This window comes from Lepisosteus oculatus, chromosome 6 (assembly GCF_040954835.1).
Source record: "Lepisosteus oculatus isolate fLepOcu1 chromosome 6, fLepOcu1.hap2, whole genome shotgun sequence".
Taxonomy (NCBI): Eukaryota; Metazoa; Chordata; class Actinopteri; order Semionotiformes; family Lepisosteidae; genus Lepisosteus; species Lepisosteus oculatus.
The window spans coordinates 24,429,086-24,695,726 of NC_090701.1; the positions used below are offsets into that span (position 1 = coordinate 24,429,086).

General features: G+C 37.3%; 4 protein-coding genes across 9 annotated transcripts; 2 read left to right on the top strand and 2 right to left on the bottom strand.

Annotated features, from left to right (window-relative positions):
* Positions 1–306: 306 nt before the first annotated feature.
* On the bottom strand, positions 307–74,741 carry reck (reversion-inducing-cysteine-rich protein with kazal motifs). Its single transcript, XM_015354514.2, has 21 exons — positions 74,500–74,741; positions 57,372–57,430; positions 45,219–45,293; positions 44,032–44,068; positions 42,659–42,744; positions 42,425–42,472; positions 40,960–40,993; positions 38,436–38,633; positions 37,650–37,917; positions 36,931–37,107; positions 33,293–33,505; positions 28,402–28,538; positions 21,382–21,522; positions 20,409–20,597; positions 17,476–17,598; positions 16,808–16,979; positions 10,321–10,516; positions 5,491–5,701; positions 4,883–4,956; positions 4,171–4,326; positions 307–1,810 (listed from the first exon to the last, which is right to left on the bottom strand). The coding sequence occupies exons 1-21, from the start codon at positions 74,567–74,569 to the stop codon at positions 1,604–1,606; spliced, it is 2,871 nt and encodes a 956-aa protein (XP_015210000.1). The 5' UTR covers positions 74,570–74,741; the 3' UTR covers positions 307–1,603.
* A 10,501-nt stretch (positions 74,742–85,242) lies between these two features.
* Positions 85,243–200,020, bottom strand: LOC102696915 (collagen alpha-1(XV) chain-like). Of its 6 annotated transcripts, none has more exons than XM_069191098.1 (44): positions 199,962–200,020; positions 198,464–198,597; positions 198,295–198,371; positions 158,066–158,613; positions 152,208–152,282; positions 151,540–151,632; positions 146,227–146,365; positions 144,409–144,488; positions 143,523–143,693; positions 141,775–141,801; positions 140,337–140,399; positions 137,753–137,821; positions 137,574–137,636; positions 129,631–129,789; positions 124,092–124,145; positions 121,523–121,558; positions 120,615–120,743; positions 120,044–120,103; positions 119,419–119,454; positions 118,885–118,920; positions 117,411–117,473; positions 115,990–116,025; positions 115,811–115,894; positions 115,438–115,503; positions 108,179–108,214; positions 107,608–107,670; positions 105,976–106,065; positions 105,855–105,890; positions 105,347–105,400; positions 104,911–104,967; positions 102,880–102,939; positions 102,701–102,742; positions 99,499–99,532; positions 98,906–98,998; positions 95,811–95,836; positions 95,353–95,451; positions 94,513–94,657; positions 94,147–94,211; positions 93,353–93,481; positions 93,089–93,148; positions 92,785–92,847; positions 91,062–91,259; positions 90,198–90,313; positions 85,243–85,774 (listed from the first exon to the last, which is right to left on the bottom strand). In XM_069191098.1, the coding sequence occupies exons 2-44, from the start codon at positions 198,472–198,474 to the stop codon at positions 85,558–85,560; spliced, it is 3,858 nt and encodes a 1,285-aa protein (XP_069047199.1). In that variant the 5' UTR covers positions 198,475–198,597; positions 199,962–200,020; the 3' UTR covers positions 85,243–85,557. The 6 variants fall into 6 exon arrangements, with proteins under 6 accessions (XP_069047199.1, XP_069047200.1, XP_069047198.1 ...); XM_069191099.1 differs by lacking the exon at positions 199,962–200,020 and adding an exon at positions 198,902–198,919; XM_069191097.1 differs by lacking the exon at positions 199,962–200,020 and having other exon boundaries at positions 198,464–198,786.
* Positions 200,021–244,960: 44,940 nt separating this feature from the next.
* LOC107078245 (uncharacterized) lies at positions 244,961–255,231 on the top strand. Its single transcript, XM_069190831.1, has 12 exons — positions 244,961–245,018; positions 246,966–247,108; positions 247,525–247,660; positions 248,017–248,104; positions 249,636–249,716; positions 250,552–250,680; positions 250,952–251,018; positions 251,351–251,429; positions 251,756–251,861; positions 252,414–252,484; positions 252,786–252,898; positions 255,197–255,231. Exons 2-12 carry the CDS (start codon positions 246,997–246,999, stop codon positions 255,229–255,231), a joined length of 1,017 nt encoding a protein of 338 aa, XP_069046932.1. The 5' UTR covers positions 244,961–245,018; positions 246,966–246,996.
* A 282-nt stretch (positions 255,232–255,513) lies between these two features.
* Positions 255,514–260,737, top strand: LOC107078233 (uncharacterized). Its single transcript, XM_015354359.2, has 6 exons — positions 255,514–255,598; positions 256,362–256,386; positions 259,491–259,595; positions 259,841–259,969; positions 260,197–260,320; positions 260,439–260,737. Exons 1-6 carry the CDS (start codon positions 255,523–255,525, stop codon positions 260,601–260,603), a joined length of 624 nt encoding a protein of 207 aa, XP_015209845.2. The 5' UTR covers positions 255,514–255,522; the 3' UTR covers positions 260,604–260,737.
* The last annotated feature ends 5,904 nt before the right edge of the window (positions 260,738–266,641 follow it).

Sequence of the window (266,641 nt, forward strand, 5' to 3'; positions counted from 1 at the left end):
GAAGCCGAGGCTGGCAATGACCTGTTCCAGATCTGAATCTTTATCACCATCTAGTGGTCAATATGTGGACCATATGCAGTGCATTTTGTAACTCCATGAAGTTACAGTACCATGCCATGTTGCTGTGTATATTATTAACTGTACATGAGATATGGGTGTTCTTCTGTGATAAATGTAATCTCAAACCAGTTCAACAGATTGTGGGGAACAAATACAATGGTCTTGACTCATAATGCGAAAGATTCATTTTGGCATTCAACCTCAGCAGCCTCAATGCACACACTGAAGAAACACAACAAGATGGAACACTTTTGACAGAGTTTTATTTTATAGGTAATAAAATATGCATTGTCGGCATTTTAAGAACTCACAAATACTGGCGTTTTTGCTAAAACACGATGCAAAAAACTGAGGTTTAAAGTTATGCTTAAGTGCCTATATTTATATATGTTCTACATTTTGGCAGTACATATCACATTTACGTTGGCAAAAAAAAATTTGAAATATAAAAATAAAAACAAACAAAAACAGGAAAATAGAAACCCTTCTGTAAAAGTTTAATTCTACAAAGCTGCCTAGCACAATAATACTGAGACAAATTCACTTCATGTGGCAGGTAGCAGGGATGCTTAGACAAACAACGCAAAAACAAACACACAACAGAGTGAGTCACCACAGTACATTCTGGAATAAAACACTTCATAATTAGTCATCATGCAAGTACAATAACATTTAGAATGGCACATCTACTGTATATCCTGCTTCTTAATTGTTTTTAAGAAAACTTGATGGATCCTATTTCAAGCATCCACACATTGAACAAAGTTCAAATTCTTAAAAATTACAATATAAACATTATAAAATTATTGCATTACTTTATATATGATTTATTTATATTTCTTTAGTAAGGCATGTTGTCATATTATCCACATGTGGATAAAGCAATGATTGTCATTATCATAAACATGGCTATTGGTTTTCTTCATCTGAGCATGTTTTCTTTTAATATGTTTACACAGGAACAAAATAAATCCCTTTTCTCTTTCAGCTTATGAATGATGGTGTTTTTATAGGTAATAGCTCTTCCAGTTTGATTTTCTTCTCTTCACCGTTCTTATTTACAATAAGAAATGTCTAAACCTGCATACTAGTTTTGAATATAGTAACTTCATCCTCTGAGCCTTAGCAATTATTTCTGAGCAGAAGAGAGCTGGCATGTCCATAATACATCACCATCTTCCCAGACCAAAATGCCACCAGCTTCTCTGCTGTTTTCCTTTCATTTGACTATAGCTATTTCTAGAGGAAACAAACTATGTGTCAGGGTGCAGAACTGTTCTCAGTCTCTAAACACAAAGAGCAGAACTTCAGCAAGTGAAGCCCATCACTTTTCAAAAAAGCAAACGGATTGGTTAACATTCCCTAAGGAGGCAAATGTTTTAAGCCTTCATAGCAGCAGAAGTGATCATAACTGCCCTCATTAGGAATATACAATTTTCTTTTTTCCTTTTCAGTATCCTAACACATTTTTTCAGTAAAAGCATGGCCTTTACACACATACTTTAATTTAACTTTCAGCATTCAGTAAGAGGCAGCTACAATCTTAAAGGCTAACAAAAAGAGTGAAGGAAAAGCTCAGGAGAAGTGAGAAATATACAGGCATGGCGAGAGCAGGTGCAGCAGAGGTCAATGTGGAGACCTTCACCTCTGATACAGTGAAGGCCGACAGTGGCACATGGGAAACTAGGGTGGGACTTCCATAGTTTATCAGGGAGTCAATCTTCTCAGCTTCCTTGTTGCAAGCCTCTATCTGTTCAGTGAAATACACAAGCATTAGGGTTTATCTGGAGCACACAGCTGTGCAAAACTTTATCGCCAAAGAACTGCATGTCCTGAGTATTTTTTTCTGGTCTTGGAAGGCACATGTTGACTTCATTTATACTGTACAACAGTGAATTTACTTTATTCACAGATAACAGGTTTTTGGTGCTAATAGTCAAGATTCTGTCCATGTTTTTCAGTTCTGTGGTACGAAGTGTCAGGCACTGTGGAATAACTCTCTGGTATAACAATCTTTCTGTGCAACTAAAAGCCAAGACGATGTCCACTCTTGAGGATATGTTCTAAGTTTTAGTGGGGCAGCCACCTGAGCTGAGCTTTCAAACTGCTTATATTAAGAGTATGTTAGTATATCCTCTGATCCCTTGCATGTTCTGCAAGAAGAATATCAAATAATGCCTTCAAACAGACGTTCTAGTCCCTTAATGCAGACATAACATTAAATACAAAAAAATACAATTCCATACTCAGTCAAACTACACAATGAATAAAGGAGTACTGGCTTAAAGGTAAGACAATCAGTGGACTGTGTGCAAAAATGAAGGGGTAATTTGCAATATAACGGGCTTTGAATAATTGTGGGTGGAGGAAATTCACAGGTTCCGGTAAGCTATGTGGATTCCTGTAGGAGTGATGTATAATGACTATGTATGGGTCGATGTCTGGTATTTTTAATGTAATTTTTTTTGTAAGTTTCTCTGCGTATAAAACACACATAACTGATTAGATGCAAAAGATTGTGAGAATATCAACTTCATAGGTACTGAAGAACACCATGACATGCAAAACATACAATACATTAATCAGTATGCATCTTACATATAAAAAAGGATGAGTTGGTGAGATTTAAACTCACGAGAACTGGTTTAAACACATTAGTAAATAAACGTGTTTTATCTGTTACTCTTGCAATGCAGTTAACTAGCAAATGTGTTTAATCATGTATCACTCCAATAATTGTCACATATTACTATAATTAGTAATAACATTAATTAAAAAAAAACAAAATATATTTTCTCTTTCACATTAAAACAATAAAAATGTTTAATCAGAACAAGTTTCTCAGTCAGTCACATGGCTACCTTGATAGGGGTGTTTTTTAAAAGGACAACCCATGACATTTATACACGTGATGAATACGGCATCTTCGAATAATACAGCACCTCTTATTCGAAACCTAATATACAAGTTGAAAAAACAGACTACAGTCTGTCATAATAAAACTATTCTTACCAGGAGCAGTGTGATGTGCTTTCTGCTTTCATCAAAATAGTGCTGTTAATTTTACAACTTGATGACAAAATTACACAAAATTATGTCACTCCCTCTATTAACAACTTCATGAAAAAACAAGAGTTACTTACCTGGAAAATTACAAACATAGGCACAATCAGAACAGTGCCATCTCAGATCAGGTGTTACAGGCATCGTAATGTTCTTTAATTTCAATACTTCAATTAAAATTTCATTTAGAGTGGCTATCAAAAGTATTCACCCCCCTTGGACCTTTTACATTTGATAGTTTTTCAAATTGTAATCATAATGCATTTAACTGGAAGTTTGTGTTATTGACTGACAGAAAACACTCTCTGTTGGTGAACAACAATTTTCAACTTCTGCCACAGATTCTTGATTGGAATGAGGTCCGGGCATTGACTGGGTCGCTCTAGAACACTAACGTTTTTCTTTTTAAACCACTCCACTGTGGCTTTGGCTGCATGTTTTGGGTCATTGTCCTACTAGAAGATGAATTTTATCCCAAGTCCCATGTCTGCAGTCTGCAGCAGGTTCTCTTTATTTTGCTGTATCCATTTCTCAACAAATTATACAACTTCTAAAGCATTTGGTTGTACCAGATCTATTTAAGTCTGACACAGTGAAAATGGCTGAATACATATGTAATCACTTATTTTCTGTTTTATAGTTAATTTATATAATATAATTACTTAGTACTTTATATAATGACTTTTGAAGGATCTTTAGAATTTTGTTTTTAATTTGACATTTATAGAATGTTTTGTGTTGATCAATGGCAAAAATACATTGAAATGAATAAATACATTGTGATTCTATATTGTAACACAGTAAAATGTGAAAAAGTCCAAGGGGGATAAATAGTTTTGATAGTCACTATAATTCCACAGTTTGAACTTCCACTTTTCAACCAGTTAATAAATAAAAGATTTAAGAATAGGTTTTTTAAGGGTCTTCAAAGTGGAGGAGGGGTAGACACACACACACACTGTTTCCACCCCACCGTGAAAGGGGCAGGAGACCTGTTTCCACCTCAGCCTCTGCTGTCCAGCCTGTAACAGGTATAGAGCAACATACCTGCAGGGGAGTGGGCCGCTCATCAACAGGCACAATGAGGATCACAATCTCTGAATCGATGCTTAGATAGCCGAATATGTCACACTGCGGTACTGAAATATGGAGTCGCAGTATCTGGAGGATATCATGGATTGTCACAGGCTTGTTGTTATTGAGCTGCAAAAAGAAGAAATAAAGATGGTGTGGGCAGATTCACAGATCAACAGATTAATCAGCAGAGTGCACGAGACTGTGGATCTGAAGGGTATTTTAAATGCCACTAAAGGATTTCATCCATCCATTTCTAACTGCTTCATCGAATTCAGGGTCAGAGAGGAGCCGAAGTCTACAGTATATCAGCGGGTAACGGGCGCAAGGTAGGACACACCCTGAAGAGGATGCCAGTCCATAGCATCACGGCATGGCAAATGCTGACACACACACACACACACATCAAAAGAACCCAATTAAACTGCCAGTATGTCTTTCCTGTGAGAGGAAACCAGAGCACCTGGCAAAAACCCACACAAACAGGGAGAGATGTAAGAGATGCTTCCACTGACAACAAGGAAATCAAAATCATTCCCACTCAGTTTACACTGTTAATTTGAAGACAACTTGAAATACTTTAAAAGGCCATAAATCTACCGACAGTCAACTAAAGCATGAGGAAGAATGATGGCAGTGGGGATGTCTCATGATCTCCACAATACAAAGACAGAGTGTGCTTTACCTTCGCAAAGACATTCATTTGCTCTTTAGTCCACAGAATCTGAAGCATTCCTGCGCACAAGGGACAGCATGCTCCTATGAACAAAAACATTGGGTTCAGTTTAATTGGAAAATGACAGTGGGATCCAATAGCACACCCAAAGCTGTTTCTTCATGCATGAACAAAGCTGGTGATTTATGCAGTCCAACACTATTGCTATTTTTGTTGTGTATTAATATTCATAATACTATTTATAAATGATCCTTTCAACACTTTAATGATGAAAGACCACAATTTTGCTTAGAATCCCAAGAGTTAGTACTGTTCATGCTGATTTACTGAAGTGAATTAAAATGTAAAAAGATAGACAAAGTAAAGCTGTGATTTGTGAGGGGGCCTGGGCCCAGTCATCCATTAGTTTACTGCAATAATTATAACCAAGCTGAGTTTTTATACATCACTACAAGAATAACTTTGCAGCAATTTCTGGTGTCAGAAACCAACAGATTAATCCAATCAGCAACTTCCTGAATGGCACTGGACAAGTTTAAAGATCTTGGTATGCAAACAAAACCCAATCTAAAATGAATCAAATAGTAAAGACTTCAAGACTTGCCTCCTCATCTTACCTGGTGGTATAACTGGATTGCATCCTTTTGTGGGGAGTGCCGGACAGTTGATGGTGGCACACCCTGAATCTGTGCTGACCTCAGACACCACCCCCACAGCATGACAGCGGCCAGGGTAGTCCACAGCCACGCGGTCTGAATAGGCAGCGCACACTGTGCAGTAGGTCTCCCCGTTGTGACCACATACAGGATTTGGTTTCTTACAGGCATCCTTCAAAGAGCAGTGCAACAAATCAGTGATAGGAGAAGGATTCTGGGCTCTTGTTTCCTCACTGACTAAAAGTTTCCAGATGAGCAGGCTTTTCAAGGCTCACCCTTAATGCTAATTTATCAGTCCTACTGATAAGCTTTAACAAAGGGTTTCAATGGGAGCCACAGTTTTAATCTTTTAGTACTTCTACAGACATGACTGTACAAAGGTAGAATATTTAAATTAAAACATTCGTCTGCATCCAAAATGTAGTGTAGACTCAGGAAAATTGACTGCGATAAGCTCTTTTCAGGGATGGGGAAGTGGAAGTACAACAGGTTAGATAAAAAAAAAGAAATGTTAATGTTACATTCTGTTTCATGTTTACAAACTGTCAGTGTGGCGTTTCAGATAATGTTTTCCCACAATTGGGCTACTCTTTTTTGTTCCCACCAGTGCAGGTTTCAGATGCAACTAGCACCTGTCCAAATGTACCTAATATCTACACTGCTGCAAACTGCAACCAATACTCCGGTATTGATCAGTCTTAACAGCATACAGTTTAAAATAAATTACTTACGACCCACCTACAGTACACCTTTTAGAATATCCCACCAGCAAGACAAAAATCAATTTTATGAGGTGGCAGTATTTCTTATGACTCTTAAATGCATTCATTTGCAAAAATTGTTCTTCTGGAAAGAAGTACAGCTAGACTCCTTATTTCAAACACTATAACTGCATGGTCACATCTTTTCATTAAAAAGCTGTTCATTTAGCCTCCTTCTCATTTTTGTGTCACACAGATATTTATGTGCCTCTCATTAAACACCCTGATGTACCTCAACAGCCATGATCAGTCCAATGAGTAGACTGTCCCACAGGTGTGTCAAGGACATACCATTGTGCTCATTTTCCAAACAAGTGGAGTACACTTCATTTGACTAAATTACATGTCATTGTGTCCACTTAATGCTTATAACTATCCAAAATACATTCATCCAAACAATTTGAGAGACACACAGCTATTGACAGAGGCCAAATTATAGCTTTCAAAGCAGTGTTCAATTTGAAGTGCAATCTGAAAATACTTTCTATTTTGATGCATTTGCAAATTAGCTTTATTTTATAATTAATATTAATTTTAAGACAGTCCTGCATCCTCTTGTTGGCTTAATAAACAAGATGAACTGCCCATTAACGAGCGGATATCATTTATAGCTAGAACCCCTTCAAATCGTCTAGTGATTTCATGATAATCCGCTAAAAGCAGTGCTGTCTAGTCTTGGTCCTGGAGGGCCAGCTGTCAGTGGGTTTTCATTCAAATTCAGCTCTCAATGAATTCAACATGTAGCTTGAGCTAACTAAGTGGGTTACTGGCTTAACTGAACTAGTTTAATAGTTACTGTCGGCTCTTCAGGTAATACAGATTTAATGAGACCTAGAAAACCTGTAGACATGCTCTTCAGGAATCAGTACTGGACACCCATATTCTAAAAGAAAATAAGTTAAATTTACACAAAAGCAGTGAATATTTAGTCAAACATGAACACAATACTGACTATACAGTGAGGCTCTAAAAAAAGACGGTAAACATTTTCTAGCCAAAATTACATCAACTTCATGCAAATATATTAGAGAGCAAACCTTCTTCTTGTACATTATTGAAGGTGCTTGCTAAAAAAACCCAGATGGAGAAAAGAGGGATACCTATAAGATGTAAGCCTCTGTCCATCGCTATCATAGTTCAGACTGAGGTAATTCCTTGTCATTGCCAAGATAAGAAAGACAAAAAGACGAGAACTGACACAAAAAGACAAAGGTTTCAGCATCTACAGAAGATGAGGAAGAGAAAAAAATATACAAGAGAAAAGACAGACTGAATTATTATAACAGCAGTTGAAAACAAAAGTAAGCGCCAGTATGTCTGTAAGTGAAGGATGGTTTTAATAATTGGTCAGTTTAGCTGAACTTACAGCCCTATACAGCCTGCATTTTTATAAGGAATAAAACAGATGTCACTGGCTTTCTTATAACAAAGTACCGCTTGCTCTAAATGTCACAGGCCTATCATTCAAAACTCATAAAGAGCAGTAAAATGCAGGAGTTATGTCACTGACTGCAAAGCTTCTTCTTGTGATGCTTATTTATAGAGTGGGCAAATTGCACGTTGGTCTTAATTAGAGGTGTATAATGGTAGTATTCTCAGAGTTGTTAATTTACCTTCACAACAGTCTGCTTAAAAACAAACTACAAGAGAAAAAAATTGCCCAGGTGTAAAAAAATTAGTAGATTAATTTGCAATTTTCCACATCCATAAGTTAGTTGTTCTTTGGGTGCTCTGACAGGTCACAAAATGAAATAACTGTTTGCCATTTGGCACAGAGGATTCCAGATATGACCTGACTAAAAGCAAGTTCTTGTAACCTTGAGGTAAAACAACAGAATAATCATATTCTACAGAATTAGATAGTTAATTAACATCAGTGGTTCTCAGTCCTGGTCTTGGAGTATCCCCTTGTCTGCTGGTTTGTTTTCCAACAGTTCTCTTCATAATTAATGTTAATTGAGGCAATGCAAATCCTTCCTATGCAAAATATTGTTAAAACTCCTATCACATATTTGGCATTGGGATGACAATAAAGATAATATTCCAGTAAGGCAAAAGTGGTTATAATCACAAAACATTGCAAAAATATTAAAACTAATTAAACAAAGGAACACTGTATAGACCTCTTAGCAGATGGCCGTTGACATGAAGTCTCACCCTTATACTACTGAAACAGACATATTTATATGAGCTACTGTCTTTTTGATGTCTTATATCTCCTTGGCAACTCCATCTGATGTTTTTTTTTCCAATTTCAATAGTTATAATACCTATTAAGTAAGCAGGGCTTAAAATGTCCCCATTTGCAAATTGAGAGTCCAGAGAACAGTAATGGCCTGTGTTCATTTATATAAAGATATTTATTTGTATTCTGTCTCTGCTAACACAAATAGCACTTAAAACCAAAACCCTGAGTTGGACTGGTAAGGACACTCAACCCTGCACTGTGGAACAGAGGTCTATAACCAAGAGGCTCTCAAACCCCATCAGGAACATATTTTTTTTCAAAATTATAATTTTCAGATATTCTTCCTCTCATGCCTTCCCAGTATGGAACTGCTTACTGCTAACGAATTCAGCTCACCACTCCAAATCATAAATCAGAACAGGAGAGGTGAAGACCTACAAGTGTCCTTTGAAATGTTCTGTCTGGTCACCTGCTTTTCTAAATACATAACTATCATATTACTGTTAGCACACAGACATGCTGTGCAGTCACTGGAGTTGCTGTTGTACAGGGAGGTGAGGACAACCTGGACGACTGCTCCACCTAAATCAAGCAAATAAGTTTGAAACCAGTTAAGATGGTCAACCTGCACAGGGCGTGGAGCTTTAGGGGTTGAGCTTCTTGGGAGCCATATTGGAGGCTCTTGATTTTAAAAAATTAAATGAAGAAGCCAACCATATTCTGCCAAGAAGCTTCCGCCTACTTGTTTATGTGTGAATGTCAAACACTCAATGCTGTGTTTTTATCTTTATATTCAGATGGACACTGTAGATGGTGGTGATTCCAGATATTAAAGAAAGTCCTGGCAGCTAAGTGAGAAGTCATCAACTAATGTATCAAATGATATTGAAGAGTTGCAAAGAGAATCAGTCTGCATTCACACTTTCCTAACTCCTAATGAGAAGAGAAAACAAATGATAAAAAAGAGTTTTTACTGTCATTTTCACTAAGACACTGAACCAGAATTCCTTTGTGACACTTCAGCTGACTCCAAGTTTCAGCAGTCTGCTTATGAATGTGGGTCTCAGAGGAACGCTCAAGCCTGCATCTTGTTATCTCAGGGTGTACTGCTGTCTGACTGACACTGCCATTCGCTGCTGAGAGACACTGTTTGTTTGTTATATTTATCTAAAACTTTCACAGCTGTACATTTGACAATAACTGTTATAATCTCTCCCCCTTTTTTACCAAATGTTCATTTAAAAAACATAAAACCAGTTTCAGATGCTCTCCCACTAAGCATCACTGCACTGTGGGCACCAGACACGTAGCAAGAACCCAATCTAAAGGCAGACGCTCAACAAAAAGGTACAGTGTTTGATCATGGTTTAACAAACTAAGCCAGTGATCAAGAGACATGTCAGGTCAGGAGGACTTCCATTTAGTGACTGAAAGTTGTACTCTTCTTTTTCAAGGTCTGATTTTCTAATTGCTAAAAAAACAAAGGGGAATGAAACCCTCACTATTTTATGAAATATTTCATTTATATCCTAAAAAAGATACTTAAAAATAGCCACACTGTCAAACTGTTTTTTAAGATCTAGTTCATGTTTCCTAGTTTCACTATTTATTTTCTGTTCATGGTTAATTTATTTTTTTGTTTTTTAAGTTAAAATGTAGGTACAAAGTAGAAAGGTAAGATCCTAACAAAATATAATTTAACATGTTATATAATAACATTATATCATAAACAGTACTAAAACTCAAAAAAGGAACCACAGACAAGAAACCTTCAAATACATTGGCCCACTAGATTCTATGTGCCAGAATTCAAAAGCAAGTACATTAGAGATCTAGTCCTACCTGGCAATGACCGATGTAGGCAAGGGTCTTTCCACTTTTGTAAAGCTCACAGAGATTAGGATGCTCCATATTGTCTATGTCACACACTGGATCCACCAAAGAGTGGTCACACGGCCCAGAAAATGTCAGACATTCATACTGAGTGCAGGGGTAATCATCAATGCTTGTCAGGCACACTTTCCGTTTTGGTATACATCTGAAACAAGAGAAAAAATTATCATTAGTACTACGGTCATTCAAGATACGATATGGAAACATATATATAGTTTCAGTGCTATTTTTTTTTAATGACAAGTAAGTGTGTTACCTCCCTAGAAATGTTCATAGGAGAACATAAGAAAGGTTGAAAGAGCAAGGAGGATACATATCCTCTCCCTTTTAGCTCAATTGGTGGAGTGCCTAATTAATTGCTAATAGTCAAGGATCTTATCAAGCTTGTCGTTGAAAGTCAGGATATTAGCTTTGACACCATGGATGAGTAGCGGTTGGTAGCCTATTCCAGACTGTCACAGCCATCTGTGTAAAGTAGTGCTTCCTTCATGATCTTCTGGCGTTGGTTTTAAATGAACCTTTCAGTAGTTTCTATTTTTGTCTCTTTGCGTTGTGATTCAATGTTGATTTTCTTGACTGGAAACATTTCCCAGTCAATGGGTGTCACCTCTGTTTTGATTGACTGACAGATTAGTTTTGCTAGTCCATGAATAACAATGCTTGTTTCCCTAAGTACAATTGGAAAAATACTACCTGGCCCTGGAGATCTGTGCATCTTAAGTGTTTCTAATACCAGTAATATTTCTGCATCTTATATACTTCAATTTTATATTATGTAATATAGAGCTTTATCATAGCACAACGTCTGAGAACAGTATTGCAGTATGGGTAGCGCAGTGTAATACTTAACTTTGTGCAGATAAGTATTTATCTTACACTATCGAGTTTTTTGTTTAACCAGATTCAAGCACTTTAAAACAAGAAGCTTTCAAATCTGTCCGCACATGAAAAAAAAGTTTGAAACAATTCTTGCATAATTTATCTAATGCTTAAAAAGCTTTAAACACTAACTAGACACAATAACAAATAACATGTTTTAGCCCAACAGACATCATCAGTGTATTTTGACCTCATGCTGTAGCACTGTTTTTTTCCCCAAAACAAACTGCAGATGGTGCCCATGTAAATCACCTTAACTGAAATGTCAAACAAACTATGCACTTAGCCAGAAAGCACAAAACCTGTCGTCGTGACAGGGAAGCATTCACTAGGAGAAAATACTGGAAAATGTATTTTTGTATAATAGAAGGTTCTATGCTGGAGTGCTTGCAACCCACTAAAGCTAAGCAGGTGTGAGCCTGGTTAGTACCTGGATGGGAGACCTCCTGGGAAAAACTAAGGTTGCTGCTGGAAGAGACATTAGTGATGCCAGCAGGAGGCGCTCACCCTGCAGTCCATGTAGGTCCTAATGCCCCAGTATAGTGACGGGGACACTGTACTTTAAACAAGCGAAACTTTAAACTTGGAAATTCAGCAAGAAAAGAGCTATCAAACCCCTTTAACGCAAATACAATTATTTCATAAACTAAATCATAACAGGCTTCACTTTAGGCGGAGCTTCTTTCAATCCTTTCTTTGAAAAGCAACCAAATGCCATAGCTAAGCTTTATTTAGGTGTTTTGACAACACAAAACAAACGTCATTTCCATTGGAATACTGGGAAAAAATATTCAAAATCAGTTAAACAGACATAATTGCTGCATTCAATTAAGAATGTCAGTGCTAGTGTTTTTATTACTTGAACAGGAAAAATAGGCCGAGGTCAAAATTGTAATGCAAAAAATTCTTAAATATTTCTCAAGTGCCCTTCAATTCAAGGGTGTTTTCAAAGTGCTTTACAGATTTTTTTAAAAAGGACAACAAGTAGTATGATTCCATGCCTTTAAATAAGACTTTTTATTTGAACCCCCACTGAAGTACAGTTCCTTTATGGGTAATGTGCAGTATCACAGCCATTATGTGTTAGTTATACTGGTACTAATATACTGCTAGAAACTAGTATTGAAAAATTGCTTCAGCAGTTGAATTAAGGGAACTTTAGGTATGCAAGATTGCACAGTGGAATTTAGGAAACCAGAATTAACAGTCCTATTCTTTAACAAATGTATAATTACATTTTTAATAGCCATGTAGTCAGGAATTTACTGATTAAGCCTCCTCAATTTGATTTCATTTGCCCTAAGGCATAGTGGCCCTTGTTAATATAATGAGTAATTGGTTTGGAAATTATGGTCAGAATGAAGGGTGCTATCTAATGGTCACCAACACCACTTACAGCAATTTTCCTTGGAGATCTCACATGCCAGTACTGAGCAGCCTCAGCCTTACTTAGCTTCTAGGACCTGAGGAGATCAGGCCACGAGTTGGTAAAGCTACTGTACTGCCAGCAACAATAAAGGCTATAAAATTACACAACATTTATATTAAAAAACAATGAAAATGCATACAAAATAGCACACTGAAGCAGTAATTTAACAGGAAACTGGAGCACCTGTTAGGTTTCCCCATAGATATGGGGAAAACATGAAGACAACCATGATTTCTCCACAGAGAAAGCGCAATAGCCCAGAATCAAAACAACTGTCAAATGCCAAATCATCATGCTGTCCAGTAATAATGAGAATCTATAACTATGTGAATTTGGTTTTGGTTAACAAGGGGCTCTAGCAGCTGCATCTATAACATGGATTGAGTTGTAAGAGTTAAGAAAAAACATTACAATCATAGTCTGAATGAGTTAAAAATTAGCTCATTATTAGAGGCCAGGGGAAAATGGCCTCATTGAAGAAACGTGACCGCAAACACACACAAAACAAATTTCAGACTACATGTTTTATCACAGGTGTTGGCAATATCATTCCTCATAAACTCTCTCAGGTTTCATACGTACTTCAAATTCTTTCAAGTTTAAAGACAGATTTTTTCTCCTGAATGAAAGTTGAAGAAACCAGACAGTTAATTGGTAAATTAAACAACTCTTTATTTTAAGAACACAACAAATACTTTCCAAACAGCAGAAACATTAAACAAATCTGTCAGCTGCCTGGTCTGTACCACGCACCCGCCCTCAAAGAGTATTTTGTGCGCAAAGCATAAACATATATATCGAACTTTTGTTAAAATTCTATCGAGGAAAATTATATTGCGATAATTATCGTTATCGAATTATCATCCAGCTCTAGTCATTCATACTTAATTAAAACAATGCATTAATATCTGAAAGATTAGTTCTATTAATCCATGAAGTTCAAAGTTGAAATGAAGCTTTGTAGGGTTCCAGGAATTGAAGTCTACCCATTCCTCTACAACGTAGTGTAGGAAGAGCTACCTCTGGTACCTGAGGCAGGCACACAATTATGTAGTCCTGTACTCTTTTACTTCTACTCCCATCCACTGCATTAAAGCAAATGATAATAAAACAATCAGGCAAGTGCTGGTGTGGGTTCTCTTTGGGAGAGCAAGGGGCGTGTTGCTGAGGTTGCACATGGGATTGTGGCTTAGATCAGAGGAGAGAGCCAAGGAATGGGCATATTAAAAAAAAAGAATACTGTCGCAAAATTGCCTTATTCTGTCGTGTTTTAAGTCAAACCTGCTATTTTAAATAGCTAGATTCTCATCATCCAACTGATTTTGTAGTCAGAAAAAAACTACAATGCTAAAATGCATAAAAAAAACATTTTAATAGTTATTGGTGGCAATAATTCACCTTCATTTAAACATTTCTGCTGAGTCAATGATCTTTAAAATAAGCAAACTACTTCAATTTTTCAGTGTTTTAATCACTTATTAACATACACTAAGCAGACAACCACTCTATATGCTATACTTGATATTATACTGCTAGATAGGGTGGCACGGTGGCACTGTGGTTAGCATAGCTGCCTTGCAAATTGGCCTTTTAGTGTGTGCATGCATGTGTCTACATGTGCCTTGTGTCCCATCCAGATTGTATCTCGCTTTGCGCCTGCCGCTTGCCAAGATGTGTTGTGGCTCCCTTATGACCCTCAAGTCATGGATGACATGTTTAGAAAATGGATGGGTATTCTATTAAGAGTTGGGTAAGAGAAAGAGAGATTGGTGAATACTGAAAACCCTTGATTTTGTGCAACTTAAATCCACCTGTACATATACTGTTTAAAAAATTACACCTCTTTTTCATACCCATCGTTTATGTCTCAACAATTTTTATATCCATAAGCTGTCATTGGTTCAAAGTATAAACTTATTTCTCAGCATTAGCAAGAAATTATAAAATATTTTAAATGCTTCTATAATGATAAAATAATACATTTTTAATATGCTTAATGGGCGAGTCAAAATATAGACCCTGCCGACGATAATGGTACTGTAAATGTCTCTCTTCAGGTTTCATATTGGGAGTCAAGACTCAGAGGACTATTCCAGTTAAGTTAATCAGTTACCCAGACGTTACTTATAATATTTTTGTCCTAGTAGAATTTAATTTTAGAAAATGGATACAATAAGATTTTTCTACCAAGGATGAAGCCCTGTGGGACATCATAGGCAATATTTGCTAAACCTGACTCAGTCAAGTCACAGCAGTGTCACAGGAAGCAATGGCCCTCTTTTACAGATCTGTCATTGAGAGTGTTTTGACCTTTTCCACCACTGTGTGGTACAGGAACACTTCTGCCCAGGAGAGAGAGAGTAGTGTATATCGTCTCTAAAATTGCAGGATACAAAGCTCTAAAGATCCTTTCTGGACCCCCCCCACACTGCCAACCCCTGTTTTTCTTTCCTCCCCTTTTGTGCATGGCTTAGGTCTATGAAGACAAGGACTACTAGGTTTCATTACAACACCTCCCCAGAGGGTGTGAGATGCATGAAGTCTGCACTTTAATTTGGATTTTCTGCATGACTCATTGTTATTTTATCTGGTCTCACTGTTATTTATCTGATTACTGGTGTTAGGATGGTATGTGAAGATGTGTTGGGTGGATGCTGTTTATAATAATAATAATAATAATAATAATAATAATAATAATAATAATAATAATAATAATAAACTTTATTTTATATAAAATATAAAAGGTGCTTATTCTTTGGTCTATGCTGTATACTTGTATGTCTTTCATTGTATGAGTTCACCAAACAAAATTTCATGCATCTTTTGGTTAAGGCAAAAAAGGACCAAAGTGAATTTTGCCAAAGAAACAAAGTAGTGGTGACAAATCCGATCTAAAACACATCTGCAGACTTCCCGAAAGGCTGACTAATTTATTAAAATGTCATAGCCTACTGAAGCCCAATAAACCTAGAACAGACAGCATTTAAATTTGTATCAGTAAGTCATTTATCTAAAACTGTCAAGAACTGAACTAGGTCATTTTAAAGTACTCACGTTACCAGAGAGCTATTTAATGAAAAAAAATATTTTTCTTTTGGAAATATACATTTAAAACAAGAATTTTATTTTGAGTACAATGGAGTACAATTAACATAATATATATAATAGAGAAGCCACGAAAAAGAGGGGCTTATATTTCTTTGTAGTCACGTAAGCAGTATTAATTCTACTTGGAAAACCTCTCAAGTAGGAAATACAATTACCCCTCACCCCCATCCCTAAATAAAATGAAAGTTTATAACAGCCAATTAAACTTTACCTGCATGTCTCTAAGTGGTAAAAAAAAAGCAAAGCACTCAGTGAATACTTATATAAACATGGGGAGAACATGTAAACTCCACACAGACAGACACCCCAAGCTGAAATTGAAGAAAGTACCCCTGAGCTGCAAGGCCTCAGCTGTCAGAACTAACCACTACCATTGAGAGAAGGTCACTGTGACGCATCTTACTCAGTCGGTCCCTAACAATGAATTCTATCCATCCATCTTCTAACTGCTTTATCCAGTATAGGGTCGCAGGGCTGTGACCAGCTAGCAATGGACACACCCTGGATGGGATGCCAGTGTACTGCAGGGCACACACGGACACATAGACAGACATGCAGCACTCACACCAGGGGCAATTTTCCCTGAAGCTAATTAACCTACCACTGTCTTTGGACTGTGGGAGGAAACCTGGAAGAAACTCATATAAACATGGGAAAAATATAAGAACTCCACACACCGCAGGAACTGAACTCAGGACTTTAGCGCTGCATGGCAACAATGCTAACCACTGCACCACTGTGCTAATAGTTAACTAAAATGAGGATTTCATCCAGCCATGTTTTGAAAAAAGCCAGGATATGAACTCTGACGACATGGCTGTGTAGCTTGTTTCCACTTATGACTTCTGGTATCATGGATCACTGCTAATTCCTAAGAAGTCCAATAGGTTGAATTTTTTGTGGTCAGGGCTTTCAAGAATTCTGAATACTTGGATCTGGTCAACTTGTAGCCTTCTCTGTTCAAGACTAGAAAGCTTCAGTTCTCTTAACCTAGCCAATGTAGGCACGCAAATACATTACCTCTGGCCTTTACGGCAGGGATTGGGAAAGCACGGATCACTGTCACGACAGGTGCCGAACTCAAACTGATTGTCTTTCAGGCCCATACAGCGAGCCACGCAGGCACTGGGGTAGGTGCGTCCATTCTTGGCACATACAGGCACAAACTGGTCAGCACAGCCACATGGCAGACCTAAAACACAAAAACGTTTCCTTTCAATGGGAATTTATAGCAGCTCATTGGTTAGAGCCTTTTTAGAACACTTTCACAACTTCCCAGATGAACTGCACTCTCACTGTGTGGTTTACTTTACAATAGCTGAAAGCTAAGAGACGACTTGTGGAAACCTGATTACAAAGGTCAACTGAAATGTATGTGTAAAGACACAAAGTTCCTGAAGAGGAAATGGGCTACAGAAATATAAAGGCAAAAAGACCCCTACTACAGATGGCGTAACTGCTCATTAACACTGAGACATGTATATATATTTACAGTCCTCAGAAAAAAAAATCTATCACTAGTTATGGAAAATGTTTTGTGAATATTGAGCCGTACAAATTAATAGAATACTGCATTTATTAAAAGAACAGCTGTCACTCAAGCCTCTACAGCAAGAGTTTATTGTTTTGTTCCCAAAGGATAGCTCAGGCCCAGTTCTGAGGTATGCCAATGCTTTCCTGTTCTGTACCAGTAAAGCGGCGCCTGTCCTCTTCAGAGCTCTGTTTGCTCAGGCACTGGCGGGTGGAGCAGACGATCTCTCCAGCAAAGCAGGAGCAGGTGTGGCAGTCCACTTTGAAGGATGTCCCATGGCCTAGGAAGAACACAAGGATCAGCCCTCGTAAAACAGTTTCCTAAAGTCTTGTTCACTGTCCCTACAGGACAGTCTTGTTCACTGTCACTGTTACCTACAGGTCAGTCTTGTTCACAGTTACCTACAGGATAGGTTTGTTGCATTCCCTGTGTCAGTTCCTAACAGAATATCATTTACAACTCCTGTTAATGCATTTTCAGTGCTGTGGCCTGGGCGGAAACCAGATTGGAATTTCTCATATATTGTAGTATAATATATACTATACTTATAATAGTATATTACATTAATCCACATAAGACTGAAGTTTGGCCGCAACTATGCTCTCAAGAATTTTAGATAAAAATGGAACATTTGAAATAGGTCTGTAGTAGTTGAGAGCTTGTGGATCCAAATTTGGTTTCTTAAGCAGCAGTCTAATAACCGCTACCTTAAATTGGTCAGGTACAACGCCTGATGCAAGGAACGTGTTCATCATACTAATTATAGGTCCCGCCAATACTTTGAGGGAATCTTTGACTAACTGAGTGGGGATGGGATCTAGAGGACAGGTGGTTGATTTTGTCTTAATTAATTTCTTTAGTTCATGTTCATTAACTAATTAAACTAAAAAGCCTCATATGATTGGCGAGACTCTCATTCGCTCAGCAGCATTGACTATTTGTCAAACTATGAACGGGTGTGACGAGGGTGTTTGCATTGTTTTCTCTATGGGTTTTGGGTTGGGGGACACAAGTTCAAACTTAGACAAGCTGGGGGGAGCGCATTTCAAAAATGGTTGAGAACCCCTGACCTACAGGACAGTCTTGTTCACAGTCATCTACATGACAGGCATGTTCACTGTCATTGTCACCTACAGGACAGGCCTATTCACTGCCACTGTTGTCTACAAGACAGCCTTGTTCACTGTCACAGTCACCTACAGGACAGTCTAATTCACTGTCTCCTACGGGACAGGCTTATTCACTGTCACCTACAGGACAGCCTTGTTCACAGTCACCTACAGGAAAGCCTTGTTCACAGTCACCTACAGGACAGCCTTGTTCACAGTCACCTACAGGACAGCCTTGTTCACAGTCACCTACAGGACAGTCTTGTTCACTGTCATTGTCACTTATAGTACAGTATTGTTCACAGTCACTTACAGGACAGGCTTGTTCACTGTCACTGTCACTCTGGAACAGTTTAGCTCACTGTCACCTTTAGGACTGTCTTGTTCACCATCACCTATAGAACGGTGCACAAGGTTGTGCCAGGTCTTCTTAAATCAAAAACAGCTTAAACAGTATGTGCGATGTATGAGTTTACATCTTTTTCCTTCTTGTTTATGGAGCTATTCTCTCACTGTCAGGTAACATTTCATGCTACAAGTTTTGTTCCCAAATTAAGCAAATCTCCCTTTTTTTCCCTTTACTGCTGAATATCAACTGGGAAAATTGGACATGTGTCAGTCATACAGACTGCTGAAATATTTTGTCAAATTAAACTAAATATAGCCTACATAATTTTATTAAACATTTATAACAATGTACTGAATAACTAATATATTTTTAACACAGAATGAAGTGATATAATACAAACATTAAACATTGCTTAATTTCATTATATAATTGTACAACTACAAAAAATTAGATGAAAAACATTTAACACAAATTCTCCACTAAAATATTTTATATAAAAAGAATGGAGCAACATTAAAACAATGTTTTTTGCATTCTGGTACAAAATTCCAATTGTGCTTCCAAGGCTGGTTTAGAAATAGTCCTGCAATACAGTCTCTAACCAGGAGGTGACAGTGTTACAAAACATAAGTCTGTGTTTAGTCACTGCTGGACATGGTTAGTTCAGACTGAATTCCATGCGTACTCCTGTAAATATACATGGCAATGAAAAGCAAACAGAGTAGGGTATTTTGGCAAGATAATTCTTTTGTGTGAAGACAGTGACATTCCGGGTATACCACAGAGACACCACAGGAAGGAAATTGCTGGGTGCGGTTGTTTTAAATTTCAAGTTCGTAAAATACATTCTTATAAAGGAGGAATGCTGTTACTGGATACCCCAATAGCACCAACGAAATGTGTTCTACCTATCTTCACCTGAACACAGATCAGGAATTAATGCTTTTGCAAAGGCTGACTGCCAACTGATCCTGGTTTGGATGTTAGTATTCAAAGTGATGCAAAAGATTATAAAAAAACAACAAACGTTTAAACTCTAACAAGGCCAGGGGATATGTTTCTGTAATAAGTGATAACAACACTACTGTAGTACAAAAGCCTCAACGCTCTTGTGCTTATTTTCCAGTTGATATTTAGTAGAAATGTACTGAAGTGTCCCGTTACGAATGTGCTATACCAGTATTTAATAAATACAAGCCCATTTTATGGGTCTGTATTTATTTAATACAAGCAAACACAACTTGCTTATATTTTTTTAGGGGGATCGTGTTCCTGTGGTTGCCTTTGTAGGGAGATGAGTGATGTCACATCCTCAAAACAAGAAGGTTGTACAGTATATCTCAGGAATGAAAGCAGCACAAACACTACTTTCCAGCCCAAACAGAGCAGAACAGTGGGTTTCACTGTTTGTACTGTTTGTGGGGAGCTAATGTTCATAGCATGTTGCACAATTAGCCAAATGAAGCCCATTTTATGGGTCTGTATTTACTAAATACAAGCAAAGACAATTAATCTTGAAAAAATAATAAAATAAAAATATATATAGTTTCCACATTTGTTAAAAATATAATTGAAGATTCATATTAGCAGTAAGGAAGAAAATAATCAAGGGAAAAAGGTAAGAAACTATACTTTGTCTTTGGCCTCCAACAATGCAGGTTTTCTCAGTGTCAACACAGGGCATGTCCACACAATTCTCCAGATGGCCACTCTGACCACATGTGCATATCTCATAGCAGCCCACCTCTCCCTTAGGAGAGGGAACTTGGATCAGAGCCCTCCTGTGGACAAGGAACTCAGAAGCCTCTCCCAGCTTACAGCCTAGAATACATGTGTAAAGAGATTAATGAGAAATTGAATCATTTGCATGCTTTGGTTTTTAATTCCTAAAGTTAAATGAGACACAACGTAACTTTACACCTTTTTAGACCTTCATTTGCTAGTCTACATATTCCAGGTTCGAGCCTGACTATGTCATTATCTAACTGTGGCCAGGACTCCTTGACTAATTTGGCTGTGACTGAGTCTGGCCAGGATGTGTTTGCAGAACCACCCCTTGCCAGGCACCTGTAAGCTTGCAGTGTTATCAGTGAGAGTTGCATTTCTCCTACCAACGCTGACTGTCCTTGTAGACACCGTCATGTTGATTACCTACCCTTAATTTATACTGTGGAGTATAAAGGGGAGAAAATTGGAAGTCAACTAAAAAAAAAACTGTCTGCTAAGCCTAATATAATATTGAAAATGAAAGCATAACCACAGTAGTACTGGGATAACTGTATAAGAGTTCGGAGTGGTAGGTATTTAACAAAATACATTTTAATTGTCCTCTTTCCATTTCTCAATACATACTTGTACATCTCAGTCTTGATGAAGGAATAGCCTGAGTGAAAATGTACACAGTAAAATACAAAATTCTGTCAAGCTATACAAAAGGAGTTCCTCTGAGAATGTATTTAAAAAAAAATGTATTTCAAAAGTGTATTTCACTTTTGCCCAGAAGGGCATTGACATTAAAAAGGTGCCCAAATCAGGTTACTTATTAAGTTAAGCAATGAATGTCACCTTTCATGGAGTTTAAATCTCTGTAATCAGACTGCTATACCTTGTACACAGAAGTAAGGGAGACACTCCTGCCCTGGCTGGCACCCCTTCCTGTTCACCTCACACAGCTGGTTGCTGGGGCAGGGGTTGGGGTTACAGGGGTGAATCACCTCCTCTATGATATCTCCTAGGGAACTGGGGCCTGGGAAAACAAGAAATAAAAACCTTCAATCGAAATCAAGGAAGAAGTTAAGGGTAGGAGCAGGTGTGTCAGTTTTGCCATTCCTGAAAAGAGATCACCTTGAAACGAAACACTGTTTAGGTCACAAAAAGGATTCCTGTTATTTTCATTCATTGTATGGTATGGTTACTAGTTTCAGAAATGAATAGTTCCTGGGCTGCCAACTGGTTCAAATAGTGAAAGTGTGCTCCTGGAACATGGAATTAAGTTTGTCCAGGGATACCGTTGTCATCGGCCAATGGCTCTTTGAAGTTGCCCCCCTACAAACAGCACAAAACAATGTAACAATGTAACAATGCTCAGAATGTGATGGTCTATGCCGCCGATAATAATGTCTGAGGCACTTTCTTTTTTCAGGGGGATCATGTTGTTGCCTTTGTAGGGAGATGAGTGATGTCACATCCCAAAAACAAGAAGGTATATCTCAGGAATGAAAGCAGCACAAACACTACTTTCAATGGTACAAACCAGCCCAAACAGAGCAGAACAGTGGGTTTCACTGTTTGTGCTGTTTGTGGGGAGCCAATGTTCATAGCATGCTGCACAATTAGCCAAGTGCCATCGGGGTGGAGATTACCAGAGTGTTTTTGGAAGTGGAACAGTGACCTGGAAGTGCATGCATGTGAGTGTGCAGTGTTGTCATTCAGAGATCAATCACTTCCTCCAGGTGACGCTAACTGGTTTATAAGACACTGCGAAGGCTGAAGATTGTAAAATGATAAGTGACTCCGCAGTGTTAATTTTAGAGGCAAAATGAAGAGTCATCAATCCTTCCATGTTGGCACAAAGGTTGTAGTGGTCAATGCTAAGTTGATTAATGATTGATAAGTCCAAAATGGATACAAAATATACAATAATTGCTTATTCAAAACCTTTTAAAAGAGTTGTACTGTTATTATATGTCATAACAGGAGAGCATCTTGCTACGCATTATCACATGACAGATTTTTATCAGTTGATTCTTAAGGCTCCACTGTTTCCAGACTTTGCTGTGAAGTGGGGTGTTGCTAAGGGAGTACATGACTCAGAGGATGCAAAATACACGGGTTGAGATCACAATTTCAGATTTGGAATTGAAGAGAAGCTCCAAGAGGTAATAGTGACAATGCAGACAAAAAGCTTTTGCTCTGGCCAGGTCAAGTGTGAAGAGAAATTCCAGTCACAAGTGTATGGTGTATCCAGATGTTTCCTGCTCTTTAATTGCAATCTTTGCCAAAAAAAAGCTACCACGCTATGCTTCAGAAATCACTTTACCAGTACTAGAACATTGGCCAAAGAGCAGTCAACACATAGTAAAAGCAAATGAAGACCTGATTGTTGTTACTCACGTTCGAATACATGGCATTGGTATAAAAACACTCTTTTTGCAAACAACAAATTCCAAGACCTTAAAACACGTGAAACTGAAGAAAAGGACTAAATAGGTGCATTTTGTGTGCCTCTGCCCTGTGAAGGTGAACAACTTGAAATGGTAATCTTTAAAAACAACACATGACTGAGTACATGGTGTGCTGAAGAAGGCCTGAGCTTTCCGTGCCACTGGAATCCTTTCAAAGGCAAAAGCCTATTCTATTTGTACAGAAGTGATGGAGTATACAGCATAGATTATCTTGAAATCACCGAAACATGGGTAACAGAGAGCAGTGGTGTCAAATACAATGACTGGATAGACAGCATTACAAAGGAAATATAAGAGGCGAGGAAGAGCACTATACATCAAAACATGCATCCAGGCACCAGAACAGAGAGGAATCAAGGAACCTGAATCTTATTAAAAGCTGTTAAAAGCGTAGTCTTAGGAGTATCAGTGGTGAAGCTCTGATTTGACACAACTTGTTATAAAGTGGTACCAATACACAATACAATATTGAAGCAATATTAAAAGTAAACTGAGAAATAACTGAATATTTTTTATAGCAGGCAAGAGTCCATCATACTATTTAGTCATGGGAACTTGTTTATACAGTCAGTCTCTATGTAGAAAGTTGCATCAAATAATCATTACTGATCAATGTGAACTGAACTGATGTCAGCCAAAAAAGCTACACATGCAAACACTTAACTGAGTGAAGTCAATAAATGAGGTAATCAGTTGAAATATTTCCCTGTGACCTGTTTATCAACTAGCAAGTGTCAATTAATTATTACCATACCATAATAAAATTGAGTTATTACAGTACATAAACTTGAAAGAAATAATGAATTTCTTCAAATTGTTTGGCAATTTCAAACCGTGAAATTATATCTAATAATACAACAGTATAAAATACACATAATACGACTAAAATAAAATAATACAACAGTATAATATAAATATCTTAAATCAGAACATCCACACTAGTTATCTGGTTATTACAAAGATTTTAACACATCTTTTAAGTAATATAGACACTCCTTCAGTACTTACAATAAACTCATGATAATAATTCAGGAGCCATCTGAATTAAGTTTTGTGAAAAAATACAAAAGGCTAATCTAAGAATGCTGTCAGTCTATTACGGTCAATGCAAAAGCAAATGTCTTTCACAAGATAATAAAAAAATATTATTTGAGCTGTATTTTTATTAAAGGTTGCTTAAAATACAGTTTATAAACTCAACAAGTCTTGCTATAATTCATTTCCTTGATGCTGTTATTCAACATGGCATACAAATATCACTAAAGATTGCAGCTTTTCCCTGCAACTTTCAAAAATATGAAAAATCTAAACAACAAAACAAAATGCAGCCAGACATCGTTTCTATGGTCCTTCCTTTTTTTGCCTCACCAAACCCTACATTTTCTACAAGTTCTTGAGTAGCAGGGAACTACAAATTAGTCTACAGCTGATAAAAAAGATCTGTGATTTGTCAGACTCAAAATCTACCCACAGAAGTCCTATCTGAGATGGAGCTTTTGAACATCTGTTAACAAACAAGATGTAAATAGGTCTTTTTTCTTTGACTGTAAAAGATTAATACATAAATGCAAAAATCACATGCTGAAAAAAAATTACAAAATGTAGTAGCTGTAATGAGAGATGAAGCACTTTTGTTAACACAGGATGAGACCAGGAATCTGTTATTTCAATGTAATATTTTCAATACTGCTAATTTGGCTATGTCAAGTTCTTTCCTTTCTTGCTATGTAATGTCATACCCAAAGCCACAGCTGAAAGTATACACATTTGCTAAAACCTCTTAATGTTCACCTGCAAAAATTCAAACAAAATCAGACTTACTGTATCGTTACTTAGGATCAAATTTATTTGTAATGAAAAAGACAAGAGGACTTTGATATACAGTATATTACAGGAGGTCTCAGTGTCCTGTAAAACAAGCAGAAAACCTGTAATAAGAACAATAAACAAATAATAGATTTCCAGTCTGGATGTTTCTTGCTTAAAAAATGTTACAAAGTAATGTTAATAGCTTTGCACAGAGATGAGACTTATTTCTCATCTGATTGACTGACAGAAAACTAAAATATAAATGTGAGTTATAACCTGTGCTGTCAGATATCCTATAAGGAAGCCATGGTGATAGTAGTGTATAATCACAAAATATTTCATGTGGAACCTAAATAGGTATAAATCTATTTTTTTCTTCCTCATACAGGCATGAAAAAACATTTCTGTTTTCTCTGATCATACCTAGTTTCAAAATAAATATAAATCACAAGTGACTGTAAGTGGTAAACTTACCTCAATAGTGGTAAACCTCATATCTATAGGAAATAAAGGACTCATAACCACTACCCAGAGGCTTAAGGGCTGGAAGGAAAGAGGTGCTAAGTACTTAAGTAACATACTCCCACTGTTAGTATGTAGGTGCTCTGAATGTATACTGTATACTGAATCACTGTAGCATGATTTTGCCACTAACTACATCCATCCTGCTGGTTTTCAGAAGCTCAGAAAGATAACTCTTGAAATAACAAGATACAACAGACTAAAGAGAAGGAAGGTATGGTTGGAAATCAAACTTTTTGAGAAACAGCTAAATAAAAGTGTGTACTGTGCATGCAAAGCATTTACTATAATGACTCGAGTTGAGTCCTTTTTTGGAGTGGATGTAACTGACTTGTAAATAATGCATTTTTACTGGGTTATTGTCTTTATTCCCCTAACAGTTTTAGTTGTGAATCAACTAGTATAGGTGGGATTTTCTCCCCATGTCCTGAAAGTCTCAAGTCTGATACAAATGTGATCTCAATATAATTGGGAGTAAATATATCCTACAAAACTGGTCACCATTTAATTAAAATGATGTTCTGATGTAATGATGTAATTAAAGTGATGCTACAGTGCACCTCTGCCATCCCTTTAAGCCAGGTGAATGGGAGGAAGGTCATCACAGGATACAGGTGGAATGGAGCAACTCTTTTCTTCCTTAGAGAGTCAATGCTATGTACAGTAGCATAGCATTCGTAACACTGATGTCATATGCCCTATCTGGGGCTATGCTCAGACCATTTAGACAATGGAATCTTCAATATCCGAAATATCATCTCAACAGAGGTTTTTGTACAACAGCCCAGTTAAAGTGTTCCTGGGCTCTAAGATCTGGAACAATATAGGGAATCATTAAAAAGGTTGTTAATTGCTTCACAACACATAGAACTTAAAAGCAATTACTGTTTTTTGTGCAGTATCTCAAATTTACCATAAATTGTGGACTCTGAAAATCCAAGAGTCATAGATATATTGCTGATCTGACACCATGTGTTGCAGATCATCTGATTATACCCATTTTAGACAGGCACATTTAATAACTTGTTTTTGAAGTCAAAATGATGGACTGATTTTTACATTTATTGTGTAATCATATTTTCCTAGGTTAGAAATTATTTTTTACTTTTACATTGGTGCTGTGAATTGATTTTTTGTTAATATCAGCTCTGTTTGACCCAGTGAGGGCTTTAATGGGGATTTCTGAACCCGTTCAGAGGAATAATGTAATGTAATAATTAGAAAATCCTGCAAGACAATATGTTAATCACAGTATATAGCTACATGTACAGTGGACAGAACTGTATATGAGGACATTATCTGTAATTTCACTAAACCCCTATTTGATGGTATTCCATAATTCAAGACTCAGAAACATCATGAATGCATGCAAAAACTGTTTTAGAGGCAAAGAAGGAAAACTCTTGAACAGATAGAATAATATAGACTAAACTGGATGAAGGTGGGGTTGGAAATAAAAATTTCAATCCCAAGCATGAAAAAGGCATGTGTGAAAGCATCACTTTTTGCACGGCACACTGTTGCTTTGCTGAAGCTCTCTGAATCACCAAATTTGTAATAATAATTGCTTACACTTATATCACGCTTACACTTATATCACCACTCAAAGCGCTTTACTGGTAATGGGGACTCCTCTCCACCACCACCAATGTGCAGCATCCACCTGGATGATAGTGCGCACAGTACACTCACCACACACCAGCTATCAGTGGAGAGAAGAACAGAATGGTGAAGCCAATTCATAGATGGGGATTATTAGGAGGCCATGATTTGGAAAGGCCAGGGTTATACAGAACGCTGGGGTTATACCCCTACTCTTTTCGAGAAACACCCTGGGATTTTAATGACCACAGAGAGTCAGGACCTCGGTTGCACGTCTCATCCAAAGAACAGCGCCTTTTTACAGAATAGTGTCCCCGTCACTATACTGGGGCATTAGGACCCACGTAGACCCCAGGGTGAGCGCCCCCTGCTGGCCCCACTAACACCTCTTCCAGCAGCAACCTTAGTTTTTCCCAGAAGGTCTCCCATCCGGCTAATTGACCAGGCTCACACCTGCTTAGCTTCAGTGGATTGCCAGTTGTGAGCTGCAGGGGGATATGGCTGCTGGCCATAGTAAAAAAACTGCAGCAGCCACAACAAATCTCTACCAAATGCAGAGAGTTTGTGTTTCTGTTAACATTGAGCTACAACATGTTTTAGCCATTTACAGGCTATAGATAATATGAATGTAAATGATACCCTGTGTGCTAAAAGGTTTCTTACAAATAAAAATTATCAGCGAAACGTAAAGGGGTTTGACAATCTCTAATCTTTCTTTCTCTTCATAAAGCTCTCCTGTCAGCTGAATCCCTTTAAAAAGGTAATGCTGTTTTTTATAAGGGACTAACCAGGTGATGAAATGTGCTCTTAATCACAAAGTATGTCCAAGTTTGAACTAGACTGCACAGAGAAGGTGAGGAATAGAGGATGTGTGCTGCTTTAGATGATAAATCAGATACAGTTCAATCTTGCTTTGTGAAACCAAAAAGCCAGACATCAGTTAAGCAACTCTACCAATCTGCTCAGTCATGTTGTCAAAGCTGGTGTTGTGTTTCTTTCAAGAAACATCAAGACAGAATTTTGGATCAATTAGCAACTCGCAATGAAGTTCCCTAGATATAACTTTTTTTCTTGCTGCAGTCAGGTAAGGCAAGAGCCACAGGAGGAATGAGACTTAGGACCCACTTTTCTGATCCATCTGCCATCAGAGTTAGCATCAATTAGAACCGTTTTGACACAACTATATTCAGAGCTCTCAGTTCCAAGTGTGTTATGTTTAAAGAGCTTCATTGGGCTGTGATTCACTATAGTCTCTTCCAGCTCATTCTCACTCCTCTGACAGCATAGCAGAGGATATAGCTGGCAAGTTTCCACTGAATATTCCATTTAATATAAAAAGAGTTCAAAACATCTTTCCAATTCTTAATTAACCATGTTGCTAAGAGAACTGCATGAACTTTTCTAAACCAAATTCTACACATTAAACCATTTTACTGGAGATGTTAAGTTTACATATTCAGCAAAACCAAAAAACAAAATAAAAGCAAAGTCTCTGCATCAATTCTTACTGAGGTATCTCTGCAGGGGAATGCAGCGCTCTGGGTCATCTGTTGGTGAGAGAAGGTCACAGATGGTTTCAGGACTTTGTCCCTCGTTAAATTTACTGTGGTCTCCACAGTGTGTCAATATGTCCACACAATCTGACCTGAAGAAATAAAAAGAGATTTACATCAACATCCCGCTTAACATGAATCCAGAAGCTTCCTCCTTAAAAAAAAATGTAACTATACAAATTATTTTCAAGTCCCCCTGATTTTCTAATTAACTTGACTTCAGCTAATACATCTTATACCAAGAGCCACTCGAAGAATGAGAACTTGAACCCTCCTTAGTGATGTGCATTTTCTTACCCATAACTCATTTTCACACTGTATAGCCCACAGTACTCTCACTGACGTGTATCTGGTAAGTAACAGAAGTAGGTACTACATAGCAAGATAAGATCAGACCCTGGCTGATTCAAGTCCACTCAATCTTGGCCATTGTTCCAATTCTGGCATTCATGTGTTGGCACTTAGGAAGTTCCAGTTACATTCAGCTACAGTATGAACAGAGCCTAGTTTGAAATGTTAATGTCTGGACTGCAGCACTCCTGTGCTCTGAATGAGAACTTTTACTGTCAGAGAGACTGTAAGGTGTTATCAACAGGAAATATGTTCAAAGATTATACTTGAACAAAAATTGAAAGACAGAATGTGATCAAAGTAATTTAGTAAACTTATATTTTAAATAACAATTAACACAATTTTCTTATTCTGAAACTATGACACTTGTTTTGTGCTCTGAGCCAGCACCTTGTTGGGTGAACCCCATGAGGCAAAAGGCCAGGTTTCTTTCCTTTCTTTCAGACCACAGAAGAAGACCTGGCTGGAACCAGACGTCACCTGTTGAGATTCACTACTGGGACTATCTGTTGAATATGTAGAGGCTTCTCCAGCCCCCAACGCTAGTTACCAGTAGGTAACAAAGAAATGCTGGGAGCTGGGGTTTCAATTGCCTTAATCTGATTTCATGGCGGAGCCCATATGGAAGGATAATCAAAGGATCATCACAGTGTACATGTTCAATCTGTATATTCCAATGGAGCTAGTAACAGCTTTCATGGAGGGGCACAAGGAGTCTGGACTGGCAAGCGCCAGTTCTTAATCCCCCTCGAGGACCTGGATATTTTTGAAGGATTCAATCACCCACTGGTGCTATTCTCCACAGGTGCTGACAGGAGGTACCTTTCCTAGCCTAGACAGCAGGATTTCTGCAGGAAATGCAGATACTCTGGCCGTAATGATTAGGCATGCACAGCCATAAGGTGCCGTATCTATGGTACAGATGGACACACAGCCAAGGACTGCAAGCTCTCAAGAGGTGCAACAGATCTGTTTTGCTAGAAAATCAGATAGTTGGAACCAGCAGTAAGACAAGGGGAGAAATGAGAAAAAAAAAGTGCCCGCTCCTCCTAGACAAAGGACAAACCAGAGGCCACACCACCAGCCTCAACGGCACCAGACAAAGATCTGGATCCCCGGATCACCCCCACCAAGGGAGGAAAGGGGAAGAGGCTGGATTCTGGTCGCGAACACTGATCAGAGAGGGCAGAAGTTGAGGAAGGAAATGTTTGCTGACCTGGCCAGCTGCTGCATGACGAACAAATGGGTGGTACTCAGCGGAGACTTCAAGGTTGATCGGGAGAAGGGAGGCAACACCAGTTTGGCAGAGCTGGAGTCACTGCTCAAGCAATTCTTCCAGGTCACTTGGACAAATTCCAGGGGAGTGTGCAGTCTTCTGGATTACAACTTTGTGCACATGACCTGTTCTCTGGAGTGTCCCCACTGTGGTATTCCAACCAGGACCATGTGTCTGTAGTGGCTAATGCCAACCTGCCAGCATTTGGTCAGGGCTATTGGAAGCTGAACTGAACGATACTGAACACTATTCAGGAAACACTATGAGGGCTGGGTTGAAATGAAGTGTGGCTAAATATCAGTAGTGAAGTGGTGGAGGGCAGTGAAGGAGTGGACCAGAACCTTGGAGCAGATCTACTGTAGATGAAAGGCAGCCAGGGAAAGAAGCTGCACATCTCTGATGAGAATAATGAAACCCATTCTTTTTTTTAGTCAGGTCTGGGGAGCCAAGAAAAAGAGGATGACCCACAGACTAAGATGGAGAGATGGAGAGGTGGTGCTTGAAAGGTGTGATAAAGTGGAGGTGAAAGGCATAATGTCCCTGGTCTTCAAAGGGAGCAGGTTTAGCCAACCTCAATAAACAGAGGCTATAACAATGCTCTATACAGATGTCAGGATTTTGTCCAAGCTACTTGCCAGCAGGCTGAGGACTGCCCTGCCCCACACAATAAACAGAGACCAGATGTGTGCGTTGGAGGGGCGATCTGTAAATTGGAACCTCCAGCTCACTTGAGACGCTATCGCCTGGGCTAAGGACTGAAATGTGCCAAAGATGATAGTGAGCCTGGACTGGGAGAAAGCCTTTGATAGCGTAAACCATGGCTATCTGTTCAAAGTGCTGTAACACCAGATTAAGACAAAGTTTCAGCCACTGGATTAAGATATTGTACTCTGAAGTGGACAGCAGAGTTAACAACATCTGGGGGACATCTGGGGGTTTTCAATTAATGCTGTTCTATTCAAGATAACCTGTGCTGAAAGATCTTGTGTTCTGTATGAACCCCCTTAAGATACTGGTGGTTTCATTCAAGAGCCAAGACAACTAGTCAGAGAGGTATGCCTGGGTGAACATGAAGCTGGGTCTGTGGAAAACACTGTTGCCGATCCTCACAGGGAAAGTGATGGTGTTGAAAGTGGACATCGTGCCGCCTTTAGTATACCTGGCCATGGTGTACCCACTGCTGTCCAGATTCAGACGAGTGCTGCTAGGGATTGTCTTCAAAGTCATCTGAGGGGAGGGGGGGCTTGCACGAGTACATCACAAGAAATCAAATGAGCCAGGTGGTCGAGGAAGAGGGGAGACACGTACTGGACTTCCCCTTAAACTTGACAGCATGTTTTTCTGCAACCTCTGTCAGGTGCTACGGGACCCAATTGGTTACAAGTACCAGTACTTTGTCAGGCTGTGGTTCAACACTGATTCAGTGTTCCAACACTGGACCAAAAGCAGGAAAGTGATCAGGAACCTACACCCACGCCGTCAAGTGGAGCCAGAAATACGAACCCGTGAGACAACCAACTTTGAACTAATCACAGGACCCAAAATAAAGAGGTGAGAGGGGAACAGATCGCCGGGGAGAGGCTGATGACCCCAAAGGAGATCTGGGCACAGCCTCAACCCAAAGAACCTGTTGAGTGAAAAACAAGTTGAAAAACAAGTTGAGTGACCTCAACTGGATGGCTGTATACCAGAGGCTGGCGACCAGGAACCTGCACTTCCCCTGAGACATGTGTTTTGTCGAGGAGGCACCGAAACGTGTTCTGGGGCTGCCCCTTCACCAAATCGGTGTGGGGGGAGAAATGGAAAACACTCTGCGACACCTGGAAGTGAGAATAGTGCTAAGCTACTATCATCTACCACCTGCTGGGGCTGGCACTGGCTGGACTGGACAAACAGACACAGTACCAGCTGTTGCTGTAAGGACTGTGGAATGCAGAGAATGCTCTCATCCAGCCCAACACAGTGGAGGGCGAGAGAGTTGGAGGAGAGGATCTTCATAAACCTCAGAGTCAGAATGAAGTGCTGCGTAGCCAAAGGGGGATTATTTACAGCAATAGAGCACTGCAAAGGACTGTGGGCCCTGTACAAGGAATGAAGAAGTAACATTAAAACCTGTTCCGTTGCAGTCCTGTGGAAACCTGGACTACTGCAACTATCAGAGCCAGAGCACGTTTCAGGGACAGTGAATGGATTACAGTGAGTGGTAACACCCAGAAGCTTGGAGGGACTCTTTGTTATATGAATCCAACCTCAATGGCCACTGGCTAAAGAATTGATAATAGACAATTACTGGTTTGAGAAATTTTGAAAGCATGTTTGATTTGAATTGTTATTAAGAAATGTGTACAGTGTTTGTAATAAGATTTATTTAAATTAGATTAATTAAATTAAATTAAAAATTAAATTGAATAAGTTTACTCAGAGGCTTTGGGAAATATTCTGGCTCTAATCTGAGTTGTGACTAATGTCTCTGAGGTCAAAAGAAGCAATAATTCAGTCACTCCACTTTGTTCATAAGTACTGATGAACAGCAAGAGTTTGTAAAGACATTTAGTGACAATTATTGAAACTGGTAGGAAATAATTAACTTTCAGGTTTTAAGTCCATGCTTTCTATTTTTTTAAGACAAAAGAGATATGTACACATGTGGAAAATCCAGGAAAATATGAACATAAAGACACATTATTCAAATGTAAATACAGGTGAATTATAAAAGCACAGAGCATTACTGTATGCACGTTTGACACTGAATAGAAATGCTGAGCCCAGTGCTGGGTCTTTGTTGCTCAGAAAACAAGTGTGCCCCCTAAAAAATGGGGGTCACAGCTTATCCTGTCTCACCCTATAAATTTTGCTTGGCTTTTAGCCTCATTCATGTTGCAGCTCAGTCTGGATGCATTTATTCAAAAGCAACACATTACATAGACGCAAGAACTCCTCAATACTCACCTGTGGACCTGTATTTCATCCTCACCCTCAGTGAACTCAACACCATTTAATAGTGAATTCAATCATTAGAACTAAAACTGCAAAAGGCGATGCCAAATTACAACCTAAACGAGTAATAAGTAAAATCATTCTTTTAGGCAATGTACACAGATTATGACCTGCATAATGAAGAATTTACTTGGACTGAAGTATTAAATGGGACTGAATGTTTTTAATATATTTATATGACTTTTTTCAAGAAAATGTCCAGTAAGCTGAAGATGAACATACTTGCAGATGACACTTCCCCGCGATTTGCTGTAGCACGGCTTGATTTGCAGAGCACAGGCTACAGCCTTCCACATTTCTGGGCGACATTTCCGGATGTCCAAGACTGGGATATTCATGAAGGGCATTTTGATGCTCCCTTCTTCCCAAAGTTTTATATCACTCATGGCTCCCTGGTCTGACTGAGCATTGCAGCTCCTGAAGAGCTCGGTAGGCCTTTAAAAAGCAGACAAAATGAAATCAGTGAAATCAAACTTACCTCTTAAATGTACGACTGGAGCCTTATGGTTCCACAACACCTCTGTAATGTTCTAAGCTCTTTGACAAAAATTCAAATGGCAGGATAGACCTCTAGTTACAGAGGCTGAACGATTGTAAATGGAATATTAAAAAGCTGTTTTTTGTGGGTCAGTAAACATAAATTCATATTATGCTTAAATCAACCTCATTTCCAAAGGGTTTTTGCAGGATTTGACATTAGGTCATCAGCTTTTACCAGAGAGTTGTTTGGATCATTGCTTTTGCAACTATCCAGGGCACCTGAGGAACTTCTGTCTCTTTTCTGTCTCAACAGTTCTCAACAGCTTTAGATAACCGGAGCATCATTCCTATAGGTTATCAGCCATGATCGTGGAGAGTTTACAGACACTTTAACACTGAAAAACAGAGCTTGTGAATTATTATAGAAGGGTTACGTTGAGAAAATAACATTGTGATCTACTGTAGGATTCTGTTGGGCCTGGTCATACTGGAATGGGAGACCTCTAAGGAAAATGCAAATATAAGTTGCTGCTTTAAGTATTGTTGATGAACCGGTACATTCATCAACAATACTTCAGTCCAATTCAGAATTTCCCAAATAAAGTCCCAGTACTGTGACCAGGAAAACTGTGCTATAGGAGGTGTTTTGGATGAGATGTTAAACCAAGGTCTTGATCACTGAAGATCCCATGGCACTGTCTGTAAAAGTAGGGGTCTTAACACTGGTGTCCTGTAAACATGTTAACATGTTTTCCTTTAGTTGAGAAGCAATTTCTCACTTCTCAATCTGACCTGCTTTGGAGTGCTGGTATATAATTTCTGCTTTTCATCACCCAGAGAGATGGTGGATTTCAGAGGTGGATTTAGTTGGACCCTTCACAATGTGAAGAGCTTTGCGATTCTTTGAGACGAAAAGCATTACATAAACATATGTTGATTCACATTTTAATTAGTGCATTTCTAAAGTCAATCTTGAAAATTATTAAGTGCTTTTCATCTTTTCAGATAAATAAATTGTTGAAATGGATTTCTGAAGGAATTTTACTTATCCCCTTTTCTAGGTTATTCTTATTTGTAGGTGTTCCAAGCTGCCATTTTATGTAAAAAGTTAACATCTTGGAATGCCCGAGTTCCCTCATACTTAGACAATGTTTTCTTAACTTGCTGGAGACGGGGTCAGGACACTGGGCTGGAGGAAGACTTCCCTTTGAATCCTGCAGTGTTATTGTTAATGCAATCTTTCAGAGGAATTTTGTGCAGAGGAAATTGAACTGAAACTTTCTTTAACCAAAATAGAAAGCCTGCCCCAGGAATGGCACTGCCAATATAAACAACATCCATAGGTCATATATGCAATATATGGAAAACAATTTAAGTCTTTAGTATATTTTTCTTTCCAGATTGTGCTGAGTGGAAGACTGACTGGTGAACTCCATTCACTCATAAAATTTTCAGCATTTATGTTTTGATTATACAGATTTACTTTCAATAACTGGAAAGGTATGAAGGCCTTTACAAAACACTGTCTGAACGAATCCTCAATCCTCAAACCATGCAAGTGGTGAATTAAGAACAATATGAATCATGCGATAATTTCATCATTTTAACACATCGATCAATGTGATCTTGTGATGTGTTACTGCAGCTCTACTGACCAGACTCTGCTCTTTACATCTTCTTGCTACACATAACCAAAGAATCTCACTGCTGAGAAATTTCTCTTTGTATGACTTTGCCTCTCACTCCAACAATGTAGGCACAAGCAGGGATGCTAACATCATAAAGTAGCTGAGCACTCGCATAGTAAATAAATAAGGATCATGTTTTAAGTCCTTGAATATAACGCAAGGAAACGAAAAAGTATTATTTTTATGGATACAAGGCAGAAAACATGATGGCTGCCCTGGATATTAACTACAGTCCAATAACATGATGCTACTGGTGCCAGACCGTGAGAGTTTCTCAAAAACATAAATTCAGACACCTTTCACAACGGGAAGACAATTCTATTGGTAATACGGAAATAAAAAATATTCCTTGATATATGTTTGGCTTTTCACACAACTGATTCCAATGCAATTCATTTAACACCCATGGAGTATCACCAGTGTTTATTTTGCTAAACTGTGTGGTATTTGTCATTTTTCTTCGCTTAATTTAAACTGCTTCCGATTCAAAGCTATGTTTTAGATTCGAGTTCAAATGTATCAAGCTGCGGCATTTTTCACTCTGCTGTCAATAAACAATGTCTGAAGAGCAATATCAGAGGCTCTGAGTAGGGCTTTGTACAGTCCCTCTCCAAATCACCAGTCAAACAGGACCTCAATTTTCTCAGTGCTTTTAAAGATGACAGTACATTGTGTTCGACCATGACAGTTCAATTGTACTGTATACAGTCTGAGCACATTATAATTACTTACAGCCCCAACATAATTTACTTTTAAAAATATTAGTTTCAAGCGCATATGAAATGAAATGCAAGATAACAGTCTTAATTTATTTGTATGACCTAAATAGGCTGTTTCATTTCTCAGTTCTGGAATAAAAATTCACAATTTGAAAAGTCATATCTGTATAACTTTAAGAAGGAATTTCATACAGTATTTCAGTATTTTGTACAGTTATTCAATTTGTGATGAAAAGGGTACTGTTTCCTCCCTAGGCACAAACTCTGGATACACTGTAACTTGTCCATTAGAGTTTTGCTGGTTTGTGACTATGTTCCTCGCACATGGTCATTCTGAATATGGCAGCTTTGTCCCATTACCTCCTCCTGGCTGAGGAGTACATACAGAATTTCCCCTCAGGTCAATGTGGGGACTTAAACATTGTCTTATACTGGTGGCCTGAATTAATTATTAAGGTGAGAGATCAATTTCTTCGTAACTGCTAATGGTGTCACCAATACAAACATGGGTCTGGCCGGACAATTCTGAATTCCCTAAAAAACAAACCTAGCAAATAAACCTTTCCCAAATGTGAATATTTATCAAGTAGAAAGAATGTGAAGTGACTAACATTGTTCAGCAAAAAGATAAAAGAAACAGATAACAACCTGTTATTGTGAAAAACAAAGTTCCATGTCCTCATAATGCACCTCTAGACCCCATTATTTGCCAAATGTATGCACACTAAATACCATCTGCACAATAAGTGTTTCACTATCCTCCTGCAACTTCCCTAATTTTGAACAGAAACAAAATAAGCTATTTATGGTGGTATTCTGGGTGACACATCTTCATCGTTACCTCTAGAAGTGCAGAAGCAGCATCACAGCACTGTCAGTCTTGTTATTGTAATATCTTCAATGCTCTGTGTCCAAGTATTGTTTTGTATGTCAGGCTGTGATATTTTACTAGGGACACTTAAGAGAAATGTACCTGTTGTTGAAGTTTGTACAGTATGTCAGATCTTTACAGCCCAGCTGGCATGGCTCCCGAACATCAGCCAAGCAGTTCACCATCGCAGCCTCCATAGGGTTGTACTCACAGAACTGGTCAAACTCCTGCCAGCTCTGTGTGCTGCCCCAGTTGGTACTGACTGTGAAGCACAACTCTCTGGCAGAAATGCAATTTCAGCCCATCAGGTTTCAAAAAAGACATGCACAGAACACAACATTATTTGTAGCATTATAGAGATATCATACTTCTTCAACTTCAATACTTAACCAATTTTCCAAAAAAATACTTTCTGTTTTCTGTGTACTCTAATGATCATAAAACCTAGACTCCATAAAGCCATTCAAGACAGTTTTACAACGATCCTCCTATTTATAGAAACAGGTATTTGCTGCAAGTAGGAGGTTCACCACTCCTTCAAGCAGACAGCATAACATAAATAACTGGCTTCAAAATATTGCTATAATTTTGCCAAATGATCCTTTGGCCTAGAGTGAATTAAAACTTCAACCCACACACCTATCACTAATTACAAACTCATCGCTTGATGATGGCCTTGGGTTTGTCAGAGGTTTCTTTCGTCTGCCCAATGTAAAACCACCCACGAAGGGTCTGTAATTTGCAGTTGGCGGGTACTTTAACAGTTTAGATTTAACCCTGTTCCTTTTCCATTTCAAGTGTAAAAAAGATTTTCCACTAACCTACAGATTGTGGTATTGGCTTTGTAACAGCAGTGCAGCTTTGCACTATCCAGCCCAGTAGATGGGGAAGTATCCACAGAAACACCATTGTTGCCAGATCCAGCATTTCCCAGAAAACACTGCCAGAGTGGATCCTGGGGCAAAGGCTGTTTGTCACATTCCTTGATCAGCCCATCTATGATTTCGTTTTCCGTCTTCATTGTCCTCAGAATTCTTTTGCAAGCAGTCTGGCAGTGAGCATCATCAGCTCTTTCACAGCAATACAAACCTGATAACCACAAGTTAAACAGAACCACTTTCAATTTCATATACATTTAAATTCATTTCCTTTAAATTCTCTGTATAACACATAAATGTCAGAAAATTCTGTTGGTCCAGTGCCACTGCTTGATCATGCAAATGTTGAAAGAAACATGTTGTACACAGATTTAAATTTAATCTGATCAATTTTGTTATTTTCAAAATTAGAGCTAGTCAGAATTGTGATACAAACCAGCAGCAAATTCCGTGTCAAGCTTTTGCAAAGAACAGATGAGGAGCTGTTTGGATGCATACCCCAAAACTACAGCCAAAAAAAAAGGGAAATACCGCAAGAAAATGTTGATTTTGCTATGAAGGGTTTCTATTCTAAGGGTTTGGGTCAAATATGTAAAAATTAACATCAAAACAGTCAAATTATATCACATGTGCCATGATAATTAATACTTGCTTTATTTTGAATTCCCAACAAAAGAAAACAGAAGAGAGACACTTCCAGTCTGACTCACCATGTTAGTTTATACTCACTGTCAATAGGATTTTTAATTGGATAGGACTCTGTGTAGTTCTCAACACAGCTTATTAACTCTGGGCTGATGCTCTGGCAGTAATCTTCAACAGCCTTTATCTGGGAGAGAGTAGGTGGGGAGTCTGTCCGGAAAATTGCTTGACAATATTCTCTGCAGTTTGTGTGTCTTCCTGCATAGCTGCAACACACCGAACCCACTTGGGGAAGAAGAACACCTCAGTCAGAGACAAATATATCTGCACTTTTCATGGAGTTACAGACATTTGTATCGGCCAATGGTGGAATATTTGCAACAACCTACTGAAATAATTCATTCAATTGCATTGTTTCAAATAAAAGCTGTCTTCATACATTTGAGTATCACCATGCATATTACGAGATTAGCAGGGTTAATGCAGAGCTTTATTAGCAGGACGCAAATGTATGTTCACCTGGTTCACATAAAAAAAAAGAGACATAAGAAGAACAAACATGCATGTTACAGAGACTGTTACAAAATATTGTCATTTGTTTTCAATTATTGAGACAATTTTAAAAACATTTTTTGAGAATCTGTTTGCAGATTGGAGCGCTGGAACAAACTGAAGTATTTTGGTTTGAAGGCCTTATTTCACACTCTACAGTTTAGTTAAAAGGAAAATATTTCTGTTCTTCTCACAAAAACTTGTAGTAACTTACACTGCACATCTCAAGTACTAGTAAATCATATAACATCTATGTTAAGGTGCTAACCTTATGTGTAAAGTCATGGGAAATTTTTTTAAAGTTTTCATGGGCTAAGAATACAGAGTATACTTAGGATGAGGATGTACTATAGGATTTTGTATAAAGAGTCTGTGATTGTTATTATGGCTTAGAAAAAAGAAAATAAGCATTTCATTCATTCTTGAGATGTGGGACAAACTACAGCATTTTAGCTAAGCAGGGGTCTTGGCCTTTCTCCTGAGGCATGTAAACAAGGCTTATCAGCAAGGGTGGCACTCACTTCCTTCCTGTGTGAGACACTTGACCTCCTCCACTACGGAGGAAAAGAGGTATATCTTACGTGTTAGAACATCGAATATATGCTGACAACAGGCCATGAGTATGAAGGCTACTGCAGCCTTCTGCTGTAGATTCTTTGAGAATAATGTAACTGACAATGCTTTTTGTGAGTGAAAGCTCAGAATTTTTATTCTTTCTAAATGGGGGCTTAAATATAAGTACAACAACACAAAATCCCTCCCTACCTTTTTATCAATATTCCTAATTTCCCGAGTTTCCGTATTTCCTCATTTTTCTGTAGCTTCTTTAACAGTAATAAAAAGCTACAGAATAATACTTGTCTCACATTTTGCTGCAAAATACTTAAATTAAAAACTATGGATCAAAATATATTTCTTTAGTCACTTTCTTAGCCTATAAACAATGGGGCGCCAATCTTGCAAGCGTATAAGATGATTTATAGCTACTCTAAACTGTGATATTCCTTCTAATTACTGTAACAAACTTTGCCATCTCTTTATTTGACCACTGATAGTTCTGGCTGGTTCTGGCTGGTTCTTGGAGTACATGAATATGTACCGACAGTCTGTGACATCAAAATTAGAGCGCTAGACCCAAGATGGCAAACCCAGGATATCTCTGCTACTTAACTCTTGACTTTGACAGGGATTATACATGATTTATTATGATTAATGTAACACAAACTCATTGTCTGGAGGAAGTGCAGCTCCTGAAACTCTTCTACTGCTGAGAGCTTTTGTTTCCCTCTCCTCCACACCCAAACATCCAGTGTACAATATTAATAACTGTTGTATAATTATGTAAGGAATTCACTAGCTAACTGCTGAGAAGGACATTATACCAAATACAAGATTGATTGATTGATTGAAAACCTTACTGACGTTTTTCCAGAAATTTCCTGTGAGCAAATCACACATGGTGATGGGTTGGATGGGTAGGGATGCTGGGGTAATTCACATGTACCCTGTAATGCTTTGTAGGAAATCATATTCTCTTCACTGTATAGCCTTCGAGCCAGTGAGTGTGCTGACACAGCCATTAGTCACAAGAGCCCTACAAACCAGAAAACCGGGGACCTTGGAATGTCGTGAGCTTAGGTCTCCCCAGACAGCTCAGTTCCTTCTGGTGCCAGCAACTCTCATTAGGCCTGTTCCCTTTCTGGGGCACAGGCTCCAGGCTATGGGGCACTTCCAGCACTCTGACACATTCTGACAGCCCAGCTCTAATTACTGTTCACATGTTTTCCTTGTGTGTGAGCCAGTGTGAACATACATGTATGCATGATTTGATATTGTTATTTATTTTTGTCAGAAAAACCAGTACAAAAACCCCAACAAAACAAAGCACTTTGCTTTAGGAGAATGGATCACATACAGTACATACTGTACACTATACATAATACAGCAAAATATACACATTTCAACCGTATACAGAAAGAGATTATATATGTTTTTATACAGTTATACTCATTACAATATATACTTATATAGAGTCCAGACAAACATTAAAAATACTCACTTTCATTTCTGCTGATACAACTGTAGAGAGCATTCTAAAAACAAAAGTGAAGTACCTGAATCAGTAAGTTTGATACTAACACATTAATGGATGAAATATCCTTATAATAATGTGCTACAGGCAAATAATACTCTAGTTTATAACAGCAGGTATGTTAACACTCTAACTTTGCTCCGGTGTAGAGATTGTACACATGTACGTCACTACTAAGGATTAAATAACACAATTTATTTTGCACAAAGACCTGAGGTGAAGCAGCTTAATCCTGCACACACAGGAAGGCAGAGACAATGACCAATTAGCTTATTCTCACAGTGTAAGATTCCCACAACAGTATAATACAGTATGGCAAGAATCTTTTCTACTGAACAGAAGACCCAGCTTTTGTACAGAGGGTAAAGTAACTTGACAAAGAGCTTTCCACATGTTTCTGTGTTTGAGTTTTGATTTTGTAAACAGAAACACTTAAAGAAGTGCTTAAAAAGAATAACCATTCAAAAAATGTTCCATAAACTTGTCCAGATAATTTTGCTTTAATTTATGGCTGTAAGAAATGCTAGCAATGTTTGTGATCACATCTTTCTGATGTTCACTCTATGAATAAAGAAATTGTTGTTTAAATACCGATACAGCTTTTTTCTGGTTTTTCCATTTCTCATTTTAACAAAGTCAAAAAGAAAGCAATAAGATTAAATTTCCTAAATGCTTTCATTGCAACTGACTTTTCATTCCAACAAAATCACGATGCTGAGAATAATAAATGAGACTAATTAGAATCAAAACATTCTGTGTTTCTGTATATTACTGAATACAAGATGGGCAAAGGAATGAAAATAAATCACTGGTTATGATGAGTCTCAATATGCCAACTAAAAAGTAGCGTACAAAACCAAAATAACTGCAGAGGATGTGTTCAGAGATAAACCTGACCATCAAAAGAAAAAAAAGAATAATTGATTCCCTCTAGGCTTTTCTACAAAATTACAACATAAAAGTAGTGAAGTCAGAGCTCAGCAATTAACACAAATAAACAGCAAGCTTAGACAGTAAAACGTTTTTTTTATGGGACAGAGGGACACACCAAAGACTGACAGTAAAGGCAATCTGGGAAAAGACTCTCTCAGTCTGAACAAGCACAATAAATAAAAAGTTGACAGCAATGAAGCATATGCCTTATTTTTTGGCAGATCACATTATTCAGTGAGACAGACAGGGGACTTACCTTTTATCTCTTCATTACTCAGACAACAATTACAGAGCGTAAGAATGATGCCTTTTTATTTTAGCCAACGCAAAAAAGTATCTCCCTATACATCATAATAAAGTGCAGGAATTCTATATTTGGGATGTTTCTGTAAAACCTACAACTAAAATACAAAAACATACCTATATCACAGTTATGCTTTTGCTGAAAAAAACACTTGTGAGGAACCATAAAAAATTCAGAAGTCATAAAGATACATACCTCAAATCCTTTCTCGCATTTTTTTCTAATGTCATTCTTGGATGATGCCTAATGGGGAAGAAAAAACGGTCTTCATTTAAGTGTCCGAAGAGCCAACATAACATAGAAGATATGAGCATTACTTAAGAAAAGGTCTGTGCTAAGGATAAGGCTGACTAGTTCAGAAGACTAAGAGGAATGATTCTCATAACCTGGATTGAAGTTTTCTAAATATATGTCCCCCCAATTTCTTACCAACTTGCACTCTTGCCGACAATCTGGGTCAATTGCTAGTTCACAGCACCCAAGGCCAACCCACCCTTCAGACTTCTTGGATGCACCTTTGAAATAAAGAAAAGAATTTGGGAAATGACATGAGAGGCCGAGTGTTTACATTGAAAATATACCACCCCCTCTTAGCTGCCTTGTAACGAAATTCTTCTTACAAGTGAGCTTGTTTGACTGGGGTAGAAACTGCTCCAATTACATGTGCATTACTAATAATTAATTCCCCAACCGTGAGTTACTAATAATTCTGGGCAGAGACAAAACATGAAAATAAAAGTTGACTAATAGATTTAATGACTCCACCAAAGCGACTTCAACAATCTCTCATCCCAGCGTTAAACCCGCATCAGCAGGGCCCGCTTGTCGGCACGCCCGTCTCCAGTTGGTGGCTGAACCAAATCTTTGAGTTGACGTTGCCATTAACTGCGACTGAGAAATACTCCAACCGGCGCGTCGCTCCGCCTGCCATCGGAGTGGGAAGGGGGGGGGGGGGAGCGACCTCAACAATATGGATTGGTAATCTGCAGCATCTCTTTGTCAAAGGAAATTATTCCAGCTCAGGCTTGAGACTCTATTCTCCATTCACGAATCCCACAAGGAGCTAGAGTTACCTCAGCATGACGTTACCTGCTTCAGCACTCCGTCTAATTCCACTTCAGCTCTACATAGTAAATCTTTGCTCTAACCTTCAAACGATTCAATGTTTTTAGCAAATCTGAAAAAATGTTTAGTTCAAGAATTATTCTGGTTGCCCTGCTGTATCAAAAACAGAAATGCTTTGTGATGTGGTGATCAAAACGGATACAATATGTACTGTACTGTATGTTGTTCACCCAAGAGCAAGCTCTGTGAAGTTAACTCTGAAGCTTATGTTATTGCAAATAGTTTGACTTTATAAGGCTCTCTTTTAGAGCTTGTCAGTAAGATAAAAAAAACTCAGCACAGAACTGACCTTCCAGAGCATGCTTTTGAGAGAGCATGTTACATATATCAAGGAAGCTTGTATGACCTTTTGCAATGCTTTCTTAAGTTGTTGGAAAGAAGACTGACAAGTCAATATAAACACAAAAATGTTAATATATTTTTACTCTACAGGAAATACCAAAAAATACGTTTTCTTTAATTTGCAGATGTAATTCATTTGTTAATTTTTGTACTTTCTGTGGTGACCAGACGTTTGCATGAGGAACTGAAGGTTTAGTTCCATTTTGGATAAGTTCTAATATTGGTTGTACAAAGAGAGAAGGTACAGTATATGGAACTTAAGACAACAAGCCACTTTGCAAACCCACCTCTAAGATGAAATTAAAAATGGTAATATGATTTACAAAAGGTCTTACCAGGTAAAGTGGAATTGATGCAAACCCAAAGTTCATTCTGAAAGAAGAAAATTAGGAAGGCTGTATTTAAATTAGAGAAGAAATGCTTTATTTTTCTGGGGAAGGCTCATCGGGATCCTGATTTATCCTATGGGTGGACTGCTCACATTGTGGTAAAACAATTCTATAAAGGCAATTGGCTCATAGCTTTCCCATACGGAAATATCTATACTGAAATGTAGAGCAAAAATGCCAATTGATTCATTATATCATCTAGATTTTTCATTAATATCATTAATTAATATCATATTAATATTAATGGCTGAATTTAATCCTAATCCTCCCATACTCCTAGTTAGATCCACTGCTCACCCCAAGGTTACATTCCCCTCCCAAACTCAGTTGTGTTCTGTTGAAACACTGCTTAACTCTGAAGTCCAGTTACTTTTTGCAAGAATTCTTTCACTGTTTTGAAAGTCATTTGCTGTTTGTGGTTGCTTAAGTTCTACAAGATGACAGAACCCACATAATAAAACTGAACACTAACAAAAACCATAACAAATGCTAAACAGAACAAACATTTGAGCAAAAGATTTGTGGCTAATAAAAATTGTATGAAAAATTAAATAAAACAAACATTCTCAACTGGTTACTGAAGACATAAAATACATATATGGATGAACAAAAAACAAAGCATGACAGGAACTGCATTAACCTTCAGAGCTATATTTTGACAATTTTGTTTTTGTTGTATTGTTTCAGATTAATTTAATAGTTTAGAGTAAATGTTTTGTCAGGAATTCTCCACTATCTAAGACCATAATCATAATCAAGGAGTTCAAAGAAAAAATATATTTTACTAGAAGAATACAAACATCTAAGCTGGAAGAAACACTGGAAAAGCACAGCAAATAAAATGCTGCTCTCATTCAGTAGTAGTATAGACAAGTCTAGATCCTTATCAGTTTATCCTATTTGCTACAGCGTTAAGAGGATCAGAAATATGCAACTCTCGTCCATCACAGGGTTACCCCTATTAAAGCTGGAGATTCACCCTCTGCAGGTAAAATATTACAATTTTTGTGACGTGTGGACCCTGTGGACCTTTAGAAAAGTGGCTTGAGAAACAGTGAGAAAGTTTTCCCACTTAATTAGTATTAATATATGTTTTAGTAATTGATTAAATGTTCATGTAAAATAAAACTTACCATAGATTCTGGACAGTAGCTTGGTAACCGTTGTAGTAGATGTTTTAAACGGGATTCACTCTTTATGGTAGAAAGCTGTGAAGAGTGATAAATAGATCTGAAGACACTCCTGCCTACAGCAGCAATTCTATCTTACAGCGTGTATTTATCTTGCATATAATGAAGTGGAGAAATCAGAAAATGCCTTACCAACTGAATCAAAATAGAATTTTAAGCATGTTGGATTGTGCGAAAACAGAAGATTTAGGCCAGATACCAGTGTTAGCAGCTCTACTCTTCAAATAATTCTTTAACACCTACAAGAGTCACCAACACCACTTACTGTACAGCAGCAACCTGTATTTTCCTTGGAGGTCTCTGTGACTGGCTGGTCATGACTGCCACTAGAGGCCGTCAAAGGCCTTCACACATGTAAATAGTTGCACTGGTGTCAATTAGTATGTTAACATCTCACATGGATGTTAATGAGTAATGTTAAGAGTATAAAAAGGACTTGCACTGTGTTACTGGGGTTTGGGTTCGGGTTGGGAAGGCTGTCTCAAAGGATTTGCCATCTTTAAAAGCTCTGTCATACAGTTGCTTGGACTTTCCTTCTACAGTCCTTGTGGTTTTAATGTGTTCAGACTCTTTATCAGAAATTTGTTAATGCACGGGAACATCTACATTAACTTTTGATCACACCTTGTAGGAAGGTGGTAGTTATAATTTAAAGACCAAGAAGTGAAGCTTCAAGTGCTGCACTACTGCTATCAGGAGGCAGAGGGCAGATCTCCGGTACTGTGTGGCACCAATGGGATAAGTAGCCAAAATAAAAACAACTGAAGCATGACTTTTGGGGAAAAAAAGTCTGAAAGAAAATTGTAGAGAGGAACTTTGCAAAAAGTCTAGTTAGAGAGTTACCAAAAAGTAGCGTTTGTGTGTATGTTATTCCTGTGACCAACATATAAATCCTGTTAAGGCACCATGTCCCAGGTATGTCATAATTTTACTGTGGTTAACACTGAAAAGATAAGTAGAGCTATCATTACAATATATATGACACTTAAGAAATTAGTTAATACATTTGCCTCAAAAAATGGTGCTAATACTAATGTCTGAATAGATAAAGCAGGGGTGCCCAATTGGTCGATCAAGGAGTGCTTGCCAGTCGATTGATCGCAAGAATGTTTCGCAAAAAATAAATGGGCTATTTGACTATTTACTTTTTTCGATAGGCTAAAAATTCATTCAGATCTGTGCATGTAATGTCATACATTTGACTGTCCTTGTTTGTCATTAACCCTTGTCGAATGGGTTGTAAGAGCCTCTTCCCTGAGTGCTGGCTGACACTGAAAAAAAGGTTACAGGAGCTACAGTACGTAAATAGTGTTGTGTGAGCTACCCAAGAACGTTCTCTTGGTTATTGCTGCATGAGCCTTACATTCGCTACAGTGCATTGCGGAGCGAAACAGACTGGTCGTGACAAAATACATTTGATCGCCTATTTGATAGTTGTAGTGTTTGAGCGAAGATGATGAAGCGAAGAAACCGAAAACTTACCGTTACCACAAGGAATGGGTGTATGATTTTTTTTTGTACTTTCTCATTCAAATCTGCAATGCTAGCGTGTATGCGAAAAAGAAAAATATAGAACAACTTTTCAAAACTGCACACAAAACGTATGATGTGGACTTTCCCACTAAAAGTGAGTTACAGAAAAGAAAACTGGAAAAATTAAAATCTCAACTAGCAGCAGTTGGTCTCCACTGTTCCTAAAATCTTCATGGCAGTGGCCAGGCAAAATCACAAGTTTCCAAACAATTAACAATTTTTGGCTTCCAACAATATCACAGAGTTATAAGACAAACAGTTATGGTACTGCTATTTTTTAAAATATTCATGTAAAAAAATACTATTAACCTCAAAACTGTTAATCTCCAGGGCTGATTAATGTGTTGTGCAAATCCACTGGCAATGTTAGTGAAGAATTTCAATAAAAGCTGGCAAAGCAGCACAAATCTGAATGAAACACAAGCAGGGTTGGAACAGAACTTAAATACATATTAAATTTGAAAATACAAACCTTTGATGCCGTATTCTGTCACTAAGCCCTTTGAATCTTGTCATGTCCGACATTCATTTCAAGGGCTGCTTAGTGTGTACAGAATAAGCTATACTGTAAGTCTCCATCATTCTTTTTTTAATAAGAAAAACACATTTTGTGCATCGTTCTTAAAAGAAGCTTAAATATATAGACTCCTGGTTTTTCAAAAAAAAATCCTGATCAGTACATTAGAAACACTTGTTGCACCCAGAAAAAACGTTCTTACAAAGGGTAACAAATAAAAACACTAAGCTAAAATCAAATATAAAATTTCTGCAGACATCTACTAAGTAATAAATAGTATGCAAAACACAATGAAAAGTGTATTGTCACAAGGAGTGAATAAGAATATTATTTCAAAATTGTTTCCCCAATTTGCCTTTTTGAATGCTGAAACTGAAAATGTTTTTTTTTCTTAAATTTGTTTAATCTTCTCTATTTTGTTTTTTTAAATGTAATAATAAAAATAATCATTTGGAAAAGGAGATTCTTAGTGTCCTTGGAAGGCAGAGAAAGAGGTCTGCACTGCATTATAAGTTGAGAGAGGCTTTGGCCACGAAGGCTAATGATATAATCTGGAGAGCTGTTGTGCACTTCTACTGTCTCAAAGGCAGGGCTGCCAGACTTTCTATCGATCATTTCTTAATTGTTTTGGTTTTTTTCAGCGGAGCAGGCAAGCACACTCTCATCAAAGAGACAGCCTTCCATCTGGAGGACTTATAAAAACCCCTAAAGCACATCCAGCTCCTTTTTTTTCCATAGCCCTGGCAGCAGTTCTGCAGCCGATAACAAGACTTGTATTATCTTTCACATTCTGCCTATATCTTTACTTCTGGCAGGTGCAATAAGAACAGGAAGCTGTGCAGCCAGTGTTCAGGGAACAGCAGACAGTTCTGAATGCCTCACTTTCATAGTTAGGGCAGCTCAGACCTCCACTACCAGTGGGGTCAATAGAGTTCTGTGGGTTCAGCACTTTATGCAGAAAATGGCCTTTCAGATATTTCTTTTATGTCCCAAATGAACAAGAGCAGGGAGGCACACAGACATGTATGAATGTCCTTGCACTGGATTCCTTTGTATACAATAAACCTCAAGAACAGTACTCTGACAGTTTGCTTCTTATTGCAAGGAGAACCTTTTCATGAATGGTTCAACCTTTCTCATCTTAAAACTTCAAAAAGAAAATAGTTTTCTAATGCATTTGACTCAAAGATGATGGATTTTCCCTCCTGAAGCTAAAATTTAAATGTAAGTATTGTTGTTAGAATTTTAATGCTCAGATTAATGTGGACCTCAGGTCAAGCTTTTAATTTGTGAGAAATCAGGTCAGTGAAGATTTTAGGCCTGTTCTCAAAAACAAAATCTGCAAAAATGAAATGCTAATTTATCTGGTACTTTGCTTATACAATAAGACATTGAAATGTTTTTAAAATGCTGAACTCTGTAACAAGACACAAGACAAATCGCTTTAACCCCACAACAGACTAATATCAGCTTTTTAAATGTCAAACGAAATGTGCATTAGACACATCAAATATGTGTCTCTTCTGCTTCCAAACTTTCAACACAGATGATGGTTTTGGAAGGAACCATCAGGGCTGAGCTTATTCACGTGTCTGAGTACAGCTTGAACTGATATTGTGAAAACTGTTCTTTGTTAAAATGGTTGAAACTGAACAACTTCACATTGTTTGAAGTCTTGGTCTGGACAGGAACACTACATGGGGAGAGGTTTCTATGAAGTTGTTTTAGACAGACTTCTAAAAAATGTAAAATAGCAGTCGTGTGATCTTGAAAGACGTTTTAAAAGATTTTTTATTAAAAGCTGCTGCAGTTATGATTTGCTAGTTGTTCATGTTTCAAAGATTGTAAAGAAGAAATAACAACTTGGCTCCCAAACCCACACCTATATTGCCTGAGCTACGTGGTAACCCAACCAAGGTGTCACTAATTTTGCAATGCAATGCATGTTCATCATATAATCTAATAAGGCTGCATAACTTGTAGTATATCACATAATATAACCCCAGATATTCCAATGTTTTCTATATGTATACCTAAAATGATGATTAACTTAAGTACAGGTAATTCATAACCTGTTTTTATATCTAAAAGAAAACACAGTTAAGTTAATATTAAAAAATGATATTTTTTTTCTGCTTGGTACAAAGTCACTGAATCACATGCCTAAGCAAAGCATTCTTCATCTGAAACTATGAACAGCTGAAGGAGTAATTAGCCAGTGGCTAGTCTACATTTTGATGACACTGTACTGTTTTTTAATCTGATGGCTCTACACTGTGCTGGGTAAACAGCGAAGGTGATGAGCCTTCAGCCCTGACTGAAGGATTAAGTATATTAAGTACTCACCCAGACCATCTTTAGTAATACAAGTAAAGATATTTTTTTGTAAACCAATATTTTCAAAAGCAAAACAATGGAACATTCACCTGCCCCCACTGTCAGAACACCCCTCTGAGTTTCCCACCAAAGAATCCCTAAATGGAAGGCAGAAAATTAAGCTCGACAACCAAGATTTATTATTCTATTAACTTAAATATTGTCACAGGAAATTCCGCACCATTCATATCCCTCTCTCAAGCAGCAATCTCTTGGATTTGCCCTTGAATTCCTGAAGATAATTCACAGGGCGTGCAGACAATAACACCCCCCAAGGGACATGATAAGCACATATTGTAGAATGGAGACTACAAATAGTGCAGCACGCAAAGGCCATCAAAGACAGATTAAAAATATCTGCTAGAATGTGAATCTCTTTATATAAGGCGGAGAAGAGAAAGGGTATTTACCTGTAAGGAGTTAATGATGATAAATGTGAATGCCAGATTTTTGGGGATTTTGTGAATCTCTGTACCAGATGCTAAGTTGTAAATAGTGACTTAATTATGGGGTCACATTTCAATCTTAAAAATGTCCAAAGAGAAAGAATTAAATAAATCTTGAAGTCTATATCGAGTGACCAGATTTTCTTCAAGTGCATGCCAAAATAATTTAATAACCTACTGCTTCCTCTTCCATACAAAACTAGAAACTGTAACACAGTCTATTCCAGTAAACTAAGAGAGGAGAAATAGGAATTTAGGTAATAAAAATAAAGCATTTTGCATTAAGGAAATGCGAGCTGGGACAGAATTGGGGAACTGTGTCTACCTGTTCAAGTCAGCATCTGTCTGCCTAAAAAAGTTATTAATGTGCCGAAATGTAAAGGAGCATGAATCACAATACCCGTGTGTCTGAAGTCTTTGAACAGTGACAAAATCAGAAGCAGGCCAGTTTCTTGCACCGGAAAGTTTTAACAGCACTAACACAGACTTGGAACATTAATATTATACCCAGATAATGGCACCAAAACCACCTTAGTTAGCATGAAACTGGGATAAGGCGTTACTGTCTACATATATATAGTACGAATATATTATCAGCATAAAGTGCAATGATGAGTACTGTTAATGGAAATGGGAGCAGAACCGACAGAAAGACAGACAGCTTGAGCTAGCGGTTCCAATGATAAGGGGACCTAATTGGAGCCAAACAGTCAGATAAAATTCAAGAGAAATGTTATCGATACCATAAGATATACCCTTTGTCATGTCCTGAGCCTCCTCTTTTAGTTTACACCAGAAGAAAGTTCAGGAGAAAGACTAAGTAAATAAAAAAAAACAAGAAATCCCTTATATTTTTCCAGATTGTATTAGCTATCTGAAATGTATAACGTAGAACAAAAAAGTCAAAATATAAAGTTTATCTTAGTGGGATCCTACAGTAATATTCCTTGAGTCTATCTATGAAACATCAATTGCTGTGGGATCTCTGTATGAGAAAAAATACAGCACAATGTTTAATCAGCTTCATTTTATTTTCAAAATCTTTTGAGTATGCACTACAACAGTCATTCTCAAATGGTGGCTTTGTGACTCATTCACTAATGGGTTGCAGAACGGCTACATAAATAGCTTAAGTTCATGAATATAATGTGTGTAAGATAGACTGAATAAAGTATCATATGTTTTACTGCATGTAAGTGTCTGAAACTGGGCTGTAATAATAAAAGAAGCTATATTTTGGCCCCTCAGTGATCTGTGCTAATGAAAATTACAAGGCTTCCAGGTTTCGTAAAAACTGCTTACGAATCATCTGAACGTCATCAATTAGAGATAGACACGTTTACTGTTACTTTGGACAAGGGAGAGATGCTACACGTTTTCTGAAAATTATCAGAATCAGACAGTTATTTCAAAGGGGAAATCTCCTGGTATAGGAGAAACCTCTGGTGTTACTGAAAAGGTACGAAAGCTTGTTGTCAGGAAATACAGAATGACATGGAAAAAATTAAGTTGTAAATCTCAGGTGACAAGTGATGAAGAATCAAGGGCAGAGTGTCGAATGTGGTGACGTGGATGTGTTGGAAAAAACGTCGGAATATGAAAAATGTTGGATGAGTTCCTAATACAACAGAATTCAATAGCTACAACAGGTTTACATCACTGTCCAAAAGTGCCTTGAAAGCGAGCTATTTTGTGGCTTCCTGTGTATCCCGCAGAAAGAGTTTAGTACTGTGCTATGGACATTTGCCATGACACTGTGAGGAGACAAATAGCCGATAAGAGTGATGACGCTGAAAGACAGATATTGAAGAGAATAAAGAAAAGTCCATATTTTGCCGTATAGCTGTACAAATCCACTGATGTTTGTATTGTTGCTTTAGTGCTTATTTTTTGTGAGGTATAGCTGCGATGGCACCTTCTACAAACACTTTGTATTAATAGGTCCCTACGAGAACAGAAGCAGACTTCTCTCCATCACATATTCCTATCTATTACAGCTGGTAATTAAGTTTCTCTTGTCTTTCACTGCCATGTACCTGAAACTAAGAGTAGGAATAAGTTCGCTGTGGCTTGATCTGATTAATTTGTAAAACCAAGCCCAAGTATCTCAAAAGATAAGCATTTTTGCTGTGATTACTAGACAGATACAGTACATATTTCAATTCAAAACACCTTAAGTGTTTTTACATAGGCCCACACCATTGTGTTGCCTACGAATTTGTGGTGGGCCTGAAATTCAAAAAGTCCTAGAAGCCTTGCTCTAGAAAAAGACAACTTCAGTAATAAAATCTGTATGCAGCTGGGAGACAAATACAATAACATTATTTTTAATGAATACTCATCTAGAAGACCTATTTCATGAATGCTATGACAGTTGTGGTCATAATATTCATACAATGGGTGTACTTCAGGTATTGTTAACAAACTTGTCAAGGTCACAGATAATAAACTGGGAGCATTACAAAACTATAATAGGCCTGATCAGCGATGATGACGAGTCCACTTACAGGGATGAAGTCGTCCAGCTGCTGAGGTCGTGTCATAGCGATAACATGGACTTGAACGTGAGTAAAATAAAATAACTAATAGTTGACTTTTGGAGACACAGGTAGCACAATAACAGACCACTCAGTACTGATGGAACAGAAGTGGGAAAAGTCACCAGCTTTAGGTATTTGGGAATTCACATTTCAAATGACCTAACCTGGACTTTGGACACAGACATCATCTTGAAGAAGGCACCTCTATTTCCTGAGGTCCCTCAAGCGATGGGGGATGCCAGTACCTGTGTTGGTGAACTTCTACCTCTGCACCATCGAGAGTGTCCTCACCAACGGGATCACCGTGTAATGTGGTCGAACCTCTTCTCGAGAGAGAGGTACTGCAGAGAATGGTGAATGTGGCCCAGAAGATCATCGGCTGTGGTCTCACAGAGACTCAACAGCTCTATGAGGACCGCTGGTGTTGTAGACTTCTGGCCATCACAGAGGACAGTTACCAGCCCGGACATGAGCTCTTCACCCCACTGCCCTCAGGCAAGAGATACAAGAGCATGTGGACACTTACCACCAGCTTCTTCAATAGCTTCTATCCACAAGCAGTGCGATTGGTGAACATACTTGGCCATGCCCCTCTGACCACACCTACACCATCTACCTCACTATAATTTTATTTATTGGAGTAATTGTTTACATTTTAACTGTTTACTTGTACATTGTCTACTGTTTGTTTGTATCCTGTCTTGATCCACTGTCTGCACTTTGTGTTTTACACTTTTTTTTAACACTTGAGAGTCTTTCTGTAAGAATTCCATTGTACCAGTACATGTACCAGTTACATATGGCAATAAAGTTAAAGTTCAAGAATATTGGTCACCCATTCACTTAAAAGGGATCAGTTCAAATAAGAGCAACAATATACGTTCCTGAGTTCAAAGAAAAATCCTACAGGTTAAAAGAAACATCTTTCTAGTCTTGAACTTAATTAAAAAAATTGGTTACTGCTAGAGTTTTAGGAACCATTTTCTATCCCCTTTGTTCACCCGAAATTTCTCACCACCATCACCTTAGCAGTCCAAATACATATCAAATCAGATAGAGCACTGAGAAACTGCTTTATTGGTGAAGAAATCTCTGCTCTCTGAACACTCTTGTGGGTTTATTTTAAGCATTCTTTTATTTCTAATTAAAGGGGTAGTGATGGTTATTTGTTGAAAGCCAAAATTTGATAAACTATGCAGAAGATAAAGAAAATAATGCTACTACAATAAAACAATTGTAATTATGCAGCAGCAGTTACCCAGCAAAATGCTTAAAAAACTTGTATGATCAGTTTTGTTCACCAAACGAGGATAGTGAAAATCCAGGCACAAGGCATCCACAGGTGATGCTCTTATCTCCCTAAAATGCTTCCCTACAATGTGAGTCTTATTTTGTTAGCAACTAGCAACAGCTAATGAAATAACAGATATTTTATATCTGTGACGTACAGTAGGTAGTATATGTACTACAGAGGGTTTGCATTTTTCTGTTATTTTACATAATAAGCTTTTCAACAGAACAGCGTTCTGTTGATCAAATAAGATTGTTTTACAAATGGTCTGCATATGTTTCCTGTTTTTCTCAGCAATGCAAACCAGAAAGCCAGCACTTTAACACACAAAACACACTATAAAAAAGCAGAAAGCAAAAAAGCACACCTGTACATACATTGTACCTAAAGCATGAAGGATACATTAAATGACTTCTCACTTGGATTATGGTATTTTCAAAAGGATCAAAATAAGCAGCAGAGGAGCTGCTTATCTCTGCCTTTATCTCATAAGGAGCTTATAAAAGGGAAACATAAAGTAAATTGCAGGTGATATCCTCCAGTTCATCTGTTTGTGCCTGGCAGTATCTCTATATTCATTAACATCCTCTTTGAATCAGTCTTGAAAACAGCTGACCACGATTTGTGTTACATAGAATTCTGAATGTGCGACTGAAGATCTTTCCCTCACCGTGGCATTTTAAAATCAAAGCCATTATTCAAGTGACTTACAACCATAATTTCCTAGACGCTGTCCTGAATGTACAGAAATTGTGTAAATAAACTTATCCAGATGAATTAGCAAATTAGGTCAAGCTCCAAAAGGGGGGGGGAGGAATTCTGTATCTCCACAGACCAACCTCACACTGGCAGGCCACTAAGGAATGCAAACGACGGCAGCCAAGGCTCCAGCCCCTATTAACAGCGAGGAAGACAAACTGTCCAGAGGAACAGAAACACTGAACAGCCCTGATAAGAATGTCACATCAATGAGCCTTGCAAATCCACCAAAAGGCACCAACAGCTTAAACCAACCAATTGATATTGACAGGCATGCTCGGATGAAAAACCACCACTCATGTAGGGATCATTATGATCTCCAGCCTGGAGGCCCAGTCCTTCAAAAAAACAGAAACTTTGCTTTCTCCGACTCTCTGGACCTGGACCATCTTGCCTTGTGGACCACCTCGCTCTCTAGCCAATAATCTCAAAAGTTTAAACAGTTTCTAAAGGCCAGCTACATGTGCATGCTATTTAGAGCAACAGTACAGAGGTCCATATTCATAAAATTCAGAAGGTCCTGCAAATAACTTTCCTTATTATGTTTCTCCAGTGCTGCTCCACTCACCCGTTAAATAACAATGCATTTGCTGCCTGTCAGGAAGAATATCGCTACAATAACAATAATAACAATCCCTTACATTTACGTAGCACTTTTCTGGAAACTCCACTCAAAACACTTTACAGGTAATGGGGACTCCCCTCCACCACCACCAATGTGCAGCTCCACCTGGATGGTGTGACGGCAGCCATAGTGCACCAGAACGCTCACCACACATGAGCTATCAGTGGGGAGGAGAGCAGATCAATGAAGCCAATTCATAGAGGGGGATTATTAGGAAGCCATGACTGGGAAAAGTCAATGGGATATTCGGCCAGGACACTGGGGTTACACCCCTACTCTTTTCGAGAAATGCCCTGGGATTTTTAATGACCAAAGAGAGTCAGGACCTCGGTTTTACGTCTCATCTGAAAGACGGCACCTTTTAATAGTATAGTGTCCCCGTCACTATACTGGGGCATTAGGACCCACACTGACCTCAGGGTGAGCACCCCCTTCTGACCCCACTAACACCTCTTCCAGCAGCAACACCTCTTCCCCGAAGGTCTCCCATCCAGGTACTGTACATCCAGCCTCAAATCTGCTTAGCTTTAGTGGGCTGCCAGTTGTGAGCTGCATTTCAATATTCACTTAAGTACCTACTGTAACTGTAGTGAAAAATCCCAGAACAAACTCTGCATGTGCAAGCATGTAACACTGTTCAGTGAAAAATCTGAACAGACCGACCTGCAGTGGAAGTCTGAGTCAAGGACATCTGTTACCTTTGGAGAACTGCATATATCTGCTGTTAACCCATATATTGTCTATTGGTTTGTCTTGTTTTAGTGTTGTTGGCATTTGTTGTATTCCTTAACATGTACGAGTGTTTTTTTTTACAATAGATTCCGGTCTACTCAGATAATTATTTTCCTGATGATTGATTATTAATAATTAATTAATCAGTACACATGCAAGCAGTATTATTATGACTACTAAAAACCAAACTATATGTAGGCCAGGCCGAATAACCTGCTCTCATTTTCAAATGTCGATGTAGTTGAGGAATGAGCCCACACGAATAACAACTCATTTCATTGGAAAGTGCACCCGTGTCTCATCCTGTCATGCTATTATGAGTCATGTCATGCCAGGTTTGAAAAAAATCAGACTTTAAACAAAATGTCATCAGCTTTTTTATGAAGAACTATCTCAGAATATGTTTGCTCTAGTGTACTAGTTTTAAATGACGTTTCAGTCATTAAAATCATAAAGTTCAAACCTCTTTCCATGTCTAGACAGAAGGGACGTGCAGAGCGGGGAGGCTACAGTGGCTCAGGCCCCAACCCTTTGACCTCATTGGCCCAAGTGCCCTTTTTTGCTTGTAGAAAAAAAAATTCAAACAATTTATTTTTTTTCCGCCATTTATTTATTCTGCTTCTGAATTTAGTACGGGCCTCCCATGAGGAAAATAAATGCTGGACTTAATATCTCTCATCAGAGCACAAGTGCCCACCTCTTGTTCGTTGTAAAAAGTAGAGAAAAAAGCCGCAATAAGCCACATAGGTTATGGAGGTCGTGTTTTGAACGGTGACGATATAAAGGACTATACAAAAGTAACACACTAATGGTGTCATTCACCTAGATGCTCACAGATCAATGACAAATATTTGATTTTAAATGAAGCTGGTATTTTTCCTTCTAGTTTTGAGTTATAAACCAAAAGAGAAGAATGGTTCTTTATATCTTGGGAGCTAGAAAACAACAAACAAGAACCCTGTGCTACTGTTGAAGATGTTGTCATAAAATGAGATGGGACAAACGTTTCATCTGAGTTCCAGTTACCAGATTTTGTCCATTTTGTCTGACATTATCATATTGTGTGAGGTAATAAGCATTATTTTGAGTCATTAATAAGCTTTAATGAATTGGTTTTGATTAATTGGTTAATGAAAAGTTGCATTGGATGAAAAACTGTACCTAGTCTGCTATTTGTAAACAACTTAAAGGAAATCATTCTTTATTATCTTTGTTATGTGCACCATATTATTTCAGAGCCATTTAAGTGAAGTTACTATACCGTGAAGTTGTCTTACCTGCTCACAGGCCTCCCTACATCGTGAAATTTCCCTTCCATGGTGACAGCATAATGAATCTATTAATCAAAAAGAAAGAAAAGTTTTTCTTCAGAATTGCATTACAATTCAAGGACATATGATTGATACCATACAAGAGTCTCACTGCTGATTACTTAAAACAGATGTCAAATATCATGGATTCCCTTGTGTAGTTCAGTAATTAAACATTTTCAAAAAACTCAAAGCTGGGTACAATTCCACACAAATAATCTAAACTTCTTAAATAAAAAATTAACTTTGTGAAATTAATGTTTGGTGCCTATGAGGATAACCTCAGTCTTTTCCAGTTTAGTTTATGATATTTTCATCCATATCCTCATGACAGATACCTGTAATGTGCAGAAACCACAGAAGGAATATCTGGCTTCATCTTGTGAACCTGTCATCACCCATAGGAATGAAACCCACATTCAGGATGATGGATATTTTGATCAAGAGGCAAAATGGACACCTCAAGACAATCTGTCACCAATGTTTCACAGTACAGAACAGGTCATTTACATCCTTTCTTTATATCGTGAAGTTTCAACTTATACAGCTTATACAAAATAACCCGCCTGACTATGCCCAAGTAAATAAACAGTGTACTTCACTAATAAGTGCAACCATTTTTGCAAACATATCTGAAAGGATGTTCTCTTTAGATACAACCTTCCCTGTTTTGAAGTTCAGAGAGAGTTAAAATAAATGCTACTGAAAATAAATTAATACAGTACATACTACACACACAAGTGCAAAAACTTCTATTTGAAAAGCCAAGTCTTAGATGTTAAGTCTTAAGAATTACAGTAAACAAAGTCAGCTATTGAAGTAGAAAAGTACTTGTTTGTCAGAGAACCACTGGCATCTTCAAACAGTGAAGCTTAAGTAAAAGAAAAAGAGGACTTTCATAAACAGCAGATCCATTCAACAACTTGATCAGCCTAAAAGAGAATCGTACATTGAATGGAAATATCACAGTCAGCTGGATAAACAGCTTAACTGATAAATAACATACCTGTACACCTAATCTTAATAAAACAGGCAAGGTAGTTTGACCTCTAAGACTAATGTCGGGGTCACACTACATGACTCGACACGACTTTTAGTCGGAGAGCATGTCATTTTTAACTGCTGCAGTTGCTTAATCTCGCTGCCTTGTCTTTCCTAGAGGGTGTGAAATTATAAGACTAGGAATCACAGGGGGTAACTAATTACATGATTCTCTCACGACATTTCATCACAGTTCCAAATCTTGTATTGCGCCGCCAAAGTACCGTGAGGTCGCCTCATTTTGGCAGCCAATCAAAGTGGAGCACATCAGAATAAGAGGAGGAGTAACGCACGAAAGTCAACAAACTTGGAGAACAAGCAGGTAGTTGCCACCGTTGCTGCAGCCTGTGCCCTCTTTTGTGAGGTGAAAAAAAAGAAGGGGATACGCTGAAAAACGTGGAGTAGACCACATTTGTTTGGTCGTGGACAATATGGTTTCATCACCATTGTTCTTCATTGTTTGTGGGCATCGAAATTCCAGCTGAGTGCTCATTGGCTGTTGACTGGACAAGAGACCACCCCTATGACTTGCGACTCGCTACGAGAAAATCAAATTATTTTGTTGTAGCCAGTCACAGAGAGTCATAGGGGCTGTTAAAAGCGCTATGACTGAGTCGCTGGGGGTGTCACACTACACAACTGACGGTATCGGACTCTCTACAACTCGCTGTGATTTTATTACGATTATATAAATGAAAGCTATGACTGAAAATCCTAGGAAAAGTCGTGTGGTGTGATGCCAGCATAACTGGACTTGGGCTCACCAACACCACGGTAGGAGACCCCTGCTCTAAAGGAATATCCAAAAAGGTATGGTCATTCTAGTTTGGATGGTGTATCAAAATGTCAGGAAATGAGCTCTATCAAAAACCATTTCTACAATAATAAATTAAATCAACTGTTTCCTTGAGACACTGAAACCCAGAATTCCTGCTGAAAAGGACCTCAATTTACCAAATTTTAGAAAAAAGACACTAAAATAATATATATCTCATTAAAGATACAGTAACAAATGGAAAACACAAAAAGCTCACAAATTATTTTCATGTTGTCACGTAGCACTGTACTTAAAAAATTAAAAGACCAAAACAATGTTAACTCTCTCTCACTTCAATCAACCAGCTCCCATCTTCACTATGTGCCTTATCTAAGCTGAGCTCTATTATCAGCTTTATTCTTATCACAGCACTGTTAAAGGACTTCCATATCAGACAAGAGCAAATCACACCAAACCCATTGCCTCATGTTTGGATTAGCTATACAGTATGTCAATGCTTACAGTTTTCATTTTCTGTGGTATCTAAATATTTCTGGGGTGAGTCAGTTAAAACAGTCTAAACTGTGTCTCTCTTTCTAAAAAAAAAATCCATTAGTGGTGGTCACCACACATTCTTTATACTCTAGCGAGGAATGTTAGTGTTGAGATAAAATAGTGAAATCATTTTAATTAGACCAATTAACTTCAGTATTTTCCAAGCTTATTTGAATGCCAAAGAAACAGTCCAAAAATGAACCTAAACCAATATCTTTAAAGCATTTTGAATTGATTTTTAAACTTCTTTAACTGTTGCCATAAGCACCCATGTTTTTTGTGATCCAGTTTATTAGATATTACAAGATACCTTTTCACAAAGGGACTGTTAGACTGAAATTAAATTTGTATTAAAATGGCTTGGAACACTTTCAGTTTTAAAGACATTTACTCAAAATGAAATATTTCAGAAACTTCAGATGCAATAAAAACAATATATACTTAAATTAAACGTCGTATCTGATGTTTGTTTAGTTTATACATCAACAATTTTGACTGAACTGTTCTGCAATACCACCCTGTACCAGCAGAGAAGAGATGAAAACACGCCCACTGATGATGTCAGATCATCTATACCACTTTCCCTGACGGCACCAGATTAAGAGTGAAGGCATCAGCTCTGGGATTAGAGCAGTGGCTTCTAACAGGCTGAACAAGTTCATCAGGAGAGCAAGCTCTGTCATTGGGTCTGGCCTGGACCCCTTGGAGGTAGTGGCTGAGAGGAGAATGGTGTCCAAACTAGAGGCCATCATGGACAGCCCCTCCCATCCACTCTATGACCGGCTTGTAGAAATGAAGAGCACGTTCAGCAACAGACTGATTCATCCACGGTGGGACAGGGAGCGCTACAGGAGGTCATTCTTGCCTTCTGCCATAAGACTATACAACGCATGCACCTTGCGTCTGGGCAGAGGCAACATTGACAGTGACCTGTTTCTGGACTGAACAGTAAACTGTTACATCTGTTCTTTTTCTTTTTCCCCATTTACAACCGTTTTTGTGCAATATATGCCAGGAACCTGTGCAATACACTTATATTTATATTGTGCAATACGACTTTTTTGTGTACTATTCTGTTCTTTGTGTGTTCTGGACTGTGAATAACTCTTCGTACTGCACTTCTCACTGTACTGATATGTATTGTATTATTATTATTGTATCATTCGTTACACTGTGGCTGTGTTGTCTGTGTTAAGCTGCTGTTGCACTGCAATTTCCCTCACCGGATCAATAAAGAATCTATCTATCAGGAATCAGAACGAGACCTTGATAAAACTTCCACTGATAAAAACAACTGAATTTCCGAACTACAGAGCCCACCTTCTCGGTAAAGGCCTCATTCAAGACTGACACTATTGTGGTTTTTTTAACATCCTCCACGAGGAACGTGTTCATAAATGTTTTTATAATAATAAATACAATTTACTGCAGGATTATGTTAAGAAACCATGCATGAGCAACAGCAAGATGAAGCAGATTTTCCAGACTATAAAACAGTTGCTAATGAAGGCCTCATACTCCACAACAAAGAGCCAAAAGTGACATCTTTCCATGGGTGACTAGTAGCCCAGAGTGGAGCCCTATAGATCTCACATTGGGACATCTTGACTAGCAGTTGTGATAAAAGAGATTCCAGCATCCCACTAATTTGCCCACTCTGAAGAGAATTCAGAGGCACACAGCTGTTGCGATCACTGTATCAGGCTCTGACAAACCCACGGAGTCCATGCTTGATTGTATTAAGGCACCACATGCTGTTAGTGCAAAGCTTCTTTTTTTGATGATTAAAGTCAAGTTTGCAGTGTCTCACTCAATCTTGGAGGACATAATTAGAATCTTCAACAGATGTTTAAGATTTTAATTATATTTTACATTTCAAACCTCTTTTGTGCCAAGCCAAAAGAACCATCAAAAGCATATCCTACAGTATTCTGTATCTGATACTATTACTACTTTATGTCCCTTATGAAACTAACCTCAATACAAAATATCATGACCTTCATTAGCAACATCCCGAGTGCGAAAAAATGTGATCTGAAAGTTTATGACTATATATACAGCCTTTAGAGAGAATTATTCTTAAATGTTGATATACTTCTGTAATACTGAACCTTAAAAACAGAGTGAAATAAGTTAGCAAGACGTACTCCGGGGCAGGAGACTTTCTCCCAGGTGCGCGGGAGCAGTTCGCTTTACACATTGCACACACAAAGGGTTTCAATCAACTTAAGAGCATGAGGGACTGCTTTTTATACGGAATACACAGCTTTTTCCACTTTTAATTCATCAGGAACCAGAATGTTCTCCAATGCTCTAGTTACTGAGTGTATCGTGCTAGCAGTTTAAGGGCTGCTACTGTGTCCTTGTTTTCTAGGGAATAAAAATAATGCCACCCACAAGCCACATCAAAGGAATTCCCAGATATCCACAAACCCCCCCCCCTTAAAACCTGGCCCCAGGGACCACCCTCTCATCTGCCTTGAGCGCCAAGCTGTTTGCAGGAAGAGAACAGAACAGAGCAACTTCATGTGCGAAAGTCTATAAAGTACGCATTTGATGTTCAAAATTTGAATCTCTGGCAGGAATTAAAGCAACTTGAAAGGGCAGTACTTGACAGCGAGGCACAACTGATCAAACATGAATGGAAACCAGATACAGACAATTTACAATTTCAGACGTGTACTCAGTGCCATTCTCTGGCCTGTTCAGTTTCTGTACTATTTTTGTAACAAACGGCAGAGTGAGATATCACAGACACAATTTCATTTATTTGGCAATTGTTCACTTCTCTCAACTGCACTTTAAGCAAAAAATTCAGATGAACCACTAATTTTCCTCCCACAACCCCAACCCACTGCCACCCAAGTGAAATGACTAGCTTTAATCATACAGTACTTTGACGTGGGTTACGTAAACCATATGAAACATTTTCAGGTAACATAGAAAAAGGGCAGTAGAGGCCCCCATGGGCAGTAAACAAATGAAACCAACATATTCTGCAAAACCTACAGAAAAAAAACACATCACTCACAATGTATGTATTGAGGGGGTGCATTGTTTTCCTCAGTAATTTTGACTGAGCATAATACGATTAGTGACTGGTGTCAAGTGTTGGTGTTGTCTGTCCAGAGTCAGTTATTAGCTGAAGCTTCTCTCATACTACACTGCCATATTAACTATACAGTTATAGATGCAGTGGACCATTGGCTCCCCATTTTCCAATGGAACTCTAGCTGTGCTCCAGGCAACATATGAATGTTCAGGTGGGTAGCTGCGTCAGCATGCGCAGGCTACAAAGGAACAAGTAATAGGTGCTGAAACATGCACCTAACATGCTGTAACATGCTGAAAAGAGATGAAAGGAAACACAATGTTTCAGCTTTGGAGCCTTCTTCGGATGTGAACATATACATTTTGCAAATAATCCAGCCTGTCTCCCATCCTAGAGTTAATCCCACATCAGCAAGGTCCGCTTGTCAGCACGGCCGTCTCCATTTGGTGGTTTGAACCAAATCTTTGAGCCGATTTTGCCATTAAATGCTACCGAGAATACTCCAACCGGCGCGTCGCTCCGCCTGCCGTCGGAGGGGGTGGGGGGGGTTGGAGAAGAGAACAAAGTAATGTATCCAATTCATAGAGGGGGATTATTAGGAGGAGACTTTTTTCGAGAAACACCCTGGGATTTTTAATGACCACAGAGAGTCAGGACCTCAGTTTTACGTTTCAACCGAAAGACAGCGCTTGTCTACAGTATAGTGTCCCCGTCACTATACTGGGGCATTAGGACCCACATGGACCGCAGGGTGACCGCCCCCTGCTGGCCCCACTAACACCTCTTCCAGTAACAACACCTCTTCCCTGAAGGTCTCTCATCCAGGTAATGTACATCCAGGCTCACACCTGCTTATCTTTAGTGGAGTGCCAGTTGTGAGTACTTACTGTAACTAACACCTCTTCCAGCATCAACCTTAGTTTTTCCCAGGAGGTCTCCTATCCAGGTACTGACCAGGTTCACACCTGCTTAGCTTCAGTAGGTTGCCAATTGTAAATTGCAGGGTGACATGGCTGCTGGCACCAAATAATCCAGCCTGTACTCAGACAAATCCTACGTAACACCGTCTCTTGTCATACATTTTCTAAACAATGCTTGAAGTCCTCAAAGTTTTCCCACCACATACACTTTCACTGACACTTCACAGGTATTTTATTGTTTTTTTCTCATTCATTGTTCAGTGGTACCCCTGTTTTTAAGAGAAGCTGCTCTTCATTCTATCTTTACTGTTTTTGCTGATTGACACAGTATCATTTGGTATAGTGTAGTACAGCATCTGAAACACTCGAAACACGTACTGACAAAAGCACAGTGTTCTCATCAAGGTGCTCACATTATTACACTCTCAAGTTGAGTTGCAGGACTCTGTCATATGCGTTTCTGCCAGTTTGTGTTTGGCTATGATACTAACTTGAAAACACTGCTCTTTCATTGGCTACAGAGGAGGAAATTAAATTATTATAATAATAATTATAATAATAACTTGTTCTCTGTGACAAGGAAATTAGGAGAAAGCTGTGTGGCAGCTATCCATGTTAATGTCACTCCTGCTGGGTGCAGGAACTGAGTTGTGCCTGCTGGTCAGGAGCACATGGCTGAGCCTTCGGCCACTGTCTCCACCAGAGGTGAGCTGAAAAAAGAACTGGGTGTCTCGAAACAAGACCAAAAATAAACATTAAATACATAAAAAACACTTACTTCTACTGTATCTATGGTTTTGGGTTCTGCTTTGGAAAAATATAATACAATAAGCCTCAAATTTCATACATCTTTTCACATTAAAATGGCATTTGGAAAAAATAAGTCAGACCTGAAAAATGGCTTTTGCCCTGGACAGGAATTCTACTACAAGGTTACAAGCACACGCCAGACTATTTTAATTTTTTATTAAATAAAATATTGCTTCATCGTGTTGAAGAGTGCATTCTTTAATTTACTTTAGACCACCTTTGAAAACCACTGGAAAATTAAATACATAGTAACCTTTACTTCAGTGCTATCTACACTGATCAGCATGACTAAAGTACAATTTAGCACAGTCTCGTTAAGGAGCTGAGTTTGAAGCCTGACAGTGAGAGACCAGTTTCTTAAAGTTCATACTGTACTGTTGATGTTACCTCCTTCCACAGAAGGGAGGACACACAGTCCCACTGGGTGACTCATTAGTTTTTATACAATTTTCATTTGACTTTTCAACTCGTGGTATTGTGTTCATATCTACTTTTCCTTGAAAATGTTCCTCAATGCTTAGTTAAAATCATTAAATACAGGATAATGTGGTGTAAAAAACTATGGGACTTCAATATGGAACAAGCTTCCAATTTCTTTCTTTCTATAAAAATAAACAGGTTTTTAAATTCAAAAGCCTTTTATTCAACCCTATCCAGTATAATCTTGCATATCCTGGGTATGGAACATGGGTAGGCAAAATTAAGAATGTTATTTTCCCTTACCTTAACTTTATCTATGAGATCTTCCTGTATGTTCTATAAAATCTCAGTCAAGATGCTATCAACCACGAATTGAATTAAAGCACACTCTTCAGTTCACTATCAAGACACTGGAATATATGCAAAAACGCATATGCAAAATCCATGTATAATTCTTGTCAAGTGATTTAATGTACTGTTTTCAAGATTTAAGAAAATTAAAATAAACAAGTACTACTTTCTGTATTCATAAGGAGAGATAATGCTGAATTAGTAAGCTGCTTGTTTATGCTGAAGAAGAATGAACATTCTTTTATGTTGTGGAATACACAGTCTTTTCAGAGTTTTGGACAAGGTACAGTACAAAGTCAGAGATCACTCCCCATTACTGAGGTCATTCTGCATTAATGTATACAATGCTGGCTTGACCAAAGTAGGAAAAAGGGGTCATGAAAGAAAATATCAAAAAGGAATACTGAGCAGCCAGGTTGTCTTCAAGCATTTGCAAACAATTTTTGTAATTATTCATTGGCTTCTACACAATTGTAATGAATCTGATCATGTGTTTTACTTCCTTCCAATGAACTGCAAATAAAATCAAGCATCTCAGGTCCCATGTTTCTGTGTTAAAGGAGGTGTAACTATTAAGTTTAATATTGCATTAAGCATGATCTAAGCTCAAAGACCCATAACAGGGAAAGTGTCCTCTCCTCCGCTGCCTTCTGGCTCTTTCTCTTTCTGTATTGTAATGTCATGTACTGTCACACAACCTTGTTGTGAAAGGCGCTATATAAAAATAAATTGAATTGAAAAGTGCCCCGTGTTTTGCAAATCTGAGATATTTCTGATATAATTTGAATAAAGAGGATAAAAAGAATATAATACTTTTATTACACAAATAGTATACTGTAATTGTAATTCTACCTGGTGACAAAATGTTGACACATGCTCAACAAAAAAATCATGCCTAAGGCAACACTTTTTACATTAAGAAAGGGATTTCAATGGTCCACTATTCAGAATCCCCCCGTTGATGCTTGACCTGGGTAAGCCACTTCATGCTCAAGACATCTCTTAGCTCACCACACACTTTTTCCTCAAAATACTTATTAGCTGAAGCTAAGCAGCAGTACTACTTAACTGACTTCAATCATGTTATTGTAAGATTTTCAAAAATTCTCCCAAAGAAAAATCTAAATACTGTATATATTAATGTAAATATATCAGGGCTTCACAAGATCAAGAAAAAATATAAAAGACAATACTATTTTATGAACACACAGCAGTAGTAAAACTCATAGTTCAGTTGTATGACACTAAAGTCTATAATTCAATATGAAAACTGGGCCTTCAGAACCACTCCTGTTCTAAGTAGTTCTCCGTGGGTTGGAGCAATGCTAGTCACCGAGCAGTTTCTTTGATACAGAAGAAATCACCCTAGATACAATTTACTGTGCACTGAAAATCCAAATGTGTGGACATTCACTTTTCTAAATGGAAAATAATGCAACATTTCTCTCCAAACTGCTGTCTACTGTAAGTGCATAACTCAAAATCTAAGACACAAGAGATTTTTCCCCAGACAAAAGGAAAATCATTATCCTGTCTTACCTGTATACCTGTGTACCTGTTTATTAGTATTAAAAAAAAAACCAGGAACAAGATTAAATGGAAAACCTATGTAATTTAGCATAACAGCAACACGTAGAAATTAAATGCAACAATACTAAATGCAATAATAGTGCACATATCTGTTCTCCTATGTCTTTGTGCAACCTGTGGTCCCTTTTGCAAAATACTGTACTCACTAGTATACTAGATCACTTTATTAGCCATATACCATTTCTTGTATTATGAATTTGTCTTTTCGCATACCACAACTTGCTCTCCATGAAAGACACAGACAGGGAGAGAAGCCTGGGGTCAGAGTGCAGGGTCAACCATTTATACGGAGCCCCTGGAGCAGTTGGGGTTAAGTAAGGCCTTGCTCAGGGGCCCAGCGGAGTTGGATTCCTCTGACAGCTGTGGAATACGAACCGGCAACCATCCAGCCAGAGGCGCAGATCCTTAGCCATAGAGCCACCGGTCCACCCTAAGCTGAAATTCTGTTCTGTATTGACAACATGTATGGTCACTTGCTTTGTTAATCGCCTTGGGACAACCTTATCATGAAAGGCGCTACATAAAAATTAAATTGAATTGAGTTTAAATTTACTAGCATGCAAGTGCCTTTTCTCCAGGAATATAGTACCTTATATGTCAATAGAACATCTAGCTTTACTTCTGCTCTTGGCAGCACAGTCAGTTAGTGAATGCCAGGGCAGATCTTCCAGAATGCCACTTGTTAAGAGAACACAGGCCATGCAAAACTGCCATTAACAGTTTAATGGGCAATACCTTTTGTGGGATGAATGCTAAGTTTGATAAGCTCTGTACTGCATATATTTCCTCAAAAATCCATCATACTGATTTTTGAGAAGAGTAATGGATTCTACAGAACCAGCCCTAGCTATCAAAGGTGTTCTTATTCACTGTCAAAATGTATAAAAGTGCACAAGCAAACCCTTTACAAAAACAGAAAAACAGATAGACAACCTATTACTTTATTTTGTTGAATTCAAAAGAAATACCATAAATAAAATAAAAACTTACCATAATTTTTTATTTATTTAAATATACAGTTCTGTGACAAACTATTCACCCCTTTCAGAGTTTCTAAATTTTTGCCAATGAATGTTATCAGACCTTCATGTTGGTCATAGTGATATATAAAGGAGCCCTGAACAACTAACACCAAGTTTGTTGTGTGTTTCATTTATTTTGCATACAAAGTCATCCAAAATCCAGTGTTCACTTGTGAAAAGGTCAACAGCCCCCTAGTTCAAGCAAACACAGGGCAAACATAATTACAGCCAGCTGTGTGTATACTTTATTAAACAATCAGGGCTAATTTGGGCCAGGCCTCACAAACTTTGTCTCATCATCACAGCGAAGTTCTTCTCACCACATATAATAGAATCTAAAGAAACATTGTGCCCCCTCAAAATATTTTGCTATATTTAAGACATATGAAAAAAAAAATATTGATGCATATCAGTCAGGAAAAGATTACATAACCATTTCTAAAGTGCTAGAGCTCCATCGCTCCACAGTAGGAGACACTGACTTGAAATGGAGAAGATTTGGGACAATAGTAAATATTCCCAGGAGTGGCCATCCTGTCAAAATCAAGCCAAAAGACTAGTGTAGAATTGTCTAGGAAGTCATAAAGCAGCCTAGAGCAACATTCAGGAATCATCTAGCCTCTCTCACCTTGGCAAAAGCCAGTGATCACGATTCCACCAGAAAAGCATGGGGTAAAATTAGGATTCATGGGAGTTAGCAATGTGAAAACCACTACTCACTAAGAAGAACACTCATGCTTATGTCAAGTTACCTGGATGGCCCCCCAGACTTTTGGTGGAATATTCTATGGACAGATGTGTCAAAAATTGAACTTTTTGGACATTGGTGCCATTATGTCTAGCAAAACTCAAACACTGTCTCAGAACCTGGATAAGTGAATTCTGCTTTTTTTATCAGAGGAGAACATCAGACCAGGAGAATATCAGGCCATCTGTCCTTCAGCTGAAAAGCAATTAGGTCATGCAGCAAGACAATGATCCCAAACATATAAATGAGTTTACAAAAGAATGAATGAAGAAGAAATTCAATGTTTTGGAATGGCCAAATCAAAGCCCAGACCTAAACCCCAGAGAAATGTCAGACAGGACCTGAAACTTGCAGTTCATGCGAGAACTCTCAAATATTACTGAAGTGAAGCAGTTCGTCATGGAGGAAGGGGCCACATTTACTTGAGATGATGGTGCAAAATGTTACTGAATCTAAGGTGTTTATTTTCACACAGGGACTTTGGATGACTTTGTTTATTAAATAAATGAAAGAAGCAACAATCTTTGGCATTATCTGTTCACTCCCTTTATATATCACTAGGGCCCACATGATCTTATAACATTCAGTAGTGCAAATATGCAAAAATTCCAGAAATTGGAAAGGGAGCATGGAACTGTACTGATATACATACTATACCTTACATACAGCGCCTTACAAAAGTATTCCAACACTTCCCCTGGTGTCCCGTTTTATGAAATTACACAATGATGCATACACATTTTTTCTAAGCTTAATATTTTATTCAAAAACCGAATGCTCAATGTGATTACTTCTATAAGTAAGTTACAGTAAATGTCAGCTAAAAGTAGAAACTAAAAGAAAAAAAAATAATTCTTATGCAAAGGTGACCTACTCTTTTTCTTTCATATTAATTATATGACTTATTTACTTCTTTTGTTTCTTGCTCTAAGAAGAGTCCATAATTCTCCAGAAAGGGGATTAAATTTGACAATGTATACGGCCTCTTACAGATAGTGAAGCATAGAGTCCAGGGAAACTGAACATGTGACCCTGGTTACAAGACTACATCAAAGGTAAGATGAACCAAAAGACCGTAAATAAGCTTAGAAGTCAGGGTCTCCTACTCAGCCGCAGCCCGACCCTGTGTTCTACAGGCAAACATACAAAACTTGTCCAAGTTGGAAATTCTCCATTTATGGGTTAATTTTAGTACAAAAGTTTTCTGTGTGTAGATAGATGGGTTACTTGCCTCTCCGGTCAGCAGGGATCAGTCATTTCATAAAACAATTTATGCCTTGTCTATATCAGGGGTCTCCACCCATGCTTCTGGAGAGCCCCTATTCTGCAGGTTTCATAGGTAGACATTAAATCACTGATTTCTAAAAACCTTAAACAATTCTGCAATCTGCTGAACACATGATTTGTTTAAAGTAATTTAGTGAAGACTTCAAATAATAAAAAAACAGGATACAGTTTGGCCTGGAAGGACCAAAGTTTCCTTAACTAAACAAATTATTGCTCAACTGATCAATAGCTTCCCAATCTTTGAAACTGTTCCTAATCTTAAAAAACAGCTATTAGACAAACTGGAGTATGGTTCTCCAAATTGAATGTTGGAGACTATTGGTCCAAATGTTTCAAAAGAATTATGCCTTCAGAAAGTGTTCAGACTCCTCCACGTTTTCCACACTTTGTGTTGTAGACTTATTTCAAAATGGATTGAATTGATTCTTTTTTTCCCATAAATTGACACCCAATAATGGCAAACTGAAAACAAGTTTTTAGAATTTTTAGCAAATTTCTTAAAAATAAAGAACTGAAATCTCCCATTTACAAAAGTATTCAGACCCTTTATTATGACACTCCAAATTGAGCTCATATGCATCCTATTTCTTTTGATCATCCTAGAGATGTCTCTAGAACCTGACTGTAATCCACCTGTGGCAAATTCACTTGACTGGACATGATTTAGAAAGGCACACGCCTGTCTTTATAAGGTCACACAGTTCACAGTGTATGGCAGAGTAAAAAACAAGCCATGAAGTCCAAGGAACTCTCTGTAGACCTCTGAGATAGGATTGTGTCAATCTGGGAAAGGGTATTAAACAAATTGGTGACACACTGAAGTTTCCCAGGAGCACAGTGGCCTCCATCATTGTCAAATGGAAGAAGTTTGGAACCACCAAAACTCTTCCTAGAGCTGGCCATCAAGCCAAATTGGGCATTTGGGCAAGAAGGGCCTTGGTCAGGGAGGTGACCAAGAACCCAATTGCCACACTAGAGCATAGGAGTTCCAGTGTAAAGATGGGAGAACCTGCTGGAAGAACGACCATCTCTGCAGCACTCCATCAATCAGGTCTCTATGGTAGAGTGGCTAGACGGAAGCCACTCCTGAGTAAAAGGCATATGACAGCCCGCCTGGAGTTCGCCAAATGGCACCTAAAGGACTCAGAGGAAAAAGATTCTCTGGTCTGAAGACAAACAAATTGAACTCCATGTCTGGCAAAAACCAGGTACCGCTTATCACCTGGCTAATACCATTCCTACGTTGAAGCATGGTAGTGGCAGCATCATGATGTGGGGATACTTCTCAGTGGCAGGGACTGGGATACTGGTCAGGATTGAGGGAAAGATGAATGTAGCCAAATACAGAGAGGTCCTTGAAGAAAACCTGCTCCAGAGCGAACACAACCTTGGACTAGGGCGAAGATTCACCTTTCAGCATGACAACGATCTGAAGCACACAGCCAAGCCAACGCTGGAGTGGCTTCAGAACAAGTCTCTGAATGTCCTTGAGTGACCCAGCCAAAGCCCAGATTTGAACCCCATACAAAATCTATGGAGAAACCTGAAGATTGCAGTTCACCAACGCTCCCCATCCAATTTGACAGAGTTTGAGAGAATCTGCCCAAATCCAGGTGTACAAAGCTGGTGGAAGCATACCCTAGAAGTCTCGCAGCTGTAATCGCTGCTAAAGGTGCTCCTACAAAGTACTGAATAAAGGGTCTGAATACTTATGTAAGTGGTAGATTTCAGTTTTTATTTAACAAATTTACAAAAATTCCTAAAAATGTGTTTTCACATTGTCATTATGGGGTATTGTGCGTCGACTGATGGTAAAAAAGAATCAATTCATCCATTTTAAAATAAGTCTACAACCCAACAAGATTTGGAAAAGGCGGAGGGGTCTGAATACTGTCTGAAGGCACTGTAAACATTTACAGAGAAAAATACTCATACTGACTCTATTCAGGGTCTTTGGCTCTTAAATCCCAACTGCTTCCTATGTAAACACCAAAGTGCTTTGAGTACCCCAGGACTGTGGGACTGGGTGTGTTTCCTCTGGCATAGAAGCAGTGTGGCGTAGTGGTCAGGGCTCTGAGCCAAAGGACCGTAGATACAGATCCTGGGTGAGAACATGTTGAATTCCTGATAAAAAGTACTTCACCCAAAATGCACTAGAACATGCCCTGATGTATGAATGGATCTCCAAGATGTGACTGACAATTTGTTCTCACTTGACCTACCTGGTATAAAGGTATAAAGAAAATGAAGAAAAAAAAAGAAAAAAATAATTTACCACTTAATTAGTTTTGCACTTAATCACTGCAAACGTGAGCTAAGCAATGTGGCACAACATAAGTATACTAGCATTTCAACAACATTAAAACATTAAAACAAAAATGTACAAGTACTTTGAAATCAATGAAGTTTTAGTATTGCAATATAAAAACTCAGTCTAACCTATACCCAGATTCCATTACAACGTCATCATCTATTTAATGTATGATCACATTACAAAGTCATTAAAGGGCAATACACATTTTGTAAAGAAAAACACTTAAATTGCATTGTGCCTGTGCGTGTATAAGCTTTTTTTCAGCAACCCGTAGACCTGTTCTGTGGCTACAAACATTAAGTTTATTGGCAAAGATAACCTTACGTACCTACAGGGCAATCTTGTACTGCAAATAAATTAACCATATTTATTATACATCAACCTCCAAATGCAACAGTTAAATATATCACGTTCTTATCAAAAACATATGTTAAAATAACTTCAGCACATGCAAAGAGCCAGAAAACAAGTCCCTCAAATTCAACGTCAAAATTGAAGGAAAGGCTGACATTTGTTTTTGGGGTTTTTTTTTCCGTGTTACCGAGTCTTTAAAAGAGAAAATTGGTAGCAGATGTATTGTCTGCAAAGGAGAATGACCAACCTGAACAAAACAGGAAAAAGAGGGATTGCTGCAGCTGGGAGGCGGGGAAGGTGGGATGTGGTTACCATCTTTGAAAAAACTTAAAACATGAAAAAACAGAGCTTCTAGAAAAACAGCGTTGTGGAGTGTGCCATACTGACAGGAGTTTTATACCTGCATATAAACCGTTAAGTTCCTCGACCAATCAGAAATACAGACAACTGAAGTAAACGAAAACGCCTTAGGTTTTCAAGTCAAAGATATTCAAAGTCTGTCAGGCTAACTCGTGTTAAATATAAATGCGTTTTGCCTCACGCTTTACCCAATTTAACTCTGAATACTAAACAAACGAGCTGGACCCTGTCTGGGGAGAAGTCCTAAAAACTGAATTCGCCTTTATGTGCGCTCCACGCTGTGACAGATGTCTCCTGTCAGTAACTCTAGAGCGGAATTTGCCCCCCAAAGAAATCCACATCCTGAGCGCATTTGGACAAACAGCGACTTTCAATACTTCAAAGTCGACCCAGATGTGAATGTAAAGCCCCCCCCCACCCCATCTACAGAAGTATATTTCGATAAACAGTGATATGAAATTAATTACTATATTGAAAGGTTTTTGCTGAATATAGCTCTGGGAACATACTATACTGTACGTCACTACAAATTCAGACAAGGAGCTTTGGGTACGTATGAAATTTGGATACAAGTAGGATAACCATTTACACAAATATAAAATATACAAATGTTATATGTATAAATTATTTACACATTAGTTCTTCTGATTAAACGCATTTCCCCTTATTAAAATACATTTGAAAAGTGAGTTTTTTAGTAAAGTCACTTGAACTGCTAGTGTCTAGCGTCTTGCGCGCAACTAGCGGCTTCTCGTACATTAACTCTGCAGGACAACATGTTATGAACAAAAGCACATTTCATAAGTGAAGAGACAAGCGTTTTATGTTAAATAACAAACTGCTACTTATTTGGAAGCTAAGTGTTGTAAACAACAACAGTAACAGTACAAAAATAAGAATGAATGAAACTTTGTCATCGTACACCGGTGCGCAGCCTACAAACACTATCCTTTTTTCTTTCATAGAGGGACATTTTTTTGTGGAGAAAACCCCAAAGTCAATCAATACACAAAATAAATATTAATTCACACGTCTTACGTGGTCATGTCAGAACTCGCATTTAATGCAAACGTACAAAAAAATGCCAACTCGGTCAACTGTTTAAACACACTAGATGGAGTAAAGAGCTCCCGAAAGTTTCGGAAAACTCGAAGCGATCACGTTGTTAGGAGGTGTAGCTTTCAGATGTTCAGTGCTGTCTGTAATACAGAGATTATCCACCTATATCTGCCTACAGTTCTCTTATTTTGTTTTGCCAACAGTATCATTTCGGGTTTTACTGTACAGCTGTATTGTATGGGTCTCGCAGAAGTGCAACTGGTTTAAGTGCGTAAAAAATTGTAAGCAATTTTACCACAGTGCGATTCCTCGTATTTAACACGACAGACAAAAAAAACCCACTAGTTGTAATCAATCAAAGGGCAGAAAGGAGAAGTGTAAATATTTTCTTAAAATTGTAGCAAAAAAGGCCCACACTGAGTTTTTTAAGACATAAAATCATAAAAGTAACTTACCCTGAGCCTGCACGAAATCGTGGATGTTGAAGACGAGGAAAAAAATGATCATCTCAAAACACACAAACATCTTATTGAAATCCTAAAGCACATCGTGGACGAAAACATAAATCAAACTCGGGCGCAATGACAGGCTCCATGAGACCATCACTTGGGTATCGGCTTCTGCACAGCTTTTCAACAGCACACAGGCCAAAGAGTGCAGGGGGGAGAACTGGCCCTGTGGCCTCAGCCCTAACTGAGCATGTGCAGAAACAAAACTCCCTGGAAGCGCCGCTCTCTCCGGTCGCGAGAGGGCCGGATCAGCGGCGACATCAAAGGGAAACGCCGTTTATTAAGGAAAGAAAAGTTTCGTCTGAGCCATAACTGACATGTACAGTTAATCGTGATCTGTGCTGCAGTTTGAAAAAATACACTACTGTCATTATTACTTCTATTATTATTATTTACATTAAATAATTCATATTATTTACAATAACTGTAGTTAGTAAGATGGCTTTCGGGTGTGTTACTTCCAAGCACGTTTGTATTGTATTATTTTAATTCGACCCTTCAATCACATTTATTTAAATCTTTTCTTAAGTAATTTCTTCAGAAAAAAATATTTTGCATCGCCACCTTGGCATGAGTCCCATGCTGTTAATGGAGCGAAATAGCTCGAGTGGAGTTTGCTTTCATGATGGACACCTTAAATATAAGTCCACATGACAGCAGAATCTCCCGTGAAGTACTGTACAAAAGAAATCAGTAATCAGCTTTTTCTGCCTTTCAGCCTTGTTACAATAGTATCCATGCTCTGGCTTCATAGAATGGACCTTACTGATCATAAATGAATAATTCCAGTTGTTCTTCCCTCCTGGCACTGTTTAAAGTCCATTAACCTCTACATGATTCACATGACCCCTCTGACCTCCAGTGCAGGTCTGGTGCCCCTCCAGATCTGTAGCTGTTCTGTAGGTTCAAGACTAAAGAACAGTGTGGTCAGATATAGAGACAATGGGGACACATGAAAGCAGCAACATCTGTGTCTAGATTATCATTCTTGAGGGGAGCAAAATGGAGTAGCATCCAAACTATAGCAGCCCAAAGAATAGCAGAGAAAGAAAATGTGTAGCTCCATTTTTACTTGTGGTTGTTCCTTACGCTTATACAGTATATACATCCCTCCATTTTCTAAACTGCTTTATTCAATACAGGGTTGTGGGGGAAATGGAGCCTAATCCAGGAAACAACAGGCGGAAGGCAGGATACATCTCAGACAGAACACCAGTCCAGTGCCAGGCACACACAGACACAATACACACACTCGCAGCAGTGACAATTTTGCAAAAGCCAATTAATATATCCTTGGACCTTGGGAGGAAACCAGAGCACCTGGAAGAAACCCATATGAACATGGGGAGAACATACAAACTCCATGCAGATATCATCCCAGGAAATGGGCCCCACCACTGCAAGGTAGCTATACTATTCACTGTGACATCATGCTGCCTGACATGTATATATATGATTAATATTAATCGTTTTATTTTAGGTAGTAACTCAACTGAATCTGCTGTTGAAGCTGTTGTTGGTAGAATCTAATGAATAGAATCAGAAATCCCAAATCTAGTAATACAGTAAATGAATGTACAGCAAACAGATAAACCAATAGATATTAATGGCTATATTTCCTGGAAAAACAGTTAAAAAGAAAAGACTTGACCTTCCTTGAGGTGCCATTTACAAAGTCATTCACATGTTATTGCTTGAATGAAAAAAATCCCACAAACTACAGTTTATACATTAAACAAGACAAGGTTATCATTTTGATTAAAAATACTGAGGGTGTGAAGTAGTGATGGACTTTTCCATTTCACACATTTCTTTCCTTTTTAAAAGCTAGAGAAGCAGGTCAAAGTTTATTTTTAAATAAAGGCTTTGTAACACCTTTGTATTTGGTCATTCATATGATAAGAACAACAGGCCACTCAATGGAAAACATGTAGTTTGTTCAAAGTGTGACCCACATCAGCTGTGTTCTACTTGATAGTACTGTATGTGGGCTTGTCTACATTTATAAAAACACAAAGTTTTTTTTCTAAGAAGTATTTACTTCTATTGGTGACAGCTCTTTAAATGAGGCAAACATAACTTTTAATTGTGTCTGATTTAATTTTACATGCTACATGACATTGTGATGGGTTTGCTTTACACCCAGCTGTCACCACCTCCAGGATGTATATTTTTTCCCATTCATTCATTTATTCTTGGTCTGTAAATGGAAACTAATTTGTCTTTTATAATTGCCTCAGAGCTGTAACTGTGTACTGTATATGTGTATCGTATGTACCCTATGAATCAATACACAACAGAGGTTTATGGATGTTGAGTGAAACAGACAAACTGAACACCCAAGTAAATCTTTACATCAGAAAAAGCGATTTATACAGTAGTTGTATTTGAAAATGACTGACAGCAGTGAGGTAATCAAAGATATGCAGTTTATGTGATATTTCACAAATCTGGTTTGCATCAAAGCAAAACCTTCACATCAATTTTACTTCCATAGAGATCAATAGATAAATTTTACATCCATGAAATGTTACTCTCAAGATTCAATTTTCCTCACTTTTATAGCTCTTTTTCTTGTTTAAATTGTTTATGCAGTAGATTCTTGATCTTAGTGTACTAACATTTTCAATACACTACTGTAGTTTTTTAGTTCGCCACATGCTGTAGTTTTCTTTCTTAAAAGAAACTTTACACATTTTTTATATACTGTATAATTTGAGCATTATTCTTGATAATACTCTGTAAGCATTTGAGTTTTTATTTTTGTGGAATTTATTTTGGAGTTATATAATACAAATGTATTGCATATTACACATATTAATTGTTTTATTATTGGTGTTGTGCTAAGATAAGTGCTTTAGTTTTTGTCAAATTGCCCCAAAAGCCCTAGCATATTTCAATGCCATTAATGAGCAGAGGAAATTACCCCATGTTAGAAATGAGCAATGAAAATCATTGGGTGCTGTGAAAACTAATTTCAATTAAAAAGTATTTAACAGAAGAAACCTGGAAGATAATTTTAAACAGGAAATCTTTTGATTTGTTTAGGACCGGGTCTGCCACTGTGGTGATGGAGAGGTTTTTATTCCAACTGAGCTCTGAATGTTTTATTGTATCTGTCAACCACTTAATTAGGAGGATTTAAAATTTCACTGAGGTCCTGCCTCTCAAAGACATGCTAACTAGGTTGGTTAGTATCTAGGTCTCTTAAATATCTCTGTGAGCATGTATGTGTTCTCTGCAATAGATGGTTATGCTATTCAGGGTGGAGATCTTTGTGGATAGCCTTAAGTTTACTGTGACCCTTACAAAGATTAGGTGGCCTTCTGACAATGGATGAAACGACGTTGATACAGAAATTGTCTCATGAAGCCATCTAGTGACGACAGTATGAACTGCACAGGGGGTAGAGCTGACAACCAGCAGAACATTGGTCAAACCTGACAGCATTAATTAAAAGTGTCATTGCATTACTTTTCTTTTCCCAGTATTTATGAATGAATTAAATTAAAAATAAAGTGAAAGAGTGTTTTGGATTCATCCTCATTATCTGAGAACGAATGCAAATCTGAGTTATAAAGAGATTCTGATCATTTAAAAAGAAAAAACTTCTGAAAAAAAATAAGCATGTAAGTCTGAGAACTGCAAGTAAGGTTTCAAATATGTATTATACTTTTCAGAACACTTACAAATAACTGTTTTTTGTAGGAAAATGTTCTTTAATTTAATTGAAATGAATAAATTTCATTATGAGTTCAATCATGAAACCATTCTTGGTGTTCCTATGATGAGCTAGCATTTCCTTTCTTCGAGTTTACTTCCTGTTGCGGAGGAAACTTGATCCTAAGTCTAGGTCTCCATTGAACAATGAGTCATGCTTCTAGGGAGGTTAATTGCAGAGGCCAGAGCCCACACTAGCAGGAAATTGTAAACAGAGTGTAGGAAAAGACTTGCTAAACCAGGAAGGATGTACAGCTATTTTATAAAACTTGTTTCTATAGACAGTGGAACAGTATTTCTGTCACAATATATGAACCAAAATCCATGGCATGACATTTATATTTTAAATGGGAATCATATACATTTAGAAAGGCAAATAACACATGAAAAAATAAATAAAAGAAGAGGAAACCTTCAACACAACACAGGGAAGCAATTATGAAACAACAGCAGGTATTGTAAGGTGTTGAGTTAAAATCAAAGGAGGTAATATTAAAACTACACAACACACTAACCACATTTATAACCACAAACCACATTTATAATACAAGACAGAATAGATACATAGTAGCACTGGAAAGAATAAAATCAAGAAGAAAGCATAATTAATCTGTGAAAAGGTGTTATTAAAAGAACTTAATATCTTGGGCAAGTAACAGAAAAGACTTTGCAGGGCTTTAATTCACAGTTTATTTGGAAAATTCACAGAATTATCTGGTCACATCATTTAAAGTGCTATAGATTCAGACCATTAGAAGATTAAAATGTTTGTTTTGCTGCTAGGTTAATTAGAACAGGGAACACAAGAGGCAGTTTTATACATAGCTGAAAAATAGTTGTATGTTTGGGACCTTGTGACAGTATCCTTGAGTCAATGACTTACAAGTAAATTAATGGGTAAGATGGACAGAATGGCCGTCATTCTCTTATAGCCTGCTTCATACTCCAACATAGGGTCATCAGATGTGAAACACAGCAACAAGCTGATCAAAGACATAAAAATTACAAGTCAAATTTGAACAATTAAGAAAATTAAAGGGCATTTTTTTTTCTTTTTTCCACTTCCCTCCCTTAATTTCAGCATATTGAACATATTGAGCAGGAATTGACACAGGCTCTTTTCATTATTTCTCACTGGCAATTATGAGGCAAAGAGTGAATGTGGTGGCCTGTTAATTAAAATTGAAAGCATTCTAATAATGGACTCTTTTTTTCCTTATATAGATAGATAAATCATCAAAGCATAACAAAGGATGACATCACAGCGCTGTGGCACAAACAGCTCATGTGTGGCTTCTGTAATTAGGTTACAGTTCTGCCCTGAGGCCAACCCAGCTGGGATTGATACCAACACTAAAATATTCTTTCATGCTCATTCTAAAACAGTTTTTTATGAGTTACATGTTTTAAAATTGGTCATGTTTTTTAAGATACTTGTGTTACTCAGCAAAGGTGATACTAATAATGCAAACTTTTTAAAGCAACTTGACATCTGGCATTGAAAATTTCCTTAGGTTAGAAATTACAACTGTCTGCAAACAGAGTTGGACTAGTTCTGCTAACATACTCTTTCAATAATTGGGTCTACCACACTTTTTAGTCATTGAAACCTTCTACTACATGGAGTAGGAAAGATGCTTGTTTTTTGTGTTTCATTACTTACAGTAACAACTGAAATAAACCAGTTTCTATTAGATGAAAAAAATAATCCTGTAGTTTTTTAACATTATTGGAGAATCTTTTGATTTCATTAGATTTGCTAAAAGAATGGACATTTCCTTACCTCTAGATTCCATTGTAAAAAAATGCTTCCTGGCATTCAAAATCATTTTTGATTATGTGTTTCGTAAAGGAATCAGGGTTATTGATGATATACTTATCATTAAAAGAAACTTCTTCCTCAATTTATTTATTTATTTATGGTTTCAAGAAAATGTTTCATTCTGTGCTTTGCGAGTGTTAGTGATGATGGTGTCTGAGATGTCACTGCTCCAAATCCGTTCAGGCACTGTGATGAACTGTGTCCCGCACACAGGTACAGATTGACATACTCTGAAGTATTCAGAATTATTTTATTCTACAATGTAAACAAGTTAAAGGTAGTAAAAATCCTTTAAGGAAAATGTGCATTTTTAACAACTAGAAGTTCAAGTAGGTAGCTGCAGGAACAGGTAGGTGTTTATTCTATGCTGAAAGGAAAAGAAAAGACACTCAACTTAAAGGCTCCACAGCCAAAATGTTGTGTCCGTCTTCTTTTCTTTTTAGCATGGAATAAAGGATAAAATACCTAAATAAAATACCTGTTCCTTTGCAGTTCTGACTCTATTCTGGAATGTCTTATGCCAATGGACATATACCAATTGCATTTTTTGGTTGTGTTTTGTTTCTTATTACGTTAACAAAGGAAGTCAAATTAAGAGGAAAAAAACCTTCTCCCTATATGTCACGGATGTTGGAAAGGACAAACCGTAGAGAGGCAGGAGGGCGGAAAAAGACCCAAATGCGTAGCGGCGGAACGGGGAATAAGCCCGGGCTCAGCAGTTCAGGAGTTGTATAGAAACCAATGCCCTCAGGCAGCAGACGTGGGGCGACCTGGATGCTAGGCGGGTCTCAGGACATCCGAACGTCAATGCTGAGCTAAGGAGAATAAGTGACCCGGAAATATATAGCCCCAGAGAGAGAGACACCTGAAGGAGAGCAAAGCACAGGAAACAAGGGACAGGACAGTGTAGGAGCCCCGCGTGACACTATAGTCCTTCCTCCAACATGGTAATGCCATGGTACAGCTGATACAACATGGTGCAACTTTCCGCTAATAGGCTTCAGAAATGAAATCACCCGTAAGACATATGCTAACATTCTCAGCAGCACTCCACATCTTTACCACCTTCCCTGTGGCACCACTAATCTGGGCAATACAAAGGTCTGTATGAATAATGTCAAGATGGGTCCATGCATGAAGTGATGGCAGGAGAAGGAATGCAGAGGCTCTCAATTCAGCATCAATGTCTTTTTTGTTGTTGTGAGGCGAGCCTGACAAATCTGTTTCTGCTGCCATGAAAGACCAAGACCAGAATCAAGACCAGCAGGTGTGAACACAGATAATTTTTGTGTAGAATAAAACAGCTGTTCTGAAGACTAATACCATTTAATTGTATGTATCATCAAATATAATGAGGAAATGTGGCTAGATTTTGGAGACATTTAATAAATGTAGAGTGATAATGCAATACTTAATATCCATCCATCCATTTATGGTGTGGCATAAAGCAACCATAGAGAAACATGTAAGCTATCATACATGGATTATATAACTGCCTCTGCAGGAATAAGAACAGTTAAATAAAGATAATGGAGAAAACTCATACCATTTCCCCAGTCATGTTGAGTGCCTGAACTGTATAATTTAGAGTAAAAAGCGGATCTCTGTACAAGATCTTACAGTAATATGTTGATGTAATTACACTCTAAAGTGTCTATTGCTGCGGAGTATAAAAGGTAGGAAATGACCAATGGACCAATTGCCATTTGTTACGTGGGGGCAAGCCAGAGCTCGCAGCCCCGGTCTTCACTGACCACTTTCGCACGTGGAGTCAAACACCTCCCTGTGCTCTGTGCCACCTGCCGCCACTTACGAGTAATTACCTCATGAGCGCCAGATAGGCCTTGTCTAGTCCACAGCCAAACACTTTGTCATTGAGCTTCCTACCAGTATATGTAGGACAAACCAGTCTGCCAACCATAACTCAAGTACCACACCTGAATCGCTCTGACTTCTTGATGCCGATTCCGAGATGGCCCACTGGATCCCTGTCTGTCTCCTTGTTGCTATGGAGCCAGCATTCTTAGCAACCAACTTGACCTGTTTGGCTGTGCAGCTTCCCTGTTCTGTCCTGCCCAACTGAGATGATTTCCAGCAGCATCAGAAAAACACAGCTGTTGAGCACATTTTAGCAAAAACAGCTTGTTTTCAAATGCACTAATTCTACTGGGATGAGATTTATGCACTAGGGATCAAATTAAATACTCTAAAGACGTATTTGACTGTGTCCCATAAAAGCAAGGATGGGTGATTGAGCATCTCTTAAAATCAAGGGACTCAATTTAGCTTGAAACTGCATCTTATTTTGTTATTGGGTGGCCAGACAAAGATGTTACAATTAGTCCAGAAATTGGTATGCTGATATGCACTGATCACCACAGAAAATGTAGTTGTGTTGTTTATTAATGTTTATCATGTCAAGCCTGATTGTGTTACTCTTTCACCAGAGCTGTGCCAGAGAATATAAAAATCATGTGCCTAAGATTTTACCTAATGTTATGGTGATTTTACTTAACCACTTTCTCTATTTTGTAACAATAGCTTGGTAGGAAAGAATTAGTTAATTATAGTAGTAATAAAAAACCAAATTGTTTGGCTATGAGGCTAAACAAATGACACATATCTACCACACCCAGATGACAGTTTTTCAATGTTGTTTCATGCCAAAAAAATTACAGTATTCATATCTAAATGCAGACCCACTCTATATTTATTTTAAACTTCATGGATGCATAAATTGAAACAAACATTTTTTTACTTGAAATATCAGTTTCCTAGTTTCTAGTTTATTACACTCTGATCATAACACCGACTTTTGGAAATGATAATTGCCAAATAACACTTTGAGGTAAGACTACCCTTTGCAAAAAAACTATTTTCTTACCCACATGCACAGATGAGAAAAACTAGCAAATGCCACATGGACTATTTATCCATGAAAAAATAGTTTTTCCTTCCAGTCTGATGCAAAGACTCCTTTATGGTCTTCCTAAGGGGGGTATTGTATGTCAGTGTAGCACAAACGTTTGAAAATAAAAACCTGGGTCTTGTTTTGGTTTCTCAAGTCTCTATAGATTCTGCATGACTACTCCATATAACACTTCTACTGCGCCAAACCTAGAGAATACAACCAGATCATCTCACTGACATCCCTCTTGGAGACAAACTTTAAGGATGATGTTTTAATAAGCACAGTCTTCTAGACAATGCTGCATTCCAAACTCTTAAGTTTCACTAAATCAGTATTAAGAGCTCTTTTTTGTTCCCTTTGTATCATCTGTATCCAAGTCAAGTTTTGAGATCAGTTGGTGATTGATAGTCATCGGAGAGTTTGTGTCTATTCATATTGCAACAATCAATGATCTCACCACTGCCATGTCAGTGTTTAAATAGCATTAAGTTAATGCTTGGTGTGTGCACAATGTCTGGGAGTTTTGTTAGTGCTGACTTTGTAGTTAACTCTGTAAAGAAGTAACATAAAAGCACTTGGACTTTACTTCTCATGGCCATTGTGTGGTTTATGTGTGTGTTGACTGCATATGTAGAGGTTTAAAAGCAATGAGCATGAAATGACACTGTATGGATAAGCAATGTTTGCAGGAATTCAAAAATCTGGAGTTTAGAAATTTAAAAAAAGCAAGAATATTGACAATATTAATGATAAAACATATTAGATTTCTTATGAATTCCTAACGTCTGACAAACAGAACAAACAAACCATACACAGAGGACAGTTACAGTATTGACTGATTCCTCTACCCTTCCTACCTTTGAACCCTTGTCTATTAACACAAAACTGGCAGTGCAGCCCTATGCTGTTGTTTAAGCACAGACTGTAGTAGGAGAGCTTACCGACAACCCCGCCTGCCTTTAAAGAGCCAGAAGTCCACTGGTCTTGCTGTTTGGCAAAATGTTGAGATAAAAAATTTCACTGGCTGACTAATTGTACCCTTTTCTCAGCAGCACTAAGCAAATTTTGCATTGCAACTTGGGGTGTCCCAGTTACACGTGGCTAGTGACATGATCCAAGCCCCACCCCATGATCACAGAACTCAACCCATGACTTTACCAGCTGAGCCACTCAGAAGGTCCAATGAAAGTGCCCCTTTTAAAACTGTTAATAAAATAAGATAAAATAAAATAAGACATTTGTATAAGATAAAAATGAGTTTATGTTTCCAGAAAAGGCTATATGAAGTCCTGGAGCAGGAGCCATCCAATTTGTTGTAATCAGATATCACTTTTTAGGTAGTCCACATTACTATGCTAATAACATACGTTACAGTCAACTTTGTAAAAAACATTTATTCAATGAGCACCAGTAAAGCATACAAACATATTTTCACTTAATTACCATTATATTATTCATCCTTACAAATTGTCAAGATAGGAGAGTATTTTACTGTATGTATTATTAAAAAATCATGAGATTAAGAAGAGCTTCAACTGAAAAATATATATTTTTAGAAACATTTACAGTCTTAATCATTTTACAGTCCAATAATGTAGTTACATTTTGCTGAATTTAATTTTTAAATTAAAATTACTTTGGGATTCTAAATCAAGAAAAAAAATGTGCCTTTTGAATAGACTGAAAAATGATAATTAACAGTGTTAAATCACCTTCTACTGAAAAAAGGTGTTTCTTTAGAAAAAGGCACTTCACCACTGTTATGTACAAAGATAGTAACATTATGTCTTAAACCTTGGAAAATACTTTATTAAACTACAGTATGTGTCATCTCTTTTCATTAGATTATGTGCTGTTACAGTATAAATAAAACCTTGAATTTAACTTAAATAGAAAGTGAAAAAACATTGTTTGCAACAGATGTTACTAAAGTGGACATTTTCAAATACAGAAAAACTCCTTAATGGGAACTTAACAAGAAATACAGTGCACCCAGATTACCTTATCACATTAAAGGTGAAGAACTAAAACTTTCCTTTTTTGGTCAAAGGACATTTTATAATTTTCATTCTTTTTTAGTACACTTTGCTTTTGGTCTTCTGTACCACAATTGCTCTTTTTACAAAACATATTCAAGAATTTATAAAAGACATGTTAATATCACAGGAAGCTACTTATCGAATAACAATTGCATTTCAGAATTGGCAAAGGGAAATTATGGGCATGGTTCTAAAACTTTGCCTGTCTTGATAAGGTCAGTAGGGACAAACAAACAAAAAAATAAAATGCAGTTTTCTTAGAGCTATAGCTTGTTTCAGTACTTGCAATTAAGACCTGTTTCTCTTCCTTTTACACACAACTGAAGTATTGCTTACTGAGGTATCTGTTCTTTGGCATTGTTTCAGAACATGTGTTGGCTGAACAATGTCATCAGAAAGCAACTTATATATATTTACATCTTTCAAAAGTTACACGTATGAAAAAAATACAGTGTCAACTTTTCTTCCGATAAAACCTTGTGCCTTGTTTTCTCACAGGCTCATCGTGGCACTCATTTTCGCCTCTGATTCTGCACGTAACTGTTCTCGATGCATAGCACGATAAAGTTGTTAGAACAGCTGCGTGTGTGTTGGTCCAGGAGTCTGCCACTATGCAGCAGGGATGCCTGGCCTGTGACTGCCATGTCTCCTGCTCGCCATGCTTCACAGTAATTGGATGTCAAGCGGATCCCAATTGGACTGGAGCCATGCCATACCATTTTCTGAGGCCTGCATTTAGACATAGAACCATTCAGATTAGAAAAGTGACATACTGTGTAAAACCATCACTATATACAATATATCAGGTGTATTCTGATCATAAAACATTGCATCTTAGGGGAGTCCCGCCTCTTCTTTGCTAAGAAAGATTATTTTTTTCCATGGGTAAGGCAGGGAATTGACTGGGGGTTGATGCATTTCAGTGTGTCACAACCGAGCAAGGGTAGAGTCCATCACCACAGACCTGAAGTCCACTGATTGAAACCAGTGTTCCTCCATAAATCAGATTTATTAGTTCCTCTAAATTATTCAAACCTGGAAAAGTGCCTATCCAGTAAGTTCAGGGTCATGGTGGGATCACACAAAATACACACAGAGATCAATTAAAGATCCAAATTAACCTATTAGGTATGTCTTGGTTGGGAAGTGGAAGAACACTCTAACACCTGGTGAAAACCCTCATGATCATGGGTAGAACATGCAAATTCCATGTTGGGTATTGAAAGTATTGACCTTGATTGTATTTTGACACATTTTGACAGACATACATATTATTTTCCTCTTTGATACATACAACAGCATATAAAATATCAATATGTTTAAAGTTAGGAGCAAAAAATTAAATTAAAATAAAAACCATAAAAATCTTCATTGGTAAAATATCCACCTCCTTAGCATCAATACATCAAGGCTTAGCCTCTGCCAGCTACCATCCGAAATTGCACAAAATGTTGATTGGAATCCACCTGTGTGCAATTAAAGTGGTTAACCATTTGAGTTTGTAACGCTAAAGGGGAACTGCAGTCCCAAGTTCTCAGACTGCTTATTAAATCTCGGTAACAAACTGAATTCATTGAAGGAGTAGAAACATTTTACAAATTTTGAATGAAGCACAAAATTGTGAATTTGTGAAAGTACTGTAAGTTGTACAGAAGACGCAGTAGTCACTGTAATGACTAAAGTGATGCGATGACGAGAGAATGTAAGTACAGTTTGTGAAACAGACATTTTACAGCAGAAAGTTTCCAATGTGATTTGCATTCATAACTAACAAGTAAATTCCATTCATCAGCAAAACTGTCTTGAAGTCAAGAACAATATTTTTATTGGATTAAAAGAGATATATTCATAAGCCTGTTTGTTTACAATGTAATATGGCCGGTTCATGTCACCGGAAGTTTTGTTTCCTCATTCTAAATCACAGAACATGGTGCTGGGCATAACTGGAAATTTAATCTATTTTGTAGTGTAATTTGGAGGTTTTATAAATTCCTGTGTATATTTTACTTTTATTATGGTTTGAAATGCACTCATCAATGCTGATTCTTTCTAACCCAGATATATAAAATAGCATTGCAGTTTCCATTTAAATACACCTTTATTTGTAGAAATTACAACTGTCTGCAAACAGAGTTGGACTAGTTCAATGAGAGAATGATTTCCCACCATTGGACATTGCATACAAAGCAAAACTGAAGACAAAGGATTTTCTACAACAACTTAAGAACAGAGTTATGGATAGACATAAATCAGGCAAGGGATATAAAAAGATTTCAGAGTAACTGAGTATCCTACAGAGCACTGATAAATCAATTACTGTATCAGGAACTGGAGGAAACATGGAACTACTCAGACTCTTCGCAAAAAGGTACAGTATGTAGAAATGTCTGAAATAATGTGATAAAATATGGGTCTGATGAGACAAAAATTGAGTTATTTGGCTTTAATGCAAGCATTATTTCTGGCAGAAGAGGAGCACTGCAAAAAATCTGGGACCGAGATTCATATTTCAACAGAACAATGATGCCAAACACAAAGCAACCCTTGTTGGCTTCCAAACCAAGTGAAAGTCCTTGAGTGGCCATTCAAAGTCAAGACTTCAATCCCATAGAAAATCTGTGGCAGGAACTAAGGATTAGTGTAAACTACTGTACCTCTCTCCCAGTAACCTGCTACAGCTGGACCAATTTTACCTGGAAGAGTGGGCAAGAATTAAACCCGCAAGACATGAAAAGCTGCAGAAGACTTGAGTCTGTAATTGTTGCAAAAGGGGAGCTACTAAATATAAAATGCTAATTAAAAGGTGATACTCGTCCAAGCTGAATTTTTTTAGTTTTCTACTTTTCATAAAATGTTCTTTTAAAATAAGAAAATGGTTATGTCCCATCACAATCTTAAGTATTTTTTGTTAATCATACACAAACCCTGGTCAATTTGAGGTTGTAACACAGCAAAATGTGGTAGAGGTCCAAGGGGGGTCAATACTTTCTACGCTCATTGTACAGTATACGTATGCCATGCAGGCACACACACCCGTTGTAATCCACCCCATAGCCTGTGATATTTATATTATATATAATCAGCTGTCACAGAAACATATAGCAACCATATCACTCTGTAATTCACAACTGGCAACCCACTGAAGCAAAGCAGGTGTGAGCCTGGCCAGTACCCGGCTGGTGCTGGAAGAGGTGTTAGAGGGCCAGCAGGGGGCGCTCACCCTGAGGTCTATGTGGGTCCTAATGCACCAGTATAGTGATGGGGACACTATATTGTAAACAGGCGCCGTCCTTTGGATGAGACGTAAAAAAACCGAGGTCCTGACTCTCTGTGGTCATTAAAAATCCCAGGGCATTTCTTGAAAAGAGTAGAGGTGTAACCCTGGTATCCTGGCTAAATTTCCCATTGGCCCTTACCAATCATGGCCTCCTAATAATCCCCATCTATGAATTGGCTTAATTACTCCGCTCTCCTCCCCATTGATAGCTGATGTGTGGTGAGCGTTCTGGTGCACTATGGCTGCCGTCGCATCATCCAGGTGGATGCTGCACATTGGTGGTGGTGGAGGGGAGTCCCCATTACTTGTAAAGTGCTTTGAGTGGAGTGTCCAGAAAATCTCTATATAAGTGTAAGCAATTAAGCAATCATATAGTTCTTAAATGTTATATAATTCAAAGCCCACTTCCAACAAGCACAAAATAAATGACACCAGAGGTGCAAAGGGAAAAGTTTCAAATTCCTAAGTAATGTTCTGGTGCGTGGTGTTCAACAAACCCTAATGAAAAGATTTTGAAACTTTTCAATGAATTAAACAAAAAAAGATTACATATAATTAAAAAGAGATTACATATTAATTTCAAAGAAAAAAAAACAAGCAAATGCTATGTGATATCTACTGTATATAATAATCATCAGCATAATTGGAAAGCATAGACAGAACAGAAAATTATTGGAAATTAACGTGCTGCAACTAAGATTTGTGGTATTAGATAAGTTACATATCTCAAAACACAGACCAGATATTTTTATTGACATATGTGCTGCTTGAGACATGTTCACGTTGAAGCATCATTAAACAACTCCAAGTGTTTGTGAGTTACTGTCAGATTACCCAAGATCCAACAATATATAAACAGAAATGTGGATTTGAAACCCACAATTGCCAGTTTCATATCAATGAATCATTTTCTATAATAAACAAAATGCTATATTTAACATACTAACATATAAATAGACATAAACACTGTACTAGGGTGTGCACTGGCTGCCAATAGGAAAGTCCTGCCAAGTAGGCTTGGAGAGAGACCTCTGTGAGCCTCAATCACAGGTTCCTCATTTGTGGGCAGAAGATTCCATCCTTTGGGGCTTCATAATGTGGATGAAAACTATGATTTCACATAAACCGCTTTTATTTTTCATTGTTTTCTTTCCACATCTATAAGTATAATTATTTAATTGGTTTCTAAGTCTGGGTTTAGTGCTTCCTCTCTGAGGGCCTCTGTCTCATTAAGGGTGACAAGTGCAAGCAGTGGTAAAAAGGTCGACACGTCCACGGAGAAGAGCCCGGGCACAGAAGCAGGCAAAGTCGATATACGTTTTAAAGTTCTTTTTGTGTTTGGTTTATTATTTTAGAACACATTTAAGATTCCTTGAAGAAAAATTGTAAAAATAATAGTCGGATACTGAAATTCAGTTATTATCCCCCACACACACCTCTAGCGGGTGAAAACAAAAACTTGCAAGATAAAAGCAGCAATATAAGTAAAATAACTAAAATATTCTAAATAAGTTCGTTTTAAAAAAACAATATAAATTCATTTAAAAAATGTTTATTTTTCTCAAGGATAATCAAGACAATGTCTGATGGCTGCAATACATAGAAGGCACTGTAATTCAAGTTACAGATAAGATAATGTGGCTGTACCAATGGATATTTGTGATGCTTTTGGGCTTTGCAGTTATAAACTTGTGATGGCATTTTATGGTTTTTCACATTTTTATAAGTACAACTGGTGCAGATTCTGTCTAGGTCTAGGTTTTACTGACAGATTATGAAGAGTAACAGTAGCCAGAGTTGTTGTTCCTTAGCGGTCTATAGCACTGACCTATAAAACAAATAACAGAAAACAGGAAACAACTTGTGGAAACTTACCAAGATGGGTCTGTCATTACATTCCTCCCATCAAAAGAGTAGATTGGTATTTGTGGATCAAACTGGCCCCCATTACCAGAAAATATAGACATCCAGTTGTTGAAAAGTACGTCTCCCTGTTGAGAACCATGTTACAAAGATTACAAGAAAGCCACAAAAAAACTGGCCAGTGTTCTCTTTGCTCTCAGAGTTTTACAGAAATTACTGGACCAGCATATCATTATAAAAACTGTAAAAGAAAATCTGCTATAATTTGCCTTCAATATGCCACAGATGTCTAAATGCAAAGGAAGCAAGGCAATTAAATAAGATACCAGTAGGAAACCAACTGCATGATCCTTTAAATTACAGATTATCACTCAGATAAGTCTGAGATGGAAACTCCTTTTGGGTTCTTTATCATTTTGTCTTTGATCTATATGACTAAATTGAACCAATTATCTGAATTAAGAGTAAAATCACCTGTTTTTAGGTATTGAAATTACCAGTAAAATCTACACATCTTTGGCCATCTCTTCTATAATATGCTAACATGCTATCCTAGTGATATTATTAAGAAGTTTGCTTTATACTGTATATACATTTTTGCCACTGAAGTAAATTTATGTATTTAAATGTATTAATCTATTTAGTTGACAAATACTACTAAGAAACCAAGGGTCCTCATTTTTGCTGCAATCAACACAATCTTAAAATGGAAATTGTGCTAGAAGACTTTCTTGTAAGGTTTCATACAAACTAAAAAAGACTGTAAGAGACATTGCTCTCCCATTCAATTATGTATTTCTGATTACTTGCATTAGTCCTGAATAACTGTGTGCTACTGCCCATATGGCTACAGCACAGTGACTATCCTGCCCCTACCCTCAGGTTGACAATGGGCATTGTGAAGCGGTCCGCCTTCTTCACAACAGTGGCTAGATCCTGAAGGTGGGAGGAGAGGAAGGCTCTGTAAGTGGCCATCAGGCCCATGGCCCGAGCCTGCTGGAAACACTGGAAGTCAGCTCCTCGGATCCCATGCATGTCCCCCGAAAATGGAGCATTCAGAGCCACCAGGTGCAGCTGGAATACAGCACAGTGAAGTCAAATACAGACGCTCCAAAAAGAGTCATGGCTGAGAAAATTAAACTAGCAACCAGGAAAAATACAGAAAAATACAGTACCCTCCATATTTATTCATAGCTCTGATGAAATAAGAACACCATATAACCATATAATGGACAAACTCAAATGAGAAACCGCTTTGGTTAAAAGGAGCAAGTAAAGATTTATTCTACAATGAGAAGTAGAAAGAATATTGAACATTATCTGTTAAGTCTTCTTTAGGTGCGAGGGAGAGAGAGGAAGGTAGCAGCAATATATCCTCTCCCCTAGATCTCCCTGTACAGTGATCCCTGCTATTACGGCAATTTCCAAAACGTGAATTGGCTCATACGCGATTGGTAAATAGGGAAAAGATGTCTGTAAAATGCAAAACTCGCGTTGGCCTATATGCGATTTCACCCCCGACATGTTTATGTTTTGCATCGTGGAGTAACATAACTTAACGTCACGGTCCACAGAGGTATACACATGATGCTCAGTTGTCCCATGTGCTTTGTTTTGGTGATAGTTGGGAGGTGTCCCTCAATTTTCATGCTATTTTCACTAAATCGTCTGCATTGCTGTAAATATGAGTGGACAACGTGACAAGAATGTGTCTAAGAAGTGTGTTGGTGATAAACTTTCAGGTGGTGAACTTAACTTTTTTTCAAGGTAAACTCCTTAATTTACAGTATTATTTCTTTATTTATTATTAATTTCACATGTATTTAAACTAAGATTTTTATTGGGATAATTATTAAATTTGGTAAAGCTTTGGTTAGGCATTTTGGTTGGGTTTTGAGTGGTCTGCCCATAACTATATTTTCCCCACAAGCCCTGTTATTTTTATTGCGTGATTTTGCATAACACAAGGTTTTACAGGAACACATCTTTCGCATTATAGCAGAGAGACCTGTACTCTCATTTCTCAGTTCTGCTGCACTTTATATCATTGCTACTTTTTTCCCTGCTCTCTGCTGAATATACCTTATTCTATTGTATTGTCCATTTTAAGAATTTTAAAGCTATGGGTATAGTGGCACACTGTTGGACAAATAGGACAAATGTGTATCTTCTCCCTATAGACAAAACAGGTAAACTGTAAATCCAAAGGCCACAGTTGGAGATCTGAAGTGGGCATCTTCAGGATACACAGTGTCAAAAACTACCATTCAAAGTCGCCTGCATGAACGTGGCACTGAGATTTAAGTTGCAAGGAAAAAGCCCCTTCTGAGGGCAAACCACAGAAAGAGGCAACTCAAGCATGCCAAACCCCATCTGAATTACAACATGTAGTTCATTCTACAGTACATCCAGACTACCTATAAATAAACATATTCAGATGCTGTATATGAAATCTGACATGAGAGAAGTGCTGAAATAATGTTTTATTTCTACAATTCACAATGTAATTTTGTGGAAATTAAATACTAGCACCATATCATAACCATTTTAGATCAAGGATTAAAATACAAGACAAAGCTATCAAACAAATCTCACTTACCCCTGGGGTTGTGTGAATTGTGTGAGGAAGTAAACTGTAACCTGGTAGAAAACTCTGTAGCTCCTGAAGAAAGATCAATTTTATATTTAAAAAAGGATTGTACAGCAAGACAGTAATTCTAACAATGTCATGGGATTATTTAACAAATTTAAAAATTACTCTAAAGCAATTTTGCATTATTATTATCATTATTATTACAACATTGTTCTGTGCAACACATTTTGCCCAGTAGTGGAAATAAGATAGACAGTAGCCCTGGCCACTGCATCACTAGGTATTATTGAGCTACAGATGCTTGACTTACCAACCCTGAGGAAACATGAGAGGAAGGGCTGTCAGCTGGGATTGGAATCAGTTCTCCAAGCTGAGTGGAAAAAATATTTAGAAAATATCCTTATCTTAATCACCACTGCTGAACTAAGTCCTGGTAGAGCTATAATTTAGAAATACATTTTGAACTTAAAAAGGTTTTCATATTTATGGACTAAATGAAAATATTCTGAAGATCTGATTTACAACAAATGTAATAGTTAAAACAGAAACAAATACTTCATAGCACAGGTGTTACCTGGATTTTTCTCCATCCTTCTCTTACGCGGATGTACACCTCACTCTTGTCAGCAATGTATGCCATTGTGCCCTCTGCTGTACGGTATGTCTCCTTCAACAGTGTTTCAAGACTTCTATAGGTGGTCACCTGTAAAGTCAAAAGAGTTACAATTTATAAGAGTGCTTGAAGAACAAAACACTATAAAAAACGGCCTCCCACTCTCTATCTTTTAGACAATGCTCATTTCCATCTCAGGGACTCTGCAGGGACTGTTGAGAAATGATCTCGGCAATCTGGTGTCTGAGTCCATTCACAGACCTGACTAGCTAAAAAACTTTCACCTTTTTCAAAACATCTGAGTAATCTCTGAAACTCTAATCCCTGATCTGCTGTTGTCAATTGCAACTACACAGTCAGAACACATAATGCACATAACTGTAGAAGAATGATGGGAAGGTAGGGGATGTGGCCATTTGAAGTCACATGAACTGTACGTCTGTTTTTTTCACTAAAGTAGATCTCAGTCATGGGCACCTGTATTTCAGTTAAACTGGACCATCTTGTTGATGCCTGCTTTACAGAGCAGAGGAGGAGAGTGAAAATATTGCATTACAAGACACTGTTTTTTGGAAATACAATGAAATTCTGAAATGAACAGGGTAATCTATGGAGATGGAGTTCTTCTATGTACAATATGTGTCTTCGAAGATCAGAGGTATAGACATTATCAGCTCTTTTGCATGTAACCTTTAGCAGCAGAGGAGCAGCAGTAAGCAGTTTTTCACTTCCTGTCCCAGTCAGCTCCTACTTACTGGGTTTCCAATTCCAGGGGGGCCAGGCAGCCCAGGGGGTCCAGGTGGGCCAGGGATAGAAACAGCTGAAACAACACAACCAGCTATATGTTTCAGAAAAAGACTCTGGACAGCAGATGAAGTCATATTCATGCATCAGAAAAATATCCTAAATGAAGTTGTAATGCAGTTTGTAGCAATTTCATAGTATGCCTTCCTGCATGTGTTCTCTGCAACAGACTGCTGCTGTTTTGCTTCCAGTTTTATTTTATAATGAATCATAAAAGATCATAAAACAGAGACAGACAAATGTATTCCATCAAAGAACATATCATTTGCTGTCAGGGTGTGGAAATTAAATCCTTAGCATCAGACTCAGATCCTTACCAGAGCCATATAGAGCAGGAGGCCCAGGAGGCCCTGGAGGCCCCGCGGGACCCTGAGGTCCTGGTCTCCCAAACCCAGGGGGTCCCGGCTGGCCTGGCATTCCAGGAAGCCCCTGGGGCCCAATAATAGACTCTCCCTTGGGTCCCTGAAACACAACATGTTGTCTTTGTGAAAAAACAATTGTGCACATTGTAGGTCCTTTAAGTACATAAGTACAAGTACCAAAGTATCACCTAACATAGAAAAAATTACAAAAATTACTCATTACACGCATATTAAGTTTAAAAGAACTCCACTGAATTGAAATGCCTGCAAAACATTAAAAGTACCTAATCCATGTCAAAATAGATTATATTTGACAATAACGGAAAACAATTCTCTAGTTTACTAAAAACAGAAACAAAATAAATGCAGTGCAAAATAATTGGAAAAATATGTCAGATTTTCTTTAAATACATTGTCAGTTTGGGATGTCATGTAACCATCGGCGGGGATCTTTCAGTTGTGTCTTTAGTATAGCATGGGAAAACACTCAGGATGCCAGCTTAGTGTTCCCTTTGCCTACTTGGAAATGTAGTTTCCACATTGGCACAGGACTGAGGAAACTACAGACTTTAGCAGGCAGGGGGAAATGGGAAGAGGTTTCTCAAAACTCTTGGCCCAAATATATCCTCTCTATAATCCTGTCTCACTTTCTGTCACTATATACAGTATGTCTAATGCATACATTTTAGATCTAACTCCCTGCTTTGCTAATGCTTCAGTAACAGAAAAGGAAAATCCTTTTTTTGGAGAAGTTGTCATTCAGGTGCTTGTTCAGGAAAAGAAAATGCTACTCACCACCAGACCAGACCTCCCAGGAAGGCCAGGGGGTCCAGGAATACCAGCTTCTCCCTTTTCGCCTTTTTCTCCTTTGTACCCAATGTCCCCTTTGTCACCCTGAGGACAGACAGCATGTTCCATCGCATCACAATTGCAGCAGTCCAACAGAACAAAAAACTAAGTATTTAATTCTCACTGGATTTCTACTGTTAGTTTTAGTGGATAATAAGTACTTTTTGCATGTTCATATCAGCATATACCTATATTCAACTGGCAAGAATATAGAGTCAAAAATACAAATAAACTATATTAGGATAGACCTGAGTAATTTTATGGCTGTGAGAAGTAATGAATGAAGAAAATGCAGTGAACTTTACTGGTAATGCACAATGAAAAGGGCTCGTCTACTGGAAAGCCCATAGGCTCTTTCAAAATGAGGACAACACACCAAAGAGTAACAAAAGAGAAAGACCTACCACAAATCCTTTGGGAAACCATGGACCTGTGTAAAGATTGGATATTTTAAAAACTTAAAGATTGTATTGAGAGATAATCAAAGATAAAACAAACAAAAATGACAAGCTGGGATGTTTAACAAGTTAAGAAAACTCCTGATTTAGATATAAATCAACTACAAATTAGTCAAACAACAAATTTCCATTCAAGGAAAAATGAGAACAACAAGAACAAGACAGTTTTCTTATGCAGGAGCAGCAACACTCTGCTTTTATAAAAATACATCAAGATAAACAACTGAACAAAGTTTCCAAGTCATAAATCAACTAAATAATTCAGTCTAAACCATAAAGCCTAAGAAATATGGGAAATGTAAAAGTTCAGGTAAGCAACTTAAAAAAATAAAACCATACACAAACATGAAGGTGTAACAGGGAGGAAAATCAAAGGAAAGATTAAAATCAAATTACCATAAGAGAGTGAATTAAAAAGTAATAACACCTTCAATGGCTTATGGCTGTTTTTGGCAAACTTTCTCAATGGAACCCTTCAGTGTATCTCTCATTTTTTCAAGTTTGATAAAGCACATTTTGTCTCTGATCCAATGCTAATGCAAGGGGAGAGCAGTCGTTCTTCAGCTTCTTAAAATGAGACAGTAAACCAACAGAGAGAAGAAAGCCAGCATTTCAGACTGATGTTTTGTCAGTGAAGTTCCTGTCAGGAGGATGTCAAACAAGGCTGTAAGTGGTGTGGGTGAGACCACACATTCTGTATAGAAGCCCAAAACCAAATAGTATGAGACAGGACCAAAACTTATGCACCAGGGAAGCAGGTGTTTGGTTATAGGATGTCTTTCTCAGTAGGGTTCTTTATCAGGATACATTCTAGCCAGTTTAGTTTTAAACATATGGAGTGGGTCTAAAACTTTAAATTGTAATTAACCTATAGTAATGGATGTCTTGATCTGAGAATGTAATATTGAGATCCTCTTCTTAGACAGCTCCCACAAAAGATAAACATGAAGAATATAAGATGTGCATGTACAGTAGTTATATATTTTAGAGACAGCTCCTTTCTAAAATGGGACAGAGTCTCACATAAAATTCTAGAGCATCTTTGTTTTTTTCAGTAAAAATTAAATAGAAGCCTGATAAAGGGTAGGAGGGACTTTTTCAGACTAAAATGATTGTGAAAATACAGAATTTAAGGTGGGAGAGAACTGGGATAAAATTGTTTTGTAGAAGCTGTCTGGGCCAGGGGCCTTCCCACATTGCATTGGTTTAATCAGTTCTTGTAACATCAAACACAGAGGCTCGTCAAGGCTGCTTTTTAAGTCAGTAGTAATGGAGGGGGCTTTTAAAATATAAAAACTGCATCTAACAAATAGATATTGACAGTGGATCCTGAGGTGTATAAGTTATAAGTATAAGTGAAATTGCTCATTAATGTGACTGGGATTTCAGATTTGATGGCACAGCTGGCCTCTGAGAGGTGCTACTCATTCCATTAAGGGAGAATGAATTTAAATCACCCCTCATAATAAGGTGATGCATACAGTGCTGAGAAAACGTTTGTGAACCCCAAAGATAAATATGGAAATTTCATAGTTTTACCATGATTGCCTTCTTGAATCAAAACCACTCATCGAATAGGGTTTTTATCATAATTTATTTTATGTTTCTTGAAATAAAATGATATATGAATTGAAGAAACAATTACTAATGAAAGGGAACTGCAGCTCTATTTTTATATTTTGGGATTAGAAAGAAGCATTGATCAGTGAATTTTAAATTGGAATAAAAGTAAAATGTACACAGTAACTTGTAAAACCTCCAATTTAAATCACAAAATAGACAAAATTTCCAGGTATGCGCAGAGCCATGTTCTGCTATTCAGAATGAGGCAACAAAACTTCTGGTGGTGTGTTGTGGCCCTATGAAATTGCAATCAAGCAGGCTTATAAATACATCTCTTTTAATCCAATAGAAATATTCCTTTTGATTTCAACATGGTTTTGCCAACAAGTACTACTCACTTGTTAACTCTGCATGCATATCACGTTGGAACATTTCTGAGGTGAAATGTCTGCTGCACAACCTGTATTTATACACTCTTACATCATATTTCATTAGTCTTTACAGAGACTAGTGAGGAGGAAGGGCCGAATCACGTCACAATTGGTGGGAACTGGAATGCAAGTTTGCGACAACATGGTGACTTACAGTACTTTCACAAAGTTCGAAAATTGTAATTTTTTTCTATATTTATTTATTTTTAGTTTGTTTGCATGCTTTACAATGGCCTAGTCAAGATCTGTACCTAAACCTCGTTAAAAGTTGTGGCAACACTCAAATGTTGAGCTGAAGGAGCTCAAAACCTGATGTGAGAGGCTAGTCAATGGCTATAGGAAAAAGTTGCTCAAAGGGGTACCACCAATTACTGAATCTAAATCTAATCTTATCTTTCATTACTTCTAATAGTATATTTCAATTGAAAAACTGCTCATATTTCAATATCCATGCAATTTCTAATTGCTTTATCCAGTACCATCCAACTGCAGTACAATAAGACAGGACTCAAGTCCATTGCAGGGCACACACAGACAAACATACACGTACTAACACCAGGGCCAATTTTCCCAGAATCCAATTAACCTACCAGTATGTCTTTGGACAGTGGGATGAAACTGAAGCAGTAAGAGGAAACCCACAGAAACGGGGAGACCATACAAACAGATAGAATCCCTGGTCCAGAATTGAACCCAGGGGCCCAGCGCTGTGAGGATGCAATGCTACCTGCTTTACCACCACATATCAATATGTTGTAAAACACATATTTTTAAATAGGAATGTTAATGAATATTTTTAATAAAAAACTGACTGTTCAAGGACAGCATGATGGAGCAGTGGTTAGTCTCTGTAAGGTTCTGCTTTCCGGTAGTAAAGTTTCAACCAAAAAGTCCAAGGAGCTTGGTTTCAATAAGAAAAGCACACATACGCTCAGTTAAATCCATTGATCTCTAAAGGAGCAGCAAGGAGTCCACCTACATTACTGTGCTTGACACAAATATAGGGTTTTACTGGGCAACAGACACTAAATATACACAGCATGGTACCTGCAATTCCTGGTTTCCCAGGGAAGCCAACTTCTCCCTTATCCCCTTTAGGTCCCTGAAACCCCGAAGAACCTCTCCGTCTGCTGTTTCCTCCTACAAAAGAGAAAAAAACAGATAGAAATAGATTCCATAAGCATGTCAGACAGCACAGAAACACTGTGATGTTTATAAGAAAGGTATGCAGCAGTTTCCTCCACAAAATGTTTCTTATTAAGACCTCCTTTGTGCTTCTTATAGAGCTACTATACTCTGAGAACACATTTGATTTGGTGTTGCACCATAGATTTTGATTTTTACCTATTAGTCAACTAGTAACTGACCTAGACCAAAGATTAATGGTATGACATATACAAAAGCAAGTTTGTTTCCTTGGATTACACATTCATAAAGTGTTATTTGCTCCCGAACAAAAGTGTCACCACAGCTAAGATATTTACCAATAAAACTGTGTATTAGCATAATAGCCAGTACCAATAAGAGTCCTATTCTGTGCTTATTTGTTTTTTAATTTTTTTATGATTTCTCATTGCCTCAATATTGTATGTTTCATATAATGTAACCTAAGAGACATGTTCTGGTTCAGAATCACTTACCTTGAGCTGAAGTGTCCTCCTGATTTGCATTCATCTGTACACAATAAGTGGAAAAGAATAGATCAAGAATGACAGCAATGATATAACATCTACATATTTTTGGGGGAATGTCAGTCTTTTAAAGGCATTCATATAAAACATGTACTAATGTAGTGTGAATAATAATTTCTTGTGTTTGTAAAGCGCATTCCATTATTTTATGTAATAAAATGCTTCACAATCAGTATTTTCTTACTCACAGTACATTATGACTCGTGTGTTTCAACTGAATGCTCTCATGTATTATCCTCTATTGTTAAGTCAAAAATGATTATTTTTAGCATCTCCTTTACAAGATATGAAGGCTGTGTGAAAGATGTCAGAGAGTTCAAGACCCAAAGTACACATGCCCAACTTCTACAACAAGAGCAAGCGCTATAGAGCCTGACCTATCAATATATAAATATTTCAGAAATTGAATAGCTTACATAAAACATCAAATGTAATGTGCACAAGCCTTTTTAAAGATATTGCTGTACAGTCACCTATATTACCTAATACATGTAAATTGTATTTTTCAAATATTTGAAATAACAACAAAATTTAATTAAATGGAAAATGTGAAATGTATGTAAAACATCAATGCAAATATGCTATTCACAGAGTGGCGCCCCAAAAAAAGAGATAGGATAACAATCTATGAGACAACAGTGACTAAAATCGAATATGACAACAGTCATCCAAGTAGTGTTAGACAAAATGTGGACTGTTTTGGGCTGAACAGAGACGTAGAGCTCCTTTCCAGATCCACGCTGTTTTTTTTTAGGTTTAGTTAATGTCTTTTTACAGAATGTCTTCACCACCAATATTTAGGAGTCTTTGAATGTAGTCACTGGTTTATATTAACTAAAAAATGAATTGCATAGGATCTCTTTTTCTGGGGTCACCCTGTTTGTCTCTTGTTAGTCTTTAACACAATGATATGTAATAAAAAAAGACCAAGACCATATACAGTACAGTATCAGTCACGGCAGCATTCTAGCTTGCTGATTCCCCTTCAGTTTTAACTTTCACCCGTCATGCTTCATGCTTGCTGAGGTTTTTCCTCAGCCTTGTTTGAGTTAAGGACCATTCAAGCAACAAGCACATTTTGCCTTTCCATCAGAGCACCAGCATGTAGTAAGCTTAAATGTTCAGATTTGGGACAAAAAAAATCAGAAATAAAGTAATGTCTAAGTTTATAAACTTGAATACTACATTCAAATAATAAATCCAGTATAATGTTTATTACGCATGCATAATACTATATACAGTGCCTTGCGAAAGTATTCGGCCCCCTTGAACTTTTCAACCTTTTGCCACATTTCAGGCTTCAAACATAAAGATATAAATTTTTTATTTTATGTGAAGAATCACCAACAAGTGGGACACAATTGTGAAGTGGAACGAAATCTATTGGATTTTTGAAACTTTTTTAACTAATAAAAAAATGAAAAGTGGGGCGTGCAAAATTATTCGGCCCCTTTACTTTCAGTGCAGCAAACTCACTCCAGAAGTTCAGCGAGGATCTCTGAATGATCCAATGTTGTCCTAAATGACTGATGGTGATAAATAGAATCCACCTGTGTGTAATCAAGTCTCTGTATAAATGCACCTGCTCTGTGATAGTCTCAAGGTTCTGTTGAAAGCGCAGAGAGCATCATGAAGACCAAGGAACACACCAGGCAGGTCCGTAATACTGTTGTGGAGAAGTTTAAAGCCGGATTTGGATACAAAAAGATTTCCCAAGCTTCAAACATCCCAAGGACCACTGTGCAAGCGATCATCTTGAAATGGAAGGAGTATCAGACCACTGCAAATCTACCAAGACCTGGCCGTCCCTCTAAACTTTCAGCTCAGACAAGGAGAAGACTGATCAGAGATGCAGCCAAGAGGCCCATGATCACTCTGGATGAACTGCAGAGAACTACAGCTGAGGTGGGAGAGTCTGTCCATAGGACAACAATCAGTCTTACACTGCACAAATCTGGCCTTTATGGAAGAGTGGGAAGAAGAAAGCCATTTTTCAAAGATATCCATAAAAAGTCTCGTCTAAAGTTTGCCACAAGCCACCTGGGAGACACCCCAAACATGTGGAAGAAGGTGCTCTGGTCAGATGAAACCAAAATCGAACTTTTTGGCCACAATGCAAAACGATATGTTTGGCGTAAAAGCAACACAGCTCATCACCCTCAACACACCATCCCCACTGTCAAACATGGTGGTGGCAGAATCATGGTTTGGGCCTGCTTTTCTTCAGCAGGGACAGGGAAGATGGTTAAAATTGAGGGGAAGATGGATGCAGCCAAATACAGGACCATTCTGGATGAAAACCTGTTGGAGTCTGCAAAAGACCTGAAACTGGGACGGAGATTTATCTTCCAACAAGACAATGATCCCAAACATACAGCAAAATCTACAAAGGAATGGTTCACAAATAAACATATCCAGGTGTTTGAATGGCCAAGTCAAAGTCCAGACCTGAATCCAATCGAGAATCTGTGGAAAGAGCTGAAAACTGCTGTTCACAAACGCTCTCCATCCAACCTCACTGAGCTCGAGCTGTTTTGCAAGGAAGAATGGGCAAGAATTTCAGTCTCTCGATGTGCAAAACTGATAGAGACATACCCCAAGCGACTTGCAGCTGTAATCGCAGCAAAAGGTGGCTCTACAAAGTATTAACGCAAGGGGGCCGAATAATTTTGCACGCCCCACTTTTCATTTTTTTATTAGTTAAAAAAGTTTCAAAAATCCAATAGATTTCGTTCCACTTCACAATTGTGTCCCACTTGTTGGTGATTCTTCACATAAAATAAAAAATTTATATCTTTATGTTTGAAGCCTGAAATGTGGCAAAAGGTTGAAAAGTTCAAGGGGGCCGAATACTTTCGCAAGGCACTGTACTATATTATAATAACTATTACATTCATTTTAACAAGTTGGGAGCAAGAAGTATGAAAAGATTAACCATATCAGATGATATTATGTTTGCTGGCTACATGCAGTGGTGCTTTGGATTGAAACAAAAAAAAGTCAAAGTAGCAGGAACACAGAAAACCAGTGGGTGAGAGAAAGGGTATCAGGAAGAGCTGGCAGCCTTCCTTAACGGGTGATCTGGTATGCAAACTCAAATGGACCACACCAAGGCACTTTGTTAAGCTGTAAAGTGTTTTGGAACACTTACTGGTGTTTTGCAGTGAGGTCTGGGAGGCACCGGAAAAACTGTCTTTAAAATTTAGAGGGAAATTATTCTGAGAACAATCGTTTAAAAAAAACAACTAAAAACAACTTTACAAATACAGTAGCAATGAGGAAAACGAATGTGGGAAGTTGTTGCGATATGATAAAAAGCTTAGAACTTACTCCTTTAAGGCCCAAAACTGCTCCAGGAGGTCCTGGGGGGCCAGGAGGTCCAGGGGGGCCCTGTGAACACACAATATTAGAAATACAGTTCCAAGATCCTGGATCCTAGATCTTTTACATGGAATGGGGAGAAATCCTTCAGAACAAAGACCACAGACTTGGGGCGACTGCAACCCCTTCTACTGCAGGTGAACAGCAAACATCTATACTGTACATACCTCTGGTTTTACTGCAGCAAAGATACCGGAGTTGCCCACCTAAATTAGCATTAGGTAATCCTATTATGGACTGTGAAACTATTGCCTAATGCAGTATTCTAATGTTCAGAAAGCAATAAAAACATTTAGGTGCTTTATGTATACCTGTACTCAAGGTCACAAAATGATCTTCATCCGCTACATTTGGGGTGAATTAAAAGTGGAAAATTTTAGAACCCAGCACACTGTGTGTGTGACAGTGTACGAAATCCAGAACTTATATGAACAGAACGGGTTCTGGGTGTTTGCAATTTGTCAGAATACTACATTCAGAATGTTTGCACTTACTGGGATTGTGCTGATTGGTGGAATAATTGTTTTCTTTTAAATTAATGTTACTGTTTATAATCAGCTTTACTGCTTGTTTTTATACTTAATTATTTAAAATTTTCAGAACATAAAGAAAACTGGAAATGCATGGTAGTTTAGATTTTTGTGTGACCAAAATTTTAATTTTTGCAAATTAAGCCCATCTGTAAGTTAAAGATATTGCTTTTGATTTGGCACAAAATGTTGTATTTTACAGCTTAATTAAATGTAAGCCAGGCAGTATCTGGAGCTATTAGTAGTTAATGAAACTGCCAGTTGCAAAGGTTGGGCCACAAGACACACAAATGCACACAAACACATACAGTAAAAAGCAGGTTTATTTTCATAGTAGGTCTGGTCTGTTGTCTGTGTGGCAAAGCTACAGTAGTTGAACACTGCAGTATGAGCTGGAGGTTTTAATCAATGCAGAAATAACTGCTTTATAAAATTCATTTAAAAGGATTTTATTTAAAAGCATTCAACGCACAGAATCAGAATTTGAAAACCTGGCAAAACATCACTGTGAATTTTATACAGGCATGTACCCTTCATCTTAACATTCATGTAAAGATGTTTAATGGGAAATTCATCAGTTTTTGTATGCCATATTCCTGATGTGTGAATACCACATTGCATACTGTGCACAACACAAATATGCACTCAGTAGGGACTATGATATGGACCATGGCTCTGTCAGATTGTTTGTACAAGCAAGTGTGGTGAAAGTCTACACCTTTTGAAATCTTTTTATAACCATCTCCTGCTGTGTGCCTTTCCACAGCACCCAGAAGTCTTCAAATATCTCCTTGTTGTCCACAGATGTACTGTTAGAGTCACTATCTAGCTGAAGAAACCTACAGAGACATTTGGTTTTATTCTCAAATCATCAGAATCACTACAACTGAATACGGGTGGAGGAGGCTAATTAGTTTGTTGTGTGATTTGGAAGGCAACTGTTTACACCAGAGCTAATTTACGTTAATTTCCTACCAATCATTTGAAGTCTATGCTTTACAATGTGTAAAGGTAAAATACATTCTGATGTAATGCATCTTGATTACAGGCTGTTCAGGCCACAAAACGTTTTTCTTTAGAAAGGGTATGTAGACTTTCTATAGGCAGTGTATTACTGCGTACTGTATATGCATGATCTAATTAGTAGAATAAGGGAACTCTTGCAGTTTGACTGTGGAGTTGATACCACCATGTATTCGTGTTTTGATTCCTGGACCCGAAAAGAGGGAGCCAGAAACCAGGCCTTATTAACTGTCCCAGAAAAAAAATGGATCTGATACCATTTTCCCCATTCAGCTGAAACGGCTACAAGCAACTTTGATAAACATCATGAGTGTCAGTTAGTCATTTGCCAACAGTTTATTGGAGTTTTACAAATGAGAATATATTGAAGAACCGTTTTTGTGTAAAAAATATTTTATTTCAGTATGAAACTGACTGTCACACTTACCGGCAGCACCACCGCCTCTCCCTTCTCCCCCTTCTTCCCCACCATTCCTGGACGGCCCTGCAGGGGAGAAAACTTGGTGTATCATAGCAATAATGACAGGGTGCTGGCATGTATAACTGGAGACTGGAAACGTAAAGTGCAAGTTAATATCTGGAATATAGCCATGTGTGTGTTATGATGGAGGTCACATGTCACAAGTCACAAGCAAGTCTTGAGCTACTGTATGTGAATGTCTCAATGTTGTAAATTACTGACTTCATTTGCCATGCTGAATTTACTACAGACGTATCTGTGGTCCTCTACCTGTCTTTACAACACACCAACTTGACTTAAAAAGATAAAGATATAAGTTTCCATGATTTCTTCCAGCATCTTTCTAACTTTATTATTTTAGCCATTACAGTCACATTTCAGATGGAGAAAGATTAGCACTTACGGGCCGGCCAGGAAACCCAAATTCCCCTTTTAGACCAGGTCGTCCTTCTGGGCCCTTCAAAAAAAATGTTTTAATAAATCATTAGTATTATTTCCTCAAATTATTAAATCATTGTTCATTTCATTATTATTTCCAAATTATTATTAATGTACCTAAAGCGTCTTCATGCCTTCGTGTTTCAGTTCTCTATTTGCCATAGAGAGCAGTTAGGATATCAAAATGATTCATGTTGGTCAAAAAGCTACGACCACTTGGGTCTAGAAAATGTCTGACATTTCATCCCCAGACGAAAGCTGTTTTACTCTAAACAAAATCGGATTCTGTAGATTTGAAGTTTTTAACAGATAACAGATAAGTCTTGTCCAAGAAATCCTGAGACAGAAACAAAATAGAAAAAACACAAGATAGTCTTTACTGTTAATTTAAACTTTTTAAAAGCCACACAGAACAAGCACAGAAATTTGGCCTTAAAACACTGATACATGATAAGAGTTAGTGCATATCATACCATTACTCCGATGGGCCCAGGAAAACCACGATCCCCCTGTATAACATGGACAAGAAAAAAGTTAGTAAATTTAAACTAGTAAATGAAAAATGGCACAATCACCAGAAGCAACATATCTGACCTTCACTCCTTTAGGCCCCTGTGGTCCTCTCAGTCCTGACATCAGGGATCCATCGGCTGCAATGGTCACCCCTGGCTCACCTTTCTCACCCTGGATACAAACACAAAGGTCAGGGCACTGCACCAGAGCTTCATGAATATTATTTGTGTATAAACAGTTATTACAGTTTACACAATCCAAGGTAATGCATCCACATGGGTTGAACATCACTATATGAATATAAATAGAGTTACTCTAAGTGGAAAGAACTCAGACTAAACTGGAGTACCACAGGTCTAGTAAACGTGTTAAAAGCAACAAGTGGTTTTAAAAAGACTGTGACGGTATCCGGGACGAGAAAGGCCTTGAAACCAAGCCTTAAAAGAATATCTTACTAAGATTAAAGGAATAGCACCTCTTTAGTCTTCATATAGGAGAATACTAGGGGATGTCACACAAGCATTTAAAGACCATCAGCTGACTACTTCAGAATCAACAATGAAATAACAACCCAAGGGCGCAATTTGAAATTAGGAAGCAGAACATCTAGGACTGAAAGACACACTTTTACACAATAGGCTTTAGGGGGTTATGAAGAAAACTGCACATCTATGTTGTTAAAGCAGATTCCCTGGAATCATTTAAGAAATGATATATATCATATAGGATCAATAAGCTACTAACAACCAAAAGTCCAAGAAGTTGTGTCCAACAACCTCCTCTTATCTGTAACCCTTTTTATGTTATACTAAACATAAAAACAGGATACTGAAGTAAAATACTAAAATTTAAGTATATTCATATACTAAAAGGTTGCGTTTTGTGGTTATATTTGCTTAGAAGGTCTAGATTGCTGTCAATGGACTTTTGTTTACAGCTGATGTTGCTTTTTTCAATGGATTTTGTAGAACAGGAGAATGAGAATTAATAGATATAGACACCCCTTATTCAAATCAAAGCAAACTTATCATCATTTTAATCTAATTTCATTAGATATCAAGACTCTGAGGGTTAGAAAGGTCAAAACTGTGTTCCATATCTGTTGCCCTGTTCTGCAGGAGTACTGTAGGTGTGTGTGGCAGCAGTGAGTGAGTCTACATAGCTGAAGGAGCTGTTAGGGTTTAGCATCCTTTCCCCTAGGGGGCTCTCCAAATTCCCGAGTCCTAGTTTGATTGCTGTATTATTTCCAGGTGTTAAGAATCAGCGTTGATATATAATCTTACAGCTTCCGAAGCTCAGGGCTCAGCGCTAGGACACGGATGTCCTGAGACCTGCCAAGAACCAGCCAGCGGAGTCGTCTGAGGGCACAGGCCTTGCCAGAGGCATCACGCCCCCTGATCCAGGGGATCTGAGGACTGGGCCCTGTATGTTCTTGGACTGTTCCCAATTTCCTTGTGTCGGTCTGGTTGGACGGATCGCCCGGTTTAGGATTTTTGGATTGCGCCCTGACTTACCCCCATGGATTAGCTTGTACCTGGATGCCTTGTTTTCCCCTGTTCACCAGAGCACTTGTTGTCACTGTGCACTAACTTTGCGAATAAACCCTTGTGTGTTTTCTCTGATGTCTGCTTCCTATTTGTCCTGGGAAACACAGCACCGCATAGGGTATAATCACCAGTCCCACCAGTCACAGGAGCCCTGCTGTTTCATTACCTTTAATCCTGGAGGACCCTGAATGCCCGGAAAGCCTATGTCACCTTTGGGTCCCCTGGGTCCCTGTGAGAAGATCAATAAATTTGACAACAAATTGATACTATTTCCACTTTCACAATATTTAAAAACAAAGAAATAGAACAAAAAGCAGAAAGTTGTTCGGGGCATATTCTGATGACATATTTTATGTGACCCTGAATAAAGTAGATTCATTTCAAAGACTGAATTTCAATTTATATTTTTGGAACTTTGTCTTGTCACATAGGCGATGTCTTAGCACAAAAAATAAACAGGCATTTGCATCTGGAGAGATAAACAAATATCACTAGTAGTATGTTTTACTTTTCCTTCTTCAAATACCTTTCTATTGAAACATTACTTAAAAGGCATTTATCATTGTTGTGCATACATATTTGATGGAATACATACTCTGAGAAAACGTGACAGTGTGCAAAGGAGATTAAACTGAAAGAAGTTCTGGATAAAGTGATTTAAAACCCTTTAAGGTCTCAACCTTAAGGAAATATGATAGAAACTTAAACTGAAGACAAAACATTCAAAATAAGCTTACAGGAAATCCTGCTCGGCCAGGCATGCCTTCAGGACCCTGTAACATGCAAAACATTGAAACAAGCAAGCAGAACAGGCAAATGGGCATGATAACATGTGCTTTTGTTTATCTGAATGTGTTTCATGTAAGGTTTTTCTACAGCACTGAGAAAATAGAGAGGTGTGGCCAAGTCAATTCATCAGCTGCAGATAACAAGGGGTGCCTACTGATAGTATAATGTCACATCTTTATATCATAGAATTTATAAATCATCGTACAGAATAAACAAACATTATCTTTCAAAATATGCTTGGGAGGTATTTGGTATTGCTTTCTCCATTCCTTCAGCTTTGAAGTTTGTGGAGTAAACCTGGCTGCAAGAACAAGATGTATTATTTTGACCAATTCTTTTCACCTGCAATGGACAGTACCATTTCATCTTTTAAAGATGTCATGAAATCAGTTTACTGTCTAAGCCAGAGGTGTAGCAATTTGGCTTTCTCAGGCTTTTCTGGCTTTTGTTTATGCAATGCAGTGTTGGAATAAATCAAAATTGTAATTTACACCTCTTGCATCTGCTCAGTAGAAAGATATCATCTTAAAAATTATTTATTCCATCTAAATACTCTTTTACATGTAACAGTAATGATTTAAATCCAGCCTACAACACCTTTTGTGTGGTAAGTTTGAAGGTTCAGATTTGTGCACCTACAGATCCACCCATTCAGAATGCACGAGGGATGCTGCAATAGCTTGCAGTCCAGCCACTGTACGAGACTTCAGCAGATTGTGGTAGACCGCAGCATTTCAGACATGTTCAGTTATGTGAGTGCACTACTTTGTAAAACTGCCAGGTGGAGCTGTGAAAGCTCATCGTGGTGTGTGGAGCATTTGGGCTGTCACCAGAAAACGCCTGGTTACGAATCCCAGCTCAAACTTTTTTCAATTATAGAATTTAAATTGTACACTGTTTAGACTTTTATTAATTTTAAACTGTCATTATACTGGAGCTTGTGAACGTGATGTGCCTCTTTCATGTTTACATCCACTAGTGTGCTAAAGATCTGCGCGGACCAACTGGGTGTAGTGCTGCAGTACATCTTCAACCTGAACCTGAGACTAGAAAGGGTTGCAGTGCTCTAAAAGACATCTTGCCTGGTGCCAGTACCCAAAAGGGGGCACCTTAAAGTCTTGAATGACTACAGACCAGTGGCATGGACATCACACCTGATAAAAACTCTGGAAAGGCTTGTACTGGACCACCTCAGAACCCTGGTGAGTATAGCACTGGACTGAAAGTTTTCGGATGACTCTGCAATTGTTGGGTATATTAGTGAGGGGAGGGAGGAGGAATATAGGAGCTTGATGATCAGCTTGATGTCCAAGAAATGGACATGGACTTTCAGAGGAATAAGTCTCCGCTGAACCCTGTTTTCATCCAGGGTGAGGACATAGAGGTGGTGCAGTCCTACAAGTACTTAGAGGTACACCTGGATGGTAAGCTGGAGTTGACTGTTAACACTGACGCCCTGTGCAAGAAAGGTTAGAGCCAACTCTATTTTCTTAGGAGGCTCAGGTCTTTTGGTGTATGTGGAACACTGCTACATATTTTTTATGAATCAGTGGTGGCAGCTTCCATCTTCTACGCTGTTGTGTGCTGGGGGTGCAGCATCACGGCAAGAGATGTAAATTGACTCAATAAACTCATCAAGAAGGCTGGCTCTGTTTTGGGGCTGAGCCGTGACCCCTGGAAGTGGTAGTGGAGAGAATATTGTTGACCAAACTCACAGCCATCATTAACTTTGCATCTCATCTGCTACATGGGACTGTTATTGGGCAGCGAAGCACTATTAGTAACATACTGCTGCAGCTACGGTGTTCAAGGGAACGTTTCCACAGGTCCTCCCTCCCGGCGGCTGTCAAGGTGTATAACACTGCCCTAGGCTATGACTGTTAGCCCTTCATCTGCTCGTATATGGACAGCATGTTGCACTATTGTACTTTTTGGACACTGCATTAATATACTGTTTATACTGTGGTACTTTCAATCTGTATATACCTATGCGTATTTTGCACATATTTTATTTTACAGTGACTATGAGCATATTTTGCACACAACTAATTCTATTTATTTGTATTGCTGTGCTTATTTTAAGTTTTAGTCTATTCTGATGTCTGTTTTTGCTTGTCTTGGGCTGGGCTACTGTAACACCTCAATTTCCCTTCGAGATCAATAAAGTCTTATCTATCTATAGAGAAAACCCAAAGGTAAATAACAGTACTGTAATGTAATATATTGCACCTCTTCATTAATGTTTTATGCATCAAAGTCTGTAACATGGTGACTTACGGTGCATTATGGTTTTAATGTGCTTGTTCTGGTATTATATATAGTGTATATACTGCACTCCATAAAAAGTTACTGTATAATGTTTTATTCTTTTCTAAGAATACCTAGTAAGAACACCACTTGCTGTTATTGTAAAAAAAAAAGTTGTACTGATTTAATACCACATGATAGTAACATTAGTATGGAATCGTGTAACTAAGCAGCTAAAATATCACAAGTGGTTGTTTTGGAAACATTTTGACATTTGTTTTTTTTAACACAAACTTGTATTGTCCTTATAGTGGCATAGACAATGGAATGCTCATGGACTGTAAAGTAGTGAGCAGCACACTGGTGGTTCAAAGCCTGATTGGCACATTACTTTTGGTTTGTTTCTTACATAGCCAAATATATAAAAATAGCCCACTATTATACAGTAGCTTGTTGTGAACGCGATGTTCCTCTTTCACTGGTTTACATCCGCATTAAAAACATCTACTGTATATTTTCTCTTAATATAAAGTTAATCAACGAGTAATTTAACTTAAAATTTGGATTAAGAAAAATATTTCACACATACTGTATTGTTGTAGTGGCTTCGAAAGTCTCATACTGTATATACAGTATATTTATACAGTATACATCACACTGCTGTTCTTAGGCATGTGCACTACTGTTTCTGTATATTTGTGTATCTGACTTCCTGTGATTGGCATGTGTGGAACAGCGGGAGGCGAGACCTGCGGGGTGGGCATGTTGTCCAACTTTAGAATTATAAAAAATAAACCTTTGTTGAGTTTGTACCAGACACAACAGGTACTGTACGAGAAGTCATGTACTGTTGCAAAGCAGCTGATCTTGTCAAACGGCTTATTTTGTTTGAAAAATTAAACATCTGTCTGCTCCGTAGCTTTATTTTTTATTTAATTGAGCAGAAAAACCTTGCTCTTGTTTTTTTATTATAATGGGAGTATGAAAATTGAGTGAGCACCAGGGTGCACGGTGAGATTACTGAGATGGATAATTTTAGTAAATATGTTGATATGTCTGGATATTCGGTTTCATGAGGCAAGTTAAAATTGTATCCAGCTGTGATTTAGCTACTTGACGTTGCCCCCGTGAAGTCGCAGTGTAGTGCCCATAGAGTGTTAGTTTTAATAAAACAGTGTATTACTGTGCTCTTGCAAGTACGTTTTTTTAAAAGTTTGTAATCGCTATTCTTCTGTTATTCATTTTGTGTGTGCGTGTTAGTTGGTGGGCATACGTTCAAAGTAAAAATTCTTCAACGGGGAGGGTACCTTTAAAGCACAGAAAACGGCATCAAACTTTTTCGGATCTGTATTTTTCGGCTCTGTTCAGCTTAAGGAATGCTTAAGTCATTCCTTCTAGGCACTTTAGTCATAGGGGTTAAATTTACAATTATATTACATTTTTATGTTTTTTGAGAGACTGCAGAAGGCTTCAACTGATGCATAAAAAAGTAGCATAATACGTTGTCGCGTTATGAAGTCACTTACACCTGGGATCCGCTTTATTTAAAAACTAAGGTTTCTAAAAATGCAACTAGGTACTGGATATTGTTTAAATAAAAGCTGTTACAATTTTCACACAAATCGATATCTTTTAAATGCCTGTGGTTTGAAGGCTCTGTGTCATTTTTCGCAAAGTTATTGACATCGGAAAAATCGTGGTCCCATAAATAGGCATTTTAATAAGCAAAGGTTATGAAAACCGGAGAAAACAAATGTCTCTGAACTCTAATATCGTATCTGATAATTATTAACAATATTATTTTATTAATACCAGCTAATAATTTCAGCAGTCTTTTTTGTACCGCTTTGTTATTTTCGATTATAATTCTAAGAATACACACTATTATTGTTCGACTAGCTTGCAGAGAAATCATTGCCCTGCTTTTTGTCTATCATTTACAGTAATTAAAAGGTCAATGTAGAACACATGATTTATTACTGTCTGTTTATGTTGGGTCTTTATATTTACGTTTATAATGGAGAGTCCCCGTCATTCAGTGTAATATCTGGAACAAGTTTCTTTCTTTGAATTGAACACACCAAAACACTGAAAATTGACACAGTACCCCAGGAAATATGATAGACGCATTAGCAAGTCAATGCGATTCTATTAAAAAGCAGTGTATTATCTCCTATCCCAGCCCCAGGTGAGCAAGAACTCATAGCAAATCAACAGGTTCTGTTTTTCAGTGTGCTAATAATAATAAAATAAAACTTTCTCTGCAAACAGGTCAAAGACGTAGGCGACTCAAAGCACGAAGCCCAGCAGATGCAGCAGCAGGAACAATAATAATAATGTAATAATAATTTTATGAAACAACTCGGGATTATTGTTATAATTTGTCTATTATTATCGAATCCCTCAACTCGTTCACTTGTGATTATTTTGGAAACATTTTGACATGTTCCTTTTAACCACATTGCTGTCGATAGTGTTAGGCAATGAAATGCCCAGAGTTTGTAATGTTGGGAGCTGGGAACAAGTTAGACTTTGATACAGTACAAATAAATGTATTTCCCACATGCTGTACTGTAGTGGCTTTAAAACTACACAACATCGCACTGTACGCATGTGGCACGTCTTAAAACTACAGTAAGGAATAACGAGTGTTTAGAAACAACAGGACATTTGATTGCTGATTGCCTTATGTTGAAGAGCGACAAACACAACAGTGGGCATGCTACTGAAAATACATCCCCACCCCCAAGAACTGTCTATTCTACATAACAAACACAGCGGGGTGTAACACTCCTAGCCTTTGTGACAACTATTTGTTAATGACGTACAGAGCTTACATAAAGTGACTGCAATGGAATACGTAAAAGTTAATTCCAAGCTGAAAATAAAGGACCCAACGTGTCTCCTCTATAATTCTTCAGCTTACAGATTGTCCATTGTCCAGATCGTTCATTATTAATAATATTAATAATGTCTTTAGTATTGCATTAAAATTGGAACATTTTTACAAAGTGTAAATGCACCTGTCTATTTTCTAACCGCTTTATCCAGGACAGATAGCAGTCTCACCTACACTATTTGGTTATTTTTTACAATTCTGACAGACTTCCGAATGCTTCGACTGATGCAAAATATTGGAACATAATGCGTACTGTGGGGAAAGAGCTATTGAGCACAGAACATCTTTCCGCCTGTGGAAAGATAAGCATATGTAGTTTATTCTTATCTGTGTGAAAACAGAAAATACAGAGGGAGCTTCACAAATTAAAGAGGTCTGGAACACCCCGTCTCAAGAATAAGTGTTTTAACCAGCAAAGGTTGTGAAAACAGTGACAAATCACTCCAAACAAAACACAATTTCGAACTACAAGCAATTTGAAATGTTTAGTTATTAATAAATTCATATTTTTAATACATATCAGATACGTTATTATAGTTTATTCTCAGCTGTCTTTTAAATACTGTTTTGTTATTCTCAATTATAATTATAATATATACGATTTCATTTAAAGGCTTGATGTAAAAGCTTGTCTTTGTATGCCCCACTTGAATGAATAAGGTATTTTGAATTGACTTGAATTAAACCGGCTGAACTGCTTCTTACTCCCAATGTTGACAGTATACAGGTTTGTCCATTTATGTTGTTGATCTAATTTAACTTCGAACACATTGTGATATTTAGAAATACCAAAAAATTCAATATTTTCTCCATAATATTGACTATTTTACTATTTTTTAAAACAAATGCGTATTTTTTAAAGGAAAACTCACACCATGAGCAGGATTCGAACTCCAGCTTCTAGAATGCAAGTCAGGCACTCAAGCCATTATGACAACAAACCGCTCAGCAGCTTAGGCTATAGCTGAAAAGGGCAGGCAAAATGTTTCCAAGTAATCACGTGTGAATGAGTCAAACAGATGCAGATGTTTACAAAGTGGACTACGGTAATACTTTGAGCTATATAAAAACATACAGATCCTTAAATTAATATTATTAATTTCTTTAGATACGCCATTAAATATTATATTCTCTAAAAAGTATTCGGTTTTTTACTGCGATAACGAGCGCAAGTATTCATAGCTTTTTATAAAAATTAACATAAAATAGAACAGGCACGCCAAAACTTGCCCATAACAACCACAGTAAGTGACCGAGTGAAAGTCTTTGATGCTTAAAATGTTTGTTTATGAAGTAAGTGGAATACTGTTGTGTATTTTTTATTTAAACTACCACCTACACCTAATAGCCATCTACAGTTTGATAATATATTTATAATCCTAGATTAATATCGTTTATGACGGTCAGAAACGTTATGCTTCTCTTATTTTTATACTCAGGTACCAATATTTTCCCTTTAGTTGTAAAATTCCATATTAATATTCAATATTAAGCAGATTTAAACATGCACAGTAAAGAGATGAACTGAAGCAATCGTTTAATTAACAACCAATGCACCACAAGTGCCACCTGTCGTCATGCTGACCAGCCTTAATACCGTGGTATTCCGCAGATAATTTCGCGCGGTACGGGTTTTTACCACGCTTTTTGAATGGCTGGATATGTACAACTTAAGACACTTAACCTGGGGATGATTCCTGCACAGAAGAGTTCTAAGGCTCAAACTGGGAAAAATGGGAAAATCAAGTCATGTTGTTAAGTCTATGGTGGCTGTAGAAAATCCTATACTCAATTCCTGTTCTTATGACATTCATGTAATGTGATATTATGCAATGTCAATCTCTCGCACAGGCATAAGAGCAATAATAAAAATAATAATAAAATAATGTGAAATGACACATGCAAGTAGTCATTTTTTTAAATGCCATCTTATCATTATTCAAAGCAAATGCAGTTATGAACCTGTGAAAAAAGATTTTGCTCATCATCTCACATGGCCAAACTGAAAACCACAAATCATGCAAGAGATGTTTTCTTCATGGTGTCCATGTGAGTACTCACAGGAAGTCCTGGTGGACCCTGAATTCCAGTGAAGTTAAGGATTCCTTCGGTACCATTGAGCAAAAGCTGAGGAAGAAAAATCAGTGGTGACTACTGTAGCTTTCTTTTCATGTTATTACAACATATTAAAAATAAAATGTGTGATAATTTTCCCAATTTCATAATGTTCTGCATAACAAAATCATGAGAAACAAACAGTTTGTGTGACTCTTACAAAACAGTGCTGAGGATTTTGGTACAGCAGATTACTATTTGTTAAAGCGTCTGCACAATTAAAAACAGAGGACCAGAAGTCAGCCTGACGAGACAGCCCGGCCATATGCTCTCCTCTCCCAGGTCTGCCAGCCCCACCTGCGCTTTAAAAAATACTTACTTCCTGGAGGGATAGAATATCCCCTGGTGGACCTGGGGGTCCTGGAGGGCCTGTTATACTCTTTCCATCCTGCCCTGGCTCTCCCTGTAACACAGAAGGTATTTGTTACTAAAATTTGTTACTAAGACAAAATTCTACTTGCCTCTTCAGAGTGAACATTAAAATGAGCTGTACTGTACCTTTGGTCCTTGGCTACCTTTTTCTCCCTTTTCACCCTGCAAAAAACACACTGGTTTAATCAATGTCAATGTTTATCGGTGTTTTGGTTTTCTTTTGGGTGAACCATAGGAAAAACATCTGAAAGGACTTTATATTCTTTGCCTTTGATTCCAAGAAGATAGTTTTGACTGCAATTCTGTTGCCACCTACAGGAAAACTGATGCTATTTATTTATTTCCATTTTTGAAAAGTTCCTGCCAAAGACATGTATTTTTTTTCTCCCGTGGTTAAAATAAAACTAGTTTACAAGCTCAACCGGTAACACAAGTGAGTTTTAACAGTTATTGCCAGCACAAATACTGTATCACCCTGCAACTCACAACTAGTAACCCACTGAAGCTCACCAGGTGTGAGACTGGTCAGTACCTGGATGAGAGAAACCAAAGGAAAAACTAAGGTTGTTGCTGGAACAGGTGTTAGTGAGGCCAGCAGGGGGCGTTTACCCTGAAGTCTGTGTGGGTTCTAATGCCCCGGTTTAGTGACGGGTACACTATACTGTAAAAAGGTGCTGTCCTTCGGATGAGACATAAAACTGAGGTCCTGACTCTCTGTGGTCATTAAAAATTCCAGGGTTCTTCTTGAAAAGAGTACAGTAGTTACCCTGGTGTACTGGCCAAATTTCCCACTGGCCTTTACCAATCATGGTCCCCTAATAATAATCCCCGTCTAAGAATTTGCTTCATGACTCTGTTCTCCTCCCCGCTGATAGCCGATGTACAGTGAGTGTACAGTACTGGCGCACTATGGCTGCCGTTGCAGCCATCCAGGTGGAGGTGAAACATACAGTACTAGACACAGACAACACGCCAGCTCTGGAACTGCCACAGCGCCTCCCAATACTGAACTATCCCTAGAATACTTCTACAGTTTATCTACAGGAATTAAAAATGAGCTAATCAAAGGACATTTTAAACAATTGTTATTGTATGAAGGATGCTTTACAGAAAACTGTTAAGATATGGGATAAAAAAAACAGAAAAAATCAATAATCGTTGCTCATAGAGCACTTTGTACATTTACTGTATATTGTAGTCACCTACAATATACAGTACCTACATGGTCACTTGCAAAAGCCATGGGCACACAGAAGCCTTTAAACATTGTGCAACCAACAGCTTTTACAAAACGTTTTCATTTGACAGAAGAAAATTAACCTGGGTTTTATCAATGAACTTAACCTGAAAAAATTATGATTTTTGTAACATACTTTAGAACTGCTATACAAAAGTTACCTTAATTAAAATAAAATCTATTTTTGTGCATTATTTAAACTCTTGAGCTCTCGGATAAAAAACCCATGCCAAGGCCGAATCAGATATTCTTGAATTTGGGTGGTGATGTTTCAGTTGTATACTGTAGCAGATGGAAAAGTGACACTGACCCTTGGTCCTGGCAGGCCTGCTAATCCTGGTTTGCCATCTAATCCTGGGGTTCCTGGGTCACCCTGGAGGGAAAGATGGAAACAGCATGTTGAGAAAAGAGCACTAATGTAAAACATTACAAAACTCAGGAAGTACAAAGGGATAAAATTGCTGTTAATTTGAAAATCTATAAGATGCTCTTCATTTCACTTGTACAGTATTACAATATCAGCTTGTCTGTTATCATGGTAAACAATTTAAATAAAGTTAACACTGTTTTACTTGCTCGAGAAATATACTGATCCGCAAAGGAAACATTAATCTATTTATCAATTCAAGTTTTAAGAAAAATAATGGATAAGGATTTTTGATATTTGTTAAATATTTTAGCTTCGTGTTCAGTAATTGTTCACTCATGACTGTGACAGGTACACATCATTGACTTTGACTGCTGCATAAGCACTAAGCGAAAAAGATTTGGCAGAAGTCAAACATAGTGAACATAAAGAAACAACACATATGCCCCTCTTATAAAAAAAAACTATGCCTTTACATCATTGGTATATGGGAAGCTGGACTAAGTCACATCAGGTGGACTCGCCAGTTACATTCAAGTCCTGTTTAGCGATGAGTTGTTTTACTCAGACTGCCTTGATAGGTGAGCAGAGTGCAGCTGTGTAGAATTATACACTAATTGTTTTGTATAAAAGCGCAGTCAGTGGGATGTTCCAAGAGTGCTGGTTTTGGCGGACGTTTCTAGTTGCTACAGAACTATACTTGTAATGATAGAATGCACAGGAATGCACAGTGATAAATTGACCAAGTCCTAGGAGCTCACTTGCTACTGCCCTTCCTGCTGGCTCATCTGGACATGACATAATTTCAGAAGGATACTGGCCTTGATGCTAAATTTTGTAACAATAGCTTTCTATTGAGATGACAATGTGACAATTATGCCAAGAACACATTCCTGGATAGATTTGAGTGTTACTGAACTCTCATGAGACAAGCACTGTTGTACCAGGGTATATGTTTGTCAAGAGAAATGGGAAAGAGTCCCTTAAGTCCCCAACCTCGTGCAAAACATGAATCAAAGCTTCTATTGCTTCGCACAGTCGCCACATACACAAATAGTTTTTAACTTTTACAGATGATCCCCAGTTGATCAGCTTTTTGATGAAAATGTTAATCAGCATAATGAACGTTTAGGTCTGTTCAACAAAACGTCAGGACGCTTGCTACAGAAATTATTTTGTTATTTATCTGACAATAGCTTTGTGATTGTTGCAGTCATATGTATTGTCTTTCCATGTTCAGTACATAACTACCAGGAAGACTGAAATAAATTAGATTTGTGATAAAAGCAATGTTTTTTTTTACAACTGGCTATCAGGAATTCTAGGGAAATTAGAAATAATGGGAAGCATATTGCTGCAGATCTTATAACTCCCGTCTAAAGGAAATGACTTACAAGCATTTTTACTACATATTTACCTTTTCACCAGGTTGTCCATCCAGCCCAGCTGCACCCTGAATAGAACACAGTAGCTTATTTTTTTAAATAATTTCTGTTACGTGTAGGACAATGAAAATAATTTATTAATAATACTATTTTAACACTTTGACAGCTTAACTACTAAACTATTAAATGTGTTTTAATTTGAGGAGTTTCAGAGCAGTGGTGACAAGCATCCAAACCTGTGGGCCGAATCCCACACTCAGAACGTTTTACTAAACTGATATCTATTGATGATGCAATATCTACTAATTGCACTTCAAAAGTGGGTATATTATTGTAAAGAAAGCACCAAAGAAGTAAAACACTATGTAAAGGTTGTATCTAGTATTTTAGGAATTCACTGTATGTACAGCACACATAATGTTTGTTTAGATTAAATCTGACCTGTCATAGCAAATGAGTTTGACACCCCTGGTAAAGAGAGAAAGTGAGAAATACTGTATATGGAGAGGTGAGTTAAAATTAGGAGACCCATGCTGATTTATTAGGCTAGATAGCAGCTAAGTTACCTTCGGTCCAGGAGAGCCAGGAAGTCCAGGAGAGCCCTGTTAAATAAAGCCAAAAGTACAATACAGTCTAGTTCAAGTATGAGGAAATACTCAGAGCATTCATATCATAGACATGTTATGTTACCAGCTAACATACTGCACATTAAACATTCATGTAGATACAGTAGCAAGACAAAAGACGCAACATTTCGGCTGTGGAGCCTTCGGCTGTGACACACCTAACACATCTGAAAAAGGCTCCACAGGCGAAAGTTTGTCTCTCTTTTCATTTCCTTTCAGCATGGAATAAACCTGTACCAGTTCCTCTTCTAAACATGCAAGCCCATCAAGGCTTGCAAAAGTTCTCCCATGATTTGTTATATTCTAAACCTGTACCTTCCAGCTAGAAACACAACGTACATAAGTAGGGTTTTATGTTACACCTTTTTTAAAAAACAAATCTGTTTTCCTCCTTGGCTTTCAAAATGTTATACTGTATGTGTTTCTGAAATAAATGCAAAAATGTGGGATTCAAGACTTCTAATCGTGAAAGGCTGGTGAAAGAGAGGGGAACAGAGCAGCCCCAGTGGCTGTGATGGGATGTGAACTCTCTTCTCCTGCTCAGGCTGTCCGGCTGCTCACTCACTGGAGGTCCCCTCATCCCTGGCTTGCCGATGGGGCCTAGTCTCCCAGATCCTTCCATATCCTGCAAACATCAGAATATCAACACTGGAGGTGTTATCAACACGATATCAACACTTTACAGATGGTAAAAAAAATGAATCATAATAATAACAAAGACTAAATATTTTGGGACTGGATTTTATTAAACCTGTTTAAATAATTGGTTCACTTGGGTGGCACAACTGTCAGTGAATTCTAGGTTAAAAAATAGGCTGTAAATTACAGACAGAAATTGTACATGGAACTAAAATATTTCACTGTTCTTGTAAGTGAAATACTGCAAATACAGCACATGCCAAACTGGGTTAAAGGATTTTAATTTCTGCTTTGAAAATAACAATAACAAAACAACACGACAGCTACTAAGAAAATAGTAAACAATTAAAATATATTTTTCTTATATCTTTTTTTTTAAATATAACTCATACTGTATATATATTTTCTGTCAGTGAGATTAATTAAACCCATTCCTTTACACTGTCTCATGTTTTTTTTTCTGGATTGTGTTCAATCTATGAGGGATGACAACACACCTCAAAACTGTAGCCCCTCCCTGGGGGCCCAGGAGGCCCAGGGGGGCCCTGGGGACCTGGAAGGCCTCTCTCTCCGTTAGACCCTGGAAGGCCAGGTGGACCAGTCATCCCAGGTTCTGCTGCATCTCCCTGTGAGGAAGCGAATGGAGGTTGTGAAAAAGTAGAGGTGTGACTATACTTTTACAAAAGCTGGGGCACATTGGAAGAAACATTTCTCAACAAGTGAATCAGTATATTACCAATTACTTAATTGGTTAATCCCTTCAGGATTTTTCCTGGTTTGAATAAAGTCTGCAACTTTGAATCAGACTACGTTACTGTTCCAATCCCTCTCCAGCAAAGGAAGATGTGGACTGTGTAAACGGTCCCCTAAAATACTGGAGCCCCATGGAGCCTTTTGGAGTACCAGTCTTGACTAGATGAGCGATGAGGCTGCAATGGACAATACTGCAAGCGCACAGTTGCCTGGCAGACTCCAGGGATCCCTGCTGTGAAGCAAGCCAATGACCCTCAGCTGACTCAAGCCTACTCAGCTCTGATGATGCTCTGCCTGTCACAAGCAATACTGGAAAATCCCAGTTGCAAACACCAAAATCTAGCTAAAGACAAAATAACTTATTTTGATGTAACACAGATATAAGGCAATAATGTGTTATTGTAACTGTAAGAAGATAAATAATGTCTTCGCAGAAACACTCAGTACAGTATGTGGTTACAGATACAAACACAATCAACAGACTGCAATTTGGTATAATTTGTCACGGTTATTTTACCATTTGTTTAACCTTGAAATACATTTAAATTTTCACGTTAAAACATGAAATGTCATGAAAACTTATTTTCATTATGGCAGACCAGGTGTTGTCATATTTTATTCACGTTTCCTTTGTTTCATATGTATGAAATACCTTTGGTCCACGTGGCCCAGCCAGGCCTGGATTGCCCTGTAAGAGAAACCAACATATTGTAGTCAAATTACAAACAAGTGACAAGCAACTTTTTAGGGATATTTTAGAATACCAGCTTATAAAATAATTTGAGTGTTCTCATAAATATTTTTTTTTCAGATCATTGTTCACATGCTGTCATTTATCTTGTTCATATAAGCAACTGATATACAGTAGGTTTTACTGTATAGTACAGCAGGTGAAGAGGTGAACAGAATGTACTGTAGAAGTAGTGTCCTCTCACAGGTAGATAATTCGCTCCCCACTGCCGGCTGCAGTACTCAGGCCCCGTGCCATCCTGTAAAATCCTCTGGATAGCCTACCATGATTTTTTCTCATTATTTTTAGGTTAACCTGAATAATAAGGTTTTAGATCACATTTTTCATAAAAAAGTACAGAATGATCATTGAAATGGAGATTCTATCTTATCAGTGGCACAATATGTCACTCTGTATCTTTGTTTTCACAAAATGCTGGCAGCTGCAATGCTTATAAAGTAGCTACGGTATATAGAGCTTGAACAACACAACGTATTTAGCAAACAAAGGGAGCTGTGCAGAACTAGTATAAGTGTTTAGGGTATATCTCCATTATGTAACAACAGGTTTCCCTTACCGACCACAAGACTGCCAATCATAGAACTCACTCATGCACAGTTTCCATGCTGAGTACTAGCCTTCCCAGTTGCGGCTTCTGCCAAAGGAACATGTGGCTCCTCCACAACCTCATAACTCTGTTTTGTCACCTTGCCCCCCCTCACACATTTCCCTAACACCCCATGTGTCTCTCCACCCAGCAAGATGCTCCTTTTCACATTTTTCACACTAGTATACACACTTGATTTTAGTGCTCTCTTAAAGCTTTGGCTTTATCATTTCTGCTGTAATATTTAAAACATATGCTATTACTTTCATAAGCTGAATGATAATTCACATTATTTGTTATTTTTAAGGGACAATATTCGAGGTTATGGAAGAATCTGATGTGTCGAAACTAATCACGGGTGATTTCAGGAACATGACTCCTGTGGTTGGTGAGAAATCTGTATTCTAAAATGCAATCAGATCTGTTCTAGTACACGTTGGGGTTTCAGTTGTATTGAATTAACAAAATTTATTAGAAATCACTTCTGGGACAGATAACACCTATCTTATTGTCAGGTTGTAACAATGCCGGCTTTTCCACCACCTTAAGAACAATCCAGCTAGTGTGTCATCTTAGTTTTACAGACAGTGTACTGTCTGTCATTCAATCTTGTGGACAGAACCCTTCTCTGGTCCTAGCTCTTGTGTTTGTCCCCTTCTGGGGGAGGTCTGCATGGCTTCTGTTTTGTTGATCTCTACTCAGGAACTCACTCATTCTGATTTATTCTTAACATCATATCTTTACTAATTACCATTTATTAATCTAATCATGGACTCCATGAGAGAACGGAGGATTATACTCTCTGTCACTCAATCACAAACTTGTCTTCCTAAAATACACTTCTTCATTTCATCCACTCTTCACTAATCTACTCACTATAATTCAGTCAACTGTGCTCTCTCAACTCTTTGTCTTTCCCACTTGCATGATCTTCAATAGCATTTACATCTTTAACTATACTGGCTGATTGTCAGAAGGCAAATGTAGGAACAGGCGAGGCAGTAGGTGGAATGTCTCCGAGATTATTCTGTAAAATTCCAAAAGCACCAAAACCTAAACATATAGCAAAGCCGAAAAATAGGAGTCGAGTTAGGGATTCTACAGCCAAGTTTCAGATTATTTCTGTAAGGTAACCAAATCCAAACTTGATGCGAAGCCGTAGTCCAGGAGCAATGGGAATGGGAACGGGAGAGCTAGGGAAAACTAGAGCCGAGAGAGACGAAAAAATCCAAAAGGACGTTTACGGGTGAGAAAACCTCAATAGGAGGAGTGGAGTGAGAGGGTATAAATAGGGAAGGGTGTGTGGAATGAAAGTTGATTAATAAGTGCATGAGTTTAATTGCACGCGTGCAGTTTGTGACACTGATTCTGTATGTTAGCAGCAAACAAGTGTGCTACCATCCTGACATACTGTAGTAGAAGCCAGTTTGTGGTTCTTTCACTCACTCCACACCCATGTCTGCTGGTGGCAGAGCCAGGGGTACTCAGAACTCAATCTGTGTCATCTAGGCTCCTTATACTCAGCTACAGGTAAGGCTGCTACTTTGCCAGGTGATGCCTTTTTCCTCTATGTAGCAGCACCTCTAGCCAGCCCTGTTTCAGTTGGCCAACCCTGTCCCTCAGCTGCACTCCAAGCCCACAGATCCTGGCAAACAAACTGAGTTTTATCTTCAACCAGTAAATCAATGGGAAAGCCTGCATCACCAGCAAAGTACAACCTTGACTCAGTGTGAGAATCAGTTAAGTGTATTTTGCACTATTTTACATTTTTGTTCTTATTAAAAAACATTTTTTTTTGCAAATTAGGAATTTGTACACACGAGAGAGAGCAAAGACAACTGTTTTTCATACCATACATGTTCTCTGACTCAATTATAAACGTACCTTTTCACCTTTTTCTCCTTGTGGTCCCACACCTCCATCACGACCTGGTGGACCCTTGAAAACCATAACAACATATTTCAGATTTGTTGTGTAGGTGGCCTGTGGTTCTTACAATTGGCAATGAATTTCAGCTTCATATTACTGTAGGCTTTGTCTTGACCCTTGAATTATAAAAATCTGAAAACAAAACCTCTCTTTGGACATATAGCTCAGAAGCATAATCTGTAGAGCTAATCTAGCGCCATGAATAAGTCAGACAACAACATTATTTTATGGAAAAACCTTCTTCCTAGAGTATGAAACTAATACTGTCATCTACAGTAGATCTTCTTTAAATATGTTTAACATCCTTCTAATGTAAAATAATCTGGCATGTGTTGTGGTGAACCCTGAATTGTATGGTATCTAAGTGGTCAATAAATAATCAGTAAATGGGAAACCTGCATAATTAGTGCTACCAAGCCATAGAGTCTGCATAGTCTTTGGAAAAGACTCAGTTACTCAAAAGAGTGAAACCGGAACCCTAACCCTAAACCCTTTTATCAAACCCAAATCTTAAACCTAACCTAATCCTTAAACCTAAACAGCAACTAACTTTAACCATAACCTATACCCTCATTCTTTCCTTAACTCTAAACTTCTAAACTTAAAGCTTAACACTCACCTCACACTTACCCCTTACCTGACTTGAGTCTTATTTACACTTACTGAATTACCACCAGAGCTGCATAACCTTGACTCAGTGTGAGAATCAATAAAGTGCATTCTGGACATTTTGTGTTATTATTTTTTTAAAAACAATGGCTTTACAAATAATTCAAAGAGGGAAGTTATGTTTTAATGTAGTTAGTAAAAGCCTCCACCATTACTTAAATGAAAGGCAGATCATATCCAACAATGCAGACAAGCCATGTTTCAGAAGGACACAAAACCAAAAAGCAACACAATGTCATATTTATGTAACACCTAAAGAAGGCTCCACAGCATGGAATAAACCTTTACTTGTCCCTTTGTCATATTTATAAACAGTTACAAAAAACAAGTTGTGAACCCTTTAGAATTACCTGGATTTCTGCATTAATTACTAATAAAAATGTGGTCTGATCTTCAACTAAGTCACAATAATAGACAAACACAATCTGCTTAAACTAATAACACATAAACAATTGTACTTCTTCTTGTCCGTACTGTACACATTGTTTAAACATTAACAGTCTAGGCTGGAAAAAGCATGTGAACCTAATGACTTCTCCAAAAACGAATTGGAGTCAGGCGTTCCAATCAATGAGATGAGATTGGAGGTATTGGTTGGAGGTGCCCTGCCCTATAAAAAGGGCACACAATAGGTTACTGACAGAGTCTGCTCTTCTCAAGAAAGAGCTGTTCATGTGAACTATACCCTGATCAAAAGAAATATCAGAGAACCTTAAAAGAAGAATTGTAGAGATGCATAAAGCTGGAAAAGGCTAAAAAAGCATTTCTAAAGGCCTAGGTCTTCATCAATCCACAGTAAGACAAACTGTCTACAAATGGAGGAAATTCAGTACTGTTGCTACTCTCCCTAGGAGTGGGCGTCCTGCAAAGATCATGGCAAGAGTGCAGCGTGCAATGCTGAAGGAGGTGGAAAAGAACCCTAGGGTAACAGCAAAGGACCTGCAGGAATCTCTTGAACTTGCCAAAGTCTCTGTTCATGTGTCCACTACAAGAAAAACACTGAACAAGAATGGTGTTAATGGAAGGACACCACGGAGGAAACCACTGCTCTCCAAAAATAAACATTGCTGCACATCTCAAGTTTGCAAAAGACCACCTGGATGTTCCACAACGCTTCTGGGACAATGTTCTGTGGACAGATGAGACAAAAGTCGAACTCTTTGGCAGGACCGCACAACGCTATGTTTGGAGGGAAAAAAAGCACTGCACATCAACACCAAAACCTCATCCTAACCGAGAAACATGGTGGAGGGAGCATCATGGTTTGGGGCTGCTTTGCTGCCTCAGGGCCTGGACAGCTTGCTATCATAGAGGGAACAATGAATTCAAAATTGTATCAAGAAATTTTACAGGAGAATGTCAGGGTAGAAGTCCATCACCTGAAGCTTAAGAGAAGTTGGGTGATGCAACAAGACAATGACCCGAAACACAGGAGCAAATCAACAACAGAGTGGCTTAAAGAGAAGAAAATGTGTGTTCTGGGATGGCCAAGTCACTTTATTGTGGAATGACCTGAAGAGATTTGTTCACGCAAGGAATCTCAGAAATATCAGTGAACTGAATCAGTTTTGTAAGGAGTAATGGTCTAAAATTCCTCCTAAACGTGCAGGTCTCATCAGCAGCTACAAGAAACGTTTGGTGGAGGTTCTGCTGCTAAAGGAGGTTCTACCAGTTACTAAATAGAAGTGTTCTCATACTTTTTCCAGCCTGGACTGTGAAAGTTTAAATTATGTCTTCAGTATTGACGAGAAGAATAATTACAATTATTTGTGTGTTATTAGTTTATGCAGATTGTGTTTATCTATTAGTGTGACTTATTTGAAGATCTGACCACATTTTTATGTGTAATTAATTCAGAAATCCAGGTAATTCCAAAGGGTTTACAAAATTTCTTGCAACTGTACCTAATAATTGATCATAGCCTATATTTTGATAACATGTTCTTTGGCATCTTGAGAAACACCAACTGCAGACCTCTGACCATAAAATAATTCTAATATTTTATTAACAAAGAACTAATGAGGCGTTGGTGCAGTGGTTAGCATTGCTGCCTCACAGTGCTGGGGCCCTGGGTTCAATTTCAGACCTGGGATGCTATCTGTGTGGGTAGGGTACACCCTGGATGGGATGCCAGTCCATTGCAGGGCAGACACATACAGTACACTTACACTAGGTAAAATTATCTTTACAAGACAATTAACATACCAATATATTTTTGGACTGTTAGAGGAAGCTGGAGCATCACACAGGAAGCACCCCAAGTCCAAAATCAAAACCAGGGACCCTAAGCTGTGAGGTAGGAATGCTAACTACTGTGCCATAGTGCTGCCCTATTTAAAACTTCAAGATCAGAATTTAACTGAATATATCTGACTAAAATGAATGTTGCAATGCAGAATTTAAGGGTACAGATCAGGCTGCTACTTCTCAAACGCACAGGACATCTGCTTAAGGATGGTTTAACTACAAAGCTGCGAAAGCAGGAGAGCTGAACATGCATCTCTTCCTAACCATTGCAGTTCTGTAAAATATAACAATCACCAAGTTTTATACTGATACAAAAATGTTCAATATTAATGTTAATATTAATGTTATTGAAAATAATTACAGATCTGGTTCAAGGGGGATTCTGTGATGGAAAGGCTAGAGATACAGCAGTTGTGCTTGTAGGTGTGAAGGAAAGAAAGTGAGACAATTCAGGTGTCGGTTATAATCAGGTCCAGAATTAATACAAACACCGAGAAAATACTTAAATATCGTCCTCTGCTATCATAGACATGCAGCAAGATTCACAACGTGATTTTTACTGTGGGAGACCGGAGTACTTACAAACATGGCACTTGTTTATGAGCCCAGGAATACAAAATGTCAACAAGTGCAAATTTGTTTGGAATGAGTAAGGATGACATTAAAATGACATTTGGGGTGGAGCGGTGGCACTGTGGCTAAGGATCTGTGCCCGTGGCTGGAAGGTTGCCCGTTCAAATCCCACAGCCCGCAGCCACAGCTGGCTGAGGAATCCTACTCTATTGGGCTCCTGAGCAAGGCCCTTAACCCCAACTGCTCCAGGGGTGACCTAAGTATAAATGCCTGACCCTGCTCTCTGACCCCAAGCTTCTCTCCCTGTCTGTGTGCCTGTGTGTCTCATGCCAAGCCGGGGTAAGCGAAAAGACAAATTCCTAATGCAATAAATTGTATATGGCCAATAAAGTGATCTTATCTTAAAAAATAGCTAACAGCAAGGACAGATTCACTTTAGATTTGGCAACACAGTAGTGGCTTTAACTCAGAAACCAGTGGTAACTCATATTTGTAAAATTCAGCTCCTATGTGAAGTATCCAGTACACACAGTAAACTGTTTTATACTGAGTTAATGTCCTATTCAGCTTAGCTGAAGTTGTGTTTGTCTTTTCAATTCAATGAATTTCCAAGAATCGTGTATTGTTGCCTGAAATTTAATGAAGTACCCTGTGCTTTGGGAACCATGCACATTCATTCAATACCCAAGAAGCAAGAGCTAGATTTTTTTTTTAGATTTCCATCAAGGCATTTTGGAGTTAAAAACAGTTCCTTTTGAGCAGCCTTGATTAAACTTGTTAGAACAACTTAAAAAAACTGAGGGTGCTTTAAAATTATAACCAATTTGACAAATCTTTACCACAGGCTTGTCAGCTGAATAGTGTGCATACAGAAAACAGCTATTTAATGGAAAACAATGGTGGATTTTTGCACAAAGACCTTTGTGTACAAAGCATATACGCTGTTAGAAAACATGTAGGATTGTGTGTTGGAGGAAAAATATTGCCTTTATACGTTTCCTAGTTGGAGCACTGTACTATAAGCAACCTGAATGAACCAGTGCTGTACCTTGCCAGAACCACTAAACTCCCCATCAAACACCTGCAAAAAGTCCAAGTCACAGCAGGTCAACACATGAAAAATAATAATTTTATGAGACAACATAAGATACTGAACGGTGTAACTGTTATCCCAAGACAATAGATAAAAAGGCTTAAATCTGGAAATTCACTTCACTTTGCTCAGTTTTGAATTCATACAACCAAGTTGAGTTGAGCGGAATTTGTGTAAGTGGAAAATTCAGCAGTTGTTCTGAGGCTACAGTGCCTTACAATTCTCACTTTAACGCATTACAAGGTAAGTCTAGAGTATGCTTTAATTTGATTCCCCATTATTGAACTGCACTGTTTACAGAAAGTAAATGCCTTGATTATAGTTTATTAAATTCTTTTTTATTACTAAATGTAGACATATAGTTTATATGTTGTAGTATTACTACTATACACCACTATCACACTTGATATAATCAGGCATGTTTCATTCTTGAATGCTGTGAATGCTTTCAGCATCACCAGCACTTGTTTACCACAATTTACCTAGGTTTTACTATTTTACACATCATAATTATAAGACAATATTGTTAGAACAGGAATTCCTACCAAATGTTCTTTCAACAGTTCTTGTCCATGTCTTGGCTAATTGTTGATCTACTTAAAAGGCATATAAAGTTCAGCTACTCTTTCATATAATTCTTATCTGATTCTTGGGTAATTATTCGCCCATTAAAATCCATCTATAGTTTCCAAAAAGAATAATGCACTCAGTAATTTGGTTGAAAACAAAATTGACAAACATATCAAAAGTTAACCATGGGAAATCTGTAGTTGCAACTAAAGTACCTTGGTTAACTTTTAAACGGAGGAAATCCAGATTTCTCATGTGTGCCCTGGTAATGACAGTCTGCAACACTTGCTTAAATCATCATTGTTCTGGTCTTCAAACTAATCAGGCACTCATTGTACTTACGGGCAGTCCAGGTTTACCAATCTGGCCATCCTTTCCGTCTTGGCCTGGGGTACCAGGGAGACCCGGAGGACCTGGCAACAGTGCCGCTGAGGCATCCAAAGGTACACTTGGACCAGGGGGACCAGGCTTTCCAGGGGGACCAGGAGGTCCTGGGGGACCCTAAAATAAAAGAGCTCTTATCATTTGAGTCTATATATGAACAACGTTCTCATGATGTACTAATTAAGAACTTTAGCCATTTTCTATGCATTTCCTTTCATAATGGAAGCACAAGAGATGTTACAAACACAATTTAGAAAAAACATACAGATCCAGCCATTCAAAAAGAGGGAGGTACGCTGCAATAAAACGTGGTGGACGTAGCGCAACATACCGCATGTTTTTTGAAATAGGATAATAGTATCATGAAGTACCTTGTAAAACCCCCAGGTGGAGCTCATAAAGCATAATGTCCAGCATTTGAGGTGTCGCCAGAAAAAGCCCGATTTCGAATCCCGATCACTGCTGAGGGACAATCTTTTTCCAATTAAGTATTTAAGCTGTATACTGTTTAGACTTTAAAAAGACTTTAAAATAAACTCTGTATTACAGCATGCTAAACATTAAAAAGTCGGTATATTTTATAAAAGCAAGATTGCTCGGTTGACAAAAGAACACAACCTTCCACCTTCATCATAAATAATTGAATTATGCATAAATATGATGGAAAATTTGGTAAGATACAGTGGGTTCGGGTTTTATCGTGCTTGTTCTAACATTATTAAGCTTATATTCTGTACTTCATAAAAAGTTATAACGTTTTATCCTTTTCTAAGAACATGTAGTAAGAACACCACTTGCTGTTATTGTAAAAAGATAAATATTTGTTTCTTTTTTTAAAAAAAACTTCTGTTGCCCTTGTAGTGGTAACCGCCCAGATGGTTCAAAGCGCGATCAGAGCTGAATTCATAAAAAAGTCCACTATTATAGCTTATTGTGAACATGATGTGTCTCTTTCAGGTTTACATACGAATTGAGAACATCTATATTTTGTCTTAATCCAAATGTCAGCAGCCAGTAATCAGCCAACAATTTAACTTGGAATTTAAAAAAAAGTACAACGCCTGGGACTGAATCCGGTCCATCAGCGGCATTCAAGAGGATACCAGCTGGCTGGGCTAAAGGAGACCTCAGCCCAGATGCCAGATTTGCTCTGAGAGGTTGTGTCTGGCAAAACTGGTTCCGGCGTGTGTATCTGGATGAATTATTATATGTCATGGTTTTGTGTTTAAGCATTTCTTAATGGAAATATTTAAGTTAAACAAGGGAGGGGGGAAGGATTAGTTTTTTACAATTGCCAGTAATCGGAGAACAGCCTATCAACACGATGAGCAAAGGATTTTAATTTTTAAAAACTAAATACAAAATAAGATACAATAATGTGTCCCTGCCTAACATCACATGACTTTAAAGCTGTAAAAAAATGGTTTAGATAGTTAAAACCAACTTTTATGTGCAAAAAACAGGTGATTTTTCTTCCTAGTGATCAGCTTAGAATCTTTGTGTACGCTGTAAGATTTTTACTTTTTAATTAAATGTTTAAAATCCTTGAATTTCATAAACGCAACACACATTTCAAAAAACTTTTATTGTAGTGGTAATGGACAAAGCACTGCAATCAAAATATTACTTTTGGTTTGTTTCTTATATAGTGAATACATAAAACTAGTCCACTATTACAGCTTGTTGTTGGCTCTGGCATGAATTTCTGTATTTGGATAAATTAAGCAGTGGTTTTGTGATTAAGGATTTCTTCGAAAAATTCTTCAAGTTAAACAAAGGAGGGAAGAAGGGTTATTTTTACAATTGCCACTCTGAGATTCTGACTGATTTGATTCCCCTCATTTAGCTGAAACGGATAAAGAAATCATGCAGTAGTTATATGTATTGGAAAGCGCTCTGTTTTATTAACAGATACTTCGACTCAAACCTGTGTTGTATAGTGATATACTGTAGATGTGGGTAATGTCATCCCCATTAAACAATGTGCTTATTGCGCAAATCCTGCTAAACTAGAAGCATTGCAGAAGGTGATAAACTGTACATTATTTACTTGAGCACAGTTGAGTTCAAAGAAGGAAGTCTGTGAAGCCCCCCTGATTATTGGTACCAACAATGTTGTCTCAATAATGTACAGACGTACAGAGACGTCACAGTTCTGTACAGATTACAGAAAAGTGAATGCTGAAATTCCACCAGACATCGAATGTACTGTTTAACCATAGTCAAGGACCGATGTACTGTTCCCTTTTGTAACAGGGTTACTCCCTTGAAATTAGCTAGAAGAAGAGTATTATTGCACAATGTTGTGTGACGCTGGGGAAATTTCTCTGTAAACTGAAGAGTTACAGAGGAGACATGTTGTGTATCGCTTCTTTTTACACTTGTAAGAATATTCCAATGTTAATGCGACACAGAAGATATTATTAATAACCTTTTAAATCTGAAGCTGTTAACTCTTCTTCACACCTGCATGTCAAGGTCATGGTTTCAAAATAAAAAAACATCAAAGCTTTGATTGCATGAGAACGTCATGATTGTTACGCAAGGATGTGAAACGTGACAATTTGTTACAATTACCATCAGGATAAAAAAAACATTTTTTATTTATTTGTGACTGCTGCAGTTGAACCCTTTGCAATGGCTGGATAGTTAACACTTCCTAATTGCTTTGTCAGTCTGTCTGTGGGGGGAAGGGGGGGGCTGTCCTTGACAGCTGACACTCCTCCATACACTTAAGTGAAAAATTTATAAAAACGCCAATGTAAACGTCATATTTACAATTTGTTGAAAATAAAAATCATCTCATTTATATAAAAAGTTATATCAATGGGCAGAGTGATGGAGACTGAAATGAATGATACTACCAGCTTTTTTCCCTTCTCTCTGGTGCGAGATGATAATGCGCCGGCATTAAAACGTTCCCATTTTTAATCATTCTGTGTCCGAATCAAAGCAGGTGAGAGAGAGAGTAGGAAGAGACACAGAAAAAAGTGTATAAAATTATATTTTATCTTCATTTTTTTACTTTATAAGTTTGTATTTTGCTTATTTTCTGATAGTCAGATTCAACATATATTTGAATAAATTATTGTAAATTAATGTTTTTACAAGATGTGGAAGGAGTGCAACAAATGATTCCATTGTGAATTTTAATATTATCGATTACCAATAGTTCATGTTAACACCTGACTTCCTTATTTAGATGTACTGTAAATAAAATACTGAACTAAGTGTGACATTCAGGAAAAACAATCGAGAATAGTCTGTATAGATGAAACTTTTCTAAATGTTTTAAAAAAAATAGAAGCTGTAGAACGGTCTTTACAGTTAGTGGACAGTGCGCTAATTTGTCAGCAACCTGCTGATCTGCTTAAAACCTGTAGAAAACATTATTTTGATTTCTATATGGAATGCGTGTTGCATTTACAAAATTAAAGTATTTAAAATGTTTAATTAAGAAAGTAAAAAGAACTTACAGCTTACACAAAGACTCTAAGCTGATCATGCAGAAGAAAAACCACCCATTTTTGTGTATAAAAAGTGTTTTTAACTGATTTATAAATATAAAGTATTTTTGTGTTAATTTAAGTGTCCTTCCTTTCGATTGCATGATTAGCCTGAAACAACTTGGAGTTATTGTTATGATTTCTTTATTATTTTGGAAATATTTTGGCATGTTCCTTTTAACCACATTGCTGTCGATACTGTTGCAATAGACAATGAAACGCCCAGAGTTTGTAATGTCGGGCGCTCTGAACGAGTTAAACTTTGATGCAGTACAAATAAATGTATCTCCCACAAGCTATACTGTAGTGGCTTTAAAACTATACAACATTGCACTGTATACATGTGGCACATCTTTGTTCAAGTTTTAAAACTACAGTATGCAAAAACGAGTGTTAAGAAAAAACAGGACATTTGATTGCTGGTTGCCTTGTGTAAAAGATCAACAATGACAACAGAGCATGCTACTGAAAATTAATTCCCCTCCCACAGCAGAACTGTCTATTCTACATACCGTTACGCAGTGGGGTGTTAACACTCCTGGCCTTAGTGAGAAGTACGGAGACGTGTTACATAAAGTGGCTGCAATGGAATATACTATTTTCTAACCGCTTTATCCAGGACAGGTAACACTGTCACCAAATACTATTTGGTAACATTTTTAACGATTTTGACAGACTTCAGAATGGTTCGACTGATGTTTAAAAATGTAACAATGTAACAACGTACTGTGGTAAGAGCACAGAACATCTTTCCGCCTGTGAAAAGATTTGCGAATGTAGTTTATTCTTATCTATGTCTGTGTGAAAACAGGAAATACAGAGGGAGTTTCAGAAATTAAACAGAGGTCTGGAACACCCTGTCTCAAAAATACACATTTAATAAACTGAAGGTTGTGAAAACAGTGAAAAATCACCCCGAACAAATCACAATTTTAAAATACAAGCAGTTTGAAATTATTAGTTGTTATTAATAAATCAATTAACTTTGAACGTATTGTGATATTTAGATTTAAATACCAACAAATTGAATATAGTGTTGATAATATTTACTATTTTCATTTTTCAAAGAAATGTTTATTTGTAAAAAAAAACTCACGGCAAGAGCAGGGTTCAAGCCCCCCACCTCCAGTATGTGAATCCCATGCTAAAAACCATTACACCAATGTGTCGCTTGACAGCTTAAGCTATAGGACAGTAAAAGAGGGTGAATGAGCAAAACTGATGCAGATGTTTACAAAGAAAGTGTACTACTGTAATAATTTGAGCTATATGAATATAATTATAATTATTAATTTCTTTAGATACACGATTCCATCTTAAATTCCCTATTTATCAGATTCTAAAACGAATGCTTTTTTACTGCGATAATGATCAAAAGTATTCATAGAAAAGGTTAAAACATTATAACATTTTATAAAGTATATAAACTTTATATAGTCAGAAGGAGCATGTAAAAACTTTTCCAAAATAACCACAGTAAGTAACCAAATGAAAGACTTTGATGCTTAAAATGTTTATGAAGAAAGTGGAATACCGGTTTGTATTTTTTATTTAAACTACCAATATCAGCCATATACTGTCACGGAAGCTGGGGGCTAGCCTTGGAGAGAGACTGGCAAGACAAGAAGACCTTATGCGTAGCGGTAGGATCGGAACAAACACAGGGGTTCAGTCTGGGCTCAAGGTATCGGGCGGAGTTGGGGACAAGACATAAGCCCTCAGGTAACGGACGTTGGGTGACCTGTTGAGGCGAGCCTCTCGACAACCGATCCCAACAATCGGAAATATATAGCCCCAGACAACAAGACACACCAGAAGAACAAGTAAAGCACAGAGAAACTAGGAACAGGACAGAGCAGGAGCGCCCTCTAGATGAAGAGGGCATGACATACAGTGGTGTGAAAAAGTGTTTGCCCCCTTCCTGATTTCTTATTTTTTTACATGTTTGTCACACTGAAATGTTTCAGATCATCAAACAAATTGAAATATTAGACAAAGATAACACAAGTAAACACAAAATGCAGTTTTTAAATGAAGGTTTGTATTATTAAGGGAAAAAGAAAATCCAAACCTACATGGCCCTGTGTGAAAAAGTGATTGCCCCCTAAACCTAATAACTGGTTGGGCCACCCTTAGCAGCAACAACTGCAATCAAGCGTTGGCGATAACTGGCAATGAGTCTTTTACAGCCCCACTCATCTTTGCAGAATTGTTGTAATTCTGCCACATTGGAGGGTTTTCGAGCCTTAACCGTTTTTTTAAGGTTATGCCACAACATCTCAATCGGATTCAGGTCAGGACTTTGACTAGGCCACTCCAAAGTCTTAATTTTGTTTTTCTTAAGCTATTCAGAGTTGGACTTGCTGGTGTGTTTTGGATCATTGTCCTGCTGCAGAACCCAAGTACGCTTCAGCTTGAGGTCAAGAACAGATGGCCGGACATTCTCGTTCAGGATTTTTTGATAGACAGCAGAATTCATGGTTCCATTTACCACAGCAAGTCCTCCAGGTCCTGAAGCAGCAAAACAGCCCCAGACCATCACACTACCACCACCATATTTCACTGTTGGTATGATGTTCCTTTTCGGAAATGCTGTGTTACTTTAACGCCAGATGTAATGGAACACACACCTTCCAAAAAGTTCAACTTTTGTCTCGTCAGTCCACAGAGTATTTTCCCAAAAGTCTTGGGGATCATCAAGATGTTTTCTGTTCTTATGTTCTTTTTGCTCAGCAGTGGTTTTCGTCTTGGAACTCTGCCATGCAGGCCATTTTTGCCCAGTCTCTTTCTTATGGTGGAGTCATGAACACTGACCTTAACTGAGGCAAGTGAAGCCTGCAATTCTCTTGGATGAGTCGTAGCTGCGCTCTTGGGGTAATTTTGGTCAGCCGGCCACTCCTGGGAAGGTTCACCACTGTTCCATGTTTTCGCCATTTGTGGATAATGGCTCTCACTGTGGTTCGCTGGAGTCCCAAAGCTTTAGAAATGGCTTTATAACCTTTTCCAGACTGATAAATCTCAATTACTCTGTTTCTCATTTGTTCCTGAATTTCTTTGGATCACAGCATGATGTCTAGCTTTTGAGGATCTTTTGGTCTACTTCACTTTGTCAGGCAGGTCCTATTTAAGGGATTTCTGGATAGAGAACAGGTGTGGCAGTAATCAGGCCTGGGTGTGGCTAGAGAAATTGAACTCAGCTTTCCAAAGATGTGATAAACCACAGTAGATTTATGTTTTAACGATGGGGGCAATCACTTTTTCACACAAGGCCATGTAGGTTTGGATTTTTTTATCCCTTAATAATAAAAACCTTCATTTAAAAACTGCATTTTGTGTTTACTTGTGTTATCTTTGTCTAATATTTCAATTTGTTTGATGATCTGAAACATTTCAGTGTGACAAACATGTAAAAAAATAAGAAATCAGGAAGGGGGCAAACACTTTTTCACACCACTGTATAGAGCTTACATAATATGTTTATATTCCTAAATTAATATCATTTATGTTGTTCAGAGACATTATGCTCTTGTTATTTTTGTGCTCAGCTACCAACATTTCCCTTTAGTTGTAAAATTCCATATTATTATTCAACATTAAGCGGATTTAAACATGCACAGTAAAGAGATTAAATGAAGCAATCGTTTCACTAACAACCAATGCACCATGAGTGCCACCTGTCGGTCATTTTAGCTAGCCAATCCCGTACTACGGTTTAATGCGCTAATCTGCAGATTTATTTGCACAGTACAGGGTTTTACAATGCTTTTGAATGGCTGCATCTGTAATACCATGGCATTGCTTTATGACATGCACTTTAGCACAGGAATTTGCACAATTTCCAAATGTTCAACTGGCATAAACACAATTTTCCACAGGAAGACACAGAATCTCCTAGCCTTTATTTATAGAAGCTGGAACTAGATATTCCTGTTTTAGATAAACAGACATCACTCCTTAAAAAACAAAATTATAAAATTATGCCACTATTTGGATCAATTATTTTGGTCTATGGTTTTGTTATGCTTGATCCAGATGGTGGATCCATAAGAGTAAGAAAATAGTGTATGCTCACTGACACCACTTGACCTGAGCTTTACAGAAATAAAGCATCTTTCAGTGAACTCTTAAGTCCCCTTAATTACCAGCAAAAATCAGATCTGATTAAATATAAAGAAATTAACAGTAGTTAATGGAATAAAACATTTACATGGTTTTATTAGTGTTAGGGAATGAAAAAGGCCAGGAATAATCTGACATGCTTTGACCTCACAGACACAGTAACCTGGAGTATTCTTAAACAGCGCTATTAACTTTGAGAAAATGTACCCGTACTCTTGCAAACTATAACCACATGTCTGAGGCTGCAAGCAAAAGTGCTCTAAACAAGGTACTTACTCGGATAACTTCTGCATCACTGTCAAAGTCCCCAAAGCCTGAACCATAGCCATCAGCTCCACTCTGAAATAAGAAAGGCAACCTTAGCAAACCACCTTCTGTATATTTCCCAACTAAGTCCAAATTCAGCACCTAAATCTCTAAGAAGACAAGGGGTGTTGCTTCAGTGGGATACAGACCAGAAATCGTGCAGGACTGGGAGGGCCAGGCGGTCCAGGAGGGCCAGGCAGCCCTACTCCAGGATCACCCTATGGAAAAATTAGAACACAGCTGTAACAGCAACCAATGAAATTGGCACAACTGGCTTTTTGTTTCAGAATTAAAAAAGCCTGTAGCTAGTTGCACAAAACATCTCTAATATTGTATACTGTAAGTACTAGTTATGGATATATTTTCACCTTAACTGATGGTGTTTGTGTTCAGTTACTTTGTGCGATTCCTTAAAAACCTAGAAGCACTAAAGGAGCACACTAATGTCGAATCATGCCAGTTTGGAAGTTTTACTTTTTGACTCACCATTTTATTTTTACCTTATGTATGAGATAAAGTCACTTAAAGCCAGACTGTGGAAGCCTCCTCCATTATGGCCAATGTTGGGTGTCAAGGTGTCTCAACTAAGGAACTTTAATCTTCCTTTAGCTCTTGGCAAAGCCAAAACTTGAACTCCCTCTGTATTTCTGTTAAACTTCTTGTCTTATCTATCTTTCCTATTTAAATGGATTTAATTTGTATATTACTGTTAACTGTCTTAATAAGACAATCATGAAAATGGATAATTTTATATAATAAAATCTCAAAAACATTAACAGCACGATGGGGACTTCCTGTCATTTAATTTAAATAAGCAGTTGAAATGCCTGATGCATAATCTTACATAAAACAATAGTTACAATAATTAATGTATCTGTTCCTTCAAAAAAATCATCCACATACATATCTTTTCCAGAAAGTGAAATCTGAGAAATCCACTGCAAGTGTCTGCTGAGCAAACACTGTGAATTTCTGGTTGGCCAGCTCAGCTTACACACTTCATAGTTCAGGTGGGTAGCTGCGTCAGCATGCGTAGGCTGCAAAATCCACAAACCGGACACCCCTGGATGCCCCATCATATCAGCATGTAACTGTCCAACTACTTACATCTCAGCCTTTCTTGAGAGCCTCATGAGACCGCTGGTTGAAGATCTTCCCTCATACATCAAAGACACCAACCACGCGCTCCAACTTTTTAATGATTTCCAATTTCAGGGTACCGAATGCTACATTTTTACCATGGACATCACATCTCTGTACACCGTCATTCCCCATAATGACGGCCTTACAGCCCTCAAACACACGCTGGACAAGCGCACAGTGCTTGATCCACCCACCCACACCCTGGTACGCCTTGCAGAATTGGTCCTCACACTGAACGCATTCTCTTTCAATAATCATTTTTACCAATAGGTCAGTGGAGTTGCCATGGGCACCAGCCACCAGGGCGGAGCGGTGGCTCTGTGGCGAAGGATCTGCGCCTGTGACTAGAAGGTTGCCAGTTCAAATCCTGCAGCCGGCAGAGGAATCCTACTCCTTGGGCCCCTGAGGGCCCAACTGCTTAACCCCCTTAACCCCTAACTGCTCCAGGGGTGCCGTATAATGGCTGATCCTGTGCTCTGACGCCAAGCTTCTCTCCCTGTCTGTGTCTCATGGAGAAAAGCTGGTTTATGCAAAAAGACAAATTCCTAATGCAAGAAATTGTATGGGGCTAATAAAGAAATATTATCAGAATGGGACCCAGCTATGCCAATATTTTTGTTGGCTGGGTAGAAGAACGCTTCTTCGCTTCCTACACTGGCTATGTCCCTGACCTCTACAAACGATACATTGATGACTGCGTTGGTGCCGCCACATGCTCCAACGATCAGCTTGAGTTCTTCCTGCACCATTTCACCAACTTCCACCCGTCCCTCAAATATACGGTTAACATATCATCCACTACTCTTCCGTTTCTAGACATCAACTTCTCTATCAACTACCCCCGACTGTCCACTCAGTTTATTACAAACCCACGTATTCACACAGCTACCTCCAGTACAGCTCATTTCACCCCAACCACACTAAAAACTCTCTTCCTTTTTCACAGTTCCTTAGGCTACGACGATTATGCAGCGACGACAACGACTTCGAGAACCAAGCCCTCGAAATCTCCTTTTTCATCAACAGAGGATACCCCAGCAGTGTGATTGACAATGCCCTTGCCCGAGCCAAAAACACCCCCCGGACCATCAACCGCATTCCTTTGGTGCTTCCTTACCACCCTATCACACTTCCTATCCCCAGGACCATTAACCACAACTTTTCCATCCTACAGGATGATCCCTCCATTGGGGTTCTCTTTCTTCTTTTTTTCAATATGGAATAAACCTATTACTTGTTCCTTTACACACTTCATGATTGGAAGCCACTAACTCAGTAGACACATTTTTATGGTTATAAACATATATTACCTCAGACAATTAATTTTTACACAAAGTGTTAAAGAAGATTGAGTTCAACTGAAAACAAAGTTGGTTAAAAATTATGTCTATCTTTTATGAAATATTAGAATTGCATTAATCCAAAGTAAATTGACTTTGCATAAAAACATCCAATAATATTAATAACATTGCTGTTTAAGCAAACTATAATAAAAAGGAAGAGAAGATTTGTTGTTTGGGGATTGCACACTACTTTTCTGTTCCTAGGGACTCTTAGTTGTCCAGTGCCGTAGGACAGCAGTTTCCATACCTTCTCTCCCTTTGCACCAGACTCTCCAGGCAGCCCTGGAAATCCTTGTGGTCCCTTTTCACCCTGGATGGAGAAAAAATACCAGGATTTTATTTTTTAGACATACACCTAAGGCTTTAGTTAGACTTAAATGGAAAGATTAGGTATAAGTAGCTTGCTTAAACATCACAACAAAATTGAAAAGGTTTGAAATTGAAATTGAAAACAACTGTGATGATGACTGAAAGACTTGTTCAAGCACATCCAGGGACATAAACTTTGCTTGCATAACACAAACTCAAAGTAGTTATTGGCAGTCTCTCAGTCCATGGTCTTTGTTTAACTGGCTACAGAAATGTAGCAAACATTTTGGCAATTGAAGAACAAAACAAGGAATTTACGTCTGCCAGTTCTATATTTCAATTGTGTATACTGTACAGCATGTGACACATCAGGTTTTAGAGCTACAAAGCACAACTAGAGAATTCTACTACTCTACATGGGCAGAAGAAGTCTCCAGGAAATGTTATTTGATATAATAGTTAGTGCCAAATTATTTATTCCAAATAATTTGTGTTTCAACTAACTTTTATTTTCAAATTATATTATTGAAAGGCCTGTCTTTCAGATGCCCATTGAGGAGCAACAAGTAAACACAACAAAAGCATCTGGAAGAAAACAACCTGAATAACAATGAATAAATGGTATTAGATTTTTTTATTTTACCTTCAGTTCTCTATTTTCAAATTTGTTGTCCTTATCCTAATGGCATTTTCAATAAAAGCAAATTCACATTTTAATCATCAAACTCCATAGTTGACGGGGGAAGAATTGTGAATATCTTAATTCTTCTTCAAAGTGGGCTTTTAAGAGCAAGCACTATTAATTAACATTTGAAAAAACAGATAATTTAAATCTCACCTCTGGAATAACTAAATGCATTTAGTGAGATTCAGTGAATTTATATAGCCTGGAAGTGGCATGAATATTATTCAGATTGCAATTAATTCGAACTTCCCTTAGAAACTAATTAACCATTTCATCAAAAGAGACAGAAGATCTTGAAAAAATAAATAAGGAATTCTAAAAAATAGATCTGTGCAACTACCAGTAGTTAACTAATATTAGCAATGATTGCTTTTGAATGTACTTGATATTCGTGGGTGTTCAGAGAAAGAGTGGATTGTGAAAGTAGTTAAATACTCTGTGAAGACACACAACACCACTGTAAAATAACCACATTTTAGATTTATAATGAGTTTCAAGCATTCTTCTCAAAATACGAGACGTTAGAGGGATATCACAAAGTAGTCTTTGTGTCTTTCATAGACTTCCTCTAACAATTCCAATCTGAAATGTAGTATAACAAGTATAAATAATTTTCATTATCCATGATTATCCATTGTTTCAGCCATTCAAAAGACCCAGTTGGCATTATGAATGTTTGAATAATACTTACTGGTGTCCCATCTTTTCCAGGAATTCCCTAAAAGACAAGGAATGTTACAATTTAACTGTGACATTAAGATACAGTACACAAAAGCAAACACAAAGATCTTTACTCATTTAACTACATATAACCCCCTACAGAAGAACATGTGTTGTTGGAAGGAGATGTGTGTAAACACAATCTTCTCTGTGATTACAAGTGGATGTAATCACTGAATGTTAGCTACATCCCCTGTCTCATGTGTATGCAAGGGATGTACTGTATCACATGTTTGCTGCAGGGTCCACAAAATCATTTGTTACCAACATTGTGCACAGCAAGCTAAATGATACCTTTGGTGAACTACAGTAATATACAGTATATATGCATTACTGGGCATGACAATCACCATGTCTCACGCTGCTGGGTTCCTAGTTATTATCCTATTGAAAAACAAATGAATGCCTCAACTATCCACAGCTTCAACCATTGAGCCTCAGGTTCCTGCCAGCCACAACAATCAGCTGATCTAACTGCCTTTGGCAAGCATGCACCTCTGAAAAGCAATGGCAGTGGACATTGTGGAAATTTTCACAAGCATAAGCAACCCACCAAAATGTTACAGAGCATTCTGGTAACTATTTTTTTCTTTGTAAAAATGTCATCATACAGTAGTTTCAGCTGAATGTCACTCAGTAATGTAGCACTCCTTGTAGCATAATCTGTGAGCTCTTGGAAAGCACACAGCCTGACTTTGTAACATTGTAACAATACACCATGAAACACAACAGCTTTGTCATGTTAGTACTCTCATTAGGTTATTCTGAAGCCTAGAGCTAACATGGAGTTTGAATTCTCCCCAAAATTGGGACCAAAACAAATTGAATTGCTAAACCTCAACAAAAAAAGATTTTGCAAAACGAGTGAAGAGTGAAGTAGTGTTATAAGAAATGTTGCATTTATTTAAAAAGGAACTAATATTGTATCACTCATTTTCATGATGATTCAGTTTGAGAATTTACTGTTGAAAGAAAAATGCCCAAAAATATTTCTAAAATGTTATCTCATTAAATTACTGCAATATCATATCATTATTCATGTGTATTGTTATCTCCCTGTGGTTTATAAAAATAACCTGTTAGATAATAAAACGGAGAGTTTAGAGTAGTACATGCAAAGCTCAACAATGTTACTATTGCTAACAGGTCTGTTCATTTCCAAACAGAGTAAAAGCAAGTCTGAAGCATTATTTAGCTAACAAAACATTCCTAGTGACCAGGCCCCTATATTACAGGACTGAATGAACCTGCTAGGGAAAACTGACACCATCTTCCTAAGCTGCAATTTTTGTTGCGGATAGCCTGAGATGACAAATGAAAGTGTTGCTGTTTTACTGTGAAAGCCCCACAATAACAGCAGCAGACCTGGCCTGACATAACAGAGAGAAACATATTTTATTAGTTGTGTGATTAAATCAATTGCCAAATTGGATTTTTGATTAAACAATTAAGAAATCAATTTAGTTTTTTCAAGTGTGATTAAAAGAGTTGTTTCATGTGCCAAAGAAAAGTTTATTAGCAAATGAGAGTGCATCAGTAGACAAAAATATATCAAGGTTATGTTACTTACTGTACATTCACCTCCCTCACATTATATGTACAATATCTGTCACCAGTTTAGTAACTGCTGGAGGGTTCATTTACATCAGAGTTCAGAAATGGATCACTCTGGTAAAAATTCTGTTCTTGTTTAAAGGAGATCATGACAAAAGGACATACTGGCTGGCCATCCTTTCCAGGGGGACCCGCTGTCCCTCGTAGTCCTGGTGGCCCCCGGGGTCCTGGCTGGCCTTCAGCAGTTCTAGTCTCCCCTGGGGGCCCAGGAGGACCAGGGGGCCCACGTGGGCCAGGGTCACCCCGCTCCCCTTTTTGACTATAGCTTGAAGAACCCTAGGTGAAAAACACAGCAAAATAAGGAAAAATGAAATACATTTGTAAAGGTGCCTGCTGCCTTGTATTGGCCTTGTTCATTGTACGTCCCATGATGACTGTATGGGTTATAAGAGTCATGGTGTTATCTCTGTGAAGTATCCCAGTTCTTTTAATTTTGTTTTTTACACTGAAGAACTCTGAATCACAGCACGATAATATGCTGCAATGAGACTTTGAACTGAAGAATTGCAGCAATGTAGTTGAATGTTAATCTGTTCTAATACCAAGACTACACTAATTATACTTAGCACTGCCATTCTACAAAATAATTATTTAATCATTCTCTCTCATTGAATTATTTTATAAAAACTGTTTGGGAGAATGTTAGCATTCATATTATCACAACTCAAACTTATTCTGTATTTGTTTTAAATATTAAAATCCACATATCAAACATCAAACATTAAAATTATGTCCAACGATATAATAACTGTCTATGGTTGAACTGCATAACAAGCAGATAAGCAGTAAGGGATCAAGATGTTAAGAGACTAGAACCATTCACTTCTGGTGCCTACATGTGTATGTTAATGTATGGGCAAAATAATCTGAAAGAAACATTGGCTAATAATCCAGAGCTATCTATCTGGACACCTGCTCTGGAGATCTACTGACATGGCTCCAGCAGGTTTCAAATTTACTGTACAGTGTCACCTGTACACGAGAAACTCACACTCTCCACTCTTTCAGCGGGGTATGATTCCACTCCAAGCTCGCTGTCTCCCCTGGATTGATCAGTAATCGAGCTAGATTCTGCAAATACAAAAAAATAAACAATTAAAAAAACTTTTTGGATTTGTGGCCCACAATGCTATCAAATCAAATCAAATCAAATCAAATCTAATCAAATCAAATCAAAGTTTATTTATCAAATGCACAACAATACGGCGTGCAGCAGTAATTGCTGGCAATGAAATGTCTTTTTCTGCGAGCTCACAAAATTTACAAGAATCACAAAAATCACAAAAATTCACAAAAACCACAAAATTGAGGTTACATTTTTTAAATTGAATAAAACTCAATGTGAGTAGAGCTGTTATTTGCCCATGGTGTATGCAACATATACATGTAGTGCAGTTATGTTGAATATAGTGAGAATTGTGTGTCCATGTAGCCATTACAGGTGATTTGCTAAGGAGCTACAGGTTGGCTATTTAGCAGTCTTATTGCCTGGAGGTAGAAGCTGTTCTGTAGTCTGTTGGACCTGGACCGAATGCTTTGGTACCGTTTACCAGACGGTAGAGGGAAAACAGTTTGTGACTGGGATGACTGGGGTCCTTGAGAATGGACCTGGCTTTCACTGCCTTTGTATGCACCGCTAACAGAACACAGGAACAGTGTTACTCCCTAAAGATGGGAAAGACTGGACTGGAATAACAAATTATTTCACACAGCCTCTTTGGTAGTGGTTGAGTGCTGCTGAGTCGGTATCAACTCATGGCAAGCCTATGGACAGTTCTACCGTCACTATCCATAGAGTTTTCATGGCAAGATATGGAAGTAGATTGCAAGGCCTTTCTTCCATGCAGATACCACCAACACCACCTCCCCATACTGCTGCTGCCCAGTATGGCTTATTAGAGTACCTTGCACCTGACATGGGACACTAACCCCCTCCCATGAGATTATGAGTCTCATGCTCTGCCAACAGAGGTAGTCAGGGGATAGAGTCTCTTTAGGACAATGTTTATGCTGCACTTTCTTTAACAACTAATAAATGAGTATAAAGAAACTAAAAGTTAAAAAAAAACAGATTTTTTTGGAATGTATAAAGCCTGGAAAGCATCTCTCCCAACTTGCACTAGGTTTAAGTTATAGAAAATGTCTGTACAGCATTCTGAGATTTTGTCAAATCAATATTTTTTTATTGGTTAAATGGCAATTGAAAGAAAACCTGCCAGATGTAAATTTACATGTTTACACTGGTTTATCTCATGGAAATTGCAACTACTTTCCATAGTGTATACACTTTTGCATTAAATGTGTTGCATATGGTAACCTAATGATGACAACAATCATTAGAAAATAACTGGAATTAATATTTGCCTCAAGCTTCATGTTTACTTATAATTTAAGAATTATGAATTTTAAGATGCATGCACAGCATGCCACTTCCCTTAACAAGCACTAATTCTCCAGTAAGGCGCTCTGACTAATGACAATATGTGAGATATGGAGTAGAAAATGATTGGTGATTCCAAATGACCTAAACAAAATTATAAAACCCATATGAAGTGCTTCCACTAATGTACTCTCCTTTTCTTTAATTAAAGCCATTTTGATTCCAAGTGTGGTTCTAAGCAGTTGTGCATTTGAGAGAAAGAGCCTGCGCAAAGCATTTTGTTTCAGGTTCACAAACTTCATGCTTGCAGAATTTTCTTGGTAGAGAACATTTGAAAAGGGTAGAAAAAAAAATTGATCTCTTTATTCTAGATTTCAAGTTTTTAATTTAATTGAGATCCTGAGTGAAAATGATGCAAGGAGATCCTACCCCTCTCTTCTGCTAGCACAACATTTGGTGTGTGGGCCTCCTCCACAGCCTCTTCCACCAGGTTCCCGGAGTAATTATCAGTGTCTTCACTGGATTCTGTAGGAGGGGCTGGCACAGGCCTACCCAGAGAGCCTTCAGGCTGTGGGCAAGAACAGAAGCAGGATTCTATTTACACAGGCAATTTATTTTTACATCATAATATCTAATATGTGCTCTTCCAAAAGGGCACAACCAGAATAGACACTTGCCTGAGCGCAGGTTCAGTTCTATGATCTAGTGGTCCATACCTGGGTCATGTCAATAGCTAAATGACAGTGATTCCCTGAGGGTAGGGTGGAAATAGTAGGCCAGGTAGAGATCTTTGCAAAATCCAGTGACACTACCTCACAGTCTCCTTCGGTGGTGGAGTTTGTACCATTCGCCAAGAGATGAGAAACACTAAACTGGCAATTCCAAAATCATATAGTAAAAAAAGGCAAATCCAGATCTTTCATAACTGGAAACAGCTGCATGTCAGTTGCTATTGTTATGTATGTTATGTTATTGTCTGTAGTTTTATGCTTAGCATTGTCACTGTTTTGTTAAGTGTCCAAATTTGTTTTAAAGGTGTAAAAATGTAATGTATATAAGAGGTTGCAGGAGGTCAGACACTGTGTGAGTTCATTCTCATTGCGCCCATGATGACAGACCATCACCAGTGAAGCCACCAGCACAGAATGTCACCATGGCCAGGTAGCTTAGGGACACATGACATAAAGCTGTTAGGAAGTCCCCCCAGTGGGTTTATTGGAATTGTAGTTCCTATAACTAACACATTGTCTGTGAGCTATCATAGCCATTTTCTTTGCCTGGCCCCCCACAACTGATGGTAATAAATCTGTGCGTCCTGGCAGCAGTTTAAACTAGTAGCTTCTGCCTGCTATGGGGAAGCATTAAGATGGGGTTGCACATATCCCTAATAAATATCTAGATTCTCCAAATGTGAGTTAAAAAATAGTACTGCCACATGCCTTTTTTTCCCAGATTAATGAACATTTTCAAATGTTTTTGTGTGAAATAAATCCATGAACAATGCATCTTTTTTATACTCTCTTTAAACACTTGGTGAAGATTTAACTGGCAAGTTAAATTGTAACAGCCTGAAAATAGATCTAGTTTTAGTTTCTTGACTATTTTGTTTTGCAACTCCAAATATAGCTGACACCCTAAATCTTTAGAATGTACAAATATAACCTATATTCCTGAGGTCACTATCTATCTTATCAATACCTGTGACATCAGTCTTCCTTAAGTAATGTGTTGATTTTCATAGATGTCTTTCACGTGAAAGTTTTAACTAATTGAATTTCGATTTTTACCTACATCTGAGAAGAATGTTTTAATTTTGGAAAATAAGAAATTTAACATTAATCTAGAAAAGAAAGAAGCATGACGCCTGGAGTGCTGTACAGTAATGTAATTGGACATTATTTTAGGAGTACCTTATTTTGGACATCTGAAATAAAGAAACTCTGGTGGAAATGCTTTGTACTAAGAAACAGCTTTTTCCTGGAAGGGTCTGCGACAACCTGGAACACTCAAGACTAGAGGCAATGGGCACAAGGGATCCTCTTGGAGGGGGTGCCATTCAAGTGCAGTGTGCATCCAGAGAAAAAAGCACACAAGCAAAGGTTGGATATAAAAACTCCACACTGCCCTATCTCTTCAAAGTCATGTCCTTGAACATTTGAAAACATTTTGCACCACAGAAGTATACACAGCAGGGGGCAGTGTGGACTTTTTCAAAAGTGATCTGAGAAGCTGTGCAGAACAGTGGTTCTTACGTTCCCAGATTGCCACTGCCTTGAGGGTGGTCTTTTTGAGCAAGCTGGAGGCTCTTCCTTAATAATTACTGTGTTAATTTTGTGGAGGCCAAGCAGGTTTAGCACAGACCGAAGACTGTAGGTGTGGTTATGAGTGTGGTCAGACAAACAAAAGGATAAGACCTAAGCTCCTGTTCTGTGCACGTACTATGAATCTGTAAGTACCGCTGTTATGGGAGATGCATCTCATTCCATTCAACTGATGAGATCAGTTTAGTTATAAACATTTCAAGTGAGGAAGTGAGAGATAAGTGGAAACAATGCTTCAAACTCATCTGCATAATAAACTGTTGTAAATAATACATGAAAACGGATACACGAAAAAGATTTGTTTGGACTGCTGATGGGATGTAGTAATGTAGCCTGAGAAATGTAAAAACATATTAAAAACATACACAAAATTCAAGATTTGGCAAACACCTGGTAGTCAGATAAGTTCAGAGTTCTTCATGCAAGTAGCAAAACAACTATAAACTTAAGATGGGAAACTCCAAGCTAGATTAAGCTATCTGGGAAAAAACACAGATGTTTCTTTTTGACAATCTTCTCTAGAAAATGTGGAGATGTGGAAAACCACTTCTTAAACTTCTAACAAATTATTGGTTATTAGAACATAAACCCAATGACTTCTTTAGAATTAAAACTGAAACATGAAACAGAGGACACAGGAGGAAACTATGCCTTTAAAACTAATCTGAGAACAACAGACACTTTTTTGCAAGAAAGTTGCGGGAGTCTGGAAAAGCTACCCAACAATGTTATTGTTTAAAATGTGATACCCTGGCAACTTCAAAGAAATTGTCTCAGAACAAATTTCTGCTAGCAATCAAAGAAGTACAGTATGATAGGTTACATATCTTTCTTCTGCATATATGTATATATAACATCAGCTAAACCTATCAAAATGTAATTTTACTTGTCACTGGCTTTCTAAAGTTAGATGAACCAAACTTGTTATGTTTTTATAGTAAAAGCAAGACCCATAAACTGAAATTTGTGGATTTCACAAATCAGAATACTGTATGTTTTACAGACATTAATTATTTATTGTTATTTAAGATAAATGTACAAAGCCTTTTTCTCCAAGCATCTGCTCTTCTGCTTTCCTTATCAAAAGAGATACAATGTAATCTGTGAATCAGATACATGGAAAAAACCTCAGCATCTCATCAAAAAGACCCAAACTCATTTCAAGTATGTTGTCAAAAACTCCAGCCCTTTTTAGTAAAGCTCATCCGTAAAAAACACCAGATCAAGTCACAGGGTATAGACACTTTCAGTTTTTTGCATACATTTTCACTTGGTAAAATGAAAGCAAATGTTCACTCTCAATGATTAATTTTAAATTGCATTTCAAGTTGCCAAGTTAATTAATGGCCTTTATCATGTAAATGTTCCACTTATAAAGCCTGAATGCTAGACAACTATAATGAGAAATTGAAGGCTCATTAGTGTGTTCCATAATTAATTCTTATCAGTGTTTGCCAGCATCTTTTGATTGTATGAAAAAGTTTTAAATGGTTTGGTTCTTTTAAGGGGAAACAAATACATTTAAGGTTTTGTGTGCTTGCATTAGACATTTCTTTGAGTATTTAAAATAATTTTGCAATAAGCTTTTGAGGCTTTCCAAAAACTGACAACAATGTGCTTTTGTGTCCAATACAAACAGAATTTGTAAAGCAAAGATGAGAAAAAGTCCTGTATCTGCAGAATAACTCAGTGAATAAACTGGGAATTCTCCTTCAAAACCAACTGTAAATGTCAGTTGCTTAGGAATGTGAATTTTACAGGATTCATTATTTATACTTCTGAATATTGCCTACTGTATTTATATATATAAAGCAGACGTGACATGAGATCTTTGGTAAGTTTTACTATTGAATGCTGTATGTATCCGTAGTCTCTCTGTAGTATCTGCAAAGAAATTCCTAAACATTTCATTATAATATTGCTCTGATTCAATGTGTAATTGTATCAAGAAATACATTTAAATTGTCATAAGAATCTTTTTAAGAAAATCAACAGTTTTAGCTGAACATACAAATGATCTTTTAAATAACTTGCTATATGAAACGAACTACTAATTAAAGATAAGAAGCCACACAGTGACTTAATTTAAAATGCAGTGCCCTCCAAAAGTATTGGGACAGAAGTCTAAACTTTGATTTTCAAATATCACTAAAATAATTATTTCTAAAGAAAAAACAACTTTCATATATCTACTAGTGACTCCCAAGTATAATATTTTTAATAACATCAATTGAATTCTACCCTCAATTAAACAAATGAATAATGTTGATTTTTTTTATTTTGGAGGAGCAAAAGTATGGGAGCAGACATTGCCAGACAGACTATTGGTCAGGTGTTTGCTGTTGAATACTTCAAAAATAGATGTGAACATCCTATCAGCCTGCCTTACATTGACTTAACTATGGTTTAGAGACCATAGTTGAAGGTCAAAATGAAATAAAAGAACTACCTGTTAAAGAAAAACAGACAATAAAGCTGAAGAAGAAATTAATATTACAATGAAACAACAGAACATAAATAGATCATACTAAAATCAATACTTTGGGAACATACTATCAGAGAAAGAAATGACAAGTAAGTAAATGTGTTAGTAGGCTAAAAAACATCTACAGATGAAAACAGATAAATTGTAACAAAATCCACAACTGACTGAGACAGCAAAAGACTGAGACAGCAAGGCTACAAAAAGGCTACATTGCAAAATGTAAGTCTCTCATCTGCAACAAGAACAAAAAAGGCCAGATCTGAATATGATTAATGGAACTGAGCCAGGAGAGTTTTGAAATAAAATTTTATGAACAGACAACAGCAAAATGAACATTTATCAAAATGATGGGAAGGTTAAAGTGCAGATAAAGAAAGGAAGTGTACTGTGAAGCATGGACATGCCAGGCTACCTCTGCAACTGGCTCGCTGGTCTTTATTGATGAAGTAACTGATAATGACAGGGGCAGATTGAATTGATAGGTTTACAGAAAAACACTTAGTCTGCTTTTTGCTCATGTATAAGCAAATGCTTTTATACTTTTTGGGCAGAGCTTGCACATGCACAATGATGTGACAATGGCCCAAAACACATGACCAGCTCTATCAAGATATTCTTCAAGAGAAAGAAGAAAGCATTTAAGACGGGCCAAATCAACCCCAAATTTAATCAATTTAATTACGCATTTTCATTGATGAAGAGAAACAACATCCAGTCAGAACATCCCAAGAATAAGCAAGCACACAAAGTGGCTGCAGCAATGGATTGGCAAAAATTATTCCACAATCTCTTGCAAGTTCACGCACACAAAAACAGGTTTTGGCTTTGCTGTCCCTATAATTTTGGAGGGCACTATAATTCTTTCACTTGTGCACTTCTGGGGTGTCTTACTGTTTCATCTGGAGTGTCTTACTGTTTCCTTTGGCCTATACTCACCGGAAGCGGACTGTATTCTCTCTCGTTAACCTGCTTTTTCACTTCATCCACAGTGTCTCCATCCAAAGGAGCATCATCGCCGCTTCCAGAGGCCTGAATTAAAACAATTAATCAGTCCAGGTACAGCCTTCATTCAGGCCCAACACACACACACAGTTGTTCTAATTATATACATGCTGCAATCATCATGCAAAATGATGATTATATACATGCTCAATAATTGTGTTTTTAATGGCAAATTCTGAAATGAAGCACAATTCAAAAATGACTTCTAGCAACGTAATACAATACATAATGTGCCCCTTCCATACAAAAACCACACTGCTGAAACACTGTACTGGATTTTACCACTAGAGGGAGAACAGGTTCCAGACGTGAGCAGGAAACAGTTTGGCAGTCTTGTCCATTAAAAAAAAAACTAAACTGGTCCATACAGTATATACAGCATTCCCAGCTACGTTTTAAGGTTAGTGTTTGGGTCCTTAGAGTGTTAAGATCAACACTGAGATGAGCAAAAAAGATAGGGCTTAGTTAAAGTTAGAGCACAGAGATGCACCCCAGGACAAAACAGAATCATTTTAAACACACAAAGGAAGACCTGAGAGGGTGGACTCATTTGTTTAACAGTTCAGTACATTTAAAGTAATATTAGTTTGCACAATACTCACATAAGGGTCATCCTCTTCACACTGCTCTTCTGCAGCTCTGGGGTCAGGTTTAATAAGCAGCTGCTGGATTGAGCCCTGGACACAAGAGGACAGTTTTGTTAAAGGCCAGAAACACCACAGACTGAAGTGCAATGCATAATCTGGGGTTAAATCTTCTGAACGTTTTGAAAACTTTTAAATCTGTTTTTATCCTTCAGCATTCGTTACTTTGCAAATCTCCAAATAATATCTTATCAAAATGCCAAAAGCTGTTTCTGCAGAAATGCATACTCTAACTGTTACATGCACACTCTAACTGTTACTCTTACAATAACTTTAAAAGCATTATACATTTGAAAATCATAATTTAATAATTTATTATATTTATCATTTTTCAGAACATTTATCATTTTTATTATATTTTTCATTTTTCATGAAAAAGTCTCACACTTTCTATCCCAAGTGTAAAGAGTTCTGGGTTTTTAAAATGAGACTCTGATACCATTGTAGCAGTTTGCTTAACAACTCAAAAGGCTATAATGTCCTATCACAGAGTAGCAGACTCCAGGTATGAACTCAGAAATGTTCTTAAAATGTTTTTCTATTATATATGAAATGAAAAGAGGAAAAGAGGGTTTCCTGTAGGGCATTACATGATGCATTTTCATCGCTAGGCTTCTACAAACATTTGTGAGAAATGCGATAAGGCATGTGCATTCATTCATTAAGGCATCTTTGACCAAATAAAAAAATATTATAGTGACATAGTCAGGGAAATTTATAAGCATCAATGACAAATCTAAGGCATATCCTTCAGAATACATTTATTTTGGTTCCTAAAAAATAAAAAGAAGGAGTAGATATCTGCATGGATACATGCATGTTTATGTGGCCAAATGCATGGTTATATTAATGTACTTTAATTAATCCACTTCCCAGAAAAAGGCTTAATGGGGCATGTAATTTTATCTCAACAGAGACACTGTTCTCAGGATGCCTGATAATAAAGTTTTGGATCACATTAAAAACCAGGGATCCTGGTAGAACTGCTTGCTTTTTTCCTAGTGGGGGAATAGAACTCCTCATTTCTACATTTGGAAATGATGTCTATGGACCGCATCTTTTGTTTAGGTTGAATTTACTCTTAATAACTCCTGACTTAAGCTGACTATCTGCAGAGTAACATGAGGCGGGTCTATATTTCCATTCACTTCTCTTGGTTTTCTCTTTGTCTGAGGTTGGATGTGTAGAACTAAACCGAGCTAAAGTGCACCAGGGAAAAATAAAATCATTGTTAAGACCTAAGCAACTGTATTGTATCCGGTTGTTTTATCCAGACTTTTTACAAATACAATTGGAAATGACAATATCCAAAAAAGGAGTTTGACATTTTATACCCATCAGAATTGTTATGTTAAATAATTATTAAAAATAAATGCTACAATTGCATGAGTATGGTAATTAGGTCAAGTAAAGCAGAACAGCCAGCAGCCATATCACTCTGCAACTCACAACTGGCAACCCACTGAAACTAAGCAGGTGTGAGCCTGGTCAGTACCTGGATGGGAAAACTCCTGAGAAAAACTAAGGTTGCTGCTGGAAGAGGTGTTAGTGGGGCCAGCAGGGGGTGTTCCCCCCACGGTCCATGTGGGTCCTAATGCCCCAGTATAGTTATGTGAACATTATATTGTAAATAGGCGCCGTCCTTTGGATGAGACATAAAACAGAGGTCCTGACTCTCTGTGGTCATTAAAAATTAAAAAAACTCAAAAAGAGTAGGGGTGTAACCCTGGCGTCCTGGCCTAATTTCCCATTGGCCCTTACCAATCATGGCCTCCTAATAATCCCAATCTATGAATTGGCTTCATTACTCTGCTCTCCTCCCCACTGATAGCTGATGTGTGGTGAGTGTTCTGGCGCACCAGGTGGAGCTGCACATTGGTGGTGGTGGAGGGGAGTCCCCATTACCTGTAAAGCGCTTTGAGTGAAGTATCCAGAAAAGCACTATATAAGTGTGAGCAATTATTAAATTAATTATAAAGTCAGGCAAAAGGTGCCTTGTCCAGTCAAGCCAACCAATAACTGTTGTCAAGAGCAGAACAAAACTGTAAATTATCAGCTAACACAGTCAAGGAAGTTGTGAAGCAGTACTTCATTCAGGAAAGCAGAAGATGTCATCCATTTGTCTATTATCTGTTTCATCTAATTTAGGGTGACGGGGGGGCCACAGCCCATCCCAGCATTACGGAAACACACTCACATCAGGGCCAATTTTTCCAGAAGCCAAGTAACCTACCAGTATGTTTTTGGACTGTGGGATGAAAACAGAGTAAAAGTATTAAGTTTTGTAACTTTTTTAACTAGTAAAATAAGTAATTTTACTAAATCAGAAAGGAAAAGGTAGAATGTAAGACAATGTAAAAAGGTTCAAACAAAGGGGATGATTACAGGCCCAGGTATATGGGGCTGATTAAAGTTTCTATTCTATGCCCAGCGACTAACCAAACCCCTCTGCTCCTTTGTGAAAAAAGGCTCCATGGAGCTCCCCAGCTCTCACATACTGTACATTCACAAGTTTAAAGGAACGTCATAATCTGGAGGATTAAAAAAATGAATCTGAAGCGAGAATGTCACCTTTGCCAGCAAGTCATTTCCCCATCAGCTGCACAGCACAGATAGGAAGTGCTTTAAAACTGAGAAGAGGAGGCACTGTTGTTGAAGCTGAGGCCCTGGCTCCTTTTTAACACCAGCAATACAGATTTATCATCTAATCTCAGAAGCTCAGCAAAACTGGGACTGGCCAGTTCTGGGATAGGTCAAACTCCAAGGAAAACCAGTTTTGTGTTAGAAGTGGTGCTAGTGGACCAATAGTGGACACTCTTCCCTCAGGACCATCTCCAAACAAATGTTATCAGTCATGACAAGGGACTATGAGTTGAAAGAGGCGTCATGCTTCAGATGAGATGTTAATCTCAGGTCCTGGCTATCTGGTTAAGATCCCGTGCTTTCATCCAGGATAAAAAGAATTATACACATGGAAGCAATTATTATAATTTACTTGTTCAGCTTCCTGTGACCTGTTTTTCAGAAGCAAGTTTAATTTGAATAGTTAACTACCAAACATTGTACAGCTCTGGACTAAAGGACTTCTCAACTAATTTCTGAAAAATTAATTTGTATTCTCTGCTTAATCTCACAAATCTCATCCTTGAAACCATACAACCAGGCATACTGAACTTGCTTGTATTAAAATTTAATTACCAACCTGGATCACTTATCAAGCTAAAAAGTTGTCAGAAACACAGCACTCACAACAATGTTTTGTTATGTTCTGTTCACAAAGAATACAGAATAGATGTAAGATGGAACAATTACAGAATCAAGAATATCAAATAACATCTGAATTATTTAGAATTAGAACTGGTTAGACTACGCATTTGTATTTCTGATTCTATAAAATTTGAATGACTCTTAAATAGGAACACCAACAGGAAATGACACAGAATGCAAACTATGCAATACATAACAAGAAAGGAATATATAGACATAGATTATATACACTACAATACATGCTTTTTTAAAAAACTTTGAAAGTTAAAATTCCTACCCCCTTAACTGGATGTTGAAAATCAGCTAAAATCAACTACAAATAAACAATTGTTTACTTAACAGTTGTCTTAGTACTGCAGCAAGCTTGTCTGTGTTTTGTGCAACTATCTGTCCTTGAGGGTTGCATGAATCCCTAGAGGTCTATAAACTCAAACTTGGCCTGGACTGGTAAACAAAGTAAACAATACAACAACACCCACACAACTCACTGTCCCATGACATTAACGTTACAGCTGCATTCTTTCAAAGTCATGTAATTCACTCACAGGACTGTGCTAAGAGAGTTGTGATGCTGTGCCCATTTCTGATTAATTAGATACAGAACTCAGTTGCTTAGATATTAACTAAAACTAAAATAAATGAGCATATATCTCTTATTCTAGTTTTCTCTCAGTGGCTTCCTTCAGAATAAAATTTAAATTTCTACTGCTTACCTTTAAACTACAAATGAGACTCTGAACACTAGGAGACCATGTTTTTGGTTCTGTATTTCCAAAACTGTGGAATGATTCTCAGCCCTCTTCCAGATCTCGGATCCCAGTCAGTTTAAATCATGTCCTTTAAAATCTCTAATTTATTAATTAATCTACTGCATTAATTTGTGTATATTTTTTTATTTTAAAGCAACTTCTGATGATGAAATCATGAAACGTTCTGTATAGAATAAACATTATTACTGTTGTTATTATTATTTATTTATGAGTTCTTAAAAAGAAAGTTGTGATATTTTATTTTTTATGAATAAATACTCTCTGGAACCAGAGACAGTTTTACAAAAAAATTGTTCTTCAAAACCACATAAAGTAGTTATCTTTATGGAGCTAATTAAAGGTGAAACAATATTTCCAATACAAACATTTTACCTCTTGGCAAAACTCTGCCTCTGCTCGTTAAAGCTTTTTCCATTCCTCAGATTGCAGACACTAATGAGCTCAGCATATTTTTTGCTAAGAAGTGAACATGTTGCAATTTCCCTCAGTACTTTTACAATCATGAGTGTGTGAGGTCTGCTACTGTCCTTTCAAGATACTGGATGTATTTTTTCTTGACAACAGCATCCAGACCCTTGCTACACTAGAACATTTCTTAGTCCCCCTGTCCAACAACAGCTGCTGAGTTTCCAATTTGAAGTGACAGTCATGATTGAGTGTCACCACAGGAGTGAGGAGGGCAGATAAATAGAGGAAAAATGACTAAGAAGAACAGACAGAATGATGTATTTGAAATTCTAGAAAATATTAAATCTAGAGTTAAATAAACAGTGATTACATGTTAGAAATGTTGAAATTTCATCATGGAAAATAAATTGAGAACAAGGGTCTTTAAATGAGTAACATTTGTAAAAATGCATTCTCTTGTTTCTCTACATGTTACTGTTAATGACTGAAATTATTTTCTCTCCAATTAGCCAAAAACACTGAGCCAAATAATTTCCATTCAGTCTGCCAAATGGTAGTGGTCACTCTGCTGTCTTTTCCATCTAGTTGTTCAACAGTGCACAAATTGTTGTTAGTATAGTTTACTGTGAGAAGACCGAAGACATTAAGTAAGAATCCTTCTTTTCATAACTGTTCACTTATCACACCACCCTTGCATGCTGCCACCACATCCACTTGAATGGCTTTACAACAATGTACTCCAGTCAAGCTGGAATGCAATAAGCTCATTAACATTATTAATATAATGCTAGCACACTGGGACAGCTATTAAGTTTTATTTTACATAACTCTGTTTTATCTAGGGAGCAGATACTCCATTTTACATTTAAAAAATGGTGTGTTAATAGTTAATAGTTAAAACAACGGCCAAACAGACAATTCTACTTTAGACTACAAAGTCTATTTGTAAAACAACACAGCTGAAAAACTGTCAATTATGTTTTAGAAAGGCATTCCAGTATACTTGTGATAGAAATGGGCTGGAAAGTTTCACAGTGGAAAATATCCATAAAAAACAACACGTTTGACAAGAACAATTTCACCACTCACATACCTGAATGCCATATAAGTCTATATCTTACCACTTTTCTGAAAGATTTAAAAAAATTGTTATGTTTGATAAAGTCATCATAACAACTATGTTTAATATTGCTACTTTTTAGTAACTAGAAATACACGAATTCTGAAGGTAACCTTAAATATTACTCGAGTTAATTAATTAAAATTAAAGGACATTGAATATAAAAACTATATACTTGGAAGAAAAATCCTAATCTAAAGGTGAAAATTCTACAAATGTCTCTGGCCTCTACCATGTATTGGTATACTTACAACAAACTTCTCTAATCCGGTTCCACCTGCGTTGCCCACGAAGATGCCTGAACTTGACTCAAACTGCAGCTGGTCAGTGGTTCTCTGGAAGGTGACACGGTGATAATCCTCGCAGTCCATGTACAGAGTGACCTCATTATCCTGCATGGTCAGTGTAAAGCGGCTCCACTTGTTGGTCATTCCAGGGACCTTGAAAGAGGCCACCTGACGGGACCGGGACGCACCGGGCTCAGTGTAGTACATTATAATCCTCTGCGTTTTGTCCTCCACTGGCGTCAGAGACAGGCCTAAGTGCACAATCTTTTGGAAGGCATCCGTGATAGCAAAGAGAACTCCTCCACGGTTAGTGGTTGGCTTTATGGTGACGATGATGGCAAAGTCCTTATAAAAGGGGTCTGGAATAAATGTTTTGGTAAGCCGGCCTATGTTAGCATTTGGGCCAAAACTGTAAGCTGGAAACCCTTCATATCCAGTAATGAAAGAGACAGAAGGAGGAAGAGGGACTCCAATTAAGGCGGTCAGATCAATGTGACCTTTTGATCCCCTTTCTGTAAAAAAAAAAATACAGAACAAAAATTAAATGAATGCATTTACAGCAAGTCAACATCCATATCACCTTGCAGCTCTCAAGTGGCAGCCCACTGAAGCTAAGCAGAGTTGAGCCTGGCCAGTACCTGGATGTGAGACATCCTGGGAAGCTATGGGTGCTGCTGGAAGTGTTAGTGGGATCAGTGGGGGGCACCCACCCTGCAGTCTGTGTGGGTCCTAATGCCTCGGTATAGTGGTGGGGGCACTATAGTGTGGTGGGGGCACTATAGTGTAGTGGCACCGTCTTTTGGATGAGACATTAGGAACAGAAGTCCTGACTCTCTGTGGTTATTGAAGAGTAGGGAGTTATCCCGGTGTCCAGGCCAAATTTCCCCCCTCTGCCTTTACAAATTGTCCCCATGTTGGATTGGCTTGCACTGGCCCTGCGATGGACTGGCGTCCCGTCCAGGGTGCACCCTGCTTTGCGCTCGTCTCTTGCCAGGTAGGCTCTGGCATCCCGCAACACTGTATGGTATAAAGCGGCTTCGCAAATGACATGACATTTACAGCAAAAGGTGGTTTAGACAGTTTAGTTCATCTAATTCAATTGCTAGAAACAGAATAGGGCACAAGCCTATTGCAACAAACCAGATAAGAGTTTTAACTTGTAATCAGTGATGGATTCAGAGCTGGAGAGACCAGCAGGACTGAGCTTGTCAACAGTCACAGACACATTGGCATCCTATGAAGAACAAAGGCAGGCAGAAAGGGCAACTATGAAGATACACAGGGCAACTTAGCATGTTACATTATGTTCCAGTTTGTCACAATATGATACATAGGATTCCTTTCCCAGTTTCCTTCCATGTAGCTTAATAACATAAAAAATGGTTACAATAGAAAGAAGGTCTTTTGGCTCATCTAGCCTATTTGATTGTTCATAGCTTATTGATCAAGGATCTCATCTAGCTGTTTCTTGATTGAAGCCAGGGTCTCTGCTTCAACAACATGACTGGACAGCTTGTTGCACCCTTTCACATTTTGCCTAAAGAAGTGCCTCCAGTTTTGTTTTAAATGCACCAATAGCTAGTAGTTAATATAACCTATAGTTTCCATCTGTGTTGAAGCTGTTTTCTACGTTTTCTACTTAAATTGGTTTCTATTTTTAAATTGTTCACATCAGAGACATCAGGGTTCCTATTAGCTCTGAATACAGCATGAAGAATGGCTGTACAACCTGTAAATTTAGTTATTGCAGTTTTCTGAATTGTTCTATTTCCACACCACAGCACAACAGTCATGTTTGGTTATTTGCATGTTTTAATAAAATGGCTGCCGTCGCATCATGCAGGTACAGTAGATGCTGCACATTGGTGGTGGTGGAGGAGAGTCCCCATTACCTGTAAAGCGCTTTAAGTGGAGTGTCCAGAAAAGCACTATACTGTATAAGTGTAAACAATTATTATTATTATTAATTATTATTCAAATTGTGCATTTATTACTTCTATAGTTTGAATCTGAGGAACTGAAGTGAGTGAATGGACAATTTTGAAAATTAACAAATTAAAAATGTTTTACTAGTTTAAAACAGTAACTTCTTACAAACGTAACTTTCCCTAACATGGGTTTCTTCTACTACAATGTGTAAAAATAGAACAGGTGGGTAGCTGCGTCAGCATGCGTAGGCTTCAAAGGACCAAGTAATACAGTAGGTTTATTTCATGCTGAAAAGAGAAGAAAGGAAACACAACGTTTCGGCTGTGGAGCCAAACGTTGTTTTCTTTCTTCTCTTTTCAGCATAGAACAGCTAAAAATGTCAAGGTTACTTTTGTCTGTAGTACTGCATATAGCATGGGATCCATTTATTTTTAATTTGTAGCAGGCATAATCTCTGGACTGACCGAAGCTCATTCTCTCTGTCACAAACTAGGGCTGTCAATGAAAAATTGAAAAATTCATTAAGTGAATAAACCTGAAAGTCCATCTTCATGCACACAACATAGGGTGTTATTAATCTGGATCATTAACTAGTAGTTTGATCTATTGTCTCACTGTATGTCCCAGGTTAGCCCTGCTTCTATACAGCATTTGAACAGTTTCAGTATTATTTAAAATATTAAATACCAGACAAAATCTTTTTTAAGACAGATACACCATAGATTGTATCTTTCAAGCTTTGCAGCTTGAAATGCAGAATGAAACTGTTAGTTCATTAAAAGGGAATAGCATAACATCTCATAATAGTCCAGAACAGGACTCTCCCAGGCTGGGATGACAATTTTATCAATGTGGAATGACGCTGCAAATAAAATATGTATTACTTTTTTGAATTATTTGCAATGATTATGTGGTTTTGTACTTTACCTAATTATTTATTTTTTCCATCCATCTATTTTCTATCTGCTTTAAGCAATACAGGGTTGCAGGGGAGCCGGAGCCTAACCCAGCAAGCAACGGGCACAGGGCACATCCAGCATGTGATGCCATTCCATTGCAGGATTGCTTTTTCGTTTTGTCAGAATTATGAGAGCATCTTGATGTTAACTTGAGAAACTGAAAGAAGTACTATTTTATGTTTTGTAATGATCATGCGGTACAACAAAGTTTATGATGCATGAAAACCTGCCATCCAAAGAAGTTAATGCATTACTACTCAATAATAAGAGTCATAAATGTTCACTGAAGCAATTATATGCTTGGCTGAATCTTCCCAGTCAGAAACAATCAGGTAATCATAGACTACTGCATTTTTCAAAGATGGCTGTTGGGTTTTTAAATGTTGCTCCTGCTGGGATCATCTCATAATCCTATTACTTTCATAACATGTGACACAGATTTTCTTTGAATAGTTCATTTAATAACAGAGCGCAGTAATTTCTCAAGGAATGTCTCCCTCAGTATTATTTCTCCTTTGTGAGCTAACTTTCTAGTCCTGTGATCATGTCAAAGTATAAAAATAAAGTATTACAGCAAAATGAATAATTTAGCAGGCAGTTTGGAAGGAATTTTCATTTACAATTAACACATACTTAAGTCCCTAGATTTTTAGGAGCTTCTTATGCTTTGATAATAATTTTTAATAAATAATAATAATGTAATAATAGAGAACTTAAAAGGTCAGAGATCATGAAACATTATAACCTGAATGCCTCTAGATCCAAACTTCAGTTTAGCATTTATAGAAGAGTTAATAATAAACATTTACTCTACACAAATCAATTAATCAATCTTCTCCAATCAATAACAGCATTGTTTGATACTGGAAATTGATACTGGAAAATAACATAATCAATTATCAAAATATCAATTCTAGCACCATTTAACACTCAGTCAACTTACCTATCTTCCAAAATTTTAGAGGTCTTTTCTTTTTCCTGGAATTACCAGGTACATCTACAGTCTCTGAAGAAGCTGGGTTTTGGAAGCTGAGTGAGGGGGCAGTAGAAAAGCCTATAGGTATTGTCTGTGCAATCTCACTGTCAGCCTCATTGCTTCCTGCCCCTGTCACATAATTGGAAACTTTGCTTTCATCATTATCAGTCGCTATTCCATAAACATTCAAAGGGGCTGATGTTGCCTCCTGACTGCTCCAGAAGTGGGGCCACCACCACTGCCCATAAACCGGACTACAGAGGATCAGAAAGTTACAAAACAAAAGTATTTTGGGCTCCATTGTTATGAGGAACCCAAAGCCTATGTACCCAGGGCAGTATTCGCCACAACGCCTGGTTTCTTCTCATGCTCTGAGGTCTGTGCTTGCCATCAGCAGTGATTTTCCTTCTGCTGGGAAAACTGGAATGGTAATAAGAAGATCAACTCCAGATTTTCAGCATGAAACAGATTTCGGTATTTAAAAGAGCAGCTGAATAGCTGGCTCACAACACAAGAGTTTCCAGCAAAATGGTTTTGTTAGCTAAATGCACTGTTGGCAGTCTGCTCCCCCTACCAATCCCCCTCTCCCACTGCACCCCCCTTTATTATGCAAATTAAAGGCATTTTAGGCACTAGAAGGAATTGCTTAATTTAGACCAACCACGAGATTTGCTTACCAAAAAGGCAGTCTATAGCAAACAAAGAAACACACTTTAAAGAGCACTTTTTGACTTCAGCTTTGGTGTTTCCTCCTCCTGATATAGAATGTTTTTGCTTATAAATGGCTACGGGATGAATAAAACTAAAAATAGATTATTTTGTCAGTTTAGAAAAAATGTTTCACAAACTTTCTTACAGTACAGAAACTACATAATCACTTTGCTGCTTAAACACAACACAGGCACCCAGCCACTGACCTACAAAAGTCCTATTGTCCATTGATGTCTTTTGCAATCCATACAGTGCAGAGAAAAGCTTGTTAACCCATTAAGAATTTCACAAATTTCACATATTTGAACCGTAATGTACTGTTAAATCCTCATAATAGATGATGAAACAAATTACATAAAATATGATACTCTTTCGACATGTATTTACCCTCAAATGATACAACATTCAAAATGATTTTACCTTTCCCTCAACAATATTCTTAAAACTATTTATTTGTTCGTACTGCATTTATTAGCCTCCCACGTTTGAAAGAAAACCTGTTTATTTTGGATCTGTACATGTGTGACAAACCATATGAACCTTTATATTCATTAACTCATGGCATTCCCTTGAGCAGCAATGACTGCAACTAATCAATGCTAAGCAATGACTGCCAGAAAATGCCCGGTTTCGAATCCTGGTCGCTGCTAAGGGACAATCTTTTTCCAATTAAGAATTTAAGTTGTATACTCTTTGGACTTTTAGTAATTTTAGTAATTTTAAACTGTGTGTTTAAAAAACGTCTATTGTCCTTGTAGTGGTAATGGACAAATCACTGTACCCAATGGTCCAAAGCGCAATCAGAGTATTACTTTCGGTTTGTTTCTTATATAGTGAATACATAAAAATAGTCCACTATTATAGCTTGTTGTTGGCTCTGGCATGAATTTCTGTATCTGGATAAATTAAGGGATTGTATTGTGATTAAGGATTTCTTCGCATTAAGTTAACAAAGGAGGGAAGAAGGGTTATTTTTACAAGTGGCACTCCGAGATTCTGACTGATTTAATTCCCCTCATTTAGTTGAAACGGATAAAGAAATCATGCAGTAGTTATTGTATTGGAAGTATTGGAAGGCGCTCTGTTTTATTAACAGACACTCCGACTCAAACCTGTGTTGTACAGTGATATAGACGTGGGTAATGTCATCTTCATTAAACCATGTGCGCAAATCTAAAATAAAAATGTAAAGTTCTCTAAAGCTTTCTCAGTCAAGTACGATAATTCACCTAAGGAGCTGTGTAAGCATGCACAGGCAGCAAAAGATCAGCTAACGAGGGAAGAAAACAATGTTTCAGGTGTGAGGAATACAGATCACCAATTCAATTGCAGCCTAAACCTTTCCCCACACACCCTGCCACCACCGCGATTAGAATATACACAAACAAAGCACGGAAAGCTTTACAGTAGATGATCAGGTGTTTTGCACACAAAGGGATAGTATGTAATTCATGCTTTATGAACTCACACCTGGGATTTGATTAATTCAAAATAAGTTTAAAAAAAAAACTGCACCAGGTACTAGATCTTGTTTATATTAAAGTATTAAAGTTATATCACTGGACAGTGGTGGACAGTGTGCTATTTTGTCAGCAACCTGCTAATCTGCTTAATACCTGTAGAAAAAATGATTTTATTTCTGTACGGAATGCATGCTGAGTTTACAAAATTAAAGTGTTTCAAATGTTTAGTTAAGATGTAAAAAGAACTTACAGCTTACACAATGACTCAAAGACACTACGTGCATAAAAAGTGTTTTTAACTGATTTATATAGTCTTTTCATGTTGATTTAAGTGTCCTTCTTTCAGCTGGATTGCATGATTATTGTTATGATTTCTCAATAAATTTGAACCCATCAACTCGTTCAGTTGTGCTTATTTTGGAAATCTTTTGATAATATGTTCCTTTTAACTCGGAGTTTGTAACGTCGGGCACTCTGAACGAGTTAAGCTTTGATGCAGGACAAATAGATGTATTTCCCACAGGTTATACTGTAGTGCATCTGAGGGCAAACTACGGCCTGTTTTGACCAAGCCTTGAGGTCAAAAATAAATGAATCAATATTGGCCATATTCCACTTTGTTTGATGGCGTTTTTTTCTTACATTTCATTATTCATGCTGTTAGATGGCGCATGAACGTTTTACCACAGTGACTCCAAACTGTGCATCGCGTCACCTAGGGGAGGCACTATTGTCGGTCAGGGGTGTTGCAGGTATCGCCAGTCAAAAACCCACTGTTGGTGCACACAGAATGTATGAGTCACGCGCTACCTAGCTAGATTGTGTCACATGACACTGGCCACAAGAGTCAGCAGTCTGTAAGCAGTGTACCAGTTTACTGTGGCTTCAGTGTTTCATGTTTCTATGCGTGGTCATTTTGTGAGTTTTTTGGTACGTGATTGAAGTTGAGAGGTTTTTAAATGTGAGTAAAAAACGTGAAGGACATGGAGACTAGTTGTAGAGAAACGGAAACGCAAATACAGAAAGTTTGACGACAGTTTCTTGAATTTCAGTTTCACATGCACAATTGTAGACACTGAAGAATGTCCTCAGTGTGTTGTCTGCTGAGAGCATGCTCCCCAATAAATTGAAACGTCATTTGGAAACTGTTCATAGTAGTTTGATAAGTAACCCTCCTGATATTTTTCACTCAAGTTTAATGAATGAACAAAAAGCTGCCTTTTCTAACCAAACTACAGTCCCCAGCAAAGTTCTTTTTTTCATCATACAAAGTTGTATACTGAGTAGCACAATGCAGAAAACCTCATACTATTGGTATAATGGTATATTGGTACAGGGCAGAGCGGTGGCTAAGGATCTGTGCCTGTGACTGAAAGGTTGCTGGTTCAAATCCTGCAGCTGGCAGAGGAATCCTACTCTGTTGGGCCCCTGAGCAAGGCCTTTAACCCCAACTACTCCAGGGGTGCTGTACAATGGCTGACCCTGTGCTCTGACCCCAAGCTTCTCTCCCTGTCTGTGTCTCAGGGAGAGCAAGCTAGGGTATGTGAAAAGATAAATTCCTAATGTAAGAAGTTGTATAGGGCTAACAAAAGAACATTATTATTATTATTATTATTATTGGAGTACCAAGGAATAAGCAACAGGACTCTGTGAATTCTGCTTCGCTTTGCAATATCCTGCCTTTGTGTAGCTGGGTTTTCAGCACTTGTGGTTATCAAAACCAAGTTCAGATCAAGAGTCAATGTTAAGAAGATGCACGTTGCCATTTCAAAAATACTACCCAGTAATTTTGAATTATGTTACTCAGGTGAATTATGTTACCATAATTTATTAAACAAGCCCACCTACCCATTAAGAGGCACAAAGAAATACATTGTATTTCTCCCCCTTTTTAAAAAAACATTGGGTAGATTTTTACATTCTTTGCAAATAACTTCAATAAAATATGTTGTCAAGTATTTTTACTACTTTGATCAACCCTATTGGTTTTGAAAATGATTAAAAAAATATATAAATTGGATCAACTTTTTTTTGACCTATCATTTCCTTTTCAATGTATAATCTTTTGTAAAATATCCCACTGCCATAGAACTTATTTTTGACACAGGGGAGGCATGTGGAAAATTTGACAGGTCAAGGGAGGCACAGACTCAAAAAGTTTGGGAACCCCTACTTTATTAATTTGATTCACCAGTCAGAGTGGGTCCATCGTACTGTGAGGGAATCAGCGTCAAAATGAGCGGATTGAAGAAGCAGAAAGTTGACAGCAAATGCAGAGTGTCCAACAAAGAATGGACTGCAAAATACTTTTTCACAGAGGTTGGAACAAAGGCAATGTTTAATTTGTAAGGAAAGTGTTGCAGTGTTCAAAGAATACAATCTCAGTTGGCATTTTTCTACCAAACATGCCAACTATGCTACTAGTAATCTGTCATGCAAGGAGTGGGCTAATAGAGCTTCCCAACTAGCTGCTAGTTTACAGGCTCTGCAAAATGTACAGGTATTTTTCCACTGTTCTACTACCCAAGAGGCCAGCACAAAGGCAAGCTACCTGCCTGCATATAAAATTGCTAAATAAAGCAAGCCGCTCTCTGAAGGGGAGCTTTTAAAGGAGTGTATGATAGTATTGTGTCCAACAAAGGAGACACAATCCGGGTGTGCATGGAGCAGGCACTTCCTTCATTACGTATGCATACAGGAGCCAAAGCCGATGAAGCACTGACTCAACTTACTGATACAAAAGGACGTTTTTTATACAACAGTTTCAGTAGAATTCCATGCCATATATGGTGTAAAGCCAAGGCTGCTAGCCTTGGTACATAATTAGCTGTAAGAATTGTAAGAATATTCTTGGGCTTCTTTAATTATTATTTAAGCAGACATTATGTACTTCTAGATTTTGTTAATCATGGCTTAAGCAGATATCAGGCACTCTCAGTTCTGGTCAGGCTGCCCAAAGGTGGCTCTGCCCTCACGTTCAAGGTGCGTAGCCAGCTCACACTTAAGTTGCACTTGGTAATTTTACATTTTTCTAGCAGGATAGTTAGTAAATTATTTATACAGTAAAAGCAAACTAGTGAAATAAGGGAAATAAATGTTTGATCCGTCAATAGAAACCGTGGATATTCATTGTCCAGAGAGCAAGAACAAATTTGAGAAATAAAGTTTATCAAGCAGAACAGTTGAGGTAATCGGTGAAGACTTGGCTTGTGAGTTGAACGTCAAGTTTTATTCAATTTTTATTTTTTTTTAAATATTTTTTTTCTCTCAGGTTATTGCTAACCTTGATCTAATAAGCCTATGTTGGATTCTAAACTTATATAAGGCATAGGCTATCTGTAACAGCAGCCTGAAGTGGTCCGCTATACAGTTTCAAAATTTTATGTGGCCCTTGGGACTTTAAAACTATACAACATCACGCTGATTGCATGTGTCTTTGTTCAAGTTTTAAAACTTGTGCTAAGTGTTAAGAAAAAACAGGACATTTGATTGCTGGTTGCCTTATATTTATTTTTAAAAATGAAATAAAAAATAAGATACAATGACGTGTTCCTGCCTAACTCAAACACTGCGTGACTTTAAGAGCTGTAAAAAATGGTTTAGATAGCAGAAAGCCACCTTGCTCTTACAAGTGGCTCTGTTAAGCAGAGTTTGTGTTAACACAAGACCCCCTTTGAATGAGTTTTAATCAACTTTGTCTGTCAGTGAAAAAAAATGATTGCGGCCACTTTTCCTTCCCCCCCAGTGCGAGGTGACAATGTGGGAAACAGGTTTTTTATTTTACTGGGAGTGAGAACATTGAGTGAGCACTGAGGTGTACAGTTAGACTAACACTGAGATGGATAGTTTCTGTAAATATGTTGACAAATACCTAAAAAATTTTGCAAGATAAAATTGCATCCAGCTGTGAATCAGCTACGTGACCTTGCCCCAGTGAAATTGTGGGAAAGAGCTGATACCACCATCCGTAATCTAAACACAACACTTGCTGGCACACCTGGCCTCACAAGTGTGTGTGCATTTGAAAGCATTAATTACTTCTGTTTTAGAATTTGTATCTGTTTTAACTGTGAATACAATGGTAAATATTATTGTAATTCTGTTGTTTTATCACATAATAAGATATTGAGTGTAAAGAACTGGGAATGACTTTATTTAATAATCATTTATTTTAAAATAATGAAAATAACATCATTCAATTTTTTCTCTGAAAAAAGAAAACTGCTTCTTGGGTCCTTCCCAATTCAGCCTTGGCTATTTATAGTGATATAACTTACAGTATGTTTGTTCAAATATATATTTTTGTTTTTATTTTGAACATTGTAAGCATTCACGAAAATGTGAAAGCGAGCATATTAAATCTTTCCAAAATAACCACAGCAAGTGACCAAGTTAAAGAACTGAATAAAACAAAAATGTTTATGAAGAAGGTTGAATACTGTTGTGTACCTATTTTTTTATTTTCAGCTACCACTACCAGCTATACAAATGTATTATATTTAGATTATTAAATTAATATTTTAATGGCATATTTTACTTCAGTTATTTTATTTCCAGTTACCAACATTTACCAACTTCCCTTTAGTTAAATGATTCCACATTCAAATTCTATATTAAGTGGATTTAAAGAAGCATTACAAATAGTTAAATTCAACTACCGTTTCACTAACATCTGAAGTGCCATCTAACGTTCTTCCTTGGGAAAAGCTAATTGTGGCAAGCTGAATTGTCCTGCGGGACAGTGTACCTTGTTCTGACGCACATTCTGGTATACACATGGTATTGGGATGTAAAAGCCAAGCCAGAAGTGAGAAGAAAAATGTATGTTCATCAATCTAACAGGATTTGAAAATCCTACATTCAGATACAGAACAGTGATACCATGTCATTGTGTTACGTATAATTGCATTTGATCACATCACCAAGGTACTTCACGTTGATCTGCTGTGCGTAGCAAGAGTAGTACATGGATATTCCTGTTTGCAGACACTTGGAAGGTCAATGGTGGGAGAAGCTGGATACATAACCTTGATCTAATTATGTGGAAAGAAGACCTGTCTTTAGAAAAACAATATGGGACTCTTGTCAAATTGCCTGGCCTGCCAGCTCCATCATGTGGCACGAGAAGGAACTTAAGGCTGCATCCCAGCAGGGTTGACTGTCATGCACTTGTCCCGGAATCTGGTTAGTAATAATAATAACTTATACTTATATAGCACTTTTTGGCACATTCCACTCAAAGCACGTTACAGGTTATGGAGAGTCCCTTCAAGCACCACCAATATGCAGCCCACACCTGGATGATGCGATGGGAGCCACAGCATGCCAGTATGTTCACTACACATCAGCTATCAGTGCAGAGGAGAAAAGAGTGATGAAACCAATTCATAGATTCATTCTATCATAAAAATACAGCAGACAAATTGCTTGCTTGACTACTAAGAGCACCAACCAGGCCTCAGCCATGTGATCTTAAATCACATGCTATCTCCCCCACCTCAAGTTCACCTCCTGTACCAACCAAGGTTCTCTACCAAAAAGCATCCCATCAATCACATTACTATTCAGAACCAGATATGAGTGTGAATCAACTCATTGCAACTATCACTAGACTCAGATTAGAATTCAGATGTTCCCTTAGGGGCTCTTGTGTTGACAATTTAATCTCCATTCCACTGGTAATCAGTTAAAACATGAAACTACCATAAAATGCTCACTGTTAAATGTTCGCTCACTAGACAACAAATCAGTTCTGGTTAATGGTATGGTGCTTAACACCAACTCTGACCTGTGCCTACTAACAGAAACCCGGCTTAGACTCACTGACACTATTTCTTTAGTTGAAGCCTCACATAATGGTTATACATTTTTACAGAAAGCTTGTTGCTCAGGACGTGGAGGTGACCTAGCAGCCATGGGGCAGAGTGGTGGTGCTATGGCTAAAGAGCAAGGCCCTCAACACCAACTACTCTAGGGGCACTGTACAATGGCTCTGTGCTTTGACCCCAAGCTTGTCTCTCTGTGCCTGTGTGTCTCATGGAGAGCAAGTTGGGGTATGCAAAAAGACAAATTCTGAATGTGAGAAATTGTGTATGGCTAATAAAGTGATCTTATCTTCAGTGACTCTCTGAGAATACAATTAAAAACTAAGAATTAATTACTTTCACACATTTGTAGCAATGCTTCTTAAAAGAGCACCCAAATCATCTACATACATTCTTTTAGTGTACAGACCCTCAGGATCATATGCATTGTTTCTTGCCGAATTTGGTGAACTGCTCTCTGATGTAGTTATTAATTTAGACAAAGTTGTAATATTAGGTGACTTTAACATACATATGGACATACTGTACAGACAGACACCTTCAGTAAAAAATCTCGTCTCTCCATGACTCTGTAGGTTGTAGTCAGCATATAACATGACCAACACAGATATACAATCATACACTAGACTTCATTATCACTCATAGAGCTGATATTCATCATGTACTAGTCCATCCCAACAATAACTCTTTTTCTGACCATCCTTTAATTACTTTTGAAATTCAAATGCCCTTGATAGCTGCCAAGGAGAAGACTTTTACAACATGACACATCAAGGGGGTACTTCATTAAACACAATGAACAATGCTAACTTCATCTCCAGTAATAATTTTGATGAAATCACACATAAATATGATACAGTGGTCAGACAGTCCCTTAATGAAACTGCCCTGTTAAAGACTAAGGTAGTCAAAACCACTAGACACTCTCCATGGTATAATGATCACACACAATCCCTTAAAAAGGAGACAAACAAGGCCACAAACTAGAGCACAAATGGAGGTTCACTGGTTTGCAAGTATTCAAAACAGCAAATCTTAGATAGCAAATCGTAGATAGCCTATGACAATATAAGAAAGCCCTATATAAAGGCTGCTTGCGTGGTTCAGAGTGGTAGCACTGCAGCTAAGGATCTGTGCCAATGGCTGGAAGGTTGCAGGTTCAAATCCCACAGCTGGCAGAGAAATCCTGCTAGATTGGGTCCCTGGGCAAGGCCCTTAACCCCTGTTGCTCCAGGGGTGCTGTATAAATGGCTGAGCCTTTGCTCTGACCCCAAGCTTGTCTCTCCCCACCTGTGTCTTATGGAGAACAAGCTGGGGTGTGTGAAAAGACAAACTCCTACTGCAAGAAATGTTATATGGCTAATAAAGTGATCTTATCTTATATAGTGGCAAAGACTGCTGACAGAGCAGGGTAGAAAAATTAATTCAAAACCTAAAATCTTTTTTGTTTTGGCTCAGCTCCTTTACAGGCAACAAAAAACAGCAGTGCTGACAAGCAGAGTGATACAACTACTATTGACCTTGACAGCAACACTCGAGAGGGATGCCCACTATCAAATTTACATATAGGAGGGTTAATACAAAAATGTATGCTCTTCGTAAACAATACCTTCAGACCCAGGAATCGGAATTCCATCCCTTCTCAATACCTTAGACTTGCTAAACTCTCTGGTTAAAACTCTAAAATCTGAGGCTCAGAATTATTATTTCAAATAGGATTACTAGACTAGCTTACATTAGCTTTTTAGATACTTTTGGTTATCTGGTTATGGAGTTTAGTGAATCAAGATAATATTGAATTCCGACTCAGACAGATTTCAGTGGATACTTAAGGATGATTTCCTCTGTATCTCTAATCAAGACTTCAGCTAAACCCCATATACTGTATTGGTAACAACTCTCGCACCTGATTGTCCAAATGACCTGCCACAGTACACAAGATGTTGTTGCTCAAGCATTCCATGTTGAATTTGCGATGGGTTTGCCACTCTGCTACACAGGCCGGTTTTATGGAGTGACGGGGATAGTGTTGTCTCTTGCTGTCCTGTCACAGCTATTGAAGATTGTAACTAATTCAAGGTCACAGTTGGGCTCACTAGTGGCACTCATTACCAGTATCCTCCATACCCACCTGCTTAGTTTGAAGAGACAAACTATCTATCAGAGCCTGATCTTTTGAAAGCTCCTTGATCTTCATGGATAAAGTTTTGCATAAAATTCACTACCTGACTGATGGTACACAGAGGCCAAATGTGTGGTTTGTTAAGGTATTTTTTTCTTTTATATCTTGCATTTAATTCTTTTAGTCTCTCGCTGTGCAGTAGTTTGATTATATAACTAATATTAATTGCTTCTTCAAAGTGTTGTGACTGCAAGATTTAAAGCAACAATGTGAAAACTGTGCAAGAGTCTGAATACTTTTGCAAGGTATTGTATGTGCATTTGATATTGTAGCTAACATCAGATAACACTGCTCTATATCAGATGTGGTTAACAGCTCAGCAGCTTCTTGCTGCCTGAACTGTACTTCCTGTTGGTGATTTTTTATCCACCCTTGAGAGTGAAGTGCAAGATTGACATATTCTGCTGGTTTGTTGTTACTCTAAGGGATGATAAGATTCATAATCATCTTCTGATCAATAGTTACACTGAATCCCAGACACACACTCACCAAAACAAATCCTGTATCTGAAGGAAAGTACATCAGTTTCCTTTTCAATAACATAAAACACCCTGAGGAAAAGGCCATGTCTGTTACTGCTTTTTTGGGTACATGACCTTTATGTTTTTCACTTTGAAGGAAAATAACTTCAGTTTGAAAGTTTTTTTCAATGTTCATTCCCACTGTTTTTTTAAAAGTTGGATTTGAGTTCTTGTCACCCATAGGAGTTTTCTTTGTTTACAAGGAATTTCAGGGTCACATTCTGTTAGCAGTTGCCTGCCTGGTGATGATGCATGGAACCTTTGACGGATGGATGTTTGCCCGTTCATGCTTCCAGCATGTAGGGGGAGAAACATCCTGTTGCTGTTTCCGTAACATTAGTTTTTTACAGGACAGGGCTGTTAGCCTTGTGCTCAACCTTCAACATGGAGGACTTGGCACCCGACATGGGCCAAGAACCCACTACCCTGAGATTATGACTCTCATGCTCTACCAGCAGAGCTAGGCGGGGCCCTGGAACCTGGAAAGTACAGTATATAATCATACATCAAGCAAACAAGAGCCAATAATACTATATTTTTAATCAAAGAAGTCTTAATTTGTCTGGCCATGGCTTCAAACAGTACATATCTATGGCATTGCAAATACTAAGATAAATGCTAATCTCATTGGTACCCAATGACCAGTGTCATCAAGGTTCATTAAACAAATATATCGCTATTGAGTATAGTTTATTAAACAATATTTATAGAAGAAAATGTAACCAGTTGAAGGGTGTGTTTTATAATAACAGCAATAACAGGCATTTCTTCTGAAGTCACTACATTTAATACTGACAACACGTCACAGGGCCTGTCACTGAACAAATACACTATTTAAATTATTTAACTTCTATTCAATCACAAATTTATTGTAATGTCTTGTAGTGTACTAATGGATTTCCTGAGCAGGCACAAGAAGCTGAGCAATAGCAAGTCCAGACTGCAGCAGTTAATGCTGTTATTCCCGTAACAGATGCAACCTAGACATCCATTTGGGGCTTGAAAGACATCAATGTGAAAGAACTAAACTTTGAACTGATATAACACCTCTCATCAGATTCACTTCTCCATAGAGTGCCTGCCTGCCAGCGATTGTCCCTGTAAATGAACAAAGCGGGAACTACAGCTGCAAAGCCCACATCACACCACAGGGGTATCAAAACTAAACAACTAATCAGGGATACTCTCAAAGACCAGACAGGATTAATTTTAAATACTGTAATTTGACACTCAGTAGTTAGGCTTTAGAGCAAAATCAGTGAGATAAGACTAGATGAGAGTCACAGTGGGACCTTTGAACCGCTGTACTGTTAGACAAACATTTTCTTTGATTTAACTGAATTGATGCACCTGGAATCATTTGCAAAAAAAACACCAAAGAAATTAGATGGATGCATACTGTATACTTTACTTTTAGGACTACTGTATGTGTACCTTTTAATCTTTCTACAACCTATATATATATTCAATTTGTCATACAAAATTGAGATGCATTGAAATGAAACAAATGAATAACAAAACCAAGAACATCAGCTGAATTTACAATTTCTCAGTATATGTTTTTATGTATATTATGCATCTAATATAAATGAATAAGCCCATGACTGCACTGTTAATTCAGATCTCAGGAGCCCATAGTCTAGCCTTTCAGTATGCTTTAATGGGATGTTAGGTCAGAACACATTAACCAACTCACCTGAGGAGCTCCTCACTGGGAGTGTGTGACAGGAGAGGGGGTATAAGCTCAGTGTCTTTACTTCCATGTTTACAAACAAATGCAAGAGCTCTGTCTTAACTGTTTTGTTGTTTTAATCTACCTTGTTTCATATAAACATTGCAAAATTATACATAGCTATTTCAATTTCTGCATATTTTGTATATTGGTAATTGTACCACCTACACTGTACCTGAAAGCAGCCCAAAACACATTCAATTAGAGTTTCCTTCTGATTCATCATTCATAATCATCCAGTGATTTATTGAAAAGATCTATGAAACCTGCAAAAGCTTCCAAAGTCAGATTTTCAGGCCCTGGCTTATACCATGCGTACAGAAAATATAGCAGCTTTAATGACTTGTTATTGCACTTTCATTATATCCTGATTGCACTTTCACAAGACATTAGCAAAAAATGTCCTATCCTTTACTAGAAGAAAAAGCAAAAACGTATTGTATAATAATGAATTATCTTCAAATTGTACATTTTAGTGCCTTGTGGTATTGTTTTATAAGGTTACATGAAACTTTATATAAAGGATTCATTTGAAGGAAATTGTATATGCTTTCTTGGTTTATTCAAAAATGGGATGCTTACATTCAGGAAAAAATCATTTGGGTCCAATATTTTTGTATTGTTAGTTTTTACGTAGAAGGTAAGAAGCTAATAAATTTTGACATACTTGTTCTAGCAATATTTTATTATAGCATTAAGGAGGCAGGCATAATGAACAGAGGCACAGCTCCTGGTTGTTGAAGGTAATCTCAATTTACAGAGGATTTTTTTATGAGAGATCCACAAACTAAAACTGTGCCAACACTTAAGAGCTGTAGTATGTGTGTATGTGTGGTCTTGTCTGCTGCTCTCGTGACTTTTTTCACTCAGAAACAACACTAGCCTTGACCGGACACAGACCTTGATCTAAGAGATGAGAAAAGAGGGGGTTATCTGCACTGAGAAATAATGAAAAGAGAAACATTGTGTGCAGTCTGTCAGTATAGAAATCTGCATAGATCTGTAAGACGGTTGGTATTTCTGGTTTTGTTTCTACAACTTTCAAAATGTTAAGTTTTAATTGAAAAAGCAAGAAAAATATATGGGAAACACAGATATTTTTGGTCACACAGAAACAAAGACAACCAAATGAAATCCCTAACTAGCTGTTGTTAAGCATATATACACATATTTAGTACACTGAATTTAATTTCACAAGGCAAACCTTTATTATTTACACTATCATAAAGTATGAAAACAACAGCATAAGGACTTCCGGTTAGGATGCGGACGGGAATGGCAGCATAATACGGATCACCGCCTGACAATTTTGTAATAAAGCCTGAAAAAGTTTTTTTTCTACATTAGGTTTGAAAAAATAATAACTATGGCTGAAGGGGCTGTCAGGAGAAGCAGGAGAAAACTACTGACCGTGAAAAATGTCGAAACTGTGACTTCTGACCGCAGTTGGAGCAGCTCAGCGAGTTCTGAACAAGATGGCGCAGACGCCAGTCTTCAGAAAATATACGAACTTAGAGACTTCAGACGGGACAATAAAGAGCAGCTTACAGATATTAAACAGGAGCTGAGCAAGGTTAATAAGAGACTGGATAAGGCACAGTGACGGATTGAAGAAGTGGAAATAAGGGTCTTAACAACAGAAACTGTGATAAAGAAACTCTTGCAATGACAAATTACTTTGGAAACGAAATTAACAGACCAGGAAGGAAGATCACGTAGAGAAAATCTGGATTTACAGAATCCCCGAAGAATCGGAGGGTCGCTGCATGGTCACCTTCCTTGAAAATTTGCTGAGGGGGGAACTTGATTTACCGAAGGATGTGGAACTGTTAATTGAAAGGGCGCAAACAGCGTTAGCACCGAGACCTAAAGGCCCTGATGCCAAACCGTGCTCCATTGTCACCAAGTTCTTAAGCTACAAGATGAAAGAGAAAGTGTTATGTAAAGCTTGGCAAAAGAAAGAACTTTTCCATAATAACAAATGATTTTATGTGGATCATGGTTACCCCCCCACAGTACTCAAAAATGTATGGAATATTCTGAAGTAAAAAAGGTGCTAAAATTGCAGAAAATAAAAATTCAGACTCCATTTCTAGCGAGGCTACGGGTGTTCTATGAAGATGGCACCTGCCTAAAGCATTCAGCAGCAGAACCCACAAAGGACATGGCAGAGCGGGGTCTTAAAGTACAAGTTATACAGCCAGCGCCTACACGAGAAGAAGAAATCGAGTGACTGTTTACTTGGCAGAAGGCTGGCAGGTGGGGTGGCCCTGGGGAAGACCAGGCCTCGAAAAAGCAATATAAGGAGAAATTACAGTTTCAGATGGAGATCCCCATCGGAAGATTGAAGAAAATGGATATAGTGAATTGTTAAAAGTTGGTCGGGATTTAATTGTTTAGTTTTTTTTAATAAATTTCCTGCGATCTTTAAGAGAATTTGTAAATGTCGGGATAGATATCTGGTGATTACGACTAGAGTGACTTTTTTCTTTTTATAATAATAGTTTGGATTTGCTATCGCGCCACCTGCTTAAGGGCCCTCCTCCAGAGGAGAAGGAGGATTTCCCTTATGGACTTTCCTTTTTTTTAAAGAAAAAAAGAGAAGCCCATACAGGGTTTGTTTGAAAAGAACCCCACAGTTGGAAGACAGTATGAATGAGACAGAGATGGATACAGTTTTGTTCCAAGATTATTTGGTTAATGTTTTTGTTTGTTTTTTGTTTGTGATGCATTATTAGAAAAAAATGATGGGAAGAGGATATTTAACAATATGAAACATATGTCTTATGGGAGAGAGTTTGAAAGTTCTACCACTTACATAAAATATGTCCAAGCAAGACCTTAAAATAGTTACATTTAATGTTAATGGAGTACTTAACCCTATTAAGAGAAGTAAGATTTTGTCTAAAATGAAGAAAGAAGGGGCTCATATTGCTTTTTTACTAAAAAAACACATTTGAGTGTGTTGGAACATGAGACATTAAGGAGAATGGGTGTCTCAAAAATCTATTTCTCCTCATATAAATCTGGCCATAGGAGAGAAGTGGCTATATTGATATCTCAAAAGGTGCACTTTGAGTTGCTTACAGAAGTTAAAGATAAGGAGGGGAGATATGTATTAGAATTGGGAAAATGGAAGAGTACTAACATTACTTAATGTATATGCCCCACCTGGTAGTGATTTTAATTTTTATAAAAAAAATGTTCGATTTGATGGTAAATGAACAAAGGATGCTGTTTTGTGGAGGTGATTGGAATGTGCATCTTAACCCCAGGCTCAATTCTACAAATATATCTTCTCAGAGAGATAAGTCATTGCATAAAAAGATTAATGTGCTGATGGGGGAAATGGGAATAATGAATCTTTGGAGAGATTTCTATCCAAGTGGGCGAGATTATACTCACTATTCCTTCCCTCATTCAGTATATTCAAGGATTGATTATTTTTTATACAAAAGAGAGAGAGACATAGGATTCAACATTGTAATATTGGCAGAATTTATTTTTCAGACCACGCTCCTATGCCATGGTCCATATGATTAAGTAATAATCATGGAAATACAACATGGAGGATGAACTCCAGTCTGTTGAACGGTCCACAATGTAAAGAACAGATAAAACAAGAAATAAAAATATTTTTGGAGGAGAATGATAATGGGGAAGTGGGACCAGAGATGATATGGGACACATTAAAGGCAGTTATAAGGGGGAAAATTATTGCTCTGAGTAGTCATAAGAAGAAGGTAAAGCAATTACAATGATCTAATCTGAATATTAAGTTAAAAGAGTTGGAGAAAAAACATCAAGAAAAACAGGATTCAAAAATAATGCAAGAAATAAAGAAGATTAGAAACAAAATAGATGTCTCATATACACAGGAAATTGAAAATATATACATACTTGCTAGACAAAAATATTACGAGTCAGGGTCAAAATCACTAAAGCTGTTGGCAAGAAAATTAAAAAAAAAACAGACCGATATTACAATATATAAAGAGACCAGAACTGTAATGGTGTATTATATAAATGGGAAGAAATCCAAAACACTTTTACAAATAATTACAGAAAACTATATACACAAACCCATTCAGAAAGTGGAGAAAAGATGGATACTTTTTTGGAATCTCTCAGATTACCAACTCTTACGGAAGATCAAAATAATATATTAAAAGCGATGATAACACCAGAAGAATTGAATTCAGTGATTACAAGCCTCAGAGCTAATAAATCACCTGGAACTGATGGTTTTAATTCGTAATGGTATACAACCTTCTGATCAGAATTAATATTAAATCTTCTTTCTGCTTGCAGCTCAGCATTAATTGATGGAAAAATACGCCCATCATACCCCATTCCATACCTCCATGGAAATACCTCTACAGGGTCTTAGGTAGGTTTGGTTTTTGTGAAAATATTATCAAAGGTTTTCAAACCCTATATGATAGACCAACAGCACAAATTAAAATAAATGGTTATTTATCTGATAGACTAACTTTGGCGAGGGACTAGACTAGAACGAGGGACTTGCTCTATATATATAGCCACTAGCCCAGTTGATACGACAAAACAGCAAAATAAAAGGCATTTCTATACAAGGGAATGAGCACAAGATAGCACTGTACGGAGAGACGTTTTGTTATATCTGGAGGATTCCACTAGTTCATTTCTAGAACTAATGAAACTCTTAGATAGCTTTAGCTTGCAGGCAGGCTATAAGCTAAATGTTAAAAAAACACAAATTCTAACTTTTAATTACAACCCTCCTGATTTTTAAAAAAACAAATACCACCTTAATTGGGACCAAAGTTCAATTATCTAGGAGTCTATTTACCAAAAGATATTTCTGTATTAGCAACAATTAATTATGGACCCCATATAACTAAAATTAAAGCAGATGTATTGAAATGGAACCTAATCCCCTTTTTGAGTTTCAGTTCTAGAATTGAATCTGTAAAAATTAATCTACTGCCTTGATTATTCCTATTTCAAGCTCTCCCTGTAGAAGTCTCTGCAAAACAATTTTCAGAATGGGATAAGATGACTTCTAGGTTTATACGGCAGGGGAGAAAACTCAGAATTAGATTATAAAACATTGCAACTTTCAAAAGATAAAGGGGGTATGGCTTTACCAAATTTGAAGGATTATTATTATACATCTCATTACTTCTTGTAATTCAGAATATCAAGCCAGATGGAAAGATATTGAATTATCCCTTGTAAATACCCCCCTCCCATTCAGGCATTATTAGGTAATAGGAATTTAGACAAAATTACTGAAAAAATATTCAATCCATGAATAAAGTTTAAACTAAGGACATGGAATATGATCATAAAAGAGCATAATTTAGGTGAGGCAGTAAAGATACTCAGATGGTGGGCCTATGATACAGAGTTCAGACAAAATAAATTGTATAATAGATTTAAAATTTGGATCACAAAAGGAATAACTGCATTCTGTAATTCTTTAATAGTGTAATAGATTAATAGGTAAGAATCAGTTACAAAGCTTTCAGTATTTAAAGGAGAAATACAATTTGGAGAATTAAGATGTTTATAGATATCTTCAAATGCGCCACTATTTTAATAAGGAGATTATAAGGGGAAATTTAGATATTGTTAATGATGGAGTAGTGAAAATAGTAACAGAACCCTACAAATCAGAATTAGGTAAAGGTATTACATCTAGACTATATAAAAGTTTTAGGGAAAAGAAATCATTTTCTACAAAGTATATGTTACGATCGCTACTCCTCCTCTTAAGGGCGCTCCAGCCCTTCCTTGTTCTGCCCCATTACCTGCACCTGTTTCCTATTTCCGTTCCCCCTTAAAAACCAGACTCAGACGTCACTCGAGGTTCCTCATTGAATTCCGGTTCGTGAGAGCCCGGGGTCCTGCTGCGTCTGGCTCCGTTATGTCCTTCTTTTCCTGATTCCCCGCCCCGCCGGTCCTGACCCGGTTCATGGTTTTATTCCCTGGATGGATCCCCTGGCCTTGGACTCTTCTGTCTTGGATTTTCTCATGGATTGTTCGCCCCGGATTCACTCTCCCTGGGCACCTGCACCCCTTGTCTCCATACTCTCTCCTGCATGACTTTTTCCTAGCGTTTCCTCACTCCCTTCCGAACCGTGTCGTCTGCATAGGGCCCAGAAAGAACTGTTCATGACAGTTTATAAAAGATAAATGGGTGAAGGAAAGTGAAGTTAGAACTTCAAATGAAGAGTGGCTTAAAATTTTTGAATTTCAATGGAGATGTACTAACTCGCATTTATGGAGAGAGTTTTGCTGGAAAAACATTGTTCGATTTTTCATTACTCCGAGTCAGAAGGCGCACCATACTGAGAAAAAGTCTAAATGTTGGAGACAGTGTGGAAACCAAGGTAATCATTGGCATATATTCTGGAACTGCCCAAAAATAAGGCTTTTCTGGAAGGAGTTACATGAGCCCCTGGAAACTATATTTGAAAGGAATTTACCCTTTACATTTGAGGCTTTATATTTTGGTAAACTGGATTTTGATTGGAGGGGAACTGACGAATATTTGTTTGGAATCCTTATATCAGCAGGGAAGAAAGCTATAACAAGAAAATGGCTTCTCCCAGATTTACCAACAACGAATGATTGGATTGAATTAATAAAGGAAATATATATAATGGAAAAAATAACATTTTCACTAAAATTACAAACGAAAACATTTGTCAAATATTGGTCTAGATGGATTCAGTACATTAAACCTTTAAGGTCGGATTTTGTTGAGATACAAAATAACTGATCTCCTCCCTTTTCATATTTATAAATGTATACATCTTCCTTCTTTTGAACGTATATAGTTTTGTTAAAAAGTTATATCATTGTAAAATACTAGGGGAACAATCAGGAATAGACAATTTTTGCCTGTGATGTAAGGCTGAATCATGGTGGGTTATATGTAAAATGGTTTTGTTTTGTTCTTTAAAATTAAAAAATTTAAAAAGAAAACAACAGCATAAACGAAACTTTACTGCAGTAACTAAACTGCCCCTCTATGGGCAGTTCAAAGACAGTTTCCTCAGTGTGACACCCATTGCTAAAATCGTCTAAATGTCCCACCTGTGTAACAAATACTGCCTGTTTTCAGCTTTAACATATGTAATTATCCACTTTTTATATTTCTGGCTTCAATATATTCTAAGGGAGTTTTACGTTTCCGATGCAGTACTCAATGAAGCCTCTGTTTAAGGATAAGCAGACATTCTTGTCAATTCGTGGATGTTATTCTATGCCCCTTTCCATTTTTTCAGCTGAGTATAAATTTTGTGACATATTTGTAATACACATTTTTAGGTGGGAAAAATAGTAATAGTAATTATTCTTTTAAATTTAGATGGTGAAAAAATGATAAAAGGTACTTGTGACAACATGCTTGAAATACAAGTAAAACTAAAGAAAATAATTTCAGGAGCTAATATGATGTAAAGTTAAACCCCCTCATCCAAAATGCAATAAAAATTAAATATTCTTCAGGGGTACAGTATGAGCACCATTAGAACACCACTGACAGTTTTGATAAGGGTCTGTGTTTGTTTCTGCTCATATATTCCACAACTTGGAAGTGTAAGCAAAACACAAAAAGGTTTCTATTCAGTTTTTTAAATTAAAAACCAAGGTTGTCTTCTATTAAAGTGACATGTTCTCTTTTTGCATATCATGTGCAAGACAGACTGTAAGAGACAATTAATGATTTTTTAAAAATTATAAGCAGAATCCTGCTTTGGTCAAGATAACAGTCATGTGGTCACGACAAGCAGAATCCAGAAATAGCTACAGGTCAGATTTCACTAAGGACATAAACTTCCATGTTTTGAACGTTTTGTAAATGCCTGTAACACTTGGTGAGAAGAGTTTGGCTTAGTCCGTTTAGTTCATGGGTAACCTCCAGCCCACAGGACGAGGAGACTCTACGGAGTAAACCAAGGAAATCAAAGGAAAAACTGGGACAAAAGACATTTTTATTCTATAATTGGACAATATGTATAAGATAAATATCATGGAACTGATGATAACTGGTATAACAATTTGATTAATGTCTTCTATGGCAAATGTTTATCTTTTGTATATCTATTAAATTAACTTAAAGAGGCTGTTTCTATTACATCTGCTGCTTAGGGCATAGACCCACAAACAGAATCAGCACTGTATTCCCCACAAGACAAGGCGGACCTTTAGAAGCACACATCAAAAGTCATGGCTCTGCTTATGTGCAATGCTTATGTGCATTTTCCAGTGAGAAATGCCTTCCACAGATAATTCATGTGAAAGGAAATGTTGAATAGCCCAGTTAGTAGGTCATTTGTTCAGATGACTGATCTTTCTTTACCAGAGAAATGTATTACTTAATGGGGTTTTCCTTTGTTGATTGTGCACTTATTTGGCCTAGCCAGCTGAGATCTTGACAGTTTTATGGTTGGCAATAAGAGAATTACATTCTTTTTGTGAGTGGACAGGAAAGGATTAGCAAATTTTTCCTATTAAAACCAAATTGTATGGGATTTTCAGTTTTCTAGGGACTGTTCCCATATTCATAAATGGTTTATTTTCTTTTATATGGGACTTTTCCTTTGCTTTGTTTGGTTTCTCATTGCGTGTATATTCTTTTGCCACACCTCTCTAAGCTTTACAGGGCAGTTACCCTGATTTAACTGTGCTTTATGAAAATTTACCTTGATGTTTTTTAACGGACTAGCACTTTAAATGTGTATAACGTTTCCTGTGGTTTTCAGAACTGTTCCCCGAGTTAAAAGCTGGGAATATCACAAAAAACATGAAGAACACAGATTTCAAACACAAATACTGATTGTTTGCATGTTGCCTGCTAAAAAGAGGAAAGACATTTTTAAAGCCCCTGAAGTAAAATTGAGAGATTCTAAATTCTAGTGTTTCTAAACAAAAGTATTGTTCAGTTCCATTTGTCAACAGCCAAAAATAATTCTGAAATCATTTTAGATGTGTAGCAAAACACATGCACACTAGCCCAACAGTAATGGTGCCATGATTTTTTCGGCATCCAAATTTATCTGCTGACATACAAAACAACTCACTTCTGAGGACATGTCCGTTTTTTTTAATAGAACCAGTTTTTCTTTCCCTGAATGAATAAAATGTCTCCTAACATTGTGTCTGCCTTATGTTTTAAATTGAAAATATAGGTGATAAAATGGCATTTTGTCTTTAAATATTATGAATCAAAAATATTGCAGAGGCCAAATAATTTCAAGACAAAGCAAATATCTAAGTGACATTGTCACAAATCGCACGGAAGGATCACCATGGGTATGTACCCACGTGCACTCCACACTGCACATAACCCGTGCACAAATGGATTACCACGCTTCTTCCTATTTAAACCCTCTCTTCTCAATCCGTCCTCGCTCACCACTGGGACTTTTACTCAGCAAGAGCTACTCAACCCTTCGATCCTGATTTTCTCTCAACGTTTCAATAACAACTTTTTGACTCCCCTCTTGTCTAACGATTCGGATACAGTCGCTTCGTTTTTGGATTTTCGTCCAACCACCTCTCCGGCCACGCACAGGGTCCAGCGTAAGATATATCTCTTCAAGGCAGCAACCCTGTGTTTAAACAGCTGTAGACCACAATGTAAACATAGTGTAGGGGAAATGATAGTGTGGTTCGAACTGTTGGGTTTCCTAGCAGTTTGCTCCCAAATGTAACTCAAAACTTTAAAATCTTTTTAAATGAAGTGTGAAAAATCTCTCTGTTCTTTGGCATACGACTCAGCATGGCCCAGAAAAATCATTGTGTCACTCTAAAGATCTAACTGGTTACAAATGAACAAAACAGCAGATGATTTTATTTTATTTTTTCTGTAACAAATGACTTTGAATCCTTTCAGCTTTTCAACTAAAAATTAAAACCAAACATTTTCTGAAGGAATTTTCTGGCCAAAATATGTAAATAAGGGTGAGACACAGCCCTTTTAATTACATAAGATAAGACTACAAACCCCCGCTTGGAAATTAGACTTTCCTCCAGAGAACTGACTCATACACAATAGAGTTAGAGCAATACCATCTGTCTTGGCTGTGGAGTGAGTAAAATTTCAAGAGAAAATTTCAGCTGGCTAATTTGCAACTATGCTGTAGCTGGGATGCTAAAAATGTCACTATTTGGTGACACCTCACCATCTAGCTGACCCATTAGGTTATCTGGAAAGGAAGATCTGTTGAACTATTCAGTTCTGTGAAATCACAGTAAGAAAATATAAAAGAAATAATGCAATTAATCAGAACTTTCTTAGAGTTAGTTGTGCTTCGACTCTTAAGCGCCAGATGTTTAATAACTGAATCTCTAGCTTGAGACAGGTCTTCCACAGAAGTGAACACATGACAAAAAATGTCATTCTCAATTTACCACTTCTAAACTGTCCTTGATCACTTCAAGAAATTCTGTGTGCAGTGAATATTACTGATACGTTATTCCCAAGAGATGCTATTGTTCTTACTGCAGTCACATTGAAGGATGAATAACTTATATCAGTTTCCTGTGTTTGAATCAAAATAGTACATTATTGAGGAGAGCGGTATAGTTAGCGTTTGTTTTTAATGTTTAGGAAACCTGAATGATGGAAACCAAGAGTAGCTCACTTGCTTAATTTACTTCCAATTAGAAAGATATGACAAACATGACCAACATAAACAGTCATACCACCAGTGTAGCACTTTCAGGATTATATTATATTACTGAATTATATATTGAATAACATTAACAAATTCCACAGCGGTTCTTTAGAAGGACTTACAAAATATAAATATAGATCTTTATTGAAGCCAATATTTTGTTTCATTTCAAACAAATGAATAAATGCAATACTGCTTTGATCATATTTACAATGGCTTTCACATTTACTCATAATCTTAATAAAATAGTAATAAAACATATCAGATAACAAAAATATGTATGTGTTTTGCTTAAAAAATTCTAAAAAAAAATAATCTAAAAATTATAGATCAAAATTATATTATATTAACTGACTTCCATAAAAGATTATTCACACTTCAAACAATTCAACTAAAATAAATCAAGCAAAAACAAGATTAAAGATTACATTTTTCTCTTTGGAATTGCAGTGAAAGCCTCCAGAAGAAGAAGCTTCCTGTTCCCTGTATAAAAGAGGTGATATACATGAGAAAGTAATGCATCATTATGGTTTGAGGGATGACTATAAAAGAATACAGAAAGGTTGAATCTACAACTTTCCATGCAGTCCTTTCATTAAGTCCCTTCAGTCCTTAAGAATTTAAAATCGAATTGTACTGTGATAACCCTGTCAGGAAAAGGATAAAAGTGTATCTTGCCACCACAGGCTATGAGGCATGGGGTTAGGGAGGTATGTCCAAAGACAGCAGCTGGAGATGTTCAGCACTAACTGGCATGTTCAGAATAGCATCTGTCCAAACTATTTGACATAGCCAATAGGAATGTGACAAGCCTCTTATGAGACTTAACCACAACTAGAGGTAACCACAAGTAGCCAAACTACTTACAAATGACAATTAGAACCATGTCTCTGTCAGATTAAATGAAAATGGAGCTTTTCAGATATGCTCATCAGCATTATATTTGGTATACAAATGTGAAGCTCATGATGAGAAAACACCTGCTGTATACCTATTGCAAAATATAGTGTGAGTCTCTTATATTTTGTGGGTTTTTTTCATGCATCTATAGGACCAGAAGCCATTGTTAATATAGGGGAAATTAGAAACTCTAACATGTACTGAGACATTTTCAAGAAGCTGATGCTTGGTCAAGAATGTATGACACTGCATGTCAATGCTACAGTGTATCACAGAGATGCAAAAAGCATATTGTACATCCACAAAGAAAAGATGACCTGCACAATAAATAAATGCTCTTGACTGGCCATCGCAGTACTCATACCTCAATACAATTGAACATTTGTGATTAAAATTTAAAAAGGCATTGCACGAAACAAAACAAAAGAGTCTGAAAGACCTATAGCTGCCTGGAGGAATGTTAAGAAATCCCTTCTCAGACTTGACAGGACCTCAAAGCACTCTATAGGAGGAATATTGTCTGCATAATGCAAACCAGAGGATGAATAACAGAATATGTCATAAAAACACTGTTCTAATCATTAATCTATAACAAATGTGACTCTCATGCTTTCTAGACAATTATTCATTACAAATATGACATATCTGACTTTCTGTACAATGTTATTAATATTATAATATTAATAATATATTTGTATTTAAACAGGACACAACATCCAATCCATCTATCTTTCTTTTATACAAAGTTTTTGGCTCCTATTTCATCTGCAACATTAATAAATGAAATGTTTTTTTAAGGAAAGTTTAGGAGGCATGACAACAACCACATTTATTTTCACCCCAGCTGTCTTAGCTCATAATCATTTCTGACTTTATATCCCCAGAGCTATAAAGAGTATAAGGAAGCCTCTCTGTTCAGTCATCTCTCATCCTCCCTATCCCTTCCTTGAAAGCTAGCCCTTGGTTAACTCTTGCATGGGGGTCCTAGCCTCCTTATCTTATGGCTGGTGGGCTGGCCTTCAGCAAAGTGGGTTAAACCACCATTATTTAAGATTTATATTTAAGTTGTTAATCCTTGTGAAATAAAATTCTGTTTTAGTCATCATGTTTAATGTTATATCCCATCTTACCAGACTATTCTTGCACAGGTGGATGCTGCACATTGGTGGTGGTGGAGGGGAGTCCCCATTACCCGTAAAGCACTTTGAGTGAAGTGTCCAGAAAAACACTATATAAGTGTAAGCAATTATTAATTTACATTATGCTTGGGTCAAAGTAAAAAGCATATTAAAAACAAGAACTTTGAGTAGTCATAGCACATTGTGTTGAATTTATTACATTATTATATAGGGCTTTTCATCCTAAAGTATCTTATATGTGCAAGGGGGTTAGCTTCAACCACCACTGGAGTGCAGATCATACATTTTGTTTATTTTGTACCGGCAGCCCCACTACACAGTGGTTTAGGAAGAGAAGTTACTTTAACCAATTGAATTGAGCTGTAGCTTCTTCTGAAATTATGCAGTTCATAGCCAGTGAATCAGATCACAAAGAGCTTAGCCAGGGGTGTGTAAGACCAGGAATTATGTTGATTTATCTCTTCCAGAATTTAAAGTGTTTGATGAAAGAGCTTTGTAACTTCTCCCTCCAGTTAATGGGCTGGTACCTTAATGTCCCCAGTGGTTCAATAAATCTGGGAAACCTCCTCCTCAACGTGTTCTCTCGCTCTATCTGCATGTTTTTAAAGGCACAACAACAGAATGCTCACAATGAATGGCCCTCCCCTGAAATTAGGCCAGAGCACTGTTACCATGGTGCCCAAAAGGCAGCTAGCTGCATGCAGCATCACAACCATTGTAAATATGTATTACAATGACTCCCAGAAAATAAAATTCCCAAAGTTGCATACATGACTTTATTATACAAAGTGTGATAAAAATGTCCTAAAGCACAGCAGAATACTCTGTTGCACCTGATATGCAGTGCCTCCCAGAAGTATTGGGATAACAAAGTTAGAACTTTTATTTTGCCTTAACATTCAAGCAATGAATATTTGTAATATATTATAATTACAGAAATGTATTTGATCACATTACAACAAAAACTTACTTTATGTTCAGTATTTTATGTTAGTCATTTCAAGTGACCATAAATACTGGTACACATTCACTTTCAGTAAATTTAGTCTAAAAGTCTAAAAGGTTTAAGAGTATGAAAGCTAGTACATAGCTGTATAACTTTTTGAAGTAATAACTCAGTGGAGTTTGCATCTCACTGCACTCATCAGACTCTGTATGATCATTTGAGATGCTTTCCCCAGCCTTTATTGCAGCCACGTATTGCCCAAGACGTGATCTAACTTAATCTTTTCTTCATCGTGTAAAATACATGAGGATTTGGATTTAAATCTAGAGTTTGCCAGTCTTTTTCACTTTGTTCTCCTGATGAACTCCTTTGGTTGCATGAGTCATATACTTTTGGTCATCGTCATGCTGCATGGTGAAACTCGATCCAATAATTACAGAAGTATTGTCTTCTATTTAAGTGGATAAAATGTTTCTGTAAGCTTTTATCATCAATAAAAATAAGAGACAGTTCCAGGGGAGGAATTGGGAAGACCCATTTTTGTGAAGAGACCTAAATCATGGCAGCCCACACCGACAATAGTTTTTAGTAGCTGGAGTACACAGACAACCCAGAATGGACTCTGTAGTAGGGGCAGTCTTTCTGGTGTAGTGTGCTAGTATGTCTCCAGGCTAAAATGCCTACAGTTGCAGAAATGAAAGGTTCCATTGGTTTCCAATCATATTAATAAAACAACATTTTGCCACTCCACAGTGTGAAGTTAACTCAAATTAGCTCACCTTCACCCCAGATTTCTCACAGACTTTTTCCTACACAGAAAATGAGACTATGGTTATTGTAGGCCACATACAGTTTGTATTAAAAGCAAACAAGATGGTCAGTTTTACAATGTTTCCATTATGTAAAAAAACAGCTTATAGGATGCTGAGTGCACACAATATAATACACAAAATAAACAAAAACGTGTGGTATACCGCAGGGTGATACATAGTGTGTAAAGTCAAACATAAAACCATGGCCACAAAAGGAGGCAGGTGTGTTACTCTACAAAGCCACGTCTTGTATATTGATTTTTGATACATAAAAACAGAAAGGACATTACAATCTAATGTGTTACCAATGAAACGTTAATACACGTAGTTTAACCAGTAAATGCTAATACGATTTCACATGTCACCTACTTAAAATAAACCTCTGCTCTCTCACAGCTTTTTCACCTTCCCCACTCCTTTGCATGACTAGTACTGCTCACTAACCCAGCTAATCACTGAATAAATACCCCCCTTCAGAAACAGATAGAAACATCAATATGGACTGCACAAGGGGTCCCCAGTTAGCACTGAAAGTAAAGTTTTCAACCTAAATCCAGTAACCAAAATCAACACTCCTACACAGTGCATCTGCTCCAACTTTTTTGTAATATCTAGAGTTCTGCAGTTTTGCTTCTATGACTTTAAAATAAAAATCCATTCATCCATTTTCTAGCCACTTTATCCAGTACGGGGTCACAGGGGAGCTGGAGCTATACCAGCAAGCAACAAGCGAACAGCAGAAAACAGCCTGTATGTCAGTCTATCGCAGGGCACACACACACCAGAGCCAATTTTCCCAGACTCCAATTAACCTATTAGTATGTCTTTGGACTGTGGGAGAAAATCAGAGCATGCAGAAGAAAGCAATAAAAACATACAAACTTCATGCAGGGCCCGAGACTGCGCCACCATTTTTTAATCAATTTGTCTTTATGTTGAATGTTGTATTGGGAGGGATTAAATAGGGATTGTAGCCAGAAATATCTGAAAACCGCTGCTCTTGTGAAACAGGGCTCAGCTTCACTGTGTATATTGTGCTCATTACAGTGACATCACTCCCTTGGGTTCTCAAATCTTTTTGTGGGGTCTTTAGTGGGTCTGATGGTAGTTATGATTGAGTGCATCTGAAGAGCTGCTTCAAATCTTCAAACCGTAGCTTGCACCCCCCTTAAAGAATCTTTGAGAAAGAAAATGTTATATCTAAGGTTATGGGTCAAGTTGCAGGCAGAACAAGCTGAAGTTGCAGAACAAGGTAAAGCTCTTGGTAACATGGCTTTTGGCCACAGTAGTTAATATAACCAGGTGTTACTTCCTTGTGAAGTGCTAAACTGAACACTGCTGAGAAGAAGACTGAGCTCTCTATTAAAAGTTTTTAAATTGTTACTATTGGTCACTATGAAATTATAGAATATAGTAAATATAGTATATTAGTGCAAATTCATTTATTGTTCAATTAATGTCACAGACATGTTATAAAACAGACACCTTTAAAGATCATACTAAAACCAAAAAGGTGATAGCTGAGATGGCAAGTTGAAAATTGTCTTTTAGATGTACTGTTGGTTAGGTTTTACACCATGGGAGTCTTATAAGCAAAAAGGTAACTACATTTCTATATACATGATAACAAAACATAATTATGGAAGTTAAGCAGATTTGGCTTTTTTGGCTAAAAAAGCTGTATTCTATTGGAGAGAATTTCACATATGAGGCCACGTGTACTTTCAATTAAAATAGAACCACCTTTTAAAGCCACCTCTATAGCTGTAGTTAAAACCTGTTTGAAGAAAACTGGAAGTATGTATTAAAAAGAAACACCTTAACAGCTTTAAGAAAAGCAATGTTTGGAAATTTGCTATAGAAACTGTGCTAACCAAGTTAGGTTGGACTCCTCCGACCTTATGTCAAACCATCATATGACATGTATAAATATTTTTTATTGTTTATTAGTTCCAAGGAAAAAAATTATATGGTATAAAAAACTGGAACCTCTTCCAAAAGTCTTTTAAAGGATATTTTCTTAGCCCTTTTGCCAGTGGCTGAGAGCAAGGGTACAGTACCTGTTTATTATATTACAGGCTCATCAGGCTTTCTCCAGAAATAGCCTTATAAAGTCACTGCTAAACCAGTGACTTTGCATTACAGGTCCAATTGCCAAAAAAGCATCACCCTCAAACTAACTTCATATGCTAGAACAGGACAGTAAATTCCACAACTGGGAGACTTTACAAACAAATAATTCAGACAACAGCAAATGGAGCAAAAACATTGTTCAGTTGGGTTAAACTCAATACTCTGAAATATCCATAATATATAAGCAGAGGGAACAGAGACCAATAAACAGCTGAAAGGCCTTTGAGCTGAAATATATTAAATTTAATGTATATTGCACTGTGCATGGCTTCTGGGTGTTCCCCGTTTGGTTCGAAGAACTGACAGTTATCAAAAACAGACTGTTGACCAAATTCAAGAAAACTTTCTGGTGACACATAAACAACATCACATCATTAAAACCCTCGGCTGCCTAGCCACAGATACACAATCTTTTCCAATATAACCAACATTAAAAGACATTTTGAAATAATATTCAATCAACAATATTTCTGACAAGAATCCAACGAATATGATAGTCAAATAAGCAATTTCTAGACTTGGAATGAACATGATAGTTCATGATTAATTTGCCAAGTCAAGAAGCAGCCAACTCTGGTTCTGTAAAACTGCTCATTATTTCATTTCATATGATCTTTAACTACTTAACCAAACCAGCTAAAAATGAAAATACATTTTAGAAATTAACTTAACTGACTTGAATTAAGTATTACTTATAATATTTTCGGGCAGTGTCGGGCAACCCATGGAAATTATTCCAAATTGAAGGAATGTATCTGTTTTAAAAATGACAATGAAATTTTTAAAATTGTTTACTCATAAGAAATACTTTATATTAATGATTATCCTACTTCTGTTTTTGGAGAAAACAGCTGGTGAGCTGTTTAGGTTACTTTAGGGTCACAGATATGGCTCTCTACGCCCTATAAGGTGCCAATCTCTATTCTAGATCACCAGGGCTAGGACTGTGGTTATATTTACTTAATATAAGGATTCTAACACATCAGGAAAGAGACATCTGCAAGATCACATTTCACTTTTCACATTCCAGCTGCAGATGCATTTCTGCTACATTGCTTTACACTCACTCCAGTATTAGTACATAGCTGTACACTTACTGTGAAGAAGGCCAATAGTACAAGATGAAATGCAAATAATTAAAAATACAAAAAAAGCTCATCTAATGTAAGCCCCACACAGCCACACAGTATAAAACAAAAGTAAATTCCTAATAACAATTAGTGTAAAAAATGATGGCCAATGACAAGCAAAAGTGGCTCCAGACTGCAGTGTCTGTTCCCTCAGTGGTTCTCAGTGCTGGCTCAGCAGAACAGCAACCCTCACTCATCTGTGTTCCACTGATGACTTCAGGAATGCAGCCTGACTGACTGCTGGCTTGGAACACTCCAGCGCACTCTGAACTCTCAGAAGACAGTCTGTAGTGCTCTAAGCCAGGGCTCTCAATCTAGCATTTTTAAAGGTGGCAGTTTCTAGACAAACACAAACTACTGAAATGTATTTTTTTTAAATGACTGGAATCTCTTTTTTACAAACCAAAAAGGTTTTAACAGCTAGAGACAGACAGATTGATAACACACTCATAACTAAGACTTAACCTCATATCAAAATTAGCTTGCCTCTGTTGGGCTCAAAACATGAAAATAAATCTTTATGATTAAGTCAACACTTAAGGGCTGGACTCCATGATTAGGACCCTTGTATTTCCTACATACAGTTGTGATTAGAGGAAGGCAACAATGTGGAATAATAGCAGCATTACACATTAATCAGGTAAGACTTATGTGCAAGAATCACATAAAACATATGCATATTTTACTAAATTGAATCATTGTGATGCAGTAGACAATAAGAAGTCAAAAATCCTGAAGAAGGGCAAGAAAAAAGATATTTTATCCCAGGGGTGCCCAACATTTTTTAATGTAAGACCTACCTTTTCATTTGCCAGCCCAGCGCGAACTACCAGTGTGAATTTGAAGCTCTGATATAGGAAAAACAGACTGTGGGCACATCAGTACAATAACGATACCCATCACTAAAATGACAGCAAATAAAAGCAAGTGACTCGTTCTACAGTAAACAAGTGATGTTCCCCATTTAAGAAAAAAAGAATATCCTACCTTAATGTGAGCACTGGCACTGAGAAGCTTACTTGAGAACACTTGTAATTTTTTTTACGTATTGACACTGCTGATCATGTCGATAACATTTATATTTTGTCCCTGCATCTTGACATTCAGCTTATTCAGCAGTTTAGTCAAGTCTGTGAGGAATGCTAGATCCAGAAGCCACTGGTCATGCTCTAATTGGTCATATTCACCATGTTTAGACGACTTGAGAAACTCTTTGGATTTCAAACAACAGCTGTCTGAACCTCGCCAAAAATGTTTTTATTTTTGAAATCTCAAAAAACAGCAAGTCAGCAGCCTCAGCAAACGCTTTTTTACTTCTCGATCCCTGAAGAAATTCTTGTGTTATGCCAGGACATGGCTCACATGGATCGATGTGTTTGCTGCTTTCCCTCTTGTATTAGGCCTCGTGAATACCGACTGCTGCTAGTTGAGATTTTAATTTTTCGAGCTTTCTTTTCCGTAACTCACTTTAAGCGGGAAAGTCCACATCATACGTTTTGTGTGCAGTTTTGATATGTTGTTTGATGTTTCCCTTTTTCGCATACATGCTAGCATTGCAGATTTGAATGTGAAAGTACAAAAAAATAATCCTTCTCCCATTCCTTGTGATAACAGTAAATTCTGGTCTCTTTGCTTCATCATTTTCGCTGAAACACTACAACTACCAAATAGGCAATCAAACTGTTGGTTAATTTGTCATGGCCAGTCTGTTTCGTTCCACTATGCACTGTAGTGAATGTGGGGTTCGTGGTGGCAATAACCAAGAGAATGTTCTTGGGTAGCTCACACAACACTATTTACGGAGCTCCTGAAGCCATTTTTTCCATGTCAGCCAGTTCTCAGGGAAAAGACTCTTACAACCCATTCGACTAGGGTTAACCACACACAAGGGCAGTCAAATGCATGACATAACATGCACAGGACTGAATGAAGTTTTAGGCTAGCGAAAAAAGTAAATAGTCAAATAGCTCATTTATTTTTTGCCAACCATTCTTGCGATTTGTGTTAAAATGTCATAAACAAGGTTTAAAATGAAAGAAGCCATTAGCGCCAAACACAAGGATGACATTTGCTTCTGCATATTATAGATCTTTAGTGAAAAAGTCATACACTACTGGATCTGCAAAAATATTTTTTTTTGGAAGATATACATTACTCACCTAATAATTAGGGGTAAAGTTAACAAATTTACTGAAAGGGTGTAATGTACTAGGGCTTGGCTGTCACCATGCTAGAAGGATTTGCAAATATACAGAAACATTTGCATTCTGTTGGCCTTCTGCTTGGACCCACAATTAAACTGTTGAAGTTTAATGAAGCAAGCGCGAACTAGAGAATAGGGACAATCTAGAAACCCCACTAGAGGTACAAACATTTGTTTGTTCATTAATTTAGAAAAAAATACATTTCATATTGCAATGATGTGCACTCTTTGTAAGGGTTTTATTTCATTTTGGAAAGGCTGGATCTTATATATAGGGTGTATGCTGCAAGGAACATATATTAAAATGGTACGAGGTGTGTCAAAAACTGTTTGGGACACATGTCTAAATATGTAAACACACTAAAGCACATTTTCTCCAGTCTCTGCAAAATGTCATTTTTTCAGGATCCTGCTGAGTTTCTCAACTATTAAAGGTGAGCTTTGGAGTAGATGTCAATTTCCATGATCACAGGTTGGAGCTTGGGTCATGTCATTAGTGAAATACAGTCAGGATTCCCAAACAGCAGTGGATAATTGGCTGAGCACCACTGAGGGTAGGATGAGATCAGTTGGTCAGGGTGCTCTCAAATCTCAGTGACAGTGTGACTCCCTTGGCCACCCAGGCAGTGATGGTGAGGGACACACCTTTCCTCCAATTGGTTATGTTCTAAGAAACAAATTGGCTATTCCAGATCAGATATAACAAATATAAGTGGCAATTCAATTTTTTTAATGGAAAAAAACTATATTTAGTTTGATAGGTCAGAGTCAAGTGTGAAAAACAGGAAAGGAAAAGCAAGGACTTCTTAACGGGACATTTTCAACAGAAATTATAAAAAAGAAAGATTACAAATTCTTCAGGATGCAATAGGTTGTTGAACTCCACCATTGTGAATAATTCTTTACAAATAGCTTGAAATATACCACTGGGATGGGTTCATAATTTAATTCAGTTTAAAACATTGCCTCCCTTAGCCTGTACAAGAAACAGAGAGATATGAAACACTGCTCAGTTCAGAGCCAACACCAACCAAAAAACCTCTTTATACTAGTACTTTGGGTTTCTTGTGATGTTTTCATCTTGGCCTCAATCTGGCCACACACCATGCCTGTCACTTGTGGCATAATGTGAAACTAACTTGAAACACATGTTTGAGAAAGCAAAACTGTCAATTCTAACTGTTATTCTCTAGACACCTCAGCTTTTTTTACATCTGCATCAATGTACAGCTAACAAAGGGCCACATGAGAGGGATGCACTAGTCCTTCAAACACAAAGAGCGGAGGTGGTTCAGAGAGGCAGAACGTCATCTTCTGACCGCCTTCTGCATACCATACTCACATACAGTACTACCTGCAACTAGGTAACCAGACCTCTACACCTCGTACGTTGTCTCCTTTTGAAATAACTGCACTTCACATGGTAAACTGATACAGTGTACCATTCAATGGCTACAAAAAAGAATGACGTAATAATTCACATCTTATGTCTAGCAGATATTGTCTGTAGCCAGTGTTCCAAAGTTAGGGGAGATCAAACCGATTTGCTTCTGCACACTGGAAGAGAACTAAAGATCCAGTGGACATTTAGATGACACACTGTGATGAACAAACCGACTTGTGAGAAATTATTATATGTATACAGTAGGCTTTTTGTTTAGCTGAATTGGTAAAAATCATTACAAAAAGCAGTTAAAATTAGGTTTAAAGCAAGAGCTAAACATGCAAATTTAACATTAAATAGCACTTGCATACTCCTTTTTTTCTAAAAAAAAAATCAATTTATGTTCATATTACTTCTATTTTAATCTTTACACATATAGATTGCAATTCCACATGTTCAGCTCTATTCCCATGGACGAATGGTAATTTTTAACAGAAAGATTCTGAACTGGCAGCCTTCAAGCACACAGACTCTGGGGAGAGGGATGTGAGAGGCTATTGCATCCAGCACTGCAACAGCCATTATAAAATATAGCTAAGGTATTGTGTCTAATTTAGATTTAATTTCCCTTGGAGATTTGGATGGTGGCCTACACAGAAAAGAAAATGCTTTTACCATCACTAACTGGCAGCTCCTTTGGAAAGTAGATTTAAGAACTGAAACTTCAACAGAAGGAATAGGCTTTCATTAGGCAGGAATTATACTCAGGTCATTGGTTTCGGATGTATAATTTGAAGGTTGCTTAAATGTCTAAACATATGTAAAATGTATAAGGTAAATGGTAAAGTTCTATTGTTGAAAAAGTATATATTCAATCGTTAATAAATAAATGCAACAGGTCTGGGTCAGTTGTTCAGCAAGCAGCAAGACAAAATTGACCACTTAGCTCAAAGGAAGCAAGGCAACAATAATATTAGAACTGTTATAGAGATTTTATTTTTATTCCAAGTGGAGATTTCATAAGAAATGCTATTTTTTCTACTTCAAAATACTAATACTTTCCAAGAGAAAAAAAGAGAGCGACAATAATAACCCCCCCCCAAAAAAAAAAAAACAACAAACCTTACAAAACTAATTTTTCAAATGAGTGCATTTTATTATTATAGGCAAAAAAATGTGTTACGCATTTCAACATTAATATACAATGCTCCTTTCAATGAACTGAGAAGGGCTTGAGTTGCAGTCCGTTTTGGAGTTTCCATGGTAACCGATACCGTAAAACAGTTTTTTTGTTACACGTATGTTCCATGTTCCAGTCTGGTGGGGAAATAAGTCTGTATCTGTTTGCCAGTTTATACACTACGACGGTTGTTTTAATGAATTAAACCACACTGCTGTGTAGCGTGCATTACGTCACATAAGTTTGGAAATAATTAACTTATTAGGTCATGATGCTTAAAAAGTTAAGAGGGATGGTCATGTTGATCATCTTAGTCTTACATCTGTCAGTAAAATGTTATAGTTGAAAACGCCGAATGAAACTTTTGTTTTTCTAAACTAAAAAGACATTAGACATGGAAACTTCAGTCCACCTCAGTTATCCCTATGTATATGTCTTATTTGCATTGTTGTCGACGCTTTCCGTTTCACTGGAGCTATACAATCCTTTAGGCCACAGAGGGACAACAGTCCTTTTATTACTCAGACAACAGCACTGACAGAGATTACTTTATTATCGATAACGATTACATGATTAATTCTTGTTTATTTGCTTACTTTTCTATGAAGCACTTTTGGGTTGTTGATTAACCCCAACGACAGCAGTTAGACGGCGCATTTGTCCTAAAATGGTCGGAACGTTTTACAGGATGGTGTACCACAGCGGTTTCGCACATTGCTATCAACTTGCAACTTAAAGTTCTTTTCAAAAATAAATAACAACAAGATGGACAGTAGAGGCCAGCCGTCTTAAACTCAATTCTTTTCATCACTTCTTACTCCTACACGGGACCTCCGAGTCATAATGATGCTATTGTCTTGCGCTATGCGACTTTCACTATCTGGAATTATCCTTTCAAAGCTGACATAAAAATGCCCACTTCCTCTACAAAACTGTAAATATAGCACCACAACATCTAAAGTAATCGCTAAATAATCATTTAATCATTTAATATTATGGGCAACCAAAATTTGAAGAATTTATTGAAAACTGCAGGTTTTCTTCTTTCTTTGCTCGATACGATTACCGTTTAACGCTATTTATCTACTGATACGCCTGACTCACAAAATTTTGTGATCCCCCTCCCCCCGGTGAACTCGCAGAAGAGACATTTCATTGCCATCAAATACTGCTGCACGCTGTATTTTGATAAACTTTGATTGACTGACTCTGTCTTTAAAATTTACCTTTTAAATACTTCCATCACTTGACACTCTGTATCAGAGCAGTTGTCTGATTTACAACTGGTCGTTGCACGATTAGCAGTCATACACACAAAATAACATTCCAAAATCCTGCTGTTTAGAATGGAGTGGGAAGGTCTCGTAATCCCACAAAATAAGTGTCATACTGTACCTTCCATAACCTGAGCTGTGCTGGAAAGATGGCAGTACCAAAGGAGAAGCTGTACCCCAAGAGGCCACCGGGAGAGCCTATATGGATGAAAGGAGAGAATGTATGTATTTAATGGAAAAGGCACAAGAAAGTTATTTATGGTGTGTAAAAACAATTGTAAACTACTTACCGAGTAGTCATCTTGGATTAGTGATAGGGCTTTTTGCGTAAAGTTTGTTCGTGCATAAGTCCTTCTGTAGGAGTTGGAGCCCGCTCTCTCACTCACTCTTTCAGTCCCTCTTCTCTTTCTCTGTCTCCTCCTAACTGCCAGCAGTTCCAGATGAAACAAAGGCAGCTTTAGTCCTTCAGTGACTCAACCGGCCCTCAAACACTGAAACCTGACTCTCCTTATTCCTCCGGCAGACCACCGCCTTAAACTCCCCAACCTACTCTCCCACCTAACTTTGGCCACGACCCCACGAAAACCAAAGTGGCCTGCCTGCTCATCCCTCCTGATATTCGAGTTTCAGTTTCAAAGAGAATAACCTTGGGGAAAAAAAAGAAAAACCCAACGAGTCACTTAACTTCAGTTTTCTGTGTAAATAATGCAAAACGTTCTTATACTCACCGGGTTAATATATGAATTGATATTTGTTAGACAATTTCCAGGTCAAAAGATGTTAGAACTTATTCGTGAATTTAATTTAAAAATGTTTTCATCTCGCAGTATGTGGCTACAGAATAACGTCATAACGACATCATGATAAAAAAGTTGCTGTTGCAGAAACGCCGCAGCGATTGTAGGCTGTCCATGCCATGCTGTAGAAACATTTACAGTACAATGCTGCCATTATCTAAATATTTCATTAAAAATACGGTGTGAAGCAGTGTTAGCTTGACAACTTTGGGATTTATTAACATTTTGGAGTCTTAATAATATGTGTATATAACATCCTCAATAAACATCTTCAAAATACAGTAACTGCGATAGCGTTGAAAAAATCTTGCTAAAACATTTTGTGTAGTTAAAAAAATACAACCTTATTTTAACTTTAAGAAATGTTAATGTTCTGTTAGGTGTTCTCTCCTTGAAAGATGGATTTATTAATAAGCATTGCATTTAAATCAGAAAAGAACTCTGCCAAAAACGTTTACGAGTCCCTTCATGTTGTACTGTACTTATTCTAAGCTATCGAGCGAATGCCCTAGTCTCTTCTCTTATGCTACTGTAAACATGCCATTTAGGTTTCTCAGTTTTACCGCGTGGTACAGGGCTACACTTTATGCTGCTTTTAATATGTACAAGGTACAATTTTATCGGGGTCAGTTTATGTTAGAGTTATGCCGATCTACAGTATGTAGGAAACTGCTCAGATCGCTGTTGTAGTCCCTATAGTGTCACAAGAACACTTGTAATGATTATGTTATGTATCCATCTTTGTTATTATATCATACTAATCTATATACATATTACATCATATACTTACTGTACTATTTTATTCATGTGGATTTAAGGCAACACATAAAATTTAACTCAGATGGAATATGGTACGAGGGGAACAGCCACAAAGAAGGATGCCACTCAGTCCAATTTCCTCAGTCTCTGCAGTGGTTGGGCATTCAGTGTTCAGTGTTTTCTCCTGGCCTGTTCATTTGCTCCCTACCCCCAGGAGATCCCAGCACAGTACCTCCGTTTAGCTGCCCATGTGCTCTTTTGGTGGATCCTGGATTCTTTTTCTTCTCTCTTGCGGTCCCTCAGAATGAGTCGAGGCACTCATGGGAGGACGAGAGAGCACCCGTCTGCTCTTTTTTATCCCCATCATTAGCCAGTCCCCTTCAGAGGGGATTTTCAAAAGGTTGTGTCAGGGCCAAGTGTGTCTACTTGATTACGAGGAGGAAGCTTGAGTCGTTTGACAACTGCAGATCTGCGGGTGTCATGAGAACCTGTCACTTCTTTGTTTCCTTTCCTGCTTTCCCCCTCTGCTCAAGGTCTGCTCCAAGCTGGCACAGCAACCCCATACAGTACACCTCCATGTGCCAATGCCTAAGGTGTGGTAATTATGTTATGTCTGGATGACCGGTGTGTTCTCAATTCTTGCTAATTGTTTCCTGCCCCACTGTCTGCAAGACTTTGAAGTTGAAGACTTTGGGTGATGCACACATTGACATTTTCCTGACCACTAAATACAAACTTAATTACTCACAGCCTATTCCTTCTTCATCTGTTGGTATCTGTGACAGTTTTTCTTGAATTCCCAGCCACAGATACAGAACCGAGAATGCAAGTGATATTGGGAATTACGAATCCAGGAAGGATCAAGGCTGGTGTAGGGAACACCATATTTATATCATGGCAAAAATTCTAAGAGGCAAGGAAGCGGGTTATGTTTGCTTTATTGACCTTATAATAAACACTGTATTTTACTTTCAAATTCCATCTGAATTAAAATGATGTATTACCTTAAATCCACATGAATACAGTAGTACAGTTAGTATATGATGTATTATATAATGTATGATATAATCACAAAGATGGATTCATAACAATCATAATTTGCTGTCTTATTTTCCGAATGGAATGACATTCCAAAAAACTCTATTATTCATCAGACATGGGTTAAATAAGAATTTAAGTATTTATATTTGAAAATGCATTTTCAAATAAAGAGCCCCAAAATACTTTTATTTCATTTATTTGAATGCCATTTTGTAAAAATCAAATATTTTATCCAAGTCCCTCCATCCACCCATCCATTTTCTAACCAGTATATCCCATACAAGGCTGTGTGGGAGCTGAAGAGAGCTTACAAGCATGTCAGGTAGTGTGTTAAGTTATTTTCAAATACTCCCCTAAAATACTGTAACGCAACGGGGGCTCAGGCGGGCGCCCTTGCCGCATCTGGTCGGCCCAAAGTATAGGTGGCTCGAACCCGGGACTTCCACGTCTCTCTGCAGTGACCTAGCCCTGTGAGCTAAAGAGAGATCTCTCTACAGCCCAGTAGCTGTAGTCCTGCTATCACAGGGAAGGGTGGTGACGTCACCCGCTCTGGTACGCCGGCTCTTACACACACTGCTTGTCGGCCGTAAGCGTTACACTCTCCCCCGCTTAACTCGCCGTCCCCGGCGAAGGGCTATCCCGCCCCGCTTCTGACACCAATGTAACGCAACGGGGGCTCGGGCGGGCGCCCTTGCTGCATCTGGTCGGCCCAAAGTATAGGTGGCTCGAACCCGGGACTTCCGCGTCTCTCTGCAGCAACCTAGCCCCGTGAGCTAAAGAGAGATCTCTCCACAGCCCAGTAGCTGTGGTCCTGCTATCACAGGGAAGGGCGGTGACGTCACCCGCTCTGGTACGCCGGCTCTTATACACACTGCTTGTCGGCCGTAAGCGTTACAATACTATTTCAAACTATTTTCAACATTTATTTTTCAAATACCCTTAAATAAGGTTTGTGCAAAATGGGTTCTGCAAAAAGAACTATCAATTTATAACAAGGACACCTTAATTTCCAAAGTCTTGAATCTTGATTTGTAATCTGATAGACATTTAAGGGATATGAATGTTTGTTCCCACAAGGTGTCATCAATCACGCAACCCAAGCCAAGTTCAGGCTAATTTGTGAAGTGCATTTGAAGATGTTATTGGAAGAACAGTGAAGAAAGAAATAAGATGTGAAAAAGGGGTTAACTAATTTCTTTCTGCACAAAGACATGCCATGCTTAGGCGCCTTTGAGTTATGGCAGGGATGGGAGTTAATTTATATGAAATTCCATGTGCAAGATGAAGACCCCCTAACTAAGGAAAGATAAAACCAACCATTAAAAGTGTTCAAGGTCTTGTGAATGGCCAGACACAGGTGGCCGCCCCATTACCATGGTAACAACTTGTGTCGGAAGCGGCTGAAATTTGCTATATTAACTGGAAGTTTTGTACATATACAGTATTTCGAACAATACTTTGGTCTTATTGTTCCTTTTATGCAATAAACTCAGTTACTTAAACATCATCTCGGGTTCCAGAACTTATTTGTCTGTTACTACAACAGATAATAGTAGACTGTGTGGACTGAGCTGCTTTGTGTTGTGGCCCCTTCTTGACTGAGAATCTGTCCTGGCTACTAACCCCTGACATAGAGGGAGAATACCCATTTTGTTTATCTTTTTCTTGTTTATTTATAACCTTCTAGTAAAATCTTACCTTGAGACTAGTGAATTGTGACCCCAGCAATGGACAATCGTGGCTCCTGCGAGATCCAAGATTGTGTATCACCAGAAGATACTGAGGGAAACATCAAAGCTCTTTGTAAACACTGCAACAGGAGACTTTCCTGTTAGATGGAGGCTCTCTCCAGCCTGCTTTCACATAGGGAGGTATGTCATGTATGTGAATTGTTTTATTGAAAGTATATATATAAGGAACAAGTAATAGGTTTATTCCATGCTGAAAAAAAAGAAGAAATAAAACACAATGTTTCGGCTGTGGAGCCTTTTTCAGGTGTGGCTTCTTCTCACACCTGAAGAAGGCTCCACGGCCGAAACGTTGTGTTTTCTTTCTTCTTTTTTTCAGCATGGAATAAACCTATTACTTGTTCCATTGCAGCCTACGCATGCTGACGCAGCTACCCACCTGAACTATATATACATTATATAATATTGAACCTAATATATTGAAGTATTCTGGGATAAAGTATATATATATACTGTATCTGATAAGCACAGAAGACGTGTCTTTTTTGTAACTGTATTGTTTGTATTATTTTGTATTGTATCATTGTCTTATTTTTTTGTTAAAAAAGATTTGTTCGTCCAGGTTGACCCTGATTCTATTACTCTTCTGCCAGAACTGAGAGTAAAACTCACATGCCACTTCCCAGGTGCCTCAATTAGTTACCTACAGCGTAGGTACACTTTAGACATTTAATTATACTGTATTTATTTAATCCCTCATCTTTAATTTAACAATACTAAATGTAAAGTGTAAATAGTAAATTGTAATTAAAAAGATAAATGAGACATATAAATGCTGTATTGATTTTTATTACAAATGAGTCAACTGAGCACATGAAAAGGTACTGTATTTTCAAATACATCCAGAAAATCCAAAATCCAAGTCATTTGTTAAAAATACTTTGTTTTAAAAACGTATTAAAAGATGATAAAGATGTAAATACATCTCAACACTCTCTAAATGTATTTCGAAATACAAATATTCAACAAGTATTTTCAAATAACAATTTCCTAAATATTTTTTCAGAAATGTATTTGAAAGGACCTAAAATAATATAAATATGTATTTGACTCTTTGATTACTTCAAAAGGCAAAATGTGAAACCTAAATAACTGTCTGGAATTACACACATTATCAGCTCAGCCCAGCAATATAGTGCTGCTGTACACAAGAGGCTTGGTCTTAGATGTCAAGTGAGATAGGAAAAAAATGCTTCTGATATCTGTGTGACAGGAAAGAGCATAAGGACAGAAGAAAAGTTCGAGAGCTGCAGTGGCTCAACAGGGAATAACACACAGACATTAACCCTGAAGGACATCTTTGAAGTTGATTCACTGTTTTGGGAAGGCCTGACCAAAAGAAGGCAATGTGCGATGATTCAGGGGGCAGGACTGGAGCAAGAACTGCAAAAAGTCCTGAGAGTTCCAAACATGTAAACATTCCATTTTCTAATTCACATATCTTCAGCTCTGGTCCCAGAGAACTACGGGTCCTGACCTTCTGGTTATAATTCCAGTGCAGCTCTCTAATTGTTATTTGAACCATTTGTTGTCCTAACAAATTTAGATTAAATATATTTTGCTACTGACTGACAACAATTATGAAACCTAAATAACTGGGGTTCTTCAGAATCAGGTTTGGAGACCAGTGCTCTAAAGCCGCCTTGCTTTTATGTAATTTAATCTCATGAATTTTAAACGTGTTATCAGGAAATACCCTGATAACTTCTAATGTAAGAACTGAAGGTTAACAGATTATAACAGCTAGATTATAGTTAGACTAAAGTGTCACTAATACACCCTCTTTTGCATTTTGCATTTTGTATAACGCTACTATAGAAAATCAAAACTGTGATATGCTGTAAGCATTAAATAGAAAATGGAAAATGAGCATCTCAACTGAGTTTACATAAACACAATGAGCACTTTGACTTTGTTCTTGAAGGTGATAAAGCTGCTGACAAGAACCTACAATTGACATCAACAAATAATAAAGTTGTAAATGTATAATTTCCTTCCATAAAAGTATCACATATTTAAACATTTTCTATACAGTATATACAATTAACAGCCAAACCAGATAAATTAATAGTTTTATAAAAAGCTCAGAATTGGCTAGAAAACTCACAGATTTTGTTAAACTAGTCCTCAGTTACTTTCAGTCAACTTATCTCATCGGAGATCAAATAAAGTGGTTGGTTACCGAGTTTGTTCTGCCACTGAAATAGTTTTGATGACAAGAAAACAGACTATCATCGCATTACTGAGACTTCATCATTTAACTCTACAATATTAGCTCTTCATATTTGTTTAAAAACATACACACACACTAAAAATATGATTGTACTTCTTTCAAAAACAAAGAAATTCCTAGCTCTTTTCTAGGGAACAGCTCTTTTCCATTGTTGAACAAAAGAAAGATGCAAGCTGATATGGTATTGGGAACACTGTCAGAGGCATGCACTTAAGGGTTTATCATAGCATTCCCATCAGCTTTTCTCTTTACTCACCCTTAGGCAAATATACCATTCTTAGAAACCTTTTCAACTTTTGGAGTATCAAGACCCAGAAGCCAGAGAGATCATAAGTGGAGACGTGGGAGCTGCAGGGACACCAATATTAAACTCAAGACAGATTTCCAAGTAGACTAGGCAATAATGTAAAAAAGCAAAGTTAGAGTGTTACCTACCAGTATTTTCTGCACTAACCAGACACACCATTAAACATCAATGACTGGCCAAAAAATTGAACTGTGCTGTTAGAACTGGTGAATAAAATCGGTGATAAATGATAAATGGTCTTCCAGTTAAAAACTGGAAAAAAAGTGTTTAGAATTTTATTTGAACTTTGTTTTGTTTTTTGTATCTTGGGTATTTTTTTCTGCTCTTTATTAATTTTTGTGTGTGGATTTTTCTTGTCTCACACTCTTTGGTAATTTCACAATTCATGCTTTCCCAAATTTTTTGTGCTGCTTGTTTTCAGTTGCCAAGTGACATCAGTTCCTGCAGCAGTCTCTTGATTTCTCTCCTTAATTTGTCCATCACTACAAATTTCTGCTATGCTGTGTGGCACATTTGCCAGATTGAATTTGGAAGCCTTGCTAATCTGCACTGGCTGTGTACTGGAATGTTTTGGTGATCTGTGAATGCTTTGTCCATTGTGCTGCTTTGGATCCTTGGTTTTGATTGAGGACAGGTCTTGTTTTTTACTTATCCTGCCTCAGTAGTGCCTGCTTATCTGTGTTCTTTACAGGATTGCCTCTTTACCTGCTACTGTGTATTGTGCTGTTCATACCCAGCTTGAAGATTTACCTGATGCCAAGGAGTTCTGTGACTGTATTCTGTGGTGGTTTATGTGTGTGCCGATGCTTGGTGACTTGTAACTATCTGATCTGTGGTACTTGCCAACATGTTGACATCTCGACATCTCAACACCCCGGACACCCTCACCAACCCTAACCTTGTTGTCACCACACCTGAAGAAGGCTCCACGGCCGAAACGTTGTGTTCTCTTTCTTCTTTTTTTCAGCATGGAATAAACCTATTACTTGTTCCTTTGCAGCCTACGCATGCTGACGCAGCTACCCACCTGAACTATCTCGACATGTACTCTTTCTACATTCTAAGATCTCTTTGGTAAAAAACATGGTAAAATTTGCTATTTTTAATACCAAATCATTAAAGAATTTGATTTTTTTTCTAGCTGAAATGTGGTACTTTTCTTTTGCTGTTGAATAAGATTCTGTTGCAGAATTTTATATTTTTTGAATGGATAGCAGTACCACCTCTTCTGGTAGTTCTAATTTATTGTCCCCTACTACTACAGTACATAGCCTTTTCAACTGTTGACACTTTTAATTCTTGTGGTGTGAATCCTAAAGACTCAAATATCAAATATATATATGGAGTATAATTCAATTCAATTTATATTTATATAGCGCCTTTCACAACAATATTGCCCCAAGGTACTTAACAAAGCTAAGTGATATAATGCAATGTGATATTTCAACCTTGGGAAAGACCCATAGGAATATCTGAAACAGAAACAGGAATGATAGATATGGTTAATAGTTGCTTTATTACTAGTTTGACAGAGTACCAAGAAAGGGAAATGCTTCTATAAATCTTATCTTTTCAAACAATGAAGACAGAGTGAAAAAAACATTACAGAACTATAAACAATGTGGTATGAAGTATATTTTGAAGTTATTCTGGTTGAATCCAAAGGAAAAGTTTACAATTTCCATTCCAGAAAACTGAGTTTGAAGGAACGAGACACAGATTAAAAGACATTCCATGGAACAGGATAATTATGTAATACTGTAAGTAGAATATGAATGGCAACATAGTTTAATCAGTTTCTAACTGAAAAATGATTCAGTTAAAGAAAAAAAGTACACTGAACTGCCTGCAAGGTCCATTACTGCTCTCACAGGTTCATGTTTTTCTCATTGCTATGGGTGGCTACTTGTGTGACTGGATAGGTACTGTAGATAAAATGAATTTTACCACCTGTGCATTGGACCTATTCTTATAAAAATCCTTAATCTCAAATTTAACATCTCTGCTCTTTATCCTTCCATCCATTTTCTATCCACTTCATTAGGGTCACAGGGGATCTGAAAATCTCAGCAGGCAATAGGCGCAAGGCAGGGTATACTCTAGATGAGATTTATATTCTTTATAATAGCTATTTTTAAGGAAATCATTGAAGTACTGATAGTTTTGGAATCTGGTTCACTTAAGTTGCAGCTTTTACTCAGCATTTGACTGATCATGTAGGAAACTATAAATAAATCAAATGTATTACTGTTATTGTTGTTACCGTTACAAAACCTGTAAAACATTACAGGCGACATTGCAGACAATGGATACATCCTAATAAATAGCATGTTTACTCAGTGGTTGGCTTTGTCTCATTACTAATTGGGATTTTTTCTGCTAGGAATAAATGTTTTTGAAGTCTTAGGTAAAGGGGAAAACCTTAAGGCATTTTGTTTTCATGAACCCATAGGCTTCTAGTCCTCAGTTGGAGAGTAGCCTGGATTCAGTGAATTCATCTATTATAGTTATATATTATTAGGAGGAAATGCAAGTTGAAATCCAGGACATCTTTATTCCAGTGTTAACAATGCGGCTATTCTCGCAATGTGCAACAGCCCATTCTGTGTAAGCCTTATCCAGACTAATGAGCCCACCATCCAGTTGAAAGCTTTTAATTATCATCAGCATAGCCAAATGACACTCTCCTAAGCGGTTTATTAATTTGTTTTTGAGTGAATTCATTAAGCTGAAACCCTGTTCACAGTCAACACTGGATGCTAGAAAAGTTCCCCCAATATCCATCAGCTTTGCAAGGTCACAAAACTATTACTTTTGAAGTGCAAATGTCACCATATCAGCAACGTTTGCATTTAATTTTCCATGCACAGCAAATTTAAAGTCATTGTACTGTTTAACTATGACAGAATTTTCACCTAAAAAGACTGGGTATTTTGAGCATAAAGCATTAACTTGCTCAGTTCCATGGATGAACAATCAAAGGCTGACCATTGTTGAACTTCATCTGCAGAAAACCTTTCTTCCAAATGAACACAAAGCAGGTTCATAAAAGTTAACAGAAAACTCATATCCACTGCAATGTTTTCTTCGCCGGTTTTGCAAAGCAAAGCCTTGACATTGTCACTCCATGAAACATTATCACCAAGATACTGCTTTCTTAACTTGCTCAGTTTCCCACATGCAAACTGAAGTGCATCAAGTGGTATCAGGCCACACCGTTGCAAAAGCTTACACAATGCAGCTAGTTCTTCTAAAACATCATTCAAAACTTCTAGCGCTATTTGGTATTCAATGTTTGTGAACTTCTTGTGGCAGTATTTCGAAATGGGATCATTCGATTTAACTTCCTCAAAGTACTCAGTCAGTGCCTCATAATTTCTGATTATTGCTTGCAGTGCAAAGTGCCTGGATAACCACCTGACTTCATTGAGAGGTCTGAAAGCAACAGATTCATTTTCAGAAGCATTGATAATTTATTGAAATGAGCATCAATTTGTTGTGGACCGAGAAAACACTTCATATATCATTCACATTAGAGTTTCAGTATCTTGTATTAACTTGACCTCTTTCCACGCTGTTTCACAAACGCCCAAATCCTCATGGTGTGCAACACAGTGTTGTTGAACTAAGTGTGGTATATCCTGCTTTAGTTTTGCTGCTACACCATTAACTCTGATCAACATCACTAAGGCACCGTCCAATATAAACATCACCATTTTCTGCAGGTCAAGATTGTGGTTGGCGTAAAACTGCTTGATTGCCAATATAGTAGAAGAAGCATCACATGCCTTCAGCTACACTATTCCACCAAAATAAGTATTATACACAGTAGAATTCTTAGGCCTAAATTTGAAGTACAGTATGAGGCATTTGTTGACAGATCTATCTGTGCTTTCATCAACTCTAAATGTATGAAAATCTGCTGAAGCTATTTCCTAAATCATTTCATTTTGAACAATGCTGTTGATAAATGATTATTTTTTTAAATTCCAACTTTCAGGAATTTTAACATACTTTGCCATATGTTCATCAATGTCTTGAACTGAGAGCAAAGAGGTATTCATTTTAATGGCTAACAGAACACTGTCGATAAGCACTTATCTGGGTTTGAATGTTTTCGTTCTTGTTCATCTGGACATTCATGCTGCATACGCAGCAGCCCTGCAGCGGTAGTGCAGGATTTTGGTGTCTGAGTTTTTACACACCATTGACATATGATTTGCTTGTGACATGACGCTTTAAAAAGTCAAGTTTCCAAATGTTGTCCCACCTCTTTCCACTAGCAAATTATCCTGGAACTTTCGCATCATGACAATACAAACAGAAATATTTCTCGCAATGGGACATATATCAAATTATAACTTTTCAGGTAGCAGTTTCTACCATTTCGTCTAGCCATTCCACTCTAAATGAACTTGCAGTTCTTTTGCGCTTAACACCCTTCACCTCTTTCGACATAGTGAATCAATATTTTTATTTTTTTAATAAAATAAACTTTTAAGTGAGTAATAAAAATGTGAAAATAGTTAATCTATGTTTCTACGATATTAATGTTTAACAATGATATAGAAAAAAACAGTTGGCAGTAAGCCTTTAGTTACAGGGCCCCTAGCTTATGGAACAGTCTCCCACCCCATCTTCGGGATGCCGAGTCAATCTCAGTATTCAAATCCAGACTGGAGACCTATTACTTCAGCCTAGCCTACTCACACCACATCATAGCCTGCTGCAACCATGGCTGCTGGTGCTGCTGTACATGCCATTTTGTGTCTCTGTGTTGGCCTACTAGGTAGATATATCTGTTCTGACCAAACTGTCCTATTCTCCTCCCCACATGTCCTGATGGCACCCGGGCTGGGCACCATCTGAGTTGGATGCTGCATCACTGCCATGGATCCAAGAGGGACATCGTGGATATAGCTATCGTTTAGGAGGATTTTGCTGGTCTACAGAGATCTGCATGGAGTACTGACATACAGAAGACATGATGGATGGATTAATACCCTTTAATTAATTTATTCCTTTTTTTAATTGTATAATGTTAGGATTCCCAAAGGGGTTGGGCAGCCAGTTGACCTTGGACCCCTCTTTTCTCCTTACTAAGGAGGATTTGTTCTGTATTCACAGCATGCACTTGTTTTGTTAAGCGCCTTTGGGCAACCCTGTTGTGAAAGGCGCTATATAAAAAGAAATTGAATTGAATTGAACGATGCACACTGTGTAAACCAGAAGAGGCTGTTTGTTGTGAAAGATAGAGATCCAAAAGACTGGGACAGTGATTCAACAAGCCCAGGCATAGAGACTGAGTGTCAAGCGAGCATAAGCAGTGAGGTATGAGACAACGAGAGCATAGATATTGATTGAGTAGCAATAATAATGCAAACAGCCAAGTTGGGCATCTCACAGCTAGTCTCATGTGGTCAATTTTGAATTTTTCAATTGTCGACCATGTTTTTTTATTATAATCATATCTTTTGGGAATTAATTTTTTTGCGTGCAGTTCAATCTCCTATGTGCGCTGATTTCACAACTTGTGTGTGCGCTCACAAGTGCACAGCTTAGAGAGAACATTGATTGTGAGTCTCCTTCACTTCACAGAGGAGCCACCTTCCAGTGTCACAGTTCTTGTTCCTGGGTTCCAGTGCTCTTGGACTCTTGGACTGTCCAGGGACTGATCAAGCTGTCCCGGGCTTGATCAGGCTGTTAAGAGTGGACCTGAGGTTGGGACCCTGCTTCATACCCAGACCTCAGCAGATGACTGTCTTGACCTGGTCACCGCGTTTCCTTATTCCTACCTGAGGATGCCCAACAGCCTCGTCTCTGGAGAAGCCTGATTGAGTGAGACCCCCATTCGGCCTGGAGTCAGATGCACCTAGAAGTTGACCACCATGTCTGGGAGTATCCTGCCTGGCTTCAGTGCCAGACCCCCAGTGGCTTGAACTGCACCTTGGGACTTAGCACAGCTTCAGACTTTGGTGGCTCTTCCCTGTGCACCAGCCTTCCCTGCACTTCTGTCCTCCAGTCCACCTGCCTACATCCTGGGCAACCACAGTGGGCTGTCCACCACCCTGCACAGCCCTTTCTCTGGGAACCTGGCTGCAGGAGTCCAGACCAATCCCAGCATGTCTGACTCCCTGTGCTGCCCGTGCTCACGGACCCTGGCCATGGACTTGAACAGACATTTTCGCCCACTCCTCCCTGCACTGTCCCACCCTATATCTTGAGTCTGTGACATCTACACCATCCCCTTCCCCTGGGGGTGGCATATGGTTGTACCAGAAAGAAGTCAATATGTTTTAAGAGGAAAAAATCTCCAGGTCCTGATGATATCTTATTTAATGGAATCAAAGAAATGAGATGTTATTCAGCCATCATTGAAAGAACTCTTACAACTTCAGAGATTGTAGTTAGAGCTCCTTTAACCATTTGTGTGGATCTGTAAGCTAGCAGAAGGAAAGATTATTAATATCTATACTGATACTGATAATATCTTTACAGATATGCGTGAGGAGCAATTCATAAATTTGCTAGCATATCGGAAGAAAGTAGGCTCCTTACTGCCATTAAGACCCCTATTGCAAAACCTGTCCTGAGGTGCAAGAGCTTACATTGGCATGTTTGTTACTGACAGTTGGCAGTAATTAAATCTGCCGCATATACTGCATCATATACTACATATTCCTCAGCTATAGGAAAAGGGAATAGTTTTGTTGACAGCTGATAAAGCAGCTGCTGTATCACATTGAAGTTTCATATCATCACAAGCGAGGGTTGACTATTTTGATGCAGATGGTTAAAGAATTGCAGGGCTTAGCATTTATAGAAGAGATTTGGTCTTGTATAGAGTAAGATTTACACACAGGGCATTTGAATTTATCCTCCTACTCGGGGTGTAGTAGCACCTACAGCTATTCATGTTACTCTAGCAGAATTATATCACGGGCTGGCCCATGTGAATTCATAAAGTATGTATCAAGTGGTACTTGGTACCCCACTAGTGGGGAAAAGTTTTACCAACAGCATTTAAAATTTTGCATTGCAATATGTGGTGTCTCAGAGTTATGAGTAAGGGTGACCCCATCACATAAGCACATCAGCTTAGGCCTGAAGAACCATTTCAAAATGCAAGTGGATTATATCAGGCTCTTACCTACTGTAAGTGCCATGGTAAACAATATTTATTGGAGATTACAAGGAGGTACAGTAGTAGCCTCCCCAGTGGCTCAGGCCACTGCCACCAGTACTAAGTACTGATTCGTGTGGTTTATTGAGAAATGTGTTTAACAAAAGTAATGTTCAAACACACAGAATATAAAAAATGGTGTACTCCGTTTTTCAGGAGACCTCTGATAAAGTTGCATATAAAAGATTAATTCTCAAATTACAGACATTTGGAATTCAGGTAAATGAATTTGGATTTAAAATTGCTTTAACAAATAGAAAACAGAATACAGAGTAGTAGTGAAAACTCAAACTAGGGTGTTGTAATTAGTGAAGTACTACTATCTGTAAAATGACCATTGCTTTTCTTAATTTAGAAGAATGATGTAGATATGTTATAGTATGATTAGTCAGGACTAGTCAGGTTTGCAGATTATACCAAATTTGGAGGATTTTTGAACATTGTAGAATTCAGAAGGATTTTAATAAAATTCAAGACTAGACAAATCACCGGCAGATGACTTCTAATTCAGACATGCCAGTAGCAAAAAACATTGACTATAAAAACAACATGGGAAACAATCAGGTAGAAGAGGCTACTTACCATAAAAAAGTTTTCTTTTTATGTGAACACACCATTTACATCTTCTAGACAATGTGGGGAAGTTTTTGAAGAGAAATGTTAGATTTTAGTCAAAAGTGTGGAATTCCTTCCACCCACATGACCAAGTATGTGTTTGAAACCAATATCATAGCTTCCTTCAGGAAATGGCTGGCTGCTTCTCTCAGTGTAAGCAAACAGTTACCTGTATATTCCAGTTACACTATTTCAGAGATGCTTGAGATGTTGAACCAACTAAGCCGCATGTTTTCATCTTTATTCACATAATCTTATTTGATTAGCTTAATCTTTTAAAAGTGTTATTTTATCCAGGATATCTGAGTGAAAAAACGGAAATAGTACATAATATAACACCACATTCTTGATAGCATTATCAAATGTTGGACGTGAAGCAAGGTCTAATATTAACAAAACAAGAATGCCTTTGAAGCTCACATAAAATACAAACAAGAACAAGATTTTACCAAGTTTTACCAAGCACAGTTCCAAATTAGAGGCTATGATTCATTGCATGATGACAAGTACTGAGATGCACACGGCACTGGTCTGCAGTTGCTGATGTGTTTCAGCAGTTTCGGAAGTTCAATGTTATGTTTGTTTAATTTTGTTTTCATCCCCAACTTGAAAGACTAATTTGTAATTTTAATAATTGCTTTGAAGTCCCCTTACCAAAGTATGTCAATGAGTTCTCTAGTAGTACACATTACAAAGAATCCTGAGATTACATTAAAAGATAAGAAGTATGAATATTCTTTTCAAATATGTATAAGAAAAAAGTCCCGTCTGAAATTTGAAAATGTAATTCTACATATGTGGCATGGATTCATTTAAGAAAGAGCAACAGTGTTTTGTTTATGTTTAAAATTGCCCTCCATAATATAAATATCTGGAAAAAACATGTGAAATAATTTGGAAATCCTGACTGTCGAAAAAAGATATTTATATTATATTGGTCTATATGACTGGCATCCTGTCCAGAGTGTATCCTGCCTGGCAGCCATTGCTTATTGGACAGACTCCAGCTTCCTGTATGGACAGAGCAATTACAAAATATGGATGGTGTACATTAACTTTTTATTTTAAGTTATTTGAATAATTTATCACCCCTTTGAGGTAACAAATCTTGCCCATGTCAGGAAAAAACATGTGACCATTTTCAATTTTTTTGTTCCAAGTTATTTTTTTCAATGGAAGTCTTTCCCAAACTAAACAAGCACAATCCAGAAGGATTATGAGCATTTGCCGATTGGAGAAGTAATGTAATGTCTTAGCCATTATTTCCCACTATGCTATGTAGTATTCATAGTAAGAATACAGAAGGTTTAATTTAACCAATTATGTAAAAGTATCTTTAATATAATGAGTCCAATCAAAATAACTATCTACTGCTTCTCCAATGGGCACATCTGGGCTCAAATCTGTACTTTCTAGACATGTCTAATATTCTCTTACTAGCAGGTCCTAAACCCTTCATCTAACCTTTTTTATGTTCCGATGTTCCTTGATTTTTATGTATGACTTCTGATTTCAATGAAGTCTCTCATGTAAAATTAGTCTACTACAAGACTGAGAACTGGAAATAATCTATTTAATTAAATAAAGACTATTCTCAGCTCTCTATGTCACTGAGGCATTTAATGTGTACTCTGTGTTTATGAATTACCTCCCTTTTTTACTGTATGGTTTTTATATCTGTTAAATTATGTTGTTTTCAAAGTAAAAAAGTCCCTCTCTTGGTCTTACACCTCATACTTATTCTTATAGCAGGTGCAATAAAAGGAAAATTTAGCCCAGTTCATTCTGATAACAGATTTATGTGTTTTTTTGTCAAGGACATTAAGCATTTTTCACATTTATACTGTATACATTTAAATTAAATTTAAAAATATAAAATCTCAACCAAGAAAAGAGCCTTAGGACTTTAGTATTATTTCACTGTATGTCTATATTTCAAAAAGTATGTGGGTTATCATAGTGTGACATATTATATAATAATAATAATAATAATAATAATAATAATAATAATAATAATAATAATTTGCAAAAGCTGTTAGGCTGTCAACGACTTCTACTCTATTGTAAGGTTTGCTCTTTATTTGGTGAACAAGTTTACATCTAAAATTTCACAAAATGGAGGCATTTAAGTGAAAATAAAGAATATTCTTATAGTGTTTATTTTCTCTTCAACATTTTTTTTACAGTTAAATGACATTTTCTTACAGCCAGAAAAATAATTATCCCGTTATAAGGCACATGTCCAAACTGGACTAATTTTTAAACTGTTGGCTGGGTTACTGAAATGAGGTACAGTTCACAGAATAAACAGAACAAATAACAGTCACATTTTTAGGGAGTGTGACTACCTAGCGTGAGGAGTCTGCCAAATTAAAACAACAGCATTGTACTCAGGGTGTACTCAACTCTGTTCTAGTTTGCTGTTGTATGCAGTATTTGTCATCACTAACCTGGAAAACTGAACTGAGGCCAAACGGTTGGCCTTGTGAGGATTTCTGATGCAATAGAAAGTAAGTCACAGCAAGAATCCTAACCAGTAGCCAAACATTGTTCACTTATTTCATACGGTTCTTTTGCAGATGAATTAATTATTGATTCATTTTTAACTTTCCAAAAACACAACAAAATAACACATTTAGCTGGTTTTAGAAATTATTTTACAAATACTAACTAAAGTTTGCATGAAGTCTTTAACAGAAAACATAAACAGAGGAAGTCAACTGCTTTTGCCCCTAAAATTTATTTTTTGCATGGGACACATCCCAAAATAGAAAGCAGAATGCAAAACACAGATATCCTGACCATGTTGAAATTGAACTGAGAAAAAATAATCACACAGCTAAAAACCAAAGCACTCATATGTAGCACATAAATGTGACATCCCATGGATAGTTGCACGGTGTAACATTAAATATCCGTTTAATGTTAGGCTGTGCCACCCACCAGTATGGATGGTTCCAGGAGCTGTTACGGACCCCAAACAAGGACGTCACAGTCCAGGAGAGTGGCTCTGTGGAATGGATTCTGCTTCACCAGATTGAATGAAGGAAGAAAAAACAAACACATGGCTAGGTTGGTTGGTCTGCATATAGTGACGGGCAGGAAAGGGCGCATATCGTTGGGGCTATCAACCGGGATCGTGCCAGTAGCAGGGCTGAATAGGGCACATGCTCTCAGGGGGGTCTACTCCAGAGACCAGGCCAAGCACATGCTCTGATGGCTACAGAACACATGCCTTGGACTGGGCCGAGCAGTGTGTCCACTGAGAACCAGTGCAGAGTCCCAGGGGCAAATCAGGAAACAGAACAGGTGAAGGGACTACAGGTGGCAGAGGCCTTTGGGCTGTGACAGGCTGGCAGAATACAGGACTGGAGTGCAGGTCAGAACATATTGTTGAAAGGTCTTCACCTGGAGTCGGGCCAACGCGACGCACATGGTCCAGGCTGTCAACTGCGAGCGTGATAGGAAGCCAGACTAGACAGGGTGTGTCCTCTCAGGGGGGTCTACACCAGAGACCAGGCCAGCTGCGCCCTGTCTGGGCATATGACAGAAGGCATGCCCTGGATTGGACTGAGGAGTGCGCCCACTGAGGATCAGACCAATCTGCACTGGTCTCATCCTCAGTGGGCGCACTGTTCAGTAGGACCAGTGCCACACTCAGCAAGCTAGATCAGTACTGGAAAGCACAGCAACAGATGGGGCCCCCAAGGGTGTGTCTGGAAACAAAAGGGAGCGACAGGGAAAGTCTAGATAGACAGGGAAGCAGGAATGAGGCAGGTAGGACACCGCTGGGAAAGCAGACTGGTGATTCACGCATCAAAGCCAGGGCAGGCATGCTGGTGATGTAATGTCAGATTGCCAAGGAGAAGATAAGCAGAGTTTAAGTAACCTGGAGCACCTGTTCAATTTCAATTGAATTTCAGTTTATTTTTATATTGCGCCTTTCACAACATGGTTTCCCCAAGGCGCTTAAATACAGTACCTGTTGCTGTATGATCTCTCATTACTCATTACGAGCCAGGTGCTCTGAGTATCCTGTCTCCTTGGCAATCAGTGTAAAGCAGGCAGGAGGGTGGAGGTCTGGCCCACAGGTACAGTACTACGGCTGTGACACACCCCACTGCTTTATGATGGGGCGGATGTAACATTAAAGACCTTAAATTTCACAGCACCATATATTGTATGTAGACACATACTGTATTGTTTACACAGATTTGATTTGTTTTTCTTTAAAACAAATGCCCTTTTAAGTCCTTCTGGATCGACGTTAATTAAACATGAACTTTGTCAAGGAGCTCAACTGAAAGCAACTATGTTTATTAAGTGTTATACAGCTGTTGACCTACTGTAATATTTTTTCTCTTTCTGCAGAAGTGAAATAAAACAGCACTTACAAACAAACTAACCATGTTTCCATTACCTAGATTTATCTGGAAAGATTAATAGATAGATGATAGATAGATACTTTATTGATCCCGTGAGGGAAATTGCAGTGCAACAGCAGCTTAACACAGACAACACAGCCACAGTGTAACGAATGATACAATAATAATAATACAATACATACAATACAATCAGTACAGTGAGGGGTACACTAAAAGAGTTACTCACAGTCCAGGACACACAAAGAACAAACTAGACCAGAACAGTACGCAGAAAAATCATATTGCACATATGAATATATAGATGTAAATATAGATATAAATGTATATATGGCATATATTGCACAAAAAACGGTTGTAAACGTAAACGAAAAGAAAAAGAACAGATGTAGCAGTAGATGTGTAGATGTGTTCAGTCCAGAAACAGGTCACTGTCAATGTTGCCTCTGCCCAGATGCAAGGTGGATGCATTGTACAGTCTTATGGCAGAAGGCAAGAATGACCTCCTGTAGCGCTCCCTGTCGCACCGTGGATGAATCATTCTATTGCTGAACGTGCTCTTCATTTCTACAAGCCGGTCATAGAGGGGATGGGAGATGTTGTCCATGATGGCCTCTAGTTTGGACACCATTCTCCTCTCAGCCACTACCTCCAAGGGGTCCAGGTCAGACCCAATGACAGAGCTTGCTCTCCTGATGAACTTGTTCAGCCTGTTAGAAGCCACTGCTCTAATCCCAGAGCCCCAGCATACCACTGCGTAGAAAATGGTGCAGTGTGGGTTTTGCATTATAATGATATAATGAATAATGATAAGATCGCTTTAGTGGCCATAAACAATGTCTTGTATTAGTAATTTGTCTTTTTGAATACCCCAACTTGCTTTCCATGAGACACACAGATGGGGAAAGAGAAGCTTGGGGTCAGACCATAGGGTCAGCCATTTATACTGTATTGCACCCCTGGAGCAGTTGGGATTAAGGGCCTTGCTCAGGGGCTCAACAGAGTAGGATTTCTCTGCCGGCCAGAGGATACAAACCAGCAACCTTCATGCCACAGGCACAGATCCTTAGCCACACAGCTACTGCACCACCCAAATCAGATTGCCATGGGGCTCAAACCCATGACTCTGTGATTAAGAGTCTCATGCTCTACGGACTGAGCTAGCCGGGCTGTGAACCTGATGTGTCAGAAAAAATATAGTTGTGGATTAAATTTAATATAGTATTATTATATTATATTATATATTTTATTCTGCAGGCTGTGATGGTCTGGCAAGCTCTCCCAATGATAATAATGGTTATAATGGTTTGCCCCCTGTGCTTCAGGGATACTCTCTACAATGCTTACAAGGACAAAAGATTAACTGATCAGCCCATCACTGTTTCTCCATTGTTATGCATAAATAAAAAGAAAGACATGAAAGGTACAATACTTTGCTTAGTTAGCTTTAAAAAGAAATGAAATTTTTCATCTTCTGTCAAAGGAACACAAAACCCACATGTATGTACAGTATAAATATCTGAAACAAAGCTATTCATCAGTTTATTAATTGTAACGAACGTTATTCTTTAAACTAAACTAGTTTAAAGTCATACATAGTCATACGTAGAGACTAGTATTCCTTCTGCGATTATCAAATATTTATTCAAAAGAGAAAGCTGCAGCTGGCTAAGTTGTACTAGGTGCCAATATTCATATCTGTAATTCTGCACATTGTTCTCAGCTATGTAATCACATTACAAAGAATGAAGCAATGCAATTAAAACCGGAATCAAGGACAAACCAAAACACACATGCATTGCAAAGCATCAGAATTTAGCCAAATCACAGCATGCTGTGAGGACTGATAAATGTGCTACATGAAACAGACACATGTGACAGATGGTTTGAGTTATTAATCAGACTATCAGATCTCAAAAAGCTATAAACTTCTAATATTTCTCTAGGCCAGTCTCTGTCAGTTTAAACACTGACAAATATCGGGAGGGAATATTTAGCTTTCCTTTCTTCAAAGTAACACCTTGTTCCGTACAATGAATTTAGAGACTTTTGATAAATTATTTAGTATTTTTCTTACAAGACTGTGTTTGGGAGTTTCTACAGGAAATAACAAGCTGAGCCGTCTTTTGTCACCCCAAGGAGAACTGGCAATATGTTTCTTCTGACCCTCAGCCAAGATCAGGAACTGAAAGCCCCAAGAACTCAAAAAGGTGATCTATCATGGAAAAAACTGTTCTTCTTAAGGTGAGCAAAATGGCTCACTGGAAAATTGCAATACTTAGATTTTGTAGGTCTGGAAAAGCAAGCACAGGATCTCCACTTTAGCTAATCATATGTCAAAGTTTTGCAGACTTCAATGGATCATTAGAAAATCCTGGATCTGAACATTAAAGCTTTTCCATGACTTCATATATAAAGACTAATTAACACATTAATAGACCATTAAAAATGCAAACATAAACTAAGTCAAAGTCAATACAGATACAGTATGTGATTAGCTCTTTATGTGAAACCTATGCATCAATAGCTCTGTATCTTAAACATAGTGCATCTCTCTTGCAGAATTTCATGCAGATTCCCCGACCTGAACTTGCTAAAGATAGATTAATTACTAAAGATGGATTACTAAAATTAAATGCATCATGTTCATGTGATCATATTCCTACAGTTTAGCAGTGTTTCATTTTTACAATCCTAAATACACATTATCAGTGAATCATGAATATCTGGAATTTTTCCCTTAACTCTTAAATGTATGGTTATTATCCATCAGTTACAAAAAGCAGAACTTTCAATTATAGTCTGATCAGTAATTATCAACCAATATCTAACAAGTTCAGCAAAAGCCTAGAACAGGCTTGTCTGTAAGTCAAATGTATGATCCATTTTAATCAGGTCTCGGACCAATGCATAGTACAAAAAGAGCTTTTTAGGGCTGATGTCTGCTATTTTGTTATGTTCTCTTATACCTTAGAACCTCAGTGTTACCTTTAATACTGCTGATCCTACCATCTTTCTGAATATATTAGAGAGGTTTATTGGTATTTCCAAAACTTTGTTGTGTAATTTTATATACTGTAGGTATATATAAAGTTGTTTATATAAGCATATATAAATACCTAGGTATGGGTAAATATAGGTATATATATATAAAATCATTGTCTATTATTTAATTGTAAAGTGCCTTGTAATGATGTATTACAAAAGGTGCATTATAAATTAATCATGATTAATATTATAATGTTGTTGAAGAGAGACTCAAGGCCATGAAAGAAAGAGCACAATCTGTGGTTCTTTTCATCCTTGACCCTTCAGACATTATTTCAAGTAGAAGGATGTGGTTTGTGCATGTGGGCAGTGTTGGCAGCTCTATCAGGATGAGGTCACTGCACTTCATTTTCCCATCCCACCATGGGAAAGTCATCTCTGCAGCCTGGATAATAATTGCTAAGAGAAAGCCGCAGTGACTAAGTTTTAATTAGCCTGGACTCCATTTCTACCTGCTCACTGTGAAATCTATAACAACATGACATCTACTTTTTTTGAGAGAAGGAAAGTAGCATCTGTAAACACACATCTGCTCATTACTTAAAAGATGAGCTTAGAAACTCATCTCTTTATGAGGAAATTGTGATCTTGGCAAGGTACAGACTGCAAGGGTCTGTGAGCAAAAAGCTGGAAGGGCTACAGAGCAGCTGATGTGGCCTCAGTAAGACACTAATTTTCCTACCTCTTCCTGCAGCTCTTTAACCCTTTTACAGTTTACAATTAGCTCACCATATTAATTTCAAACTCAAATTGTTGTCAATGTGAGAGGCAACTACTGGATTGGTTGGAATATAATAATGTTAGAAAATAAGGTACAGTACAGCAATGCTTCTGTTCTTGTAATGTCTTTAAAAGATGGTTTTCTGTGAAGTGTTCCACAATGGTTTGAATATGTCTGATCCCCTCCTACAGGAGTCTCCTCATAAAGCAACATATTTAGATTTTATCTTACACATGTCTTTGACAATATTAAGAAATCTATTTTTTATACTTGAGATTTTGCACCAGAAAAATAACCCTGCCAATGTTTTTAATGAAAAATATAATTGGGTTAAAGTCATGGTAGAAGGCATTCTTAAAAACTGAGATACTGTACAGTAGGGCTCCACAGCATGGGGCCATTCCAATCCACTCATGTGTAATATTTTAACACAAACAGGCCTTCATATTCAGACTTCCTGACCTGCAGTTAAAAAATTAAGGAACTTGATATAGCAATATTTTTCAATGGACTGGACTGGAAGGTTCCGGTAATACAATAACCACACTAGAGAGTTAACCAAGAACTGCAACTGCAGGTATGTTAACAGCCCAGTACTTAGAAGAAACATCAGTACAATGTTTTTTATTTGGTCCAGAGCTGAATCATTTTCCAGCTGAAGACAGACATGTAAAACCAGAGACAGAATTTAGGGCTCTTTAGAGAATTATGTTCAGGAAATAGACAACTGTTTCCCTCAGCCTATATGCTTCCACATACTGAAAACCTGTGACTAGTTAACTTTTCTAGTAGGTTCCTTTACACTGTACAGTTCAATACAACTGTGCACCTTTAATGCAAATTTATAGTTAGGGCTCTCAGTGGGACCTTTGTTAACTTTTGCCATGTCTTTGGAAAAAAAAAACTTCTAATGTCCTCCTCTGATGCAATTACAATGGTTAAACTGGGGTAACAAGAAAATATTGTTAATGAATCATTGGTTTTTCCTCATTGTCTAGGAGGATGTCTCCTATGAACCCAAAGTGACAGATTAGACCTATATGAGATCTGCATAGTCAAGAAGTGCCTGCCTGACAATACTTATTATCTTAGGAGATATCTGGTTGTGTACTGTGCAATCCAGTCTAGATTAGATCTTTGTCATGCTCTTTGATTACTTGTTTTGACACCTTTGGCCCATATAAGTTCTTAACTCCTTCTCATGTATTCTTTCACATGCTTAATGTTCAAAGGCTGTAATCTCTCTGGAGTTGATCAATGGTGCATTCCTTCACAGTGCTTTTGCCATGCTTTTGAAAAAGACGGATGTCCTCCTCTGCTGCAATTGCAATTGCTTAAATGATAGAAGAAGATTTTCTTTGGAGGCCTGGAGAATTCCATCCAATTGGCATTACCATCCCAGTGGAGCTGCTGGCGGATGATCATATATTCAATGCTATGATCATAGCTTCATCTTTAGAAGAGAATACGGATGATGGTGCATCTATGCTGACACTTGATATGTACAAATTATGCAGATTAAATGCATTCACAAACAAGTTTAACAGAGAGATCTAACACAGCAGATTGCAGCTAGGATTGACTTTAGATCTGTAATAACACATGACAAGAGGTCTCCCAATTAGACCATCTTATGAGCCCAAATAAAACCAAGTGCTGTTGTTCAGGGCTCACCTTGTTGACTAAAATAATGATTATCAATTTGGGCCCAGTACTTGGCAGTGTCTCCTGTGCGTTATTTATATTTAATTCCTGTACTGTAATCCGACTAGAACGGTGACTGCAAAGTAAATCTCTCATTAAATTTCATTTAAATGTTAATGTTCACATCTTCAGACACATGCAGAGTGAGTGTGTGTATGTTTGTATCTGTGTCTACCCTATGATGGACTGGTGTTCTTGTCCAGGTGTACCCTGTTGCTTGCTGAGATAGGCTCCAGCATCCCCACTACCCTGAATTGGCAGTAGCCTTTAGAAAATGGATGGATGTTTTTTTAAATAGGATCACCAGTTATTTTCTTTATATGACTCATACTTTTTATTGGCCACTTTTTAAGCTAAACGTTCTTACTGTTAAATATCCTGTGTTAGAATTCATAGGAGTGGCTGTTTCTCTGAACTGTCAATTCACTGTCAAAAGTCAATTTATGACACCAGAGGTTGGTTTAGGAACAGTTCAGAGAGATTTAATTCAATCAATCACAAACAAGTTTAACAGAGAGCTCTAAATCAACAGATTCCAGCTACTGTAGGATTGAAAATTATTAAAATGATATGATTATATCATGAAACCTATATATATATATCACCTATATATATATCACCTGAGGGTTAATTCAACCTCAGCTCAGTCCTAATAGGAACTTCATGTGTTCAGGTCTTTCTCCATTTTAGTTACTGGCTAAAAGGACCAATGCATACTCCATTCCAATGCATACTCCAGCCCACACAGTCTGTATGTCACCTTTTGGGAAATATGAGCTAATAAACTTGACAAGAATTACCCAGACTTTCCCAGAATTGCCCAGACAGCAATATTTCCATTATAGTGCTCAACTAGACCTTCCTAATGAAATCAAAGTGTTACAAAAGAACACTTCAACACACTTGTTCAGAGATAGGTGACCAAAGAACTTGAAGGAATGATTGTTAGGAATGGTGAATGGTGAACAAATGCTAAAATTTTACATCTTTACATGATGCAAAAGTGACATTTACATAGTGTGTTTTTTTCTCACAAACAAGGATTGATAGATTTCTCTCTTTACCTATATTGCTGTTTTTACTACGTTATTTTTCAAGGCTTCCTATTGTTTAATTTTACAATATACAGCATGCACTCATGAAGACAGCTTATACTTTTGCAAGATTCTGTATATAGTACAATATAATTCTACTTTATTTAACCCCCTTGTCTTCACTGTGTTTTCATTTACAACATTACTCTGTTCAGAAATGTTTTCTATATATGCTGCAAATACACTGCCTTGAAAGATAATTTATACTCCTGAACAAACAAGAACAAAAACATCACCTAAAATATTTTGAATAATGTTCCTTGCTTAAAAAAATCAAAAAATGTTTTACAAAGTCATACCTGATATAAAAAATATTCAAGAAAACACAAAGATCACATTTATTCACACCCACTGTTAGTAGTTTTTGCTTTCACCCACAAAAGTTCAGTTTGAGCATTGAATTTTTTATCAGAAATCTTTACTGACATTTCACAAATTTTTGTATATTTGTAATTAAACAACACTGAACATTATTGGAAGACAGTGAATACCTTTGCAAGATGCTGTATGTAATACAATATAAATGGTATTTAACAACTAAAGGCTTAAAAGATGCATGTTTCTGCCGACTAATTCCAGCCTTCTGGCATTGAAAATAATAGACATTTCTTAGATTCCACTGAAGCTCATCATACTGCATGAAGCTGCAGTTTAGGTTCTACTGAATTTGGTGTTTGATGTTGTTTTATAGCAACAGATGTAAAAACAATCTAACAATCCTTGATGAGTGGTTCATCTAACTATACCCTGGCAAGTTTCCCATGTATAAACCAAAGCTGCAAAATTAAACCTTGGCAAAATCAGATGAGTTATGACCCAAGAATGAACTGAAGGAAGGTTGTGCAAATACAGGAATATAGGACAGAGTTTTTCATTTACAGTTTGCTTTGTATCAGAAATGCTGGCATATCCTTGGCTATTTATATCCAATTACCGTCATCCAACACAGAGTCACTTGAGGCATTAAGAAAAAATAACAACCCTCATTTTAAATGAACACCAGGGTATTTCAGTTTTGAAAGGTTATCATATAAAAGCTATAAAAGGGATACAAAGCTCCATAAATTCTATATAAGTGGTCAAAAGGAGAGCTTCATTATAAAAAAACAGTGGGGAACTGTTACCATAAAACTATTCAATATTAACACTGCAGGTTCATGTGATGTTTGAAATTCTGTTTCTCGCGTATGTACAGTATGGGTTTGGGCTTATACAGAAACAGAAATAAAAAAAACATACATTTTAAAATGAACATCTGAACTAACAAATCCCTAATGTAGTTAATCTAAATGCTCATTATTGAAGAAAAGCAGATAGACATCACCAAATTATGTATAGTTTTGTACTATACTAATAAAATAGGAATTCATTTAATTCATTCATTTTTATTATCAATTATCTCATACTGTTCCCATTAGCTAAAACTTTACAGTAACCATACAGTTTTGTCTTAGTTCCATTATGAAGTTCACAGCATCCTCTAATGATTGTATTATTTGTTTTTAACTATGAGTAAGGAGTTACCTTAACAATGCTATTTTCTACATTTTTGCTACTATGTATGTAAATCAGCTGTACTGCAGCATGTTTCCATTATGTCTTACATGAGAAATCAGTCCTGGAACAATCACAGCACCATGCCAGTATGTGTCTTCCTTCATCTGTGCACTTCAAGGGTACTGTCTGGAGTAAACCAGGATGCTGTTTTATCTTATGCCTCCCCATGCACACACATAGCACTATTCGTAAGGATGTGAAAACTCTGCTCCTCTCCTCACACACTGGTCATATCTTTGTTCACATCAAAGTCAAGAGGCAAACAGTGCTGGAGCCCTGGAGGACAAGACAAAAGGGCGAGCAAACAAGCAAACAAGCCTTTGGCAGCTGATTGAGTAAGTGGAAAGCCAGTGCCTGTTGTGCATGTGTTCCGTGGTCTTCCACAGACTTTTATGTTGTGAAGAATGTCAAACTGTGGTCACAGGCAGGAAAAGCTGACATCTTGCTTCATGATATTTTTTATATTTATTCAGCCCTCCATGTCTTTTTCATGTGTATGATGCTTTATGTGCTGAAGTTACTGAGTCTCCCTATATTATATTACTTTGTTTTCTTCAGTGTTTTGATTAAATGCCTGAAAAGTCAATGTATACAGTATATGATCTGAGTAATTTTTTAAAAATGTAATAGATTCTTTAACATATTTAATCTTCTGACTTGGAAAATATGAAAATATAAACCAGGCATTGGATTTACATTTACCATCTGCTGCATTACTTAGCCACAATGGAGATGTATTATGTCAAAACATCAAGGACAGGTAATTTGGGAAATCTGTGACACTGTTTACTAGTAATATATTAGACCTTGATATGTGCTAAGCATTTGATCTGAGGTCTGTTGGTATACATCTCAAAACAGATACCTCAGGGGTTGCCAAGATTGAGGAGAGAAAAACACTTCATCTTCACTAAGGTTAAATTTAATATTCATAGGACTGAACAGCTGATCTTTTCTGCATTTTCTGAACTAAAATACCTTTTTTAATGATTTATCAATGTATAATTCCTTCTCCAACAGAAATATTTGTCACTGGTGCTTGAAACATGGATTGGATCGTTCCACAACTGAATATATGCAGAGAAAGGGTATTCAAATCTAAGTAAATTTTGAAGAGGAATTACAGCTGTTTTGAAAAAGGAATAAAGGGAGTGACTCTGCCTTTCTAAGTATTGACTGAACTCTTCAGTGTTCATATCTATCTCAGACTACACCCTTGGGCAGAAAAGCTTAATCTACTGTAACGAGTAGTTCACATCTAAAAGCAGGAAGACTATTAATATTGTTTCCAAATTAAAGTCAGAAAAAAATCAGGAATTTTGCAAAAAAACAGTAATATACACTATATACTGTACAGGATGTAAGTTTTTTCATATGTAAGATGTACTATATTCATTAAAACATACTGTAACTATGTCTCTTCATTTTCAGTTCAAATGAGTTTGAACGTTTTTTTGATCAAACATTTATTTTCCTTTCATAGATAAATATATGCCACCATTTTCTACTTTTGGTAATAGCAGCTACTTCAGGTCCAGTTGTATAATAAGGAGCCAGAGATACTACTGAAATGTCTTCCAATGAGCATTTACAACAGGGAGCACATTTTGTTTTGGCTTTAAAATGTAGATCATTAAGCTAGTAAGACCCAGACAAACAAAATGAGCCAATGGCCTTCTGTTAATTGTAACTCAGTATATTGGTATATTCCAAAACAAATGTTTTTTAATTTGTTTCAGCAGGTTCTGTTGTTTTATGTCTGGTTAGATTCTAAAACATTTTTTCAGATTTCTCTGATTATTCTCTGGAATGCAGTCTCTTTTGTATATTAAACCATTTCCTCTGGATCCAATTAGTGTGTTCCAGCAAGTCACATTCTGGCTGACTGCATCTTAGCAAGCTAGTTATCAGATTTTAACTCAAACACATTTTCCCAAATGGTTTATGCACAGCTAGAATTTCATACTGTATGTAGAACCTGTGAGAAACTTGTAAGTTGTGTGGTAAATGGAGATTATTACAATGTGAAACAAGTCAACCCTTATAAATGTTTAAACACAAGTCAAAAACAGAGTATGGAAGGACACAGTGAAATCCTGGGAGATGGTATAGCATAGAGAGGACTGGTTGGTGTGATACAAAAAGTGAAAACTGCAATAAAGAACAGTAAATGCATGGTTTAAATGCCAGTCCATCACATGACACACACACACCCACAACACGGCCAATTTTTCCAGGAGCCGATAAGTCTTTGGACTTTGGAAGGAAACCGGAGCTCTCGGTGAAAGTCCACATTCACAAGTGGAGAACATATAAATTGTACACTGATAGCACCCCAGGTCCAGAACCGAACCCAAGGGAACTGTGAGGCAGCAATGTTAATTACTGTGCTGCAATGCCACTGTGCCACTCATCTTAAACAGTTCTCTCTGAGAGTTGGAAATGAATCAGCCGCTGCCAAACTTAATAGAAAGGCCAGTAGAAAAAACTTTTCTATTAAGAAAATTAAATGTATGCACTATGCAGTTACGTTTTAAGAGGACTATGAAGGCTTATTTTTTCCCCAGCATCTTGCATTATTTCTATTATTGCCAGCCTTAAAAAATACAGGTATGGTCTTCATCATTTCTAGGAACAAAAAAGCTTTTCATTTGAGTAAATCGTACAACACCAAATGTTATAGGAGGATCAAAGTAATTAGATGGCCTCAATCTCCAATAGAGCTCAGAAATGAAAGCACCACAGAAGAACAGTATATTAAAGTATGCCCACAGCTGTGGACAAAAATCTTCAAACTTGCCTCAGTAAATTATTATGGAGCACGGATTTTATTTTTTCATATGATACATTGCTGTTTAACACTTATAGAAAAATATTTCAATTGAAGATTGCAATGGGAGAACAAATTAAATGCATAAACTATTTAAGCATAGGTACTGGTTAGTGAAATCTTTGTACTCTGACAGCATGAACTTGGTGTGCTTGGATCTTTTTTTTGTTTCACGGTGATGTCATGTTGAAGAAAACGAATGTGTTTCCTGTTCATGATTAACTGGCACAGATCCTCATTATTATTGATAGGTATCTCATTACACATAAAACTCCTCACACAGGTCCCAGTGTTCAGTCCTTTACATGTTTTAACAGATAAATGTATTTTTTTTTAATTATTGGTACATCTGAAATAAAGAGTTTAGAGGATGCTTTAACTCACAAGCAATGTTATTCTTCTGTTGGGAGGCATAAGTACATATAAACAAACCCTGAGCAACTTGAAAGAGCTTGAGAAATCTGGCCAGAAGAAGGTGCAACGATTGTACCAAGCCAGTTCACAGGTCTGAATATGTATGCACACTTATTTTAGTATTTTTACTTTACCTTTTGCTGACATTCAGTGTAACTTATCTTCTGATTGAAAAGTCAAGCTTTGAATAAAATATTATTTATAGAAACTGTAATTTGCAATTACCATAGGAAGGGTCAGAATACTTTCACATAGCCCTGTATGTCAGTCATTTGCTATTGCAGAAAGTGCACATTGAGGCTGTCAAATCTTTGCCTGTAATTTCTTAGCTTTTCTACTTTTTTTAAAATAAATCCTAACTTTGAACAGAGGGTTGGGAAACATTCTTAGCCGTGTTTTTTGTAAAACCACCATTTCGATGGCAGTGGATGCATGTTGTATTGAAATGTCATAGAAAAAAATATTTACAGTACCTATAGCCTGATTTACCTTTAGCCACAAAAGTGCTCATAGAAAATATAACAAAATTTGGAATTCCCTGTGGGGGTGTTTTATCACTTAACCTTTAGAAATTGCATGTATTCAAGTTGGTGTTCAGAAAAACTGGCATTTGACTATTGTAACGCTCCAATATTTTAATAGTCACGATTTACACCAAGTATTACTCCTGGGTATTACAGTATCTTAAAAAAAAAAAATAATAACCAAAAGTGATGGTCTTCAAATCTTTTTATTTATTGTACTATTGCTTTTTCATCTTTTTAATATCTCACACATAAAAATGTATGCCTGAGCTTGCATATGAAACTAATTTCAGTTGTTTGTGCCAACAATGCTTGACTGCACAACTGTTTTAGTATTATAAATACAGATAGATTATCAGAAGTGGTAATTAAAATATTTTAATAATCTAGAGACAATAACTAAAACATGGCTAGTGTCAGCATTTATAGTTCTCCAGGAGCTTAAGGCTAGAAAGGAACTGAGGTGTTTACTGAGTTGTATTAAGTCTGAGACACTCTGATCCAAGTAATCATCCGGTTTACCTAAGTTTTAGAGATAAATGATTGAGAGTCAGCAACAGTCCAGGAACACAGCATAAAAAAGGAAGGGAGACAGACAGAGAGGTGGAGGAGAGTAAAAGACAGGGAAGACAGAGAGGAGAGAGGAGAAAGGAGGACACAGAGAAAGAAGAAAGTCCCAGTCAAGAGCTCCTTGTCCATATTCGAGTTAAGTATTTGAACCTTGTTAAGAGAGCTTTCCATTCTGTTGTTTTTGGGAAACTGTGATTTCCTGTATAAAGAATTCCTAGGTAAAAAACAGCCTTACTATATTTGGCATTTTTTGGAATTTACAAATACTGTAGGTTCTCATTCATTTTGTAGTGTTTGGATTTATAGAGAGAAATATTTAACTCTAGGTTGTATTTTGTTAGGTGCAGAGGGCAGGGCACCTCTCTGCTGGCCTGTGTAGGTGCTATATAGGAGTTGAATACTTGTTAGGACCCTATGTTTTTTCTGGTTCATCAGTGTCCCTGACTTTTTGCTCTTCACCAAAGCTTTGCCAGAGAACAAATAACTCAATTACACCATCCACTCTGTATATTCCTTCCAGTATCCTTTATAGTTTGAGGATTATCATTATTAATTTTAAATAGTGACTTACCCAATCAGTCTGATTTCTGATATTCTCTATTTTCGTAACCTCTATGTGTATTACTTGAATCCAGGCTAATGAAACATTACTTTAATATTAAAATAAATTTAACATTGATATGAATTTCTTTTATTTGAGGGAATGGTACTCAAAATGCTATTTGCTTCTGAAATTATGACAAGAGCAGAACAAAATTATGATTTATGCTATTTACAGGTATGACAGTTTAAATGGTCTGGTGCACTAAATTAAATACTGTCAGAAAATTCCAATTTAAAAACATATACTGTAGGTATGGTGATGCATACAGTATATGATACATATGTAATATACTGAATAAAATATGTTATGTTATGTACAAACACTACATACATCATTTCTGGAAATAAACCTTTGAGCATTGAGCACTGAGCAAAGCAAGTTTGAGCATTCAATTTGGAACATTTTTTAATCTTGATATTAAAAAATACAAAGTTTAATTGACTTGAGGATAACTTAGCTCATTGTCTACATCAGCTGTACAGATTCCAATTACAATCTGGTAGTAGAACACACAGATGTGCAATCTGACACAGCCTCCTCTCCCTGTAGTCTGTGCATACAGTATTTTGTTACAGACAGATGTGAGCTTGGGAAGAAATGTCTTTGCAAGGAAATACTTTTAATATGGTGATGGCATTTTAAATTGTATTTTATTGTAGACTGCACAGGATGTATAGCTACAGGCAGGATTAAAAGGTTTTACTACAGGAAGGAGGTTAAACAGGAACCAAACAAATGATGAAGTTAGGGCCTGAATTTTATTAATAAACACTCACACTGTGCCTATGTCACATTTCCCCAGAACTCCTTAGATTACTAGAACATGTATAGTCCACTGAAGTTGAAACAACTCATTCAGTGAAGGTGTTCATTACATACTTGTATTGAATATATTTCTTATTTTTTCTAATAATTATTATGCTTATAATTTATTTCAGAACATTTATAATATAGTATTTAAGCAATTGCCTACACAAACTCTTGCCCTTCTTAAAAAAAATGTATTTAAATTAGAAATGATCTCCAAGGAGAGTGTCAGGTATCTCAAAGTAGATCCTTAATTTTTTGTTCTCAATAACTTGTGCTGAGTATTATTTTCAATTCTTCTGTCCTGAATATTCTAGGGAAGAATTACAGAGGTTACTGCACTTTAGGTTAAGAACAACCATCTCAGAACGCTACAGTACATGACAATAAATGAACAATTAAAATAACCAGTATGGACTGAGCTCTTTCCATCTCACTCCTGGATCATGTAAGATAAGAAGTTATCAGAGCTCTGGAGATGCAAAGTCACAATTGAGATGCACTCCAGGCCCTGGTATAGGTCAAGGATACTCTGTGTCAAAGATATAATGTGCAACACACTGTGCAATGCAACTGCAGACAGCCCAAGAAGATGAAACTATGAAACGGCATTGAGAGCTTCAGGAAGATTGAATGATGGATAGGTACTGTAGGTCCTATGTATTAGATTAAATTGCAACAAACTATGTCTACTATTAAAAGAAAAGACTGATATTTGGCACACATTGTCTTCCACTCAAGCTCATCAAAAAAACATTTCAGATCTTGCTCGAACTTGGTCTTCACACACAGTACATCCTTATTAATAAGTCCAACCAGTGTTTTATAAATAGATTAAACATAACCCTTTACACGTTGCAAGCAAGTCATCTTCATATCTAATTCTACTGGATTTAGGGGCAGTAAAAGGTCACTTTGTTGCTCTCTAAAGTCATTCCTGACTTTAAATGCTTAAAGAAATATGAAGTGTATAACATATTTCAACTTCAGCTGATTATGATCATTAAAACATTTTTGAAATAGATACCTAAATATTTTTATTCCTGTTTTGTTCCATATTTGTGTGAAAGGGTTAATTAATATGATGTAACTGTATAATTATGTTTCTGGGCTTTAAGCTTTTTATAAATCTATGACCACATCTTATGTGTATGTCTAATATGTGGGCTACTAGTTATGCTCTTAATGGAGTGAATTGAAGGGATAAAACCCACGAAGGGTACCTGTCTGTACTCAGGAGGGAGTATTTAGAGGATTTGCTTGCCATATCCATTTAATCAAAAATTGTGCAGTCCAGTAGTACATTTGTAAATCAGGTAAACCCAGCCCTCCAGGACTTGGGGACTGACCTTAAGTTTAATTCTGGTTAATTTTCCTCCCCAAAGGAAAATCGAAATGATACTGTTCAAACCTTTAAAAATATTGCCAGAACCTGTATCACAACTGTTAGTAGGGCCAGTAGGGGGCGCTCACCCTGTAGTCTGTGTGGGTCCTAATGCCCTAATGTCCCTATATACAGTATAGGGACACTATATTGTAGAAAGGCACTGTCCTTCGGATGAGACCTAAAACTGAAGTCCTGACTTTCTGTGATCATTAAAAAAATTACTTTTGCATTGTTGTGCTTAAAACATTTTCTATAAATATTTAGATAATTTACTATCTTTAAAATGTATTTAATATTAAATTATTTACAATAAGGTTTTTGCTGGTCCTATAAAATCATCATGTCAACATCATATTTAAACACCATAGAAAGAAATCAATTCCTGATTCAATTCAACATTTCCCTTGACGTTACTGCTGAGGTATTTGGACCCTCTGGAACTGTGGGCTTGGTACTGTCTCTGTCTTTTGCAGTTGTTCTGACAATTATGAAAGGCTCTTCTGATAAAATAGACAGAGTGGCCTTTCATCCTGTGCTACTGCAACATGTTGCATTTCAGTTTAATAAGAAGAGCTGGGGAGTTATTTGTAATAATAAAGACTTCTGTGAAACGCAGCTCTGATAAACTCTTCTGGGATACTGTGTTTTTATTTCTTAACAACAGGCAGCCTTACGTTTTTTTTTATCATGTTTACTCTGAAAATTTCTTATTTAACTTTGAAACTAGCTACAGTTACAAAACTGTCATTAAAAACTACAACATGAAGCCAGTTTCATGGTTCATGAAATGATACGTCACTGTTTACACAACAAATAGAAAACAAATCCACATATGCATAACATTTATGTATAAAAGTAAACATTTCTAATGACACCATTTTGTTACCGTCTATAATAAGCTGTAAGCCCTTTCATAGGAACTGTACTCATTTTTCAACTTCTAACAATATATAGGACTCTATATACTGTATGCCTGGGTCAAATAATAAAAATGTTTGATATTATACAGTATGCAGTATCTTATATTCTCGAATACAGTTGTGGATGTCTTTGAAAGCTTCAGATATAGTAAAAAGAAGAAAGAAAACACGTTTTGGCCGTGGAGCCTTCTTCAGGTGTGTCAATCTTAAGGTTTATATACAGTAGGGTCTCAGTCTTAGTCTGAATTTAATTAAAAAAAATTAAAAGGCTGTAATGTGCCAATAAAATCAATAAACCTTAAGATTATGTAAAACAGGAGGGAATTATTGACACAAATCCTAAATATTTCATTATCATATGAGAAAAGTGATCAAGAAATTTATCAAGAAATATTATTGCACAGTAAATACTGTACCTACTGCTACTATTACTACTGTGAGAACTGTAAAGAAATTTAAATTTCCTAACATCTATTGCACTTAAAAAAATTCTGTACTCTTTTGTAGATTACTGTTGTAGCTTTCCTGGAAAAATCCATACTTCTTACAAATATGACTTTCTCACTGGACTCTAAAAATGTATTTAAACAAACCTCCTATTGAGAGAGTAGTAAGGTTCTGATTACTCTAATAAAAGGCCTTTTGATTTTGATCCTATACATCCATCATAATATCCTACAGTACAGTACAATGTTTCAAGAGGCTGGAGGAAGCTGTGGTAGTGCTACTGGGTGGCCTGTGCTTTTTTCCCATATGGACTTCGACGGAAAAACATGCCTGTGTAAAGCAAATATCTTTAATATAAGGGAATATCTTACTGTGAGAGGGCAGTAGGTTCAAATAAGGTGAAAGCTCATGTCTGAACTACATTCTCCAAAAAGGTGGAGGAACAATCTACCATCCTCAGTCAGCTCAGCACAGTTTAAAAAGTGTGATGTCTGAAGAAAGAGGGCAGATCCTGCTATTCAAACTGCACCAGAGGGAGAGTGAGATAGAATGAAAGATTGAGCAAGAAAGTGAGTGACTTGTGGAACAGAATGAGTTTTGAACACATGCATTTTCGAAGAGTCTCAGAGGATGACTAAGCTTCCTGAGTGAGCTTACAGAGAGCGCTCATGAAGAAGATAAGTTGTCTGTTTCTTCTCTTGAAAACAAAAAAAATGTTCTTCTACTGAAATTATTTGGAAGTTGTTTTTTTTATTAAAAGAAATACAAATGATTTTTATTCAGTAATTGCAAAGAACCAATTGTTGTAAAATAACCGCCACTCCTTGAGACTAACAGAACTGGAAGCTCAAAAGAAAATGAGAAAGCTGAGGAAAAAGACCCAAAAAAGACAAAAGGCTACAGTCTTAAAAGAAACACAGAGGTGACAGAAATGTCAAACACATACAATCAGGAGTCTTGTGCTGATAATTGTTGCATGGGTATCAGAACAGTAAGCACAAGTTATTTAAACTGACAAAACTCAAACACTCCTAAATATATTGAGTATTTAGGTACACCATGTAAAGGCAGAGTAAAACATGACTTTTACAGAGACATTCTCAATAAAAAGAGGCAATAAAGAAGAAAAAAGAGAAAAACAATTAAAGTTCAGAACTTTAAGGAACCTTCTCAAATCAAGCTGGTGGAAAACAGGCCCCAACTGCTCTTTTGAAACAATATTTCAGGTGTTTACTGTTGTACACATCTTATTATATAAATATCATACAAATACAGTTACTTTTAGGAAGAAGTCAACAGACTGCAAAAGAAAGGTCAGAGTATTTGATTTATTTTAAAAAAAGAGACTCAAGGGAATAAAGAGAAACAAAAGGTTACAAAATGCAAAAGAGCATGTAGAGGATTGTGCTGTGACACAAATGGACAACTTTTTGAGAGTTTTACCATACACTTATTTTAATTTTAATGCAACTGCCAATGCAATATTAAGTGCACAAAGTAAAAAAAATAATAAATTATGTCATTTTGTCTAGTCTTCCAAAAAAATGGAAAAAAATAAAAATCCCACCAGTAAAGTCATAGCAACGGATCAACAAATAGGACAACTTGTGAAAATTAAATCAAGATTCTTAAGAAATACTTGTGGTTAAAGAATACTTACTGTAATTTCCACAGAATGTAACAGTCTAAAATACCCGCCCCCATTTGCCAATTCTAAATTATAGTTGAATCATAGTTCTAATCTGACTAATTCTGTGTTTTTGATTAAAAAATCTATGCTGAGCCTTATTGATTATTTTCATGTCACATTTTTAATGTGAACAAACTAAGCATGTTTTCCTAGCCCCAGCCCAGCTACTGTACATCAACAATGTTGAACAGTATTGTGCCTCCCCAAGTCTAAATTACTGGAAAAATACCTAACTTATAGTGAAAACTACAGTATAATAAGGGCAGTTAGCACTGTTAGCATTGCTGCCTGACAGTTCTTATGTTTGACTCTTGCCTAGAGCACTAGTTCCACTTCCATGGTCCAAAGACATTGTGTGTGTCTGTCAGGTTAGGCCCCAGCTCATTTGCAACCCTCTACGAATAAAGTATTTAAATGAAGGTAGGTGAATGGTCAACTCAAATGCAGGAAGATCCTGCAGTCACAAAAATAACAAAAATAGATAACGTTCAGAACCTTTTGATGAAAACTACTAAGAGCAGATGAAAAGCAGTTAAATAATTAAAGTTATAAAAAGACAAAGTGACTCACTGAAATGGAATACATCTTCACTTTAGCATATGGCAAATGAAAAACAGTGCTCTAGACTGTGACCCTTTTGAGTCATGATGGGATTTCCTATCATAGCTTCCCAGAGTGGCCCTTCCTCTAAGAGGCCATGACTCTTACAGCTTGCCACTGTGAAGTGTATTGCAGTACATTCCTCATGGCAAAATGGGGAAATGCTGTGCAAAACAGCATTTGTACAGCAACAAATGTACATACAGTATGTAATCATATAAACACATATAGCTTACCAATTTGTCCTCTTTACCATTTGGGATGCTTCAGTCTCAGCAAGCACTTTATTCTAATCATATTTGGTGACATGTTATTATTAATGTCAGAGATCATCCAATTGGGGGTAATATCACACTTATTTAGGAAATATTGTTAATACTACTGATGCAGACATACTATCCCATTAAAAGGAATATCATCTTTCCATTTTACAGTTTTAAAAGCAGTTTCTTACATATGTATTTTGCTAATTATATTAAATGCTAAGTTGATAAATTTGTATCATGAAAGTGAACAAGAATTCCATTCCTATAGTAGTTCTGTATTAACCTCTGTTTCCACTGCTTTCTTGTGTGGTAAAATAAGAGAGAATTACAGTATATTGGAGCACACTAAAAAATGGAAAACATTTGGTAAAGCACAGAGGTGAAAAAAGTTGAAGAATTATATTAATTACAGGAATCCATGTCAATGTGAAGTGCTACAATGTATATAGTATATACTGTACTGTATACATGGTATAAGCTTGGCAAAATCATTATGGCAAATGAAATGAATGTACCTGTACAAGTTTACAGGGATAACTTTTTAAAAAGAATCTGGCCAGCAGAAATCTAAAGAGACACTAACATTTTCCTGTTTAAGAAAAAATGTAATTTAAAACAAGGTCTGCTCTTTGGCTGGACATGTCTTGGCACTCACTGTGCTTATCCACCCCTTACAACTAGCTCTGCCAACTCATCTCTGTCTTGACCTGCTGGAAACACTCTCAGCCATTGGGTTCCTGACGGTGGGCACAAATAGAAAACCCTGAATACTCCACTTTAATGTGAGAAATCTGTAAGATTCACCCATTAAAGGCCAAAGGTTTGGTCCTCAGAATTTAAGTCATGTTCACTTAAAAAAGATTAAAAACAAATTACTGTAGAAAGTAAGTGCTTGAAAGCTGTCTAAACATTGCTATGGACATCCTACAGACTGGAAAAGAACAATGTTATGGGGTTTATGCACTCTGTGTGGGAATCACAGCCTTTGCAATTTGGTCTGCTGACCTTTTAAGGGGATGAAGTAACTCAGACCTGGATGAGAGCCCAGATGAAACTGCAGACAGATGTTCTGAGCAGTAACATATACTCTCATTCTAAAAACGTAAAACACTGCAAACAAATGGAATTTAAACCCAACTTTCTACAGTAAAATTTTACACAAGTGTAAAATTAACAACTAAAACATTAATTACAGAATGGCTATAAAATGCCCTGTGCTGGCAACAGAATAACAAGAAGTAATTGGTTAGTTCCCTGTCCTCTTAAAGAAATTCCAGAAAATATATAAAAAACTGTCCTAAGGTGCCACAGTGATTTGGCGCTTTGTGCCAGGATACCGTCTGTTTGGAGTTTATAACTTCCCCATATGTTCACATGGGTTTTCATCCACCCCCCAAAACCACTTTGTTAGGTTGATTAGTTTTCCTATATGCGTTAGGAGCAAGAGTCCAAATTACTCGAGCCTGTTAAGGGAAGCTCTTCTGTCATGCTGACACTACCATAGAAGTCTGAAGAATTGACCTAAATTAAAAAAAAACCATGCCAAGTGCATCATTTTAAATAAGTAACCTGCTAAAGATGTTTGTTATGAGGCTTAAACTATTAACACAGAAACCATGAAAATGACCTAAATCTCCCTCAAGACTTTCCTGTTGGAGAATAATACAATACATTTTGGTTTCAAATGAAAACACAGCATATAATTTTACTGACATAGAATATACCCTTTTCCTACAGTGGTATGCTCAGCTTTGGATGGTTGCTATTTATTGTCTTCAGCTCATCTTTACAGCAACACAGCCTAGTAATTTTCAGAGACAATGGGTCTATCTTTGACACACATGCTGCTGGGCAGGAGTTAGGAAAATCCAGTGAATCACAGACCCATTGGCCACATGTTAAGTATCAAGAAAATGTAAGAATCCCGAGAATGAGAATGCATGGATGGAATGCATGGAGCAAGAGTTTGCTCTCAATTCTTAGTTAAGTGTATTAATTCTGATTGTATTAATTTAAATTTTGAATTGTTAGTTGCCTATATAACATGACTAAAGCAGAGGGCCATAACTGAACTGAAAAAAGAACAAAGAATACAGAACAGATTACCAGTTCATGAAGGGGAGGGAGGGATTATAGGATGTTAAAACTAAACAGTCATTAGTTGTGTACTTTAAAACTCTGTCAAAAACAACTGAGAGACTGTCACAATTTACACATAATAAAACAACTGTAGAATTCTAGATAACAGAATACAGTTGTTTTATTCTGTCTATAATTTTCATATTGCATACTGAGATTATATAGAGAAATGTTTACAGTTTGTTTAGGATGTCAGTGGTTTCGAATTGTCTGACTTAAAAGACTATAGAAACAGTGAGCTGTGTGGATCAGCAATTTCAAGTCACATGAGAAGATGATTTTGCCAGTGGAAAAAACTGGAAATAAAACCTCATGTGAGGCATTACAAATGCTCAATGCTTAAATCTGGGGAAGAAAAAAAATAAAATTAATTTAAACATCTTGGCACACAGTAAAATACCCAAATTAAATCAAGCATTCAATAGTGTCCAAGAACACTATTCTTTTTGGAGTATATTTATAATTCTTATGGACTGGACCAACTACAGCATATCTCTTACATGTAGCTTATGTTAGTACCCGAGGAATGTTTTCAATGCTATTGCATTGTATATTGATGGTACTGGTTTAATCACTTGATAAGAATGATCTTTAATTGGCTTAAGTAGGTTAATTTAGTCACCGGTTTTTGATTTAGTCATAATCTTAGTCAACTAAAATGTCTATTAGTCATAGTCACTTGCTAGTCACCCACGTTAAGTCTTTAAATTATTTACTTTAAATTATTTTTATTGTTTGTGGTTTCATGTTTTTCTTTTTTATATTTATTTAACATGACATATAAATATTTAGTATCTACTTACTAAAAGGACACCTCCAGGATTAAAGTGTCAAAAACCGCTTTGTGTACAACTAGTCTTAGATGAAAAACCCAAAATGCCAAAGTGTTAAGGGCAAGGTGCAACTGCTCAGGCGTCCTGGAGGGTCTCAGATGTGCACTTACTTCAGTTCAGTAGTGCTGGGATCCTTTATGTTGACTGGCTTGGGCTTTATTGAACAAAGCCTGCATTAAGGTTAAATATAATTAATAATTATTATTAAGCCTGTTTCCCACTCTACACTGTGCTCCTAACATAATGTATGTTTGTCATATTTGAGCTGTTCTGATCTAGTTTGTGTATGTATTAGCTCATCAGTGTGTTTATTATCACAATGGGTTTTGATGTAAATCATTAATTGTTATATGGTCAAGCATAGTTTTATTACTCAAGAGATACTAGTTGTACACTTACACTTTGACTGCAGAAAATAAACCTTTTGAGTCTGAAAGCCAAACCTGAATGCCATGTCCTTTCTCTGACACCACAGTTGCTCATCCAATTTAAGAACCTTGTACTTTGGGAATTTCCCAAATACTGAACTGGTCTACTGAACTGAACTCAAGTACATTTAGCAATATGAGGTTAAGGGGTGCACACTCACAGCCATTTCTTTGGCTAGGTTATCTCGGCAATTTGCTGGTAGCAGAAGTGGCTAAAACAGTTACTAACTAGTAATGGTAATACTACAGTATAGCTTTAAATAATAAAAGGGGGAATATTTCCTTAGCACTGATTGTCAGAGCAGGTGTGTTAATCGTGGTGTCCTGATGAAATTACTCTCTGTGTTTACACAATGTAGCCTACCTACAGTTTCTCCTTACTAAAATTAGTAAGGTACTGTAATTTCCCACCTCTTTTTTTAATGTGTAGTGAAACTACTGACACATAATGGCACATCACATAGATACTGTAGGTGTCACGCTTCAGTAATGGTAAGGTGGATGTAATACTCAAAGTTATATGTATAACCCTTTGAAATTCTTTGAGATAAAAATATAAATTATAAATATAAAATGTAATGATTATCTGTTCCATGTTTATATCAGCCATGGAACAGATAAAGGGCAAAAAACCTGGCTTGAACTGTAAAATAAAACAAGAAATGGCTGCCTGCTTTCTGAAACACCACACATGGCACTGATATTAAGCACACCTTTGTCTCAAAAGCTCTTGATCAATTTGTACAGCACATGAGCCGAACCTACTCTATGCTTTCACTCATCCTGGCACTTTAAACAGTCAGAGATACACAGGGTTACAAAATATATACATACTGTATAATGCAATAAATAATGCAATAGAAATGCAATAAATAAAGAGGAAGTTTTCAGAAATAAATTGATTACATTACCATTATTTTAAGAAATAATGATAATCTCTCATAGGCAACTGGTCTGATCTGTTTATTCTCCTGTACTTCTTTGAATCAATATGGTAGGAAGTTAATATTTTTAGACAGTTTCTCACTTAGCTGTACTTAGGCAACATACTGTAGATACTGTATATTTGGAAGGAATTCAGCAAAGGGTCACTAGGAAGTGTACTATTTTTTGCAGCAGGAAAACCCACAGCTGGAGAATATTTTACATCTGGAATGCTTCCTTAATGCAAGGAGGATTTCTGACATAATTCAATGACAGAAATTCTGAGGTAATCCAATTCATCAGGTTTCCCTAGTACTCCGAAATGAGCAAGTACATAAAGTGTATTTCCAAGTATAGCATATATAGTATAAAGTACTGTTTATACTGTTTTCCCCCATTAGAAATTGTCATAACCATATACAAGCACATGAAACCATGACACAAATGTGGGATTTCTGAAATACTGGATTGGCCATTACAGCACTTTCACCCACCTTTCCATTAGAGGCAGACTGCAATGCTGTGAATATATATTAGGTCGTTTATTGTTTTCTTAAGGTGCCCTTTCTTAGATATTGTTTTAAAGAAATAAAATATAAGTAAAATAACCTTCAAATCTGTTCATTTTAATAACATTGGAAGTCTGGATATTCAACTATATTTTCAATTAATAATAAAAATTAATCAGATACTCTTCCATATCAGAAATATGTAAAGACCCATCTTACATCACACAAAAAATATTCAACATATTGCCCGTCCATATCTTTATTGTATCCACTTCTTCCAGTACAGGGTTGCAGGGGAGCAATGGACTCAAGGTGGGAAACACCCTGGATGGGACGCCAGTATAACACTCACACACCAGGACCAATTTTTCCAGAAGCCAATTGTCAAACCAGTATGTTTTTGGACTGTGGGATGGGGTCTCTCCCACATACGGAGAGCATATCAACTCCATGCAGTTAGCACCCCAGGTTCAGAATTAACTCAGACCTCCAGGGCTGTGAGGCAGTAATGCTAAGAGAACTGCACCGCCATGCGACTTCTAATAGATACTGTACATCAACCCAACTATAATTTAAAAAACTTTAGGCTGCGCAGAACTTTTACAGTATATACTCATCCTGGGGGAGCGCTCTTTGTAAAGCAGGTTTTATCGTAGTCTGTGATATTTTCCTCAGGGTACACAGTCCAAGATGTGCTCCCCAGATTTGCTAACGTCTCAATACTCTCTCATAGGCAACTGGTCTGATCTGTTTATTCTCCTGTACTTCTTTGAATCAATATGGTAGGAAGTTAATATTTTTAGACAGTTTCTCACTTAGCTGTACTTAGGCAACATACTGTAGATACTGTATATTTGGAAGGAATTCAGCAAAGGGTCACTAGGAAGTGTACTATTTTTTGCAGCAGGAAAACCCACAGCTGGAGAATATTTTACATCTGGAATGCTTCCTTAATGCAAGGAGGATTTCTGACATAATTCAATGACAGAAATTCTGAGGTAATCCAATTCATCAGGTTTCCCTAGTACTCCGAAATGAGCAAGTACATAAAGTGTATTTCCAAGTATAGCATATATAGTATAAAGTACTGTTTATACTGTTTTCCCCCATTAGAAATTGTCATAACCATATACAAGCACATGAAACCATGACACAAATGTGGGATTTCTGAAATACTGGATTGGCCATTACAGCACTTTCACCCACCTTTCCATTAGAGGCAGACTGCAATGCTGTGAATATATATTAGGTCGTTTATTGTTTTCTTAAGGTGCCCTTTCTTAGATATTGTTTTAAAGAAATAAAATATAAGTAAAATAACCTTCAAATCTGTTCATTTTAATAACATTGGAAGTCTGGATATTCAACTATATTTTCAATTAATAATAAAAATTAATCAGATACTCTTCCATATCAGAAATATGTAAAGACCCATCTTACATCACACAAAAAATATTCAACATATTGCCCGTCCATATCTTTATTGTATCCACTTCTTCCAGTACAGGGTTGCAGGGGAGCAATGGACTCAAGGTGGGAAACACCCTGGATGGGACGCCAGTATAACACTCACACACCAGGACCAATTTTTCCAGAAGCCAATTGTCAAACCAGTATGTTTTTGGACTGTGGGATGGGGTCTCTCCCACATACGGAGAGCATATCAACTCCATGCAGTTAGCACCCCAGGTTCAGAATTAACTCAGACCTCCAGGGCTGTGAGGCAGTAATGCTAAGAGAACTGCACCGCCATGCGACTTCTAATAGATACTGTACATCAACCCAACTATAATTTAAAAAACTTTAGGCTGCGCAGAACTTTTACAGTATATACTCATCCTGGGGGAGCGCTCTTTGTAAAGCAGGTTTTATCGTAGTCTGTGATATTTTCCTCAGGGTACACAGTCCAAGATGTGCTCCCCAGATTTGCTAACGTCTCAATACTGCTCTATGTGTGTGTAAGGACTGTCATCCAGTCCAAGTTGAAGTTCAGCGCTGCACCATGATATTCCAGTTAAGTCTCAATTCACTAAGAAACAATTGGTCTCAAATAGAAATTCTCCATTTTTAAAAGTAATAAAGTAAATGATTAAGACTTAGTAACATATTCTAATTCTAACCTTCTTTATATGAGGTAAAGCTAAACAATAGTATACTGTATATTTTATTGGCTCTTTTGCATTGCAGGTTTTATTAGGTTTTGTCAAAATAAGTTCATAATTAAAAAAAATATTAATCAGCTAAGTCCCTATATCTATGTTTTTGCCAAAACTCTTCATAAAGTTTAAAGTTGTTATCAAAAATCAATGTTTAAGTTTATATTATTTTTCTCAATGTGTAAAAAAAAAGACTGTTTAGATGTGTTTCCTCCTCTACTACATCTACATTAAGGACGGGGCGGAAGTTGGCTTCTTATTCGCGATTTTCGTTCCACCTTAAATGTATGGAATATATTTCAGAAAATCGCAAACCAATTTTAAAAACTCACAATAACACTAACTTACACTGGGAAAAGGTGATTGCACTTTCTTCTTTTTACTATGGCCCTCCCCTCCGATGATAAAATCGTCTCACAATTCTGACACCGAGGTGTGAGAGACATTATAGCAGACTGTCAAAATCCCGAATTTAAGGAACTTTTACTGTACTGTTTTTTAAATATGACCCTCTGAACATGGCATGTGAGAATACATTGGCAAATGGTGATTGCACTTTCTGCTGTATCGCTATGTCCCTCCCTCCTGATTACAAAATCGTCTCACAATTCTGACACTGAGGTGTGAAGGACAATGTAACAGACTGTCAAAATCCTGAAGTACAAGAAATTTAACTGTACCGTTTTTTAAATATGACCCTCTGAACATTATCTGAACTGTTACATTGTCTCTCATGTCTCCGTGTCAGAATTGTGAGGTTCACAGCAATGAGCAGAAAGTCCCATCGCCCTTTGCTCATCCTCGGTTACCCACATATTCTCATACGCCATGTTCTAAATTTCCCATTAAATACTGCTATATTAAAATGTCTTGTAAAATACAATACTTTGAGACTTTTAATGATCAGAAGACAAGGTCGTGGTAAATTTGCAGAAAGTGCCAGTGAATTCACGTTTTGCCTTTTACTCGTTTGTCTTATTTACTCGTTGTCTAACATGCCAGCATGTGTTATTGTGAGTTTTGAAAATTGGTTTTCGATTTTCTGGAATGCAATTTGGACAGTCGCTATTTACTTACATATTACCCTTTACTGAGGACATGCACAGTTATCCATCCGGATAAGTGCATTTTAAAAAGACTGTAGAGAGTCATCTACAGGCGAAAGGCGACATAACGTCACAGCAGCAGCATTTAAGGTGGAACGAAAAAACACGAATTAGAAGCTGGCGAATTAAGAAACCGACTTCAGCCTCGTACTGTACAGTACAGTACGTTACGGTCATTTGAAACAAATATATTTACAGGCGACAATAGTAAATTAAGTAAATATAATAAATAAATGAAATAATTAAATAAATAGTAATAAATGAAAACAATAATGATTGAGTAAACAAATTACTTAACTTTGTTTAAGATTAAATTAAAAAAATATATCAATTCTCAGATCTCCCATTGCTGGCTCTAACGGCCGTTAGCACTGTACTGTATGTCCCGACTCAATGGCCACGGGGATTTCCGCTCGCGCGTTTGCTCGCTACATCTTTGGTACTTGCTTATTTTCAAAAAAAAAAATCATTTGAAGAGTTGTTAATCCCCGCCATGACTAAGGTACAGAATTAAATATAAAGCTATTTTCTAAAACAGTCCTTAAAAAGCATAGAACCCAGGATTTATTATTATTTTGGGCGACCATCGCATTGTAGATAAACGAATCGTACTAAATCAAAGAAGTGGCGAAATTAAGTTTTTGAACAACGCAGGAACAATTAGCGACTTACTGTATGTAGAAACAATGCCTTAAAATAATATTAATATATACTGTATCTACATGCATCTAGAGAATGTAGTTTTTAATAAGGTGGTATTTGATAACGTTTTGAAAAGCGTCGATTCTCTTAAAAGTTTTGTAATTTTTAAAATAAATTTAAGAAATTATAGAAATTATTCTATGGGTTTATGGTGGACAAAAAACAGTGAATAAGCCAATAGTCTTAGATTGATCTAAATCTAAGGTGAAGCTTAAGACTGGACTCATCTCCATAGCACAAATATATCAATGACTAAAACTTAAACATCAAGATTCTATAGAATCGTAATTAATTAATTAAGATGACCTTTTCTCAATACTGTAGTACTGATGGGTTCTGAAGGTGCCAAAGGATTCCTGTTCACAAATGACAAAGAATGTGCTCATTATGCTTTGGCTCCCAGCTCCATCTTCAGGCCTCTAAAGCAGGAAAGAAAGGCCCATCCCTTGACTCACATAGACTACTGAGTCCCACGCCACTCCTAAACCCTACCCCCTAAGACCATGACTCTGTTACTCCCAACCTCTGGTAATTAGAAGGTCCAGATTCAAGTGGGGTTTGCAGAAACAAACCCCAAAATTCTTTACAAGTGGAACATCCCAGATCAGCACTCTAATGGATTTGCTATAACAGGCTGTTGATGTAGAGAGATTTTTTGACCTGAAGTTTTGTTTTTAAGACTATTTGCTGCATTATTTATAATATTTACAGACTTGAATTTAAATTGTGGGTCCTTTTCTGGAAGAGATTTAGTTTGATCATCCCTGATATGCATCTGTCAGTATGTTATAAACCTGTGTTTACATTCAGGAGCCCCAAATATTTCAGTATATGGTTTCCATAACTGGTAGACAGTTTTAAAGGTTTTTATAAATACCAAGGTGCCATTAAAGAGTCCAAGGGAACACATCCTTCTGAGGAAGAACAAACTAAGTTATAGAACATGACCATGATGTGGTTAGATTTAGAAAAATAAAGCGTTTTTCTAAAGTATGTACAGTAGTTAGTGCTTGCATTTTACTCTTGATGTTGCAGAACATTACTGACAGAAAAAAGACTTGAATTGACAGAAAAAGATAAAATTAAAAGAACACCACTATACATGGGTTGTGAATGACACTCCAATTAAGATTTAAACAAAAACGCAAATACATTCGTGTCCCCATTTATAAATCTGGTGGAACAAGCAGAACACACTGCATCATTAAAGGGTAAAACACTAGTGTCTGTAATAGGGATTTAGGGACTGTTGTATTAGAACCCAAACTCATATAGAGATTGCTAATCTGACATAATCTGTACAAAGGCTCACCCACTAAGGTACACCTCCCCCTAAGAAAGTGTGGAAATAACTACAAGTTTCTGAAGTCAACTTAATGCAAGTTTAGCTGAGAAACAATATAAGAAAATCAAAATATTATTAAATACATTCGGTGCAGCTTTTTGGTACTTTTAGGAATAATCCTTCTGGATGCACATATTTGGAAAGCCCATAAAATATACATAAAAACAGTAGAGTACTCTATTTCTTTGATTAAAGCTTTCATAGGGATCCTGATAAGTAGGCAAAGGTATTAGTTGTTATGTTTCTGTTGTATAATAGCCCTTGAGGTGAAGTATGTAGAAATCCACTAGAATCCATCTTTCAAAATTCTCAAAATAAAAAAAAAATCTCTCAAATAGGCTTCAAAGACGAGAACTATGAAAGAATCACACGTATGTAGACACAAAGTATGTTATTTTACAGAAGGTACCTGTAACATTACAGGAGGGGTGACATGGCTGAAGTAATACGAAGAATAGCAGCTCACCTGGACCAGCCTTTGAGCGGCAGAGACCAGGAACTCATTAATTTTATAAGGCAAAGGTTTTCCACAAATTTGAAAACAGGTGGGCATATTGTTCTTATTTTGTCTTTACATAAAATATGTAGGATAAAACAGTACAGTACTCTTTTTTTAATACTGCTTCATGATAGTCCATCATTTTTACACATACTTAAGTGATCATTTTTTAAATCAAGGTGGTTAGAAATTCGTGTTCATGCCATAATCAAATATAAATATCATCAGAAAAACTAAAAGACAGAGTACCTTTTGTTATTTGGCCAAGAAATCCAAAATCTGAAAAGCAAACAAGGCTCAGAAGAAACACTATCCAATATTCAAAAGAAGATGGATTATAAAAGGGGAATTTTTAAAAGCATAGTAGGTGTGTAAAACTGTAGAAAGGTTAGTTTCTAATACATATTAATTTACGATGATTATTATAAGCATATATTTTAAAGAAATATTGTGTATTCAAAGATCAGGGTTATGTCCCGGTGAAGGTGACAACTAGAAACGACACTACATATCTCCTTCCACATGAGCAACAGAAGAAGCAGAATTATGATAGGAGAAAAGATCTACTGAGCAATGGATTCTTCACTCCTGCTGATAAGTAATTTGTTAATATTGTTAATAAATAGTGTTAATATGTAATATTACTGTATATAAGAAACATTTCTTCTTAACTTTCATTTCTTCAATTTTAGAATTTTTTACTTTAATTAGAAAATTTAGTTTTTTTATTATTTTATGTTTTCCTCCTAGCTACTAAATCCTTTGTGGAAAAAACAAACAAAAATATTGCTCATCACTTCTTATAAAATGTACAAATCATTTATTTCATTATGTAAAAAACAGTTTCTTAGTATGTTCTCAGTATAAAAAGATATGCTCACATTTTTCTAATATGTTGATATTAAACTAATATTTCCTCATTTACTGCACTGTGTTTCTCTTCTTCACTCTAAGAGCATATCAGAATGTTGGGACTGTAAGCCTGGACAATGTTGATTTATTTTCCTACTGTCTGACCTCTGAGGATCAGGAGCAACTCAGAGTGAGTGAAAACTAAAAGGATTGATGCACCAAATTTCACTTGACAAATGACAGAGCATGTGTAAAAACAGGTACTTTAGTTTTAGAATTAGTAAAGAAGAGCAAACCATTCCTCTAAAGTGTTTTTTCTCGAAACACTATATCAGAGATTTTCTTGATGATTGATGTTTAATTAACATTTTGTTCAAGATCAGAATGGAGCTGTCAAAAAGTATACAGGATAAAACCATGATTTCTAATATTCAGTTTAAACTATCTGCCTTTTAAGAAACAGGAAGCATTAAATGCTAAAATTGTAGATGTATGGATGAAGACACTTGAAAGTTTTGTGTTAATGGTCTTACATTATTAGTAACATTAAACAATCCAAATCATCTTGAAATTTGCATTCTTGTATCAAAATATCAAATCACATTGCACAAGTATGCAGTGGAAATGCTTAGTTGTTCAAGTATCCGCTAAGGTAAAATCCATATAGATTTAGATCAGGTGAAAGGTCGCTAAAATAGCTCTAGACTATGGATCTCAGGGAACATGTTTGAAACTGCTTTATTGTGCGTTTTTCAGTAAAAAGTTCCTGTTCATTGCAAATGTCCGTCTTTCTACAAAAATGCTAGGTGGGCCAAATGACCTTCTATTGTGTATAACATATCTCATTATACCAAACCAAAGTGTCATTGTGCAATCATGACTGAATTCCTAAGCTGACTTTTTCACAATGAAAAAGGGTTCTGATATTCACACTATATGGCATCATCTTGGGTTTTTGTATACCAACCTTAGAAGGTTTCTTATCATTATCATTTCTTATTTGGGTACATGAAAACTTTATCTGACAAAAAATCTATTTGTCAGATTTGACAGAATCTGTTGTATCCTTCCGAATTTCTGCTGTACATAGTTGATGAAAAAAAAAAAATTTTGTATATATATATATGGGTTTATATAATATCCGTTTTTAAGGTATAATTATGTTAAATGTTATAATGTTTTCCGATATATAATTCTGAAAGATGTAATTATCAAGAGTATCTGTCTGAGAAATTCTGAGAAATACAACTGAACAGCATTGCAACTGCAACATTATACAGTGCATTGCAACATTCTACAACTTAATTGTATAATGTTAGCGTGCCCAGAGGGGTTGGGCAGCCAGTTGACCTTGGACCCCTAGAGGTATTTGTTCTTACAGAGGAGTTTTTGGTTCCTCTCCTCCGTTGTCTTCTGGCTTTTTCTCTTTCTGTATTGTAATGTCATGTACTGTCACACAGCTTTGTTACATGCTTTGGGGTAACCTTGACGTGAAAGGTGCTATACAAAAATAAATTGTATTGAACTGAGGGACAACAGGAGCTGCCTTTACCTTCTTTTCTGCCACAGACTGAGTAAATCCTGCCAGACTCTCAGATTGCACAGTCAGGCAGTGTGACTATTATGTATTTTAGTGTAACAATGTGGGATTAAGATTTCTCCAGGACCAATGCTCTTCTTGTTGTTAATGTCTATATATTTGTTTTAAAAAAACAAAACAGAAACAGCTTGAAAAGAAATATGTCAAGACAGCAGGCAGTTCTGTGACCTTGAGCAAATTTAGCCAAGAGAAAGCCAAAAAGGTAAGGGAAAAGGGGTAATATTTTTATTCTACAAAGAAAATTAAAAAATGAAAACCTACACGTCATGTATGTATCTTTGCAAGTGAGTAATTGTTTTGCTGGGAACTGAGAAATCTTTGGCAGATTAATCCCCTTGGAGCACTATACACATTACCACCAGCTATATAACCCTGCAACTCACAACTGGCAACACACTGAAGTGAAGCCAGTACCTAGATGGAAGACCTCCTGGAAATGCTAAGGTTACTGCTGGAAAAGGTGTCAGTGGGACCAGTACGGAGAACACATCCTGCGGTCTTTGTGTGTCTTAATGTCCCAGGACTCCCCTCCACCACCAATGTGCAGCATCCAACTGAATGATGCAACGGCAGCCATAGTGTGCCAGAATGCTCACCACCCATCAACTATCAATGGGGAGAACAGAGCGATGATGCCAATTCATAGATGGGGATTATTAGTGTTATTATGGGATTATTGGGCCAATGGAAAATTTGGCCAGAATACCGGGGTAACACACCTACTGTACTTTTTTCAAAATTACACCCTGGGATTTTTAATGAGGACAGAGTCAGAACCTTGGTTTTATTCCTCATCTGAAGGACGGTGCCATTTTGCAGTATAGTGTCCCCGTCACTATACCCAGGCATTAGGACCCATACAGACCGCATGGTGAGCGCCCCCCACTGGCCCCATTGACACCACTTCCAACAGCAACCTTAGGTTTCCCATCCAGCCCATCCATGTACTGACCAGGCTCACAGCTGCTTTGCTTCAGTGGGTTGCCAGTTGTGTGATGCAGGGTGATATGGATTATTATTATTATTATTATTAACAGGATGAAAAAGTCAAACCTCCTACCAAGATGATTCACTTGCAGGCCAGCAACGGTTTCTTCCTTCTGAAAACTTATTTGGAGGAGATGGTTTGGATGAAGCATGCCTTACACACAGGACGACCTCTGGCAGTATGCTTAAAAACCCTGGTGTGGATGTTTTAGATGGTAGCAACATTTCTAAAAAACTGTGATGTAGTCCTTATTTCTGAAGATGGTGAGATTTTGAGATGGTTTGGATGAAGCAAGAGTGGTCTGGAATTTGTAGTTTCAAAATGTTATAAAATCCATAATAACTTGTGCAATGAAGTTTGAAATGTCTTACTTTATTGTTATGTAAGTTATATATAGAAAGTATGAAGATAAGGATTAGCAAGTGTTATATTTTTTTTTACTTAAAAAGGCAAATCCATCATTTTCAGCAAAGAAGATTTTGTCCTCCAAAACACCCAGTGAACAGAATTTGTCAGGTTTGTAAATCGACAGGAAATCCTTAATACCATAGCTGTATTACCATTTCAAAATATTATCTCAATTTCGATGTATAGTGTACACTCAGAAGTAAAAGTATAAGGATAATAATTGAACTGAAGAGTCACTTCTATTCCCACTACAATAGGATTACAGTTGTGGTAAAAGGTATAGGAAGACAAATCACTCTTTACTTTTGTTAGCTTTGTGATATGGATAGTACACAGTAAATCTATTGTCTTAAAATCCCCAGGTTTAATAGGTTATGTTTATAATCTGGTTCATTTCCAAGCCTCGGAAGACCAATTACATGTGGTTTACCTCTCTACAGGTAGTAAAGACTCTGGGAAGACATGCACTATGTCAATTAATACACAAGCAATTGACCCTGAGGAGGAGTACAGACTTAGGTAATGACTTAAAATTATTACACTGGATAAAATGTAATAAATATAAACAAAGAAATGTGATAGTGTAGTCTTTGCTCATGATAACACTGCCACATTATTGAAATCTTTGTTGTAGTATTTGCAGTACATGGATCTATATTCCCTGCATTCTATGAAGAGGACAAACACCATAAAATATGGACATGGATAGAAATGCTCTATCTTTTATGCTCTATCATAATATAGAGAAGTCCACACTCCTATATTATCATCAGATGTATAATCTGATTGAACTCATTGAACTGCCTCATTAAACTGACATATTTAACTGCTGTATGTGTATATAGGAATGTGTCGATTAGAAAACAGGAGCATGTTGCAGAGAAGCTCCAGTGGATTTACATGATGCTATGTGGGATAACAAACATGAAGAACAGAGACCTGAAGACTATGGTGAGTTGTGTATTCAGATTGAATTTAGATCCTTATCCATTAGGAGCAGATCAAGGGTTCTAAATGATCTGCATTCATCTATAAAGTAACCTATAGCATTCAAGTCTTGATCAGAGGTAACTTGTACACATTACAATCTTATTATCCCTGCATGTAACAATGAAACACTGCTGAATGTCCTGTATCTTGTACACATGTTTTACTCAGGTCTCTTGAGATATAAAGAACAATACTGTACAGTATATATTTGTGTATTTTAAAATATATATGTATATTCATAAACATCATTCTTACACCAGCTGTTTTTTTAATTTTTAAAAAAGTTGCATATAATTTGTGTATAGTGTACTGCAAGATTAATATAATTTATCACAGAATCCTGGCAGGTAAATCTTGTATTCAAAATAAAAAACATACAATTGCTTCTAAACACACTATTATTCTTACTGTCTAAAACTTCTAGGCATAGAAAATTATTTAATAGTCATAAAAAGTGATGTACATATTTTACATTTATCAATAAGTATATAAGTGCTCAATATTTTTTTCTAGGTCCCTCTCTCTCCTGCATATGTAAAAGGTATAATGAAAGAAACCGAGATTCTTCCTAGAAGCTCAGCAAGGTAACTAGGTAACAGATTAACTTTTCTAAATGATGGTTATTTCAACTAAAGATATTAAAATCAGAACTGCTGCACAGACCTCACCATCAGCATATTGTCCTTCATGCAGTTTTATCTTATAACTGGATTACAACCCATGGGCCAAGAGCAACTTCAACATTAATGTTAGCTTAGAAGCCTCTTGGCTTGTTCACAAGAAAACAGCCATTAAGCATGTTTTGGTACTTCCTTTTGGTGGATGTGTTGAACATTATCCTCTGCGGAAACTAGTTAACTTGCAACTGGTTTCTTTGGATTTCAGCTCTATTCCTCCACCAAATACCAAAAGACAGCAAAGGTCATTTTCCCTGGCATCTGAAGACAGCCAGAGTATCACTCCAGATATATGGGAAACGTTCATCCATCCTGATTCAGGTAAGAATGGATGTTGTCACTCAAAATATTCACCTGTACATCAAGGCAGTTAGAGTGTTCCATGTTTGGTAGAACCTTAATTAAAATCTCACTGCACCAGTTCAATTCATTTTGTCACTGCACCAGTTCAATTCATTTTCACAGGTAATACATTCATATGTTCCTCTCAGGACAAGAACAGCAGCTACTTATCTCATCAATTAGGGAAATGTGATTTTTAAATTTTTTAAATGCATTCACAAAAAGCAAGTGAGCTAATGTCACTGTAAGGTGACCTTTCAAACAAGAACTATTTCTGCCTTGTACATGACTATGCCACCTGTCAATTATAAAGAGTTCTGGGCCCCTTACTTCCTTGCTACAGGTTCTTTTCATCTCCCAGAATCACCAGATAAGCTAGAGTGCCCTTTTTTCCACTCAACACAGAGTACATTATAATAAAAACTCAATGGTAAAAGACACTCATTCCAGAGTGGCCGCAAGAACCACTTTGGACCCTAGTTGCTCAACAAATGTCCCAAAATTATGCAGTTCTGTAGTTCTGTTCTTTGTGAAGTTCCTTAGGTATGTTTTCCAATCCTGGACATCCGGAATAATGTATCCCTGGTGCTTCCTCCCTCTACCTGGTTTGTCCCCGAGTCCAGTTTGGGGAAGATTGTTCAGAAAGACGATAACAAGGTCTTCCTTCACTGCTTCCAGTCCCCGTTGTTTAAGTTCTGTCCCGCATCCAATGCCGTAATCTGCCCTGTAAAACGTACTTCTTCCAAAGGTCCCAGCCTTTGGGAGCCTTTCATAACAGAAGCTCCTGACTCTTCCCCTCTAGGTGGGAAGTTTGCGTGGGCAGAGTCGCTGCCCGTGGTTCCTTCAGCAAGGTGCTGTCCAGATATGGCCAAGTGTATGTTTTATATGGCCAAGTGATGCACAGTATTGTTCCATCTCATCCTATTTTCAGGCCCCCCTTTCAACCAAAGGTCCAGTCAAACCTGTTTGCAACCCCACACATTACTCATGAATGGTGTGGCAATTGCTTAGCGCTTATGTTAAGAGGAAAACCAGTCATCACTGAGGTGTCACTGGCCCTTCAAGGCAATTCACATCCATACCACCCTCAGCTCCCAGTATTCACACACCCACCAAACAAAACATTTGGGCATTACAATGCAATTCATACTGTAATTCAATTTACCATCAGAAAATCTGGCAAAACATTAAAGCCTTTTAATATAGAGTAACTTTCAAAATATACTTGAATACTAAATAAGAATTGTTTATAAAGTATTGTTCCAATTAACAGGTTCAAACTAGGAGGCACAGTGCAGTAGTAACAGTCTTACTCTCAAGATAAGACAAGATATTTATAGACCAAGTCCAGTCAAATTGTGCACAGATACACAGGCTTTATATTATGATTGCTGAGCAGGAATAGTTAAAAAGGGAATAACTATCTCCACCAGCTCATTATCATGAGTTGAAGAGGAAAATAAAATATTAATAATATATCAAATAATGAAACTGTTTTTATAATCACGTGTGTTAATAAATGTCCAACTGTATTAATTTTGTTGATAAGGTAAAATTAGAATTTGGAGAGCTTGTTGCTTCTCTTGCTACAGAATTCTTTTACATACTCTCTTAGCCGAGAGTTTCTTGAACCCTAGTTAATTTCCTTGCAGCTCAGACAGTGGGTTTGTAGTCAAATGGTTGGTTAACTTGTCAGGATGCCAGGCACTGAGTGAGAGAGAATTTCCATTGTTGTGTTCACCTCTTACAATATGTGTTCCTCACCTTGGAATTGCCAACCAAAGGACACTGAGCTGCTGGGCACTTAATCTGTGGTATATCAAAGATGGACCCACTTTATAATGTCCTGGTTTCTTGCTATATATTGTTACATATTCATGCTAATTCTAATAGAACAAAAAAAAAACTCCTATTACAGTATATGTTTATATATTTAATATGTGCAGCACACACATTCAGTATAAACGTTTGTGAACTAAATGCATTCATATTTGAAAATAAATGCTCATGCTTCAACATAGATTAGAACTAATAAAAAGTAAGAAAGTTATGACGATGAGGAAATACAGTATTTTTCTTCAGTTAACACTGTGGTTAAAACTGGGGTTAACCCCCACTTTTAGAACATCCAGGCATAATCCCACAGATCAGCTTTACACCATGGCTCCTTGGCCAAGCACAGACATCAAATGTTTGGCAGAATTACTATTGCAGCAACACCAGTAGTGTCCTGTCAGAATATGCATCTTAATGCCTACATTTTCTTGACTTTTACAGAAATAAAATCAGCTTCCATAAGATACACAGGGTAAGGTTTTTACTTATTAAATAATAAGACATCATTTAAAAATCAAGATGATTCAAAATACAAATGTTAAAAAACTTCTCCTAGGACCTCTTCTACAGAAGCAGATATTGCCTCTATACACTAAATTAAATGAAGTGTGAAAAAAGCAGACTGTTTGAAATAATTAAAACTGTTAAAGCATCTTGAATTCAATAGAACAACATCAATTCATAAAATAATATGAAAAACAAATCCAATAGGTGTCTTATGGGTCATCCATTTCAGGTACAGACAGTTATTACTTGGGCCCAGGAGGATGGCAGGACTTCGGGAACTGGAGACAGATGCCAGTGATTTGCCCCCATGGCTAATGCTGCTACTGGATGAGAGCAGTTAGTTTCCGTGAAGAACATGTTTTCAGGGTGTCTTACATCACATTAACAGACTGGCAAAGTTTGCATGAATTTTAGAGTAGAAACTAATAGTTGAGTATTGGTAGGGAAAGTAATGTTTAGAGCCAGTGGGAGACAAGCCAGGTTCACTCTGGTACACTACAAGTACAAGAACTTGGTCAAGGTAATGGAAAAGGTGGACCGTGTCACCTGATCCCTTCTTAAACACTGTGCACTATGAGCTTTGTCATGCACTATTTTTACACAGGTACAAATGCTGTTCTCACAACTGAAATAATGGAAGTAAGCAGGGTAATTGTGTTGACTTTCTGTGAAGTCACCATTGTGAAGACTTAGAGGGACCCATTATGAAGTTTTGTTTCTGGATGTCTGTTTGTTCCACCTTTACAGAAAATGCAATTGAAAATGTTAGAATAGAAGATCTCAACAAAGCACTGTAGAGAGACAATATGAAAAAAAAATGTTAAATTGTTACCAAAAATCTACAGGTCTGAATTTCCATAAGTGAAAAAAACAACAACACGTAAATATCCAGGCATAAAGATGAATAAGTCTGGTCCAGTACAGTGCTATGCAGTGCTGAATAAATGAGTATTTAAATCTAATTCATTTGCTTGTATTTTTTGCTTTTCTTTATTACTAAAGCTAAATACGATATTGAGCACATGGTATTTAAAAATGTATGTTTTGCTAAATTGGAGTGTGATCAGAATGGTTATATGCTTTGTTTTTCTTTTTACAGCTTCCCATGAAACTATTCCACAGAAGTGAGTACCTATAAGTTTAAGCATTGTTTTTTCAGGGGGTTTAATAATCAGCAATTCCTAATAATTTAATCTAAAATTCTCAGGAATCCCCTTGGTGGGTATTACCTGAATGTTGTAAATTAACACCAAATTAAAGCTATTTCATGTCAAACAGAAACAGACAAAAGTAGATGCATTGTTAAATGCTACACGAGTCTTTATGTTGAATCAGTTCTTAAAAAAGTAAGTTGGAAGTATTTTTAAAGTAATTTTAAGGATTTTTAATGCTTTTTTATTTTTTATTTTTACCACAGCATTTTTTATGCTTTTTTATTTTTGTTTGGTAGGCTGGTTCTTATGTTTTTAAGCATAAGAGAAATCAAAGTTGTATTCAGTGTTAGGAGAACTTAACAGTACTTGTGGAGGTAATAGTACTAAACATATTAAATAAAGTAGGTGAGAGAAGATTCCAAAATTGTTTTAAATTTCAGCTGGAAAACCATCCAATCCTGGTGATTTTCCATTAGACATGCTGAGTAAATCTTTCTACATTTCAGTCAATGAGAGAGGAGAATCTGGTCTGTTTGACTCTTCAGCTGAAGGAGAATAAAACAGTAGGGAGTTTAATAGCCTTCAGGAATTATTGTGTATCTACATCATCAGCACAAGATCAGTACTATAATAAGAATTAAACTGTAAAAGTTGAATTAATCTAATATTGATTATCAATTAATAATTAGTTATGTAGGAAATAACATTTCTTTCCATGTTCCTCTTAAATTGCTGGGCCAACATTTGGCCTGATTTTTTTATCCTCTTTAAACTGCATAAAGCGATTTCTTTGGAGTAAAAAAATTAGTTTCTTCAGTTAATTAAGCATTTTATGTATATATGGTTCTCAAAACATTAGCATACTGTAGTTCTCCTTTGTGGTAGATTTTACATGTATTTTCACCCTATCTACAAGGTTCTTTTCTGGATCAAAATATTGTTTTCTTTTTTAGTTTTATTAAAACAAAACAAAATAAAGATTTAATAGTTAAGTATTGAATACTTAAAAATACTACAGATGTCGTCATAGTCCCCTGCTCAAAACAAACCTCTTTTAGTAGACATTGCTTTAAAGCTACCTTTAAAACTACCTACAGTATGAAACTGATTTCTCACATCTGGCTTTATTCCAAATAGCAATATTCTGTTGCAATGTGGTGAGCAAAATTGATCACAATTATTTTGCTGTGATTTTTATGATATGTCATTACCCACATTAAACAACACCTGTCATGTTTTCACCTAGTGTTGAAGTGAACCTACTATAAATATTTTTTAAATTACCTCTGCTGCTTTTAACAGCCAATAACATTCACTAATCCTCATCTTTTTCTTTACTAAACTAAGAGTAGTGATCAATACAGATCCCTGGGTGTGACAGAGAAGCCTGTCAGGAGGTACAGATAGCACGGAAAATACACTATTCATACACCTTCCATTGAGCAGTTGCTAGATAAGTTCCAGAGGGTGCACACTCAGGGCTTGACTAGTAACTGCTATTACTTAACTTCATATACATTCACATACATAACATACATACTTAAAAACATGCATGAGTGAGTGAGTATTGTGGTGTGAATGGAGAGCGCTCTCAAAATGGATGATACTCACTGTTTGTTTGGTGCAGGTACTTCCAGGGTGGGTCAGCCTATGGTGGCCTCAGAAGGCCAAACCTAACCCCACTTTTCAAGGTTTATTTATGGAGATGGGAAAAACCACATGCATTGAATTGGAGAAATGGTTTGTTCCAGAGGTGGAGGGGCTTACATTCTATTTAAGATGGCTCCTCAGCCTAAGAGGGAGTTGGTTGTTGGTATGTCAATGTGACTGAAAACAGAGAGAAAGCAATAAGAAAAAGAAGATTTATTTTTATTTGAAGAATTAGTTTTGTTTCTTTTTTGGGGGTTTTGTTTTCTGGTGTGGGGGACTGGGAGCACTGTAAATAAACTGCACTTATTTCACTTGAGTGCTTCTGCGGTGGAGCCATTCTGTTATAAAATGGACCTACTTTGGCCTTCCTCAGGACATGGTGTGACACTGGGGTACTCCACTAATTACATTACTTAATATAAATATTTAGCCTTTATCTGTACTCTAGGATTTCTTTCTGTTCACCTGTTTTCAAGTCCAAATAAAGTGGTGTGAAAAAGTAAGTACACCCCATGAAAAGGTTTGTCTTTTTTAACACTTTTGGACAAGAGGATATTTGATCGTCATTTCAACGATACTGATAGTTAAAGCTGATTTAATTTTTAAAAATAACATTGAAAAGTCACATTTTGCACTCATTTGTACTATCTAAATCAGCAGAAATCAGCAATTTTCTTGTGGGGGAAAAGTTAGTACACCCCTACCTTTATCATTGCATGAAATGCCTAAAAATAAGAATCAGGTGCACCAAAATAGGTGCAAATGACTAGAACATCATTAGAGAGTAACTAATGCCCAGATTTTAACCCCATAGAAATGATGTGGGGGACTTGAAGTGGGCAGTACATGCCAGAAAGCCCTCAAGCATCATACAGTTGAAGGAGTTCTGTAGGAAGAAGTGGGCAAAAATGTATCTAAGTCAATGTACAGTAGGAGACTGATAGACAATCACAAGAAATGCCTACAAGAAGTGATTTCTGCCAAAGGGGGCAACACCAGCTATTGAAGTTAAAGGGGTGTACTTATTTTTTCCACAGCAGACAATTGCATTTCTGACTTTTTTGTTGAAAATTCTTTGCAATCAAAGAAAATTCAATGTTATTTGTTAAATTTGATCACCTTGATCACCTATCCATACCTGCAAATATGTTCAAAAACACACACCTTTTCATGGGGTGTACTTACTTTTTCACAGTACTGTATACAGTATGTATATGAATATGCCTACTACATGTGATTTTAGAATGTTGAATCTGACTCATTTATTATGATTCCACAGAGAGCTCTTTCATTTTTCTGCCAAGAGCACATTAATTGTTGTAGAGTTTTAATCCCTGTGCTTTATTATTTCTAAAAACAGATATTCCCTTCTGATGGTTATTAATTTTTATTCATCATTATTTTATGTTATATTTATTAATCAGACAAAAGAATAAAACTGATATACTACAACGAGTGAAGACAGAGTTTTTGGAAGTAAAAAATTCTACAAATAACCTTATTGAGACTGGTATCATTGAGAAAAGAAAGTAAGTTTGCGAAACATAATTCACATAATTCATTGCTTACCAAAACTATATAATACTGCAAGAAATCATATTGTTTTTTGTCTTCCTTTATTAAAAATTAATGTTTTTAAACAAATTTTCCCAGTTTTTCTTCTGTATTATTTTAAATATTGACATTTCTTCAACACCTTATACCAATTAAGTTTTAGCATACTTATAGGTCTATGTATATTAATAGTTTATTTATACTAGCATTATTTTTTCAGAAACCGTGAAGTCAGAATTAAAACTCTACTTAATGCTTTAATGGCATCAAAAAATAAGACTAGTCTGTCTTTACTTCTGTTACAATTAAAGCATGAACTGAGAGAGCCCAAGTCTTGCAGCGTCTTTTGGTAAGCGTACAATGTCTTTCATTCCCTATAATTCCCTAAAATAAAATAGTCCTTTAACTAACTAAAGAAAAAGTTCTTTTTTTAATATAAAAGTTAATGTTATTGTTATACTTTTTTCTAATGATGAAAACATACTTACAGAAAATGTTTCAATCTCTGTGGGTGTTTTAGAGCAGCTCTATTGATTTTCAAAAGTTATAGCATGATAACAGCTCTCCTCCTTGCAGGTTAGCAATGCTGAAGAAAGAAGCTACTGAACTGGTCGGTGAAACAGATCAAAGACTAAGTGCCACATTAGAGAAACTCAGCCAGTTTCACACCTTTTCTAGCCAAGCTGTGCCCTATTCCAAGGTAGTGCAAAAATCTCAGTCACATTTTAAAATTTCTATGAAGATGTATTATGTGAAAAAATGTTTAAAACACTTAAGATGGACTGTAGATTGTAAAATGATATTCTTTGTCATTTTAGGAGAAAATGTGCCTGCTTACACTTTCACTTCCTTCTGATAAGCTTCTCCGGCCTGCAGTCCAGGATGCCCTATTATTTCTGACTGAAAATGTCATCCAGCTGCTGCCCAGGCACCTAAAGCACTGGTACCAATATCGGAAGCTTCCATTCTCTTCTTATAGTTAAATCACTTGAATATGGTAGCATCTTGCTGTCACTTACATCTCATTTTCAGGGTGACACTAATGTGGAAATGTATTGTGTTGTTCCATGTGTGTTATTTAAAAAGAATAACCTGAAGCAAGGTAACTTTGTCTTAACCTTTTCTTTGTTTGTTTTTATAAATATCAAACTCTTTAACAAGATTATACTTTCATAATAGAGGAACAGGTAAGTTCCTAAAAACTAGAATTTCCTATCTGCTCTTCTATATTCAATAAGTGTACCATATATACTGTATCAATGGATCAATGGACAAGACAGCTTCTCAGCAAATAAAAAAGGACAAGCAAAAGTGTCCAGATCCACTGCAATGCATGGTTTAAAGTTTTAGAGACACAGAGGTGCACAGTAAAGGCAAGAAGGGAATTGCACAAGCTCACTTGAGCCAAGCGGGCTAGGTTCGTAGCACAAGAAATTCACATTTCCAAGGTACAAATGGGCAAATCCGGAGACATATTCAGGGCGGAGCTAGGGTCAAGTATGCAGGGAGAAACACAACAGGAGAAACAGGGAAAAACACACAGGAACTCGGGAACAAAACTAGGTCAGACCTAAACACAATGGCAAAAACCCCATACCAGAGCCCAGAGCATTGTCAGAGGAGACATAAAATATCCGGAATCACCTGAGACGAGCTTGATTATTGCCCACAGGCTCCAGTCAGATATTTTATCAATGACAACCAGCACTAACTGACAGGTGGCTAGAGGTGTGTCTGGCTACCATGGCATTGTTCACTCACTTCGCAGTGCTCCAGCAAGAGCAAGCCTGACAGAGACATTATTTTAACCCCTTTTTCAGCCTTAATATACAACATTATGAAATGGGCGCTTGGAAGGATACACTCTGAACCTCATGCCATTCCAACACAAAGCAGACACAAACACTCACACCAGGGCCAGTTTTCCGAGAAGCCATGTAACAACTGTGCCACCGTGTCCCCTAGTCAGTATTTGATTTTTGTACAAGTTTAAACTTTTAAGTGATCTAGAGCCTTGCACTCTTAATGAAAAGCAATGATGAATTTACCTTCAAAATGCTCATCTTATGTTATTGCTCCAAGAATTCACTTTGTGAAGAAAACACTCTAAATTACATTTTCTAAGTGATACAGGTGGAGAGCTACCTGTCGGATAGGAATCTGGCGGAGGACGCCTTCCTCCTGAAACACGTCCAGAGGACGCGTCAGCATGCGTAAGCTGCAAAGTAAAGGTTTATTCCATGCTGAAAAGAAAAGAAAATAAACACAACTTTTCAGCTATGGAGTCTTCTTCGGGTGTCATGCTGAAAAGAGAAGAAAAACACAATGTTTCAGGCTGAAACCTTGTCTTTATTTTTATACTCTTTTCAGTATGGAATACATTTTTTTTATTCCTTTTCTAAATGTGATTAGCCTGTAGCTTATCTGCACAGTGTCTATCTTTCTATAATTATTGTTACTATTAAGTCTCTCATTATGTTTGGTCTCCTAGGACATAAAACGCATGATTCTGCACAAATGACCCTTATGCACTTAAAATACAGTATGTTTTAGATTCACAGATTATTTACGTTTCAAGGCTCACTAATGGCCTTTTGTATAGTACCCCATTTATACATTGATCATATACAGTGGCTTTAGCATTAGGCCTGTTGTGGAGCTGTACACAAGGCTGTAACATTGTTTATCATTTGGAACATTTAATGTAGTAATGTTATGTTACACTATTGAGAGGAACACAGTCATGCCCTTTTTCCTTGAGTGCAATTTCTTGTGCAGAACTGATTTTTTTAATGATTCAGTTAATCATCTAGAGAAATCATCTACCAACACTTTAAATCTTAGATTAAAAGTAGTGCTTTATCTCAGAACATCTGAACTTTTCAATTTTCAAACTGATGTTTTGCCTATAATAGTGTAACGCATACGGCCATCAGGGTGTGTAAGAGCCGATTTACCAGGGCGGTGACGTCGCCGCCCTTCCCTGTGATAGCAGGACTACAGGGCTGTAGAGAGATCTCTCTTTGGCTCACCGGGCTGTTGAGCCCTGTTGAGTGACGCGCAAGTCCCGGATTTGCGCCCCTGACGGTGTGGGGCCGACCTAAGGCGGCAAGGGCGCCCGCCTGAACCCCCGTTGCGTTACAATAGTGTATATGTGCAGCTTTTTAAAAACTTTTAAATGGTCGTTAAAATATTATAAACAGACTTTTAAAAGCACATATAAAGAAGATGCTCTGAATAACAAACATTTCATTAGTAAAAATTACCATAAAGCAGGATTTCCCTTAAGGTCTGCAGCCTTTATTCAAGTTGATTGATTGTCTACAGTTGTGGAACAAGTAAGAACCTTGGATACTATCTATAATGCATACAGCAGATCAAAATACAATGTAGTCAGGTTCAGCAGCAGAGCTAGTGTCGGTGGCCAATAGGGTTACCATACAACCGGATTTTCCCAGCCATGTCTGCTATTTTGATCCTTATATCTCTGTCCAGGGGGATTTTTCAAATATCCAGGATTTCGACACCATTATTTTCACAATAAAGAATAATTAACAAAAGTTTTAAAGATAGAGAATGTCTTAACTTCTCAAGTTCGCTTCGCGACCTACGGTACGTTGTCATTCAGTTTTCGTCCTGTACGTGTATGATTATGTCAGGAGAGAGCGAAATCGGGCGTCCATATTAGTGTCTTGACTCCGTCTGTTCAATGCAGAAGCATTCCAATGCAGAAGCTCCCTATTTTGTTTCTTGTTTTCCTACCCTCAAACACAATGCCAAAACGAAAGTGTAAATTCACAGCAGAACTCAAATAAATTTCTGTTTTCGAAGTGGCAGAGAAGACTGGGAAGCTGAATGCTTGCTGTGTAAGCCTGGTACTTTTATCTCCATGGTAAATAAAGGTGTACTTGACTTGCAAGCCCATGTTTACTCAAAGACAAAAAGGGAATTCGAGGAGAGGAGTCGGACAACCAAATGAGATTATTTTGTAAATTCTGGCAGCAAAACAGAGGATACTGTTATTGCAGCAGAGGGGACTTGTGCATTTCACACAGTTAAACATAATCACAGTTACTTTACCAATAAACATAAAACGTGGGATATTTTGAAAACCCTCTCCATCCCCAACCCCTTCCCAGATAGGGCAATAGGGATGTTCCTCAGGGTGTCCTTTTTTATTAAGTTCAAATATGGTAAAACCCTAGCGGCCTCCTCATTCTCAACGGGTGTGTGTGATCTATCGGAGCGGGCGTCAGTACTCTTGGCATCTATTCCTTACAGCCATGACATAATACTTGATTTTTGCCAGGTATTCATTTTTGATCACTTGTTCTGTTGGCGAATGTGGCGATGAGCTCTGAAAGCTCGAGAGTAGTATGAACACTCCAGTACTAGCGCGCGCTGTATCGAGGTAGCTAAGTACGTACCTTAGTTTGTATTTGACACAAATTAAAAGTAAATTACAGACGAAAATTTTACATAATTTATAATTCCCAATTTCAGTGCACACAACAAATTTCCAGGGTCATCTGGCATGCCACCTGGGGGCGCTCCGTACCACAAGTTGAGAACCACTGTAGAAAGGCTTATATTACTACAGTAATATACAATAATATACATATTAACCACAAGATGGCACCAGAAGACCTATTTTTTAAAATATGGTTACCAGTGAACCCAATTTTCTGTTAATACTGTTTCATAAGACAAATGATTAAAATAATGTTTAAATGTAATGTAGTAAAACTATATGGTTGTAGGTGATAACAGCAAATTTAACTTCATCAGTCTTTTGCTGGATGTGGACAACAAAGTTTTAGAAGAGCTACAACTTGTATTATTTTTCTGAATCTGACTTTACAAAAATAATCTCAATTGTGGGTATGAACATTTAGGAGCTGTGTGAAAGAAATGTATGTAGTGTGTAAATATAGATTATATCCTGTGTTGTCAAATTGGCCAATACTTTTGTTTCCTCTCGAATTGATTACTGTAACGTCCTACTGATTGGGTTATCTAAATCCACACTAAACTCCAATTTGTCCAGAGTTCAGCAGCCAGAATCCTGACCAAGTCTTGTGTTTCAGTGGTCACTTCACTCTTGTCCTGAAGTCCTTGCACTGGCTTCCTTATCAGGTTTCGTGTAGACTTCAGAATCCTCATGCTCACCTGTAAGACTGTACATGGCTTGGCACCTCAGCCCCTGTCTCACTTACTAGCATCCCATCTCACACCATTCTTTTTCATCTCATAAATTTGGTTTCCTGTCTGTCTCCCAAGCCCGTCTACACTCTATGGGTGACAGGTCCTTCTCTTGCTATGCCCCAAAGCTCTGGAAATCTATCCCTAAGGATATTGGTGAGTCACCTTCCCTGAGCACTTTCAAATCTAGACTCAAAACCTTCTTCTTTATTAGGGCTTTTATTTAATTGGTTCTGTGTGGCTCTTTGTTTTCCTACTGTATTCCAAACCCTTGTAATTCTGCTGTCACCTCTCAATGTGTGCTTGTTTACTGTAAAGCGATTTAAGAAGCCACTTTTAAAGGCAATATATAATAAAAATAATTGCTTATACTTATATAGCGCTTTTCTGGACACTCTACTCAAAGAGCTTTACAGCTAATGGGGACTCCCCTCCACCGCCACCAATGCGCAGCCCCACCTGGATGATGCGACGACAGCCATAGTGCACCAGAATGTTCACCGCACATCAGCTATCAGTGGGGAGGAGAGCAGAGTAATGTAGCCAATTATTAGGAGGCCATGATTGGTAAGGGCCAATGGGAAATTTGGCGAGGACACCAGGTTCTATTTGAGTAGGGGTCTTGGGATTTTTAATGACCGCAGAGAGATAGGACTTTGGTTTTATGTCTTATCTGAAAGACAGCGCTTATTTACAGCATAGAGTCCCTGTCACTATACTGGGGCATTAGGATCCACACAGACCACAGGGTGAGTGCCCCCTGCTGGCCCCATTAACACCTCTTCCAGCAGTAACCTTAGTTTATCCTAGGGGGTCTCCCATCCAGGTACTGACCAGGCTCACACCTGCTTAGTTTTAGTGGGTTGCCAGTTGTGAGTTGCAGAGTGAAATGGCTGCTGGCTACATGTATATACTGTGTACTGTATAATAAAGTTTATGGTGCTTCAACAACTACAGACCAGCCTTTATGTCTGTTATTATGAAGGTTTTCTAGCAACTCCACCAATTTCATGTTTAATGTGCATTTGGACCAAACAAGGAGTGAGAATACAGGAATGAAGTGGCTGAATTAGTAGAAGCCTAAACAACGAGTAACTAATGTCAGTAAAACAAAAGAACTTGTGATGGACTTTAGGCAAAGCAAGGACGCGCTCTCAATATTATACATCAATGGCCATGTTGTAGATGTGGTGGAGAATTTTAAGTTCCTGGGAACCACCATCTCCAACAAATCGGAGGTCAACACATCCATTTGGCCACGAAACCTCACCAGAGGTGGTTCTATCTGAGAACAATTAAAGACATTTTGAGTGTCACAGAAAGCAATAACCTTGTTTTACAGATCTGTCATTGAGAGTGTTTTGACCTTCTCCATTACCGTATGGTTTGGCTTCTGCCCAGAAGAAAAAACAGCTAGAGAGAATAGTGTATATTTCCTCTAAAATTATAAGATCCCACCTTCCCTCTGTGGACTCTGGAGCATTTTTCTAGACTGAAATGCAAAGTTTTGGAGATCCTTGCTGATCCCTCCCACCCTGCCCACAATAGTTGTTTTCTACCCTCTGTTCAGGTCTTAGGTCTATCAAGACAAGGACTACTAGGTTCCATAACAACACCTGAACTCTGTATTTTGATTTTTGAATTTCTGCATGGCTCATTGTTATTTTATAAGGTCTCAAGTGTTATTTACTCCTGGTGTGTGTTTAGAATGGTACAGTATGTGAAGACGTGTTGGAAGGATCCTATTTATTATTGGCTTTATTTATATATTTGTATTATGTTGTTTATTTCACACCCCAGCTGGGAGCAGCTTGCAGCC

Excerpts from the sequence above, each read along its gene's own strand:
- LOC102696915 (XM_069191093.1), bottom strand. The coding sequence starts at position 162,266 with ATGGAGCCCAAAATACTTTTGTTTTGTAACTTTCTGATCCTCTGTAGT. Across the intron at positions 124,146-129,630 it reads TTGGTAAACCTGGACTGCCC|GGTCCACCAGGTCGTGATGG; the intron begins GTAAGTACAATG and ends ATGGTTTTCAAG. Across the intron at positions 116,026-117,410 it reads CAGGCCTGCCAGGACCAAGG|GGTGAAAAGGGAGAAAAAGG; the intron begins GTCAGTGTCACT and ends TGTTTTTTGCAG.
- reck (XM_015354514.2), bottom strand. The coding sequence starts at position 74,569 with ATGTTTGTGTGTTTTGAGATGATCATTTTTTTCCTCGTCTTCAACATC. Across the intron at positions 42,473-42,658 it reads GTCGGCAAGAGTGCAAGTTG|GCATCATCCAAGAATGACAT; the intron begins GTAAGAAATTGG and ends CTTCCCCATTAG. Across the intron at positions 16,980-17,475 it reads GGACAGGCGCCGCTTTACTG|GTCTGCCATGTGGCTGTGCT; the intron begins GTACAGAACAGG and ends TTTGTGTTTTAG.
- LOC107078233 (XM_015354359.2), top strand. The coding sequence starts at position 255,523 with ATGGCAGGACTTCGGGAACTGGAGACAGATGCCAGTGATTTGCCCCCA. Across the intron at positions 259,596-259,840 it reads GGTATCATTGAGAAAAGAAA|AAACCGTGAAGTCAGAATTA; the intron begins GTAAGTTTGCGA and ends TTATTTTTTCAG. Across the intron at positions 259,970-260,196 it reads AAGTCTTGCAGCGTCTTTTG|GTTAGCAATGCTGAAGAAAG; the intron begins GTAAGCGTACAA and ends TCCTCCTTGCAG.
- LOC107078245 (XM_069190831.1), top strand. The coding sequence starts at position 246,997 with ATGGCTGAAGTAATACGAAGAATAGCAGCTCACCTGGACCAGCCTTTG. Across the intron at positions 247,109-247,524 it reads TTCCACAAATTTGAAAACAG|ATCAGGGTTATGTCCCGGTG; the intron begins GTGGGCATATTG and ends GTGTATTCAAAG. Across the intron at positions 252,485-252,785 it reads CTTCCTAGAAGCTCAGCAAG|CTCTATTCCTCCACCAAATA; the intron begins GTAACTAGGTAA and ends TTTGGATTTCAG.